The 231,778-nt window shown below is 39.4% G+C and overlaps 3 protein-coding genes and 1 non-coding gene across 12 annotated transcripts; 2 read left to right on the forward strand and 2 right to left on the reverse strand.

Annotated features, from left to right (window-relative positions):
- The first annotated feature begins 59,642 nt into the window (after window positions 1–59,642).
- ERAP1 (endoplasmic reticulum aminopeptidase 1) lies at window positions 59,643–107,410 on the forward strand. 3 transcript variants are annotated; one of them, XM_039239383.1, is made up of 19 exons: window positions 59,643–59,670; window positions 65,494–66,037; window positions 67,806–67,944; window positions 70,606–70,740; window positions 77,791–77,911; window positions 78,648–78,802; window positions 79,142–79,255; window positions 80,420–80,551; window positions 85,274–85,405; window positions 85,563–85,634; window positions 87,620–87,774; window positions 94,997–95,076; window positions 95,643–95,826; window positions 97,815–97,971; window positions 98,836–99,020; window positions 99,980–100,141; window positions 100,618–100,758; window positions 101,317–101,398; window positions 105,713–107,410. In XM_039239383.1, the coding sequence occupies exons 2-19, from the start codon at window positions 65,511–65,513 to the stop codon at window positions 105,866–105,868; spliced, it is 2,829 nt and encodes a 942-aa protein (XP_039095314.1). In that variant the 5' UTR covers window positions 59,643–59,670; window positions 65,494–65,510; the 3' UTR covers window positions 105,869–107,410. The 3 variants fall into 3 exon arrangements, with proteins under 3 accessions (XP_039095314.1, XP_039095315.1, XP_039095313.1); XM_039239384.1 differs by having other exon boundaries at window positions 65,498–66,037; XM_039239382.1 differs by lacking the exon at window positions 59,643–59,670 and adding an exon at window positions 60,533–60,554 and having other exon boundaries at window positions 65,498–66,037.
- Window positions 82,153–83,168, forward strand: LOC120236539 (heterogeneous nuclear ribonucleoprotein A1-like). The gene has a single exon (XM_039239393.1). It carries the CDS (start codon window positions 82,206–82,208, stop codon window positions 83,166–83,168), a length of 963 nt encoding a protein of 320 aa, XP_039095324.1. The 5' UTR covers window positions 82,153–82,205.
- A 1,254-nt stretch (window positions 107,411–108,664) lies between the features above and the next one.
- CAST (calpastatin) lies at window positions 108,665–214,047 on the reverse strand. Of its 7 annotated transcripts, none has more exons than XM_039239386.1 (32): window positions 213,901–214,047; window positions 201,192–201,254; window positions 181,112–181,183; window positions 155,910–155,969; window positions 151,608–151,673; window positions 150,988–151,029; window positions 149,663–149,719; window positions 149,319–149,432; window positions 148,216–148,299; window positions 145,933–146,001; window positions 144,437–144,535; window positions 142,730–142,810; window positions 142,111–142,149; window positions 141,540–141,632; window positions 141,318–141,407; window positions 139,458–139,559; window positions 135,509–135,592; window positions 134,587–134,634; window positions 133,456–133,554; window positions 131,830–131,925; window positions 128,016–128,117; window positions 127,448–127,531; window positions 126,154–126,204; window positions 125,908–125,979; window positions 122,319–122,417; window positions 120,692–120,796; window positions 119,354–119,446; window positions 117,647–117,691; window positions 117,123–117,215; window positions 115,909–115,980; window positions 110,175–110,240; window positions 108,665–109,241 (listed from the first exon to the last, which is right to left on the reverse strand). In XM_039239386.1, the coding sequence occupies exons 1-31, from the start codon at window positions 213,973–213,975 to the stop codon at window positions 110,190–110,192; spliced, it is 2,400 nt and encodes a 799-aa protein (XP_039095317.1). In that variant the 5' UTR covers window positions 213,976–214,047; the 3' UTR covers window positions 108,665–109,241; window positions 110,175–110,189. The 7 variants fall into 7 exon arrangements, with proteins under 7 accessions (XP_039095317.1, XP_039095316.1, XP_039095318.1 ...); XM_039239385.1 differs by having other exon boundaries at window positions 120,692–120,799; window positions 213,901–214,046; XM_039239387.1 differs by lacking the exon at window positions 213,901–214,047 and adding an exon at window positions 213,231–213,339 and having other exon boundaries at window positions 120,692–120,799.
- On the reverse strand, window positions 143,383–143,484 carry LOC120236554. The gene has a single exon (XR_005529702.1). It is a non-coding gene; the product is annotated as a U6 spliceosomal RNA (small nuclear RNA).
- Window positions 214,048–231,778: the final 17,731 nt, after the last annotated feature.

Genomic DNA, 231,778 nt, shown 5'->3' on the forward strand with positions numbered 1-231,778 from the left:
TGGCTGTCAGCACAGAGTCTGACGCGGGGCTTGAACCCACCAACCACGAGATCACAATCTGAGCCGAAGTCAGACGTTTAACCGACTGAGCCACCCAGGTGCCCCAATAAACAAATTAAAAGAAAAAATAAAAGTGGATATGTGAATGGAGAAAACCTGCTCATTGTCAGAATCAAGCCGATAGCCACACAATAAAGTAGAAATTGAGCTATCATTTGGTTATTACAAATAAAAATCCTTTAGAGGTCAAACAAAGGGACTTGCCTCAAAATTGCATGTATAGAATTCCCTCTATATTCCTATGCAAGGAACATAAGGCAGATATGCAAATTAATTACATGTTAAATGCTTTTAACACTTGGCTACATTATTCTAAGAGTATTTTGGACACCTGAAAATTAGCTGCACATTTGGTCTCTATTTTGTCTTAACGAGTCACAAAGAAACTCTATATTCTTTGGATACCAGATATTATTATTAATAGCATTGAACTTCATCTCTTTCAATAAATAACATCTTCTGAATGGCCTTATTCTATGGTCCTGGGTGGAAAAGATGCGGGTCATGTTAGGCATTTAACCTTGGCATAATCCCAACATATCTAAAGCTATAGAATGAAAATTTGAGTTTATAATACTCTTAGTGAGAATATTTAAAAAATTGTTTTGGTGCTCGTCCTCTTAGGCTACCTTTGAAAATGAAATTATATCAAATTGAATTCACTGCCTCTAAATAGAACTAAGATGATTTCTTCTTATCAGAAAGGTAAAAGTATAAAATATGAAATTAGGACAAACAATACTGTTAGTTTACATAATTCAACTCTGACTCCCAGCTGCTTCTACTTACTTCCTCCCAGCAACAACCCAATCTATGAATGATTTCCTTTCCTTTTCTTTTTTTATCATTAACAAGTTCTTCAGAAGCAATTGCCCAGTTATTTTAATTTTCTACTTTGTAATACTAATGTAGCCAAGCAGATATTGTTAAAGTAACCACAATAACAACAACAAAAAGAAGAATAAACGAATGGACAAATGATGACCCTTCTTATTCACAAAAGCCGAGATATGCAAACAACCTAAGCGTTCATCAATGGATGAACAAATAAAGGTGATGTGGTATATATTCCTGCAATGGGATGTCATTCAGCGATGAGAAAGAAGGAAATACTGTCTTCTGTAACAACATGGATGGAACTTGGGGACATTGTGCTAAGTGAAATAAGTCAGACAGAGAAATACAAATAAGTACTATATACCTCACATAGGTTTGGAATCTTAAAAAGATGAACTCAGAGAAATAAAGAGTAGCATGGTGGTTACCAGGAGTTGTGCAGTGGAGGAAATGGGTACAAACTTCTGGTTATAAGTTCTAGGGACCTAATGAACAGCATGGTGTTTATAGGTAATAATATTGTATCTTATACTTGAATGTTGGATAGATTATCAATCAGTAGATCTGTAAGGTTCTCACCTCAAAGAAAGAAATGGTAATTATGTAATGGGGTAGAGATGTTAGCTCGTGTTCTGGTGGAAATCATTTTGCAATACTTAAATGTATCAAATCAACACTCTGTACACTTTAAACTTATATAATGTTATATGTCCATTATATCTCAGTAAAGGTGGGGATTTTTTTTTTATTAACAAAAGACACTTCTCTCCTTTTTAGATAAGCATTAAATCACAGCTAATAAACCTCAGTGTTCCAAGAACCTCTGACACACAAAACCATCATTGGTTTATTAGCTTAAATTTCTGACTGTTTAAAAAATGGAACTGCTTATTTGATAGGTCATGGGCTTGGGAATTAGAGTGTTTAGATTCCAATACTAGTTCCAGCACACTTACCTGTATGACTTTTGGGCAGATTTTCTTATTTTTTGGGCATTAGTTTCCTCACCTTAAAAAAACCAGTGTAATAATCATACCACCCTCTCTTTAGGAGAATTAAATAATTCATGTGAAGAATTTGGCATAACACCGCAATTATATATAAAGCACATAAGGAAGGTAAAATATTAAATTATTATCATTGGAATCTCTGGCCTAAATTAGGATTAGTTTTTCCCTCTCCTGTGACAGACATATTCCAAGAAAGTTGTATTTTATCGGTTAAGACTGAAGAGAAAGGCATTGCCATTTACTCATAACGCCTTTAATGTTAGATCCGATAAGGCCTTGAAAGGCCAGTGAGTATAAGTCTTTGGTGTCCAGATAAAGAAACTGAGGGGAAGTGAATTTCCCAAAATTCCATGGGAAATTTGAAGCAAAATTGGGACTAAAATACAGCCCTTTGACCCTTGATCTAGGGAGCTTTCCTTTATATTATCCACCAACTTCAGTAGCATTGCAGTGAACAAAACATCCTGGGATCGAAGACACAGGAATTACAGCCAATGTTCGGGAAAGGCTAAATTTAGATCACCGAAAGAGAGTTGAGTAGGTACAACAGAACAATTCTTAAATCAATTCCCAACCTTAAGTTCACATATTTCCCAAGGCAGTAATGCCAGATTCACTCCCTTTCCCCAGAGCCTCACTTTAGATTGTAAGACCTCCTCAATACAGCAGTTTTAAGCCTTAAGTTCAGGTCATTATTCCCACGGAAAAATTCTGAGTTTTAAGAAAAATTAGAGAAATGTTCATGTGTTATCTTAAGCCACACTGTTAGAGATTTAAATGAAGGGGAATTTACTTTTGATTTCACTTTCTGTTTAGACTCAGAACTTTGCATACTTCCTGGGGCCCCCGGGTAGCTCAGTTGGCTAAATGCCCTACTTCAGCTCAGGTCATGAACTCGCAGTTCATGAGTTCAAGCCCCACATTGGATTTTGTGCTGACAGCTCAGAGCCTGAAGCCTGCTTTAGATCCTGTGTGTGTCTCTCTGCCCCTCCTCTACTCATTCATTCTCTCTCTCTCTCTCTCTGTCTCTCTCTCAAGTAAATAAACATTAAAAAATTTTAAAAAATAAGAACTTTGCATACTTCCTGATTACAGCACGGGCTAGTTCATTATTGGATATTTGAATGGGGCTTAGGACAAGAACTTTAGTCCAGAAAGCACCAGATTTCCTCCTGCTTCAAGCCCTCCTCCATTATCAGTGATTAAACCATATAATTATTTTGATTCTGCCCCCTCCACTTCATTACCAAGTCATTTCGATTCCTCATTTTTAATTTCTTTTTAGTCAACTTTTAAAATATTCCCATATTCATTAAAGCAGTCTAGTTCCTCATTACTTCTCACAATGGCCTTCAAACAGGTCTCCCTGATTCCTCAAGCCCTGGTCGGGCAGTTTACTCGTATGATGCCAGGAAGCAGGTTCATCCTGTACACGGCTGCTCGACCATGCCGCCCCCTGCTTAAAACCATTCTATGGTTTCCTCCTGTTTCCACACAGATGCAGGTCCCCATATGGAGACCATGGGGGTGCCAACCAACAGCCTGTGTGCCACATGGACTTCTTCATGTTCTGCCTGATTGTTTTGTTTAGATCCTAGGACGTTGAAGGGCGAGAGACTTACACAAGTGTTATTCTCAAGTGAAATATAACAAAGTTAGCTCTCATCTCACAGACCTATGTATACTGGTCTTCGTGCCTTTTTCTGCTGTGCATTTGAGTTTGCAGCCTGTGCTTTGGGTCAACATTCAACCACTGCCATGATTAGATCCTGGTTAACTCTCAAGTCTTTTTTTTCTCTTTCTATATTTTATCATTTCAAACTGGATAAACACGTTGATAAAGAAGAATGAGCAAAAATCAAGGAGGTGGCCTACACTTAAGGTTGAATGGGGTCTCTGGGGGTGGCATTTTGTGTAGTTAGATGGGCACCATGGGGCGGTGAGGTTGGCTGGAAACAGGTGAGTGGGGGAAAGGGGACATAGGACAAAAGGCACCACTGGCCAACTCTTGGATATCTAATTCTACAGGGAGGGAAGGGGAAAAGGATATATAGGAAGCCAGAGATAATTTGATGACACTCCTTGCCACAGGGTTGAGCTCCGTTGTGGGTGTTTTCTCAGAACTCTGCCCTGCCCATGAGAATAGAAGTGATGAGGGAGAATGAGGAAACAAGATTTTGAGATTAAGCTGCAAAATCCTAGAATCCAGGTGACTTTATAGCTTATTATTTAGAACTATTTCTCACCAGAAAGGGTTTCTAATTTCTTTTATGATAAGAGAATAAGCTTGGGGATGTCTGTGACCTAGGGAATTTATGTATCTCACTCTTTCACTTTGCCCTGGTCTTCTGAACTCCCTGTCACTCAGACTTTTCTTATTGATCCTCTCTATAACAGGAGAACTCCTACCTGAATCCATCCCCACCTGCTACCACCCAGGGTACCACTTCAGCCTGTTGATTTTTTCTTTCTTAGCATTTATCAATTCCTGATACTTCATGATGTGTTGATTTGTTTATCTATCTCTCCACTAGAACATAAGCTTCTTTGAAATATTTTTTTAATGTTTTATTTATTTTTAGGAGAGAGAGAGAGAGAGACAGCGTGAGCAGGGGAGGGTCAGAGAGAGAGGGAGTCACAGGCTGAAACAGGCTCCCGGCTCTGAGCTGGCAGTCAGCACAGAGCCCGACGCGGGGCTCGAACCCACGAACCGCGAGATCATGACCTAAGCGAAAGTCGGACGCTTAACCGACTAAGCCACCCAGGCGCCCCTAGAACATAAGCTTTTTGAAGGCAGGAAGTTTGTCTACTTTGCTCACTGATGAGTATCCAGAGCATAGAGCAGAGCCTGGCTTCTCAGTTCATATCTGCTGAATGAGCGGATGCATTTTCATTATTTTTAGTTTTTTTCCCCCCTTTTTCTTTTCAGATCATCCTATGCTCACTCCATGCTTCAGCAGGTAAGGGAACTTTGCATTTATAAAGGTGACCATCAATTCTTCCTCTTATTAAAGCTGCATTCTATGTGCAATACGTCTCTCTCAGTGTCCGCTGTGTAAACCTACTTATCACAAGGCAAATGCCACCTTGGAAGTGACACATGTTGCTTTCCAGTCCCTAATTAACCATAGGCACTTGTTTAGTTAGTGCTACTCACCCTTACCTTCTGCTAACAGGTTTGTGCTTCATATTCTTCCTTAAATGATCAATTCTTGAATGGTAGGTGCCAAACAACACACCTCCACCTCTTCTGGGCACAGAGTGTTATTACCTCATAGGCCTTCATCAAACAAGTGAGAATGAATGAGTTAAAAGTAATTTTCCCAAGAGTTGAAACATACGTGTCAAAATGTTCAAAGATTTGTGCTAATTTTTAATGGAAAATTTATCAAGTATTTTATAGATGTTTCCATCCCCTTTGCATGTTCTCAACAGATTTAAAGTTTAATGACTCAAGCCTTTTATTACAAACTAGACCTAGAATCAAGAGAATTGAACTTCTTAAACTAAGTCACTTTCTTATTTTTAAGGTAGAGACAATAATACTTTGTGTGATTATTACAGAAGGTTATTGTCAGTGTCGGAATCAGTTTGAGATAATATGTGAAAAACAGTTTATAAATGTTTTATAAACTTTAAAATTGCTTACATGCATGTTACCTTAATAGTAATAGTCAGCAATTATGCTATGTTGTAATAAAATGCTGCCCTCAAGGGGCGCCTGGGTGGTTCAGTCCATTAAGCATCCTAATTCGGTTCAGGTCATGATCTCATAGTTTGTGAGTTTGAGACCCTCACCAGGCTCTCTGCTGTCAGCACAGAACCTGCTTTAGATCCTCTGTACCCCTCTAGCTCTCTGCCTCTTCCCCCTCCCTGTGCGAGCATTTTCTCTCTCAAAAAGAAACATTAAAAAAATGCTGCGCTCAAGGCAAATGAGATGTAATAAATAACCCCGTGTTGCTGTTATCTTTTGCAATCCTTGTGAAAACTCTACAAAGCCTATTTGAGTTCCTCCATTATTATCAAATTTTTATTTACTTCTATGGTTACCTACAGCTATCTCCAACCTCCATCACCCTGGACCTGTGTTAAGATTGTTTCTTCTTGGGGCTCCTGGGTGGCTCAGTCGGTTAAGCGTCTGACTTCATTTCAGGTCATGACCTCATAGTTTGTGGGTTCGAGCCCTATGTTGGGCTCTATGCTGACAGCTAACTCAGAGCCTGGAGGCTGCCTTCGGATTCTGTATCTCTCTCTCTGACCCTCCCTTGCTCACACTGTCTCTCTCTCTCTCCCAAAAATAAGTAAAACATTAAAAATTTTTCAAAAAAAAAACCTTAAAAAAAAAAACGACTGTTCCTTCTAAAGTGCTGCAAGCTGAAAAGTGAACAAATAAAGCCCATTGGATGTTCTTTCAGGCACTCATATCCCTTAAAAATTATTTCCAAAGGCTGCCTGTGTTGCAGGTGGTGAGATCTCAGGATAAACAAACTGATAAATAGCCTCCTGACAGAGGACACGTTACTGAAACCCTTCTCCCATTTGGCTAGTGTGGCTGTTGAATTTCCTCTCTTTAACATAAGTATCTTTGTCTCTGCTTGATGCTATCACTCTGAATACCCAGCCAACGTACAGTTTTGAAAACCACTTCCTCCTTTCTGCCTTGCATCTCTTCTTGAAAGGATCTCTACCTATCTGCTGAAAGTTCTTCACGGAATTATTGCTATGCCTCTGTTTATTTTCTAATAGAGGGAGAGTCTATAATATGATTTTGACATTTTTAATTTAAAAAAAAAGTTTCTGATACTGCAGAGACCCAGGGCCTATGCACAATATGGAGGGGGTGGGGTGAGGTGAGGGTGGGGAGATGGAGTTCGGCCAGGAAACACATTCTGAAGCTTCTTTAAGCTCATTTGATTTCAGCAGAGAACGAGAACAGAGTAATGTCAGAATTTTAAATCCATAGCTGACAGGAAGATGGTTTTTCAAAAGCTGGTATATTTAGTATGCTGTCTGCAACATTTATCAAAAAACAAAGAAGAATGCAACACTAAAAATCTTACATGTTAAAGCAGAACAGAATATGAAGCAAATGTGACATTAGACAAACCTGACATTAGACAACTGAAATTGTACTACATTAAAAATTTTTATTTAATTGCCAATGAAGAATTCTGGTGCTTCTTTTGTTTTTGAACTAATATAACCTAAAAAACCAATGACACATTTTCAAACAGGGAAATGGTTGCAAAATAACCAGAGTGGTTCTGATCTTCTTAAATACTTTATTTTAAAGGAAATTTTAATGCTTCCAAATGATAAAACCAACTGATTGGAATAAAACAAATTGCTTCGCTTCCTACCATTTAAAGATTTAGCTTAAATGTCGATAAGAACTTCCATTCTAGCCAAGATAGAGTAGGGACTGGGATTTATCCTCTCAGTTAAAACACCCAAAAAAATGGACACAAGACAGTTTGCAAAGCAAAGAATATCAGGTAACTGGAGGTCGCAGTCAATCCCAGAAGAGAAGGAAACAAATGAGGTCAGCCCAGTGATTGTCCCAGTTTACTGCCCTGTGGGATTCCATGCAGCTGTGCTTGGAGGGAGGCCCCCCCCCCCCCCCCGGGCAAAGCCCAGCTGACGTTTTATGTTGAGGATATGCAGCTGAGAATCTGGGAAACTCGAGTTCATGGGAAAAGTACTGAGAGGACAGAGCTACACACACATGCACAGAGAAACAAAGAGAGAGAGAAGGTGCTTCAGAGATCTGCTGAACATTCCTCTTGAATATTCAGCAGATCACAAATCAACACATGCATGTGCAGAAAATACATAAGCCAGAGACTAAACCACTGGAAAGGATTAAAGGTAATGGTGCCCAGCTCCCATACACAGGCAGAAAACAGTGCCTGTATCCATCAGTCTGACTGGAAAACCTCAAGATCGACAAGCCGACAAATACAACACCAAGAGGAGCCTTGCCTCAGTAGGAAGGAGTAGTAGCCATACATAAAGCATGGCTTCAGCCCTGTCTCACAAATCTTAAAAGCAAGATACAAAAGGATCAAATTGTTTTCAAGTAAGTTAACTGTGTCCCAGCACAAAGCTCAAGAACATTAAAATGATAAAAATGGTCACTGCCCAACCAATCACGTAAAAAGGTGAGTGGTGGTTTTTTAAACATTTATTTATTTTTAAGAGACAGAGTGTGAGCAGGGGAGGGGCAGAGAGAGAGGGAGACGCACAGAATCTGAAGCAGACTCCAGGCTCTGAGCTGTGAGCACAGAGCCTGATGTGGGGCTTAAAGCCACGAACCACGAGATTATGGCCTAAACTGAAGTCAGCCGCTTAACCAACTGAGTCATGCAGGCACCGCTTGAGTAGTGATTTTTTTAAAAAGCTGAGGTGGTTTTGTTTGTTTGATTTGTTTTTTGTTTCTTTACTTATTGCAGCAAGAGGGAACACCCACCATGGAGAAACATGGGTATCTCAAAAGGAAAATGTTGGAAAGGACCTATTAAAGGAGGTGTCAGGTGATTGAGGAAGACTTAATGAAACCAGGCTCCGTTTGGTTTAGATGATCTCTAGGGTGATGGTAATTCTGTAACTGAGTATTTTAACAAAGAGGGAAGATTAGATCAAGGCTAAGGCTGTAATTTGTAAAGAAACAGAAGTCACTTCTATTGGGCAGAGTATGGAGGTATTTGTAATTTTTGTGGTGACAACAATGTTCATGTCTTGCCTGTGTTCAAACATGATGAAGTCAGCCTTTTTTGGTCTTCATCCATCATAGTCATGAAGTAGGTTTGTCCGATGATGTTCTGTGAAATTGTTTGTGCTCAACAGGTCAACACCAAGGCCTGGCCATGAGAACCAGGACGTCCGGGACTGCTTTTCTCTTTGTCATTATGCTCAGCAGATCTTGGACTCAGATTTTGAGTCCTTGGTCCTGTGAGGATGTCAAAAGCATTGCTCAGCCTCTCAGTTTCTTTTTTTCCAAACTGTAAATGCCTCTGGTGCAAAAGAATCCTTAAATGCTTCTTGCATTTCCATCCTCTGTAGAATCTTGTTTCGGTAACTCTTAGCCTTTGAGCCTTTAAAGAGGATGTTTTTGTATTTTGTCAGTGTTTACAGTTGTCCTCACTGTGAGCACTAGTCCAATTACATTGTGTACCATTATTGCGATTAGAGGGACCCTCTCTTCAGCCCTGGTTCCCCCCGCTCCCTGTCCCCCATAGACTTACTTAAGCCTCAGAAAGCGTCTTACTAGCGCTTTTGTCTGGACATATTCCTCATTTACCAGAACTCTTGCAATCCAACTAGATAACTAATCCCCTTACAGTAGCTGCACAAAGTTGATGGCCAGACGACTGAGTAGTTCTCACTCTGTTTATGGTTTGTTTTCTCTAACCGAACACTCACCACCCCCTTTTCCCTGAATAATCCAGAGAATCACCTAATCATGTTCTTTATGTATAAATGTAGCTGCTAACAAGCCCCATCCCCAGCTCCTTCCTCCTGCCCGACTGTTGTCCCTGTGACCCTCTGCTCTGGAACTCCTAGATCCACCTGTGACTCACTAATAAATCTATAAACTAAGTAAAAGTGGGTGGGCTCATGGTTATACTTGCAGAAGTATTTTTAGTAAGCAGCTTCCCAGTTTTTATCTTAGAAAAAATAGAGGCCTTTTCTTTCCACGGATGTCCAATGTTTGTACCTCCCTCTAGCCAATAATTGGTACAAATCAGTGTGCAGTAAGTGAAGATGGGTATATTTAAAAATAAACACTTACCAACTAAAGAAGTCTTGGATGATAGTTTTAAGGCTGAGTACTTTAACACTTAGCTCTCTGAATTTTATTGAAACTATCAAAATAGACTGGTCACTAGATCCTCAAAGCAAGGCAATTTAGAGTAATGATTTCTCTTGAGAGAAGAGAGCGAAAGCAGTGGTAGCCTCATCTAGTGGTGACATGTGTAACTGCAGAGAATCATTTGTCCAAGCGCTAACCCTTTATGCAGACATCATGTGGCAAATTACACAATGCAAAAAGCAATTCTACTAATGCACAAACCAGACTTAAGATCATCAGATTTACATGTAGGCTTGGATTTCTGATATGTTAAGTTGAGGACTAGGGGTTAAAATTAATAGGATTCCAATAAATCATATTTGGATACTTAGATAACTGCATTGGAGATATATAGCCTTCATTATATCAGTGGGAATATTAGAAATTCACTAGTTGGGCCCTCCTCTAAACTCGTAATGGTTGGGTGCTTTAAAGTTAATCACATTTTTTAAATAGAAAATTGTTGACAAGTTGCAGAACTTGAGTGCTTTTCCTCTGTTTATAAGAATATCCAGAGGGATGCCCGGGTAGCTCAGTCAGTTAAGTGTCTGACTTTGGCTCAGGACCTGATCTCACAGTTCGTGAGTTTGAGCCCTGCAATGGGCTCTGGGCTGACAGCTCAAAGCCTGGAGCCTGCTTCAGATTCTGTGGTTTCCTCTCTCTCTGTCCCTTCCCTGCTCATACTCTGTCTTTCTCTCTCTTTCTCAAAAGTAAATATTGAAAAAAAAATTTTTTTTAAGTGTTCAGAAGCCTTTCCCAGTATTTGGATAAGCATTTCACTCATATAGAAGGTATAAGGAGGATCAAGGATGTCACGTATCAGTTGAAGGGGAAAGAAGTCAGTGTTCTGTCAGGGACCAGATCCTCATCAAGCCAGTGGCATTATTCACAACTGTTAATTATTGACTAAAAAACCATAGAAACATCTATAAAGAGAGCACAGAAGGAAAACTAAAATAAAATATTAGCTTTAATGCAGGATTTGTTCTTTGTTTTTCCAGAGGGATATTTTTAAAAGTTTTTACCTCCAAAGTATTTTTTTGTCATTAAAAAAAAATAGCCATGGAAAAGATACTTCAATTTTCTCCTCTTTCTTCCTTTTTTTTCTTTATTGTGCAACCAGGTTTATTAAATGGACACTAGTCAATGAGGGTTGAGATAAGAAACAGCTCTGCGCACCCTCTGACTGCTCCCTGCCCTGGCTTCATTTTCCACCTCCTGTTTTTTTCTGTTTTTTTTTTTTTTTTTTTCTTTTCTTTTTCCTGGGATCAGTAGGGGAGGTAGGCACCTGGGAGGAATGGGTCAAAATCCTTCTGCTTCTCTGGTTCTGTCTATCTACCTCTCTCTTGGTCTTTGACACTATGTGACATGCTTATATGTTTCTCTCTTGCAGATTTGTTCTTAATGTTTTTAGCTCTCTGCTCAATTCCCAAGCTCAAATTACTAGCTTAGATTTGCATATATCTCTCAAGAAGTTTCCTACTGAATACATGAAATTATACAAATTTCTAAGAAGAAAACTTTATAGTTTTAACCTATATCTAAGTCACTTAAAAAAAACTCATATTATTCCCTTGTTTGATCTATCATATCTTTCCAATATTCTAAGGGAATTACCTTTGAACTTGCATCTTCGAGAAATCCTAATCTAAACTTTCGGGTATAGTAGAGTTGACTGAGAGGGAGAATTCCTTTTCAAAGCATTGGATGCCTCCAAGGGTTTATACAAGTCTCACTTATAATTAATTGACCTCTGACATTTTGCTTTACATTTCATTTTGTGAGAAAAAAATTATTTTGGGAAAAATAACCTTAAACTCTTTTACCACAGCTGAAATATGATTTCTGTTTATCATGTGATAGAATATTGCCATGCAATTTGTACCAACCTGATGGATACAATGAGAAGGAAAGTAAACCTGAGCCTTTCCCACTATCATTTCTTCTGTACTGAGAAAAATGTCATTTTCAATGGACATTCACTTTCCTTGAAGTGCTCAGAACATTTAGTGTTACTTTTAGTAAAGAAGGAAGCACCCATTTGCTAATCAAAAGGAAAACAGAAAGAAAAACACATGGGTTTGATATATTTAGCATAAGTTAAGTAACTTTCAGCTCAGCTGCTCTGTTAACCATAAGGTAATCCTATTGTTTTGGAAGGTGACAGTGTCATATAACCACTGTAATACAGGTGAGTGAGGAAGCATCATTAGTTTAAAAGATGTTTATTGTGTATATATTTTGGCAAAGTGTCATGTTAGGTGCTACCAGGGAGTGAAACAACTCTTGCCCATGTTTCAAGCAGCTTGTGTTCATGTAAATGCAAATACACATATGGATACGAATGTTTCTATCTTATAAAAATCACAATAATATATGCCCAGTAAAAGATCAAACACTAGAAAAATTAAATGAAAAGGAACAGAACCTCTTTTTACTCCTTCCAGACACACTTCCCAGAAGCAACCGTTTGTAAGCTTTTCTCTTTTAATTACTGATGGTAATTTCCCAGGTTACACATAATATTTGGGGCCACTATATCTTAAAATAGGATCTTTTGACTCCCTGGTTTGAAACACGAAGATTTAGCTCATTTCTACATTCCCCATTTCCTCCTCCTACTCCAAGTTTTATTACTTTTATTTTAGTTCCTCTGTTATCTTTATATTTTTATGTAATATACATAAACCTTGGTTTCTGATTCTATCAACTTTCAACATTGTCTCTTAATGCTCAAATGTGTAAGATAGCAATGACCAAAATCTCCTGGAATTTACTCTGTGCCAGGCACGGTTCTAAGTGCCTTACATGAATTATCTGACCTAAACCTTCTAGCAGCCCTATGAGGTAGCATTCCTAATTCACAAATAAGAAAACTAAGACATGGGGGTAGAGGATGCCTTGCTTAAGGTCACAAGGCCAGCAAGGTAGCAGAGAGACCAGGCAGTCTGAATCTAAACCCATGAAGACCCACTGCCTCCGACGTGAGAGTATTGCATCCCAAGTGTCCCTCATTCTCTGCTCCCCACTTCCACTGTTTATCAACCAGAGCTTCACTTTTACAGCGTTAGGACAGATAACATTGACAGTGTATCATATACTTATATTTAAATCTTTTGCTTTTTCCTTATTGGTCAGTTCCAAAGGGTTAAAAATCAATCTACACTTACATATTGTGACTATGAAAATATTTTCAGCAGAACTAGGAAGTATGCCAAAATTGCATTTTCTTCTCTATCTCTCCAAATATTTGAAGTCCCTCCTTCCTTCATTTCAAAAAAAGAAAAAGAAAAAGAAAAGAAAACAGTATCAAAAGCTTAGTAAGAGCTGGAATTTGGGGAGAGGAGGTGGAGATGAATACAATGAGAAATACAGTGTTACCCAACCCATGGCCTCTGCCCTTAGGGATTTATAGTATAGAATTTACAGTATACCTGTGGTCAAGGCAACCTTTGAGGAGGAGATAAAATATAAACTGGATCTTAAAGAATTATGACAATTTGGAAAGGGGGTAGAGGGTACATGAGGAAGTGATGTGAAACGTGCAAAGTAATAGAGAGGATTTTGGTTTTTGTTTTTTTAAGAAGTGAGATTTCTAAGTTGCCTGCTTAGAATCGGGTTTGCACTAGAGAGGCATGGCAGGTGTGATGGAAGCTTAATTGTATGTGGCTTGAAGACTGATACGGATTTCCACATAGAAATCAGTGGGTGTTAGAAGTGTGAACAGAAATACATGAAAAATTCAGAGTTGGAAGTCATAAAAAGTGAAGTCAGGGCTCCTGGGTGGCTCAGTTGGTTAAATGTCTAAGGTCTTGATCTCAGGGTCATGAGTTCAAGCCTATATTGGGCTCGGAGCTGGGTGTGGAAATGACTTTTTTAAAAAGCGGTAAAGTCATTACAGTGGATGTATCTGCTAAGAGAAAATACATTATCAGGAAGAGGACGGGACATTTGGAGGACAAGGAAAGGAGAAGAGAACTGGAGAGGTCAGGGATGGGGGAAGATCCCAAGAACATGACACAGAAGTCAAGAAAGGAGAGACCCATTGGATTGCTTGGGTGACTCAGATTACACCATTAAGAGGTGGTGTAGCTTCAGGAGAAGGTAAAGGCTGAAACCACACTACAAAGGGCTAAGAGAGTATATATGTGGTTAGTGGAGGGAAAACAGCTACTGGAGTATGTAGACCATCCTTTAAAAGGAAAATGAGAGACAGAGTAGTGGTTGGGGAGGGAAGGGGACAGAGATTAAAGAAGAGCTTTTATTACAATAGAAGACACTTGAACATGCTGTTGAACAAGGGAAAAGTGAGGAAATGACAGAGGAGTGAGATGGGGAAGGAGGCACAAAGAAACAGCATGGAAGTTTAGATTTGGGGAGGAGTCCACAAAATATTCCTTGTAGGTTTTTTTCCTAAGTACATTGGAAAACCACTGGAGGGAGAATACTGAGCTAGGACGTGACATCATCTAATTTACAGTTTGAGAACATGACTCTGCCATGGATTGGAGCAGGATAGGATTCAATGTTTATCTTTAATATACACAGACAACACTGGTGTTGGGAATGTGGTCAATGAACTTTTCAGTGCATTCCAGAGTGGAGAGCACGTTGGGAGAATCGTAATATGAATTCGGAAGTTCAAGGATACCATTCCACATTTCCTGAATTCCAGAGTACTATATGGAAGTAGCTTATGTAGGTGCTAAGGTAGAATGGTATCTAACAGAGTGAACTTTGGCATCAAACAGCTTTGGATACAAACTTTAGTCCTACCATTTATGAACTATATGATCTGAATTACTTCTCTGGGCCTCAAATTCCTTCTCTGGAAACTGTAGATAACAACTGTCCATGCTTCAAAACAAAACAAAACAAAACAAAACAAAACAAAAACCCACCAAAAAAAAAATCTGTCAACCTTATTATATTTTTATGAGTACTGGCGAAATAGGCTTAATATCTCAACAATTATCATGCAAGAACCCTCTTTGTTGTTTTTCCAAATTCTTTGATGGACTGAACTATTATTTACTTAATATTTTTTCATCATGCCTCACTTTTTACAACTAAAATCGATACATTTAAGAAAGAGACAAATTTAAAAAAAAGATAAGTGCAAAATGTAGAGAATTCTATGACTTCAAAGAGAAAGACCTTAGAAATGCAAGATCAAGACAGAGATAAGGGTGTGGGGCTGGTGCAGCAGGTCCCAGGAAGATGGGGACAGCACCAGAGGTGAGGCCAGCAGGGCCCTGAATATCTGGTGTCACAGAGCAATGAGCTGTGTGTAGGCAGGTGGCAGTTGGAGGGAAAAGAGTGGGTGCTGGGAATGGACAGTGGCTGTGGTATAGAGGCTCTGCAGCTGACAGAGCATGACTGGGTGAGGGGTGTGGAGGGTGAGAACTGCCTAGGGAAACCCTGGCAACTCAGGAGAGGAGCCTGAGGAAGGCATATAGTGAATAAGAAGGTAGAAGCAAAATTAAAACCAAATGGTGGACTTGGAGAACCGAGACTTGTGGTCATAATGCAGGTGGGGCTTGAAAAAAGAATGTAAAAAGTTTAAGTGAATCCCAGGGTTGCAAGGAGTATAAGTTAATGTGGCAATTGCACCACATTTAGTTCTATCCTGCTTGATTGGATACATCGGAGAGTAAGAGAGGCAGCTCTGAAATGTCCAAGGCAGCATGGGACGGGAGGCAGGCAGATGGGAAGGGTCAAAATGAAACTCTTTCCTGAGGATGGCCCTGGAGAGTGGCTCAGGGATGGTCTTGTGAGAATTCTTATTTAATATCTCATTTGCTTTATGTCCTTCTTAGAATTAGGTTGGACATGAAGCTGATCCTTGGTGGCTTCAGAGAAGGTAGCCCTGTTGCCATAAGGAAAAGACCAGCTTAAAATGAAACAAAGGAATTCCTTAGAATGCATTAGCTACTAAAAAGTCAACCATTCACCAGATTATGATGGAGTCTTTTGATGTCCCTTGTCCATATCCACTTGAATTTCAGGGGATTTCTGTTAACCATTCCAAATCCTGTGTCTGCCTGTCATACACTAAGATACTTGCTAATAGCTGCCTTCTGATTGTCTGTGTGCTTGGTTTAGCCTGATTCCCAGGGTACCTTGACCCTGGTCTCAATTACCTTAATTAGAAGGTAAGTTTATTTGTTTACTTACTTTAAGGGTTTACCTTTTATTGAGACACAGCATTTCTGGGACAATGTCTTGTTAACTATAGAAGTTCATAGTACTGATTACCTTTTGTAAAGATTGATATAGTTCCATATTTATGGGAATAATTCCTGGTTCAAGCCAAGAATTACACTATATGTAGGTCCACAAATCATGCAAGTTATTTTAGAACAAAAACAATCTTGGGAGACTTTACAAGGTTATTTTGGTCACAGGAAGTACTGAGCAAAATGACTGCTGGGTAAATGCCAAAGAATTTCCCAAAGGACATTGCTTCTCCACTACTATCTTAGTAGAGTGTTGAGCACATGGGCTTTGGAGTTAAACAGTTTGTGTTCAAATGCTGGGTCCTGCACTTACTTCAGTTCGTTGTTCAGGGTCTGTTGCCTCAGTTTCCTCATTTGTAAGATGGGGATAATTAAAGTACCTCCCTTGAAGGGTTGTAGTTAGGATCAAGTGTGATGGGGCCTAGCATATAATCAGTGTTCAATATGTATTAGTCATTATTATTAATGATAGTGACCAGTGTTAGTAGCAGGATAAGAGGGATCATTGCCAAACCTGATTAAGGCTTTTGGAAACATCTTCCAGGATCTTTGGAGCTGCTTATGGACCTTAAGGCTATAACCATGAATTTTTTAAATGAGGATCAGCAAGCATTAGTCAAAAGCCACTTAGATTTTTGCCTAATGTGCATTCAGATCCATTGGGGATATTACTCTTCAGAAATTCTTCCTAAGAGAGTTCTTTGTCTTGACTGAGCATTGGTTGCAGATTGTCTTGCTAAAGTGTTCATGTGTTTGTTATCTTGTGACATCAAGATGTTAGCAAAGGAGACTCACACTGATGCCACCTGCTTTTGGATGCTGCAGGAGGTAATAAGATCAGTAAGTCTCATGGTCCTGGGCACTTTCTCATACCTGCTTTGCTGTGAAATGATTAGATGCATTATTTGTGGAATTTGTTAAAGGATTTTTGACAGTTCAAATAATGTTTAGGAGGGCCGTAGAAACAAATTTGTAAACCTTAGGGAAGACAACACGTACAATTTAGCCACAGAGTTGCATCAGCTTCATGACTTTACAATGATTGCTCTATTCCATGAATAGGCATCTGTCTCTGCCTACACTATTTTTTTAAAAAAAGGCCTACATGAAGCCTGGTTACCTGTCCTGTTCAATTCTGAATCAAAGTCCTATATTAGCGCATTACATTGGCACAGCAACCCAGTTGTGAGAAGATGAGTATGACTTCTTTGGGGCAGTGAGACTGAAAATGTGAGATAATGATTACAAAGACGATTAAGGGGCCACCAAATGACACAGGCTACATACACTCTTCCACTTGCCCCTGTTATTCCATGTCTCCCCTTCAGTCTGCCTCCCTGGGTTCCATACATGGAAGCCTTCCATGAACTGACTCTTACTGGAGGAATCTCCCTTGATGCCCTGGACTAGAGTGGTTCACCATATAGTAATGTCATCAGGGTTGAGGCTGTGTCTATTTTGCTCAGTGCTGTAGTCTCAGTATCTAATGCAATGTGCTTGGCACTCAGTAGTTGTTCAAAAAGTTGGTTGAGTGGCTATAAATCTGTTTCTTCTCTTCTGTAGATCTACCCTATCACCACCACAACTACAAATTCAGTCCTAAGTTATAATTCTGTCATATGAAATGCTGTCATATTTGTAGATAGTATATAATTTGGAACAGTATTCTGTCTCAATATGATACTAAATCACACACATGGAATTCCATTCTATGTCAAGTTACTAAACTGCTCAGGTCAGGCAATATGTTGGTGATGCTTTTGCACCATTTGGACTATATTTCAAACTTCATGTGTGAAAACCCTCTCAAACCTCAAACACAGCCCTCTTAACCTCGCTGACTTTATGAGGCTGAGGTCATTAGGTCGTAGTCAAAGAAACCAGCAAAAAATTGAAAATGTCAAAAATACCACCGATAATACCACTTATATTTTATTAGGTTTGCTTTATAGTTGAGAAAGCACTTTTATATGTATTATACCATTGTTCCTCAGAGCAATTCTATGCATAAATCAGGGCATGCTCTTTCTCTCTTTCTCTGTCTCTGTCTCTCTCTGTCTCTCTCTCTGTCTCTCTGTCTCTCTCTCTCACACACACACACACACACAATGTTAAGAAATATAAAACCAATGAAAAAAAGTGAAATCCATGTTAGACCAGTGCGATGCCTGCTGCCCCTATCCACACACATGCACCATGGGCAGCAGACGTGTTTAGCCATCTTTTTTCCCTGCAGTGGTTAACATAGGACCTGGCTAAAATAAGGCATCAGACGTTTGCTGAATCGCGGATGCTTGCCTGAATGAGCCACCTAAGGGCCCCTCACCTTTTTCATTTGTAAGCATAGCAGCCAGTAATATGTTTTGAAGGAGCAATCTTCAGAGCCAGGCTTCTTGGAATTCTTTTATGATGGATACTGTTTGATTTCTGTGTTCACGAACCAAGGACAAAGGGAAGTTTAAGATGATGAGAGTACATTGCTGGCATTCCACATTGGTATTCTTTGCTTTCTCACTTTTATTATGCTGCTGATGTTCTTTCTGTGCTGGGCATGAAATATTAGCTATATTGACCATTTACTTATATATCATGATTAAGTTAGGAGATTCTCTGGGCTTTTTTAAGGCAGCATGTATTATATGTAAAATGCTGGCATGCAGGAAATTTTTCATGCAATATAATTCTAGATAACTTTGTCACGGAAGACAAATACTGTCACCCAAATTTAAGCTTCAGAGATATGAGAAACACTCAATGTTCTTTGACATAACCCTACAAGTCAAATGACTGTCATTGATCATCAAGTTATTAGTTTAAGTTTATTAGATACAATTAAGCAAAGAGGAGATTTACGGTCGCACAAGTGGCTCAATGTTTGCTATAAAAAATGATTAGATACAAACCATCTCCCAGTGTGGCTTAACAGCCAAAACACGTTAGAATCTAGACTTCAGCCTCTTTGCCCTTTCAACCTGCTGTTCCTTGCTCTTGCTCTCTCAGATGCCTACCCCATCCTTGCCATCAGACGCATTTTTAATACATCCTGAGTACCTGATCTTAACTCTATACTTTGGGCATGATTTTTGTTTTTTCCCTCTGGCATCACTTATTTTCTTCCATCTTCTCTATCCTGGTCCCTACAGACCTGCCATCTAGGCTGGGACATAAATTATGTATATTCAATCAAGACTAAAATAAACTGAATATAAGACATGTTTTCTCACTCATATGTGACTTTTAAATTTAAGGTTATTTTGATATGATGGCAAATGATACTATATTATTGCTGTGATTCCACCTCTAACTCAAAAGCAAGGGCATAGAGTATGCAGTCGTAATTATATAATCCCTAGAACCAGCCTACCTGGATTTGCAAGTCCCATCTAAATTTCTTGACTACGTAACTTTGGGAAAGGCACTTAATTTCTCTGTGCTGTTTTCTCATCTGTAAAATAGGAATGATGAGGATATAACTGCTTTCAGGGTTGCATTAGAAGTATTTCCTATTGGGATACCTGGGTGACTCAGTCAATTCGGCTCAGGTCATGATCTCATGGTTTGTAGGTTCAAGACCCACATCAGGTTCAATGCTGCCAGTGTGGAGCCTGCTGGGATTGTCTTTCTCTCTCCCTCTCTCTCTGTCCCTCTCCCACTCATGCCTGCTCTCTCAAAAATAAACTTAAGTAAATAAATAAATAAATAATAAAAAATAAACATTTTTAAAAAGTACTACCTATTTTTTTTATTGACATCTAGCTGACGCACAATGTTACATTAGTTCCAGGTATACAGCATAGTGATTCCTTAAGTCTGTATATTATGCTGTGCTCATCACAAGTGTAGCAACCATCTGTCACCATATGACAGTATTACAGGAAGTATTACCTATTTTTATTAAGTTTTGGTTGTTGCAGTTCATTCGCTAAAATGAATTTGTTGCAAATTTCGCTAAAATTTATCGAGAGTGTTTTATGTGCCAGGTACTGTGCTAGATATTGAGGATAAAATGTTCACAAGATGCAATTCCTTCTCTCAAAGTACTTACTTCCAGTCAGGGAAACAGGCAACCAGAAAGATAATGATACCTGATGTGATTGGCTTACCAGGAGTAAGACAGGATGCTTTGAGAGCACAGGATGCTTCAACCTTCTGGTATTTGCATGGGAGAAACTCAGGAGACCAGGATGATGGAGAGACTGTGGGCCCAGGGAAACTATATGGAAGTATTTTAACATTTTAATGAGTGGAACAACTATAATGTGCATACCTGTTAGCCATCAGCTCTGGTTTTTGACACACCTCAAAACTCTGTGACCTAGAAAACTACTGAGCTCTCCTATTTTTGAGCCCAGCTCTGCACTTTGTGCTGGTAAGAGATGTGCGGGGACACAAAGGCAGGTAGTTCACAGGTGATACGTTAGGTTTATACTTGAGAAGGAAAATTCATATCCCCCAATACACAGGCATGCATATGTGTGCATAGGTTGTACTAATAACCAGAAAACCGAAAATTACCTTATTCTGCATCCTTGTATTCCTTTTTACCTATAAGATCAAGAAGGGATGTCTTGGGGCCTCAAGTTCACTGGACTATAAAAACAGATCTAAGGGTGCCTCAAGCAGTTGAATAAGTGATAGGTAGAAATGATCCAAGGACAGCCAAATTTCAGTTGCAAAGCTCTTAGATTGGAGGGGAGCCAAGGTTCAAAAAATGTCATCTTTCCTTTTTTTGGGAACAAAGTGTGTGGTTGCTGTGAGTTATGTCCTTACCCTGAAATCAGAAGTTGCTATGCAATTCACTGGGGGAGCCCCACCAGGGCATTGATCTGGGCATACCCGTTTGGGTTGACTTTTCCTCCAAAGCCTTCTTGATACACAATTATTTCAAGAGTGAGAGATACAAGGTATGCTCTGAAGTATTTTGACAGAATTACTGTTTATATTCTTGCAGTTCAATTTCATTGGATATTTATTCAACTTCCCTCATCAGTGATTGAAAGTATTTTTCTACAGGCAAGAAGGTATAGTGGTGAGTACCATCCTTACATTCGTTGTCATAGCCGTGATGATGCAAACATACAGTGTGTTCTCCTACAGTGTGTGTTTTTTAATGCTAATCTACACATATGTGTTAAAAGATAAACTGAGGCATATTAAACATTTTAAGCATTTATTTGAGCCACACTCAATTTGAATCAGGCAGCATCAAACTGCAAGTAGTCAGGAGTGTTCCACTGACAATCTAGGGGAAACACTTTTAGAGAGAAGAGGTGAAAGCAAAGCAAGAAAAGTATTTGGCTATAGCTTATGCAGTCACATTATTCGGGAAAGTGTCGTTGGCTTGTGATTGGTTTGTCCTTAGGGTGTGATTGGTTTGTCATTAGTCATTAGGATTGTCATTGGTTTGTGATTGGTTGTCCTTAGGTTTCCATTTCTTAACCTTGAGGCATTTACAGATTTAGGTTTGGGACTGCCTACATAGGCTGCTAAGGTATTTGAATCACTTCAGTCTAATGGCCTCCTGGTTTAATTAATTTCACACACATGATTTATGAATTGGAGACTGAGATCAGTGTATTGGGGAAGTTGTGCAGAAGTTGTGTGAAGGCTACTCTTGGACTATATTTTAAATTTTAGTTAAACTGATTTCTGAGGATGTGCCTATCTTCAGGGACATCCATTTCAGAAGAGGAAGTAAGCATGACTCCACGGTAAAGGGACACAAAGGTTGAAATGACTGAGATTCTTTTGCAAATGCCCATGGAAATTTACCTGTTCTAGTATAATTTCTTATTAGGATTTTAATTAGTTTTGTTTAGGGCGTTAGTTTCAAAGTTGCATTTTTGAGTATTCTGCCATTAATACTATTTTTCCCCACAGACCCTGTTATTTTTAGTGTACAATTTTTGCAAAATGCAAACTTTTTTAGGAACAAATGCTTATATTTGTCACTTGAACAAAAAAAAAATCAAAATAAATACCAAGAATGCACAGTTTTTTTGTCGCTGTTTTTCAACATTGGTCTTTATTGACTTGAGTGCATAAAGCTGCTTCATCCAATTTTTTATAAGTCCAGTAAAATTATGGGCTATAGACCACTTTATCAACATCTGTTTACATCTTATGGTATTCATTGAATTAAAAGCATAGTACTAATTTGCATCAGTGACTACAATCTTTTATTGATATGTACTACCTTCTAGATGGCCACTGTGCTAAATGTGTTGCAGGATCATCTCATTTGTTCTCACAACAGATTTAGAAGGTTGATACTATTACTCCCATTTTATAGATGAGAAAAGAAAATTTAAAGAAAATTAAGTAATTAGCTCAGGTAACACAGCTGTATGTGTTATTCAAGATTGCTCAGGAACAAGAGCGCAGGATTATTGAACTCAAGATGGGGTAAAAATGGCAGTGACCACAGGTTTTCTCCCATGAAGTAATGTCCTTCAAAAACCCATCTTTTACCGTTTTGTTTATTGGTTTTGTTTTTTAAGAAGGAGAGTGTACAGGTGAGGAGAGGGGCACAGGGAGAGACAATCTTAAGTAGGCTCCACACTTAAGTGGAGCCTTGTGTGGGGCTCAATCCTACAACCCTGAGATCATGTCCTGAGCTGAAATCAAGAGTCAGACGCTTAACTGCTCAACTGACTGAGCCACCCAGTTGCCCCTATTGTTCTTTTCTAGGTGAATGCTTCCTCCCTTTGGACACAAATACAATTGTTACCACTATTAAGAGTCTGCACCACTTTGCTTACCTTTCTAAGGTACAGGAAAATTATCTTTTCTTAGTACTTTTAAGTGCTTTGAGGTTGATTGGACTTCAAACTTAAAATACTATCTCCTGTTACCTTAGGCACTCTGCTCACAAAACAAATGTTGAAACGCTGCATGGAGAAAATAATCTTTCCAAAGCCACAGTTCACTGTGAGTTCCAAATTTACATCTGTCACTGGCCTGTGTGGGAAAAGAAATTTGCTTTAACAAGTTTGCTCCCTAGTTTACAGTGTGAATGAATACAACACAGATTATTCAATCTTTGACGGAGGAAAATGAGTCCACTGGGCCAAATTGTGGTGATAACAGTTGCCCTTCATACCTAATAGGTGCCTTTATATCTTCCAGTTCTTGGCATTTTCCTATCTGTACACAATTCTGACTAGAGATAAGTGTACACAGCATTGGTAGTGACTTTTGGAATAATTTTTCCGAACTTGATAGGGTACATACTCTTTTTTAAAACATTTTAAAAATGTTTATTTATTTTTGAGAGAAAGAAACAGCATGAATGGGGGAGGGGTAGAGAGAGGGAGACACAGAAACTTGAAGCAGGCTCCAGGCTCTGAGCTGTCAGCACAGAGCCCAGTGTGGGGCTTGAACTCACAAACTGTGAGCGGAAGTCAGACACATAACCAACTGAGCCACCCAGACGCCCCATAGCATATATATTCTTATTATGTGTGAGGCTCAGGCAATTGTAGCCTTTCTGTGTTAGACTCACATCGTCAGATTTACCGGCAGACTTTCGATCTATTTCTGCTACATCTAGATTTTGTTCTCCCTTACCTTCTGTCCACAGGTTGTTTCAAACCAGAGAGAGAGCAAACACTATCTCCCCTGGAATCGCTGGCACCACTCCTGTCCTTAGAGAATACAGATTGACCCTTCCTTCCTCAGTATCTTCTAGACTTGATGACTAATTTGCTCTTCTTTGCTTTAGCAGAGCTTTCTAGCCTCAATCCTTTATCTGCTTAACTCTGTATTTGTTGAATGAATGAACAAGTGTACACACTATCAGCTCAGTCCAGTCTCCCAAGTCTGCACATAAAGTGAATCAAGGGATGGTTTTTAGCCACATAAGAGAAATGTTTTAATAAAATATTTCTAGACAATCAAATTTAAAGTAACCTACCATCTACTACATATTATTCTGTCTTATTGTGGGTAGAACATATTCATATTTCAAGGGAGATGAATCATAAGATAATTTAAAACAGTTTAGCCATGAAAATTCCTGCAGCATGTGCAGAACTAAGATTAAATTTAAGGCAATAATAATTCCCTGTCAGAAGAAAATGAATATGTTCATCAAGGTACTTACTTGAAAAGTAATTGAGTTACTGTTTCTATCCACATTAACATCTGAACATTGTAAAACTAAATTTAAAACTATGGGATTGTAATATGGTTTTTTAAAAAATTTATTTAAATTGTCAGACATGAATATGAAACTGTGCATCTAAAATAAGTTATTTTTTCGGGGCGCCTGGGTGGCTTAGTCGGTTAAGCATCCGACTTTCTCTTAGGTCATGATCTCGCGGTTCGTGGGTTCGAGCCCCGCGTCGGGCTCTGTGCTGACTGCCAGCTCAGAGCCTGGAGCCTGTTTCAGAGTCTGTGACTCCCTCTCTCGCTGACCCTCCCCTGCTCACGCTGTCTCTCTCACTCTCTCCTAGAAATAAATAAAACATTAATAAATAAATAAATAAATAAATAAAATAAGTTATTTTTTCAATAGTAGGAAAGCACTAAATTATATTTATGGGAACATAGTACCATTTTTTGGTTGCTAAATAGAGGTCCTATAACTTGTTATAAAATTTTAACTAGAATGTTCTAATAATGGGTTTTTTTTTCAATATTTATTTCAAAACAAACTTGAGAAGTTTCTTGAGCCACAAATCTAGATATGCAAAAATGCTATTTTTTTTTTCTGTAAGTGATTTGAATTGACTCAACTATCTTGAGTTCCAAATCCACCCAATTTAGAAATTCAGGAGTCAAGGGGCGCCGGGGTGGCTCAGTCGGTTAAGCGTCTGACTTCGGCTCAGGTCATGATCTCACAGTTCGTGGGTTCGAGCCCTGCATTGGGCTCTGTGCTGACAGCTAGCTCAGAGCCTGGAGCCTGCTTCAGATTCTGTGTCTCGCTCTCTCTCTGACCCTCCCCTGCTCACACTGTCTCTCTCTCTCAGAAATAAACATTAAAAAAAAAAAAAAGAAAGAAAGAAATTCAGGAGTCAAAGCATGGTTTTCTTAATGAATTCTGGAATTCTGTCTTTCTCATCAGGTTTTTTATTTTATACCTAGAGGTTGGGGATGGGGCCTTATGGCAGATTGGGGAGGTTAGAGATTGCACTCTTGTCTTCAGTCAGCATTCACCCTTACTGTCACTCCCTTCTCATAAAAAATAATGTTGTTCGTCTGCATTATTTGTGTCAGACATGATGCTTCTGAGTATATAGGGCCAGAAAAATGTACTGACACTCTCTTTCTTGCAGCAAATCAGGGAATCTAAGAGCCTCGATCCATTGCAATAGAAGGAGTGGGAATCTGGAAAAAAATTTAGCTTAAGATTCCCACAGAGAGAACTCACTGTTGGATACATGAATGAATGAATGAATAATGAATGAACAAATGAGCAAATAAGTGAACATTTTCGTTGAAGCCTTGGAGGCTGTTTGTCCCCCTTTTCAGATAACGGAACCACTCTAAGTTGATTACTTTTTCTTTTCTCGGCTATCAGAGGACTTGCTGCTGGGCCTCCTGTACCACGATTTTTATCTGTGCTGTCCTTGCGACTGGTCTCCTTTACTCTTTCTGGCTTTTTCTTCTTTGGTATTTCCTCTGGCTTTTGTCCTCTTTCCTGTGTCTCAGCTTTCCTGAGAAAAGGCTAATGCTTTGTTGCCATTTTAGCGAGAGCTATCACACACTTTTGGCCCCAGTTTAAGGTACACGGTTGTGTTCTTTGGCTCCTCTGTTCCTTCCATGCCGGAGAGGCCTGTCATTGTAACTGCTCCAGTCCCAGGGCTCGAGAGGAGGTTTGCCAGAAAACAGATATTGTACCTATTGTCCTGGATTGAAAACAGAAAGTGAGATCAGAATCTGGGTGTAGGTCCGCTGCGTCATGCCTGTAGATTGCATGGACACAAACCCATAGGACCTACTTTGAAAAAAGAAAGAAGGAAATCAAAGAAAAGCAGCATCAAAAAAATGTTTGACATTATTGATCAATCAAGCAGTCCTATTTAACTGTAGTGGTAGTGCATGCCAGATACTGCTCTGTGTCCTAAGTATGCAGAGGGCTCTAGCCTTTTGTTTGTCTGGGTGTTTTGTTTATAATCTAATTCACTTGTAGCTTCTGGTATCCCTGCTCATTCTCCATCAGTGAAAAGAGACACACGATGTAAGTCACGGTGCAGTCTCATGAGATTCACACACTTCTCAAACTCATGCTTCAACAGAGATAGATTTATTGCCTAGAAAATTACTTTCAGATAATCAAATCTCAAAGTCATGCCTTTGGTTAGAAGAAAAGTTTAATTACTATAAAGTGTTAATTAAATATAGATAATAATTTAATTATCACAGGCTTTTAATTACCCAAAAGCCTTTATCAGAAATAATTTTCATGAATGCTGTTTATATATTAAAATAGATATCTTTGAGGGAGTAGAAAGAAAGCAAAAATAAACTGAACATACCAAAATGTTTTCTGTAAACATTTTGTCAGCTCTATTTTCTGTAAGCTCTGTTATTAGGTCTATGATTCTAAAGCAGCATTTTATAAAATGGGCACCACAGGATACAACGTGTGGTGCTGAGATGGGGCAGGCGGACCATGGGGAGGTTTCTATGGACTAATAGGTTACGAAAGCAGTGCAAGAACTGAGCGGTTTAATTTTTTATTTTTATTTTGCATAAAGTTTGCATAAGAAACTTTAATAACAGACCCTTTAGTAGTATGCTGATGATGTAGTATAAAGCTCCAAAAGAAAGAAATGATGCAGCATTTCCCAATGTTATTTCAACAGAATGGTAGAAGATCTATGTCCTGGTGTTCCATGGAGCACACTTTGGGATATCTACACCCTATATGTAATAAAAGTAATTATCAGGTATATATAAATATGGTGTTTACATATAAAAGACATATCAAAGTTAAAAGTTGATAACAGAAGCACGATATAAAGAGCTGTACTGAAGCAAGTACGCATGGTACAATTTCACAGAACTCATTTGTACATGTATCAGTCCTTCTGTGTTATTAGGTTGCTAAATAAATACATAACATTGAAGAATACATTCCACAGAAAATTAGATGAGTTATTTTAAAAATCAGCAAGATGTAATGGAAATCAATTTTATTTAGTGGCTTATTATTGTTCAGCCAAGTGAAAGTTTATTTCAATAGATTGAAGGAACTTTTATTTCAATGTTATAATATATAGTAATCAAAAAATTAAGCTTAAAGCATTCATAAGAGCCTCCTCCCCAAATTCAAGTTCTTTATTACAATATGAACATGTCATCAGGAAAAGTTTTTCATAAGCAATATTTTAGCATCCATTTATTTCTCTCAACTCTTCTAACTTACAAATATTGGCTTTCAGGTTATCTTTGTCGAGCAGGTTTTAGAAAAGATTTGTCTCATGTTGACTTAACTTTTTAACCATTTTTTGAATGTTTTTATTTATTTTTGGGAGACAGAGGAAGACACAGCAAAGAGAGAGGGAGACATAGAATCTGAAGTAGGTTCCAGGCTCCGAGCTGTCAGCGCAGAGCCCAGTGTGGAACTAGAACTTAAGAACCTTGAGATCCTGACCTGAGCTGAAGTCAGATGCTTAACCAACCAAGCCACCCAGGTGCCCCTCGACTTAACTTTTAAATGGCATTTTCCTGGACACTCATCATGCCCTTTCAATGACCATCTGATTATGGCGTCCAAATAGGACCTTAAATTCATCATTTGTTCCATTTTTAAATTTATTTACATAAGCAGTAGCAGTCTCCAAATCAACTAATTCTTTTATCATTGCATTTCTACTTCTGAATTCTAAATTTTGATTCACTTTATGGTTGTCTGGATAGGGGAGAAGATGCAGGGGTTTGGGAAAGAGAACAACATATAAAATTGTCATCCATGACTTTACTTCTCAGTGTGTGATCCTGGACTAGCAGCAGCAGCAGCAACAGCATTTCTTGGGAGTTTTTAGAAATGCAGAAATTTATGCCCCATCCCAGACCTACTGAATCAGGATCTGCATATTAAAAGGATTCTTAGGAAATTCATATGTACATTAAAGTTTAAGAAGAACTGGTAGAGGACATCAGTTCTCAAACTGGGCAGTATATTGCAATCACCTTGGGAGTTAAAAAAAGATGCTGATATCTAGCTTCCTGTGGATTCTGATTCAGTTGGTATAGAGTCTGGCCTCAGTGTCAGGATTTTTTTTTTTTTATTTTAATTCCAGTATAATTAGCATATAGTGGGTTTTTTTTGGTTTCAGGTATACAATATAGTGATTCAATAATTCTATACATTACTCAGTGCTTATCAAGATAAGGGTACTCTTAATTCCCTTCATCTGTTTCACCTATATGCCCTTGCCCATCTCCCCTCTGGAGACCATCAGTTCATTCTCTATAATTAAAAGTCAGTTGAGCATCCAACTCTTGATCTTGGCTTGGATTTTAATCTAAGGGTCATGAGTTTGGGCACCATTTTGGGCTCCATACTAGGCATGAGCCTACTTCAAAAAAAAAAAAGAGGTCAGATATGAAAAACCCACAGTTAACATAATACTCAACATACTCAACATACTCAATGGTAAAAACTGAAAGCTTTACCTCTAAGATCAGGAACAAGACAAGGATTTGACTTCTATCTTTCCGAATTTGTCGAGACTTATTTTGTGGTCTAATATGTGATCTACTCTGGAGAATGTTCCATGTGCACATGAAAATAATGTGTATTCTACTATTTTAGATTGGAGTGTTCTGAATATATCTGTTAGATCTGTCTGGTCCAAAGTGTCATTCAAAGCCTCTATTTATTGTTGATTTTCTGTTTGGATGATCTATCCATCGATGTAAGTGAGGCGTTAAAGTCCTCTACAATTACTGTATTACTATCTGTTACTTCCTTTATGTTTGTTCCTAGCTGCTTTATGTATTTGTGTTCTCCCATGCTGGGTAGATAAATATTTATGATTGCTATATCTTCTTGTTGGATCATTCCCTTCATGATTATATAGTGTCCTTCTTTGAGTCCTGTTACAGTATGTTTTACAGTCTATTTTATCCAATATAAGTATTGCTACCCCAGCTTTCCTTTCACTTCCATTGGCATGAAAATGCTTTTCCATCCCCTCACTTTCTTCTCTGTGTGTCTTTAGGCCTGAAATGTGTCTTCTGTAGACAGCATACATATGAGTCTTGCTTTTTTTTTTCATTCTGTCACCCTATGTCTTTGATTAGAAAATTTAGTCTATTTATGTTCAAAGTAATTATTGATAGTTATGTATTTATTGCCATTTTGTTACTTGCTTTATGGTTGTTTTTGTATTTCTCCTCTGTTACTTTCTTCTCTAGTTCTCTTTTCTCAAAGTTTGCTGGTTTTCTTTAGTGATTACTTGGATTCTTTCTCTTGATTTTTTGCATATCTATACTGGCTTTGATTTGAAGTTACCATCAGGCTTATATATATCATTTTATTCATATAGCAGTCTATGTTAAGTTAATGATCACTTAAGTTTGAACCCATTGTAAAAGCACTAAATTTTTTTCTCTCTCCCCTCCATGTTTTAGGTATATGGTGTCATATTTTACATTTTTTAATTCAGTGAATACTTTAATTATTTCTTTAGGATATACTTAATTTTATTGTTCTTGTGCTTCCTATTTTTCTTACTCCTGCATATGGTCTTCTTTTCTACTCAAGGAGTCCTCTTTAACATTTCTTTTCTTCTTTTTAAATTTTGTTTTCAATATTTATTTATTATTGAGAGGACAGACAGCATGAGTGGGGGAGAGGCAGAGAGAAAGAGAGAGACAGACAGAGAGAGAGAGAGAGAGAGGGAGACACAGAATCTGAAGCTGTCAGCACAAAGCCTGTTGAAGGGCTTGAACCCACAAACTGTGAGATCATGACCTGAGCTCAAGTTGGAGGCTTAATAGACTGAGCCACCCAAGTGCCCCTCTTTTATTATTATTTTTTAAAATTTTTTATAAGGCTGGTTTAGTGGTGATGAACTCCTTTAACTTTTGTTTGGGAAAGTCCGTATCTCTTTCTATTCTGAATGCTAGTCTTACTGGATAGAGTCTTCTTGGCTGCAGGTTTTTTTCTTTCAGCACTTTGAATATATCATGCCACTCCCTCCTGGCCTGCAAAATCTCTGCAGAAAGATTAGCTAGTAGCCTTATGGAGTTTCCCTTTTATGTAACTGTTTTCTTTTCTCTTGCTGCTTTTAATATTCTCTCTTTATCACTACTTTTTGTCATTTTAGTTATTATGTGTCTTGGTCTGAACCTTCTTGGGTTGATTTTGTTGGATGCTCTCTGTGTCTCCTGGATCTGGATTTCTACTTCCTTCTCCTGATTTGGATAGTTTTCAGCTATTATTTCTTCAAATAATTTTTCCCCTTTTTCTCTCCTCCTTCTGGCATTCCTATAATGTGAATGTTATTACAGTTGGTGTCGCTGAGTTTCCTTAATCTATTTTCCTTTTTCCTTTTTCTTTTCTCTTTCTCCTGTTCAGCTCAATTGCTTTCCATTACTCTGTCTTCGAGGTTGCTCATCCATTCTTTTGTTTCCTCTAGTCTGCTATTTATTCGCTGTAATGAATTTTTAATTTCAGTTATTGAGTTCTTCATCTTTGATTGATTTGTTTTTCGGTTTTCTATCTCTTTACTAAGGGTCTCACTGAGGTCTACCACTCTTCTCAAGTCCAGTGAGTATCTTTAAGGTCATTACTTTAAATTCTCTATCAAACATATTACTCATATCTGTTTCATTTAGCTCTCTTGCTGTGATTTTGTCTTGTTCTTTCATTGGGATATATTCCTCTATCTTCTCATTTTGTCTAACTCTCTGTGTCTGTTTCTATGTGTTAAGAAAATCAGCTGTGTCTCCTGCTCTTGAAAGTAATGGTCTTATGAAGAAGAGGTCTTGTAGTGCCCTACAGTGCAATATCCCCTGTTTACCAGAACCTGGCACTTTTGGGATGTTTCCAATGTGTATTGTGTGTGCCCTACTGCTCTGACTGAGGTGTATTTACCTTTAGTCCAGTCATCTGCAATGGGTCTCTTTGCCTGTTGTAAGCAGTGTTTGGTCTCTGTATGGTTAGTGGCCTAACTTGGGACTGACTGAGGCTGCCAAGGACTTGAGTTTAGTCAAAACTTGAGTTTGGTGCCAAAACTGTAGTAGCACCAAACAGGACACTGTTTCTACGTTGTCCCCTGAGAAGCTTTTGTTGGTAGGTGTGTACTGCAGTCAGACCAGATATCAGCCTCCAGCTCACTGCTGGTGTCACTATCTGACTGGTGTTTGTTATCTTCACTTTGGAGTAGTGCTGGCCCTTGTTAGGGCTGTTTGCACACTCCCATGCTTGTGATACTTCTTTGTATGGATTCCTGCCACAGGCTTGTTAGAAGGGGAGGGTCCATAGGAGAACATGGTAGCAGGCTGAGTATATGGTGCATCAAGGTCCGCTCAGGTTTGCTGCGGGTCATTCCAACATGCAGAAAACTTTGAGAAACACTGGTCAAGGATAGTGGAAGGCAAATACATTAGGGCAGTGGTTCTCAACCTTTGGTGTGTATTACTACCAAATCAAGCAATACAAAGGATCAGGCTGCTAAAGTAGGACAGATCCTGAGCCTTTGTTTGTGCCTCTTTTCCTAACAAACACCAATATCTAAGATTGCACCAGGAAAGTAGAATGTAACTACTGGCAGCTTTAAAGACCTCTTTGAAGTTCTTGGAGATCTTCCTTGGGTTCTGCTTTTTATGACTGGATTCTTCCAGGGTTTAACTTGTGTCCTGATTGTTTGTGAGACTATTATTACCAAGAGCATTTAAAATCTGAGAACATCAAAGAAAAAAAATCTTTTCCTTTCTTTTCTGATAGAATACCTCCATTGAGAGACACCTCTCATTCATTCTAAATATTTGGAAAATTAGAATCATTGTCTTCCCTCCTAAATGAGAAAATCAGAAGATTTTGAACCACGTATTTACATAATTTCTTTCCCTCTGAACAATACATAAAAATTTCCATGTCTAAATACATTTAGATTCATGGACTATTACGGCTCCAGTGGGTCTTAGGCATGATCTAATTTAATTGTTATTTCCCGTTGAGGAAAGGGAAGACTGGAAGGAGCCAGTGAATACTCAAGGTCATGCAGAGAATGTCAGAATATGAGCAATAGTTCTGATAATTTGTATTTTTAAAATGTTTTAATGTTTTATTTTATATTTGAGAGAGAGAGAGAGTCAGAGTCAGAGACAGAACAAGCGGGGAGAGACAGAGAGACAGAGACAGAATCTGAAGCAGGTTCTAGACTTCAAGCTGTTAGCTCAGAGCCCAGTGTGGGGCTGGAACTCATGAGCAGTGAGATCATGACCTGAGCCAAAGACGGATGCTTAATTAACTGAGCCACCCAGGTGCCTCAGTTCTGGTAATTTTCTGCCACATCAGCCTGAAGTATGTAGGCTAAGTATTATAAGGATAAATTAGTCAAATAAAAGAACCGAGTTTATAGGTAATATATTTACTGATGTGAATATAATTAATAATTTGCAACATAATGAAGCCTGAATGGTGAGGAGTTTGAATAAATGACTATAATTAGTATTTTTTACACTGACATCCTTATTTTTCTATTCCCAGTTTAATTCTCTATTCTACATTAGCAGCATTAGAACTTCATTTTTCTCCCTACTAACATGGATTGTCATAGTCAATATATATGCCATTCTGTAGACAAGTTTATAAATTTTGAGGAATAGAATACCTTAACACCCCAGCGTATTTGGGAAGAGATTCAGACATAATTGTCTTTATCTCATTTGTTAAACCTGATTTCTCTGCCTCTATTCCCTCCTCCTCAAAGCTATAGTATCTTAGCTTCTTTCATGGGATTGAAGATAATACTTATAAATAAACAACCCTACTTTCCATAGTGTTTGTATCAACAGTCCTTTTTGAATTTTTGGTAAATTCTCTCTAAGGAGGCAGAGAGTTCCAGAATTTTGAAATTCTGGGCAGAATTTTGAAAATAAGCTGTGTTTTTAGCACTCTCCTATCTTCCACTCCACCTGTGACTCTCTCTTTAAAAAGAAAAATATTTTTTTAAATGTTTATTTATTTTTGAGAGACAGAGACACAGAGAGGTAGAGCATGAGCTGGGGAGGGTGACCCTCTCTTCCAGTGCCTCCCAACAAGCGCACAGAGCCTGCTGGCTCAGCCTTCCTTTCCTGGAATTCTTTTCCAGGCCTGGCCTGTTTCCTACTTCTCTCAAGAACTGGAGCATCTGATAAACTTACTGAAACTAAAATGTTAATATACTAAATAGTGTCCCCATTATTTTAAGGTCTTTTTACAGCATGTAGGAAAAGCTGTTTGTAAATAGTATAAGCCAAAAAATTAAAGTATTTACTGGAAGGAAGATGAATGAGAGGAATGTCTCTGAGAATTTAAGAGTTACAACACTTATCCCTAGAAAATTCAGGGAATCAGATAGGAAGTGTACTTGAATGTTATCTGAGGAGCAGACATTAAAATGAAAGCTCCATCGGTGGGTTGGAGCTGGGTCATCATGGCTGGGAACCACTTGTTATATTTTCAGGAGTTATACAAATCGAATGGTATTACATTAATAGCTTGAAATTGGCCACAATGTTTTAACACGAAGGAAATCATCAAAAGCTACAAAAAGCATTTCTAGGATACTGTTATTAAGCTCTAACTTATTCCAAGCTTCAAATTTTAAAGAGAGATTGTTGGAATAACAAGGTTGAAGTGTCCATTTCTCACGTATGGCCAGGAAGACAGGGTTATAATAAATAAACATAGCAAACCTGGTGTATCAATGATGTTGTCAGGGAAGGGGATTTTATGAATTGGGCAGTCACCCAAGAGCTTTCTGCACAGTTACTATCTCTTTATCAGATAATATATTTGCATCCTCACCAGGGTTAAGCAATTAGGAAATTAGGAAATGTGACATGTGTTCTTGATGGGAGCAAATTTATGTGCCTAGCCATGACTGTGATGAACACTGAAGCTACCCTTGTGGGTCACAACTGAGTGCACATTACAATCACTTCGGACCTTTAAAAACAGACCCATGCCTGGGCCACATCAGATATTCTGCTTTAACTGAATATCAGTTTGTATAAAAGCAACCCAACGAGGTGAGTACAGTTAACAATACTGGTTTTGTATGTTTGAAAATGGCTAAGAGAATAGATCTTAAAAAGTGTTCATCACAAGAAAAAAATTGTAATTATATGTGATGATGGATGTTAACTAATCTGATGGTGGTGATCATTTCACACTATACACATGCATCAAATCATTATGTTATATAGCTAATCTAATCATAGGTCAATTATAATCGCAGTTTTTAAAAAGGCACCCTATATAATTCCAGTATGCAACCAGGACTGAGAAAAACTGAGATTATGACTTAACATCATGAAGGGTTTTAGGTGAATTCTTAAGTGAAATCTTTACATATTTGTCCCTTGCTGCTAAGTCAGAACTATTATCTATAGACTTTTACACTACAATATATACAGATTTAAATTTTATTGTACACACTGTGAAGTGGACCGTGATTCATCAGGGAAAAGGAAGAAAGAGTGAAAATAAAGCAGTTGATGTGTCCAGGGTCAGGGACAGCCTTGCTCTCTGGAGAATGAGAAAGAATGTAATAGGGGCTACTAACTGAACCAAGATGGCTCTAATAATTTGGCAGTGATATGTCAGGCACCCTGCTGGTATTAATAAGTCAAAGTTAAAAGTTCCGAGACAGGTGATGCAGATTAGAGAATTTTCATTACTGAAAAGAGAGGAGTTCTTAAGAATGTTTATAAGTAGCATTTATTCATTTATTGATTCCATTCTTTCTTTCAGGTAGCAATTATCTGTTGAGAAAGTATTATATGCAAGGTACTGTGTTAAGTCCTGGTAACATAGTATGGTCTTAATGAATCTCCATTTTAGCAGAGGAGACAAGAAATAAACAAATCATTACAGGTCTAAGCATTTATAAGATTTAAGATTTACAAATGTAAATAGTGCTGTGAAAGACAGGCTCAGAGGCTAAAAACTAGGAAGATTTCAGACCTATTCTGGGAAGTCAGGTGAGGTGGGGGGAGCCTTCTAGAAGTATATTAGCATATTTGTGGGATTTGTTAAAGAAAGTTGAAGATAGAGATTGTTTCAGGAAGATGAAATATCATGTGGCAAAAGTTGTTTGGCTGGAAGGAGGCAAATGTATTTGAGAAACTGAAAGAAGCCCAGTGTATCTGTCGGGCAGAGAGTGATGGAGAATACAAGACTCATAAAGAAGGCTGAAAAATGACCATGCAGGGTCCTCTAGACCACATTGCATATATCCTAAAGGTAATAAACATAATGAAAGCATTTTAAGAATAATATTGTATAGTAAAGAATTTGGCCAGTCTTTGTCCCTTGTTTCTGAGAGATAACCTCTAAATCTTTGGAATTTCTTGGGGCACATGGGTGGCTCAGTCAGTTAAGTGTCCAACTCTTCGTTTCAGCTTAGGTCATGATTTCATGGGTTAATGAGTTCAAGCCCCATGTCGGGCTCCGTGCTGACAGTATAGAGCCTGCTTGGGATTCTCTTTCTCTCTCTCTCTCTCTCTGCCTCTCCCACTCACTCTGTTTTTATCAAAATAAATAAATAAACTTAAACAAAACTAACAGAAAAAAAAGAAAATCCTTTAAATCCTTGGAATTTCTTGAGTAATAGGACTGTTCATTGTTCATAGTGAACCCCTAGGCCACACCTGAGGTAAGGCTGATGGGATGACTCAGGAATGGGGCTGCTCACACAAGAAAAATCAACCATGTCATTAGAAACTTGAGGTTTATTTTTTTTATTTTTTAAATAGTTTTTATTTTATTTTTGAGACAGAGCATGAGCAGGGGAGGGCAGAGAGAGAGGGAGACACAGAATCTGAAACAGGCTCCAGGCTCTGTGCTGCCAGCACAGAACCTGACACGGGGCTCGAACCCACAAACCGCAAGATCATGACCTGAGCCAAAGTCAGATACTTAACTGACTACGCCACTCAAGCACCCCTAGACTTGAGGTTTAAAGCCACATGATATCAGCCTGACCTCTGAGGAGAAGAGTGAGGCTGGAGATTGACTTCTGTCACTTAGCCAGTTATTCAGTGATATCTCAGTAATAAAACTCCAGTAAAAACTCTGGATGTAGAGATGGTGAGCTTTCTGTCAACAATACACATCCATGTGCCATGATAGTGAAATGTCCTGAGGACACCGATGTTTCGTATTGGGACCCTCTCAAACCTCCCTCAAATGTTTCTTCATTTTGGCTGCTCCTGCTTTTCATCCTTTATAATAAAGCTATAATTTTAATTATAAGGCTTTTCTGAGTTCCATGAGCTTTTTTGGCAAATTATCAAACCTAAGAATGTCATGGGAACCCCTAAATATATAGCCAATTGGTATGAGTTTTTATGGCAAATTATCAAACCTAAGAATGTCATGGGAACCCCTAAATATATAGCCAATTGGTTAGAAGTGTGGGTGATGGGGAGTCCGCAAGCTTGTGAATGATGTCTGAAGTGAGGGCAGTTCTGTGGGAAGCTATCCCCTTAACCTATGAATTCTGTACAAATTCCAGATAGTTGATGAAGAATTGCAATGCAAATAGGCTTGTGTGTGAATACGTGCATGTATGTGTTTGCACATGTGCATGCATATGTATGTGTGCATGTGTGCATGCATGTGTACATGTGCATGTGTATGCATGTGCATGTGTACATGTGTATGTGCGTGTGTGTGTGTGTGTGTGTGTGTGTATTATAGCAAATGATTTGCTCTCATGCTACTCTTTTAGGCTCAAACTCAGATCTCTTACTTCCTCTTAGAAACCTTTCCAAGTCTTCAAGGCAAAGTTTGTAGCTTCTTTGGGTTCCCAAAGGCTTTCATTCTTTTCTCTGTTCTGCTGTCTATCCAATGTATTAAAATTATTTGTCCACGTGGCTGAATCACTCACTTGACTGATCACTCCTTGAGGACAAGGAGCTTGTCTGATTCTTCTTCATATCCTCAGGCCCACCCTAGACCCTGAATAAATGAACAAATGAATATTCAGGTGGAGGGCAAGAGAAGCAAAGCCCTGCTCACTGAACCTCAGCAGTTTTTGTGGCTTCTTATATGGCTTCAAGCTGTTGCCATGGATGGACTTTGGAAGGAAATAAATGGACCCCAGTAAGAAAGTAATACAGTAGGGCACATCCGTCCCACAAATTTAAGAATTCAAATCACAAGGCAGTAAGTATTAAATTTACTAACATATGTGAATAGATAAATCTATATATCTAAGCCACCATGTTTCTCAAAACTGGGAAGAAAGGAAGCCTAGATCAAAGTGTGTTTCTTAAGATGTAAATCTTTGGACTACTGGCATTAGAATATTCCCAAGGGCTGCCTAATCCATTTCAGGAATTGGTCCACCCCAGATCTCCCAACCTGAGCCTCTGGCTGGGCTGGGGCCTTAACTTCTGCAGTTGTGGCAACCCATTTAACAACCTAGACGTTAGTAAATTTGTGGATCCAAATATCGGTAGACATATGCAGACTACTACTGGCCTACCAGTGGTCTCTAACTGTTTTGCTGCCATGTCCTGAAAAAATAGTTTTTAAACACTATATATCTTCTTAACATTTAAAAGATTTAAATCTAGGGGTCCCTGGGTGTTTCAGTTGGTTAAATATCCGGCTCCTGCTCAGGTCATGATCTCATGGTTTGTGAGTTTGAGCCCCTCATCAGGCTCCCTGCTGTCCATGCTGAGCCTACTTCGGATCCTCTGCCCCCAACTCTCACTCCACACCTCCCCCACTCATGCTTGCTCTCTCTCAAAAATAAATAAACATTTAAAAAATGTGAAAAAGCATTATTCTTTGAAAAAATGTTCTTTAATTAAAAAATAAAATATTTATATCTACATCTAAATTTTAAACATCTAAAATACTTAGATACTATTAATACTTACAAAGATATAAATTTTGACATGTGGTAAATATTGACATTTAAAACTCTTATATTACATTTTAAAATATATTCAGTGTAGTATGAATGTCAAAAGATAGGATATCTATCATATTTATATTAGAAAGATAAACATGTTATTTTTAAACAGTTATAAATTTCTTCTTCCTCACCGCTTCACTTCCTCCCCAGAATTTTAACCTAATATAATATATTTTATGATTGTAATATTTATCCAATTGAGATTTCCTGAAACAGAAATGTGCATATAAATGGAAATATAAATGAAAATTTAATTTCCAGTGACCATAAGGCTTAAGTATTTTAAACATCGTCTGGCTTGCACTATCATTATAATCATAAGTAGTACACCATTGATCAAAACAATGTAAATATATTACAAATTTTGATGATTAAATTATTTAACATCATGCATCTATTAAGGAGATGAATGAGTCTTATTTTTCAGTCAATGTATCTGTGCTCAACTATTGCTATAATGAGTCAGGATTCAGCATCAATTTTATTTGTATTTTGAATTCTTTTTTATGTAAGTGCTGAGGAACTTTGTTCACATAAGTAATTAGTTGAGAATGTAATGAGCTTTGTTCCGGTAATGTCACTCAATTCTTTGAGCTCCTTGCCATTTAATAGATGCCAAAAAAAATCACACAACAATGTATCATTAAGAAGTATTTTTATTAAAAAAAAAAGGGGGGAGGGGGCGCCTGAGTGGCTTAGTCGGTTAAGCGTCCGACTTTCGCTTAGGTTATGATCTCGTGGTTAGTGGGTTCGAGCCCCGCGTCCGGCTCTGTGCTGACTGCCAGCTCAGAGCCTGGAGCCTATTTCAGAGTCTGTGTCTCCCTCTCTCTCTGACCCTCCCCTGCTCACGCTGTCTCTCTCTCTCCTAGAAATAAATAAAAATATTTTTTAAAAAAAAGTATTTTTAATTATCTAGCAGTTAGATTTTGCTTTAATTTTATGGAGAGCAAGGATTTGGAAATCTTTATTTTTTTTCTGCATTTATTTACTTTTGAGAGACAGAGTAAGACAGCTGTGGAGGGGCAGAGAGAGGAGACACAGAATCCGAAACAGACTCCAGGCTCTGAGCAAGCATTCAGCACAGAGCCTGACGTGGGGCTGGAACCCACAAACCGTGAGATCATGACCTGAGCCGAAGTTGGATGCTCAACTGACTGAGCCACTCAGGCGCCCCTGGAAATTATTCTGAACTAAAAAAGGATTTATTGCCCAATCCTTAGAGGCATTCACTTCTCAATATCAACAAAAATATTTCACCTTTCTCTTTATTTGCATCATGGAGGGTTTATTAACCTCTAGTAATTGCCTTATAGTAGTAAGATTATCCGTAGAGAGGGTGTTGGCCATTTTTTTTTTAGTGAAAGCAGAGGTGGAAAGGGGATCCTGTATCACCGCTAACCCATAGGAGCACTCTCAGATCATGTTTAGGGAGGATGCATATGTAGCTGAGGCTCTAGAAACTGATCACCCGGAAGCCACCGGTTTGCCTGTGTGTCCCTTAGGTGGTCTTCGTGTGCTCCCAGAGGCCTGAGTACTCCTCTTGGAGACCCTGACCTACCTAATGAGGTTTGTGGTAACTGACAATTAGGATGGGCCTTCCTTGTGAGCCTTGCTACTGCTGGTTTTTCAGGGATTTATTCATGTTTCTACAACTGAATTTAGCTCTCATAGTGCAATTTAAAACATGGTTATGTAGAAAAAACACACTAAACTTAGACTTTATAATCATACATAGAGATACTAAATAGCAAAATAATCAGCTAATCTTTACAGCATCTCCTATTCCTTTACATCATTTCATACAAATAGATTTTCTGTTTCTAGCAAGGATATTCTATTTTATTGTTATTAAATGATGTATGATGAGAAATCCTGACCACAGGATTGGTATTTGAGATGAATATTTGAGCTTCTATCTGGCTTTCATTTGTGTTTTTCAAGATCATGATTCATGCATCTAATGGGACAGTGTCCTGACCTCTGTATTCTTAGGGCAATTGACAGGTCCCCGAGGATCCCAGCATGTAGCAAGAATCACTCAGCAAGTCTCAAGCAGTTTCAAAGTGGCTTTTGTTATAAGCTACTTGGCACTCTAATTATCTTTGAACCTTTTTGGTCAGTCAACAGAAGGTATTTGCCTTTCTCAATAGGCAATGTCATAATTTTACTTCAAGCCACAGACAATGTCATAGTGATATCTTTTTCACTGATTTCAAAGCAGACTTCTCAACCACCAGTATATTCCTAGCAGCGCTGTAGTACTCCTTATGATCTGGAAGGGTTCAACATATAGCAATTACTAAAACAAATAGCCCTAGTGGCACCTGAGTGGTTTAGTCATTAAGCATCTGACTCTTGGTTTGGGCTCAGGCCATTATCTCATGGTTTGTGAGTTCAAGCCCCACGTCAGACTCTGCATTGACAATGAGGAACCTGCTTGGGATTCTCTCTCTCTGGGTGTCCCTCTTTCTCTGCCCCCCGCCCCTCCCTGCCCCCCGCTCATACACACACATACTTTCTCTCTCTCTCTCAAAATAGATAAATGAAAAATAATAACAAAATAATAAACAGCCCTACTTCTGGTGTTTCTAAACTGGTTTTTTGCATAACAGTTATATGGGGTGCTTCTTTAAAATGTACATGTGTAGCCTCTGAATCAGATCTTGATTTAGTAGGTCTGAAAAACTACCTATTACTAGGTAGTTATTATCTCATATTTCTTCAGGTTGTCACCATTTGTATCTCATAGCAAAAAAAAAAATCAGATAGAAGTGAATTTTGATAAAATGTTTTATACAGTATGGGTTAAGCACAACCCAACAATAACTTAGTAATAACTGTGAAATGAAAAAACTACTCCTTCACAACATCAAAAACTTCCAGTGATCACTTCTCCAAGTCTGTTTCTATGTTCTTCACTAAAGAGCGTCAGCAAGTTACAGCTACCACTGATGTGGATTAATTTTATTTTGATTATATTCCCAAATCTTTCTTTATTCTTCATGTAATTCATTTTACTGTTAATCAGGCCAAATGTGAAAGCTCTGGCTCAGTGGAAATGTCTATTCATCAAACCCATGACTCCACTTACCAGGCCACAATTTAGCAACTAATTTAAAGTTCTCAAATTGGATATGGTCTGATAACTGTGTTGAAATGAAGTAAGGAATCAACATTAATGATACGCTCACTATGTGTAGCACTTTTATGGTTGGCACACTCATATCCATTTCACAGATTATAAAATCCAGGCTAGAAAGCTGAATGATCTCTTAAAGATAAAAAATGGCAGAACTGGAATAGGAACCAAGCCTGTTAACTGCAAATCCATGACTTAAACATGTTGACAAACTAGACACGTATTCTAGCAAAAAGAAAATGAACTTATCTAAGAAGATTCTTGTGACAGTGAGATAATTAAACACATTTTTCCTTAATCAACTGTCACTTTAATTATAGGTGTAGTTGAATTACTGAGGAGCCCAAACTCCGAAGGTACTGACAATTTAGGGCAACTTTTTATTCATTCTGTGAAGCTATATCTATGATTTCAAGCTTTAGTTGCTCATATATAATTTTTACTTGGGGCTATCTCATTAACAACTTTACTTCACATGGCATACCTTTTGCTACAATCAGCAAGGAATTATTACCACTACATTAATGTTGGGAATGTCCTATTATATTTATAAATACAGAGACAAAGATATATGGACAGGAAACACAGAAGACACATAAAGGGTTGAAAATGGAAAAAAAAATCCTGTCAATAAAGTTGTATGATATTTTCTTATGCAAAGTGAGGTCGCGACCCATGTGACCAAATTCTTTTTATTTTGATGTCTTCTCAGTCCCTGAAGTAGTGAACTATATATAGTAGTACATCAATGAACCAACGTTTTGAATTGATTTTATAATGGAGAACACATTTTTAAAAATATTTATGTATTTTATAAGACGGGTGGTTTAGGGAAAGGAGAGCTCACAATCCTTGAGTGAAAATGAGAGAATTGTAGAAGGTTAGAAATGGAAGGGTCTTAGGTATTATCTAGAAGAGTAGTTTCAAATTTTATTTTTAAATCTGAGAAACTCTCTTTCCCAAATCCACCATTTTGACTCCAGTAAGCAAATCTACACTTCCCCAAAAAACCTATAAAGGAATATTGATGTAATCAAAACACACAGGAATGAAAACATTGGACTTTTGAAGCTTAGTACCCTATTTTTTGGAAAAGTATCATGAGAATATAAAGAGATAGTCAATCAGACAAAAACAATCATTAAAATGTCATCATTCATAGATTGAATAATACAATCAATGTTTTTAGTTTCTGTCAAAATATTTACTGGTCTAGAAGCTTATTAGCCAAAATGAATCATGAATTCAATTCAAGCAGTTATTTCAAGAGCATTTATGTGAAGAAATCTAAAACCTAAGATATTTGTAGCAACATTCTTCTCCTGTATGTAGAACGTGATGTAGATTCATATATAAAAATCATAAAATGACACAGCTGGAGAGAACCTGGAAATAATTTCCTCAGATTCTTTAATTTTTATATGGTGTCCAGTTCAGAGGAAGACTGAAGAGATATTTGTGAAACAATGTAAACACAGCATCTTTCTATATTTTTAAATTTTTCTCAGTCTTTTACAGTTGTCGTATGCACACTCAATACCTTTCAACTTTATCAAGACTTTCCAAAATAATCAGCTTGGCCTTCATGGTGCAACAACTTTTTTAACACCTATTTGTTTCATAACACTTCATTAACCTAAGTAACTACATTAAGGACACAATTGTCATAAACAGATTGGGAACACATACAAGTGACTCCTGGCCAGCATTTTCCTCAGGTGAGGGGATAGAGTTCTCTGGCACACCAGGAGCTAAGTTTGCTGTGCAGTCTATCAGTCAGCATGTTTTCCAGAGTGAATAGAGAGCTTGGGTTAATCTACTGGATTAATTACTGTGAAATTGGTATGTTAGGTGCGACTCTTGTTTAAGCAAATTTACCTTTTACTCCCTCCCCCCATTTCTGAATTCCTGGACTCTTCAGAGTGAGTTCTTCCCCATCTCTTATATAAAATCACAGACAGGCTCCATAGTTTCCTCTGGTTATTCACAGATAAGAAAAAGTTCTAATTACTTCTATCTCAAAATATTCTCATTGCAGTATCATATAGGACAGTTTACTGTCATAATAATTTTAAAAACCTTGAACCTCATTTGAAGTGACAGCCGTCCTCAACCTCACCTTGATCTCACTCCAGGAGACAAATCTGCAGTGGAAACAGAGGTATGTATAGCATAGCTTCTTCTCCTCTTCTTCTAGTCCAATTTGCCTACTCTTTCATTAACAGAAGTAGAAACTTCACACTTCCAACTGTACTAGCTAATGCCAATTTGCTGTCCAAAATGGTTTACGTACTCACTAAGAGGGAATAGCATTTCCACTGATGAGGGATATTTACTTTTCCATGCATATCATTTTGTGCTCTTGGCCTTTTGGGCTGAGTATATATTAATTATTCAAAAAATACATATAAAATTATTAAAAATAATAAATATGAATCATTATTAATTTGGAAGGCAGATGCCCTCAAGGAAACTAAGCTGCATGTTTTAATGTCTTAACCCTACTTCCTAGTGTTTTCTTTAATTCAATATTGAGCTGATTATTATGTCAGCCAGAAAATTTTTTTATAGATGACAATGTCTATATTCGCAGAATCTAAAATGATTAGTGTCACTAGATTAGAATGGATCAAAAGATCACAGTGATGAAAAGAATTCAATCAGGAAGTCTTAATGTATATCAGAGAAATGACTGGTTCATTTGTTGCTATGGGGAAAATTATGTTTTCAATTCCTTTCCCATTAAGGGCATTCTTGGATTTAGTAAAATCCAAAACAGGCCAGCATGCAGGGAGTACTATTAGTGCTGTAGCATGCAATGTTATAAATAAACTCAGGTGAATTTTGGAAATCCACTGTATTTTGTTTAGTATATGAAAAAAACACAAAGAATCTTTTATTAGAGCAATAATATCTATATACATGTGTAAGTTACTTGGGATTGGACAGTATGGGACTTCACAGTCGAAGTCATGAAAATGCAAAATTACACTGTCATGAAGAAGAAAACTATTAATTGTGATTGCTGGTGAGTGAATGATTTCTTAAGATCTAGATTATTTTGAAACTTATTGGCCTTCCCTCCCTGCCCTAGGTGTCTAGAATTGCTGAAATGTAAAATATTAAAAATAGGACAGATCCCCATTCATCTAGGATGACGTGAGGATGAGCTCTCTCCTCACACAAAAGGATGATTCTGAAAGTCTCACTCTCTCTTTACCATAAGGATTCTGTAATTATGATCCAAATGCCTTCCCCAAAATGATAGGTGCATCACTATATGGGTTGTGCCACAAAATTGCTCATTTGGAGGGTCTGTATGTAATCAACTGAAAAAATAAGCTACTAATGTCATCAATTCTCATTTATTTAATTTTTTCTCTTAATACATATTTACCTAAGTAATATTTATAATTGAGAATTTAATATTGGAAGACTGACACCTAACAAGTGCTCAACAAATTTTTGTATTATTATTACTAACCTATTTTTATAATGAATCTACAGCCTTTTATATTCTTAGTAATACATTTACATTCAATAATTAAATTTTTAAAATGTATTAATCTTCACTTTGTGGTCATAATTTACATGTAATAAAAGATTTATAAATTAGATAATCTCAGTAGATGCAGAAAAAGCATTTGACAAAATACAACATCATTTTATTATAGAAAACTTCAACAAATTGGGTATAGAAGGAATATACCTCAACATAATAAAGGTCGTATACAACAAACTTACATTATACTCAACAGTGAAAGGGTAAAAGCTTTTCCTTTAAGATCAGAAACAATACAAAGGCGTCCAGTCTCACCACTCTTATTCAACACACTATTGGATGTCCTAGCTAGAGCAATCAGGCAAGATAAAGAAATAAAAGGTTTACAAATCAGAAAGGAAGAAGTAAAACTGTCTCCATTTGCAGATGATACAAACTTATATATAGAAAATCCTAAAGTCTTAACCAAAATGCTATTGGAACTAAGCAACAAACTCAGTGAAGTTGCAGGAATAAAATCAACATACAGAAATCAGCTGTCTTTCTATATGCTAACAGGTAAATATCTGAAAAAGAAATTTAAAAAGCCAATTCCGTTTGTAATAGCATCAAAAAGAATAAAATACTTAGGGGTAAATTTAACCAAAGAAGTGAAAAATTTGTAAACTGAAAACTATAAAACTTTGGTGAAAGTACAAACAAACTGAAGCAGACACGAACAATTGGAAAAATATCTATGTCCATGGATCAGAAGACTTAATATTACTAAAATGCCCATACCACACAAAACCATCTGTAGATTCAACACAATCCTTATCAAAATTCCAAGAGCATTTTCCCAGAAATAGAAAAACAATCCTAAAATTTGTATGGAACCACAAAAGACCCCAAGAAGCCAAAGCAATCCTAAAAAAGGAGAACAAAAAGAAAAAGAAAAAAAAAATTACACTTCCTGATTTCAAGCTATATTACAAAGCTATAGTAATTAAAACAGTATGGTACTGGCCTAAAAATAGACACATCAATGGAACAGAATCAAGAGCCCAGAAATAAACCTCTGCATATTCACTCAAGTAATAATTGACAAGGGAGCCAAGAATACTCAATGGGGAAAGGAGAGTCTCTTTAATAAATTGTACTGAGAAAACTAGATGATCACATATAGAAAAGTGAATTTGGGCACCCATATTACATCACACACAAAAATTAAAGAAATAGATTAAATAAAGACTTAAGTATAAGACTAGAAACCATAAACCCTCCCAGAAGAAAACATAGGGAAAAGCTCCTTGACTGGGTCTTGTCAATCGTTTTTTGTGTACGACATCAAAAGCACAAGCAACAAAAGCAAAAACCAACAAGTAGGACTACATCAAAATAAAAAGCTTCTGCAGAACAAAAGATACTAATAAGATGAAAAGGCAATGTACAGAATGGGAGAAAATATTTGCAAAATATATATCTGATAAGTGATTAATATCCAAAATATATAAGGAACTCATTGAACTCAACAACAAAACAGCAACAAAAAAACCTGAATAAAAAATGAGGAAAGGAACATACAGTTAGCCAACAGTACATGAAAAGATGCTCACATCACTAATCATCAGGAAAATGCAAATCAAAACCACAAAATCACCTCATACCTGTTAGAATGGCTGACACCTGAAAGTTAAGAGACAACAAGTGTTGGTGAGGATGTGAGAAAAAAAAAAAGCCCTTGTGCACTGTTGGTAGGAATGTAAATTGGTGCAGCCACTATAGAATACAGTATAACGCTTCCTCAAAATATTAAAAATAGAACTACTGCACAATCCAGAAATCCCACTTCTTGGTATATAGCCAAAGGAAATGAAAACAGTGTATTGAAAAGATATCTGCACTCCATATTTATTTCAGCATTATTCAGCATTATTCACAACAGCCAAGATGTGGAAGCAGTCTAAGTGTCTATCAATGGATGAATGGATAAAAAAGTGTGGTATATACACATAATGGAATATTATTCAGCCATGAGAAAGAAGGAAAGGCCATTTGTGATCATATGGATGAACTTCAAGGGCATTATGCTAATTGAGGTAAGTCAAAGAGGAAGACAAATACTGTATGATATCACTTATATGTGGAATCTAATAAAAAAAAAGAAAAAGAAAAAAAGAACTTGTGGATGCAGAGAGTAGAATGGTGGTTACCAGGGAGGGCTGGAGATGTAGAAACTGAGGAGATGCTGGCCAAAGTATACAAACTTGTGTTTTCAAGATGAATAAGTTCTGGGGATCTAGTGCACAGCATGATGATTATAGCTCGCATTACTGTATCAGATACTTGAAAGTTGCTAGGAGACTACTAATCTTAAATGTTCTCAGCCCCAAAACATGAAATGATAATTATATGACATGATGGAGGTGTTAGGTAATGGTATGGTGGCAATATGCAATATATAAGTGTATCAAATCAACATGTTGTACATCTTAAACCTACACAAATTTATATGTTAATTATGTCTCTATAAAGAAGAAGACCTATCAATTCCAATGAAGAAGACCGATCAATTAAGGCTTAACTCTGTAATAGATAGAAAATAAGAATTGGGGTTAGATTCTACAAAGCACAGCAGAGATAGTGTCTATGTTTTTAACGGTTCTGTTCCTTTTGTGCTTCATTGAAAATGTTTACTTTTGTATAAATTCCAGGAGAATAGCAGGCTTAAAATTTAAAATAATTTACAAGATGATTGTGGTTCATTTCCAATAGGCCTAACCTATCACTGTAGCTTTCTTTTTTTTTTTTTTTAATGTTTTATTTACTTCTAGGAGAGAGAGAGAGACAGCGTGAGCAGGGGAGGGTCAGAGAGAGAGGGAGTCACAGACTGAAACAGGCTCCAGGCTCTGAGCTGGCAGTCAGCACAGAGCCCGACGCGGGGCTCGAACCCACGAACCGCGAGATCATGACCTAAGCGAAAGTCGGTCGCTTAACCGACTAAGCCACCCAGGTGCCCCTCACTGTAGCTTTTTAAAAAAAATTTTTTTTAAATGTTTATTATTTATTTTTGAGAGAGAGAGAGAGAGAGACCACAAGCAGGGGAGGGGTAGGGTAAGAGGAGAGAGAACATCCCAGGCAAACTCCACACTGTCAGTGCACAGCCCTCCGCAGGGCTTGAACTCACAAACCATGGGATCATGACCTGAGTTGAAATCAAGACTTAGAGGTTTAACTGACTGAGACACCCAGGCTTTAAATAGGTTAAATTGGGTAGTCTATGAATTAAAAAGTCTTGCTTGGAAAGTAATTATGAAACCTAACAAATTTGACTTTAAATTGGCCTAGTAGGAAAAATAATGGTCACTGTTTCAGGACTCACTACTCTTCTATTACTCTCATGGGATTTCAGCCCATACAGGGGTCTCTGTGTTCTTCAGATCAGCATTTGGAATCTTTCTTTCTTTTTTTTTTTTTTTTTCTTCAGGAGGTGTGAGTGGCATGCAGGGGGTAGAAGTCAGGGGAAAGGTGAGGTGGAGGGGAAAAGCAAAATGGAAACTACTATTACTACTTTAAGATTAAAAGCATCCAATTCCAGAAAAGGTTTTTGTATTTTTACTTCATCAACAGATGGAAACATTTCAGTGTTATTTTTAACTTCTTACTCAAGGGTCTTCTACCTCCAACTGACTTAAAAAGGGAGATAGAAGGGAGATGAAAGACCATGTGTCCCTTGTGGTCATGAATTAAAGGACTCACTAGAACTTCTCCAAGACTCTGAACTTTTATCCACCTCTACCCTCCTCTACCAGTGCTGGACTAACGCCAAGCCAGAACATAAGGAATATGTGTTTGGATAGTGTGAACTAGAGCTGGGTTACAAGGCAGTCTCAGATCCCAGAAATGTTAATATGATACTAAATGTTAACGTTGTGGCATTATTTGTTAATTCTATCCATCCCCCTCCATTCTCAATACTGCCTCATAAATTCCACGGGCATTTTAGTGTGGTAAAAAAAAAAAAAAAGCAGGGATTATTTTTATAGCCACACTACGCACCAGTAAATATACCTACTTAACATTTCTGTAGCCAGTTTCTTTCATCTTCAGGGAATAGTTTTCCTTACAGTTAGAGAATCTGACCCATCTCTAATGGCCAATTCATCTTAAAATAAAGGTAAGAAAATTAAGGGGACTGGTGAGGTGGAGGTCCTTCTGGAGAAGAAAAGCCACACCTCAAAGCAGGGTCAAAAATTCAGATTCTTTGAAAGGTCCAGTGGGTAATAGGAATACAGTATATGAATGTATCACAGTAAAATGGTTAGGACATGATATGCTGGCCAACTAGAGAATGCATAGCCCATTCACATGTTTAAAACAAACAAAAAAACTGGGCTACCCATTTGGGATCATTCTTTTAAAGAAGTTCTAGGGGCACTTGGGTGGCTCAGTCAGTTAAGTGACCAACTCTTGATTTCGGCTCGGGTCATCATGTCAGTTCGTGACTTCAAGCACTGCATTGGGCTCTGCACTGACAGTGCAAGAGCCTGCTTGAGATTCTCTCTTTTTCCCTCTCTCCCTGCTTCTCCCCTGCTTGTGCTCTCTTTCTCAAAATAAATAAATAAGCTTAAATTTTAAAAAGTCCTATGTAAAGAGGATTTTAAAAAATAGGATTTATTTGACTGAGGTGAAGATCCCGGAGTTTCACCTATTTATGTTTTTTCCTAAATAGATATTAAAAACAAATAAAGCTTAGAGAAAGGCCAGGCCTGTGAATAAATATAATAATTAACAACTTATTTGAAGCTTCCCAAAGTTCTCCCTGCAGAGCCTACAGCCTCACCGGCAAAGGTCACCAGTCTTGATGCGAAGGCCTGGAGGCAGGGGAGGAGGTCACTTTCCCACAGTAGTTTCCAGAGTACCCCCTGGGTGTTCCCCAGATACTTAGCTGACATGTAGCCAACAGCCTCCAGCAAAGTCATGAGAAAAGTGAAAAAGTGTCAGGTTTTTGTGTAGCCAATACATTTCAAAAGAAATTAAAATCTCTGGCCAGCCAGGAGCACTGACAGCTTTAGAGCACAAAAGGTAGGAAGCTGGGGAGTGAGGGAGAGCCAGGTGCCTGGTGGTGGGGAATGAGGGACACATCAAATATCTGAACCAATGTTATTGTCTATTCAAAGCCACTTACGGTGTTTGGTGCTCAGAACACAAAGATAAATAAGCTATGAATCCATCCGTCAGGTAGGACAGAAATGTAGCTAATTACCAGATTTTATCAACTCCATGACTCATGTTTTTCATATTGCAACATCTCCAAAATTGATGGCATCTTGCAATTTTTTTTGGCAGCTTTTTTCCCTCTTCTACAGTGGTACATAAAATAATTGTATTTGTAACAACAGAAAAAATTGAGTAAACAGATTGTGACATGTTACTACTGAATAGGAAGAAAAATTGTTAAAAAAATATCATATAGATTATAGTGAACTACTGAAAGCTTTGAATCAGGGGAGTAATATGTGAAATCTCCATATCCATTCCTCCTTTCCTCTTGCTTGATCCTTCTCCTCTTATTCAATAACCTTTTGGAGAACATTCTATGGGTCATGTTCTCTGTTACTTCCCAAGGATTCAATGGTGAAAAAGGGACATAGCCATTAATCAACTGGGTCTAAATGACATTTATAGAATACTTCATCTAATGGTAGCAGGATACATATTCTCCAGCTCACATGGAACATTTGCCAAGGCAGACCACATTCTGGACTATAAAACATGGTTTACCAAATTTAAAAGAATAAATATCATATAAAGTTTGCTTTTAGACTACAATGGAATTAAGCTAGAAATTGATAATAGAAAGATAGCCAGAAATCCCAAAGTATCTGAAGACCAAATAACACACTTCTAAATAACACATACGTTAATTTAATTTCAAAAGAAATTAAAAAGGGGGCACCTAGGTGGCTCAGTGGTTAAGGTTCCAACTCTTGATTTCAGCTCAGGTCATGATCTCCTGAGTTCCAGCTCCACGTCGGGCTCTGTGCTGGCAGTATGGAGCCTACTTGGGATTCTCTCTCTCTCCTTCTCTCTCTGCCCCTCCCCTGCTCACTCTTGCTCTTTCTCTAAAATAAATAAACTTATAAAAATATTAAAAATAAAAAAGAAATTAACTGAGTGAAAGTGAAACTATAACCTATAAAAATTTGCGGGATCCAGTGAAAGCAGTGCTTAGGAAAAAAAGAGACATAGATTCCGGCCTCATAGAACTTAAGAACTAGCTGAAGAGACTGACCAAAGACCAAGGAAACAAAAATTTAAAAAAAAAGGAGTAAGAGCACCTGGGAGGCTCAGTCAGTTAAGTGTTCCACTTCAGCTCAGGTCATGATCTCATGGTTCATGGGTTTGAACCCCATGCTGGGCTCTGTGCTTACAGCTTGGGTCCTGGATCCTGCTTCAGATCCTGTGTCTTCCTTTTACTCTGCCCCTCCACCACTCACACTGTGTGTGTCTCTCCCAAAAATAAATAAATATCAAAAACATTAAAAATAAGTAAATAATTGTAATTAGAGCTGTGTTAAATAATAAAGGATGTGTGACTATCTTTTGTTAAGGGGGTCAGAAAAGGTGGTGTTAAAGTTGAAATCTCATGGTTGCCAGGAGGAAAAAGTTTTCCAAGAGAATAGCATGTGTAAAGCAGAAAACTGCTCAGCATGTTTGTGGAGAGAAGGTCAGCACTGTAGAAACCTAGCAAAGAGAAGAGATATAAAACAAAATAGAAGATATTAGAGAAGCGGTATAATGATTTGGAAAGTTAGACGGGGATTTGATCACTGAGACTCTTAGACATTCCTATGTGTCAAGAGAAGCCATTAAGGTGTTTTGAGCCAGAAAATTAAGAATCAGTTTACATATGAAGACAAAAGTTGTAGGTGAATAGAAGAGACATCTGGGTCCTGGTTCAGCCTTGACCAAGAACTCCAGTAGGGGCAGGGACTTGGGCACCAAAAACAGGCTGCCAGGAGAATGTTTGAGGAATCTAACTTCTGAGGTAATTGCTATTGTCAAGTGGGTTCGGCTAAACATTCGAGCACAAGGCGTTGGGTGTGAATACAGCATATTAATCCTTAAATTCATTCTAGCAAGTTGACAAAACTGTGTCTGTAATTACATAGCCATGATGGGCAGTAGTACAGAGGATTCTGGCCCATTGATCTTTCCTATTTAGAACTTAAAATAGCTTTAAGCAGGAGCAAAATTTGGTGCCACACTCTGCTTTAAGCTCAACTTGACTGAACTCAACACCCCTCTGAATCTCCACTTCAACTGCCCAAGCAAGGGAAACCAGCCCAGATGTGTCCATTTTAGTAACTCCAGCCATGGTCCTATTTCTACAAAAAAAAAGAGACTTTATATGGCAACACTGACTATTTCTGAGCCAGATTTTGGACTCCAGGATTGGAGAACCCTTCCATAGATTCCCAAAGAGCTGGCTGTCATAGAAGGGTTACTCAGAGCCCATCGAATAGCTCTATTAATATACTGTAGGAGCACATGATAAGAAACTAACCTGAACCAGATACCAAAGCCATAGGAAGACTAATCATGTATTGCTCAGAGTTAGAAGCAAAACAAATCCAGGACAGCCAGTAACAGAAGTGCTAAGGACTTGTGGAAAATCCAAGACAGTCAATAATAGAAGTGCCAAAGACTTGTGAGAAAAACGGAAATTTCATTGCAGACGACACTCAGAGAGAACCCTGAGTGACTGAGCTATATTCACAGTGTTTGGTTGCTTTAGCTGGGTGCTGGGTCAAAGATGTGTCATATATCTCTTAAATATTTCAGAGTATTTGTTTTTCTTTAAAAAGTGGGAACTCACTCCTAGCAATGACAGGGCTAAGTAAGTAACTAATTACTTGATTGGGGTACAGGGTGATCTTGGGAAATCAGAGATGGATCAGACAGTGGAACTACTCTGGTTTCTCAGAGGGTTCGATGTGGTTGGCACCCACATGCCCTCTCAAAGAGATTAAGCTCAGAGTTGGGTGAATAAATTAGGAGAAGCAGGGGCTGGGGGGTTCTGGCAGCTAGAATAGCATGTAGTAAGATTGTGAAGCTGGAAGAAGAAGAGCACACTAGAAAAACTAGAAAGCTAGTGTAGCTGAAGTGCAGAGAGGAAGGTGGGAAATGAGGTTTTTGTGGTACAGGTGGAGACAAGGACAATATACCACAGGGGGGTCTCATCTAACAGGGGTGAAAAGAAACAGGGAAAGGCCCTAGCAACTTACAAAGCAGCCACTGTCTGGCTTTCCTCCTTAATGTGGGCTACCTCCTAGGTTGGCTGGGGTTGGGGGAGTGGTTAGTGTAGGGTGGGTTGTGACAGAAGGGCCCTGAGAATAGGTGACATTAACTGGAGATTCAAATTGGAAGGCAGATCTGTGTTTATAGTCTCACCTGGTGCCGGTAAGGTTCATTTGAGACTTACTACACTCAGAAAATGCTGGGCCCGGGCCTAATGGCCTGGGTGAGACAGAGTCAGTGCCAGGAAGGACTCTTTTTAAGAGAAATGTCTCTAGGAAGTGGGTCTGCTGGAGTGAGAAATTCACCTAGTATCTACGTTCACCTGCCTGGCCTGGAAGTCCAGGACCCTTGTTCTCCACAAGGAGATGCTGATTTCTTATAAGAGTTTCTGTCCAGGGCAAGATGTTTCAGAATAGAAACTTGAGTTCCATCCTGTTGGAGGAAGTTAGAAGGGGTGGGATTACTGATGGAAGATAGTAAAAGAAAATTAATTAAAGTATTAATTTGTGTGTTTTTTCTCCCCATGTTGTTTAGTCCTCTATCTCAAGTAGATAACTGAGATAATTTAATTTCCCTTTTGCAGGATCATTCGTACACCCTAAAGCAGAACTTTCTTGTAAGCAACATCTAACTTGATAAAATCTAAATATTTTGGTGACTCAGCAGGGGGCAAAGGAAAGGGAAAATAGCAAGAGGAATGTTTAAATTCCCAGCCTAGGTTAAGTTGAGGGTATGTACTTTCCAAAGACAGAAGGAACACATGTACCACCACTAACAATGTTCCTGCAGAGATCTCAATATCTCAGAGAAGCTGGGCACATGCTGCATTTAGGAAGGATGAACCCAGGGGCTGAAGAGATCTCTGAACTGCCTGGAGGGAGCAGATCCACTGGACCTGGAATAGAGGGAGCATCTCCATGGTGACCAGTAGGAACCCAAGACTGGGCTGCTTAAGACCCTGGGATATTTGGCAGTGCTTAAGATAGTGGGGCAATGGTTGTGCTGTGTGCGGAATAGGGGATGAAGTCAATAATAATTGAGACTGGATATCCCAACAATCTGCTGGGATGGAATCTTAGAATAGAATTTGCTAATTTAAACAAAATTTTGAAAATGTGTTGCTTTTTGCACACTTGAGTGAGAAGCTAAGATTCTAATCCATTTTGTCCACTTTGCCTGCTTCTTGGAATGCCTTATAAGGAGGCAAGCATGGAAATGACGAGAATTTGGAGGCTGTTGTAGTATCTAGGTGAGAAACAGTGTAGCCCTGGATTAGGGTGATGAAAGTGGACATGAGTAAAAGTGGAAAGGTAACAAGTGGTGTCAAATTTTTTTGGTACCTGTGATGGATAGACTCCTAAGGTGGCCCCGATCCCTGCCTCCTGGTAGCCATGTCCCTGTGTGATCCCTGACCTGAGAGTATGGGCAGGACTTGCCACTTGCTTCTAACTAAAAGGTGATGGGATGTAAATGGTTATGTGATTGTGTTATTTAAAATTGTAAAGCTCTCTTTGACTGAGTTGCTCCCTCCTCTGCTGGCTTGAGAAAGCAGACGGCAGGTACCCCACATGGTAAAGGACTGCAGGTAGTCTCTAAGAGGTGAGGGCAGACTGTAGTCAACAGTCCCAAGAAACTGATGTGCTCAGTCCTATAAACTAATGGAACTGAATTCTACCAACAATGAAGTGAAGTTGGAAGTGGATCTTTCCTTAGTCGAGCCTTAGATGACACCACAGTCCTGGATGTTGTCTTAATCACTGCCTTGTGAGACCCTCAGCAAAGAATTCAGACAGGATGTGCCTGTACTCCAGACCCACAGAAACCGTGAGGCAATAAATGTGTGTTTCCAGGGTCTAAATTTGTTACATAGCATAGTATAGCATAGTAGCATGTTCCTAAGAGCATCCATCTCTTTGCACCCACAGGCATAGTAAAGTCCTATATAGGAAATCATTACCTTCTATTCACGCACTGTCTCCACTTATTTTTCTGGCTGAATCTAGTTGTAGTCCCTCTGCTTGAGAGCCAGTTTTTGGATTTCTACTGGTCCTAGTTGAAATGATACCTTCTCTGCACTCTACTTAGGTTTCTGACCCCAAATTTGGCTGGACAATGTTTCTGATTCTGCTTCCCTCCCCCCTGCCTCCCTGGACCCATCCTCCTCTCCCCTTCCCCATCATAGTAGTTGCTCTCTTAATCCCTTCCTTGACAAACTCTGGCTTCCTGGTTTAGATCTCTGGGTCCCATGCTTGTCTAGGATAGTGGTTTAGACAGACGACAGTATAGGAACCAGACTGAAGGAGAGGAAGTTAGAAGTTAAAGTACTAGTTAAGAGGATATTTATAATAGCACAGGTGAGATGACTGGAGGCAACAGGAATGAAGAGGAAGAGAAAGATTTAAGACACCCTTTGGAATTAATATTGACAGGCCCTGGTAAGGTTGAGGGTAAAGGAACAAAGGTCCTAGATGATAATGTGTGAATGGCTCATAGGTTGGGTGATTAGATTGAAGGCAAGATCATAATCACACTTGGAAAGAGTCTACCCCTTACTGATCCCTTTTAAACTAAGATGTTCCATGAGTAAACCTACACTAGGAGAGATTTGAAAAGCAGGAGCACTTAATCTCTAGAATTCATCCTGGGTCTACCACTAACCTGGCCCTGTCACCTCCTAGCCATTTATCCCACAAGTTACTTACCTTACAGAGCCTCAGTTTTATCAATGGGAATGAAAATGGAATATGCCCTAGAGTGTTGTTAGAATTAATTGACATACTTGTATAGAGCGATTGGCAAGTGCTTACCACACAGGAAACGCTCAAAATATACCAGTTTTTATTACTGAGATGGGCTCTTTTTGGCCATTCATGCTTTTACCAGGTTCGGATTTCCTATGGCTTTGAGATCTCCTTTCTGAATGATATGTTTCATCTCCTAGTTTTCATAGAGCTCTTAGGTTTGACTTTTTCTTGCTTTGACTTGTAAATTGTAATGGAATTTAAAATTCATTGGAATTTGGTACACATCTAGGTATAGGACATGACTGCCAGTACCTGGTCAGAGATAAGGAATCCCTCTGCTCCTTTCTTCACCTCGTGTTTCAGCTGGGTTCATGGGACTAAAGGCCCAGGCGTGCTTTTCTTCTAGATCTCACAGAGAAGTCTGTACAGGACTCTTACAAGGCTTTTACATGACTCCCAATTTTAAATACATTTGAGTACATATTTTCTCCTGGGAAATGGAGTAAAATGAATTTTACAACTTTGTGACCCCTTCAAACTCCTTAATGAAGTTTTAGAAATGCAGCTTCACTTTTAAAAATGTTTATTTATTTATTTTGAGAGCAGGGGTGGGGCAAAGAGAGGGAGTGAGAGAATCCCAAGCAGGTGCCAGCACACAGCCCTACATGGAGCTCCAATCCCTTGAACAGTAAAATCATTACCTGAGCTGAAAGCAAGAGTCAGACCCTTAACTGAGTCACGCAGGTGCCTCTTTTTTGTTGTTTTTAGATTTTTATCACTTAAGAAATTGCCTGTGTTTGTGATGATGAATGGAGAATAACAGGACTGGATTGGGGTGTGGATTCTGCATGGTTGGGCAGGTCTACTCAAGGGTCAAGTGGCTCCTTCTCTGGCATCAGTTCATTGTAATTCAAATTCATGCCTCAGCGAAATTACCAACTATTCAGTTTTTGAAATTCAGGTCACTCCCAAATAGTCAACACCGTTAATATTAAATCCATAGGTAATGAAAGTCTATATGCTCAATTTTTTATGATGTCCTGGAAGGCAATGAAATCATTCACAAAATATTACAATATTGTGCTGAATGCACAGTGTTTAGAAAAAGGTGGATGTCAATACTCAGAATTCATCCCTTATTTATTTATTTATTATATTAAGTTTATTTGTTTTTGAGAGAGACAGAGGGAACTCACAAGGCAAGGGCAGAGAGAGAGGGAGAGAGCCAATCCCAAGCAGGCTTCTCACTGTCAGCATGGAGCCCAATGTGGGGCTCAAACTCACAAAACCGTAAGATTGTGACCTGAGCTGAAACCAAGGGTCGGACTCTTAACCGACTGAGCCACCCAGGCACCTCCATCTCTAATTTAAACCATTTGTGAGAGTGATTATTTAATATGCCATATCTTTTTTAATGCTTATTTATTTGTTTTTGAGAGAGAGAGAGCGAGAGAGAGAGAGAGAGAGAGAGAGAGAACCAGCAGGGGAGGGGCAGAGAGAGAAGGAGAGAGAGAAACCTAAGCAGGCTCCGTGCTGTCAGCGCAGAGTCCCACATGGGGCTCAAACTCACGAACTGTAAGATCATGGCCTGAGCTGAAATCAGATGCTTAACTAATTGAGCTACCCGGGTGTCCCTCATATGCCATATTTCTAAATGATCTGATCTGGTTCTGTAGTGTCTGAAAAGACAGATTCTGGGGCAGGTTTTTTGTCATTCAAATTTACAGTATAACTGAGCTTTGAGGAAGCTTAAAGGCAAGGCGAGCTCAGCCCCAGTCCAGTTTAATATTTGTGAATATTGCGATTGGCTTACTCAGTATATCTTCCAACCTTGTTTCAGAATTCCTCATTCCACTGCAGAGTCTGGAAAGCAAATACTTCTTTGCCCAGATCTTCCTGCTCCTAGGTTCTGGATGTGCATTCTGCCAAACAGAAGCACTAGTGGGAGAGTGGAATTTGAAACTGAGTTTTAAGTGGAAAGGGAGGCCGGGCTTGAGAGATTCATGTTGCTGGGCAGACTGTAACATCATGACATGGTTCTGAAGCCTGCAGCTGTGCTAACAACTACCCAAGTTCGCAGATGGCTTCTAAGTTGTGGCAAGAGAACTAGTTTCAACGGTGGCCACGTTCTTCACTGTGCTTTTGGAATGTGTTCTTGGAAGCTCCCCCTAGTGTGTGTTTTTTAAGCCTTCCCAATGATTAGATATCTCATGTAAAAGCCTGCAACAAACCCTTTTCAAATTAAATAGCTTGAATGGATTCTCTTCTCTGTGACTGAACCCTAACTGATACAACATAGAAATTAGTCTTGAAAGTGTCACTTGCCATTTTGGTTGTCTTATTTTTCCTTTCTGCCTTTTTAATTCTGTGCATAAAACACACGAAATGAGGTTGCCATGATCTGTTGCTTTCAATGAACAGGTGAAATTGGGAAGTGATCACAGCCCCTAATGAGACACAGTTTGCTAGATTCCTAGGGAACACCTGCTATTATTCAAAATGCCTGTGCGGGAGATCTTCCATTTGCCTCTCCTGATCACAAAGCATGCGTGAGTTTACTGGACAGTTCTCCTGTAAGGAAACTGGATCATTCACGGACATCTGGAGGCCTTGGAGACTATAGCTATCTGCTGACATTGCTACCACGACTGCAAACAAACAAACAAAAAATCACCTGATCCCAAAGTCCATTTCTGGTTGAGTTGTAATGAAAAAGCTTCCCTTATCACACCTTGTTTGGGGCTTGGGACAGAATGTTAATTTTATACCACAAAATACCCTTGACTGGAGAGAATATGCAGAACAAAATCTATTTTATTATTTTCAAAAGGAACACAAAAAAATTGAGAAACAAAGGTTGAGAAATTCTGTTCGAGTGACTTGGTACCCCAAATTCTCAAAGGGAAAGAGACTAAAATGAGAGGAAAAAGCCCGAGTACACTAAGAAAAAGATCCCAGAGGGTTGGTCCACTCACCAACTCGTACCATTTGGTAAGCATGAGAGCTTGCGTTTCCTGTCTTATTCCTTCATTTACCTTCGATTGTCTAAAAAGGGGTTTTTTTTGTTTTTTGTTTTTTTTTACATTTCATCCAGCCTTAATGTTCTAAGGGGGGCATAGAAAATGGTCATTTGGTTTGAAAAAGCAGAGGAAGCGTTTTAATATGGGGAGCAGCAAATTTAGAGGGGTCCAAGTGCCCCCTTGGTAGTGGGGGGGAAGTTCCAAGGGGTTCCTCCTCGGAGGCATCTCCTAACATAACCCCTCTCCATTAAAAGCCCAGAAGTTTCAGCATTCCACACAACAGAGTTATTCAGGGTTCATTTGTGTTTCGGAGGCGGGCCAAAAGCTCCCAGTCCGTTTGCAGAGATGAGATGATGGACACGGTTGAGTGCAACCCGGCGTCGAGCGCGTCCAGGCTTGGTCGAGGCGCGAGTCCCTCCCGGCTCACCTCCGGCAGTACCGGCCCTTTATTAACGCGCTCAACCCTGGGAGCGCCAAAGGCTAACCGCAGAGGGAGAACAAAACAAAACAACAGAAAGGAAAACAAACAACCTTCAGAGACACACTCAGGGAAAAAGATCTGCGTTCGTGAAGGGGTGCTCCTTCCCGCCTGATCGCTCGCCTGTGTCGCCAACTCCCCCGTTTCCTTAACGTGCAGCACTTCTAGGGATTCCCGGCGGGGTAAAGGCGGGGTCTGCGCACCGGATCCCGCTCCCCGGGCTCCCGCCTCAGCGGGAGGCTCTCCCGCGCCTGACGCGAGGGCGCAGGCCGAGGCGCACCTCACGTCCGCCTGCCTCGGCCCCGGCCCCGCTTTCACTTTCTGTTCCGGGGCAGGCGAGGCAGGCGAGGCAGGCGAGGCAGGCGAGGCAGGCGAGGCAGGCGAGGCAGGCGGCAGCCGCGCCGGGGTGAGTCGGCTGGGCTGCGGACCCCCGGGTGCAGCGCGCGGGTCCCCGGGATATCCCTCGGAGAGCGGGCTGCGGGCGCGCGCCGGGGAGGCCCGAGGGCCCAGGCCCGGGGCGGGACGCGGGGTCGGCGTTGTCGCGGGGCACGGACTCGAGTCCGCGGGGAGGGCGGCGAGCTCCTAGGCCTGGCCGGGCCCCGCTCGGGTCCCGCTCGGGTCCCGCTCGGTCGGGGGAAGGCAGGGAACGCAGGGCCGGCACTCCTACCCCGCGCGCTCTCTCGGCCGCGCCACTTCCTGGCAGGCGGGACCCTCCTCGGTGCTCCGCCTGCCGGCTGGGCTCCGGCCAGCCTCTGAATCCACCCGACTCCCAAGTAGGGACACGCGGGGGTGGACGGCGGGTTTGGCCGAGAAGGTCCCCTGGGGTTAGTTACCACCGGCGAGAGCGTGGCTTTGGGTTAACTGCTGGGTTGAGCGTGTTGAAGGATCAGAGTCCATAAACGTCAAGAACATTTCCTTGCCTGCTTGCCCTGTACTTGCTGCCAGTCATGGTCTTCCCTTCACGCTAGCTCTAGCCGAGTTGTATTCAGATAAAACTGTCCCGTTGGAGCAAACTAAAGTTGCCTGTCCAAGGGCCTTACTCGCCAGGTCGGCCTGCAAGTTAATTTCACGAAAAGAGAGGAAGAGACCCTTAGCGTTTTCTGGAAGGTTCTTTTTGCAGGCCAGATTTAGAAGGAAATGCTCAGTTTTGTGGTGAATGCCCAGAGTATTTGCTCTCAACTAAGGATGTGGTCAACAATCAAAAACAAGAACAAAAACGTTTAAAAAATGGCCAGTGTTGTTTCTTTTCCCAAATATTTGGAATTGTATGGATGCACAGCACATTTTCAGGTGGGCCTAAAGAGAAAAATTATAATTGGTTAAAAAAAAGTTCAAGTTAATTCAACATTTTTATTGTTTACCAGCAGTGATAAACTATTGTCAATGCTTGTTAATTATTCAGGACATTTTGGAAGAAAGCCCCATTACCTCTTGATGATAGATTTCACACTGAGTGGTGTTCAATAGAGGGAACGATGAACTAACCCGGGATCAGTTGCCCCCGACTTCTGTGTGGGTGGGAAAAGTTATGATCAGCAAAGGCAGCCTAAATAAGCTTTCTGAAGTAACTTGAACTCTTCCTGGCAGCGAAGTAAAGTTAAGTACTCTGTTACTGTTGCACTTTCATCGACAACATTGACTGTTGACAGATGCTTTATTTAGTAAGATCAGATGCCAAAGGAAGATACTTCTTAAAACTTTAAAGAAATGCAGTAAAGTACAGAAAAGTGCTTGAAAACCTTTATCTCTGTGCTCTAAACCTGTGTATTCATCTGCCTGCTTGTTATTTTCCCTTGGATGTCTCAGAGACATCACAAATTAAACATTAAAAAATGAACCCTTCATTCCCTCTCCTTTGAAAACTGTTCCACCTCTGGTCTTCTCCATCTCAGTAAATGGCATGTATGACTAACCAGATGTTCATTTTAGAAAGCTGGCGCCGTTCTGATGTGTTCTTTCTGGAGTCCCTCTCCCCACTTCCAGTCCACCCCAAATGTAGATGTTGAGTACATCCATCTCTCTGCCTCTACCTTTCCCTCCATCACCTCTTTTCTGGTGACACCACTAGACTACAAGCCACTAGCTTACTTTATTGAGACTACTTTCTGTCTTTTTTTTTTTTAAGTTTATTTATTTTGAGAGTGGGAGCACAAGCAGGGGAGGAACAAAGAGGGAGAATCACAGAACCCTGTGTGGGGCTTGAACTCACGAACCTTTGGATCATGACCTGCACTGAAATTAAAGAGTCAGAACCTTAACCGACTGAGCTACCCAGCCGCCCCTGTTGAGACTGCTGTCTAACTGATTTCTTTGCCTTCACTCCTGCTCCTTTCTTGTTCCATGCAGCTTTTTAAAATGTGAACTGAATCCTAAGACCTTCTAACTCAAAACCCAGTGGCTTCTTATTGTACTTAGGATAGGATCCCAAATCTCTACAGGCCACTTGGTAGTCTGGCCCCACGTGGCCCTTTTAGGTTCACTGACCTTTATAACCAGCACTCTCTACTGCGCCAGAGCCTACAAATATGCTTGCTGTTTCCTCTCTGTAAAACTCTCCTTCTCCCTCTTTTCTTAGCTAGTTTGAATTTGTGCTTTAAATTTCAGCTGAAATACCCCAGAGAGCCCCTAATATAAATCGGTCTGCCCTATTATTCTCTTTTCAGGTTGTGTGTTTTTTCTTCATAGCCCTAGTCATAGGGAAAAATTCCTCTCCTCCCAGTCCCGTAAGCTCTTTGAGGTCGAGAATGTGTGCTTATGTTGCCAGTGTCCAGCAAAATCCCTGGCACATAATAAACCCTCAATAAATAGTTGTCAAATGAATGATTGAAAATATTTTAAAACCGTCTAGGGGAGCTTGGGTAGTTCAGTGTCTGACTTCAGCTCAGGTCGTGATCTTGGGGTTGGTGAGTTCAAGCCCCATGTTGGATTCTGTGCTGACAGCTCATAGCTTGGAGCCTGTTTTGGATTCTGTGTCTGTCTGTCTGTCTGTCTCTCTCTCTCTCTCTCTCTCTCTCTGTCTCTCTCTGTGTCTCTGTCTCTCTGACCCTCCCCTGCTTGTGTGTGCCCTCTCTCTCAAAAAATAAGTATTAAAAATTTTTTTTAACTCATTCTTTACAGTAATGCTATGAGAGAGGTATTATTATTCCAAATTGCACACAAAGAAAACGAAACTGGGATTAAATAACCTGTCCAAGGTCACATAGTAAGTAAGTGGCAGAGCAGGAAGTCGAAGTCAGGTTTTTTTTATTCTTATTGTAAGTATAATGTATTTATGTTCTTACTATAAGTGTAATATATATTATCTGACTGTAAGCATTATATATTATCATCGATATAGCAATAGTTACAGATATGTGCCTCTGTATTCTGACATTTATGCTGTCTACATTACATGTTCCGTTGTGGTTTCCTGGCATTACATCCCCCTTTGGGACACAGCCGTGTTCTCTTTGACCCTTTCCCCTCAGGGACTCAGCCTTGCAAAGTCTTTGACATGAAGTCATTCTGCCAACTTCTTCTTCAGCCTATAGGCCTTGCTGTCAGCTCAGAACCAGTTGGAAATTTTAGATTTCCTCCTGGACTTTTGGAGAACATTGTGAACTTTTGGAGTCCTCCCGTGTCTGAACCTGACCGCTTCAATGCGCTCTCTACCATCTTGGGGCACAGGTTACATCCACAAAGCTACTGCCATCAGAAATTCAAAATATAACATCACACAAATTCCTTTCTTTCTCCTCTCCCAACTTCAACGGGGGTCCATCATTTTGCTACTGCACTGGAATTCTGCCTGAGGAAGTAGAAGTGGAAACTCTTTACTACTTTGGTGTTAAACTTTATTCTTCTTCAACTTGCTTCACTTCTCAATGGCTGGGAGCATCCTGTAGCTGGCTCCTACATGCACACACAAAAAACACAGGAAACACACAAACAAACACCTGTTCTCCCTGTTCTTAAGTGTGAACCTTTGATTCTCCTCTTGTGCCTCTGTGATTGTCTTTGCTGTGTTGGTATCCTTTGTCTGGGGAAGGGGGATAGAGGCACCTTTGACTATGTGTTTGACAGGGGAGCAGGATGGAAAATGAAGGCCTGGGGAGAGCTCATCGTTTATTACCTTGAAGTTATATCCCTCCATGTAGGACTCAAGGGGTGAGACCAGGGTTTGCCAAGGATTATCTAGGAAGTTCTCAATGTGGCTCTCCGGTAGAATCTCTAGAGGAAGGTTTTTAAAAATTCTGATGCCATGACCTCATCACCATAGATTTCAGTTTAATTATTCTACGTAGGGATTCAGGCATCCATCATTTTAAAAGCTTCCTTGGAGATGTGAATATGCAGCCGGAGCTGAGAATTGCTGCTACAGAGGTAGAATCCCATATACCACACTGTAGCATTGCTGCTTTTCTTATCTGTATGTTCAGGAGCCAGAGGAGTTTGGGAGGAATTAGAATCAATTACCTGGACTCACCTGGCAGGGATCCTTTCCTGGCAGACCCCCATCAGAGAGGTGTCTTTGTGTAAGAGAAATATGCTCAGTTCTCAGGCATGCTTGCTCTTAAAATTCACATTCCTCTTGTGTCCTGTGACCTTTAAAACAAACTGCAAAATAGAGTCTGCAGCATGACTCCCAGCACGCTCTGAGCGCAGTTTTGGAGTCACTCCCCTTCTTGCCCCGTGTAGAATCATTCCGCATGCATTTCTCCTGGGGCTCCTTCCGTTCACATTGATTGCCCAGCCTGCCCTCTGCTTTCTCCCTTGTGTTTAACTCCTGCCCTGGTTTCCTCTTCTTGTAGTGCCTTTAATGCCCTCCCTTCATTTCCAAACCCAACCCATCCCTCCAGACCATGCTCCAGTGCTGGTCTTGCAGGAAGGCATCCCAGAGTTCCTGTGCAGCCAAAGTCACTCTCTTCCGTCTCCTCCTGCACTGTCTTTCATTATTATTCTTAACATGCTCCACACTTTCTCTATTGCATTTCATTGTGTATGAACGCTTTATGCCTTTCCAGATTTTGAAGTCCTCGATTGTGGGATTTGTGTCTTGCGTATTATTATTTCCCACACGGTACTTATCACACAGCCTTGCATATAGCAGGGACTCAACATATATTTGCTGAATAATTGTAGGAGAGAATCCCAGAGATGGGTGTGTTTGTCACAGACTATTGGTGTGAACTCTAAGTCATTCCTGGCTCGATTAATATTAGATTAACTTTTGGTACGGTAATTTGACAAAGACACCGACCGCTGTTATTGAAGGTTACTGTTAAGGATGCTTGCCTCCCCATAGCATTGGCTACTGAGCATTTCTGTCTCCTTTCTATGCTTCCTCTCTGTTAGTAATTCTCTACTTTGTAAGCTTGGTGGGGAGCCAGACCTGTCCCCTCCTGCAGAAGCTGTGAAGTCCAGATTTTTTGGTTTTTCTGCCTCCCTGGTTGGTGGTGTGGATACCTGACCTTGGCTGAAAGAAGTACTGCCAAGTTGCAAGGACAACAGAGACCTCACGTTGGCAGGGGCTGCAGCCTTGGCCAGCACCTGATCTGTAGGCAGGAGGGAAGCTTCCTCCACGGTGGGTCCAGTGTGGGTGGGAGTGGTCACGTGGTCAGTTTCTTTGCTGTGTTCCGGTGTACATCTTTGCCTGTTTTATTTATTTTAATTTTTTTAACATTTATTCATTTTTGAGAGACAGAGCGTGAGTGGGGGGGAGGGTCAGAGAGAGGGAGACACAGAATCTGAAACAGGCTCCAGGCTCTGAGCTGTCAGCACAGAGCCTGATGCAGGGCTCCAACCCACTAACCGGGAGATCATGACCTGAGCTGAAGTTGGACCCTCAACTGACTGAGCCACCCAGGTGTCCCAATCTTTTTCTGTTTTATGAGGCTGATTTCCTAAATGTCATGACAACTCTGTGACCCATTTGATGAACTACCTAGTGAGCTTGTTCTTCAACTAAGAACACTGACTGATAGAGTTCATTTAAACTTGGAAAGCCAAATGATACTTTTTTAATAGGTCTTAAGATTGGTGCTAACCATAAACTTCTTTCTTCTATGAATCAGTAATATAGGGAAGGTAATTTTGCTTTCAGGGAAAGACCTAAACCTTTTGAAAGTTTGTATCTGTATCTGTTAATCCTGGGTGGATATGTTGTGAAATTATGCTGTCTTGGTAATATTTTAGTGACTCAATTTTTTTTTCCTGGGGTGTGGGGCCTTTTCTACATTTGTGCCACTAGGTAGTTTGAGCAAGAAGATGATACCTCTGTCCGTCAAATGGCCGCTTGGAACCATGCCGTTTCTACTGTCCTCACTGTTGATTCTCCTAGCTGTGTCAACTCCTTCCTGGTGTCAGAGCAGTGACACCACGTCTCCAAAAGCTAGTAATGGGTCACCATTCCCTTGGAATAAAATTCGACTTCCTGAGCACATCAGCCCTGTTCATTATGATCTCATGATCCATGCAAATCTCACCACTCTGACTTTCGAGGGAACCACGCAAATAGAAATCACAGCCAGCCAGCCTACCAGTACCATCATCCTGCATAGCCACCGCCTGCAAATATCTAAGTCCACCCTCAAGAAGAGAGTCGGAGAGAGACTGACTACAGAACCGTTGAGAGTCCTGGAATATCCACCTCATGAGCAAATTGCGCTTCTGGCTCACGAGCCTCTGGTTGTTGGGCTCCAGTACACAGTTGTCATTGACTATGCTGGTGCTCTTTCTGAACATTTAAATGGATTTTATAAAAGCACCTACAGAACCAAGGAAGGGGAAGTCAGGTACTTATTTTCTAGTTTTTTAAAAACTTCAAGTGCTGTCCCTGTACTAAATTTATGATTTCATATGGATTATCTCTTAAAACTCCCTTGATGGTTGAATGCTTTCCTTCATTTTGATTTTGCATCTCATTTATACAGCTACAAATGGCCAGTAGATTCTTTTTTGTGTTGTTTGGATCTCACCTTTCATTCTGCTTTTAACTCAGTTTTCTTTCCTTTGGCTCTGTCAAAGTGCCTGTTTATTTAGTTAGCTTTCTGGTATATAATAAACATTTTTAATTCTCTTGGTCTATGTATTAGTTTTCTAGAGCTGCTATAACAATGTATCATAAACTGAGTGCCTTAATACAACAAAATTTGTTCTCTCTCAATTCTGGAGGCCGAAAGTCCAAAATCCAGGTGTCACAGGGCTACACTCTCTCTGCGTCTCTGAGAAGAAGCCTTCCTCCCCTTGTCTCTAGTCTGGCTGGGCCTCCATTGCTGGCATTCCTTGGCTTGCAGCTACATGAGTCTGGACTCCGTCTCTGTTGTCACCTAGCCATTCCCCCAGCTTCCCTCGTCTTGTAAGGACACTGGTCTTATTGGTTTAGGGTCCAGCCTGATGGCCTCATCTTAATTCGATTATATCTGCAAAGACCCTATTTCCAAATAAAGTCACAGTCACAGATACTAGGGATTAAGAATTCCAACATTTTTGGGGGAGGATGTAATTCATCCCATACAGTTTATAAGAAAACTTTTTCTCAGTTAAAACTCTTTTTAGAGATCCTCCTCTGCCTTACTATTGTTCTGTTTTTAAGGAGGTATAATCTATTTGGGGAGATTTTATGCTGACTTTTAAAATCAAATTTTCTTTGCTGGTAGATTATAGTCCCTTGTTCTTCTGATTCCATATTATTCTTTTGAGGTTAAGAAAAGGTCAGATGAAACCAAAAAGAATGATTTGAAAAGTCAATTTTATCCCTATTATGGCCCCTAGTGATAACCACTAGTTTTATTTTGGGGATCATCCTTCTAGACTTCTCTTTTGGTATGGATATACATTATGTAACTGGAGCTCTGTTATATGTTCTGTTGTATAAGGAATTTTATTTTAATACGTTGAGATGTTTCATATGGATGATCCTCCCTCTACATCATTTTAATGACTTTATTAAAATGCATGTTTTTGCATTGATTTAACTAATCCCCCATGATGAAGATTAGGTTGTTTCCACCTTTTGAAAATCTTTCAGTATCTTTGAAAATCATTTCCTTGGAATACATGCCTAGAAATAAAATTGCTAAGTTAAAAGGTCTACAGTCTTTTGATATCCCTTGCCATAATCTTCATCCCTAACCAATACTGTATATGTGCAATCCTTTTAGAACCAAAAAGCCAACAGGTATGTGTCTCTTTAATTTACATTTCATTGGTTATTAAGGAAGTTGGGCAGTTTTAGATACGTTTATTGACTATTTGTAGGTCCTTCCTCTGTGAGTTGCATGTTTATGACCTGCCTGCTAGTCCACAGGGTTGCTGGGTATACTCTTATTCATTTTTAAGTGTTCATTATCTCGCAAGGCTATTAACCCTTTGTCAGATAACTTTCAGTCAATTTACCCAGTTGTTTACTTGTCTTTTTACTTAGTTTATGATAACTTTTGTTGAAAGATTTTAGAGTGAAATCCATAATCGTATGGTGTCTGTAGGAATTGAAAACGAAATATACATCTACTTTGGAGTCCCTGGTGCTTTATATTTTTATTTCACTTGCTATAATTTTAGAGTACTTGCATCAACACATTTTGAACCTACTACAGCCAGAATGGCCTTTCCCTGCTTTGATGAACCTGCATTCAAAGCAAATTTTTCAGTCAAGATCAGAAGGGAGCCAAGGCACCTCGCCCTCTCCAATATGCCACTGGTGAGTCTGAACTCCTATATATCTACTCACAGGAAACATCTGTTGACAGGCTGTGCCTTGAGTTACCCCAGCGACAGTTAACATTCAGGTCACCTGTGTTATTTGGTTTATTGCCTGAGTTTTCTTATTTCATTCCCAGCCTATGCTTTTGTTTCAAGCAACAATTTATTTGTGATCATAGAAGAAACTGTCCCTAAAATTTGCAAGATTTCAGTACAAGTAGCATTCCAGGTCATTGATATTGACAGGAGGGAAACTGTGTAAGGGATGAGGACAAGTTTAAATGAGAGTGCCCTTCACAAAGCACTTTTGCCTTCATTTTCTCTTATCATCTTTTGAAAGGATTTTAAAGGGAACACTTTGTCAAATAAGGCTATATTTCTAGTATATAGCTATTTTCTATAATTTCTGTACACAATAGACTAACAGTAACTATATAACTTGTAATTATATGCCTGAAATTGGGTTGACAGGAAAAAACGTAATCTTTTTGGAATATTATGGTATAAAAGGTAAGTAGTGATAGTAGCTCAGTTCCTTCTGAGGTAACCATTATCCTCCAATTCCAAAGCAAATATGGACAGCGTTCCATCTGATTTTCAGAAGTGGTGAGAAAGTGGCCATGAATAAAGAAAAGTCACATGAATAAAGCTACTCAGTAAGTGCTGCTGATTATAAGCTGATTCTGCCAGCTCAGAAAAAACTCATCTGCAGGGCTATCATTCTGCAGCTGGTGCCTCTCAACTCCTGAATCACACTCAGGCTTTGTTCAGAGAGTTTGCTGTGGATGGCACTCAGGTGGAACAAACTTGGCCTGAAGTGTTCAAGTATGTACCAGATCATTCCCATCCTACCAAGGAGGCAAAAGCTTAGCACGTGGGGACTCTGAGAGCCACAGCCAGCATGTAGGACAGCACCCTGCAACCCTAAAAACTGTAGAACACCCCCCCCAACTGAATACCTTAAAAATCCCTTCCTCAAACAAGATTCTGACAGCCCCCCTCAGAGAGCTGTGCTCTGTTCTGTGAAGAGCACTCTACTGCAAATTTCTGCAGCTAAGAACTGTCTGCTCCACCCACATTTGTATATGAAAACACAGGAAACAATTATGCTGTTTTTCTGATATAAATTTGAGATAGAGAGCATGCTTGTTCCAGTTACCATTCCATCCCCCAATATTATGACGTTGCTCCCTGGAATGGGAATGTGTTCTCTAATCACAGAATCACAGCTCTAGAAAATAAAGGACAGAGATAGAAGGGAATCAAGGCGGAGACTAATAACCAAAAAAGATTGGTGGAGAAACTTACAGGTTTTCAGGGGGTAGGCTGGCAGCTCTGAAGGCTTCACAAAGATGCTAGAGCTAAATCCATGGATATCTAGTGCTCATTTATTAAGGAAAGAAAAGTCTCTAATGTAATCTTGCCTCTTGGACAGGAAAGCCTTCCCAAATGGCAGAAATCTTACAGGATTAGCCTGAACTCAGGCTGTAGACCTGGAGTTCAGGGGAAGGACAATGGGGCCTCAAAGGATTGTTTTGGTGGCTGGAAAAGCAAATACACCATTGGAATAGTGAAGTATTTGGGCAGTGGGCAGGATTTAATCACATTTAAAGTTGAATTAATTAACTTTAATTAAAATTTCCTCTGCAATTTCCTAGTAAATTGCACAACTTCAGGAATGAAAACTGTGGCTAGGGTAGAAGGCATTTAAAAGGAAGAGGTAATCTGGAGTTTTTCCATAATAAATCTGGGTCGGCAATCAGAGTCAGGACTTGAGTGAGCATAGAGTGGCCATCACACACCATAACTGGTGTTTGGTAGGTATTAAAAAGAAGCACAGGTGCACAGAAATAGAGGTGGAAATAAGATTATGGGAAAAGTGCATTTGCTAACATGGAATTTCTCAGGCTTTTTCTCCTCTCATTCTCACTCTCCAAGCTCATACCCCAGTGCTGTGTTGCCTGAGGTATTAGCCTTTCCTTTCTGGGAGCAGACCTCTTAGATTATACCACCATCACCCCCACCCCACTGCAAGGCAGCTCTCAAATTGCACCTAAACCTGATTCCAGTGAAGCAAATCAGAGTGTGGAGTAAGCTTTGCCACGTCAGGCCCAGACATGAGTTACTTTCAGTTTTTTAGGAAAATAGAGGCTCTATTCAAGCTGTACATGGTTACATGTTTGCCCACTGTAGAAAACAAATTAGACATTGTGTTTCTAGATAATTCTCAAGCCTGTATTTATGGTCAGGTGGACTACCTCTTAGCAAAACCACCCATCTCAGTTTTGCTTTGTCTCATTCATTATTAATCCTCATGTACCAAATAAGAGTAGTTTGCAACTGTCTGGGGTATTTATAAGAAATTTAGTGATGATAGTTGCCAACTCTGTAAATATAATAAAAAAAAAACAATGAACCGTATACTTCCAAATCGTGGATTTTATAGTTTGTGAATTATGTCTCATTAAAAAAAACTGAGTAGAATGGTTTTAATATCTAAATTACAATCAGATATTAGAAAGAGAAATTTAAAATAATTATATAAATACTGTGCTGTGTACTTTCAATATTATGTCTGGTGGTGAGGAGATTTCTCTTTATAAACTGTTTTCAGTGCTTTGGATAATTGGATTATTTGCTGATTTTATTCTGATTTTAGGTTAAATCTGTGACTGTTGCCGAAGGACTCATAGAAGACCATTTTGATGTCACTGTGAAGATGAGCACCTACCTGGTGGCTTTCATTATTTCAGATTTTAAGTCTATTAGCAAGATAACCAAGAGTGGAATCAAGGTGAATCTGTGATTGTCACATAGGGTGGCCAGCTTGTCCTGATCTGAGACTGTCCTGTTTTTGAAACTAGAAGCCTCACATTTTGGGCACATCCCTGAGTCTTGGCCAAACCAGGACGGTTGGCATCCTATTGTTACAGATGCTCATATTTACAATGAAGTTCTAACACAAAAACGTGCAGAGAGGCTTGATCTGGCCTGGAGCATGGTCCTAGCTTCACTGTTAGCTGGCTTTCTGACCTTGGCCCTGCTCCCTTTGGGACTTAGTTTATATTTCTTTAAAAATTGCAGATCCTGCAGTGTTGTCTCAGGTGCTTCTGGCTGTCACTTTCTGCAGTTTAGAAGTAAATGTCACTGACTACCTAAGCAGAGGATTTCTGGCCTTGAGTAGGAAATAAAATAGGGCAGTCTACTTGGAGTATTAAATGGCTCTGGGCAGAGCATTTGTGCCAGCTAATACTGGAATACTAGAGAAAAGATCTTGTTTCAAGGGGTACTTGCCCCCTTTCTGGGTACCATTGCTTAAGGAACAACTTATTCAAATGTATGTTGGGCTCTGAATGCAAATGCTTTTTTTTTTTTTTTTTTTTTTTTGAGAGGAGGGCCTCTAATTTGAAGAGATCTCATTTGTTTGTGCTGGTTTTCACTGAAGCCTGCATAGGTAGGACTCCAGGGTTGGTGGAAGTATGAGATTCAGCGAGAGTGGCTTGCCTGGAGATGGTATGGAAGCTTTGTGCCTTTTCTCATTCCTTTCCCTGTGCGTCTCTTCCTGAGTTACGTCCTTTTATAGTAAGTAAGATATTCCTCTGAGTTGTGTGAGCTGCACTAGCAAATTAAACCTAAGGAGGGGAACTTTGCAACGTCCAGTCTGTAGCCTCTGGGTCAGAAGCGCAGGTGATGGCCTGGACTTGTGAATATCATCTGAAGTAGGGTTGGGGGCAGTTTTGTAAGACTGAACCTTTATGTTGTGGAATCTGATGCTATCTCTGGGTAGGGTCGGAATCGAATTGAACTGTGGGACACCCAGGTGGTGTTGGAGAACTGCTTGGAGGTGTGGGCGTAACACCACACACATACACACACACACACACACACACACACACACACACACACATTGGCGTTAGGTTCAATAACTCCTTTTATATATTAGTATTTTTCGACCTTTTGTTTGCTTAAATACATTAAGCATTTTATATTCTAATAACTGTCCTACCTCAAGTTGTTGTGTGTCTTGTTCTGTGGTTTGTTGTTTCTGCTGGTTCTTGTTTCTACTGTCTTGTTGCTGTGCGTATATTGAACTTACACTGCCTGAGTTGAAGGTGGGTTCTTCCAGAGAGAATTTGTTTGCTCCTGGCAGATGACTGGGAGTACTTATGAGCCCAGGAACCACTTAAAATCAATATTATTAGCTTCAGGTTTTTGAGCCACCTTGTTATTGTGAGTCCAGTTGCTAACCAGCATGAAGATGAACCTGCTGATTCACTCAGGACTTCTCTCAGCCTCCCCCATATCATACCAAGACTTGAAAAAGGCATTTTTCCCCCTTGCAGTCTCCTTGAGGAAGGGGGTGGCTATTTTTAGTTTACCCTTACAGAAAGGGTATGGTCCTATAGGGTTCAGCTTTATGCATGGTGCATCTTCTCTTTGGCTTCCCACCTTGGGCAGGCTCTGGACTTTGTCTCCTATCCCCTGAGGCCTTCAACGCTGTGAAAACCAAAGCTCAAGTCCATCTGTGTTAGGTTAGTGTCCTCAGCACAAAAGCTGGCTGCAGGGCTCTACTGTCTAGGAGGGTCCTACTGTTATTTGTTTTTGGCATCTAAGTTTTCTTTACTTTTCCATTATGCCATAAGAACATTTTTAAAAAGATATTTTTGTATATGTTATCCAGCATGTTGTAGTTTTCAGAAGGGGAATTGATCAGAAATAGTCGGCATTAATACAAGAAGTAGAACTTCCAATTTTCTTCCTAAGTGGCAACCGTAGTCCACAAAACGAAGCTGTTGATGTCCATCTTCCATAAAAATGTGGAGATGTCATAGACTCTGGGTCTGGAGTCCTTTCTTGTCCAACAAGAGGGCGGACACAGGATTAAAATTTGAGAGAGGCTAATATCTGGGAGGAGACAAAAACCCTGAGTAAGGGCCCTTGCTCTGTTTTTATTAGGATCAGAAGGCTTATAAGTGTGATGAACATGCACAAAGAGATAATGAAACCGTGAACGTTAACTTGTGTGTGGGAGAAAAGGGGGTTTTAAAGATATGCACTGTTAGGGGTTTGGGTCAATACAAAGCAAAATCCTGGTGCTGGGCAGATAGTTGTTTATGGCAGGCACGAGGCATGAGGCCCAAGTTATGCTCATATGCTGATTTACGTAAATTTCACCACGGCTAACGGTACAAGTGAAGAAGGGAAGGCCTAACTTCAAAAGATTAACAAGCCAAGGTCCTTTTAATTTCCCTTTATGTGCAGAAATTACAGAGCCAGATAAGCCTCTGTCTTTCCAAAAACATACTCTCCCTACTAGTTGGTCAAAGGATATGGCCTTATTTGAATATTTTGTTTCAAGATGTCCTCTTGGACCCCAGTCAGTAATAGTTCACTTGCCCCAGCAAAGATTATGCTCAGTCTCTCCATAACAGGCTGTCCAAGGAATATTATTCCAGCAGTGGTCTGAATTCTTGAAACTAGAGCTAGCTAGAATATTAGGAGTGTGAGATATTTGTTTTTTGAGATGTATCAAAGCTTGTGGCTGAGAAACAGGTAAAATTGTCTGGCCTTACAGATATTTGGGGCTGTACTTGTAAAAGCCAGTTGATTCTTAGTTTGAGACCAGCAGATAAGTTGCTAAGTTTGGTACCACACATAGGAGGTGCTGGAGTAAGTCACCACTGAGGTCTTTGTATATAAAGCCAATGCTCTTGTTCAGTTTGGAAGGGCAGGTTAAGCTTGGCTCCTCCCATGAACTCAGTGTCATTATTGCTAATAAGACTATCCTACACTTGGATAAGCTGTCAAATATAAGTGGGTTAAGGAGATGAGCCCAATATGAATGTTGAGCTTGGCCTGGACAAATGAGGACAAGAAGAAGAATCAGGGCTACCCGTATCGAATTCCTGTCAGTGATGAAGATCATAGCCATCAGATGTGAGTCAGGGGTATATGCAACACCATCATGTTGTAAGAGGATGCTGGCCTGGTTACACAGGCAATTGAGGCTTCCCCATGTTATATCAGGGACAAGGACTTGCGTTTGTAGAGTGGCTTTAGGATAAGGAGTCAATGAAGAGGCTTCTTCCATGTTGAAAAAGGGGGGCTGGTGGCTCATTCAAAGTCATTCTCTGGAAGTCCTGGCTCATTGGAAGATATCCTGGAGGTCTCCACCAAGCCGTGGTACAGCTTTACCAACCTAGAGGGAATCCACAGAGGTCTGGAATCTGAAAGAACACAAGCATATCCTTCTCAAGACCAGATGAGAGGTTTAGTGGGCCCCGTCCATGTGGCCCCGCCTTCAGAGGTTTTGTATAGCACCATGGGATGAGAGGGTTTATCAGATCTGATTTTGAAGACTGTCACCCAGCTGCTTTTAGTTAAGATTTAAAAAGTTAAGAGTGATCATAGCACGATCAAGAAGCAGAGGTTGTAATACAGACAGCCATGGGTATCCCCCTTTTTCATTTTTTTTTAAACATGATTTTGAGCATATTATGTGCTCATTTTTACAATTGCTTGGCCTTGTGGATTATAAAGAATGAGTAGTTCCCACCAAAGCTTAAGGAAAACAACTTAAAAAGGGTGTGCTGTCCTGAGGTTTTATGCTTTTTGTTAAAATTTTATTTATTTATTACCTTTAACAAAAATTATTCTCATGTTTTATCTTTGTTACATATCTCAATTTTTTATATACAGAGTTACTCTCTGTATTGCCATTAGCCCTAATTACATTTAGCAGAAATTTTACTCTTAGAAACCTTAGTCTCCAGTGAAAACTAAGTAGTAACCAATTGTGAACTATCTTACAAAAGAAATTTTTTAGGTGACAGACTTATGAATCCGTTAAGCATAAAGCATGTTTTTTTTAATAGATTTAAATATCCTTAGTATTTTTGTCATAGAAACAAGAAGCGCAAACCTATGTTTAGTAAGCAATGATTTAGCATTCTATTTGATTTGGAAGACGCCTAAATAAATGCCCAATGGATTTAATTTATCACTTAAGCAAAATGTTAAAGTTTCAGGTTACTAGAGACCCTGAAAGCTATTTTAACAATTACCCATGAAAACTATGAGACAAAGTTAACCATTACTTTAAGTCCTCTTTTGGCTAACAAATTGGAATAGAGATAACATGAGTTTATTTGACCTTCAGTGAACCTTAGTAGAATAAAGTTTTATTATTTAATTTTGATCACTTAACAGACGTGTCTGTCTTAATTACATTTTATCTGTGTCCTCTTAAAAGTTTACTGTTGTCAATTTTTTTCCCTTGGAACCAGTGAGGAAATCTGAAGTGGGTAGCCTAAGTCTAAGGGGGGTATTTTTTGCTCTTAGGCAAAGTGGGGAGGAGAAGCTGATGCTGCCTGAGGCAGTGAAGAGTCAGAAGAGCTGGCCACACCCAAGGTGGTGCAGAAACTGGAGGAGGGGGAAGGGAAGGTAGAAAAGGTGAATGCGGCCAAAAGGCCTGAAGGCAGATAAAGGTGCAGAGAGCAGAGAAAGAGTTCTTTCTCCTGGTCCTAAAGCCTGCCATCTCAGATAGATGAGCAGGTACAGGTTTTTGTTTTATTTTGTTTTCTACTAGTGGAATTAGGCAGTCTATATTGGGCCAAAGAAGACAGGTAAGTTCCCTGAAACAAAAGGAGTTTGAACAGCTGCTTGGGAATATTCCTGAAAGTCTCCATCCTGAGGTAGACTAACCAGAGACAGTTGGCTCTAATGATTGTAGTCACTGGCCCAAGAAATGAATGAGGGAGAAGCCCCCACATGTAGTTAGAGTAACTGGAGTATATTGGGAGAAACAGAGAGAGTTAGAGTCCCCTATATTAGGGATGGCCTGTGTAAAATACGTTGCACTATTTTAGTGCATTTTTATACTGACCACGATTGGAAGCTGAGCTCGTTGCTTCAGTTGTGAACATTGTCTTGTGCTGGACATATACTCAAAAGACACTGGAATAGCAGCATCAAAGTTTTGCATAGCATGAGTCACGCAAGTGTCATGAAACTCTTAGGCATAGACAGCATACTGGGCTGGGGTCAAAATGATTTTTATGAGAGCCCCAGGCCCAGGCACTCATTGAAACAAGTGCCACAAATAGTTTCTAAAATGCTGATTGTAAAAGGGCTGTGGAGCCATACAGCTGAACTGATTTCTGCAATTCCCTTACTATTGGAAAGAGCAGGCCCTCATGGATGCATTGCCCATTTTGTCTGACAACAGAAAACAGCTGGAATTCACCAGCTTTATGGGCTTCTTAATGCACTTTTGCAGTGGGGTGAGAACTTTATCCGAACCAGTCGGTAAGGTTTTTAGAGACTTGATATCGGCGCACCTTTTGGAGGGAGAGGGAGTATCTTTCAGCTGTAAAGGCACTGAAGGCACAAGGGCAGTGTTGCTGGGTAATCATTAATAATTTAAGGAGTGCTTTCTGATTGAGGATAGTGCCAGCCACCTTTCCCAATGATTGTAAAATATGAATGTAGTGTTTCTGCTCTGGAGATAGGGAGTCTCCCATAATAAATCTCTCAAAAGTTTCACAGCAGTGAATCCTAATATAGTTTCGCTTTTCTCTTACCTCGTCAGGAAGAGATTGTAATCCGGTGTGTTTTTCTCAGAGCTCCTTGGTCTGTAGGGTCTGTGGTGTCCTGCAGTCCTTGAGTTGCACTGCTTTCTGGCCATGTCGGCTTTGGTCCACATCGGCCTGTGGTCCTCTCAGCTCCTGTCACACCGGGGTCACCATCTGTCGTAGACTCTGGGTCTGGAGTTCTCTCTTGTCCAGAAAAAGAATGGATGCAGGATTAAAATGTGAGAGGTGATGTTTGGGAGGAGACAAGAAGCCCAAGTAAGGGTCCTTAGTCTGTTTTTATTAGGATCAGAAGGCTCACAAGCATGATGGACATGCACAAGAAGACAATGAAGCCGTGAATATTAACTCATGGGCGTGAGGGAAAGGGGATTTTGAAGATAGATGGTGTTAGGGGTTTTGGTCAATCCACAAACAAAGTCCAGGTGCTGGGCAGATGGTTGTTTATTGCAGGCACGAGGCGCCATGTCTATTTATCTTAGCTTGCCTAGGGGATAAGACAGTTTAGGGCGGTTGGGTGGCTCAGTCAGTGAAGCGACAGGCTTCGGCTCAGGTCATAAGCTGTGCTGGCAGCTAGCTCAGAGTCTGGGGCCTGTTTCGGGTTCTTTGTCTCCCTCCCTCTCTGACCCTGCCCTGCTCATGCTGTCTCTCTCTCAGAAATAAATAAAAACATTAAAAAAAAAAAAAAAGCCTGCTGCCCTGCATCTCTCTTTTGCTAATAAGCTTTGTTCCTGGCAACTTCACCTTGCTGTTGTCTGTAGCCCTGTTAACCTGTTTCCCTATTCTGGTCTTTCCTTCCTGAGAAAGCAGCTTTCTGCTGTTGTACTAAGTTGGGGCGCCCTCGCCTTGAATATCTAATCTTGGTTATCTAAGCTTTGGTGCTTTCATCCTGTGGTTTCCTGTTTCTTTATGCCTTGTTCCCATGGGTGCAAGCTCAGGGAATTCCTTTTTTTTTTTTTTCTTTTAATGTTTTATTTATTTCTGAGAGAGAGAGACAGCCTGAGAAGGGGAGGGTCAGAGAGAGAGGGAGACACAGAATCTGAAGCAGGCTCCAGGCTCTGAGCTGGCTGTCAGCACAGAGCCCGATGCGGGGCTCGAACCCACGAACCGTGAGATCATGACCTGAGCCGAAGTCAGACGCTCAACGACTGAGCCACCCAGGAGCCCCCAAGCTCAGGGAATTCCTAAGCTTATTCCCCATATGGAGAGAAGCCAGTATGGCATTGGAGTAATTAACTGTGCTTTCTCTTCAGGTTTCCGTATATGCTGTGCCAGACAAGATACATCAGGCAGATTATGCACTGGATGCTGCAGTGACTCTTCTAGACTTTTATGAGGATTATTTCAGCATTCCATATCCCTTACCAAAACAAGGTAGAGATGTTGCAGGATGATTGCAAATTGTGGCGTTTATTGACCTCAGCTATGGGTTATATCCTCATAATTGGCATTCCCATGGTTATCTCAGCAGCCCTTCAAGTCCTAGAACTCCGGCAGGAGAATGTTGCTCCTTTTCACCCCTAATCTACACAGTAAATTTCTAATAATAGCAGAAGCAGATACATCTTGATAAGATTTGTGAGGCACGTGTCATGGTGATAATTTTACCTTCTGACCTTAAAGATAAACTCAACTGTATTAGTGGGCAGACAGCAAAGGGCAGAAGCTGCATCTTTTTCATGATTAGTATATATTTGGTAGATATATAAAGAGTGCTCAGTAAGTTTTTCTTAATGAAAAAACGTATGCGGTGTAAGGAAAATCTGCATTTTCCTTCTTAAATGGGCTCTTAAAACTATTGTGTTTGAGATTTTAGGTGTATGGGAGTCTGGGGCATCCACAGTCAAGTGGATAATTGAGGAAATTATTATTAAGAGGATCCAATCCCTGACCTCCTTGTCAGAAAGTTAGGAAAGGAGTCCGGAGGCCCAAGGCCCAAATCTGACTTTGTCAAGCAACAAAAGAGCAATTCAGTGAATCACTCAGCCTCTTTTTCTAGGTTGCGATAAGTTCTTTTCTTTTGATCCCTATACCCATCGATCCTGAAAATTAATGTGTTTGGACAATTCTGGTTTAAGTACTGGTAATATATTTTTGTGTCCTTCCCAAGATCTTGCTGCCATTCCTGACTTTGAGGTTGGCGCTATGGAAAACTGGGGACTGATCACATACAGAGAATCTGCACTATTGTTTGATGCTGAGAAGTCTTCTGCATCAAATAAGCTTGGCATTAATTTGACTGTGTCTCATGAACTCGCCCACCAGGTACAAAAGATTAATCATACGTTTAATAATTGTGGTGAAACTATATCTATATTGCTTTTATGGAACTTAAGTGACCATATTGACATATGAAATGTATTGATTCCTTTTTACTTTGTCTTTCTTTCCATTGGGAAAGTGATTTCTTTCAAAGCATAAGATCCCATGTTTTAAAATGAGCATTGAAAGGTTTTTCTTATTTTGATAAAAAATCTGTAAATGTTACTTATATACTGACATTGCACATATGAAATCTTTCCTTCTGAATGCCTTATGTCCGTAACTGTGTAGATAATCCAGTCTCCATAGAAAAGTGTGAATAATCTAGTGTTTTCCTTTCAGTGGTTTGGGAACCTTGTCACTATGGAATGGTGGAATGATCTTTGGCTAAATGAGGGATTTGCGAAGTTTATGGAGTTTGTGTCTGTCACTGTGACCCACCCAGAACTGAAAGTCGTAAGAAGTATTTATTTATTTTTAATTGATCCTGTTGTTTTGTTCAGTGTTGCTGGAAAATACTTATTACTGATCTTTGATTAGAGAATTCATGGAAATATTAATAACTCCCAGATAGTTTAGATAGGTATTGGGTTTCCAAAATGCTAGTGAACTTGAAAGGTAACACAAATGCTTATTTCCAGACTGTATTGCTTATTTACAAATCTATGATTGTTAGGAAATATGTTAAATCTTATCCTCCTTTATTATCAAGAAGCTGGAAGTAATGACAGCCTGTCGGTTGCATATCATTTCCTCAACCATCAGGTTGCTCCCTGAAGGTTATGTACAGATTGCTGTTTGTTTCAATAGGATCCTACTTGTCAAATCAAATACAATTCTACTTGATTTAGGTAACTTGTTTATGTATGAGCCTACACTTAGGAGTCCCAAACTTAATGCTTTGGAACCTTTACATGTTTTTTTAAAAAATCAAGTGTTTGACTTGTGAAAATCACATGTAGTAAAGCTAAAAAAGAAACTTACTTTAAAAACAAACAAAACCCCTAGAACAATCCTTTATCTGACTATAATTTTGACCTAGGTGTATATTAACTTCTCATTTTTGTCTCCCTTACACAAAATTTATATTTATAATTATAATGACTATATTACTATTGCACTAAAGTGGATCATAAATATTTTCCCATTTCCACATAAGCCTTAATAATAAAAAGGATTATGTATGTATGTTATTCTGTTGAGTAATATGCCCTAAGAAATTAGATTATATTTGGAATTTGTTCTCCATTTTTTTGACCACATAGTTTAAATTTTTTTTTTTTTTATTTGCTTAAAGTAAGATGATTGGAGATGTTGGAATCACTACACATTTTAGTTTGTTGTTTTGGCAGAGATTGGCTACAGGAATGATGGTTCTGTTTTTAAGTTAGGAGAAAATTGTCTTCTAAGGTGATAGGTATTTAAGATGAAAAAAATCTAAAATGTTCACCTAAAATTTTTTTCTAGGATGCTTTTTAGAAAACAGCAATTCTGTCTTATTTTGTAAACTATAAATACAGAATAGGTTTGGGCCAAAAATTTAAAGTATAAACCTATTAGCCCAGATCAGCATTTGTCCTTTCATATTTTTTACCTAAAATCACATCTTTGTCTCAATAGGAAGATTATTTCTTTGGCGAGTGTTTTCATGTGATGGCAGTAGATGCATTAAATTCTTCACACCCTGTGTCGACACCTGTAGAGAATTCTGCTCAGATTCGGGAAATGTTTGATGAAGTTTCTTATGTAAAGGTAAGAATGGATTATAAGGGTACACTGGACATCAAACTTATAAAGACTTGGGTGGAGAATTACAGGTAGGGTTGTGGGGTGACTTTCCCTTCATAAGGAACAACCCAGATCGAATACCTTCTATGCTGCCCCATGCCGGCTGGAGTTAACTCTTTAAGGCTTAACTTGCAGTTAGGTTTGTAATCCTAAAGATTATATTATAGTCAGTTTTTCATTTACTCTGTCATAAAGTGAAAATCCATGACCTACAATAACTCTGTCTTTTATTTATCATTCAACAAATAGGTCTTGATTGAGCATAACCTTTGTACCAGGCAAAACTCCCTGTCCCATGTAGCTTGCCTTTCACTGCCTTCAGAAATGGTGTGCATTGTTGAATTACAAAACACTGTCCTATACAGTGTGTTTAATACCAAATTGGAAATGGTTGCTAACACCTAATGGGAAATTTGACATAAAAATCTTGATGTCTGGCTTCTCTGGACAAGGAAAAAGAAAAAAATATTCTAATGACACTGGTCACATGGAGCCTGAGTATTTCCCTTGGCAATGCAACCATGCACTAAAGTCATAGTTCCTTCTTCATGAGATCAAGGTTCTGATTTTCCAGTTCTTCCATTCCCAACCATTTCCATTGTCTTAAACGGAAAGAGAATGTAATTTATCATTGTACTAGGCTGTTTTATTTGTAGTAAACAGAACGGTATTTCTTCGATGCTTCCATCAGTAGTTCAAGGGAGAGAAAAACAGACACACAGGTGCATAACTCAGTGGAACAGATTAGAAAGCCCAGAAACAACCACACATATGGTCAATTTTTTGTCTGTGAAAAAAGAACCAAGAATATACAATGTGAAAAGGAGAGTCTGTTCAATTAATGGCTGCACTACGGTCGGTCATGAGACTGAGCCCTGTGTCTAGCTCCATGCTGGATGTAGTGTCTGCTTAAAATTCTATCTCTGCTCCCTCCCCTGCTCACGTAAACTCTCTCTATAAAAGAAAAAATAAAGAAAAAAATGCATATATAATGGAACTACACACGTAGGGCATCTCCATTGCTCTTTGTGCAGAATCGACATAAAAAATAGAACCACTGTATGACTCCTCAATTTGGAATATTTATCTAAAGAAAACAAAAACTCGAATTCAAAGATACGACACACCTTTGTACTCCTTGGAGCATTATTTACAATAGCCAAGATAGGGAAGCAACCTAAGTGTCCATTGATGAATGGATGGATTAAAGAAATGTGATATGTATATACAACAGAATATTCACCCACAGGAAAGAATGAAATTTTGCCCTTTGGACAATGTGGATGGACCTTGAGAGGATTAAGCTAAGTGAAATAAGTCAAAGACCAATACCATATGATTTCACTTATATGTGATATTCTCAAAAAACAAAAAACTTACTTCACCTTTCACAGAACAGATTGGTGGTTATCAGCGGATGAAGGGGATCAAAAGGGTACAGATTTTTAGTTAAGAAACCATTAAGTCACTGGATATAACTTACAGCATGTACTATAGTTAATAATACTGTATTGCACATTGGGAAGTTGCTAAAAGGACATCTTAAAAGTCCACATCACTTTCTGCCCGTGGACGCCGCCGAGTAAGCATCGATAAAGTCTCCCCTCCCACCGCCGTCATGTCTAAGTCAGAGTCTCCCAAAGAGCCTGAACAGCTGCGGAAGCTTTTCATCGGAGGTTTGAGCTTTGAAACAACCGATGAGAGTCTGAGGAGCCATTTTGAGCAATGGGGAACGCTTACGGACTGTGTGGTAATGAGAGATCCAAACACCAAGCGCTCCAGAGGCTTTGGGTTTGTCACCTATGCCACTGTGGAGGAGGTGGATGCGGCCATGAATGCAAGGCCACACAAGGTGGATGGAAGAGTTGTAGAACCAAAGAGGGCTGTCTCGAGAGAAGATTCTCAAAGACCTGGTGCCCACCTAACTGTGAAAAAGATTTTTGTTGGTGGCATTAAAGAAGACACTGAAGAACATCATCTAAGAGATTATTTTGAACAGTATGGGAAAATTGAAGTGATCGAAATCATGACTGACCGAGGCAGTGGCAAAAAGAGAGGCTTTGCTTTTGTAACATTTGATGACCATGACTCTGTAGACAAGATTGTTATTCAAAAATACCATACTGTGAACGGCCACAACTATGAAGTAAGGAAGGCTCTGTCTAAACAAGAGATGGCTAGTGCTTCCTCCAGCCAAAGAGGTCGAAGTGGTTCTGGAAACTTCGGTGGTGGTCGTGGAGGTGGTTTTGGTGGGAATGACAACTTTGGTCGTGGAGGAAACTTCAGTGGGCGTGGTGGCTTTGGTGGCAGTCGAGGTGGTGGTGGATATGGTGGCAGTGGGGATGGCTATAACGGATTTGGTAATGATGGAAGCAACTTTGGAGGTGGTGGAAGCTATAATGATTTTGGCAATTACAACAATCAGTCTTCAAATTTTGGACCCATGAAAGGAGGAAATTTTGGAGGCAGAAGCTCTGGCCCCTATGGTGGTGGAGGCCAATACTTTGCCAAACCACGAAACCAAGGTGGCTATGGCGGTTCCAGCAGCAGCAGTAGCTATGGCAGTGGCAGAAGGTTTTAATTACTGCCAGGAAACAAAGCTTAGCAGGAGAGGAGAGCCAGAGAAGTGACAGGGAAGCTACAGGTTACAACAGATTTGTGAACTCAGCCAAGCACAGTGGTGGCAGGGCCTAGCTGCTACAAAGAAGACATGTTTTAGACAATACTCATGTGTATGGGCAAAAAACTCGAGGACTGTATTTGTGACTAATTGTATAACAGGTTATTTTAGTTTCTGTTCTGTGGAAAGTGTAAAGCATTCCAACAAAGGGTTTTAATGTAGATTTTTTTTTTTTGCACCCATGCTGTTGATTGCTAAATGTAATAGTCTGATCATGACGCTGAATAAATGTGTCTTTTTAAAAAAAAAAAAAAAGTCCACATCAAAATTAAATTGTAATTGTGGTGACAGATGTTAACTAGACTTACTGTGGTAGTAAGTAGTCACAGTATATACAAATATTTAATCACTACACACCTGAAACTGTTACATGTAAATTATACCTCCATGAAAAAGTAAATATTTGTTTTTCTTTTAAGGTTTATTTATTTTGAGAGAGTGAGCGAGTGTGAGCGGGGAAGGGACAGAGAAAGAGGGAGAGAGAGAATCCCAAGCAGGCTCTGCACCGATAGCCCCGATGTGGGGCTTGAACTCAGCTGTAAGATCATGATCTCAGTGGAAACCGAGTCAGAACCTTGTTAACTGACTGATCCACCCAGGCGCCCCATCAATAAAAACTTTAAAAAGTATCCATTCTTGGGGCGCCTGGGTGGCTTAGTCGGTTAAGCGTCCGACTTTCGCTTAGGTCATGATCTCGCGGTTCGTGGGTTCGAGCCCCGCGTCGGGCTCTGTGCTGACTGCCGGCTCAGAGCCTGGAGCCTGTTTCAGTCTGTGACTCCCTCTCTCTCTGACCCTCCCCTGCTCACGCTGTCTCTCTCTCTCTCTCTTAGAAATAAATAAAACATTAGAAAAAAAAAAATTAAAAAAAAAAATATCCATTCTTTTGTCAGAGATATGCACTCCATGTTGATATTCAGGGATCCAGACTTTGCCTTACATTATCCCCACCATCCACTAGAGCCACAGAAAAGGGGACTGTGTCTTGAGAGGAGATAAGAAATTCTCTCAGAAAAGATTTTGTACTTCTTAAAGCGTGATTTCTTTTTAGGAAGAAAAGGAAGTAGGAAGGTCTTTCACGTCGATGGAATCATGACTGCTTAGAAAAAAGATGATTTGAGGGAAGATAGTATATACAGAAAGTGAGTAGAAGGGGTAGAGGGGAGAAGAAGGAAGTTCTTCAGAGTTAGAAAGTTATATTTAAAAAAAAAGTTGGAGGGGAAAAAACAACCTAAACAAAAAACTTTTTTTTTACCCTTGAAAGAATTCCCTCATTTATGTCACTTGTCCATTAGAGGCATTTGAGTTTGTGATCTACATTCCACAGGAATGGGGATGGGAGGGGAAAACCACTCTTAACCCAGGAACACAGGGAGTCTAGGAATTTTTCTCATTGTTACTCTTGCCGTGTGTGCTCCAGCTGCCTGCACTCCCCTCCTCCTTAACTGGTGCCTCTGCTTTTACCTCCTGTATCTTCTGTGCCCACTGCTGCACTGGAGTGGTGGTGGGGAAGGCAGGTGGTGGCTCAGGCTTCAGTGTTTATTCTTCACCATTGTTCACTGACCTGTGAATAATGCGAGTGGGCCACGAAGCTAGTTTGCCCTGGGGAAGTTTGGTTGCTGTTAATAAATAGTGGCCCCAGTGGACTAAGAACAAAAACAGCCCTGTTCAATCCCCTGCCTAGACAGGTTCAGGTTTAACCTACTTTCTTTAAAAAAAATTTTTTAGGGGCGCCTGGGTGGCTTAGTCGGTTAAGCGTCCGACTTTCGCTTAGGTCACGATCTCGCGGTTCGTGGGTTCGAGCCCCGCGTCGGGCTCTGTGCTGACTGCCAGCTCGGAGCCTGGAGCCTGTTTCAGTCTGTAACTCCCTCTCTCTGACCCTCCCCTGCTCACGCTGTCTCTCTCTTTCTCTCTCCTAGAAATAAATAAAACAAAAAAAAAAAAATTTTTAAAGTGTGGTGGTGGGTAAGATGATTAAACTATAACAATGACTGACATTGTCTTTACAGGGAGCTTGTATTCTGAATATGCTAAGGGATTATCTCAGTGCTGATGTGTTTAAAAGTGGCATTGTACAGTATCTCCAGAAGTATAGCTATAAAAACACAAAAAATGAGGACCTGTGGAATAGTATGGCAAGTGTGAGTATGGTTTTGTTTATTTCTATGTTTGGGATCCACAGGCTTATTATCATGTTTTGTTTTGTTTTGTTTTTTCTATACCCTATTAACCCATCTGAGCAGAATCATGAGTGTTTTCTACAGAACTGAAAATACTTTGTTTATTTTTGGTCTTTAGATTTGCCCTGCAGATGGCACCCAAAGAATGGATGGCTTTTGCTCCAGGAGTTCACATTCATCTTCATCCTCAGTAAGTTTCTACATCTGTACGTGCTACACCTAAGCACATATTTTTACTCCACATTCTTTGAAGGAAATCACTGTGCTAAACACTCTAAGGTTCCTCATTCTATCATTCTTCCTCTGCAAAAGATTGTATTTAAACTATACCAGACCAACAGTCTTTTAGAATTTTTCTTAAGAGGGATCTACACAAGGGAGTTGAATAGCATTCTTGGGTAACACATATCACTGGTACTAATTTGTTGAGCTTCATTCTCTATAAAGCATTGAGTGTATGGCATGTTTCTATGGTAAATTAGGGCTGGATCACAAGGGCTTTGTGGATTATTTCCATAGCTTTTCATTTGTGAAAAAACAAGGGCAGTAAAGCTTCTGGAGGACTTACTGTGTGTCAGATAAGCATAAGCACTGAGGTGTTTTACTTCTATTTTGCACAATAAGACCATGAGTGGGTTGCTTTTATGTCTATTTTAACAGATGGGAATATGAAATCCAAAAGCCTATGCTTAGTAAATGACAGAGTGGGGATCTGAATTTAGATCTAATTCATGTTTTTAACTGTTAAGCTATAAAGAATTCATAATATTTGAGTCACAAAACAATGTGAGCCTGTTTACTTGGACTTGTGGAATATTTTTCTAAGTGGCAGAGGTTGAGTTTAGAGATTCAACTAAATTTTATTCACCATATTTTAATGTTTTTAATTTTTGGTTTTTAGAGGTCACTTTATTGAGTAATTTCTTTAAAAAATTTTTTTTTTGTTTTATTTATTTTTGAGACAGAGACAGATTATGAGTGGGGGAGGGGCAGAGAGAGAGGGAGACACAGAATCTGAAACAGGCTGCAGGCTCTGAGCTGTCAGCACAGAACCCGATGCGGGACTCGAACCCACAAACCATGTGATCATGACCTGAGCCGAAGCTGGATGCTTAACCAACTGAACCACCCAGGTGCTCCTATTCAGTAATTTCTAGATTCGTTACGTAGCAAGTTTTGTCTTTTTACTAGCTCTTAAATATTTTTAGAAGTTTTATTTTTAAAAATTTTTTAGGGTTACCTTTCTTTTTTTAAAATATAATTTCTTGTCAAATTGGCTTCCATACAATGCCCAGTGCTCATCCCAACAAGTGGCCTCCTCAATGCCCATCACCCATTCCCCACCTCATCCGCCCTCAGTTTGTTCTCTGTATTTAAGAGTCTCTTATGGTTTGCCTCCCTCCCTCTCTGTTTGTAACTATTTATTTTCCCTTCCCTTCCCCCATGGTCTTCTTTTTAAGTTTCTCAAGATCCACATATGAGTGAAAACATATGGTATCTGTCTTTCTCTGACCGACTTATTTCACTTAGCATAATCCCCTCAGTTCCACCCACGTTGCTGCGAATGGCAGGATTTCATTCTTTCTCATTGCCAAGTAGTATTTCATTGTATTTATAAACCATAACTTCTTTATCCATTCATCCGTTGATGGACATTTAGGTTCTTTCCACAGGCTTTTTTAGTATCAAAGAATATATTCTCTTTTGAGCTTATGGCTGTTGAGTATGGACCATCCTGGTGCTACCACGTAGGAAGTACAGGCTATTGACTGATCATTTTTTCCCACCTTTCTTCGCTGAGAGCCAACAGTGTTATAAGAGGTGTTGAACGCCTGGCTTCTTTGTCTCCTTTCTCTGCCTTCATTCCCATGCCTGCTTTTTGCAGTGTGCCACGCCCCTGGTATGCCCAGTAGAACCAGATACAGTACCTGCTCTCAAGACATGACCGACACATGTAAAGGAAGAGCATGAAAAGCAGTCATTGTTATAATGGGAATGCTTTGGCAGGAGACGGTGTGGGGAAGGGAGGAAGGCAGGGTCTGGTGAGCAGAGGAAGGGATGAGGAAGAGTTTCACAGAGGTTGTCAACAGGAAGTAGCCCTGTGAATGCAAGCTTGGGCTCTCTATTAGAGTTGGGCGAGTGGTCACATGTCTGTTTTTCCTGTGTATAAATCAGCACTGGCGACAGGAAGGCCCTGATGTGAAAACCATGATGAACACATGGACGCTGCAAAAAGGCTTTCCGCTGATCACCATCACAGTGAGCGGGAGGAACGTACACATGAAGCAAGAGCACTACAGGAAAGGATCTGATGACACCTCAGAAACTGGGTAATGTTCATAGAGAAAAGCTCATTTTGTTGCCTAGGTAATACCTGCCTTGTAAGATGAAACCTTATTTTTCAGAGTGCTCTTAATAGATGCTAAAATATTTCCATGAAAGCTCTGTAAGGATACAGAGGTGATTACACACCACCGTCTTCCCAAAAGGATAACAGTGACTTTAAACCTTGGTTCATCTCACTAAAGCTGATAATATGTAATTATTTTAACATTCTCGTGTTTTGTAGTTTGATAAGATGGTAATTTCCAGTTACTGATTTGACGTGACCACTACTAAGTTACAAGAGTGCCTGGCATTTGGGTTTTAGCTGAGAGCATAAACATTTAGGTGACATGTGGGGATTATGAGACTCCGTTCTCTTTTGGAAGTCAAAGTTCAATCCTGGAACGTGTTTGTCAACTTTAACACTTCAGAGAGACATCACTCAAAGGAGATGGTGCAACTTGACTGACTCTAGATAGGCAGTATGTAAAAAAAAAAAAATTATTTTGAAATAATTTCACACTGAAAGAGAAGTTGCAAGAAGATCACAAATAATTCTCATGTATTCTTTATCTAGATTTGCGTATATGTTAAGTATTGGCCACATTTGCTTCATGATTCTCTTTCTCCCCTTCCGTTCCCTTTTCTGCTTTGTTTCTTTACAGTTAGAACCCAAAATACATATATAAAACCTAAGATAAAACTTTCCATGTACAATCCAAAATACCAAACAGTTAAAAATATATACTTTCTATAGCTATATCTTTTATATTGTCTCTATATAACATATGTATTATTGAAATATAATTAACAAACAGCATCCTGTTAGTTTTAGGTATAAATCATACTGATTCAATATATTTTCTGTGTTACAAAATGATAACAGTGATAAGTCCTGTTACCATCTGTCACTAAATAAAGGTATTACATTATTGACAATATTCTTTAGGCTCTAAGTTACATCCATGACTTATTTATTTTATAACTGGAAGTTTGTATTTCTTAATCTCCTTTATCTATTTCACCCCCTGTCCCCTTCCCTACCCAGTTGCCTACAGTTTGTTTCTTTTATATATGAGTCTGTTTCATTGGTTTTTCAGACTACTCATATAGGTGAAATCATGTGATATTTGTCTTTATGACTTATTTCACTGGACATAATATGTTCTAGGTCTCTATTATTGCAAATGGGAAGATCTCATTCTTTTTTATGGTTAATACTCCATTGTGTGTGTGTGTATGTATATCCTAATGTGTGTAACACACACATCTTCTTTATCCACTTATCAATAGACACCTAGGTTGCTTCCATATCTTGCTATGATTAAACACTACTGCAGTGAATAATACAGTTGCATGTATCTCTTCAGATGGATGTTTTCATTTTCTTTGAATAAATACCCAGAAGTGGAATTGCTGGATCCATATTGTAGTTCTATTTTTAATTTTCTGAGCAGTTTACATACTATTTATGATAGTGACTGCACCAATTTACGTTCTCACCAACAGGAAAATGGAGCCTTCCATTTTCTCAACATTGTTGCCTACTCTTGTTCTTTTTCTTTTCTTTTGCTTTCTTTTTCTTTTTCTTTTCATCATGGTAAGTGTACTCTTGATTCCCCATCACCTATTTCACCCATCCTCCTGCCCCCATCTTCCATCTGGTAACCATCAGTTTGTTCTCTATAACTAAGAGTCTATTTCGTGGTTTGTTTCTCTCTTTTTTGCTTTGCTCATTTTTTTTTCTTAAATTCCACATATGAGTGAAATCATATGATATTTGTGTTTCATGGATTGACCCCACTTAGCATTATACTCTCTAACTCCATGCATGAAATCATGGAAATGGCACAATTTCATTCTTTTTTTATGGCTGAGTAATCTTTATATATATATATTCTATATATATATAGAATGTATTAAACATATACATGTGTATGTATATATAATATAATATACACACATATACACATACACATATATACCACATCTTCTGTATCCATTCTCTTGATGGACACTTGGGCTGTTTCCCTAATTTGGCTACTGTAAAAATACTGCCATAAACCTCAAGGTGCATGTGTCCCTTCAAATTAATGTCTTCATATTCCTTGGGTAGGTACCCAGTACTGTGATTGCTGGATCGTAGGGTAGTTCTATTTTTAATTTTTTGAGGAACCTCCAGACTGTGTTCCACAGTGGCTGCACCAGTTTGCATTTTCACCAGTAGTGCACAAGGGTTCCTTTTTCTCCACATCCTTGCCAACACTTATTTAATGCCAGCCATTCTGATGGGTCTGAGGTGATATCTCATTGTATTTTTGAATTGCAGTTCCCTGATATGTGATGTTGAGCATCTTTTCATGTGTCTGTTAGCCATCTGTATGTCTTTTTTGGAGAAATTCTGTACACGTCTTCTCATTTTTTAATTGGATCATTTTTTGGGTATTGAGTTATTAAGTTCTTTATATATTTTGGATACTAACCCTCTATTGGATATGTCATTTGCAAATATTTTCCATTCTGTAGGTTGCCATTTAGTTTTGTTGGTTATTTCCTTCACCATGTAGAATCTTTTCATTTTGATGTAGTCCCAGTAGTTTATTTTTGGTTTTATTTCCCTTGCCTCAGGAGACATATCTAGAAAAATGCTGCTATGGCCAATTGCTTGTGCTCTCTTCTAGGATTTTTATGGTTTAAGGTCTCACATTTAAATCTTTTTTTTTTTAATGTTTTATTTATTTTTGAGAGAGAGAGAAAGTGTGAGCAGCGGAGGGTCAGAGAGAGAGGGAGACACAGAATCTGAAGCAGGCTCCAGGCTCTGAGCTGTCAGCACAGAGCCTGATGCGGGGCTCGAATCCACGAACCGTGAGATCATGACCTGAGCCGAAGCCGGATGCTTAACTGACTGAGCCACCCAGGCACCCCTCACATTTAGATCTTTAATCCATTTTGAGTTTACTAATGTGTATAGTGAAAGAAAGTAGTCTAAGTCATTCTTTTGCATGTAGCTGTCCAGTTTTCCCAACACCATTTGTTGAAGAGAACTTTTCCCCATTGTATACTTATTTCTCTTTTGTCAAAGATTAATTAACCATATAACCATGGGTTTATTTCTGTGTTTTCTATTCTCTTCTAGTGATCTGTGTGTTATGTCTTATGCCGGTACCATATTGCTTTAATTACTACCATTTTGTAATATAATTTGATACCTGGCATTGTGATACGTTCAGTTCTGTTTTTCTTTTTCAAGATTTCTTGGGCTTTTCAAGGTCTTTTGTTGTTTCATAAAAATTTTAGGATTGTTTGTTCTAGTTCTATGAAAAATGCAATTGGTATTTTGATAAGAATTGCATTAAATCTGTAGATTGCTTTGGGGACTGTAGACACTTTAACATTATTCTTCCACTCCATGAGCATGGAATGTCTTTCCATTTCTTTGCATTGTCTTGAATTTCTTTCATCAGTGTTTATAGTTTTCAGAATCCAGGTCTTTCACCTGTTTATGTTTATTCTTAGATATTTTATTGTTTCTGGTACAATTGTAAAATGGGATTGTTTTCTTAATTTCACTTTCTGCTCTTTCATTATTAACATATAGAGAAGCAACATATTTCTGTCCATTGATTTTGTATCTTGTGACTTCACTGGATTCATTTATCAATTCTGGTAGTTTTTAATGGGGCTTTCAAGGGTTTTCTAGTATGGTGTCATGTCATCTGAAAATAATGACAGTTTTATTTTCTCCTTACCAATTTGGATGCCTTTTATTTCTTTATGTTTAATTGCTGACTAAGACTTCCAGTACTATGTTGAATAAAAGTGGTTAAATAAAAGTGGTCTTGTTCCTGACCTTAGGGAAAAAGCTTTGAGTTTTTCACCATTGAGTATGATATTGGCTGGTTTTGCATGTAAGGCCTTTATTATATTGAGGTACGTTCCCTCTAGACTTACTTTGCAGAGGGATTTTATCATTAACTGATGTTGTACTTTGATGTTTTTTTCTACATCTCTTGAAATGATGATACGGTTTTTATCTTTTCTCTTATTAAAGTGACATATGTTGATTTTTTATGAGTGTGTGAATATTGAACCGCCTTTGCATCCTGGTAATCTGGCTTGATGGTGGTATAAGATTTTTTTTAAATGTATTGTTGGATCTGGTTTGCTATAATTTTGTTGAGGATCTTTGCATCAGTATTCATGAGAGATATTGGCCTTTATTTCTCTTTTTCTTATTTCTAATTATGCCCTTTTCTTTTCCTTTTAAAGGAGATTCCTTAACATTTCTTTTAACATTGGTTAATGGTCATGAACACCTTTATCTTTGGCTTGTGCTAGAAACTCTCTATTTCTCCTTCTATTCTGAATAACAATATTGCTGGGTAAGTTACTTTTCATTTTCATTTTTTCCCTTTCAGCACTTGGAATATATTCTGCCACTATCTTCTGGTCTGCAAAGTTTGTGCTGAAAAATCAGCTGGTAGTCTTATGGTTTCCCTTCTTTGTGACTTTTTGTTTTTCTTTTGCTGCCTTTCTTTAATATTTTCTTTTTAACTGTTGACATTATAATTGTAATATATCTTGGTGTGAATCTCTTTGGATTCATCTTGTTTGGGAGTTCCTGTGCTTTTTGGACCTGAATGTTTCTTTCTTTCCTTAGGATAGTGAAGTTTTCAACCATTATTTGTTTAAATATGTTTTCTGCCCCTTTCTTTCCCTCTTCTCCTTTTGGGACACTATAATGTGAATGTCACTTGATGTTGCACCACAGATCCCTTATATACTGTTCTCATTTTTATTTATTTATTTATTTATTTATTTATTTTTAATTTTTTTAAATGTTTTTATTTATTTCTAGGAGAGAGAGAGAGAGACAGCGTGAGCAGGGTGGGGTCAGAGAGAGAGGGAGTCACAGACTGAAACAGGCTCCAGGCTCTGAGCTGGCAGTCAGCACAGAGCCCGACACGGGGCCCGAACCCATGAACCGCGAGATCATGACCTAAGCGAAAGTCGGACGCTTAACCGACTAAGCCACCCAGGCGCCCCTACTGTTCTCATTTTTAATTATTATTATTTTTTTTTTTTGCTATTCTGATTGGATGATTTACACTATTCTGTTTTCCAGATTATACTATTCTGTTTTCCAGATTATTGATCTGTTCCGTATCATCTAATCTCTGCTGATTGTTTCTATTGTATTTTTCTTTTAAGTTATTCAGCTCTATGACTTCTGTCTGGTAATTCCTTACATTTTCTGAATCTTTATTGAGGTTCTCCTGGTATTTTTCCATTCTTCTCCTTAGTTCAGTGAAAATCTCTATGACCTTTACTTTGAACTCTTTATCAGGTAAATAATTTATCTCTATTTCAGTCGGGGTTTTTTTGTTTTTTTTTGGTTTTTTTTTTGAAAATTTTCTTTTGTTGGGATTATAATCCTTGTTTCACTTCATATGTATATTTCTCTGAGTTAGGTGGAAGAGCTACTTCTCCTGGTCTTTGAGGGACTGGCCTTATGTGGGCGCATCCCCTATGTGGATTGTGTGTGCCTAGTGGTTTTGACTGTCTAGTGGAAGCTGAAGTGGGATGGCAGGAAGTGCCTTAGGACAAACTACCCCAAGGCTATCCTGGTGGAATGGCTGGAGCTAGATTGGGAATGGGCCAGGGTTCTCAAACATTCTGTGCTGGGGCTGCCCTGGTGGGACAACTGGAGCTATAATGTGCATGGACTGGAGGTTCTGGAGCATTCCTTCCCTGGCACCCTGGAGAAACAGTTCGAGTTGGAGGGGATGCAGCCCTGGTGGGATGTCTAGACCTGAAGTGGGAACAGGTGCAGTCCGTAGGGGCCTAGGCTGTCCTTCACTAAGGCTGCCAATGGCAAGATGGCTGGGGCTAGAGTGGGTATAAGTGAGGAAGGTCCTGGGATATTGTTCTGGGGCCACCCTAGGAGGACAACTGGAACTGGTGTGAGCTAGGGATCTTACACGTGGTGGGGTGTCCCTAGCCAGCTGGTTATAGTGACTGAACCCTGTTCCTGTCCACAATATCATGGTTTAGGGAGAATATAAACAGTAGTGCTCACCAGAGTCTATGACTACAGAAAGAGTTCTAGAAGTTTCCTCACTTTGGTGGATGCTCTAAAATTAGTCAGTGGATTTCCTTCACTTATAATCTAGTGCTTTAGATTTCTATTTGTCATTTCCGAGGTCAGGCAAGTCTGCCTGTGGGGACTTTAGTAATATCCCTTCCTCACTGTGTTAGGTTGGGATTCCTCTTGTTACCTTGTCTCTGTCTCCTCTGTATGATCCCTCTATCATTTGTGTGCAGAAGCTATTCAGGCAGCCCTCTGTTCTTTTTCAGGAGGAATTGTTCTATATGTAGAAATAGATTTGGTGTATACACAGGAGGAGGTGAGTTTGGTGTCCTCGTCTGTTGCCCTCCTGGATCCAGAGTAGCTTCTGGTTTTTTTTGGCTGAAAGAAATTGTTCCCTGAAATAGTTCAGTTTGATATTTCCATAGAAACAAGAATGTTCACCTGTGTAAGCACAGTATAATTATCAAAATTATGAAATGGAATCGATATAATACTTTGATCTATAAACCTGATTTCACTTTTCCAGTTGTCTTAATACTATCTTTATAGCTAAAGAAAAAAATTCTGGTTCAGGATTCAATATAGGATCATATTATATTGTCATCCATGTTCATTTTTTTTCTTTGCTTCCTTCAGCAGTTCCTCAACTTTTTTTCTTTTCCGACCTTGGCATTTTTGAAGAGTACCTGCCACTTTTCTTAATACACTGTCTTCCAATTTTTATTTTCTCCTGTTTCTTCATGATGAGATTCAGGTTATACATCATTGGCAGGAATTTTACTGAATTGAGGTTGTATTCTTAATAAATTATTTAGGGGTCACATGATGGCAATTTGTGCCCTTACTGCCGGTCAGAGTTTTTAAGGTAGGACCTCTGAGCTCCAATCAGCCAACCGCTGCAAAGGATGCCAGAGTTCCCTTGAGCCCACATTGCTAGCTCTATGAAGAAGTCCAAGAAGAATCAATATTGCCTGAGTTGGCACCCCTTGCAAGACTGGAAAACAGGCTGGTGTTGTTTTGACGTCTTGGCCATAATAGTTTTAGTACCATCTTTTAAACCAGCCAGTGTCTGGCATATGGTAGATGAATTAATAACTGTTGAAGTGAATCAACATATAATCCATCCTTTCTTTAAGGTACCTGTGGCATGTACCATTGACTTTCATTACCAGCAAATCAGACTCAGTCCAAAGATTTTTGCTGAAGACAGAAACAGGTAACTTATTATAGAAATAACTAGGTTAAGCTAAGAAACTGGAAATGGGTAAGACTTGGGTACCAAGTTTGTTGTACTGTTTATCTTGGTTAAAACAGAAGGATCAGGTCAACCTTTATATTCAGCAAATTTTTGGCTTTCTATTTCTAGTGAAGATAGAAGTTTCAAAATATTCTCTGGTGTCAAAAATGCCAGTAATCCTGCCAGACCGAGATTAAAGCAGCTGAATTCTATAATGCTAAGTAGGAGGGATTACTAGTGAAAATTCCCCATTACTTTGTTAACATTGCTGGATTATTTTATATGTATGACCTGAAATGTGGCTGTATTCTTCTCCTAAATCTATAAATCTGAAAAAATTTGTGTTTAAAGCTAGTGTTGGCTTTTATCTATTAGAATGGACTTTTCTGGTTCCTAAAAGAAATGTGTTCAATATGAAACTCATTTCAGTATTAAAATTGTTCAATATTAAGCTTCCCTTTAGTTTCTTTGTCCAGTCTCTGATCAGAAAAGCTTTCATCAGTGAAAAGAGAAAATGGAACTTTGATTTATTTTATTTGCTCTAGATGTGCTCATCCTCCCTGAAGAGGTAGAATGGATCAAATTTAATGTTGGAATGAATGGCTATTACATTGTGCATTATGAGGATGACGGATGGGATTCTTTGAGTGGTCTTTTAAGAGGAGCACATTCAACAATCAGCAGCAGTGATCGGGCCAGTCTCATTAACAATGCATTTCAGCTTGTCAGGTAATACAAACTCCTCAGGGTCTTGGTTTATTTCTGAAAGCAGCTGTTAGTATTCAAATGGTTGATTTCTGAAGATGAAAATGATTACTTGCTAATAAGAAGTTGAAAGGTGTTTTCCCCTAAGTTCTTACAATCAAAGGTTGCTTTCAGTCTTATGGTTAGCCATGTGTCTGTGTCTGCAGAGTAAGGTAAAGAAAGTGACCTGTATTTCAATCTTTTTTTAAAAATGTTTTTATTTTATTTTTTAAAATTTTAATGTTTTTATTTATTTTTGAGAGAGAGAGAGAGAGAGAGAGCAAGTGGGGGAGGGGCAAAGAGAGAGAGAGAGACACAGAATCTGAAGCAGGCTCCAGGCTCTGAGCTGTCAGCACAGAGCCCATCACAGAGCTTGAACTCTTGAGTTGTGAGATCATGACCTGAGCTGAAATCGGACTCTCAACCAGCTGAGCCACCCAGTTGCCCCTAATGTTTTTATTTATTTTTGAGAGACAGTAAGAGAGACAGATGTGAGCAGGGGAAGGGAAAGGGCAGAGAGAGGGAGACACCGACTCAGAAGCAGGCTCCAGGCTCTGAGCTGTAAGTACAGAGTCCAACGCGGGCTCGAACTTAGAAACTGCGAGATCATGACCTGACCTGAAGTCGGACACTTAACTGACTGAGCCACCTAGGCGCCCCTAATCTTTTTCGTTAACAACTCAGATAAGACTGATGCAAAAGGGTGTAGAAAACCAGGAGACCAACATCTTGGAGAAGCCCCATGTCTTGTAGCTTTTCTGGCCCTGCTCTAATGCAGGTTTCTGCCCTGCTGAGTCTTTCATATTCTGGAAGCCTTCCTAGACCATGTGGCTCAGTACCAAGCTTTTGCATTATGTCTCTTGGATTAAAAAATTTCTATCCCCAACTCCTCAAACTGGATACCTGAGCTTCACAGGAGCTGTATGGAGTTGTTGAGGACAGTGTTTACTCTAATTTTTTGCCTTATGGCAATGGCTTTTAAGGAAATGGTTCCTGGGGTGCCTGGGTGGCTCAGTCCGTTAATTGTCCAACTCTTGTATTTTTGGCTCAGGCCCTGATCACATGGTTTATTTTGTGAGATTGAGTCCTGTGTTGGGCTCTGTGTTGACAGCAAGGAACTTCCTTGGGATGCCCTCTCTCCCTCTCTGTCTGCTGCTGCTGCTGCTCTTCCTCCTCCTCCTCCCCCCCTCCTCCTCCCCCCTCCTCCTCCCTCTCTCCCTCCCTCCCTCCCTCTCTCCCTCCCTCTCTCTCTCTCTCTCAAAATAAATATTTAAAAATAAACTTAAAAAAAAGAAATGGTTCCTATACCTGAAACTCAAATTTCTCCAACACTTCCTATGTACCTTTGCTCTAAATGTTGAGTTCTGCATTTCTCACCTCTCAAGGTGGCAAAAAGCAATGAGCCATCAAGGCAAAAGTGGTTTATCTAGCTGTTTCTGCCTCACTGAGACTGTTTCCCTCTATAATATTATTGCTTAATTCTTAGAGGGTTTTGTATTTACTTACCCTGCCCCTGAGATTTAACGCCTGGCCTCCATAATGAAGGGTTTACACCTATATTCACTTTCTTTTTGAAGTGATTATAAGAATGTATTCAATACAGACACTCAGACTTTTGACTGAGTGGCCATCTCTCCAACCAAGATTACTGATTTTGATGAAAATTGCCATCTTACTCTGGAAGTTGAATACTCAGTCCATTGTTTCACAGAGGGAGAGATGCTGACCTGTATCCTTTTTTTCTTAACCACAAGCAAACCCTGCCTCTACTATTATTCAAGAACCTTCCTCCACAGTGGTAAATAGGCCAGTGTTACGTGTGAAAGAAAAGATACTTATAGAAGCGTCACTATTGTTAAGAAGGCATTTATATCTGACCAATGTTTGGCTGGGAGGTGAAAATACCTTTTGAAACAAAAAATTGATTTCCTGCATTTTTTTAAAAACTGCTAACCATGGTGTCTCTTGACCAGCAACGGAAAACTGTCCATTGAAAAAGCCTTGGATTTAACCCTATACTTGAAGCATGAAACTGAAATTATGCCCGTGTTCCAAGGTTTGAATGAGCTGATACCTATGTATAAATTGATGGAGAAAAGAGATATGAAGGAAGTGGAAAATCAGTTCAAGGTAGAAGCCTTCAATAGAATAGTTACATAACTGGTTTGCTTTCGTGTGAGTGTGGAAAAGCGTCCTTACCCTTGTGAATATATGTATGTCCTCACATATATTAAGGAAAAGTAAATAAAAATTAATTCAGTGTTTAGACTGACTAGCAAAGATTGGGGTCTTACTAGACACAGCACTGTAAGAATCTGTATTTAGGGGCGCCTGGGTGGCTTAGTCGGTTAAGCGTCCGACTTTCGCTTAGGTCATGACCTCGCGGTTCGTGGGTTCGAGCCCCGCGTCGGGCTCTGTGCTGACTGCCAGCTCAGAGCCTGGAGCCTGTTTCAGTCTGTGACTCCCTCTCTCTCTGACCCTCCCCTGCTCACACTGTCTCTCTCTCTCTCCTAGAAATAAATAAAAATATTAAAAAAAAAAAAAAAAAGAATCTGTATTTAATTTTTATGGGTTTGTCATTCCCTTCTTTCTGCAAATCCTTTATTTCATTTTACTTCTGTATTTGGATGGTTGCTATTACGATACTCTGACTCAGGTACTTGAAGGAGAGGCACAAAATCATTATTTTTGGCAAAATGTCATGAAGTCTTTTTGTATAATTACTCTCAAAATGTAGTGCTATCAACTCTGTTTCAAAAATGGCGTGATTTTTAAATGGGTGAAGGCATATTTATAAATGATTGTTAGGTATATAGTAAAATCATTATTGTTTTTGACCCTTTTAGAATTCAGTATAGTCAGAATGACATGGTTTTAAAATAAGAGTTGGATTAAGCTTTAAAAATTAGTCCCCGTCACCCGAGGGTGTATTGGCTTGTATAAAACATGAGATGGCCTGGGACCGTTGTGGTGACACGTGTAACTTTCTTGCAGGCCTTTCTCATCAGGCTGCTGAGGGACCTCATTGATAATCAGACGTGGACAGATGAGGGCTCAGTCTCACAGCGAATGTTGCGAAGTCGGCTGCTCCTCTTTGCCTGCATGTACAAGTATCAACCCTGCATACAGAGAGCAGAAGCCTATTTCAGAGAGTGGAAGGAAGCCAATGGAAACTTTAGGTCTGTATTTACTGAACAACCAGTTTGTTCATATGAAGGGTATCTTTTCTATTTTTCATCATCGGTGCTAAATGTTGGGAGGAAGAAAACAAGTATACATAAGTCTACTCTGCTGTACTTTTTGGGAAAATAAATTTTTAAGATTCATCTATGTATCTCTCAACTTTGTTTTAAGAAATGCTAGGAGGGAATTTATATATTTATATATAAATATAAATAAATATATGTCAAATATTTGTAGATATATATGTCTACAAATATATATTATATATGTAAAAGTCAAATATTTGTAGAGTTCAAATAGAATAATTCCCATTTAATAGAGGCAACAGTCAGAACTAAAACAGCTGTCCTGGATAGGAACAGAGGCAGGGCCTGCCATAAAGGTAGCTTCTTCGGCCCTCCAAAGTCCCTGATGGCGTGTGTATAGTACTTGCTGACACTGTCTAAGCAAAGTAGGATCTTCTTGTATTTGGAATTTATTCTTGCTATACCTAAGGACTGTTATATTGGGGGCTTAATCTCTTCAGAAAAGATTAAGCCAACAAAAAATACACCTGCCTCCATTTAAAGAAATGCTTCCAAACAGTGGTCCTGTTGGATTCCTGACCTTTGTTCATGGATTACTTCTTGAGTCTCGTTTGTGTTTCTTTCTTTTGGTTTAAACAGTGACTACCTTTTGAGCTACCAGCATCACTGAAGTCCGTTAGATATGTTGGTATTTATCAAAGTGGCATTTCACGTTATGTTTTTGAGAGCGGTGCTTAAAACCGAATTTTACATACTTTCTTGTGCCTCTTTCATAAAATCTAACTGAAGGAAAGAGGTTATTTTTGTTGACATTTCCAGGCACGTTTCTCTGATTACCAGGCAAGTTTCAGTTTGTAATTGGTCACCATTATACATCCAGACACACTTCCTACATCTCAGACCCTCACCAGGCACGTCCTTTTCCACAGCCTGCCCAGTGACGTAACCTTGGCGGTGTTCTCTGTGGGCGTTCAGAACCCTGAAGGATGGGATTTTCTTTATAGCAAATATCAGTCATCTTTGTCCAGTACCGAGAAAGACAAAATTGAATTGGCCTTCACTATTAGCCAAAACAAGGAAAAGCTTCAGTGGTGAGTAATTCATTCATGTTTACGTGGCCAAGAGGAATTAAATGACAACAGCTCTTTCTGACATTATTTTTGTTCTCTTGGCCAGGAATTGCCTATTCTGCTGGGAACAGTTAATCAAGTGGGCACACATCTAATGAGTATGGTAGTTAATTAGGGAAAAGCAGATATTAGGAAAAATATTTAAAGGAATATATATTTGTATGTTTTTAAAAGAGCATGTTTAGAAATACATACTAGATATGCCTTTCTTATCTATTTTCTCTTATGAACAAATGTGATTACATGAGAATGGATGTTGTGAACACTCTATAAATGTGAGTTTTTATTATGTACATCTAGCAGGTTTATTAGCTCTCTAGTTACCTGTTTGGTCTTTATTATTGACAGATTTGCTTTTCTTTCACACGTTATTTTATTAAAGTGATTTACAACTTTTCCAAGGATTATTCATTGTTACCACTTCTTAAATTTTCTAGGCTACTTGATGAAGGTTTTAAGGGAGATAAAATAAAACTTCAAGAGTTTCCACATATCCTTAGTGGTGTTGGCAGGAACCCGGTGGGATATCCATTGGCTTGGCAGTTTCTGAGAGAAAATTGGGATAAACTTATACAAAAGTAAGTAGTGCCAAATTTGTGCTATGCCTAGAAAAGTCCATTAACCTGGCTGTGTCTTAGCTTTGTTTGTAAAACAACAGTGATGGTCTAAAGAGATGTGTTTTTTTTTTTTTATTGCAGATAGCAAGTAGAGATACTTCAAAAATATTCTTAGAAAATATGAAACTCAAACTTTAGTGCTAACTAATGAATCTGGGTAGTCAAGTTTTCCATTCCAGTCCCTCTATGCATCTGCTGACCAACCGGGAGGCTTCTTCTGCACAGTTAAACCCACATCTTGTGTTACCACTGCTGCTTGTGTGCACCTGCGCGTGTCTAGCTCTCTAGCACTTCTGAAGCCTCTAGCACTTTCTTTGGGGTACTGCATCTTCTCTTCAGCTTTTGGGGTATTTATATTTTACAGTGATATCTTAACTCATTGGAGGATAGGGATCGTGTCATAGATTTTTTCATGCCTAACCCGTTTTTAGTGAACTCCTGTAAAATTACGTGGCACTTAAAAACACATGTTAAATGAATAAATACTTTATGATGCATCTTGACAAATTCCATTTCCAGGTTTGAACTTGGCTCATCTTCTTTAACCATTATGGTGGTGGGAACAACAAATCAGTTCTCCACAAGAGCACGGCTTGAAGAGGTAAATGCAACTTTTAAATTTAAGTGACAATTAACTAATAAATATGGAGTAGACAGAATAAGGGTATGAGGAGTTAGGAATGGATTTTGTCACTTAGTAGATGTTCTTTTTGGATGTTGTCATGTTTTGGACACCAACCAAAATCAGTTATAAATAAAGTATTGAAAACGACGACTCTTCGTCAACATGTTAAGAAGTCTTAGCTCTGGCATAAAATTTTAGGGCTTAAAAATTACTGGAGGCCTTTAATCTTTGTTTATTAGGATGTTAAAAGTTGTCATTAGAGGTATCTATGTGATACCTCTAGGTGATCATTTGGCTGTTAGGAAAGAGGCGAGTCTGGAATCTAGGTTCTCCACTGTCTAGATTCATGATTTCTTGTTACTTATTTATATGCCATGTATTTGCAGAAAGAATTTTAGGCAACTTGTAAGGTCCGTATATAACAGAAATGTTAAATACGGAAAGGCTGCATAATTGACAGAAAGAGGTAACCGTATGAGGGGTTGATGCTGATAATTTGTTGCAACTGTAAATGCATCACCACTAACTAGCAGTTAAGAAGACACTGAGAAAAGCATATGAGTTATTCCCATTGTCTGGTAAGAGGGAACCTGGAATGTAAATGTTTTCCACAAAAGCAGACTTTTCTTATCGTCTTAAACTTTGATTAATTGGATGTCTAGATCATTGTCATGTGATGTTCCTTCTCTAATAATGTTTTCTAAAGGTATAGAACAAGTTTTACATGGCTTTAAAGGTATGTTGCCTTTAGATAAAAGCTGAGAGCCTAATACTAATCTTTTTAGGAATACTTCATTGTATAGTCTGGTTACACCATGACACATGTTTTGAAAATGTAAAAGAGACACTGGGACGCCTGGGTGGCTCAGTTGGCTAAGCGTCCGACTTTGGCTCAGGTCATGATCTCACAACTTGTGGGTTTGAGGCCCGCATAGGGCTCTGTGCTGACAGCTAGCTCAGAGCCTGGAGCCTGCTTCTGATTCTGTGTCTCCCTCTCTCTCTGACTGTCCCCTGCTCACACAGTGTCTCTCTCTCAAAAAAGTAAATAAAACATTAAAAAAAAATGCAAAAGAAATGTTGCATCCCTTATCTTCTCTAGTTTTCATTAGCTTCACGCAGCCTTGTAAAATTAACTTGCACCTAATTCAAGATTGAACTCTGGTGAGGTCTACAGCAGAGCTGTTCTCGGTGATGACTGAAGAGTAGTCGTGGGCTATGAGTAGTGAGACAGCTGTCCATAGACCAGACCTATCACAACAAAACATTTCATTCAGACACTTGCTTATTCGTGTCTTTTGTCATTAATTCTTTAAAGATATTACATTTTTATTATAAGGGAAACATGGTTTTAGGTTCTGGGGCTATGGCGATGAGCAGGGTAGACAAAGCCTTTGCCCTCATAGAGGGAATCATTTATGGACAAATCAACCTATATCAGGTGGTTACATGTTCTGACCATGAATAAGGCAGGGTAAGGAAAGAGTGACAGTATGGGTTGGAGCTCTGTTCTCTGGGAGACCTGTGAGCAGAGCCTGAAAGAAATGCAGTTGTCTTTTGTGTGCAAAGGAAACATCAGGTGCAGTAAGCCCTGAGGTAGGGCATGGATATGGCATCTCCGGTGTCATCAGAAGGGCAAGCGTCCTACTGGCAGGTAAAATGTAGAAGTCAGTTTGAGCCTTTCTCAGCCCTCACATCCAACTCATCCTGAGTCTTTTTGGCTCTGCTTTCAGCATATACACTATATCTGTACACTTGTCTGCTTTTACTCCACTCCAAGGTTTTCTCATCTCTTGCCTGGCCTATGGCTATAGCCTCCTGAATGGCTTCCCAGTTTGCCAATACCAAATCATTTTCCACATCAACCCATGATTGACTCCTACCTGTTCAGCTTGGAATAAATCCGAAGCCTTTCCTTGATGACTTTTTGCAAGAGACCATGATGACTGGGGCCTTGCCCACCTCTCCAGCTCATTGTTATGTGCTTTTCTGTGTCACATTCATACAACACTTGAGTCACTTGGGCACCTCCTCCTCCTGGGCTACCAGGGCTTGTCTCTGAGCCTCTGAATTTCTTCTTCTTCTTTTTTTAATATTTAATTTTGAGAGAAAGCAAGGGAGTGGGGAAGGAGCAGAGAGAGGGAGACAGAGAATCTGAAGCCCGACATGGGGCACGAACTCAGGAACTGTGAGATCATGACCTGAGGTGGAAGTCAGACACTTAACCGACTGAGCCACCCAGGTGTGTCAAGCCTCTAAACTTCTTATCTCTGCCTGGCTTGCTCTTTCCCTAACTTGTCAGTGGAAAGGCTCGTTTTATCCTTTAGAGGTCCCAGATCACATAACACCTTCCCAGAATACTCTGTCTAAAGTAGGCCACCCCCTTCCCAGTTACTGTCAAAGCCTCAGTGTATTTTGCCCACAGTGGTATATTTAAAGTAATCATAGTTTACTGCTTGTTGTTTCCCCAGCTACAGTGTAAGCTCCATGAGGACAGGCTGCTTGCCTGGCTCCCTGCCTCCTCCTCAGCGTCTAGCACAGTACTTCAGCCAGAGGGATGAATCAGGGGCAGCGTAAACAGTCATGAAAAACTGGATGAGGTTGAGTTCCTGATACAAGCTGGGTTTTAGGGTCTGCACTTTACTCACCTTATATAACTGTATCCTCACTGGTGCTCTGCAAGGCAAAGAGCATTCTCATTCTACAAATGAGGAAACTGAGTCCCACAGAAGTTAAGTCATTTACGAAGGCTCAAACAAGTTAGTAGGCTGAAACTGTTTTTTTCTATTACATCACACAACTTATTGCACAGAACATGTTCTCAAGGAGGCAGGTTTGAATCGAATGGTCAGTTGAGAGGATGCATTTCCCAAGGTAGGTGAAGACAGGAGAGAGAATTTGGGGTCAGAAAGAGCTTAAGGGCAAGGGTTAGCAGCTGGCTTTGTTTACAGGTCTTACAGTTCTTTTTGTTTGTTTCTTCTGAGTGGTCCCATCAGACCTGATGGGCTCCTTCAGGATTATTTAAAATAATTTGATGACAGCTAAATGACTTATATTAAATAATTACGTAGGAAAATTAGTGATGTGATAGGGCTGTTGTATAGTACCTGGAGTCATTCTTTTAACTGAGTATTCACCTTGAGTTCTGAGAGGATGAAACAGTAGGCTGAGCTCCAGCTGGAGCAGGACCATGAGGCACACTAAGTGTTGGCTGGGTTGCGACAGCAGGCGAACAGGCCTCCAGCTCACTGAAAAGCTGTGTTGAGATACCAAGTTTAAAACAGCCCTGAATCATTTAATATTGGGATTTGACCTTTCAAAAGCCTATTACTCTTATTCCCAAATTTATGATATTACATGAATTGTTAAAAAAAATGTTTGAGAGAGATCTCTCAATCGGAGCATGCGTGGGGAAGGGGGAGAGATGGGGGGTGGGGCAGAAGATCTGAAGTGGGCTCTGCACTGACAGCAGCCGGTCCCATATGGGGCTCAAACCCAGGAACCGTAAGGTCATGACCTGAGAGTTGGGACACTCAGCTAACTGAGCCACCCAAGAGCCCCTACAACATGGGTTTTTAAGAAATTAACTGTCTGGAATCCATGCTGAATAAATAATGCAGACTTTTTCTCATGTGAGCTTAAAGGATTTGATACCCAGCCCTGAAACAAGGTGTTTTTGAGACAGTGGTATCTTATCTCGTTAAAACCGTGGACAACTTTGTGTGGATTTTATCTTGGAGGAACAATACATGAATTGTGGACTAGGATAAAAGAAATTGGCAAGGTTTGGGGGATTTCCTCCATAACCTGCTTGTTTCTGTAATGACCTACAAGGCCAGGCCCAAGGAAAAAGACTGCACTTGTGTGGTTCAAATCGTTTTCCTTGGCAAAGAAGATACTCTGCATGTTATGCTTTTTAGATACGTTTTAAAAAAAACAAAACTAAGTATGCATTGATGTGTATATAACTATATATATTAAATAAACACACTCAAACCTTAATTATAAAATGGTATACAGTGAAGTCTTTTAGAATCTGGCAACTGCGAATAAATAAAGAGTGCAAAGGAAAATGCAGAATTTGACATCATGACGCATGAGCTCATTTTGTAGAGCTTAAGTTTCTGTGTATATAATTCTACCCAGACACGGGGCACTGCCTTCTTCTATGCAGAATTTTGGCAAATGCTGCTATTTTGGCTTGTTTGAAGTAGTCCGAAATTATACTTGTATAATATAATAAAACAAAATTTTTAAATCCGATTTTTAAAAAAATCGATTTTTCCTTACAAGGTAAAAGGATTCTTCAGCTCCTTGAAAGAGAACAGTTCTCAGCTCCATTGTGTCCAGCAAACAATTGAAACCATTGAGGAAAACATACGTTGGATGGATAAGAATTTTGATAAAATCAGAGTGTGGCTTCAAAGTGAGAAGCTTGCACTGCTCTAACACCTCCTTCCTCAGTGGTTCCTGTGGTAACGTTATGCTGAAGTTTCGTCAGGTGTGATTATTTTCAAACCAGAGATGGCTCTTTTGGCTTCTGCTCAAGATATTTTTCTTTTCCTTCTTACTCATTTGACTATTCCTATGAGAAGACCGGCTACTAAATTGTTCCATCGATGGGTTACTGCTATGATGTATTTTATTGACCGGTGTCGCCCTGCAATCTAAACCCAGGCGATGGGTTCCTTATTGTGGGGGCGTAGCTTATTTCTACCGTTTTATATCCTATACTTCAGCCTCTTGCTTTCCAAACCCCTGCTCCCCTTGTGCCATCCATAAGCTGTTTTGTCACTCTCCTCTATTGTCACTCTTCTCTAAGGACTGGTGCCTAGCAGGGACTCAATGGTGAACCCCTGGATCAGTGACTAAGCCAGCATGTTCCATCTTTGCCTTCTCTGTCGCAAGCCCAGGGGCTGACAGGAAGGCGCATGTCATCAGGCTTGTTTGCTGACTTGTGCCAGTCTCCCATGGGGCCGGGGGGAGAGGGGGGTAGGAGAGAGTAGGTGGGGGTGCTTTATTGCCCTAGTGCCCTTGCAGGTTGCCTCAGGTTGGCCTCCACCGAAGCCTGGCTCCTGAGAAGTGGCCCTCTTTTCTTCCCAGCCTTTTCCAGGTCTGCCTTCTAGTCACTGCTCCTCCCCTCACCTCTCCAGGATGAGGGAAGGGTGAACTGGGAGTCTGGCTTCTCATAGGCCTAGCAGTACTTGTGGGTTCCTTACATGTCTCCATTTTTTTTTGTTAAAAAAACAAAGCAAAACTTTTTATAGAGCCTTCCTCAAATAATCCTAATTTGAGTGTGTGGTCTGTTTCCTCAGGGACCCTGAGTGATACAGTGTCCCTCTGAAAAAAGCAGAGTACATTCAGGTCTAGTGGAGAAATCTTTCATTTGAAGTTGAACCTGGGAGCTGTTGATACTTAGGTAGGTGATGCTTCCTCTTTCTGCTCCATATTTGGCCTAGTTTAGAATTCCCCAACAACTTGTTACTGGCACTTACTGCCTCTAAGTCATGGCAGAGTCTCCAATAAATAATGTGAAACTGAAAATATTTAATTAGCTTAGTGTGGCACTGAGTTGTCTTTGAAGGCCTTTATGAGTTTAACATACTATAAAACTTAAGATAAAAAAATAAGATATGAAAAATGTCAGTATGTTCTAATACTGTGGAATAGAGTGACATAAATGTGTTTACGATTCTCTTTTTATATGTATTGCATAGTCTAATGGTTTGAGAAATAAAAACAAAACCCGGAATCACTGGTAATTTCCACTCCCAGGTATTAACCTTTTAAAAGACATACAAAGCCAAGATTTTAATGTAAAATATTTTTCTTTAATTATTTTGTATTTTGATTTAATGAAACATGGAAATAGTGGTTTTCATTTTTGGTCACCTGAGCAACCTGTGTTAATTTTCTAAAAACATTAACAATGTTGCTACAACAATGTGCGAATACCTTTTTGGGAATAAAAATGGTCTTATTTACTTCTAAGCAGATATTTGCAATTATTGCCTCCTAATTAGACAGGTGAAAGACGACTCAGATTCTGTAGCTTAGTCTAGTCATCATTAATTACCAGTAAGTGGCCAAGACTTAAATACATTTCTAACGAACAAAAGGCATATTCAGGGTACCTTTAATGTTTCCTTTTACAAGCATTTCTTAAATCTCTGGATTTAAAAATATTTCTGTATATGCATGGAAATTAGTAATACTGCAGCCATTTCCCCGCAAATATATCTGTCAATGTCAAAGATTTCACTTTCAAAAAAAGAAAATACTTTTATACTACCTAATTAGAAGACTTAGAAATACAGTTGAAATCCCACAGGAACAGTGTTCATTTTCTCGTCAGTGCTTTGAAAAGGTCTGTTTACTCCCCGCAACACTGGCTTGTATTTTCCAGATTTAGAGTAATAGAATAATGCCTGTACCTCTCATGGGATAGATACGCAGCACATAGAGTGAACTGTGATAACCTATAGGTATGTGCTTGATTTTTTATGAGAATTTCTAAAGAAAGAGTAGCAACATCATTTTATGCCCCATTGTAAGCAGTGTTTTCTCTCCCCCCACTTCCTGCATAGTGTTGGTGATAGTTCTCTTTTTTAGTGAACTCAGTTAAGTTCTAAAAAGAACGTAAGACACATGCTGAGGATGGCTGTACTCTCCAAAATGAGGAATTCCAAATCAGTTTTATGACCTATACTTTCCTGCATTCAGTACCAGGAAATAAAGGGGAAATTATTTATCAATCAAAATCCCCACAAGGATATCAGTGCTATCTATGTTCACCAATTCATTCCGAAAGATCTGAGAAGCCATTCAAAGTTACATGACATCAGAACCTCATTCTTGAATTGCTGTGGGTGAAATGCAGGTTTTTAAATTTCAGATAGGTTTTTTTTTTCAAGTCAAAGTTTTGTCTTTCTTTGGTAAACCTAACTTCCTTAAAGCCGGATGGCACACAGTGCACAGACTAACGTGGCAATGGTCTAAGCAAATAATTGCTGCTCTGCTTATACGTATCAAAAATCAAGGCATAGCTTAACACAGTAACCCAACTGAGTTTAAGGGATATGAATATTCTAAGGATTGGATTTTTCTTATCCTTGGAGCTTACTATGTGGTGACATGTGTCCACATTTTGCTCTTCTGGCTTGATTCCAGTCTCAGTATGTCTTATGCGGGCTCCATGGTGCAGAAGTCCTAGCCTCTGGCAAAAAAAAAAAAAAGTACTGTGTGCAGCGTGTCCTGGTCTGTCCAGGTTATCAATTTATTAGCAGCCCAAGAGGAGATATGTGCCCAATGTACAATATTTTGTTTGACTTATAAACATTAACCAAAGAAACATCAAATACAGCTCTAAAGCCCCAGAGGAAATGGGTAATGAGAAATCAAAACATTAAACACATTCAAGGCACTGTTTTCCAAATGCTAACAACAATTAAAGAATTAAGTGCAAACTGAAAATACTAATGAGATTTACAGGCACTGTGTTTAGAATGTGCAAACGTTTGCAAAGGTTTTTCCTTTTATATGTTTTAAGAAACTATCAAATATATCTCTTAGAAATATAGAGTTCCCGTCTCTCCCAACTGAAGGCAATTTTTAAAAATTCAAAGTTTATCAATACTCAGTACAGTTACACAGATAAACCAGACAAATTCATTTTCTTTCTGGGAAAAGAATAACCAATGTTTAGGATGTCAAGAGTCAACAAATAACACTGTCTAGAAGCCACCCAGAAAAATTTTCTGTTCAAAGCCTTTTGTCCTTCAAAAGTCACCATCCACCAGCTGAAGATTTTATAGACAGATACCTTGAAAAATTGAAAGAAAAAAAAAATCCAGTGAACGATACAGAATTTTGTTATAGGCATAATAAACATAACATTTACTAAAAACACTGTGTAACAGATAGCAACAAAGACTCTCCTATGAGTAAACATGAGAATGTTTTAGAAAATTCTAGAATTTAGAATATAGAAAACTTTAACTTGGGGGAAAATCTTTGAACAGTTCTAATGAGTATGCCTTACTTGTTAGAGGAAACAAAAGTAGACCATGATGAGAGAGACTAACCCAATCTTACCTACATTTTAATTTTCTTCAGGCTTTAGTCAGCCAGTGGTCATAAGCTTTAATGGCTTGGAGTAAGACCCAGTCTTATATATAGGAATTACATAAGAAATATAAGGTCTCTCAAGATACATCTCAGATTCCCTTATCCAAAGAAGTTCTTCAGTCATTATTACATAGAATGAAAATACTTGACTTTTGGAAAACGACAATGAAAAAAGTGGTCCATCGTTTCCTTTGCTTTTGTTCCAAAAAAAACCTCCTGTAATTTTCCTCTAGCCATAAGGGTACTTCTGTTTACCCCACTGGTTATTTTGGTAACACCAGTATCATAAGGACATTTCACTGTAAGATTTAACAGGCTAAGTGGGTAACCTGCAGTCACAAGCATCTGGTTTCAGAGAGTCGACTAGACTTAGGTGGTCATTTTTTTTAAAGCCTAGCCTGATGTTTTAAAGAGCTGTTAATTATAAGATTACTATTTTTAAACATTCCAGGAGCATATTATTCCATTTATGGCTTTTCAATGAATTAACCTGTTGACACTATAATGTGCATTTTATGCCAATAGTTTGAAGGGAACGTGAATAAGAGGTGGACTTAGTTTCCCTCACCTATGGGACAGGTCTGTAGAAGGTACAGTTGTCTTAATTTACAACAAACACCGAACTTACCAAATAGTGTGAACTTTAACTTGTATTTTTTTCATCAGTTTTTAGCTTGGAAGTCTCCTCCTTTGCCTAAAAGGGAAAGCAGAACCATCTGGGTTTAAGTATCAAAAAGCAGATCAATCAGAAGATTCTTATGAGGAGATGGGCTTTGCAAAATTAAAGGGTCAAAAGATGACAAAGTGGAGGAAAAATAAGTGGGCCTTTCTAAGGATTTTTCATTTAGCCCATACTATGAACTGTTCACCTTCAAGTTTGTAAACTGAAAATAATCTTAGGTGATTGATTTAAAATTTTTTACTCTTTTTTTAAAGACTAGGGTTAATTGAAGAGGAACATCGGTATTTTTGGATGGTATTCACTGATTTTACAGTAATTGATCCTCTCTGACTTGGGGTCACTGCTGAATATGGAGTTTTTAAGCTTCATTTTGATCATGTACTTTGTATAACTTAAATATCTGTTTGCTTATTTAACCTATTTGAGATGTGAGCAATTATCAATCTGGTTTCCTGTAGCTTTTATGGATTTCACTCTTTTTAAGGTTATAAATTGACATATAAACTGGATTTACACTTTCACATTATTCTAAATTTTACTATAATCTTTCCAGTGAGATTTGTATTTTCATACGTTTTCTTGTTACTAATTAGCACCTTTTATTTTCAGCTTCAAGAAGTTGCTTTAACATTTCTTCTAAGGCTGCTTTAGTGCTGATGAACTCCTCTGTCTGGAAAACTTGCTCTCCTTTTATTCTGAATGACAGCTTTGGTAGGTAGAGTATTCTTCGTTGGAAGTTTTTTTATATCAGCACTTTGAACAGGTCCCCTACTCCCTCTGGCCTGCAAAGTTTCTGCTGAAAATCTGCTAAGAGAGACCACTGGTTTTCTTTTCGCTGTGCTGAAGACTTTTTAACTTGTGATTTTTAAATTATAATGTTAGTTGGCTTAGGTGTTTTTGGATTCATCTGTTTTTTGGGATCCTACTGGCTTCCTAGATCAAAACTTCTGTTTCCTTTCCCAGGTTAGGGAAGGTTTCCGCCATTATTTCAGGTAAGTTTGCTGCCCCTTTCTGCATCTCTCCTCCACCTGGGACCCCTATAATGTTAACATTTGTCCATTTGATGTTGTCCTAGAAGTCCCTTAACCTTTTACTGTTGAGACTGGGTGAATTCCACTGCTATGTCTTTATGTTCACTAATTCTTTCTTAGCTTCACAGACTGTTCAATTTTTTAGTTCACATATTGTATTTTTTGGCTTGGTGACTTCTGTTTGGTACTTTGTCACTATTCTCATATCTTAAGTTTTCGCTGTGTTCATCCATTCTGCTCCCAAATTTTGTGACTACCTTTGTAACTACTATGCTGACTTCTTCATCAGGTAAATTACTTAGGTCCATTCTGTTAAGGTTGGTTTTCTGTTTTTCCTGAGGATTGATCTTGGTCTTTGATTTGGAACCTATTTATCTATGCTTCATTTTCCTTAACTATGTTGGTTCCTGTGCTTTAAACAGACACATCTCCTAGTCTTAAAGGAATGTCCTCAGGTAGGAGATAAACTGTTTGATTCAACCCTGCTCTAGCTCTTGGATGTCTCTCAAACCTCTGTGATAGGCTCCTTGTATTTGAGAGTGTGCCGAGATCTGTCAAGGTCCCAAAGGGGAGGATCTCTGTCAGCATCTAGATTGATGCTCATTAGAAGCCAATTCCTTACAAAGAACTCTTTAAACAATACACACATCTACAGGCTGGTAAAACACAAACTAAGTCCTGCTGGCTGCTAGAGCCCAGTGATCTGGAGGGGTCCCTCCAGACTCATGAGGTGCGACTATGGGCTCTAGCCCTTTAAGAATAGTTCTCAGACAACGGGGAAAAACTGAGAGCTTTCCCCCTGAGATCAGGAACACGACAGGGATGTCCACTCTCACCACTGTTGTTTAACATAGTGCTGGAAGTCCTAGCATCAGCCATCAGACAACAAAAGGAAATCAAAGGCATCAGAATTGGCAAAGAGGAAGTCAAACTTTCCCTCTTCGCAGATGACATGATACTCTACATCGAAAACCCGACAGACTCCACCAGAAGCCTACTAGAACTGATCCAAGAATTCAGCCAAGTTGCAGGGTACAAAATCAACGTACAGAAATCGGTTGCATTTTTATACACCAATGATGAAGCAACAGAAAGAGAAATCAAGAAACTGATCCCATTCACCATTGCACAAAAAACCATAAAATACCTCGGAATAAACCTAACCAAGGATACAAGAGATCTGTATGATGAAAACTATAGAAAACTTATGAAGGAAATTGAAGAAGACACAAAGAAATGGAAAAACATTCCATGCTCATGGATAGGAAGAATAAATATAGTCAAGATGTCATTACTACCTAAAGCAATCTACACATTCAATGCAATTCCAATCAAAATTGCACCAGCATCCTTCTCAAAACTAGAACAAACTCTCCAAAAATTTGTATGGAACCACAAAAGACCCCGAATAGCCAAAGTAATACTGAAAAATAAAACCAAAACGGGAGGGATCACCATCCCAGACTTCAGCCTCTACTACAAAGCTGTCGTCATCAAGACAGTATGGTATTGGCACAAAAACAGACACATAGACCAATGGAACAGAATTGAGAACTCAGAAGTGGACCCAAAAGTATACAGCCAACTGATCTTTGACAAAGCAGGAAAGAATATCCAATGGAAAAAAGACAGCCTTTTTAACAGATGGTGTTGGGAGAATTGGACAGCAACATGCAGAAGAATGAAACTAGATCATTTTCTCACACCATGCACAAAAATCAACTCAACATGGATAAAGGACCTGAATGTGAGACAGGAAACTATCAACACCCTAGAGGAGAAAGCAGGAAACAACCTCCTTGACCTCCACCGCAGCAACTTCTTACTTGACACATCCCCAAAAGCAAGGGAATCAAGAGCAAAAATCAACTGTTGGGACCTCATCAAGATTAAAAGCTTCTGCACAGCCAAGGAAACAACCCAGAAAACTAATAGGCAACCAACGGAATGGGAAAAGATAGTTGCAAATGACATATCAGATAAAGGGTTAATATCCAGAATCTATAAGGAACTCACCAAAGTACATGCCCGAAAAACAAACAACCCAGTGAAGAAATGGGCAGAAGACATGAACAGACACTTCTCCAAAGAGGACATCCAGATGGCCAACAGACACATGAAACGATGCTCAGCATCCCTCCTCATCAGGGAAATACAAATCCAAACCACACTGAGATACCACCTCACGCCAGTCAGAGTGGCTAAAATGAGCAAATCAGAGAACACAAGATGCTGGCGAGGATGTGGAGAAACGGGCACCCTCCTACACTGTTGGTGGGAATGTAAACTGGTACAGCCCCTCTGGAAAACAGTGTGGAGGTTCCTCAGGAAACTAACCATAGAACTCCCCTAGGACCCAGCAATAGCACTGCTAGGAATTTACCCAAGGAATACAGAAATGCTGAGGCATAGGAGCACATGTACCCCAGTGTTCATAGCAGCACTCTCCACAATAGCTAAAACATGGAAAGAGCCTAAGTGTCCATCAACGGACGAATGGATCAAGAAGATGTGGTTTATCTATACCATGGAATACTACATGGCAATGAGAAACAATGAAATCTGGCCATGTGTAGCAACATGGATGGACCTTGAGGGTGTTATGCTGAGCGAAATAAGTCAGGCAGAGAAGGACAAATAACATATGTTTGCACGTATAGGAGGATTAGGAGGAACTTGAAGGAGGAACAAGGGGGAGAAGAAGAGGGGAAATGATGGGGGAAAGGGAGAGAGGCAAACCATGAGAGACTCTTGAATGCTGACAAAAACTGAGGAGGGATGGATGTGGGGGGGAGGGGGGATGGGCATGGAGGAGGGCACTTTGGGGATGAGCACTGAGTGTTATGTGGAAACTAAACTATTTGTAAAAAAAAAAAAAAAAAAAAAAAAAGAATAGTTCTCAGATCACTAAAGCCTTGAGGATCTCATGGACACAAGCCCCATTGGTTTTCTAAGCTAGGTATTTTTGGGATTCTCTCTCAGATGCAGGTCTTAAAAGGTGGGGTGCCAAATATGGGGTTCAAACTCTTTGCTCCTCAGGAAGAAGCTGTGAGGTTTGAGTTCCCTTTTGATTATGGGCCACGGTGCCTATGGTAGGGTTTACAGTGCGATTGTGTTCCTGTCCCCTAACTGCTTCCATCTGGGCCGTTTTCATTTGCTAAGTAAGTAAAAGTCACCTAGCTAGCTCTGGGGTTCCCCCCGCTCAAAGGGCATTATTCCATATGCAGCTGTGGATTACGTGTGTCCATAGGAGAAGGCAAGCTCAGGATCTTTCTAGGTCACCATCTTGATTCTTTGAGTTCTGCAACAGCTAGAGTATGATTTTTAAAGCTGTATCTTCAGCTTCCAAGCACAGTATGAATAATTTTGATAGGAATCTCTCATTTGGCTCCATTAATACCTAGCTCTTAGAAGCTGGACCCTGTAACTTTTTTAGATTTTATTTTTAAGTAATTGTTACACCCAAAGTGGAGCTCTAGAAAGTAGTACTAATAGTCCTCCCTCCCAGGTGGCATCTAATGAAGATTCTGGGTCACCAACACCCCAAGGTCGTCTCTAATTTTGTATACTGCTTCTGTGTTCTAGAATTTATACAAACGACATTCCCTGGTGTTATCCTCCCCTCACCACCATTAATTTGCTATGGCTTTAAAGTGAATCCATATAAGTTGTTGACTTTTTTCCTTAATGGCATATAAAGTAATCTAAACTGGCGATTTAGATTTGGTGAAATACAATATATGAATCTGTCCATGTGTTATCCATAAGCAGAAATGTGCACTGGGCAATTTCATGTAGTGGTCTGAGACTTTGGAGAGAAGGTGTAAAAAAATATTCACCCTTCCCAATATTTGCTATAGATGTTTTAAAGAGGTGAAGGGATGGAAGGAATGGGACTGTAGGCAGAAGTGCTTTTAAGTTTGAGAATTGCTTTTAAAGTGGCAAAAGAACTGGAATGTGTTTACAATACAAAGGAAAAGAAGATGAAAAGGTTGAAGATCCTAGAAAGAGGTGATTGGTGACCTCTCAAAAAGAAGGGCCAAATCAGGGCAAGTGGGGGAAAGGGTATGTCTTTGGGTAGGTGGGAAGGGACATTACGGATTTTGTGCAAGGTGGCCTTCACTTTTCTAACGTTGAAGGCAAGGCTATTTGCAGACAATGAGGGGGTTTGAGAAGGGGCCTACACTGATTACAGGCTAGCACAGATGGCTGGGCTGGCACTGCGAACAGTAAAATTACGGTGGGGTCTTCCATACTCGTTGTGACAAAGGGGAGAAAAGGGTAAGGGTAGCTAGTGCTTAAACAATTATTCTAAATAGATTCTAATTAGAAACTAAATTGACTAGGGGCGCCTGGGTGGCTTAGTCGGTTAAGCGTCCGACTTTTGCTTAGGTCATGATCTCGTGGTTCGTGGGTTTGAGCCCCGCGTCGGGCTCTGTGCTGACTGCCAGCTCAGAGCCTGGAGCCTGTTTCAGAGTCTGTGACTCCCTCTCTCTCTGACCCTCCCCTGCTCACGCTGTCTCTCTCTCTCCTAGAAATGAATAAAACATTAAAAAAATATATATATTAAAAAAATTAAAAAAAAAAAAGAAACTAAATTGACTAAAAGGATAAATGCCACTCCATGTCATATATTTAGTGTTGTTTACCTTTGCAGAATCCTTTGCTTTACCCCCATTCTTGGGTGCTTTGGATGTGGGAGCAGTTGTCTTGACTTTGTCCTAAAACAAAGGAAACATAATAAGGTTACTGTTATCAGTCCCTCTAACAGTTAATTCTGGGCTGCAATCAAACCAAGTGTAATTAAAAAATGGAAAACTCTGAATATACAAAGAAGTATTTAAGTTGGGAAGTAAAAAGTCTTAAAAATGCAGTGGAAAATGTGGGTCACAGTGATGTTCTGCCAATTTCCATGAGGAATTTTGGTAATCAAAACAGATCTTGCTTCTATCAGGACTGATTTTTTATGTGCCAAGAGAGCACTGTTTTCAGTGCTATGGAAAACAAATTTAACAATGGAAATCATCACAGAAAGTCCCATTCACCAAAAGGTATTATTTATCCAGGAGTAAAAAATAGGATGCTGACGTGGTCTAGAAATTAAATCCCCCAACATGGAGAAGAGTGACAATAAGAGCAAAACAACAGCAAACGGATCTACAGTATCAATTTTTCTGAAAATAACAAGGAAGGGCATTCAATTCACTTTTCCTTCTATTTGACTTATATATGCCACACACCTGTTGTACTACAGTTTTTTCATTCATCTTTAATGACACGTTGTGAGTACTTGCTGTGTCCCAGGAATTTTGCTAATGCTGACCACAGCTGCTGTATAAAGTGCACAGCTCACTGGTATAAATAGAGACAAAGGTTCCCCCCAGGTGGCAGAGAGCATGGTGGAGAAACCCCTGACTTTGGCCTGGGAAGAGAGAAGCAGTAAGAGCCGGAGCTTGAACGGGGCCCAGAGGGAGGGAGTCAGCCAGATGGGCAGAAAGGAGAGGGAATCCCAGAGGGCAACAGCCACAAGAAGGTACAGTGCAGGGAGGCACTGCTCTCATTTTAAATGAAAACAGACAAAGCATTAGTGAACTCATCAGTGTGGAAATCAAACATGGTGGCTATGGAGATTATACAGCAACATGGAAAACATTTATGAAACAATGTTAAGCACTTGAATTACTACTATATAAAATAGATACATATGGAAAAAGATACATATGCCCATTAATTTTGGCAGGGTTGTATAATTATAGGTTAATTTCTTATCTCTTCAAGTTCTCTATGGCATCATTGAATTCATCCTGCAGCCTACAGCTCTATGTATTCACACCAACAAAGTCCATATGAAGTAGTATAGTACCTCTGCTGTGTTCTCTGAGGTTTCTGTTGGGGCAGGACAGCTGTCAAAATCACCTGAGAGGGCATCGATGGGGTCTTTGTCATCTGCAGGTTTCTGAGATATTAATAGAAATAGTCATCAGTGAAGGAGCCCAAGGCAAAAATACCATAAGGGACATTTTTCCACATCACTAAAAATATCAAAAGAAAAGGAAACCTTGCTGATATTCTTTTCCTAAGAAACTAATGTACTATAAAGGAAATATTAAAACATGAAAATCCTTACAGATTTACTTTCTTCTCTTTTATACATGTTGGCTTAGTATTCTGAGCCTCAAGTTTTTAATCTGAAACATGGAACGGTCTGAATATGCTCTTGTGAGGGCTAAACAAGAGAAATTACACATACCCACTCACACTGTATGTCTTCACATCATACCAAGAACAAGGTAGCCATTCAATAAATTTCAGATTTCTAAAATGTAAAATACAGTTCAGCTAGAATGAAAACCTTTGCTTATGGGAACATGCTGCTATGATATTTACCTTTGAGTCCTTGGGTTGCTGTGTAGGTGGCTTTACTGGTTTGCCCTTAAAAATAAGGCAGGTTATTGGTTAAACATAGATCTTAGTAAAGGTTTACTTAGATGTAGCCACTAATCATAAAATCTGTTGTTTAATGACATCAGGTACAATGGAGTATTGATTTGCAGTAACTGATAAACCTCAGAGTCTGGTTGTGGAAGTGAAAGAAACAATTATTAAGGAACTTTCTGCCATCATGTGTTAAAATGACTATTAAGAATATTTAAATCTGTTTTTCTGTCTTATTTATAAAAGCTTATTATACATTGGAACGATCTGCAGGGCTAGAATGGCATATAGAGATTCTTTTCCCCCCCCGCAGGATCTTCCAGGATTACAGCTACAGCTCATCAGGGACTTTACCCATCTACAAAGGCAAGGCTATTAAATAATACCTTTCCCACAGAATACAAGCAGGGTAAGGCAGTATTATCAAAGCAGGGAGGCTTCTAGCACAATGTAGACTTGGTATCCTCAAGAATACTGAATGCAAGCAAGGAGAATTGATTTCTGTAGTAAGAGACCCTGAAGATAACAGGGCGTCTTCGAACCCACCAAATGAATCAGTACAGAAAGGGAAGGATGTAACCTGGGCTTTCTTGTTTCTCTCTGAACAGGCCTGGAAATGTTATTTATCATACAACTGGCTTGCAATGAGCCAAAAGGGAAGGATATGGCCCAGCTGACCCAAGAAATTCTGCCTTCATGTTAAAAACAGAAGGCCAAAGCTGCCTTCTTTTCTTAATTTTTAAAAAAATACTATTTTGAGAGAAAGACACAGCGTAAGCAGGGGAGGGACAGAGAGAGAGGGAGACATAGAATTGGCAGCAGGCTCCAGGCTCTGATCTGTCAGCATAAAGCCTGAGCCCAACGTGGGGCTCAAACCCACGGACCAGAGATCATGACCTGAGTCACCCAGGCACCGCCAAAAACTTCTTGATAGAGCAGATCTAGATACAGAAATAGGACTGGCAGTGGGGAATACAGTGTTGCCTGTCTTTTCTCTGAACAGTGCTGGTAGCGGTGTAGAGGTCGACCCCAAGTCACGGAAGGGCCGTATTTATCTGCCCTGTTCATCAGTCCAGTACCAGCTCCTTTCTCCCCTTCAACAAGGAGCCTCTGCTTCAGTCAGGATTACAACTATCATTAAAAAAAATTTAATGTTTATTTTTGAGAGAGAGAGACAGAGTGTGAGCAGGAGAGGGGCAAGGGGAGTGGGAAGCACAATCTGAAGCAGACTCCAGGCTCTGAGCTGTCAGCACAGAGCCCGAGACATGGGGCTTGAACCCATGAAAGCGATCATGACCTGAGCTGAAGTCAGCTGCTCAACCAACTGAGTCACCCAGGTGCCCCTAACTATCATTTTTATAGCCTTTTCATGCAAAGAGAATCCATCAGTGTACATGCCCTGGTATCACTGTTCAGCACTGGTAAGTGAACATTATTCAATTCTATTTACACCACAGTGCCCAGCACAGTGAACACATATTGTACTGGCTCAGATAGATATTCAACAGAATTCTAGACAACCTGCTCATCAGAAACACATTAAAAGCACTCAGTCATGTTACATTTTGATGCTACTGTTAAAGTGTAGCTCCTATTCATTTCAAGGGAGATCTGAAATTTAAAAGCTGTTGTGATCTATATCCAAACAGAGACCTTTACCTTATCATCATTATCCAGGAGGTGTCTATATTCAGGGGGGATGGTATCGTCTCTTTCTCCCAGCTTGTCTCTGTGTTCAGCTTTAGCTTTTTCCTGTAAACATGGAATATATTTTCTCCTTCACTTAGACAACACGTGTACTGTTAAGTATTTACTTTTCTGAGACAAAACAGACTTTTTATTTCCTAAGTAACAACAAAACGATGACTGCAACAGATAAGTGGTTGATGGAAAATAAAGTTAACTCAGGTGCTTCTCCAGGTCAATCCACACGTGAGTTCCTACCTTGTATTTTAAAATAAATGATAAAATATTTGTTCTTAGAAACGACAGAAAGAGGTAAAGCTCAACGGTATAAACTATGTTTTATCTTTATGTGAATTTCACTTTTTAAATAAAAAGTTCAAGTCGCCGGACCTTGATATTTAGGTATAAAACACAACTTGGATGTGCATGAGCAAACCCTGAGAGGCCAGCACAAGTAGCAAACAAAAGTGCTACAAAAAGTCCCTGCTACTCAGGCAGTACCTTTTCCTTCCCCGCATCCTCACCTCACTGGGGCATGTCCCGGAATGATTCAGTGACATTCATTCCCCACCCCTCCAGGAGGAGGAGGGAATAGGCTTTATTTTTCTGTATCATTATCATTTTTCAAATATAGGTCAAGTTCACATCCATATTCTTGTAACATCAGTAGAATTAAGACCTAAGGATCTTTTGAAATGCCACTGGGGCATTCTTGGACATGGATGTGGCCAGTTACTTCCAGGTTCCAAGGTGAATGGGTCATTTGGTACTGTGTACTGTTAGACACAAATAAGCATTTACTCATGTTCTAGAAAGTGGGTGGGGCTAACAGTGTGTGCCTTGCAGACATGCCTTGCAGTGCTCCTGGCTCAACGCTTCATTTAGCGGTTTGCACGCAGAGTTATGGCTCAGGAGGCTGCTACAGAAACCTCTGACAAATAGGGGACCTCTGCCCCTCCATGTACTGAGTAAGTCACCCTCAAACGCATGTATTTGTGTGCCATACATTTGATATGAGATTAAACCAAGAAAAATAAATGTGGGAAGAGAATAACATTAAGGCAGAGCTGCACTTTTCCATAATTAAGTGTGGTCTCACTGAGAGGATATGTGCCTAAACCTGTGCGCTCACACAGTACTCACTGAGGAAATAAAGACGACAGGGTACAGAGAAGAAAAAAAATGAGACTTCAGTCATTCAGCCATTCACTAAAATGCCAAGTGGGTTTTTCTTTTTTTCCTTTTATGTGCAGGGTAGGATATTCTATGCTTTAAACCCTAAATTTCAATTAGTATACGGTTTTTTTTTACCTTGACCTTATCCTCTATTGGTTTGTTCTCATCTGGATCAGGCTGCCTTTGTCCGAGACTGTCAGAAAGTTGATCCAAGGCATCGTCCAGTTCTTTGTTGTCACTCTGCTAAAAAGTCAATCTGAATTAGTCACTGGCGAGCCAAATCAGGTCACCTTCTCCCTAATCTTTCCTTCTCCACACTTCTATGTGCCTTTCTACCCCACCCTACCCCCAGATACCTTTCTTTTCTAAAAAAATAAAATAGATTCCTCCAAAAAATAGGGGGTTCCTGGTCTGATGTGTTGGAAAACGTGCCTAACAATGCATACAGTGTGTGCAACACTGCTGGGCACAGTCTAAAACACATGAATTATGATAGCTTATTTTTGATTCCCACATGTATTCTTTTAAGTAAAGATATATACCTAATTTGAGTGATGTCTTCAAATAAATTATTAACTGAAACTAGACTTTGCGATGGGAAAAGTGATGGGAAAGGTGTCATTCTAAAACAAACTTGTGAAAGGCATACAGCCTTTGCATTGTGGATGTTGACCAAGAGACTCAGCCAGGGCAGAACCCCTCACCTCAGGAGTAGGAACTGAAGCGTAACTGGCAGCCTGGATTAATACTGATGCTTCTTTTCTGTGCACAGGCACATTCATCATTGTGGACACACACACAGCATTTTACTGGTTTTAAGCGGTTCTTTAGAGCTCAGGATTATAGCTCTTAATGGAGGAGCTGCCCACGGCTGAGTCTTGGCTTTGTCATTTGGGCCTCTGGATATTTTCAGATGATCCTGAGGCTGACCCAACAGGATGAAAATTCATTCAGAATCTAAGACTACAGCACTAAGTAAGCTTTGATGCTACATCAAAAGGAAAGTAAGCATAGCTGACTTCACTAAAGCTACTTCCTTTCCATCTAGCAAATGAGGCACTTGTTTTCTACCAAAGGAGATGGGGATCTGGTTTAGGGCGATCTCTTTGATGTGCTGTGGTCTCCTCGCCTCGATAATGTATAATTTGGTACTGCACAGAAAATTAATCAAGGAAGTCTGGAAAAGCTTTGGTCCCACAGTCTTGCCTCAGAACATGTAAATAATTAAAACAATATTGATGCTGAGGCTTTCATACTGCTAACATGAAAATGGCCACGTTTTACTGGCGTGAATGAATGGGAAGAAAACTGCTCTTCCATGACATGTTTGAATTTTTGGGAGAAGCAGCTCACACACTGAGCAATTCCAAAGAATAAACTTGAGGTTAAATAATGGGTAGTATTTATAACATATGTCAGGAAAAATATAAAGGAGGAGAAAATAATCAGGAAAGCTAAGGAATTTTTTAAATCTAGTAATTCAAATATATATACAATGCTCACTATTGGTCTTTCAATTCTCATAAAGTAACAATAATATTAAGTTCCAGGAAAGTGTGTGGAATATTTCATAAACTTTCTTTCATTTAATTATTTCAGGCATACTGTCGTCTCTCCAAATTGCCAGTCTTACCTCTTCTAAAACAAAAAGTGCTTTATCTTTTCAACAATTTTGTTTATTTTCATTTACTCTAAGGTGAGGGCCCTATTTTTGCTTTTTGTTGTTGCTGCTGTAAAACCGTGTTTCTAAGATGCTGCTTACCGCAGTATGAGGGGGTGGGCCAGGAGTGTGCGTGGCTGGAGCTGGGGTTTGGGAAACCACTTCAGAGATGACAGCAGAAAGTTTAGCTTCATCAAATTTCTTTTATAAAATAAAATAATAAAAGAAAAGAAAACATAAAAGAAAAGAAAAAATAAAATAAAAATTTGTATGCAATATATTATATAAAACTATGCCCGCAATAACATCACTTAAATACTGTTTTTAATACAGCTTTATTATTGTTTATTCTCTTCATCCAAATGGATGAAAAGTAACACATAATCTTTTGGGGAGGAGACAAGAATCTCAAGCAGGCTCCACATCCAGCACAGAACCTACGATGAGATCATGTCCTGAGCCAGAAATCAAGAGTAGGAAGCTTAACCCACCGAACCACCCAGGTGCTCCTCTAAGTAATACATAATCAAAGTCAATTTTTATTTTACTTCCTCCTCCATAGCTGCAGTTTACACAATCTCCTAATTCCTATTCCTATTTATTATTCCAAATGTTGAAAAATCTCATAGTGACTTAGTTTCATGGTTTGTTTAATGTTCCTAGGTGTATATTTAAGTTGTTTGCAATTTCTCAGCTTTCTTGTTAATTAGTCTGTAGAATTTCTACCAGTGGTTCTTTTTCTGGCGCTGGCTATATTCTGCAGACTGCCCCCTCCAGAGTGGCTAGAAAGTCATAAAGCTAAAAGCAATGAATTAAGCACACTTGTTTTCCATGGCCTTCCTTGACTCAAGTAGATATTTGTTACATATTTTTAAGTCTGATATGAGGTGGATAATGATGTACAAGCAATGCGTTATATTTGGTATATGGTGTGAGGTTTTATTAATTTTTCTTAATATTACATAGTATATTATTCCAGAATCTTTCTGAAATTATGATTCTCCTTTAAAGAATAGAGTAAATCTTTTATGTTCATTTCTCAGTTTTTCCCATTAATCTATAGCTTTTCTTTCTGAATCAGGATTGAATTGATCATTGTCATATAAATCAATCCCTGCATCAGTTGGGTTAATCTTTCCCAAAAATACTGAATGCTTTTCAGTATTTTTTCATGTTCCTATGTCTTTGCTTTTCAAACATATTTTAGAATAATTTTACTGAGTTACATAAAGTACCTTATTGCTAGTTTAATTAAAAAATAACTTACAAAATGATTAGAGAGAAGTGTCATGATTCTTTTCAGACACCAAGTAAAACTATCTTAGATATTTTAATTTCTTCATATTCTCATTTTTCTGTTCATTTCTTGTATTGCTCTCTTCCTTACATGTCTGACATCTCATTTTAATTGTATTTTCTAATCTATTACTGATAAACACAGCATACACAATGTTAATAACTACATATGTGCTCTCTACAACTAGGGATATCTACAAATACACAAATGTTCCTTTTTAATACTTGTCATTTCTTTTTCCTGTGTTGTTAATGATTTGTCATACAACATTAAGCAGAAAAGATAATAGAATTTTTTATACTGTGTTTTTAAAGGAAATGCTTCTAGCTTAAATCCAATATTTGATTCTTGAAATTAAATATTCTTTAATATATTAAGGGATTGTCTACTTAAAAATTTTTATTTAAAATGTGAATGTGACATTTGAAATACATCTTCTGTACATATATAATTGATTATTCTTATTTGATATATAACACTATATGAATTCTCCTGATAGTAAATATTTAATTTCTGACATTGGTAAATAATTACTACTTTAATAATTTTATATTATCTTTGTTAAAAATTATACATCTATAGACTTAAGTGACTTTAGTTAATAATGCTATATTAATCAAGTTTTAAGTTTAGGACCATCATTATTTGCAGAAGCAAGTATGTAAAGCCATGATTTTGAAGATACAGTTATGTTACACGAGACCAGCTGTTAAAAGAGTCAATTTTAAACTTCTCTTGGAAGCAAAGTTTGAAAACAGTTCTAATCTCTTTATTTGCTTAGATTCTATGAATTGTGTGTTTTACGTTTTGTTTTAAAAAAGTATTGTACATACTGGTTCTTGATAATTTAAAATTTAAATTTCATTGGTAAGATTTTTCTCTATTATTTCTGCCAATGTTTTATAAAATATTAGCCACTCATAAAAACCTACTGTTGGCTATAAATATTAATTTGGTTCTTACATTGACTTATTTTAATAAGATTTTTTTCTCTTTTACATTTGTTGGTATCTTGAAAATTTTTAGTAATTTCAAATCAAGCAACTATGAGCCAGTTTAGTCTCAGGCTACTATATTTTTTTAATTTTCTTTTTTTGGTGATTTGAAGGGGCACATGCACCCCAATGTTTATAGCAGGGCACCCTACTTATCAAAGATTTTGATTTGCAAATGTCATATCCTTTATTTTTTAAATAGTCTATTTTGAATTTACTCCTTGATCTCACTGACAGTAGTGGAATGTTTTGGAAAATTCTCTTTTTAAATAGAATTCTATTCTATTCTATTTGTTCTTATGTTTTGCATCATCATAATGACAGGATTCCACATTCCAAGGATACTGCTCACTTTATATTCTTCCCTAAATTAGGACTCAAGCACCTCTGAGTAATATAAGCTGTTTGTATGGAGGAGGAAGAGTCGAAGGTCATGGAATGGGGTGACTCAACTGCCTGGGAATGGTGCTTTAATAGGGGTATTATGAGGACCCTATTAATAACCCTGGTTAGTAACCCCTTTTTGACGGGTTCATTGCTTTCCAGAGTCCAAAAACTTTGAGCACCTCCAAGGAATCATTATTTCTTCTAGTTGCTACTCATTCTGTTTCTCAGCAAATATATTTTCCATTCCATTGTCCACATAAGAATCTTGTAAAGAGATAACCCAATCCCACGTAAAAGGTCTGGAGTGGGGCACCTGGGTGGCTCGGTCAGTTAAGCGTCTGACTTCAGCTCAGGTCGTGATCTCACAGTTTGTGGGTTTGAGCCCTGCATCGGGATCTGTGCTGACAGCTAGCTCAGAGCCTGGAGCCTGCTTCAGATTCTGTATCTCCCTCTATCTCTGACCCTCCCCTGCTCATGCTGTCTCTCTCTCAGAAATAAATAAAATAAAAACATTAAAAAAATTTTTTTAAAAAAAGGTCTGGAGTTACTTAAGTGTGGGCACTCCAAGAGACTTTACAATAAGCCCTAAAACTCCTGTAGTAGAGAAATCTGATTACCATTACCCAACACTTCCTAAAATTTCTAGTAACAGAATTATTTTTGAGGAACTATTTACTCTACCCAGAGCTAAGTTTTCCTAAGAGGTAATTATGGAAAATGATTATTGTAAAAAATATTAACAGATAAAGTTATTTGAGATGTAACTCTGTATAAACTCAATTTTAAATTCTCTTTTTGGTATACTTAATAGAGTACACACTGGTTCAATTAGTTACATTGTTGTAAATGTCCACTTTCAGGATGCAACACATTTCTAATGGCTACAATGAGTTGAAAGTCTTGAATGTTATGATTATTTCCTCAGCTCCAAAGTCAGATTCTAAGTCCCTAGTTTCCATTTCTTTCTGCCACCCTAAAAGTAAGGAAATAAAACCAGGAGTTTCAGACTCACAAGAGATGAAGAGTCTGGGGAGCCAGCAAAGTCCTTAGACAAGGCATCAAGAAGGAAGTCTTCACTCATGGGCTGGAAGAACCAGAAAATTTATCAACAAACACCACCTCAACTGTTTCCTCATTCTTCAAATGATGTCACGATTTATTGCCAATCGACTTATTAAAAAAGAAAGCTATGCCTTTCCAGAATTAACAATCAGGGCCAAATAAGAAAGATCTACTCAGAGAAAAGTGGTGTGCTTACTGGAAGTGATTCCTTGGGCTCTTTTGGCAGGAGGGGTTTTCCATCTTTATCCTATCCAGGAGAGAAAACCATGATATTAATCATTTCACGTGATTTATCCTGTGGGATTTATCCCAAATATGTACCCTTGTAAACACTGTAAGGGGTCTGCAGGTGATACCTGACGTTGCACATTATAAATGAGATTCATTGTTTCAGGAAAAACATTCTCTCACCAGAGAATATGCTCTAATTAGTTCATTTTAACCAATAGCTCAGGCATTCCCTAGGTGTGGGAGCTACAAAATGAACTGCGCATGGCTTGTGACCTCAGAAGCCTACATGCGGATAGCTGAGGTGGGCACGAGGTTCTGTGACAGGGCTCTAACAGGACACCAAGGGAGCAAAGGGATGCACCCCTCACCTGCCGGGGGGATGGGCTTTGCGAAAGTTGCCTGAAAAAAGCCGGCTAACTTTATAGGCAATATATTCAACCACTTTCCATTGATTCGGTGCCACACCCTGTAGTAAGAATTTAGGAATAGCACAGAAAGTAGGAAAGACCAAATTCTGCCCTGGGGAGCTCATCCTATGACTCAGGTGATGCCATGTTTCAGATGACTCTAAGTGCCACTTCTGAGAAACAGGACAAAAGCATTAAAGCATCTGAAGCTTTTTAGTAATGAAAAATTAATAAATGAATGGTAAATCCCATTTATCCACATACACAAAAATAACTAGGCACAGGGCTATATTTATATATAGTTGTATATAAACACATACAAGTGCATATATGTTTAGTTGTATATTCTCTTAAGTAGTGGCATCTCGTGAAGATGACTGACATTTGTTCTACTGTCCATGTGTGCCCCTGTTGAAGTGGTTGTACTTCAATGACCAATACATAATAGGGACGCCCCCCACCCCGCGCCGCTTGCTGTGTACAATCTATACTTTCAAAATAAATGAAACAGAACTATCCTTCTACTCAATGTTAAACAGACTTTCTTACTTTTCAATGAATATCTAAGAGTTGCAAATTTTTCTTCATAGGAAATAATTATTCTTCAGTTTGGTTTTTCTAGTTATATAAAGGCTCTCTAAGTTTTTCTTTTGCTTCTGGTATTGTAACAAACCAGGTATTACATGGGAAAAAATGAGGCATCTTAGGCATTAGATTTTTTTCACTCAAGGGAAAAACTTTCACTTAAAAACAAGTTCTTTGTATTCTGGGCCTGTTTCCATGTCCCTTCTTTATGTTTATAAAATTTGGTATTAATTAAAATAAAATAGAAAAACACCCCAAGCTGTTTACCTTGATGTCTTCTAATCTATAATCAGGAGGAATTGTTTCTTCTTTTTCACCTAGTTTTTCACGATCCTCTTCTTTGGCTTTCTCCTGAATAAAAATTATACCATTCTCATTACTAACACATCCCCACAAAGCAGATGCCTAAGTGCCTACATTTGAGGGAAGTAACTCCATTATTAGGTGAGAACATATGTATGGCCTATGTGTAGAGTTCCTACAGCAACCTCATCTTCACACCCTCCCCTACCTCAGCCGGCTCAGACACCACCACCATGCTCACTGGGCTCAAAGGCAACGGTGAGGTGGACAGCTGCCTCTTCTCTCAGGACTCCTTGGCAGTGGAAATGCATGTGGCCCAGGTGAGATTCAGAGGTTATGTGCATGCAATCCATGCAGTGAAACACTACTTTACTCAGGTTAGATTATTAGGCAGGATATGCTCCATAAACAGATAAAGCCAGCTGATCATGTGTTGTGGGAAATTAAAAAAAAAAAAAAGATGACTAACTTGCTTGGGGAGTGAGGAACATTAGTAACAGCTATTTTCAGTAAGTGACTGAGCTGCTATTACCTTGACTTTATCCTCTACAGGCTTTCCATCTTCTGGATCTGCTTCCTTTTTCCCCAGGCTACCAGCCAAGGCTTCTACAGCATCATCTGGCACCTTGCCTTTCTAAAAGCATATTCATGGATATACGAAGAAGGTAGTTAATCACTCCTTTTAAAAGAGACTACAACAAACAATTCAGAAGGGCATATCCTTATTTCAGGCTTGGATAAGCAGCACAGTCATCTTTTAATAATCTGAATTTCCAAGTGAATTGGAATCTATGTTTAGGGGTGCCTGGGTGCTCAGTTGGTTAAGCATCCAACTCTGGATGGCTCAGGTCATGATCTCACGGTTTATGAGTTCAAGCCCCTTGTCAGGCTTTGCACTGGCAGTGCGGAGCCTGCTTGGGATTCTCTCTCTCCCTTTCTGCTACCCCCACCCCCAATAAATAATATTAAAAAACCTTTAAAATCTCTGTTTTAAAAACCTAAAATAAGAAAATTAGACCAAATTTCTTAAATTAAGTGAGTGCAACATGTACTGACAAGGAGAAACTTAACATAAACTAAACCAGCATCTTGGTTTGGAAATAAAGTAGACAATAGTTGGGTATACGTCAGATAAGTGGAAAGCCAGCAAAGAAGTGACCTTTATGGTGATCATTCTAGAGATGGCCCAGGAAAGATTTTCAGAAAGACCTATGAAAGGACATTCCTCTTAACGTTCTGTGAAATAAGCCTGGCCCATCCCAGAGGTAGTGGCTGGGGCAGAGCCTCGACTGACACACAGAAGTTAGTGTTCTTTATGAGGCTTCCACTGGCCAAGGTGGATGCGTGCTGATTCAGGTGACTGACTAACCTGAGTGGCACAACGGGAACTGTCTACTTGGGGTCCCACTGTTCAAAAGGAGATGTGCTCCCTCATGCAGTCAGCCCTAGCCATGCTGGTTCTTAAAATGAAACTGGGTGAAGACAACATGAATGATATAAAGGGGAAATAAAGGAGAAATTTTGTTTTGGCTAAAAGATAGGACTCGATTTGACTTTTTCGAAATCACAGGTCAAGATCCACATATTGGTGGTTCATAAAAGCAATTCAACAGTTTATGGGCAGGACATTTAAAATTTTTTTTATTTTGAGAGAGAGAGACAGAGAGACAGCGTGAGCGGGGGAGAGGCAGAGAGAGAAGGAGACAACAGAATCCCAAGCAGGATCCACACCATCAGTGTACAGGAGCCCGAGGTGGGGCTTGAACCCACGAAACCATGAGATCATGACCTTAGCTGAAACCAAGAGTTGGATGCTTAACTGATTGAGCCACCCAGGTTCCCCAGGACTTAATTTTTTTTTTTAACAACAGAAAATAGGATGCATCATACATAACAAGGATAAGTACTACTAATTAAACTTTTTTTTCTATTATATAGATACTGGGTTGAAATATCAATGAATTTCCTATTGCTGCTCTTGGTCAAAGTGTGAAAGCTTCTGAATTAAAAAGTCTCAAAGTTTATTCTGATAAAATCCTATGACCTCACATAGAATACATATTTGAATATTAGAGTAAAAGTGTCTGTTTTATATGGCTTAAACATCAATGTAAGAAAAGTTTTTCTGCTAAGCTGCACTGCAAAAGATCAACGAGGAAATGGAACCTGAGTGGAAGGTGATTTATCACCATCTGGTGGTTGGACACTGCATAGATTTTATTCCCAGGAGCCACAAAAATCCCTGATTATCTAATTTGTTTGGGATTCTATCTGAAGTGCAAGAGGTACGGTGACCAAAGTCTTAACCAAGCAATCAGAATCGCTAGCTGATCTAAGACACGTCCTCACATGTAATTTACTTCGGTTTTTTTCCTGCTCTCTGCTGTGGAATCTTTGGAAACTACTACTTCCTGTTAAGCTTGTTCCCCTTGGTTTGGTTTAAGAATTAAACCACAGAGCAAAGCTAGGAGACACAGCAGTCGTTAAGAACGAAGGAATCAGGAAACAGGACTAGGGCCTGAAACTTCTATTTCTGTAGTATTTCATGTTGTCAAATTCACAACTAGTATTGAGATTTTCTTAACTCACTTTCTTCTTATACGAACAAGAACTGCACAGGGCACACATTCAGCTCCTTCCTATGCTCAGTTTTCTTTGGCTCACATCTCCAAGCGCTTCTTAGGCCCTCTGACCTTTGTCACACTCCATAGCTATTCTTTCTGGCTCTCATGGATATCCCAATTACAGAAATGCCAACCAATTTCAGTGACAGTAATCTCAGCAACCATGGTCAGCAGAGCTGATGGGACAGAGGCCCAGAAAAGTCCATCAGGAAATGGAAAAGCAGAGCGCTTTTCTGTGCACTAAATATCCAGTGCTCGACTCTATAGTCAGGGTAAAGTTGGAAAGGAATGAGCCCTGGAAGGCCCTGGCGGTCACCTGGAGCACAAGAGGCAGAGGATACATACATGTTTAGGTCACAGAGTTCTGCTCTGGAATGTTGGCTATTGTCTTTTTGATTCCAGTCACTGCCTCTGTTCTTTCTTCTTCACTGTCTTACCCCACATTCTCTCCCGCTCTCCAATTCTTTATTACTGTGGCCTGTGGCTTAATTCCCACAATGTAAAAGTTCAGGAGTGTACCCACAGACCTCAAAAAGAGGTCAAGTCCCGTGTAATGCAGAAGGGAGACCCTGGACTTTGAGGGGATTTTCACTAGGCACCAAGAATGTCCCTGGCAGGAAGCAGCCACATCAGGACACCCAAGACACATGTCCTACAACTTCTGCACCCTCTTTTCTTGAACAACTAAATGCACTAAACCCAAGTGCACCAAGTGCTTTGCACCTCTATGCTCCCCTGTCCTTGACTTACTGTTCTCCCCAGGAAAACAGTGCTATTCCACTTCCCAGTGTGATCTTGCTCTCCCTCTGTGAGTATTTCCTAATTCCTCCTAGGGGCAGGTACCTTTGTCCATGTTCCCCCTGCATTTTTTCCGTATGAGAATGATCACAATTGTACTGTAAAGCTTGAGACTCAGCCATACATCCACACTAGATGCTAACGTAACTGAGAGCAGGAGCCTTATCACTTATCTCAACAAGGCTCTGAAAAGTTAAATGGATTGCTCAAGGTCAACTCTAAGTTTCATTTCCCTCATCTATAAGAGAGAGATGATCAGAACAGGGTTCATAATGTCCTTGTGAACATTTAATATGAAGATCCTGCAAAGCATCTAGAACAACTTAGCTATTCACTAAGTCTATGGTAATACAGCACAGTTCCATCAACTGTTACTGAGTCAGATTCTACCTGCTAACAGAAATGAAACTCATAGAATTCAAAAAGAGAGATTCAACTATTTAATTACCATACTTCATACAAAAGTTAGAAAGTGAGATAAAGTCAAGGCAAGAAGAAAGGGGAAAGGAACTGAGTTAACCCCCTTTCAGATGGAAGTGGAGAGAAGTCGTGATGATACTGGTGCAGATTATTCTGCCAGGAGAGCCAACGAAAGGTACCATCAGGCTATCTGTGGAACTCCCAATACGCTTGAAGATGTGGGAAAGTGAAAAAGCATGATTATCCACCACAGCTGAGGAACCACAAAGAATTTCAGAAGGTGAAAGAAAAAAAAACAGCCTGCAGAAGTTTAATAAACACCTTAAATCTAGCCTGAATTTGTAGCACATCCTGGCTACAAAAGAACAGTAGATCCCATAGTTCTGTAAGATTTTCTTTTTATCTTATCAGAATAAAGTGTATGTTGGTAACATACAGCGGCAAGTGCATGGGAGAAAGAACTACCTTCCCAGGACACTGCTCAATGTGCAAGGCAGCACTCACCAAGGGAGCTGGCTTGGTCGGTGCGGACAGTATAGTACACATGGAAGTCCGAGGCACAGCCTCGCTCACAGGAGTCAAGGCAGAAGCCTGAGATGCCTGCGGAGAGAGGCAAGTACAACGAGGAGGTTTTAGAAATATCTGGTAAGACTCAACAAGGGACTACAATACACTCTGCTATATTATATGCTGTGAGCATGACTTTCTCAAATGCCTAAGGATTGCTAAATAGTGAATAAATAGAGGCAGGTAGAAACTCTTCTACCATTATTTCAACTTGGTTTTACCTCTTACCTTAGGTAGGTTACTTAACCTCTCTGAGACTCAGTTTTCACATCTGTAAAATGAGAACAATAATAGTACCTACATCTCAAGGGTCAGTGTGAGGCTTTCAATGAGATAAAACATGTCCAGTGCTTTGCATACTATCTAGGAACATGGTTGGCTCAATAGTATCAGCAACTATTATTATTAATATTGTTTTCAGAAAATATATAGCAATGATATGTCAATTATATAAAGTAATGTTTTATATAAGTGCATCATTTTTATATATTTAAGAGTATCTTATCAACTGTAAACAGGTATGTTTACAAATGTATGGTAGTCATACTATCCCAGAGGTTCTCAAAGTGTGGTCCCTGGACCAGCAGCATCAGCCTTACCAGGGAACTTGTTACACATGCAAATTCTTAGGCCTCCACCCCAAATACTACAGAAATTCTGGAGGTGAGGCCCAGTAATCTGTATTTTAACAAACCCTCAGGTGAGCCTGGTATTAAAATTTGAGAACCACTGTGCTATCTTATTTTATCACAAAGTAAAATTTCAAACAAACTGTTTTTAATCCAGACATTTATGAAAGGTTATCCTACAAGTAAGGTGCTCAGTAGACGGTCATTAATAGGCCACTGTCCCTTCTTTCAAGGAACCTACTATTTACTAAAAACTATGTATACACATCACCGGTGAAGACTAAGACAGATAAAAGCTTGCCTGTAATAAAGATCCTAACAGATATACAAAGAACAACAGAGCCCTGGGTGTACTGTATTCTGCGTAGGTAGGTCTGGAAGGGTGGTAAGGTTGGGGGAGGAAAAAGCAGGAAACAAAGGCCATACTTGAGCACAGCTTTAAAGGCATGACTAACATTTTTGATGATCTCGAATTAGGAGGGAAGGTTATCCTACACAGAATTCTACAGAACCACATGAGAAAAGCCAAGGACACATACATGTAAGCACTTATTGTTACGCTTTAGTAATGGGAGAACACATCTAGGGAGGGAAGGAAGCCGGGGCCAGAACACATTAACAGCAACTTTTATTTTGTGGGCAACGGGGAGCTCCTGAAGGTTGGAGCACAGGAATGATATGACCACCACATCTTTCTGGAAGGAATAATTACAGGACTTAAATTACAAGAACATCTGGGCCAGTTTGGGAAAAGAAAGCCCATCTAGAAAAAAATCAAGATGCAAACTGCATGTAAAAAAAAAAAAAAAGATGGAATAATGGGTCTCCATCAACTACTTCATGCTAAAATAGATTGGGCCTCACATTTTTAAGATTATAGAAAAATATCTTCAAAAGCCCCACAAAATAGAGACTTCTATTTTTAGAAACATACTTCTGTTGTTTTTTCGGTTGTCTTAGATTGTTTTCCTTCACTTTTAGGCTGGTCAAAATCTTCTGAAAGTTCATCAATAAGTTCTGATTCACTCAGGAGCTGGAATATAAGAAAAACATTATTATGAAGTGACTTTTTTGGTTACAAAAAAGTTTTACATAGAGTATTCTCTGTTAACACATATTAAGCCGTATTTTAGGATCTAAAACCAAAATTCATATTTGGGGTGTTTTTTATTTATCAATGTAAGATAAATGGCATGCAACAAATAAGGAATACTAAACACTGGAGTACCACAAAAACGTTCTTGATTCATTTAGTCCAACGTTTTCCTGATACTTCAGTTTCAGAAGAATTTTCTTTACATAAAACTGCCTTTTCTTTCCGATGAAGATCTGTCTAGTTTTTTTCGAATCTGACTGTTTTTCACAATTTCCTAATGACCTCCTAGAACACAGATCATATACTCCTTTCCTAAGACTCTGGGATTTTGGCAGCAGAGTTCTCCCATCCCTACCTCCTTCAGATAAAATGGTATCATTCATTTAGAGCACGTGGAGATTTTGACTAATACCAATCATCTACGACAGAACAGAATGTGATTCTAGAAGCTATGCTTCTGTGCTAAGTAAACGCTCTGAGTTTTAAGTCCTGGCCTTGCTGGTTTTTAGTTGTATGATCTTTACATCTTTACGCTATTTACATAACGTCTCTCTTAGTTTCTTCACACCTAAAATGGGAAAGATAACAGCACCCTCTTCATTCAGTGAGGACCTGACTGGTTGAGACCAAGCTAAGGCAGTGTAGAATCATTAAAGTATCTGATGTCATGATTATAATCAAACTGTGAAGTGCCAACAATCGGAGACCCTCTTGACATCAGCTCCTAATGTCCAATGATTTTCACCTAGAAACTCCCAATATTCTAGTAATAATTCATGAGGAAAAAAAATAAAGTATGTGAAAAGGAGTCAGAGATATGAGCCAAGTGTTGCTATCACAAGTCACCCTCTCTTTACTATGAGGTTGGCATTCAAAGTCCCCCGAGTGAAATCCTGTCAGTCAAAATGATCCTCAATTTATACTTTGCAGTTCTTTTGCTCTTTAATTATCAGAAGAATATTTTCTAACCTTGGATTTTTCTTCGGGCTCTGGCAAAAGTGGTTTTCCATCTTCATCCTGTAAACAAAATTGAAAACTCATTGAAAATGAAATAGAACATTTTCTTTTCATGGCCCAGTAAGTTTCTTCTAAGGAATTCCAGGATAGGAGAGAGACTTTTTTCTTCTTATATTTTAATGATTTGTTTTTGAGTGAATTTTTTATATTTGGGTGAATAAATTTTCAGTATTTTTAAAATCAAGTATCAGAATAAAGAGCTAAGCTCTAAAATAAATAAACTTTTAAAAAAAGTCTCTGTTCTCCAACCCAGGGTAAAGAGCTAGATCTCATTCCTACAATTCATTTTTTGTATTTTTGGAGATGAGGTTTCAGAATTTAGAATATTTGTAAAACAGAGAAACCTTCTAGATAAGCACATACAAGGACACTTTCTCTATATAAGCATGAGAAACGTTTTCCGTCATGTGTTTACGTGTAATTTTCCAAAGATAAATTAATGTAATTTACAGAATATAATTACAGAAGTCCACCTTCCTCACATTAAACCCAAACCCCTACCAGCAAAACCACCCTAACTAAGGACACGGATAAATAGCTGTACATTTATGTCTATACCCCCTTCAAAGATCTATGGTGCTTTTATCCATACAGCAGTTACAGAAAAATTTATTCCCAAATTGTTTCTTATGCTTCAAGGTTACATGCATTGTTAATAGCTGGAACACTTGGATTTGCGGGAATTTTAACCACCACATGGTTACTACTTCAGAGACCATCAACTAGCTTTAGAGAGCAGGAAAGAAAGGGTTTAGGGTTTTCAGTTAGTATATGAACTAGCATAATCATGTCCTTAAGCATCATGGGAACAGGCCCAACAGAAAATGAAGACAAGAGGGACATATTCTGTTAGGTGCCATGGCTAACAGCATACCGTGGCTGGCTTTAATCTATACTCCGATGGGACGGTTTCATCATCTTCACCACACTTTTTAAGTTTTTCTTCCTTGGCTTTTGCCTGATCAAAGGGGAGAAGGAAATAAAACACAAAACATGTGGGTAATGCAGGTAAAACAAGAGGGTATCACTTTATGTACTTCGTGAGTGATGTACAGAAAACCATCTCAGATTCAAGTGTGTCTCCATGCTTTGTAAACTACACAGCACAAAACCATGGTAAGCGGCTGGCTGTGAGGAAGACAGCATTAAATGAAGAGAAAAACAACAGGGCCAGGAATCCTGGAGAGATGCCCCTGACCTGTTCTCAGGTGCGCTATGACCTTGGGGAGCCACTTGGTCTTTCTTCAGCTGGAAAAGAGGGCTAACAATCATTTTTACCTAGTCCACTGACTTGTAAGGATCACTAAAGAAACGGAAATAAAATATCCTTTGAGACCATTAAGCACCATTAAGCATTAAGCACAGTGAAGATGTTAGTTGTAATTGTTTCAATAGCCGTCATGTCTTACTCAGTTATCTAGGGGGAAAAACCAAGCAGTTCCCAGGAATGTTATATACAGTCCAGATATGGGAGAAGCATCTCATCACAAATCTTGGCTGATCCATGGATAACTGGTTTTACCTCTCTTGAAAGGACTTTTTTTTTAATAATTTTTAAAAAAAAATTTCAGTAGTGTTAATATACAAGGTTACGTAAGTTTCAGGTATATGATACAGTGATTTAACAATGCTATACATTACTCAGTGTTCATCATGGTAAATGTACTCTTAATCCCCTTTATCTAATTCATCCATCCCCCTACCTCCCCTCCGCTCCCCTCTGGTAACCACCAGTTTCTTCTCTAGAATTAAAAGCCTGTTTCTTGGTTTGTGTCTACCTCTTTTGTTTGTTTGCTTGTTGTTGTTGTTTTTTTTTCCTATATTCCACATATGAGTGAAATCATAAGGTGTTTCTCTTTCTCTGACTGGACTTACATCACTTAGATTTTCCAGCTGCATGCATGTTGTTGCAACTGACAAAATTTCATTCTTTTTTTATGGCTGAACAATATTTCATTGTATGTATATACCACATCTTCTTTATCCATTCATCTACTGATGGACACTTGGGATGCTTCCATAAGTTGGCTACAGTAGATAATGCTGTACTAAAAAAGGACTCCCTTCACTAAGGACTTAATGGGATTACTGAACCATGAATAACCAACTGCATTAGAGATAAAAGTGTAGTTCTATAGTAGACCCCTGGCTTCTAGATGGGAAGTTCCATGATATTTAATAATTGATACCTGTACCAAGGCATGGATTTAGATCACAAAACAAGGAGCTCCTGTGCACAAAGAGGAATATCACACAGCAAATTCCAGCTTAACTTACTGCTCTATATTTCAACCTAAAATTGTAGTTCTCAATTGAAAGAGTGCTTGATTTCAAAAATATTAAGCACTTGTAATGAGCCAAGCACTCTTCTAGGCTTAGAATTACAGTTTTATTGTCCTATAAATTAACAACTCTCATTAAGGGATGAAAGTTTTTTTGTTTTTTTTTAATATTTCCAGTTATATTCTACTGCAACAACACATGGAGGAAATCCTATTATGTAGTGGTATTATTCCCCATTCAGAGATTTGTGAGGTTTCCAACCATCACACAGACTTCATGAAAAGTCAAAAAGTCACCTGTATAAGACTATCCTCTCCAGGCTGTGGACAATAAGGATCACATGCACAGTTAAATCTTTTCTATTCCTGTTTGATCTTTACATATATATTTTTTAGTTTATTTATTTTGAGAGAAAGAGAGTTTGAGCAGGAAAGGTACAGAGAGAGAATACCAAGCAGTGACAGTGTGGAGCCCGATGGAAGGCTTCATCCCACAAACTGTGAGATCGTGACCTGACCTAAATTCCAAAGTTGGTAACTTAACCAACTGAGCCACCCAGGTGCCCCTGATCTTTATATTCTTCAAATGCCTGCAATGTAGGCACTGAGAACTAGGTCTACTGAATTGAAATAGCACCAGACCAGGTAACCACAGACAGAAATGGGGAGGATAAATGAGGTACTATTGTAGAATACTTATATTATGATACATTATAAGAATGATAAGTAGGCATGGAAGTCTTCTCTAAAGCATTATGCAGTTCCCTGTAGAGAGCTCTCTAGTATAGAATATACTGAAGTGGGCTTTGGACTCCTATAGAATATTAAACTTTATGAGGCTTATCACAACATGAGACTATCCAGAAAGTAATAAACTCACTATGAGGCACTAAAATTCAGCTTAAGAATCCAGAAGATTGGAAGATCTTAGGAAATTTTTATACTTTGTGCATACTTAGAAAAACTACTTGGATGTTAAGTAAGCAGTAAGTAAATAAATAAATAAATTTTGGAAAATAGTATAAGCTAAAGAAATGAATAGAAAGAATGGGAAGAACAATCCTTTTAGTTTTAGTTAGAATTTTAGGGGTTTACTGCTATGTAGGTTTTCTAGAAAAAACATAATACATTTATACATGTATCCCAAAACTAGTTACCCCAACTACTCAAGAGCTTATTTTTATGCAACATTTTTTACAGCTACTTACCTGATTTTAGTCACCCTAAGTTTCTTTGCCCTGAAATTTATGTTTATACCTTTCCTCCCCCAAATTACGGTCTTATTAAATCACAGCATTCTCTGTAAAAAGCCTTGGAAAAAAGTACAATTGGCTCCCTACCCTGTAGCCACCCGGTGCTGGAAGCGTAACTCAACTTGGTCTGCTCCCTGCACCCCCCCCCCCCCCCCCCCCCCCCCCCCCCCCCCCCCCCCCCCCCCCCCACCCCCCCCCCCCCGGCCCCCAGTGTCCTTCCGGGCCCACCCTCTCCCTCAGACATCTGTCTATGTGGCTGCTTTAAATAATGTGTGTCTCGCACTGTCTTTATGAAAGTTTCCTTTCTTCTCAATACATTACTTGGTCCTGGAGGACAAGGACTGCTTCCCCAGCTCCCTTGTGTTCGTCTTCACGAAGCCTGTCATGCCACACCACGCCTGGTGAGCCCTCAAAGAAAGCTGAAGATAGAAACTGGCCCATTGTGGACCAGAGCAGTCCCAGACTCAGCGAGAGTTGCCGGGAGTCTGGGAGACTCACCTTCCTCAGTGATTCAGAACAGGAAGTGACAGAAGAGAAAGGGCATTATGACAGCGACACCTGCCTGCTCCCCTCCCTGAGCCAGTATGCTGGTGCTCCCGAGGGTGCCCAGGCTGTACCTCCATGCCCCCAACTATACTGCTTTGTCAACAATGCCCACAGGCCATCTTCCTCTTTTATACCAGAGAACTCAGCTGAAATAGTCTTTAGAAACTGTAATTTCATATTAAAACTCTCCTCCACCAAATAGAAGTTTGCTTTGGCTCAGAAGGCTTGTTAAGATGTTGAAGTGTGGTAGCCATGCAGGAAGTGCAGTTACAGAGTTAATCGTTGCTTGATATTATTCTAATTTGAGACAAGATTTTCAACAGTTTTCTTCGTGGTTATAATAAGGATCTCCTCTCCCCATCCACAGCATTCTCTCTCTCTCCTTATAAAGAGAAGCACCTGGAAACCTTCTGAAAATACAAATTTCCAATGTCCACAAGAGTAGACAACCTCTTTCTCGCCCAGCCACTGCCTCCAGGTTACCTTGTTTAGTCAGGTGTCATTTAAACATTGGCAGAAGAGATTAGCATTCACTATACATATTAAAATGCTAGATGTTTAAAAGACAAATTCTCAAAGATCCTTCTTGGTTGCTAACCACGCAAGAATGAAGATCTAAGTTAACTAGACTCTGAAAGTAAAGCAGAAAAGAAAAGTTGTTTAAGAATTCTAAACATGCATAATGCATTTAGCTTCACAACTCGCAGAATGACATGCTTTGTATATGAATCAAGGTCAGTACCTCATCAACTTCCTTAATGGAGCTGAGGTCAAGCTCAGGTTCTGGCTTCCGACTGCCCAGAGAAGCTGAAAGAGCCTCCAGTGCTTGATCGCTCATTGTGTCCTAAAGAGGGAAAAATTTTGTACATTAGAAAAGGAAACATCTCCTTGCGTGAATAATCTATCCACTTCTTTGTGAAATCCCAATTTTAAAATTCTAAAATGAGTTTCAGATTAGGGGAGGACTTTAGGAAGGCAATTTTACTGGAAACCTAGCAGGAGAGAGAGAGGAAAAAAAAAAGAAAAAAGAGAACTTACCAGTGAATGAAAATTGGGGCTTAGACACTTCCACAGTGTCTTACGTCGTTTCTACCCTGGGGGCACACTTCACCCCTTATTTCTCAAGCTATAATTATTACAAAATATTCATATCAAAATAAAAACTGCAAGAAGTAAATTTTCACTTTATTGTTGTTTTTTTAAATGTGTCTCTAGAAATAATTTCTGACAACACTGTCCCTTAGCAAACTAGCAAAGCCCAGGAAGCTAGGGAGCCTGAAGTGGCTCCTGCAGCTTCTAGTCTGAATGCACAACGGCTGATTGCTGTGGGGACTCCTGCTCTCAGGGTGTGGCTCTCACTGCTCTCCCAGTCAGCCTGATAAAAATAACTGTCCCCTCCAGGAAGGGAGAGGCAAAGCAGATCCGACACAAACTGCTCCCTGCATTATCTGGACTATCTGTAGATGGAGCACGGCTTCTCATCCAGCAGGTGAGCTGCAGGACCACTGTTCAGGACTAGGAACAATTAGGTGATTGTGGTTAACAGAAGCAAACTACAACCACATCCTACTAGTGATTCACAGGTCAAACTCCATTAGAAAATCATGGTGAGTAGGGGACTGGGTGGCTCAGTTGGTTAAGTGTCTGACTGTTGGTTTTGGCTCAGGTCATGATCTTGCAGCTTCATGGGATCAAGCCCTACATCAGGCTCTCTGCTGGCAGCACAGATTCTCTTGGAATTCTCTCTCTCTCTCTCTCTCTACCCCCCCCAACTCTTCCTCTCTGCTCCTCCCCCACTTGCACTGTCTAGATCTCTCTCAAAAATAAACTTAAATAGGAGGATTAGGAGGAACTTGACGGAGGAACAAGGGGGAGAAGAAGGGCGGAAATGGTGGGGGAAAGGGAGAGAGGCAAACCATGAGAGACTCTTGAATGCTGACAAAAACTGAGGACTGATGGATGTGGGGGGGAGGGGGGGATGGGCATGGAGGAGGGCACTTTGGGGATGAGCACTGAGTGTTATGTAGAAACTAATTTGACAATAAACTATTTGTAAAAAAAAATAAATAAATAAATAAACTTAAAAAAAAAATCACAGTGAAGGTTTATGTTCTAAGAATGCAACGGTTTTGTTGGTGTCTTATCTTTCTGTGTGTTCGAATGATGAGATTACAGAGCAGATTCTCTTGGGATTCTCTCTCTCTCCCCCTGTCTCTGGCCCTCCCCCACTTGTGCTGTCTAGGTCTCTCTCAAAAATAAGCTAAAAAAAAAAAATCACAGTGAAGGTTTATGTTCTAAGAATGCAACTGTTTTGGTGTCTTATCTTTCTGTGTGTTGTAATGATGAGATACTCGTTTCACACCAAAAAGGCTGTGCTCAAATAATGAATAGCATTTGCAGAAATACAGAAGGCCTGTCTGGAGATAATCAATAGAACCCTGACTGGATTTACTAGTCCACACAGACCCCGGAGGGAAAAAAGATGCCCCTCATCATGTGTTAACGTTCTATTAGGATTTCCCTGCATCAGTTAAATCAGGCTCAGGAAAGCAAGTGCTGTCAGGCAGACCATGGTTATTTTCAAAGAAGTAATTATTTATACCTCCTCCACCTTTCTTTTTTTCTCTTGGGGTGCAGCAGCACTTTTGACTACCCTGGCTGGCTGAGCTTTGAGAACTTCTTCTGTAGATTTCTGAAAGGCGAAATGTAAAAGATTAGACTTAAAGACAGAAGAAATGTAATGGTAATAACCAGAACTGAAAAGTTGTTTTAAAGTTTAATGTGGTTTCTAACAAGCTCCCCCTAATTATTTGGAAAACAGTACCTCTTCCTTAGTTTTCTTTTCACCAGCGGTAGGAGAACTGCAGGTGAAGTCAGATGACAAAGCATCTATGGCATCACTGGGCCCCATGGGTTTCTGAAGAAACAGGCACCACAATGGGTAACATGTGAGTGTCATTCAGGTTAAGTTTGTATCACAATACAAACTTGGCAGATGAAGAATGTGTGACATTCCTTTACTACCAAATCAAGTATGTTATCACATAACTTAGATAAAGTCTATGTTTGGAAGGGAACAAGTGCTAACAGTATTTTCCTGTTTCCCTCCTTTAAGTGGATTTCATATTAGGACATTCTCATTCTATTTTTAATAACATTTATTTTGCCCTAATACTTGATTGGTTCCATTCTTCTTCGCCTTAAAAAAAACTATACATGAAGCCATGAGCACTGAGACAATTCCCATACCCATCCCCTTTCTCTGAACAGATGGAAACTTGATCTGATTTAGAGATTAGTCACAGACTCGATATAGAGAATCGATGCCCCATCCCCCAACCAAAGATTTAAATAAAGGTTAATTTGGATCTTAGAAGACATTTATGTAAACTCACCGAAGAGTCTGGAGGAGGCCCTGTGATACCTTCTTTTTTCTGAAACAAATATTAATGTGAACATGTTGAAAGCCCAAAATTAACTTTTACAATTGGCAAAATGTACTGCTCAGTAACTGTCATGGGCTGAATTGTGCCTCCCCACAACTTTTCAAGAGGCTCTCGTACTCCAACTTGTGACTGGATTTGGAGATGGGGCCTTTCAAGAATTAATTAAGGTTAATTGAGGACATCAGGACGGGCTTGAACCCCAAAGACTGCTGTTCTTATAGAAGTGGGGAATGTGGACCCAAAGATGTATACACAGGGAAGACGGGCACGTACAAACCAAGGAGAGAAGCCTCAGATCCATGCTTCACAATCCTCAGAAGGAACCCACACTACCTACACCCAGATTGGTTTTCTAGCCTCTAGACTGTGAGACAAAGTATTTCTGTTGTTCAAGCCAGTCACTCTATGGTACTTCCTTATGGCAGCCCCAGCAAATGATTAAGAGTGAGAGTCATTGTAACAACAACTTCACATGCCCCATTATATTTTCTAAATTTAAAAAACGTGAATATATTCATGGGCTATGATTATGTTCCAAAAAGTAAAAGTAAATGATTATTTAACTTACTGCTAAAAGTTCCCTGTATTTTGGAGGAATTGTGACTTCTCTTTTACCTAATTCCTCTATGTAGGTGGAAGTCATTGGATCCTGGAATAAAAAATCACACAGAGGGATATTGTATAATTAATTAGCTGAGTATGTTACATGCTATTATGCAACCAAAGTACTGTTCCCATTAGTAATTTATCAAGCTACTGAAATGAAATGCAAATCATTAAAAAGCCAATACTTTACACAACTCTGATATTCTAAGTTTTTACAATACTTGCCCTTATTTAATTAGCTTAATCCATAACTAATCATAGAAAATATTCAAACTATATTAAATTTTATTCTTATACTAAAACATTTTATTTTAAAACATTTTTCATTGCCTCTAATACACACAAAAGTACAGCTAATAATAAATTTCTCTATAAGCTAACACCCAAGTCTTCCAGATCTAACTTCTAAGAAAAAAAGTTCGGATAGAGTCATGTCTCCTATTTAACCCTCTACTATCCCATTCCTTTCCCTGTTAGTCTGCGACAGACACAATCCTGAACTTTATTGTATCTACCTTAAAACCGAACACATTTTAAAACAATTATTCCAAATGTAGGTATCCACAATCAACGTACAGCATCACTTTTCATATTTTTTCTTCTTTTTTTAATTGAAAAAGTACAGAATGCTTTACAAATTTGCATGTCATCCTTGCAGGGGCCACACTAATCTTCTCTGTATCGTTCCAATTTTAGCATATCTGCAGCCAAACTGAACACTACTTTGCATATTTTCAAATGTTATATTAATGGCATCATATTCTAGGTATCATTCTGTACCATTCTTATTCAAAATTATGTTTTTGTAATGTATCCCTGCTGGTATATGAATAATTCATTTTGACCATAATAAAATGTTCCATTATTATTATCTTGTCTGCTGTTGATCAAAATTATGTCCAAATGTTTCACCTGTTCTTGTAACTCCTGGTGCCCATGGGTAAGGCTTCCTGCAGGGAATCTCTCTAGAGGTGGACTTGAGAGTTGAAGGACAAGTACATCTTCAATATCCACAGGCTCTATGTCAACTGTCAAACTTCTACACTTTCGCCAACCTGAGGCATGCATTCTCTCTATATTTTAGTGCCATTTCTCTAATTACCAAAAAGACTTTCATTTTTACTTAATTTATTAGCCAAACAAGTTTTCTCCTATTTTGCTATTGGGCTGTCTTTTAAAAATTCTTCATAAATTCTAGAAACAGATCCTTTGTCACGTCTGTTGCAAGTATTTTCTTCCAGTCTTTTGCATGTCTTTTTATTCATTTTTTTTTATTATCAAGGAACATATCATTTTCTTGTTTTTTGTGGGTAAGGAATAGGGATAAGCTGAGGGTGGTAAATTTCTAGAAATCAAAATAAGTTCAAGTCTAGCGGACTTAAATCTCGAGGACAGTAAGATCTTTGTGATACAATAGGATGTATCCCAGCACCAGTTATAACACAGCCAATCAATAAATGTTTGCTGAATCAATGTAATAGGATAGCTACCATAGGACAAACCATTTCCATTTATAACACCAGTTTTAGTTGCCATTATTGATAGCAACACCATCCTGTTTCTCTCCAAGCAACAGAACACGAGGTATTCTTTTGTGCCTCATGACCATGACCTTATTTTCTTTCCTATCCATTATGCATGAACCTTTACAGATACCAAAATCACATACTGAAACTTCAGGTCCAGTATATGTTGTGTTATCTTCTTCAGTTTCTTCAGGTCCTCCTAAAGTGTCTACTAAATCATCCAAAGCAGCATCCATGTCTGACTAGAAAAGAAAGAGAGCAGGTATTTAAATGCTATTTGTAATACAGATTTCCCTTCTGGTTTTTTAATTACAAAAAAAAAAATTATGTACAGAAAAACACCAAACTTCAAAAGTTCTTCAAATATTAAAATAGTTAAAATCTCTAAGAGACCTTATTATGTAAGGCCCCAGAGTACACATTCCAGGTTGGAAAGACAGAAAGCCATGTTCAGGTAAGAATCACAACTTCAGTAAGTGTAACGGCATTAACTACAGAACAAATGAATGGTTCATTAAAGCTGCCATTCCAATATACTGACAGTTAAAAAAAACCACACACACACTAGAGAATAATGATCATGTAATTGTATGCAATAGGAGAAATTCTTTGTATTCACTGCTTATCAATAGTTTTCCAGAGTTATATATTTACAAAGAACTCCAACAAAATCTCTATATAGCACCTCTCCCAAAAAGAATCTATTTCAAAGATGGATTGCCTGTGTTCTTTCATTCATTTGTGGCTTTTTGTTCATTTGCTCGCCCAAAGAGGTCTACAAAACATATTACTTAAAAGGGATATTAATTAAGCTTGTAAGACGTGACAATTTACTCTGTCAATATGGACTATAATCAGTATAATAAATGAAGGAGTGCCTCTATCCTATCTCTGAGGTTTAGAATGACTCATTGTAAAGAATATGCAGCATTTAAAAGGGAAAACAAGAATTCTGGGAAAGACCCTTTACTTACTTTACTCAGATTAAAAATGATTAACTTTTTTTTCTTTCAACAACCATATTCCCACTACAATTTTAGGAACTCATCTGCTCATGTAATACAATTTGGGACCTATTAGTTTTAGACTGATTCATTTGGGAATTTCAGAATGAAGAGGGGTCTTATATTCTTTAGTGATACCTCTGGTTAAAGAAGGTATATTGCAAGAGAGAAGCTGTAATGTAAGCTCCATGGAATGTAACTTGAGTTTTCAGAACAGAGGGTTAGAATATAAAATGCTACCGGGGCGCCTGGATGGCTCAGTTGGTTAAGCGTCTGACCCTGAGTTTTGGGTCTAATCATGGTCTTGTGGTTTTGTGAGTATGAACCATGCACTGGGCTCTGATCTGACAGTATGGAGCACGTTTGACATTCATTCTCTCTCCCCCTCTCTCTCTACACCCCCCGTCCCCATTCATGTTGTCTCTACTTCTCAAAATAAACAAACTTAAGAAAAGGATTTTCAATGTTATAAACATACCTGAAAAAAAAAATCATACTCTTAGCTTGTAACAATGATTCATTAAAAAGGTCTTTAAGCTAATCCTACCTCATATTTGCCCTTAAAAAATCAGATCTAAATAATAGACTATGAATAAATAAATTTCTCATGTAGAAATGCACTGCTATCTTCATACCTTTCCAGATGGTTTACCAGGTTTGGTTTCAACTGGTACAGCAGATGTTAATGATTTCTTTTCTTTTTTCTGGTGGGAGTTTAGAAAAGAGAAAACTCTTTTTCACATATTTTTCTTCATTAATTTAACAAATTCAAATTGAATTACTAAATAATTTAATAAAATTCAATGACATTACACATTTAAAATGAATTTACTATAATATTAACAGCATAGATCATATACTGAACATCTCCTCTGTGCCAGATAACACGTATATGTTGTGTCCTTTTTTCAGAACAGCATAAGTGACATTAATTTCACTTAGTGAGTGGAGAGCAAGACTCAGAGATGTTAAGTAAGTTTTCCTAGGTCACACAGTAAAGGGAAGACCAAGAATTGAATCCAGAACTGCCATCTCCTTCTTCTTTGCCCTTGGTTGCTTCTCCAAAGGCCCGCAGTCAGCCCACAGCATCCATGCATTTTTTTTCTCTAAGTGGCCACTTCTCACTGTTGTTCTTTCAACCTTGGCCTGCACACATGAAGACCTCTCACTCCCTGCCTTCGCATTTCACCACCCACTCCTTTATCTCTCTAAAATGTTTCAGTTGCTCTTTCAAAGACTTCCAATAAGTCTCCAGTCTGCAATCTCCATGCTTGACCCACACATAATCCCTTCTGAAGTTTGATCTCAGTAAGCACACCCCATGCCTGACGCATCTCTCACAGCAGCCATGACTGAGCACCATCCTAGCGTTCCTCTGGCATTTGTGCTATCCTTCTCTGCCACGTCTTCTGCGTTGCCCCCAGCCCTACACATTCCATATTTCTGCCTCGCACTCATGGCCCTAAGCAAAACCATTCTCTAGAGCCAGGGCCAAATACTTGCAGGGACTGAGAGGAAGTAGACAGGTGAACATGCCAGGTTTAAGACAATAGAAAACTATCCCATTTGGAGATCTCTGAACTATGGGTGGCAGAGCATGGGGGTGGAGAGCACACCAGCTCCCATGCACTGCCCGCATGAACCTTCAGGTAGGTCACCTCTTCTACAGCTCAGTAACATCATGCGTGACAGGGGGACAGTAACTGCCTCTCCCTCGGGGTTGTGAGAATTAGATAAACTCATCTATTAAAGTGTGAAAGCCAGTGTTTGGTACATACTAAGTACCATGTAGGTTGTGGGGGGGGCACTTTCAAGGTAATATACAAGGGGTCTGAGGTAAGAAAACACATTTATTTTTGAGTATTTTCATTTAAAAGCTTATGTAAATTTTCCCATCACTCCATAGAATATCTGCATTCCTTTGCATACAAACTAATGTGCCTCTTCCTTTTCAAAATCTGAGAAAAACTGGTGTTTCAAGATGTGCCATACTTTTATGCTATGACCTTCCTTACCATCTACCTGAAGGGAATACATTTCCTATTTCAAAAAGCAGGAAAACAGATTAATATATATACTACTTTTTTAAAAATTCATTTCTGTCTTCTTATTTTTGCTACAATTATATACTTGTGGCTTCCAGAGAAATAAGCAGCATTTCTAGGGAGACATGGCCTGTAAACTAATTACTAACTCTGCCTTGCTCTGTGTAGAAACAGTAGACTACTTCTCATTTTACATTTCCAGGCTAGTATTTGAAGTAGCTCTTCAAATGATCTAAGGAAATCTTGTCCATCATTAGTCAGAGGGGCACATACACTCTCTCCTCAGAGGGCTGGTGTGTCTCCTTTGAAAACTCCTGTCAACTCATGTAGATCTCATGACTATTTGTGATTTACTCAAATCAAGATAGGTGCTCTCCAGGCTAAAAAGCTAAGAGAAGTGCTTATTTAAATATGGCAATTGTATTTGCTTAATTTCAAAGCTATAAATATTGTTGAAAGCAGGGTCTGAGTCAACTCACATTTTAATTTTCTTGGTACAGATACCAGACCTTACACATAGCAGGCATTCAATAAATATTTATTAACACATAAATTCTCAAATCAGTTTTGTTATCTTTCTCACATCTTTTAGATACATCCTCTTCTTCACTAAATTTTAATATTAGTTTTAAATTCACTAAATTAAATTCACTAAATTTAATATTAATAAACTTAATATAAATAAAGAAGAGTACTCAGTTTTTACCAAATGCAGGTTATTTGAGCATGGTAGCACCAGACCCTAAATGCTTACTGAGAACCAGACAAAAGCCCAGGTTGGAATGGGTCTTCACCGAGCATGCATCTTTCATAAAATAGACCCGAGGGGCAGTGAGGCCCACATATGCTTCATGTCTGCTTAGGTGTGCTCACCTTGTTATCTGGTTTGGCAGATGCCACAGGTATGCCAGCAACAACACCTTCTCCACCAGTGGAAACTGCATCCTGGGATTTAGTCTAAAGGGGATAAAATGATTAACAGAACTCAGTATCTTTAAATGACTACTTTCAAAATCATGCATTTCAAGTATCGCTACTGATCCAGTTATAACCATCATGGACATAGTGCAGAGGAATGGTTACTAGCTTCTGCTGCACATGGTACAACACTCATGACCATACAAGACTGGACTCAAGAGCTACAGAGTTCATGCAGGTGCACAAATATTGAAGGGGCCAGGTAGGGACTGTGATAAATTGTTACCAAGTTGTAGCCAATTGTTGCCATATAATCTGATTTTTCAAGAGAAGCGAGAAACTTGAATTTTATATGAAATATGACTTCAACTGTTGGCAACTCATTAAAAAAATTTTAGTAATACTGTAGGCCAAACAAAATAGATTTGAAGAAAACACATAATGGCTGCATTTAACTGGCGTGCCAAAGATGTGGCTTCTATCAGGTCCACTGTCAAGCAGGCCTACTTAATGTCTTCCAAGAGCTCTCAATGGAAAAGTTCTTCTCACAAGTGTTTATTCTTCTAAGAGTTGACCTCCATTAGCTGTGTAAATATGGAATCTATTTCTGATTTTTTCTCTCTATAAATTCACCTCTTCTACAACAAAATTCTAAACACCTTTTTCAGACTTCCATGTAAAGAGCATATCATGCAGAGCATCTGTGCTCCTAACTCTGAGGAGAGGGGTCCAGGAGGCAACCTGTACCCCAAGCTTCCCATCCACGAGACACCAGAGTCTGCTGCCTTACAGTCATGATTGGGCACTGCTGGGCAGTGGAAGAAGGCTGAACTGAACTTCCCCTCCACACATCTGATGTATTTCTTGAGCTTTTCAGAGCCCCAAGTGTCCAAGGACTATTTGCAAAACCAGTAAAAATGATAGCACCGAATCTTTACAATACAAAGTATGTTCAGCATAGCTCCACAGATTCAACTACACATGTCCATACAGATGGAGGACATGCATCTTATTCCCTAGTTAATGGTAGTGTTTTCCTATCAATCTGTTAGATTTACCTTTGGTTTTGTTGATTTCTCTGATGTCGACTGTTCACTTGATCTAGAAACTGCTTTTTCATTATGAACATGCTTGCTTTCTGTATCTGATGCATGCTTGGGTAGGCTTTTTGGCTGAAACACACACACCACACTGTTAACAACATGACAAACACTGATGCTTTCCTCTATGAGTGTTGAGTGTTCATATGACATTAGTAAATTGCAAATCCTGTAACTGCCACATGGTGGTGCCATTTTAGAGAGAAAAACAAACACAAACGAGGGTTTCAGAATTTTATTCCTCACACACGAAAAAGGCTTCACCTACCTAATGATATCAAGTCTTAATGATTATCATTTACCTCTTTGTGTTCTTTTGGCTTTACTTCTTGGGGGTTTTTCTCTTGGACCACAGATGGCTGTCAATTTCAAAAGATAAAATCTCAGTTACATTGGAGTCCTTTCTTTTATTTCTTCAAAACAGGTTCAAGAACAAACTCCCAATTAGACCCTTCTGCCTCTCTTGGGAAAGGCTCACTTGGAATACACATGTGCTGCTTGTCAATAGATAGTCTACCAACAGCATGATAGGTTTGCATCTCTAACTTACTGGCTGTTTTTCACAATTCATACAGATTACTTAGTAAACTCAAGTCCAATCACAGTGATGCCGTATGATCACTGAGACCTGTAAGGCTGTTGATAGGGAATCCTACTCTAGAAATTCTTTTTTAAAAATTTCCCTTCAGAGAGAATGAACATTGTATTTCTGCAATTTAATGATTTACATAGTCTTTTCTGTGTTACAAGTAGAGAAGGGAGTATCACCAGAAACTCAATTCTCTTGAGATTGTAGAAATAACAAAATGGAATAGCAGATAATTTCCACCTCGTAGCTGAATTCTTCCTTTACAGTGGACTATGAGATTATTATTTTGAGGGAGCAACCCAAAGGAGCTACCTAAAATAAGTCTCAGATGATTCACCTTTGCCTGCAATTTAAAGGACATCTCTGTGCTTTCCTACAGGAAGTCTTGCAGTCTTATCTGAGTATCTGCTTAAGCATGCTTGAAAGAAGTAATGTGCACCATCGTACGTAGGAGAAACATTTGCCCTGCCTGCACACACCTTGGGATCCATCTCCACATGGATACAGACTGCGTTTCAGTCTAGACAGCCATGAGTCAGGAAGCCACTCCCAAGGGAAGTCAGAGTTGTCTCCTGAGAAACTGATAACTAGTTCCGCAAACTGAGATAAGACTGTTATGATAAACCTAGGGTCCTCTTAAAAAAGACTCTCATCTGTAAGTCATCTAGGTGCTGGGTCCAAATGACATTTATTCTTGTTCTATCTTTAAAGTAACTGGATATTCATTACCCTTTATCCTTTCTTTTTGGTTCCTGCTGCTTTTTTAACAATTACTTCACCTATAAAAATTTAGATCTGAGCAAAATGCCTTCTGAAATATATTGTTCTCATGTATAAAATAAATTCATTTAAACATATGGATTTAGTGTTATAATTATTCACTTGTGCTCTATAAAATGTTTAAAAAAGTAACTCAAAATTAATTAAATTAGCTGACAAAAAATCCTTTTACCATTCAGTAGCACCAAGGGAGTAATTGGTTACTCATTATTATTGCTAAGAATCCAAACAACTCACTAGTTTACTTAAATTACTTACCTTAGTTGATTGTGACTTCTTTTCAGGTTCTGTTTTTGCAGCCTACACTCAGAAGAATAAAGAAAGAGGGAAGGAATTACAGAGGAAAGGAAAAAAAAAAAAAGACATAGTTTGTAAAGTTTAACATAGATTTTCTTCAAATAAGAAAGCTTCCCAAAGGAGATGATTTTGATGTAAATATTAACTTTCCAAGTTTATTATACTCTGCTTGGGAGTTTAACTGTTGAGATAAACATGTAAGACACTAATACTCTACTCTTACCTTTAGACAGCAATTTACATCTTACTTTTGTTAGTTCTATCAAAGATATGTAGCAAATATATAAGCAAAACAAAATAAAAATCTTCATCCTTCAAAGCCAATGACATGATGGATCTTTGTGTGAAATACCACAAGTTTTTGCTGTGGTGTCAAACAACGGGACAGTGACACAGCCAAGAGCACAGAAAGCAGTGACATTTAGTTTTAGTGCCAGAATATGAGTGATCACCAAGGCTACCAGTAAGTATGTGATGGGTGAGTTACTGAAGATCTGGAAGTGTAATTATTACTGTGCGCTGAGCAGGTGAAATGACCATCAGCAAACAGAAATGTTCCCTAGGACAATGTATCACATCACCTGTTTTTTGGGTCTTTTTTTGCTGGGGGAATGCTGTCCTTCCATCTGTTTGCTGACTGGAATAGCCTAAGACAAGAGCACAGCCCCAAATGTGATTTTATTTTATCTGTCAAATAAGTATCATGTATCATTGGACTAAATGTTTATATCAAGACTCGTTCTACTCATATACTGCATCTATTCCATGAGTATGGACGTAATTTCGAGAAGTTGTAGGCACTAAAATTCCAAAGGCTCAAGCAAATATTGTGGTTTGGATTTATTTTTTTTACCATGATAAGAATCTTCAAAATTGCCATTAGTAAAACTAACTTCTGACCCCTTTCCTTCACGTTCTCTGTGTACAGACTGACTGGGCCATTTTCTTCCACCTATATTTCTCATATTTGGTTATGACCAAATCAATAGTTACAAGTACTGTCAAAAGTTTTCTGAAATTTTGTAACAATTCTGTAAAGAGTGCATAGATTTTTTTTTATGCACAATATAATCTAAAGTTCTAAGAATGTTTCAGAACATCTGGTGACTTAAGCCCTTTACTGGAGTATTTTACTTAGTTTTACCGAACCAAAGGTCATTTGTGTCAAAAAAAAAAATACAATCCATTAAAAATATGTGCATTCTTGGGGTGCCTGGGTGGCTTAGTCGGTTAAGCGTCCGACTTTCGCTTAGGTCATGATCTCGCGGTTATGGGTTCGAGCCCCGCGTCAGGCTCTGTGCTGACTGCCAGCTCAGAGCCTGGAGCCTCTTTCGGTCTGTGACTCCCTCTCTCTCTGACCCTCCCCTGCTCACGCTGTCTCTCTCTCTCCTAGAAATAAATAAAACATTATAAAAAAAAAAAATTAAATTTGAAAAAAAAAATATGTGCATTCTTGGTATAGGCAAGACATGAAAGCTGAAGTAAAACTGGATTAAGCATTTTTAAACTTTTCAAAATAAAAGATGAAAAATTAGGCCTAATATTTCCTGTCATTTCTTTCCTTTCTATCTATTTGGTGGTATTAACATAAATTCCTATTTTTTATTCTATTACCTGAAAAGGTCAACACCAAATATCCTCTTAATTTATCATGGCTTGTGCTTCAGCCATGAAAATACAAACACTCTTCCCATAATGGACACTTATTATATCAACATACTTATTGTTTTGAGAAGGAAACAAAGTTCATAACCACAGAAATCTTTTTAAGGGAATTTTACATTTTGGATCCTTCTAAATTGGATCTTTGTTAATTAGATTTTGTATCTGCTACTATGCTTTTTTTTAATTTATGCAAACACAATTTATTAAATGTGTTACAAAGAAAAATAAGCAGCTGGTATTGTAGTGGTTTAGATCTATGAAGAGCTTCTACTTTGTAATTTGGCAATCAAGACTTTGCATGGAAGAATTCTACAAAAGAATTAAGAGTTTATGGTCACACATGCAAGTAGCTTATAATGGAATATTTTTCTTAGAAGTCGCTAATACATTTCCTAAATTTATTTTTGGTGAAGGCAGTAGGTGCTTAACATAATAGTGATGACAATAATAACTAATGCTATTGATTACCTCTTAGTATCAGGGACTGCTCTAAACTTTACATGTGCCAACCCAGTCTTCATAATACTTCTATGAGCCAAGTATCATCATCATCATCATCATCATCATCATCATCATTGTTGTCGTCATCATCAACACCTCTACTTCACCGATGATAAATTTAGGTACAAAGAAGTTAAATAACTTCCCAATAATACACGTGGTAGAGCTGGAGTTGTGTGTTCTCAATCACCACACTGCACAACACTGTCTCTCCAGTATCAGCCAGCTCATACTAGGCCTATGCTGTGGGACAGGCACCAATACTCTTACATGTTTGTTTTCTTACATAGCCCTGTGAAACATGTACTATTATGCAAACTGTATAGACAAGGAAACCAAAGCAAAGAGGTGTTTCCAAACACTCTGGGTGGTATAAAAGGATATTCCAAACCAGGCCATCTGGCTCCATTGTTCATAGAGACTGGCTACATAGTCTCTCAGGGATCTTCTTCTTATTAGAAATAATCTGACCTTTCATCTTAACTACAGCAGTATGACCACTAATTCTAATGTGTCAGGGGCAAGAGAGATAGAGCTTAGATCTAGACATATCACTCCCTCTTCAGAGGTAGATGGACTTTTATTTGAAAAGTGTAGAACAAGACAAGGATTCAGTATAGGTATATCTTGAATTAAAATCTTTTTTTAAATGCTCAAAATATTTGAAGAAATATGATCTAGTTCGCATTCACAAAAATCTTCAAGAGAAGGCTAGTGTAAATGTTATGACCCAAACCAAACATCACAAGCACTTTTGACTGAAATCCACCAAAAGGAGTTGATGCCAAAAGTGGTCCTGAGTCAGCCATTGGTGATATTCATCATCAAGACACTTATTTGGTCTCTCCCTCTTTCTTCTCATTCTCCCATTCTCCCATTCTCTAGTTCTGTAAGACTGACAGGAATTCTTGTGATTAATGCTTAGCAGTGGCTGAAGGGCTTGTGGACACTTGAAATAACCACTGGTCCTCAAACTGAAAGTCAGGGGCAATGGATTAGTCCAGCAACGGGTCAAATGAGAACCAAAATAATAAAGAGGAAATGCTAGATTTGTGGCTCTCCTTTATTTACTTTTCAAGGACTCTGAGCTCAATGATAATTTATTATTGGCTGATGCTTCTCCTATAGTCTGAGATAACTTTTTTTTACTATTTTAAGATTAAGCCTGGTCTTTGTAAGTAGTGACAACTAACAGATGAACTAAGGATCAGGTAATGTATATTCTGAAAACAATTTAAAAATTCATGTAAATGCAAAATACCAAATGAAAACAGTTTTAGATTAATAATTTTTAAGTTAAAATAAACGCTAGATGACACAAGAGACTTGAACAGTATACTTCAAGGTATTTACAATGTCCTTCAAAAACAGCTGAACATGAGGGGCGCCTGGGTGGCTCAGTGGGTTGAGCATCCAACTTCACCTCAGGTCATAATCACAAGGTTCTTGAGTTTGAGCCTCACATTAGACTCTGCACTGACAGCTTGGAGCCTGCTTAGATTCTCTACCTACTTCTCTCTCTGCCCTTTTCTGCTTTCATTCTCTCTCTCAAAAATATCTGAATCAAACATTTAAATTTAAATATTTAAAATATTTAAAACAAACAAAAACAGCTAAACATGAGACTACAGGACCTCCTAATGGCACTAAACTACAGTACCAGTACTGAGTTATGGCATAGGATCCTACCAAGATAGCAAAGTAATATGGAAGACAGGAAGCAAAAGCATGTCAGTGATTTTAAACAAGAGCAACTTAATAATAATGGAGCTGGTTTAGCTCTTAAGGGCACTAGAGGATACTGGCTCATAAAAATTAGTTGAGAGCTTCTTAAAAATGCGCCCACTTTAATTCTCCACCCCAAATGTCCAAGAAACACAGCTTGAGACATGGTAACTAAGGGAGAGGGTTGAGGCAGCTTCAGCCAACACTTCAGAACTAGGCTACTCTATGTGGTAACTCCAATGAGCAACATTCTTTTATATTTTCTTCTGAAATTCCAAGAAGTAATTATTAGAATAAATCCCAAATAGAGCTCAAAGGTTTATCAGTAAGATGTTTCCCTGTAGGACTAAAAGTATCTAAAGTAATCACTATCATGTCACTTGTTTCATGTTCACTTAGTATAATCTTTCTCATTTGTCAATGAGATTTTTTTTTTAATGTTTATTTTTGAGGAGAGACAGATCATGACTGGGGGAAGGGCAGAGACAGGAGGAGTCAGAATTCAAAGCAGGCTCCAGCCTGAGCCCCACGTGGGCCACAAACTCACTAGCCATGAGATCATGACCTGAGCCCAAGTCGGATGCTTAGCTGACTGACCCACCCAGCCACCTCGTACATTGAGTTTTAAATGGCTAGAATAATTATAAAACCATTTTAATAAGAAGCATTCATATTCTTCACTAGATCCAGAGAAATGTACTTAGATCATTTTATAATTTAAAAACTCCATCAAGACTAGAACCAAAAAAATCTCTGGATGAGCACTCTTGTCTAGATATTCTAAAACAATGCAGAAGTGGATAGAGGACACTTGAGGTAAATAGTAAAAGGAAAGGTAAGTTTACAAATATCCCTATAAATTAGGAAGAAAATGTTTACTTCCATAACAAGCTTCGGACACATAACACATTTGTCAGTGTACATTTGTTTTGCTTTATAAAATAATCACTTAAAGGTATTCACCCAAGAACACCCTTGAAGATTCTTCATACCTTGGTTTCTGTGGGATTCATACTGGAAGACTTGCTAGTGGAAGCAGAAGCAGCTGACACCTAGAAAGTAAAGAAAGAGAAAGTCCGATGCTAGTTAACCTATAATACTTTGTCTTTCTTTCAGTTCCTCTTAACCATACTTGTTCTTAACTCTACCTTGGGTTTACCTCTTCTAGAGTACAACTCCCACAAAAGTCCAGTAGGTAGTCTTGCCCAGTGGGCAAAACCTTTATAACGAGTCAAATCAGTTCAAATTTGGGGTATACCACTTACTAAATAATCTTGGGCAATTTTCTGATTTTCGGTTTCCTCATTCTCAATTTTTCTACAGTAGATAACTATCTTGTAGGTTTATTTATTACTACCTGGTACATAAGTGCTCAGTAAATATCATAATTATTGTATTATTTTTAGAAAGAACAAAGACTTTAAAACTTGACAAAATTTTATCTAAATGCAGGCTCTGCCAATTACTAGCTCTGTGACTTTCAGTCTTAGTTTCCTGGGTATATAAGATGAGGCCAATGACAGCTCTTGCATAGTGTTTTAAGTATTTGAGATAATTAAATGTCTGGCATATATTGTAGGTGCTTATTAAATTACTAATGCATTAGTCCAAATATATTATAAAAGACAGAAGGAAAAGGATGTTGCCCTAGAAAAGACTCAGGAAGATCAGAAGTGTCCTTTCAGTGTCACATAAGGAAGAGAAGGTAGAAATGATACAAAAGTGATACTCTGTATTATCTGTCTCATCCAGGCTCCTCCCTGCAGGGCAAGACGTGACAATGATAATTAAAGTTTCAAGATACACCATTCCTAGGGATGGAAGCAGGTGATGGGATTAGTCCCTGCAATCGAATCCCCCAAGTAGTGAGGTATGCATGTGGATACTTACATGGTATTGACTACTATGACAGTACTTAACTTGCATTGCCCTGGTGAATATTAAATCAGTTACTGCCTTTGGGAATTCTGACCTAGGCTCATTTAAACCTCTATAACAAATGAGTCTGTAAAGTTTTAGAGCTTAGGGATTCCATCTGGCATGAGCAGCCTTCTTAAGTAACAGGCTGTCAGTAAACAGCTGCTGCCCTGCCAATAATACCAAGAGCCTGTCTCTGACGTCTGGCTCTGAGCCATTTCTGAGGCTAAGTCCCAGGGCAGGAGAAGCCCATCCTTGTTGGTTTCCTCGTGCCCCACCCCCCACTACCACTCAAGGTGACTGTATAAATCTACTATAACCCATGGACCATGAACAAAATCACCTTCCACACAGACCTCACTTACTGTAGAGCATGTTGGTGCTAATAGTAAACTACCACAATTTTTAGATAAAAGCCCAAAGTTGTGGTATACTGATTTTTCAAACAAACCATATGAACTTTACTCCTGAACATTATTAGGCACCAATTAGGCACCCCTCACCCTAAAATATGCCACACCTGGTCACGGTAGCAGACATGGGGCTGTCTCTCACATTCTCTTTGGGATAAAGAGCTAGAAAATGTACTAAAGTAGATTTTCCCATCAAATTAATGGACAAATACATGAATACTCATTTTTCCTTGAGATTTTTTAATTTGTGAGAATTAATGCACCCATTTGCCACACCCCATTCCTTCAATGATTTCCCTCAATCATATAAAATCAAAGAACAAACACTCTAAATGAAAGTGCTTTTAAGCTGCAAATCCTTAAGTAAACATTATTTCTAAACCTCTGTTCATTAAAATGTTCCTGAAATCACACAGCCTGGGAACTTCCCATCTGCCTTACTCCTTTATTAAGCAACAGCTGGATGTGACCCTCAAATCCTATAAAGAAGACTTTCTAAGTCCCCCCCACCCAAGAACAATGAAAGCTACAGGTATGGCTATAAACAAGCATGGAGTGGGGCACCTGGGTGGCTCAGTCAGTTAAGCATCCTACTTTGGCTCAGGTCATGATCTCTAGGTCCGTGTGTTCGAGCCCAGCATCGGGCTCTGTGCTGACAGCTCAGAGCCTGGAGCCTGTTTCAGATTCTGTGTCTCCTTCTCTCTCTGCCCCTTCCCAGCTCGTGCTCTGTCTCTTTCTGTCTCAAAAAGAAAATAAAATGTTAAAAAATTAAAAAAAAAAAAACAAGCATGGAGCAGGTTATTGCAGGAATTTAGGTGAATGCTTTGACCACACCTGTTCTCAGCACAGATCCCTCCATGAAAGTTCCATCCCATCACAGAGGCACTAAACATTCTGAAAGTGAAATAGGAAAGCTACTTCATGGTATCGGAAAATAAAGAAAATAATCCCACCCCACTGTGAATCCATTCAACTCTGGTGAATTGTGGTTTGCTCTATTTTCTTCCATGTGTTAAGACAATGAACTTTTAACATTTGCTTTCTCTGGTTAAGGGACTGAATACATTTTCATTTTAATTCTGTACCATTTAAATTTCTAATCATGTATGTGAATAATTGATTGTTATTGAAGACTTTATCCATAAGCCTTTAACTTGAAGAACTTTAAAGATAAACCTTAATATGTGGTTTTAAACAGGTAAAGAAAAAGATAGCTCACAGAGGGTAATAAGTGTCTTGTCAAATCTACCCCAGTTTACTGGCTCTGTGCGTATTTACCCAGAGTAAGTTTGTGCCAGGTACTCTATCAGGACAAAGGAACACGGTGGTGCGGTTGCTAGACATGTTCCTGCCACTGCGGAACTTTCAGCCTTATCAGACGGGACACTAATAGAATAATCACTGCAATAATTACTTGTGATAAGTGCTATAAAGGAAAATCAGAGGCCCCCATAAAAACATAGACTTGGCAACCAGAATTAGTTCAGGAGATGATCAGGACAGCTGATGCTAAGGAAGTGACATGGTCATTAAAGTATAAGAGGGTATCACCCAGGCAAAGGTGGGGGGGCTGGGCAGCTGGAGGGGCCTTTTGAGCTATGTGTGCCAGGGCTGGGACGTAGGCCACCTGAATTCTAAGCCAGTGACTTTCTGCTGCAGGACTACCACAGGACAGTCCTGTTAACATCAGGGGACAGCCAATGTTTTTTTTTAAACATTTATTTATTTTTGAGAGACAGAAACAGAGCACAAGTGGGGAAGGGACAGAGAGCAAGGGAAACACAGAATCTGAAGCAGGTTCCAGGTTCTGGGCTGTCAGCACAGAGCCTGAAACAGGGCTCAAACTCATGAATCATGAGATCATGACCTGACCCAAAGTCGGACATTTAATGGACAGAGACACCCAGGTGCCCCAAGGGACAGCCAATTTTAAAGCACAACCATCAGGGGTGCAGTCGGTTAACTGTTCAGCTCCTGGTTTCAGCTCAGGTCATGATCTCCACAGTTCATGGGTTTAGGTCCTGCACTGGACTCAGTGCAGAGCCTGCTTGGGATTTTCTCTCTCTCTCTCTGGTCCTCTCCCTCTAGCACACTCTCTTTCTCTTTCAAAATAAATAAATAAACAACAATAACAAAAAAAGCACAATCAGTGCTCATACATACCAAAACATCTCTGTGTGCTGTCAGTCAGAGTGAAGGATAGCTATTATCATACCCTCCATTCCAAATGGCCCACACAAATCTCTGCATATCCCAGAGTATTAGTCATCATTTATAAACTTAAAGCATAAATCAACATAACAAAGATCAGAGAACAAGTACCTTGTTATAATCATTCTCCACCTAGCCATTCAACAATTGCTATTTGAAAAGCAATGAACTGCGGGCTGAGTATACACAATGAGGAAGACACCATCTCAGCCTTCTAAGAGTCTGGAGTTCACAAAGAGAGACAGTAGGTTTATGTTACAACTGCAGTGCTCTAACAGAGGTAGGAAAAGAATCTTATGTGGTAAAACAAATGTTTGAGTTCTACGTCAGCTTCAGGCCCACCTCAAATAATCTTGCTGTATCATCAAGTTACATTAACACAAACCAGTACTGGTTAAGAGTGAATGTGACCTAGAAAAAAATATTGAATTCTTTACTTAATCAATGTGGCATGAATTTTCTGGCATTATTCAACAAAATCTCTTTAAATTTATTTACTTGATACAGCAATGGATTTGGAAGTTTACTGCAGGAAACGATTATAAATGGGGGGCGGGGGGGATAGGGAAGATGGTAGCTTTTAAGATCCTTGGAAAATAGAAACTTTTCTTTTTCACATATATTTTTGCAAAGGTCTCCCAGAGTCCAGATTTTTGGCTCTCTTACCTACTCTGGACAGATTAATCTCCCTACTTGGCACTCTCACCCATTAGTTTCCATCCGAAGTAGAACCAGCGGTGACTCCTGTTGCCCACTGCATCACACAGAAATCCTTTCTCTTGCCTTCAAAGACCCCCATGCTCAAATCCTTCCCCATTTCCCAATGTAGAATAGCAGCTTTAGGCAGCCAGTCTATCCTTTCCTCAAAGTACACCTCACTACCTGCTCCCTTGGTTTTATTCACACAAATCCTACTGGTTGGGATGCTTCTCTTCCCAAAATATCCAAACCCTACAGTATGCCCTTCCTTTTAGGTGCATCTCACTAGCTCTCAGCCCCAGCATTGTAACTTCCAGCATCACAACCACCACAAGCAGTCCTGACTGGCATCTTCCTTGTCTACTTCCAGCACTTTATACACTCAGGTAACCACATAATTCAACCTCAGGAATGGTCACCTCCACTAGATGGGGGTCCCTTTATAAGAGGGGTCTGTTAGGTACACTCATCTGCTGACCTCACTCTTACTCATTGCAGGTTTCTGGCCACGGCTTTTCCTTTATTCTGCAGGGTTTCTGGTAAGTATCAATCTCAACCAGTGTGTGGTGCTGGATGCAACTGCAGAAGGTTGTGAGTTCACCCACAGACCCTGCTGAATGGGTCATACTGGGCCAGCTAAGGGCTCCCTTAGGAGGGTTAGGTCCTAGAGGATTTGCTCATCCGTTCTGCTGCCATTAAATCTGGTTGATGAAAAATTACTTCCTCAGCTCCTTAGTTCTCTATTACAAAATATAGTTCCCTCCCCTGCCTAGGGCTGCCCGAAGCCTTTCAGTTCTTTGTAGGTGCTGCCAGGTAGCCTATGGGAGTCTTCCCCAGTTCCCCTCAGGACATTTGGCCTCACCTTACCCTCTTCCCAGCCCTGGCTGGCGTGGTACAGACAGCGGGCCAGGAGATGAGTCAACAGGTGCCCCTGAACCTGACCCATTTTCCTGTTCCCACCCCTCCCTGGCAAGAATCCCCCTTGCCACATCCGCCTAACTCTGCTGCAGAGAGTTACTAGAACACCTGCCAAATGTATGCATATGCCTCTTCTACCTGCTGACACACCCGCAGATCCATTTTGAATCCCTGACCATCCTCTCCTTCACGGCTGTTGTGCCAGAGTAACTCTGTGCTCTCTCATCCCCATGATCCATTCCTTCAGGAAGCCTCTTCCACTTGCTCCATTCTTCTGTGTTTTCATCCTCAGCCACAAGCCCTCTGCCTTCTCTCTTACATTGTTGCTTCCTCGGAAAGCTGATTTTGGGGCGCCTGGGTGGCTGAATGGGTTAAGCATCCGACTTCAGCTCAGGTAATGATCTCACGGTGCGTGGGTTCGAGCCTCACATCAGACTCTGTGCTGAGGTCTAGCTCAGAGCCTGGAGCCTGTTTCCGATTCTGTGTCTCCCTCTCTCTCTGACCCTCCCCTGCTTGGGCTGCCTCTCTCTGACTCTAAAAAAATAAATAAAAAACATTAAAAATAAAAAAGAAAGCTGATTTCTCCCTTGACTTAACCATTTATTATGTGAACAATTCTCTAAACCTTTTCAGCAACCCTTACTTTGACACCTGACTATCTTATTTTACCTTAAAATGAGGAAACTGGGAAAGGCGATGCAGGCTCAACTCCCTGTTCCGGCACTTGCTAATCCACATTAACCCCCTGTAGCCCCCATTCCCACAGCCATAGAAATGGTTGTAAGACCACCTGCCTGTGGACGTGCCAAATGATGTAATGTAGGGAACTCATCTGGCCCTGAATCACCTGGGCTCAGGCCCAGCGCTGGTTCCAGTCCTCGTCACTACTGTATCCTTGCCGTTTCTATTGCCACCCACACTCCCGGTCTAATCACATACTTCCCACACCTGGATTACATCACGGCCCTCCTAATAGTTTCCATGCCCTGCTCCCCCACCCTCCATCCTACCCTATTCTCCGGCTCCCCATTCTTTCTCTATGGCTCCCTAGTTTATTTGAAGAAAAAAAAAAGTGTACCATGTTATCACTGTGATGAAATCATAAGCTCTCAATGGTTTTCCATTGTGTCCTGGAAAGTCCAATGTCTTCTGCCTCAACTTTAGATTCGCCATTATTTGGCCTAACTTACTTATTCCACTATTTCTCTCACCATGAGTCCTACCACATCTCCCCTACAGCTAAAATGGTGTCTTTCCTGTCTCCCAGGCACCTCATCAGGCAGCATAATTTACTGGCTGAGAGTATAAGAGGGGGCTCTGGGCTCAAGAATATCTGGTGGAATTTCAGCTGACATTGATTTCGTGTGCAATCTCAAACAAGTTACTGTGCCGCAGTGTCCTCATCTGTGAAATGGGAACGGTAACAATATTCACTCCACTCGGGTTAATATCAGTTATAACATTGCTTTGGCAAGTGGTAAACACTGGGCAAATGCTAGTTAGTATTATCACCACCATCACCTTCATGCTCCTATCCTCCTCTGAGCCTCTCACTTTGCTATTCCCAATGCCTAGGAAGACTTTTCCCTGCACAGAGAAACACAAGAAAGAAAATAATGGATTGTTTTATAAGAGTTCTTTCCTCACAAAACCAGAAAGACAGACCTGAACTTGAACTCCACAAGGTCAGGAGCCATGCCTGTCTCAGTTGCTACACATCCCCAGAGCCTGGCAACAACAGTCGCCTAACAAGTATTTGTTAAATAAATTATGAATTTGTGCATGAATAGACACAAGAGTATTATCTGGTGGCTCAAAAGAAATATTACATAAGTTTTACTCAATCATCAGAAATGTTATTCAAAGCACAAGTCAGAAAACTGGTTAGAAAAACATAATTTAAACGTCTAGTCATTTCCATCACCATTGTCTTCAACTAGGAGTTGTACAACTTTAAAAAGCGCACACACACACACACACACACACACAGCCCTAAGCTGCTTCCTGTAAAACACCTGGAACAAACAAAAGGCAGCTGAAGAGGGGCTTTCTTTTTTTTTTTTTTTTTTAAAGGAATTACTGTCTTTTTTTTTTTTTCTTTTTTTAAAGTAATTTTTTTAATGTTTTATTTCTAGGAGAGAGAGAGAGAGAGACAGCGTGAGCAGGGGAGGGTCAGAGAGAGAGGGAGTCACAGACTGAAACAGGCTCCAGGCTCTGAGCTGGCAGTCAGCACAGAGCCCGACGCGGGGCTCGAACCCACGAACTGCGAGATCATGACCTAAGCGAAAGTCGGACGCTTAACCGACTAAGCCACCCAGGCGCCCCTGAAGAGGGGCTTTCTAAGGAAAGCACTGACATTCTACAGAAGTCCCATTTATGGACCCAGGTTTACATTTTTCTGTCTGTAATGACACATTATTCACTTCAGGAAATGAATATTCAGAGGTTTAAATTAGTCTATTGTTTGCCATGCTGTCACATCATGAATATATTCTTGCAATGTCTAATTATTTAGCATAATAATAGTGCTTTTAAGGAGGCCTTCAACACAGTCACCTAACAATAGTGTTTAATCATGACACAAAACATGATTCCAATGAAACATAAACAATGGATCATCTATGAATGAAGTAGAGCCTTCTCTTTGGGGGAGAACATGCAGATCTCCTTATGACACCAACTTACACCCAGCATTTATGTAATACGAGATAAGAACCACTGTGATAGGATTTTAAGCATAACATGATGTTACAAGAGATCAGAAGAGGGACACTATTTCTGAGATGCGTGTTTGGAAGATGGTTAGGAAAGCCTTCATAAAAGAGATTGAAACTATTATTTATAGTCTGATCAACCAGCCAGGTGGGGACCACAGAATCTTCCATCACCAGGAACTGTGACAGGCATTTTGTGTGTCTGATTTCAGTATATTTTCATAAAACCCTAGGAAGTAACCATTATTATCTGCATTTTATAAATGAGAAAACTAAGGCTCAGAAAAGTTAGGTGACTTATCTAAGATTATACAGTTAAGAAGTGCCAGGGCTTGGATTTGAGTGCAAACATGACAGTAATGATGATCAACTTTGCCATAATAAGTGGACTCTCCTTTCTTCAAAAATTAAAATAAACTGTATTTGAATTTAAAAAAAAATGGAGATGGGGGCTGAGCCAGCATAGTGACTCCAAGTGAGCAAAACAGCTTGAGCAAGACTCAGAAGTGGAAAGAGCTATTCAGTCCAGAGTGGAATAGGCTAAATAAGTAGAGTACTGAGAAATGAGGCAATCTGAACACTATCTGCAGAAAACAAGATGATTCCATCTCAACTGAGTACACTGCACATTCATGAAATATATTAAAATGGACACACATACTTAAGATAAAAATAGAAGCCTGAGCTCTCCTTGCTCTGGAAAGTGAAGAGCACATGTAGTTTTGGCCTGTGATGCAACACGTGGGCAGACCTCAAAATAAACATCCAAACACTGCCTGGGAACCAGGACAATAGCCACAGCTGATCTGTGAGCTAAATCCACGCCAGAGTTTATAGAAGTTTTGGCCACACCCTGAAAGCATCTGATTATAAGCACTGACACTGGACAACCACAAACACTCAAAAATAATACACAAAAGGTATGAAGTTGAGCTCCTGGTGCAAGGCAACTTTCACTGCGTTGCAAACTCCAATTTTCCAGTGTTTCTGTTTTTTTTGGAATGATAATTATTTTGTGGGCAAAGGAAAAGGGCATGCCACACAGCTTAGCTCAGTCATCAACGAGTAGAAAGGCAGCATTTTTTCTCCAGTTGTGTTCAGACTGACTGCTCTTGAGAAGTTCTGTGACACTGAGTCTTCTTTGGAACACAGTTTCCTCATCAGTAAAATGTCAGGCTTGAATATTCTAAAGATCAGCAACTCTAATAGTCTAGCTATAATGATGTGAAACTTATGAAATAATGTACCCAATGACAGATGTGCAAATGGGAAATACTGGTGGTTGGCCCCTGGAGTCCCATAGACTTGGGGTCTAATTCCAGCTGTGTAACTTCAGACAAGCTGCTCAACTTTTAGTTTGTTGAAATGGGTATAAAAACAGTGAGGATTAAATGACGGCACATTTATAAAGTACTTGGCTCAGTGCCTGGCACATACGAAGGAATTCAAATCAGTGATTTTAAAAAATTTTATGAATACCAGCAGGCTCAAAAGTTTCTCTTTCTTCACTCTCACAACGGTAGAGCAGTTCTGTGGTAACCACTGCTTGGAGAAGTTACACACATATGTCACTTGCCTTAAGGAAAAAAAAGTAATATTATTTTTACATTATTGTCTTTTCTTTGGATTCAAGTGTATAGCCTGTTTAGACCTAAGTTCCAATCAGTCAAGGAAGACGACTCTTGGTAGCAGGAGCACAGATTTGTACAAACCCTAAAGGATTATGGCTCATTAATGCATATATGGTTAGTGAGGATACGATTACTGTATAATAAAACAATTCTGAGCTTTGCTGAACAGCTGTCTCAGAGCCTTTCAGCCTGGCTTCCATTGGGCTTTCAAATTCATTCCTTAGACATGTACTTAATGAAGAGTGAGAGAACTTGAGAACTTTCCTGAGTCCCAAAATCAACTGTGAACCTCAATCTCTACAAGGATGACAGACTCTAACAGAAAATGAAAAGGAGCTTATGAAGAAATATGGAGACCAAACCACTCATGCGGGAACTGAAATACAAGCCTATCACATGACCATCCAGCTTCCCAGTGAAGCATGTTCTTAACTGGGGGAGAACATGCAGAATCCATGTAAGTAAGTTGGCTTAAATAGCAGGGGCATCTGGGTGGCTCAGTCAGTTAAGCGTCTACTTAAGCTCAGGTCATGATCTCACAGTTCGTGAGTTCGAGCCCTGCTTCAAGCCCTGTTTCCAGCTCCCTGCTTGTGAGGGAAGAGCCTGCTCTGATTCTCTGTCCACCTCTCTCTGCCCTTCCCCACTCAGGTGAGCTCACGCGCTCTCTGTCTCTCAAAAATAAAACATTTTTTTAAAAAGACTTAAAAAATAGGAATTATAACAAGGTTCCCTTGTCCAAGCTTATTTTCCAATAATCAAAATGAAAATGTGAAATGAAATCAAATGTCATTCTGGAAACTACATAAACAAAACAATTTCACAAATGTCTAGTGACAGCAACTTTAATCTTTTCAATTAAAGAGGTAGTGTTGTTGAGTGGTTAGGATAATGGCTCTGTAGCCAGGCACGAGTTTGAATTTTACCTCTGCTACCAGTTGTAAGAAATCAGCAGATTCCTTAATTGTGATTCCCCTCAGTTTCCTTGTCTGTAAAATGGGAAAAGTAACAATACTACCTTTCACTGCATTTCATCCCACTTCCTCCTACAGAAAAAAAAAAAATCAACGGACAGAAGACATGAATAAACGCTTTTCAAAAGAAGACATTCTAATGGCTAACAGACACATGAAAAAATGTTCAACATCACTCATCATCAGGGAAATACAAATCAAAACCACAATGAGATATCACCTCACACCTATCAGAATGGCTAAAATTAACAACTCAGGAAACAACAGATGTTGGTGAGGATGCAGAGAAAGGAGAACACTTTTACACTGTTCTTGGGAAAGCAAACTGGTGCAGCCACTCTGGAAAACAGTGTGAAGGTTCCTCAAAAAATTAAAAATAGAATTACCCTATGATCCAGCAATTGCACTACTAGGAATTTATCCAAAGTATACAAAAATGCGGATTCAAAGGGGCACATGCATCCCAGTGTTTACAAGCAGCACTTTTAACAACAGCCAAATTATGGAAACAGTCCAAATGTCCATCAAATGACAAAATGATAAAGAAGATGTGGTATTATATACAATGGGATATTATTCCTCAATGAAAAAGAATGAAATCTTACATTTGCAACAATGTAGATGGAACTAGAGGACATTATGCTAAGCAAAATAAGTCAGAGAAAGACAGATATCATATGATTTCACTCATATGTGGAATTTGAGAAACTCCACAGATGAACATAGGGGAAGGGATAGAAAAATAAGATAAAAAGAGACTTTTAAATATAGAAAACAAACTTTTAAATATAGAGAACGCACTGAAGGTTGCTGGAGGTGGGGTGGGGGAATGGGTGAAGTGGGTGGTGGGCATTAAGGAGGGCACTTTTGGGGGGGGCACCTGGATGGCTCAGTCGGTTAGGCGTGACTTCAGCTCAGGTCATGATCTCATGGCTTGTGAATTTGAGCCCTACATTGGGCTCTGCGCTGACAGAGCTTGGGGCCTGCTTCAGATTCTGTGTCTCCCTCTCCCTCCCTCTCTTCCTCCCTCTCCCGCTCTCTCTAGCTCTTGCTCTTTTCTCTCTCTCCCCCTCTGCCCCTCCCCCACTCACACTAGGTCTCTCTCTGTCTCTCAAAAATAAATAAACATTAAAATATTTTTTTACAAAAGGAGGGCACTTTTGGGGATGAGCCCTGGGTGTCATACGTAAGAGATGAATCACTGGGTTCTACTCCTGAAGCCAAGACTACACTGTGTGTTAACTAACTTGAATTAAAAAAAAAAAAAGTTCATAAAAAAAATCAATGGAATAGAAGATTTTAAAGTAAGCTTCATTTGAAACTGATGTAAAAATATGAACATTGCAGCTTATCTAAGTAAAAAGTTCTCAATTTCCTACATAAGGAACTTCTCAGTTATATACTATTTAATCCTATAATTTAAAAATTTCACCACATTCAAAGATGGCTAATTTATCTTTTCTCTACTGCCCATTAAAAAGTCTCAAGAAACTCTGTCAACAAAACTATTATTTGCTAATTCCAATCAGTGTACAATACTCTCTTTCATATAAACAGGAAACCTCATCCATCAGTGAATTTCAACCGTGTTAAGATATAGAGCATAACAATAGAGAACGCAATATTGATTTCTAGTGCTTCTTTGAATTTAGATACACATTTCTCTCTCAGTTATCTAAACTACCTATTTTTTAGCAATCTCTACAATCGATATGGGGCTTGAACTCATGACTCTGAAATCAAGAGTCACATGGTCTTCCAACTGGGCCATCCAGGTTCACAAAATATGCAACTCATAAAAGGATTAAATGAAACCCTAGGTAAATCACTTAGCAAAGCACTTTTTCAATCAATTAATAAATGGTTAGTTCCCTTCTCTTCCCCTTTATTTTTAAATATCTAGCTGGAAAGCTTCTCCAAACTATATCCATGCTGTTGGACCTAATCCCTCTCCCAGAGCATTCTAGAATTATTTTCAGATTATCAGCACTAGCTAGAATGTTCTTTCTTAAGCTTTTATTTATTTCCTATTGATTGTCTCTCCATTTTGAATGGTAAGCAAACTTTCAGTTCACTGGTCTATAGGAGAATGTGGAGAATGTAGTTATACATACACAGAGAAGATGTGGTTTACCACCAGTTCAACTGGAAATCAACTGGAGTATTATGCAAATATTTTAGTTGCAAACAGGTATATCACTCTTTATCACATTCAAGCTTCGGAAATATTTGAAGAGGTGTAAGAATACGATTCTCAGAAAGGCTAGAGAAGGAAACAATTTTAATTTCCAAGACTAGGAATCCTGTCTTAACACAAGAACATTATCTGAGAATAATTCAGCACCAATCACTGCAATAATTAAAAGATTTTTGAAAGCAAGGGAACACTCAAACTAAATGGCCAAAAGAAGTTAACCTTTCCTTTTTGATCTATGAATATTCAGCAAAGGAGTACATTAATTCTTAGACATGTAGACACTTTATGGCTAAAATCCCAAACAGTGATTAATTACTTGATTCTTTAAAACTCGAGATTAAACTAGCACATGAAAAATAATTAATTTAGTCTTATAATACTGCCATGGAAAAAAGGATCACTAATTTGAAACACTGAAAATTTATGCAAAATATACCCGAATTCATAATTATTTAAACATTCTAGACTAGAAACGTGCATAATGATTACTGGCAATCAATGTTATGTCAAACCATTGGGCAAATGTAACTGGCCAAGCTTTTACATCTTAGCTCAGTGGTCCTTGGCCCAGGTAAGGTCACTCAAAGACAGTATGGATACAGGGAGTCAACGAACACTCAGAAATTTATGGGAAAGAGAAGAAGAGTACATACTGTACACTGAAAAGCTGTGATTCAGGTGATTTTTAACCTCCTTATCACTGAAAATCACTGCTTTAGATAGCTTAAAACAAGACGGTTTGATAGTGGGTCAGTGAAATAACCACGGTTTTCTACCATCTATTATTCACTGGCACTTTTTTCCTGGTGACAGACTTAATCTCTTCATACTTTAATCAGGTCAAAAGAAAGGAAACAGACAACATAAGATACTAGGATAGTTTTACAGAATTATTTTGCAAAAGTATTTTCTAGCCAGTTTTTAAAGGAAGATTTTTGGTGCTGATATTGCCATCTAAGTTCATGAAGAGTCTGGATGCTCCCTACAAAGGCAGCCTTGCCATACCTCAAGAATATTTGTCCTCTCCAGTCTATGGCTCTAAAACCAGAGACACTTGACACTTGTGATTATACCTCTAACACCTTTCTTAATGCTGTAAGTCAAGACTATGCTATAGACATCACTAATCCCAATATTGCTGTCATTTTAAAGTATTTGGGGCCTATGGAGAAACTAATGAAACACACATCCAGTATACACCTCAGCTGTTAAGTATGTGCACACACACAAGCCCTCCCCAAATATATATTATATGGATGCAATTTTCAAATGACTAATTGAATTTTCAGAAAATTTTATTTGTCTAACTTTGCAGACTAGGGTCTAAAATTCAAAAGAAAGTTATGTGATAGGTGAGGTGAATAAGTCTTTCTGGTAGGTCAGTATGAAGACAGGGTAATGGGCTTTGTGACAAAGTAGAACATACATTCCCCATCTAAAGGCTTTCAAACATTTAAAATACTGTGTATGCCTAAAAAATTTAGTCTGAATTCTGAAAGAACCCCTTTCTATTCCAAATACATAGATATAATGGATATATTTTAACATAAATTAAATAAAGACAGAGTTAAATAAAGAGATGGTGACAAAAGGAGAAGAATCCTGGAAGATTAAAACTCTGGCTTCCTGTTTCAAATCGCTGCTATAAACCAACCCTTCTCATACATCTCTGTAAATAAAATATTATGAAAAGATGCATGTGTCAAAGCATGCAAGGTATATATTTTAGCAGAATATTTATATTCCAGGATTCTAATGATGGCTAGCTATAGTAATGGATTTATATAAAAAGATTTTATTTATCATCTTGATATAAACACAATTTTCTCTTTTCATAAGGAGGAAATACAAAAAGCACATATAACTGAAAAATGTGCAAATTATCCTACTTTATGCTACCCTCTCTGTCCACCCTCTTAGTATAGATGATAAAGGCAGACTACACGCAGTAGCCTGAGTCCCTGGTTTCTCTGTGGGAACAGTTCTCTGCCCCCTCCACTAACAACTCTGTTCAGAGCAACTCCAGAGGCTCCAAGGTTCTAAGCTAGGTCTTTATACTTGCATCACTGTGCAGAGGACCTCAACCCATTACAGAATCCAAAGTTTACAGGGTCCAAAGGGTATGCTTGCATACTAAACTAGCCTCCATCTCAGGGCGATTCTGAGTGAAATGGAATTGCTCTAGGCCCTTGCTTGTGCATCACAAACATTAAATCAATTCAGTTCATGGGGGAACCTCAGCATGATTCAGAAGTCCGAGCTCCTGTGGATAGATAGGATTTTTAGTAAATTCACTGAAATTACTGTACTGCTAACGCCAGAAGATGATGGATTCTAGAAAGGCTCTGTAGAGTCCAACTTACACTGTTCTTAGAACAGTGGTTACCAAACTTCCCAGGTATACAAATTTATCTATAGAGTTCATTAAGCCGTAGATTTCTCATTGATCCTGACTGGGTACATCTGAGACAGAGCCTGGAAATTTTCCATTTTTAACTACATATCCCAGGTTAATTTGATGCAAATGCTCTCCAGACTACACAGCATGAACCACTGTCTTAGAGAATGCCAAGGGGGTACAGCACATCCTAGACAAGAACTAGGAGATCCCTAGGGCTATGGATTAGCCTGGAATTACCCTATTGGCCTGCATTCTCTGTCTGAAGACCAATAACCTTCTCTTTAAAGTGCTTTAACAAATCTCCGCAGTTAGATTTCATCTAATTACTTAGATGACAGTTACATTTTTCATTCCTTAGGAATCCATCAGTAATATATCTTTAAGGTACTATTACTACTTAGTGGAATTACATACTTTTTCCCAAGTGTGAACTAATTGGTTGGTCTGGTGTAAATAAAAAACCCACAATCTATGCTCTTCTGTATACATATATATCTTTATGTCTCCTTCTACACTGTACCTCGCAACACTCATTTGGGAGACTGTATGAGTCTGGAATATGTGTTTTAGCACCAATGTGTGTGACCTTCTAAGAGAAACATATTTAATCCTATAGTTTTTTTGATATATGGAATTAATAATCTGCATACTAGGAAAGTACAATGGTTGTCACCAACAATGGCACTGCATGTTTACTACGTGAATAGCTTTTTATTTTTTTAACTTTTTAAATTTTTTTTAGAGATAGAATGCGAGTCGGGGAGGGACACATAGAGAGGGAGACACAGAATCTGAAAGCAGGACCCCGACTCTGAGCTGTCAGCACAGAACTGACGCCCGCTCAAACCACGGAAACATGAGATCACGACCAGAGTCTAAGTGGGATGCTTAATAAACTGAGCCACCCAGGCGCCCCCATGAGAATAGCGTTTAACTTAAAAATGTCAGCTATACAATGTTTCTCAACAGGGTACTACTGACATGTGGGCTGACAATTCCTTTGGGGAGGGGGAGCTGACAATTCTTAAGTGGACAAAACTGTCTTTCTCCCAGTGAACGCTAAAGCATCACCAAAACCACTCTCACACATTTTAAAATACCTTTTAATTGGGTGCTAACTCCTCTGGTTAAAAACAAATGAGCTACCCTATTTTTATGGAGAGCTCTAATTGCTCAGTCCCATTATTTCCAATTTCTAAGGGTACTTTACATTATCTCTTAAGACATGATGACTTCTGAGCTAGTCCATATACATGGACACTGGAGATTTGGGTGGTGGCTGTGCACAATCCTGTTAGCAAGGTGATGTTGTTGCATTAGTTGCACTAGTGCTCTCCTGCCTACACTAGGCAATAATCAATTATTAGAAAGTGACCATAATAGGTTTCAAACAAGAACAAATCAGTTTAAACTGTGTAAGAACAGAGTAGTAATAGTTATTGCTACATTTAGTGAAAACTACTATATTCTATACATGAGCTAAATACCACATAATGTGATAATAATGTAGCAATGAGGTCGATCCTCATTTATTATGCCCATTTTACAGATTAAGAAAGTAAGAGCTTGACCTCTTAACTACCAGACTGTATAGTTTCTTAGGACATATTTAACAACTCTCTATAAAATATTCTCCAAAAAAATTATCTTCAGGCATGAAAAGTTATCACACAGTTAAGTCTCAATTAGTTACACTGTCTCATTTAGGTACTTTTTTCTTCCTAGAATGCTAGCTCCTTAATATATTGTGAGCCACTTAAAGACAGGATCCATATATGTTGACTCCCACAGTATCTACCATGGTTACTTCTACATAGTAAGTGCTCAATAAACATTTATTGAATTGAAAGGACTGATTTTATCAAATGAAAAAATATCAACAGGAACCCTTCTTTGGCCAATTCAGAGAACAATCAAGGAACTAAATTAACCACTAATACTCTAATCAACTCTTCTTGTGCACTATTAATGTTTTTTAAGAGCCTGTGAACTGAACCACAGCTAACATTTATACTTAATGTGCTTCTTAAACACTGCTATGTAGTTTGCAACAACTTTATAATAGACACCAAGGGTCCTTGCTACACACACATGGATTCCCACTCCACCCTCATTGCTATTGGCCGCATACCCTTTTCTTCGTCAGTCAGCAGATGCAGCCTTTCTGACTTCAGCATGATTTTGCTAAATGTCACTACTTCATTTTAATTCTGTAATGCCTCCCAGAACCCAGATACCACCCCTTCCCCACCACATTCTCAGTAACAATCATCCTTTTAAATACTAAAAATTCAGTGTGCAAAAGCTGAAGTCAGTGTCCACAAACATCAGAAAGAGGCACTCGGTATTTATTTACTAGAAAATAGTTTCCCCCTTTGGACAGCAGATGCCACTCCTTATTGACCTTCCCTGCAATGCAGAGGCTTTTTTCTGCACAAAACATCTCACAGGAGAAACTTTCCAGAGCTGCTGATTGAGCCTTCTGGTTCCTCTGCTGTATAGGTGGGCTCCTAGAAAACTAGTCAGAGAAGGCCAGGTCTTGCCCCTTCCGCCAGTTTCCTAAACTCTCTGCCTCGCTTTCTCAAGCTGTAAAATAGGAATGAAGAATGAGCCTCTCCCCACTTCTAACTGAGAAACACTGGGACCCTAACAGTACAGATTGATAAATCTCTACGAAAACACTTTGCATTGTTCAAAGACAGATACAAACTATCCCTCACTGATGTTATCTGACCACAGTCTCAGGTTGTGTTCAAGGAAACAGAGAATTAAAACATGTTACAACACATGCCACACCACACCCAGAGTGTATCAGGTACATGGAAAGGTTATACAGAGTGAGCTCATTCTCTAAAACGGAGGTCAGCACAGTAGTGAGGGCAGGGAGGGCTGAGGGGGGAGGGGGATGTCTAACCGTAGAAATAAAAATGCCAAACCAAATCGACACAGCTGCTGCTTTTCTTCTTTGCATCTTTTTTCCGCGTCACACAAATCCCTGGTTTTGTAACCCAACCGCGCGTCCGGTCACCAGTCCCAGTCCCAGCTGAAGAGCCAGCAACAGTGTTACCGACAGGGAGGGAAGGCTCAACGAGTAACACAATTTAACTTAGAGCCCATGTGGAAAGAAATACATCTTTAGGGTCAAGAGACTAGTGAGAGCGTAGGTCCAAACCAGGGGAGCCAGCGGCAGGGTGCGAGTGTGGGTCGCGAAGCGCCAGGCGCTCGCCTGGGACGCAGACGCGGCCTTTGAAGACAGTGGCCGACATCGGTACTCACTCAGCGTCCGACTCCCCGGGCGCAGAGACTTCGGCGGGGTTTTCGGGATGTTTGCATTCCAGGCTGGGCTCGGCCCCTGGAGTATCTGCCGTGAGCCTCAGCCCACAGAGGCACGGGGTGGGGCGGAGCGAAGCGGGCCCGGGACGCAACGCACGCAGCACCCCGCCCCCCGCCCCCGGTGGCACCGCCCCGGAGCTCCGGGCGGGTCTTCGGAGGGAGGAGCTCGCCCCGCCCACCCGTCTCGAGCTGGCATCCCGGAAGCCGGCTAAGTTAACAACGACGAGGGTGATGCAGGGCACGCGCGGAGTGCAGAGAGCCTGCTGATGGCAGAGCTCTACCGCTCCCAAGCGTCACCCTGTGGCTCCCCCAAAATGAGCGAGCGAGCGAGCGAAGTGGGGAGCTCTCGCAAATGCACGCCCCAAAAATCTCTTTTGAAACTGAAAAGCAAATTAATGATGACCATCACCGGGGATTCGCAAATACATTTCAAATAGTATAATGGATATTTTAAAAAAGCAGCGTAGAAGAGTCAGAATTCTACTAAATTATTGTAGTGTTATAATTAAAATATCAAAATAATAATAAAATTATTTTAAGCCAATGAATAAAATAAGTCATGGGTCCATATTGCTATGAATGAATGAATGGAAAGGCAATGCTCTTTATTACAGAAAAATGGCAAGTAATACAGAATGAATGATGGTGTTAATAGAAGAGTTATGAAATTTTAAAAGAAATCTGGAAAGCCAACTTTTCCCAAAGTTACAAACCAGTCACAATAAAGACTCTGGACCCCGAGCTTGGGGTGTGACTGGAGGAAGACGTGGCTGTAGAAAAGAAATCTCAGGCCTAGATACTGACAGCTGAGCGATGACTCAGTGGTGCATCCAGCCAAGGCAGAGATGACTGCCAGCAGAGAGGTCATCTGCACAGCTTTATACCCACACCACGAAGACAGCAGGTGAGGCTCCTCTGACTTCCTCTGCAAGGTGTTCCTCATAGCCACCTTACAGATTTTCATTTTTCACTTACTTCTGTTAAGTAAAGCTGGTGAAGTAAGTGCCCTTCCAAGTCTAATCTATTTTTTAAGATTTTTAAATGTATTTTGAGAGAAAGGGAGGGAAGGAGCAGAGAGGGAGAGAGAGAATCCCAAGCAGGCTCTGCCCTGTCATCACAAACCTGACATGGGCCTCAAACTCACAAACCGTGAGATCATGACTGAGCGGAAATCAAGAGTTGGTCGCTTAAATGACTGAGCCACCCAAGGTGCCCCCAAGTCTAATATTTTATAATTCCCTCAGCAGAAGGCCCTGTCCTTAAAATTATTCCCAATGAAAATACAGATTAAAAATTTCCTCTTTTATCATTAGTAATTTCCTTCCTTTAAACTTCTTTTTAACTAAACCTCAGCTCATCTAGGTTTCACTAACATTCATTTCCTCCCATGACAGAAATAGCACAGGGTGACTTATTTGGGCCACACCCCAAAAGGGATGCATCCTGGGTAACATAGCCCCCAGCATTAGCACATCTCCCTCAGCCAAGGTGAGTGATCCTGTGCTCTTGAAGAGTACAGATGAGTAATTCATGTTATGAAATAAATTTTTCAGAGTCCTACACTACAGTACATATAGAAAGAGGCTCCTTTTCTTAGAAATGAAGAGGGACATTATTACCTGATGTCTTTGGCTGCCCCAATCCCTGAGATTCATCCTTTCTCCCAGTGTGGACCTCAGATCCTCTGCATCTGAAACATCTGGGGGTAAGCATTAGCTATATAAAATCCTGGGCCTTACCCTACTTTTTTGAATCAGAATTTTTGACTAGGTACCCGAGAAGCAATGTTTATGTAATCTAGGGTACAGGTAGTCTAAACTACCCACAATCAGAACAATTCAGCATCCTCACTACTCAAAGTGTGGTTGCAAGACCAGCAGCAGCAGCAGCAGCAACTAGGAGCTTGTTAGAAAAACCATCTCAGCCTCATTTCAGACTTCCTGAATCAGAAACTCATTTCAATAAAAACCCCACTGATTCAATATGAATATTACAGTATGACAATTACTGCTCTGAATCTTGTTTTCCCAATGGTTATTGGCACGTTGCCTATAACATTTGTAATTGGCTATATTATATTTACTTAATATTTTAAAAAATACATTTACTTTTTAACCTTTAATTTAGCCTGGGGTCCTTGGGATCATGAGTTTGAAGTGCTAGTTTATTTTTTGGCACATTAAAATACATACACAACTATTAAAGTAAGCATGCTTGCCTACTTAACACACAGAATCATCTCCCAAACTACATGTGGTCCAAGGGTACGGTGGGGGTAAGGCTGACACTGAATGCAGAACACACATAGCTTATCCAGCCTCTCACTGATCTTATGGATGAGAAAATTAGCAGCTGAGAAGAGAGCTATTTAATGCCAGCACAGCCATTTATGGCAAAACCAGAAGCAAAATCACAAAAGAATTTTCTGATGGGTGCTTATTCCTTCACAAATCTCTCCTGTAGCTGGGGGAAATGTTTGTATCCTCTTCTGTTTGTTTGTTTCCTCTTCTGTTTGTTTGTTTTAGAGAAAGAGGGAGAGACAGAGAGGAGGGAAGAGGAGGAGAGAGGGAGAGCGTCCCAAGCAGGGCTCCATGCTCAGAACCCTGGGATCATGATGTGAGCCAAAAACAAGAGTTGGGTGCTCAACTGACTGAGCTACCCAGGCACGCCTTTTGGGGTTGTTGTTTTTTTTCCCTCTAATATTGCTGAACAACATATTATGGTTCAGTTAGGCAGTTCTCCTGTTTTCCTTTCTGTAGTAGATATTTGTCAGTTGGCAGCTGGCCACACCTTTGAAAACTCTCACTACATATTGATAAATTTCCCACCTACTCCATATGCACCTTCCCAAATAGAATCCAGAGCACTCATCCTCAGGTCCCTCGTAGCAGAGTTGAGGCACATGACTTAGGTTGGTCAATCACACATAAAAGACACACATAATCACACATAAAAGAATGAGGCTGAAAGTGACCAGTGAGAGTGAGAGAGAGAGAGAGATCACTGCTGACCAAGGAATCTGTGTAAGACAAGGCCATTAGTCTTGAAGATTGGTGGTGGCAGAGTTTCTGGCATCTGGTCCTAAATGCAACAGGTGCTTAGCTGTGGTGGCAACAAAAGAAGCTGGGTGTTGTTCATGGCTGTGAAGCTTTAGAGTCCTTCTACTGGAGCCCTTGGGATCTCCACAAGCTACCCACCAATCCTTAAAAAATTCTTTTTTGGCTTAAAATAGAGTAGATTCCACTTGGAACTAATAACCTTAGCCTATATATCTTAATAGCTGTAGCCTACTACAAACACATCCCTTTTTTTTTTTTTTTTTTTTTTTACTTTTAATGTTTGTTATTTTTGAGAGACACAAAGTGTGAGCAGGGGAGAGGCAGAGAGAAAGACACAGAATCTGAAACAGGCTCCAGGTTCTGAGCTGTCAGCACAGAGCCCAACATGGGGCTCGAACCCACAAACCGCAAGATCATGACCTGAGCCGAAGTCAGACACTTAACCAACTGAGCCACCCAGGTGCCCCTACTGCAGACACATTCCGAATGCAAGTTTCCTCACCTGAAGGAGGAGGTAGTTACAATCCACCCTGCCTGAGAACTCTTCCAACAATACAATTGTATGACTGCTTACAGATCACAACTATTTTCATACTGGCTTTAATAAGAGCATAAATAATTTCTGCAACTTTATTAGCCCTCATTATTAATTTATCAAAAATAGAATTTTAAGTGCTAAGCATCTTATGATAATTATTTTCAGTTAGAAAGATCTGTGTCACTTAAGTGCTTTGGATCTTCCAAGCCCAGAACTGCATGGCAGTGATATTATTTATGCACATAATTACTCATTTTGTAAGAACACAAAACAGTTCTTACATAAAGAATCATAAAACAGTTCTGAATACATGGTAACCATTCTAAATCTCACAGCTTATGACAAGTTTCAGATTAAATATTTAACTTTTAAGATGGGCTATAAAGTTTTCTTTATAATGGTAAAATTATCACTTAACTTTCAAGTTCAGTATATCAAGAATCAAGAAAAACAAAGCTATTCTTACTGCCAATTATATTTACTATTTTGTCATGTCATGTGTCAGGGTAATATTATGTTGCCTGTGTCATTATAATTAATTGTATAGTAAAAGGTTTCAGTTAATCACAAATGCTATTACCCAGCTTTTCTTTTTTTTTAACTTTATTATTTTTTAAATGTTTTATTTATTTCTGAGAGAGAGAAAGAGACAGCGTGACCAGGGGAGGGTCAGAGAGAGAGGGAGACACAGAATCTGAAACAGGGTCCAGGCTCTAAGTTGTCAGCACAGAGCCCGACGGCAGGGCTCGAACTCACGAACCGTGAGATCATGACCTGAGTTGAAGTCAGACGCTTAACCAACTGAGCCACCCAGGCGCTCCTAATACCCAGCTTTTCTAAATGATACATGGGAATGACCTTTTATTAAATTTTTTTAACGTTTATTTATTTTTGAGAGAGACAGAACATGAGTGAGAGAGGGGCAGAGAGAGATGCAGGCACAGAGTCTGAAGCAGGCTCCACGCTCCAAGCTGTCAGCACAGAGCCAGATGCGGGGCTCGAACTCACAAACCGTGAGATCATGACCCGAGCTGAAGTCAGACACTCAACTGACTGAGCCACCCAGGTGCCCCAGGAAATGACCTGTTTTTAAAAAGTGATGCTGCTGCTGAGTTACAACCCTTTCAATTGGGCATCAAAGGAAGAAGTAAGCAAGTATAACATATACATTTATTTTTTGTTCCAATACTTTATAAATGTTAAGGATCTGAGAAAGAGAGGACTGAAGAATGAAACTCTGGAGAAACTAATACTCAGGAAACTGGTGAAGCAAAGCAACTCAGGAAAGCACAACAGGAGAGAGGACAACATAGGTAAGGAGATGACAATGTTTTAGAAGCTAAGGAAAGAAGGTCAAGTCTGACATTAAATAAATACTAAGTATGTGGCTAAAATGCCTCCATCTCCCAGCTACACTCCCTCCCTCAGCTTCCTGAGACACAGCAGGGTTTGGGGAGATGCCAAAATTCTTTACAGAATTTTTAATGACTGACTAGGTGTGAATTTCCACAATCTACTAAACACCTCCCCCCAAGCCTTTAGATAATCCCAAATTTTAGAAACCATCTCCACCTGATCCACTAAATCTCATAGGGGTGGGGTTTTCTACTGAGGTTTCTCATGTTTAGAGGCATAATTTAAGCATAAGTTAAATAAAGGTTCCAATTCTATAAAAGACAGGACATATATGGCATTTTAAAAATATTTTTTTATTTAATATATATATGTTTAAGTGTTTGTTTATTTTGATAGAGAGAGCGAGAGCGAGTGGGGAAGGGGCAGAGAGGGAGGGAGAAAGAATCCCAAACAGAGAGAGAGAGAGAGAGAATCTGCACACTCACAGTGTGGAGTCAAACAAGGTGCTGGTGAGATCATGACTTGAGCCAAAATCAAGAATCAGATGCTTAAATGACCAAGCTGCCCAGGCACCCCAGTACATCTTTTTTAGTTCTAGACATTCAAACAGAGTGTGAGGCCAACAGGAGTAGTCACAGCTGACATACATTTTCCCCAGCACCTACTAATCGCCAGGCTGAGGGATAAGTGTTTTAAATATTTTATTTCATTGAAGACTCTTGGCAGATCTGTCAAAAGATGTCCTATCCCCATTTTATACATGAAGAAACTGAGGCTCAGTGGGGATAGGTAAACTTGCTAAGAATAAGTGGCAAAGAGACAACTTGGGTTTGTTTTGCTGTGCAGAAGTCCTCCTGCCCAGTCTTAAAGGGAATATGCTTATTTAAAATAGTTATATAGGGGCACCTGGGTGGCTCAGTAGGTTGAGTGTCTGACTCTTGATTTAGGCTTACGTCATGATCCTACAGTGGAGCCCTGTGTCAGGCTCTATCGTAAGCATGGAGCCTACTTAGGATTCTCCCTCTCCCTCTCTTAATGCCCCTCCCTCTCAAAAATAAATACATAACCTTTTAAAAATAAATAAATAAGAGCATCTGGGTGGCTTAGTCGGGTAAGCATCTGACTTCAGCCTAGGTAATGACCTCAAAGTTTGTAGGTTCAAGTCCTGCACTGGGCTCTGTGCTGATAGTTCAGAGCCTGGAGCCTGCTTTAGATTCTGTGTCCCTCCCCCCACTCTTTCTCTCAAAAATAAACATTAAAAACAATTTTTTAAAATAAGGCTCTGAAGTGCTGTATTACCAAGGAGGCTCGATTAGAGCTTCTGGCATCCAGAAGTATCAAGGACCTTGTCTGAACAGGAAACTTGGGTTTGAACCCTAGTTCCATCCTACTAGCTTTTCAATCTGATCAAGGATGCTTAAAGTCTCTGAGCCCTGGCTTCCTCAGGTATAAAGGAATAATAATTATAACTCTGTGGAAAGAATAAGAAGATAATTACACAGAGCATTTAGCAGAGAGCCTAGTGTGGCTAATGCTCATGAAGAGAATCTAAATTATTTTCTGAAGAAATAAGAGCAGTATATTTCTACTTACAGTATGTGTAGAAGTCTGATATTATCTATAGGTATTATGATAATGATATTTATTGAACACTTATTATACACCAGGAAAAACTGTAGCATAAATGATTTTACTAGGTTTTAAATTATTCAGACCATTATTAAGAAATTAGATTCCCCTCTCTGCCCCCAGCACAGAAATGATACTTTGTTCAAAACTTACCATGATATATAGGTACTAAATGCCTGAGCATTTCACGCTCATGAAATGACTGACCTTGGTGGCCGGGGCTGTTCCACCAGCATGGGTTCTGGAAGGCTGACTGCTCCCAAGGCTTGTTGCTTTTTTCTTAAAAATAAAGAAACATATATTAGTTTCACTGGGGGAAACCATCCTAACAATATAGACGAGTTAAATTTTCATATCAATACAAACATCTTCTTAATCAAACTTTAGACTAATATACTAAGCACACAAAAAATAAACATGTTTTTAAATTTTTCATCTTTGTCTGAAGACTATATAAACACTGAAAAGGAAGGGGAAGCTGAATAAATCCCAATTGTTCAACAGTCAGTGATTTTGGAGAACTGCAAAAATCCTCATGTGAGCAGCTGCCATTTCCATCATGAAGCACTTCTGGAAACCACATCACTTGCTGTCAAGTGGGTGGCTTCCTCTCTCACAGTGCTACAGTCAGTGTGTGCTAGCACAACCTTTTTGGAGGGTGATTTAGCAATACGTAGCAAAGATGGAATTCTACTTCTACAAGTTTATCTGAGGGAAGTAAGAAGAGAAAGCAAAAGACTTTTTTCTTCAAAATACTCATCATAGTATTATTACATCTAAAAGCTGAAAACAATATAGCTAATAATAATATTTATTGCATACTTATCAAGTGCCAGGCAATTATTCTATTAAAATAACAAAATTATAGATAACAATAGAATAATAATGCTTCAGTAAGAGTATCTATTTAGAGCATTATTGTAAGTGCTCTACGTGTTTTAAGGATCATGTGTCATAACCTGCTTAATCTTCACTGGAACTGATATAATGCTGGTCCTATTGTTATCCTCATTTGGTGGGTGAGGAAACTGAGGAATGAGATGAGCACATGGTCACAGCTAGTCAGAAATAGGATGCCTGCTTCAGGCCGCTACAGGATGAAATATCATGCAGTTATTAAGGACATTTCATTAAATAAAAACATACTGTTCATATTTTATATAAAGGACAGCCTATAAAATAGTGTGTATAGTATGATCACTGAAGTTCATATAAGGTTATTTTCTGATGGTGCAGTCAAGAGCAATTTTTAAAAATATTCTTCTTTGTGTTTTTTTGTATTTTCTTACAAAACTATATTACCTTAACTGAAAAAGAACAAAATGGAGGGGAGAAAAAAGGAAAGGTAAAATACACAGCTTCTTTCTCAATAAGGCCTTGGTATATCTCTTAACGGATATCCATATTTCAAAGAGCCATGCTTTAAAGTTTTATAATGTCAAATGGATTATGTTCCAACATCTATAAAATGTGAATAATGTACTACAAGCATTGAATATAGTAGGGGCAGTAATGCTGCTATATAATATATTAAAATGTTGTATGTCTATACGGTAAAAAAATTTTTAAATACATAATTGAAGGGTGCCTGGGTGGCTCAGTCAGTTAAACATCCAACTCTTGATTTCAGTTCAGGTCATGATCTCATGGTGGATGAGTTCAAGCCCCATGTCGGGCTCTGCGCTGGCAGTGCAGAGCCTGCTTGGGATTCTCTCTCCTTCTCCCTCTGCCTCTCCCCAGCTCTAGCTTCCTCTCTCTCAAAATAAATAAATAAATTCATACATGTATAATTGAGAGCAATATGATTAATTCATTAACATTTAGCAAGATTCATATTTCTTAATTTTTTGAAAATGCCTACCAAGGACTCTTGAGCTGAAGCCTTCTGTTCCTCCAAGTTAAATATTGCCTTAGCAAGCAGAAAAGTCAAAACCTAGTTTGTTGTCCTCAAAGTATCATGCTTCTATGTCCACTGGCTGACCACATTCAGAGCACTTTAGGAAGGTCACTGAGGCATCAGGTGGGCTCGTGTTAATGAAGTGGGTATCTAAGGGGCCTCACAGGCATTTGTAGGAGTCCCAGGCTCCCAGGCATCGTCTGCTGACTAACAGTCTCTCCCAAGCACAGATGCAGTACCATCAGCCAAGGGAAGAAAAGAATCTTAGATAAATGTGATAGAAATAAAAGAGGCTGCTAAAAGGCTAGGTATTGTGGGTATGGTATGGGAGATTGTGAAAAGAGGGGATGGCCTCAATTTTATCCAGATTGCAAGTCTCTTCGAAATATAAAGTGTATTAATAAATAGCTTTTGATGGCCATAGTGTATACATGGATTCAGCGTAAGGGACCAGACCTAAGGAATAAAGACAAGGATACAGCAATGGGGTTATTGGTTTTAACCCCATTACTCATTTCAACCTCCTCACTTTCCAGTCAAGAGACTGACGCCCTGAAAGATCAGGCCACTGTCCCATGGGCCAGAGCTGCCCCACATTCCAGCTGTTAGCCTTTGGTCTTGGCTACAATCAAGGAAGCTTACGTTCTAATCCGGCCCTAGCAACAGCTCCTATCCACTAAGTCAAAGCCCCCATGCCAGGCCCTGCCTCATCTATAAATGAATACCACTATCAGGCATCAGCTAGGATTTGCCCAAGAGAATTAAAAAACCAGTTTTCGGCCAAGTTATAAACTATTCAGTTAAAACACAGAACTATTTAAACTTAATACACATGCTGATTTTTGTTTTACCTTCATACGAACTCAAAGTTTACTTTTTACTTTAACTTTAAATTCAATAACTTTTCACTCAAATGAGGATCTCTTAGCTTTCCTATGGGTAGGACTTGTCACTGCAAAGCTTGCCTTTACCCTCTGACCCTATATAACCTAGTCTACAAAGGATTAATTTAGTTTACTGAAGCAAGAGTAGAATTTGTAAAGATCATATTTTATTATTTAATATTTATTACACCCTTAGTATCAGTTTCTTAAAACACAACACAAAAGATTAGAAATGCATACATATATCAGAGCAGACTGCTCTTTCTCAGGTTAGTAACCAACATTTAATTACAGATGTTTTGGCCTGTATGCATCCCTTCACTCATTCACTCATTGGACAGGCATTTACTGAACCCTGGCTATGAGCCTGCTCCTATTCTAAGCAGTAGAGATGTAATAACCAATTAAACAGAAAAAACTCTCATAGTGCTTACATTCCAGTAGGAGCACTCAGACTCTAAATAAGTCAACAAAAACAAATTGATTTTAGAGAGTGATACTTGCTATAAAGACAATAAAATAGGGTAATGTAACAGCAAATGACTGGGTGAGAATTGCTCCAGATGGGATACACAAACATATGACATTTGACTGAGACCTGACTACAAATAACCCAATAATTAAAATATGGGATGTGGGAGAGGAGGCACTCTAGGTAGACAGAGTGGCATGTGCAAAGGCCCTAAGATAGGAATGGGCTTGGCAAGTTGGAGAAACTGAAAGAAGTTAGTGCAAAGGAAGCATGGCAGGCACAGGCGTATATGAGATGAAACAGGATGCTGGATCAAGATACTTAATCTGAAGTGATAGAGATATGGGATGGGCCTAAAGTCAAGTATGTTTGAGATTATCGGTTTCTTCCAGCTTTACCCTGCTTCCTGATCTTCTCTGGTAACCATCTAGCCCTCCTGAGTCCTCCCTTATCTCCAGCTGAAAACTTCCCAAAGGCCTCTGGCTTCATCTCACCTTGCACTTAGTTATGCAGGTGTCTTCTTTACTCTCACTGCCCATCCCCTTACTATCAGCCCTGGTCCTTAGAAATCACACTCTGGCCTGGACACCTCTCCCACCCCCTTAGGTCTGAGGCTGGATCTACCCTCAGACAGAACAGAATCCATCCACTCACAGAAAGCAGAAACTCTCAAAACAAGCTCATCTGGCTATGACTCTGCATTTGTCCTAACATACAGAAATGCTCTAGTCTCTAAAAAATTAAGACATTAAATGAGGATGCCAATATCATAATAATTGCGATTTTAAGTTAATTATTTTTTCATTTCCATAAACTCATAGACTAAAAGCCATCAGGCAGACTTCTTGGTAACCAGTCACACTCTCTGTAATATATATGAGCACTTCTTTGTTTAACTTAAGTTTTATAGAACGGAAACTGGCAGGAAGAGACATCCCTAACGTCAGGTCACAGGCCTGGCTGAGTCATTGGCCCCTTGCAGTAGAGCATGCCAGGGCCTCAGTCCTAACGATCAATGGGGACAGAAGTATGAAACTCCATGCCTTATTGGCCTCCACTGGATTCAAACTCCAGGACACCAAGTCTGGTGCATTTACAGAGGAAATGTGTGACATCTCTTGCCGTCATGAGCATACACAGGTGCTGTTTCCATGGACCATGAGTCCACAGTGACTTTAAGCAGTCTCTTCTACCTCCAAAGCCTGGCAGCCAGCCAAGACACCCACAGAAGAGGCACCACATGCTTGAGCAGAGAAGTTCAGTGAAGAATACACACATTAGAGCAATTCTATCTGCTACTGCAGAAAGGTATGAAAAGAATGAATTACACACCTTTTTTTTTTTTGGTATGTCTGTTGTAATTCCCAATAAAAAAGTTTATTGAATGAATCAGAGCTCAAGTCTTAAAAACTGTTTTCAAAGTGACAATGAAGTTCTAAGAGCCAAGCAACGAGTTGTTATGTCCCTATTTCCTAAAATCTCAGGAAAGGGCCCCTGAGTGAAGCTTCCTGTTACCTGGAGACTTTAGTGACCACAAACAAAGGTGCCAGGCGCCCTAGAATAAAGGCTCTATCCTCTGATATGTGTGGCAAGAATCTTGGCTCCACCAAATGGCCGCTGAGGCCATGGGCAAATTCATGAACATTTCTAAGCACTATTTTTCTCATTTGAAAAAGAAATAACCATACCCATATCTAAGGGAGATTGTGAAGATCAAAGAAAATGAGGAATAGTCTCAAGAGTCGCTTACTTCCCGGGGCAGGGGGGGGGCGGGGGGGGAATCCCTGCTCTAGAGAGACCCAAAGTTCTTGATCAAGTAGCAGAATAGGCTGATTGCCCCAAGAGCAACACTACTGGCCCTAGTTTTAACTCATGAGGAATTTCAGTGGCTGCTGGGAATTTTCTATAAGCTTTTATTACTTATATAATCAGAAAAAAACAGGGCTCCTGGGTGGCTCAGTCGGTTGAGCATCCGACTTTGGCTCAGGTCCTGATCTCATAGCCCAAGGTTTTGAGCCCCACATCGGGCTCTGGGCTGACCGCCCAGAGCCTGAAGCCTGCTTTGGATTCTGTTTCCTTCTCTCTCTCTGCCCCTCCCCTTCTCATGCTGTCTCTGTTTGTCTCTCAAAAATAAATAAAAACATTTAAAAAAAGAAACAGAAAAAAAATTTTTTGATCCTTTTCAGGTTTGCTTTTAAGCTTTGTTAGGTTGGACAAAAGCACCCTTCATGGTGGGACTAATTTTATTTTTTTCAAAAGAGAGATGACACCCTTGTGAGTGCTCTAACCAGTGACTCTGACTGGTGGGAACACCCTATTCCTCGGCCTGCTTGAGCTCTGAGGATTACATGGAAGTGTAAATGTGACGCATCCAGCCCCCAGGCAGCCATGAGTCCTCAATAAACGCTGGACTAGTTACAGGGCTAATGCTAAGAAGCCTCCCTACTGAGTGAGGCCTTCCAGGGCCCAGCAGAAGGCCCTGCTGTTGCAGCATCAGACTTCAAAGATGAGAGTTCTTCCGGATCTTGCTCTGATGGGTTCCCAGGGGCCAACGTTGTCTTGTGTGTTGGAGGGGCTGGGGAAGGGAAGGCGGGGGGCGGTGTGGAGAGCAGGATTCAGGGTAAAAAAATGTACAGGAATAGACATGCCTTCAGGGTGTTTCCTGAGATTTGCAAGGACCCTTTTGAGGCACTATAGGGTGTCACAGGTCAAGATACAGAGATGATTTCAACAGTTTACATTGTACATTTAACTGTTGGCAGACAGGGGCACCTGGGTGGCTTAGTCAGTTAAGCTGACTGTGGCTCAGGTCATGATCTCACAACTCCTGAGTTTGAGCCCCACGTCAGTCTCTGTGCTGACAGCTCAGAGCCCAGAAGCTGCTTTGAATTCAGTGTCCCCCTCTCTCTCTGCCCTTCTCCTGCTTGTGCTGTGTCTGTCTGTCTCTCTCTCTCTCAAAAATAAATTTAAAAAACATTAAAAAATGTCAGTGTTGGCACACTATCTGGAAAGCACTAAAACTCATTAGTATATGAGCAAAGAAGTCAGTCAGTCACCAGGCTTATGAATGAGAAAAATTTAACAACCCAACTTCAAAACTGTATTCAAACACCTTCTTAAAAACAAAACAAAACAAAACAAAAAAAGATACACACACCTTTTCAGCAAATGAAGGAACATTAGTTTATAAGCAGAGCCACATCCCCCTTTTAAGTACAAGTTTGTCTCCCTTTTATACTTACGGAATTTGTATATAAGGAAATTTAGATTCAAAAACATAAGGAAACTTAGATCCCAAACTGAGGAGTGTTCCTACTTTGAACAACTAAGAAACTGCCAGAGAATTATATAAAACTGTGGTCTTCAGACACTGGACACCAGGCAGCATGATGTTCCCTGTAAGGGAAACAAGAGAGGGGAGCCCTACGGCTATTCCAGCTTACTATCTGGAGAGTTTCCAGGCTGCCTGAACATGGAACGTGGAAGGGAAACCCAGGCAGAAGGCATCAATCACTCTGGGTTGAGGAGGTAGAGCTGGGAGTGCCAGAGATCATGGGGTCTTAAGGGGTTCACAGGGAGAGCACCAGAAACAGAACTGCAAGAGAGAGCCCCAGAGATCTGCATGCACATGCATGCCCTGTGGAAACCCCAAGTCTGGGTAAAGAACACACAGAAGGGGCAGAGGTATAATCCCTAACCAGGAATAGAGTATGTTCCCAGCAGTCAGAATCATTGGCAGAGTCTGCAGAAGGATAAATTAGTCCTCCTCTGAAGGCTGCTCTGGTCCAGCCAAACGAAGCTTAAAAGCAAACCTTAAGTTATTTCCAGGTAACAGAACTGTGTCCCAGAACACAGCTCAACAACAAACCAGCACCCAACAGGATGAAATTCACATCTATTTGACATCTAATAAGAAATTACAAGGCATGCATAGAAGCAGAAAAATGCAAGTTGATTTTCCATAGATAGGAAAATATAATGTTCAAAAAGCATAGTATCTTGATTGCGGTGCTGGCTACCCAAATCCATACACGTGAGAAAGTGGCATAGAACTTACATACACATGTTCCCATGTCAATTTCATACTTTTGATATTGTCCTGTAATGACCTATGATGTAACCAACAGGAAAACTGTACAAAGGGTACAGGGGACCTCTCCATACCAGCTTCACAACTTCCTGAGAATCTAATCATTTCAAAATAAAAAGCTTTTTAAAAGTAACTTAAGGAGAGACATAAAAGGTATTTTCTTAAAAACCAGCCAAATCAAACTTCTAAAGATATAAAATGCAATGTCTGAAATGAAGAATGTACCAGGATTAAGAACTGATGAGATATTGCAAAAGAAACGATCAGTGAACGTGGACACATAGCAATAGAAACTACCCAAAATGAAATAGCGAGTAAAGACTAGAGGCTAGGGAAGAGTGGATCAGTGAGCTGTGGGACAACTGCTTAAACTATATGTGTATAATTGCAGCCTCCAAAGAAGAGGGGAGAGATGGAGACAAACCAAAATATATGAAGAGATAATGGCCATATCATTTCCAAATGTGATGAACCCACCAATCCATGAAGGTTAACAAATCCAAGTAAGAATGAGGGATTGGGTATGAATAAAGGGGCAAGTTGGTTTTTAGATGCCCACCCCTCAGAGTCTTCCAGTGATGATGAAGTCTACTGTACGGCATGAGCTCTGTGTCCTGCCCCACTAACATGTCTTTCTCTTCCAGGGAGTTGGTCAGAGTTCCTACAGCCACAAATTCAGTGATGCTCTTCTCCATCCAAAGAGCAGGAAAATGAGCTAGTCTACCTTTCTACCAAAGTAATGGCAAGTTTTCCTGGGGAGTCCTTAAAAGCACAGGCTAGGGTATTCTCTAGTTCACAATGATTTATAAGTAACAGATCAGATATTACAGGTAACAAAATTTTTGAGCACACAGATACACAAGACTTTTGCATTAAACGAGTATTGAAATCTTCAAAGGTTTAACGTGGCTGCTGGCATGCTCCAATAATTTCTCAAGATATTTTTGAAACTTTTTGTTGAACTGTTTTCAGAAACCCCAATACATTATTTGATTATCCTTGGATGCAAAACAAATTTATCCTCTCAACGGAGATTTAAGTTTTTGAAACTACCAAAAACTAATCAGATTCATATGTGGTAATTATGGGAAAGCTACTGAACTGGATAATACTGATTTTAGTGAAAAAAATATTGAGGGAAAGATGAAATTCTTTTGTGTTCTGAACGTAAAAGTAGAATTAGTTTCAATATTATTTGAACAATGAAAAACATCTTAACTATATAAATTTTCAGGTTACCACTGGATTTGATTTTATTGATATGAAGTCACCATTCTCTTTCCTTTTTCATACCTCTTGTATAAAGATGCTTCTTTTTTAAAATTTTTAATGTTTATTTATTTTTAGGGGAGACAGAGAGAGAGAGAGAGAGAGAGAGAGAGAGAGATCACAAGCTAGGGAGGGGCAGAGAGAGAGGGAGACCCAGAATCTGAAGTAGGCTCCAGGCTCCGATCTATCGGCACAGAGCCTGATGAGGGGCTCACATTCATGATCCGTGAGATCATGACCGAAGCTAAAGTCAGGTACTTAAACAACTGAGCCACCCAGGTGCCCCCAGATTCTTAAAATCAGTAAAAGAGGGGTGGTGGGTGGGGGCATGGGTGACATAGATAAGGGAGATTAAGAGTACACTTATTGTGATGAGCAATGAATAATGTATAGAATTGTTGAATCGTATTTTATACCTGAAACTAATAAAACACTGTAAATTAATTATACTTCAATAAAAAAATCAGTATAAGAAAGCTATGATCAGAGATTAATTGATAGGTTTTCTTTTTTCTTAGCATTTTCCAATGAGTGCATTTTTAGATCACTGGTTTCTTAGACTTGATGAAATGCAGTGATTTTCAGGACTTATTAAAATATATGTCTTGACATATTTGTTAAAAAATCAGTTGCATTACTTAATAGTTACCCTATAAAATGACAAGAAGTATTGTGAAAACACATGCTTTATTGGAAAATAGTATCTAGAGAATGATTGTCTTTCAAAAGGGCAAGCAAATCCCCCAACACTACCAATTATAAAGCTTGACACTTATCTACAAATATTCCTTCATACCATGGTTGTAAATGGTCTACAAATAAGTACAAGTTGCCTTTATTACCCAAAGAAGTATAAATGTAGGCTACCACAAATGTAATGCAATATATAGGACATATCAGCCCTTGGGAAGCACTGATAAATAAGTTATAGTGAATTAATCTTACCATTAACTCATTGCATAGAAATTCACTTGTTGAGTGAAATGCCTCATGCACAATGGTCTTAATAACACACACTATGGTAGCTGCACCTTCACTGAGTGTGGTTATTTTTTAACTACTCCCTACCTACATATCATCTCCAAGCCAACTCAAGTCTTTCTATCCTGAGGTGGCTGTCTTACCAAGCAGCCCGAATGTAAGCCTTCTCCTGACTGGGTGCCTGCTGTGACTCAGGTTTCCTCCATGTTGCATTTCGGAACCCACACGAAAGGAATAGCTGTCTCTACTCTTTCTTACATTTCAGATTCAAGGAAATTAGAATGATTTAATCTTTCTTTTCTAATTTCTTTTTTTACTAAAGTATAGTTGACACACCATGTTACATTAGTTTCAGGTCTACAACATAGTGATTCAACAACTCAGTGTTATGCTGTGCTCACAAGTGCAACTACCATCTGTCACACATGTTATTATGATACCATTGGCTATATTCCCTATGCTGTGCCTTTTATTCCCGTGGAATGGCTTAATCTTACTTTATGAACTACTTGAATGAAAAGAGGGTACAACACAAGGAAGAAAGGAGGAAAGATTTACAAAAATTGACAATAGTAGTAAGAAAGTCTATGGTGTTAGCCTTATATAGAATTCTTAAAATAATTTTATGAATACTATCAAGATACTAGTCAAAAGCATAGACTGTAAACTGAGTCAATTCCAGACCTGTATAACCTTGGACAAGTTATTTAATCAGGCTTTCCTCATCAGGAGAATGAGATTATTATAAGAGAGGTGTGTGTGTGTGTGTGTGTGTGTGTGTGCGCACGCGCGCGTATATAACGCCTATATCTGTGTTAGCTGTTATTATTAAATGCTCTCTAGTTCTCAACTACCTTTATCAATCTACAGAAAAATAGTGCTACATAATTGTCTTCTCCTCTTGTCAAAATACTTTTCACTAAGGTGTTAATAATTAATATATTATCTCTCCTAGGAGTACCCAGAATTTAAAAGAGGAGCCAAGGGAAAGCAATGTTTAACTCAAAGGTTAAGTTAAGTTGCTAATGGTGGAATTACAGACATCAACAACAAGCTAACTGGGAAGACATTATTGGACGGTACCTCCTAAATATATCTCCTCAACAAGATTGCCCCTTCAGGGCTGGGGATGGTGTGTACCTCTAAATGTCTTTAAATTATACGTCACATTTTGGAGTATTTTTTGTATGCACATGTGTGTACTTTTAGAGGAAAAGATCAGTTTTCATCAGATTCCAAAGGGACTATAAATGAAAACTCATTGTGAATTCTTGCCCTCTAAGCTATCTTATTCTCTGTCTATATGTAAGAGACACACTTCTAGTCAAACATACACATTTGCTAGTCCCTGTGCATAGGGACACACACACACACACACACACACACACACACACACACACACCAGCAGCCGCTGCCTTGCTCTGAAAGGATCTCTTAGCGGTTTCAAAGAAAAAAGGCTCACATCTAAAATACTTCTCTCTTTAAGGTCTAAGCAGACATATGCACAGATTTGGTTCTGATCAATGTTAAAAACACTCTCTTTCATTATTACCTGATGATGTTCTTTATTCTTTTTCTTCTGATTAAAAAAATATATTTACAGTAAAAAGTAGAAAAAAGGAAACGTAAATTACTCAAACTCCTGCGAATCAAGACAGCTACTTTCAGTTATTTTTCTATTCTTGTGTAAATACAAAAATATGCACAATGTTATAAATACATTATATAAGTGAAGTTGCAATTCCTTCATCTTTATCAACCTAACATGAACACTTTTCTGTGTCACTAACTGTTCTTTGAAGCATGGTGTTAAAGATACTTCAGTTACTACATCTGTGGTGTAACTTCACCAATTCCTTACTGATGTCCATTTGTTTTTCTCCTATTTGTTGTTATTATTATAAATACAGTGATGAAGATCCTTGTGCCATCACGTACACCTCTGACTATGCACTTGAAACAAATTCTCAGACTGGGAATTTCGGGGTAAAAAAAGGATGAATTGTTTTTCTTATTCAAGACTCTCAGTTATTTGCTATTTTAAAATATCATTTATGTTTTTATTAAGGGAAGAGTTTAATCATACAGATTTCTAATTTCATAATTTGGAAGTTTTCAAATACTTGAATAAAATTTATATAAGAAGTCAGTATTAAGTCTCCTTAAAACACACACACACACACACACACAGACACACACACAGACACACACACACACACCTATCATATGGTAATTTAGAAAGAGAAAGTCAACAATGTATCATCACTGCTAAGGCTAGAAATAATTTACTCCATCATTTTTTGAACACTACCACAGCAAAGAATTTCCTCCTTTTAACCACTGGGTGTCCCCTGAACTATGTGTTTAGCATTTGGGTGGATACCACCACACCTAAACAGTATCTCCTCAAGCTCTTGTCCCTATAGCTGGTCCTAAGAGCCTTCATTATCTTCTAAATACATTATTTTAAAATCTGTTAGTCATTCAGCTTCCTATTCAGCTTTCATTATTCAGTGAAATAGATGTTTGGTTTCAGATTTTCCAGAGTCTACTAGTATTTTAAGAAAGCACAAAAAAAGTAAGTCACAAAATTATATTCAATGAAGCAATCTGAATGGAATGTGAATATGAAAGTACTTTAGCTTTCAATTCCAAAAATTGAAATTTCCAAAAATTTCCAAAAATTCTGCTCCTTGAGTTCCAATTACACCACTTAGGAATTGATTGAAGCTTGATTTACAAAAGAAGGAGCCCAACGATGCTAACCTTAATGTGAATAACCAACCAAGAAGCCTGGAGTCCTAATGATTAAGATAAACATATGTTTAGAATTCACTCCTGAGTTCTTTCCAAATGTCTTTCTTATTTGATATTACTCAATTAACAAGCCAATCCTTTTACCTATAAACAAGTGGCAAACAATCCAAAAAATGTGTAACATGTGATCTGGGGCCACATTTCTCATTTTGTATAACTGAACACTGATTTCAACTTGTTTTTGCTTCATGGATATTCATTACATAAGTCCATGTACACTGAAGAGTCATCAGTGCAGATCTCCACTTATTCAGCACCTTCCCAATCATAACAGAGACAACTCCAAAGAGAATGAACAATATCCCAATCTCCAGTCAAGGGTCTTTCCACAGTCCCCATAATTCTGCCATTACCAGCCTAGACCCTTATTCTAGTCTTCCGGTTAATGACACTGCAACAAACAGGTCTCCCTACCTTTTACTTGCTTATTTTTTGACCTGTTCACTGATTTCTCCTTCCTATCTCTTCCATACAGGCATTTATCAACATTTGCTTTTGGTTTCTCTCCTCTCTCTGTACACTCTTTTCTTCAATAATTTCAAACAAGAATTTTGGCAATGAGGGTTAGCAAGAAAGATAGAATGGGAGCTTGAGCAATCTCAAAGGATATATTTTGAAACAGTTTATGATGAAGAAGACTGAACTAATATGTAGTCTAAAGAGGAGTCATTAAACAAAGAGGAAAAGAAAGAAGGAATAGCTGCCTGGAAAAGTAGGGAAAAACGGGGTTAGTACTTACTCCCTCCAACCAAAGGCACCACATAATTCAATGACTCTGAAACTGCAGCACTCTTAATGTGCTTCAGAGTCCCACCATCCCCAGAACACGGCAGAGCAGAGTGGGTCCAAGGGGCCTGGTGGAAAGATGGTCTCAAAAGAAGAAAAAAGGAAGGAAGGAAGGAAGGAAGGAAGGAAGGAAGGAAGGAAGGAAGGAAGGAAGGAAGGAAGGAAGGAAAGAGAGAGAGAGAGAGAGAGAAAGAAAGAGAGAAAGAAAGAAAGAAAGGAAAGAAAGAAAGAAAGAAAGAAAGAAAGAAAGAAAGAAAGAAAGAAAGAAGGAAAGAAAGAGAGAAAAAAGAACAACAACAACAAAAACAAGAAACAAATGCTTGGCGTGCCAAGCACTATGCTATCCACTCTGTAAAAATTATCTTGGGGCACCTGAGTGGCTCAGTTAAGCACCTGACTCTTGATTTTGGCTCAGATTATGATCTCACAGGAGCGAGATCAAGCACTGTCTTGGGCTCCCCAGTGGGAATGGAGCCTGCTTGTGAATTTCTCTCTCTCAGCCGCTCCCCTGCTTACACTCCGTCTCTCTCTCTTAAAAAAAATAAAATAATTTTTTTAAAAGAATTATCTCAGTGTTACTCAAAATGTGCTCAGAAGACCACTAACATAAGAGTCACCTGAAGTAACTGGGAAAAACAAAACAAAAATTAGTACTAGAGAGTTTTTAATAATTTTTTATGATACTAATACACTGCTCTATACATTTGCCAAGCATTCTGTAATAATACTGATTGAAACATAAAAGACTTGATGATATGTCAACTTTCCTTTAGGTTTTTCTTTCACAATGAACTGGTTTTAAAAGGCTATCATAAGCTGTTATGCACATTGTTTTACAATAAAATGTTGCTAACTTTATGACAAGTATCATACATTTGCAGTCTTCAGATGAAACCAGTATTTTGCTATGGACATGATTTCAGGTTATTGTCCCTTTTCAATCAGTCATGCCATTATCTTTGAGAAGTTAATAAAATCTAAAGAGAAGGATGCAAACAAATATATAATTTAAAACAGTATATGTGAGGAATAATATTTAATCAATTGTCCATCAGGTTTCCAGGACTTATGATTTACTCTGAAGCCAGTAAATTTAACGTCCATTTAGTTCCTTTGATATTTTGTTAACATTTGATTCCAATTCCATATGCCATAAGGTACAACCTTTTCAGAGACAATTTTGATGAGATCTAAGGTCTTAGATGATTAGGGTCATAAATACAAAGCACAATAATGAAAAGCATACTATCACTGTATGATACAATGTTGATACATTTATGTGCTCACTTATAAAGGCAAAGTACTTATTGTTTTTCACTAGCCATTTCCTATCCAATGATATAACAATTTGTATATCATAGATACTTGATTTAAAAGCACATTGTTTTCAAATTCTTTATCAAAAATGTATCCTTAGCTTCTGATAAAACAGTTCATTGAGACGATACATAAGGTCTCTACTTTCTAGCTACTGGCATATGTTCTGGGTGCTATATGGAGTATGGTGGTGTTTTTTAAACAAAAGATCTACTAAGCTTAATGAACTACCAAACTTTCCTCCTTTTTTAATGGGAAAGGCTCTGCAATACATAATCAACAGAAGAATTTGCATCCTGTCCCATCCCATGGTTTGAAATCAGTAAGAGACTGACTTTTATTACCATGAAAGGTAACCAAAATAAGAGCAATAATTAAATAAGACATTCCCCCAAAAAAATTAATAAAGAGAAACAGATATAGACGCACATTCTACTAATTTTTTTTAATTGTAAGGACAACAACAACAAACTTGTATATGCACCAAGGCAGGAAAAATGGAGTTTGTAAAAAATATGTTAAAATCAGACTTCCCCAGACATCTCTACAGCCCAGAAAGCCAGAAAATTATGGAGCAACATGTATAGAATTTTGAGGGAACAGAATTGCTCACCAAGGATATTGCGCAAGTTTGTATTTATTTCTTGTGTGAGGCCAGCACAAAAGCATGCTCAGAAAACTACTATCTGTGCTCCCTCCCTGAAAAACTATGTTTAAAAATATTCCAGTCACTGAAGACATGAACTGAAATTTAAAACTAAAAACAAAAGCGAGGAAACTGCAGTCCTCAAGAATTTCTGGAGCTTATCTTAGAGAGTTTAACACACCAAATCAGCCACACAGTTGGATTCTGAGCCGGCTGCTGGAGTGTGGCTGTCCCGGTGACCCAGATGGGCCTGAGCTCGGGGCACTTCTTTGGCTTTGCCTCTTTCTTGGCACTGGGACATAAGCTTGTGCAACCGCAGTCAACTCCCCACAATTATCATGGACTTTACTGTCATGATCGTTAATCCCTTAACACAATATATGCTGTACTACACTTCCAGAATTCTCTAACATCAACTTAACCACTTGCTTGTGAGAATACTGTCCCAGGAGACTTTTTGAAGATGTGTTTCTCCCCCAAAAACACAGCACACAGTAAAGACCAGATTAAATGTGCCCTTTAAAATGCCAAGAAACCGGGGCGCCTGGGTGGTTTAGTCGGTTAAGCGTCCGACTTTCGCTTAGGTCATGATCTCACGGTTCGTGGGTTCGAGCCCCGCGTCGGGCTCTGTGCTGACTGCCAGCTCAGAGCCTGGAGCCTATTTCAGAGTCTGTATCTCCCNCGTCGGGCTCTGTGCTGACTGCCAGCTCAGAGCCTGGAGCCTATTTCAGAGTCTGTATCTCCCTCTCTCTCTGACTCTCCCCTGCTCACGCTGTCTCTCTCTCTCTCTCTCTCCTAGAAATAAATAAAAGTATTTTAAAAAAAAAAGCCAAGAAACCTGAATAATGATTTTCTTAAAATCTACACGATAATGACTCTTTTTCATTGGAAAAAATTGATCTCTCACAAAATACATTATTTATCCTTTTCTAGGCTCTATTAATGATGTTTCTTTGTTATCTCAGCTTACACATAACATATGCACAGAGAAAAAAGATATAGGGAAACACACTAAGATAGAAGTAGTGGCCATCTCTGTAGGTGCCAGAATGGTAGATGATGGCATTTTTTCTTTAAAGTCTTTGGTATTTTCCTGGGGCATCTGGGTGGCTTCATAATGTCTGCTCTTGATCTCGGCTCAAGGCATGACCTCAGAGTTTGTGAGTTTAAGCCCCAGATTGGGCTCCACGCTCAAAGCCTACAGAGCCTGCGTGGGATTCTCTCTCTCTCTCCCTCTCTCTCTCTCTCTCCCTCCAGAACTCCTGTGCTCTCTCTCTCAGAATAAATAAATAAACTTTAAAAAAAAAAAGTGTTCAGTATTTTCTCAATTTTCTTCGATGATTATATTTTAGCTGTATAATTATTAAAAAGTTGCTAAAATCAGTATATATATTAAGTATGAACATGCAATGTTATCACACAAAATTTCATACCAATAGTCATAACTAAGTGGTAGACTAGGTAGTGTTTTTCACAAGTACACACCGTTTTTGTGATTTAAAAAAAGGCTAATTTCATTAAGAGGAAAAGTATAAACAATGTTGGAGTCATTCAATACTTCATGCATTTTAGAAGGAAGAAAGGTAAATACCGAGGAAAAGAATCCCACCAGTGCTATTACTTATGGTAAAGAAAATCCACTGCGTATCTTTTCCTCTAAGGCATGATTTCTATCCTCTTCTGTTTATAGCTCCCTTTTTACCCATAAAAATATGTCTATTAAATCTGAACTCTTATAATTGGCTCAAAAAGATTCTGCCCATCTTATGCTTTAAATTCCATTCCTCAGGCCTTCACTGAAATATGTTGCTCAAATGATCATACTTCCCCAGTGTGACCAAATATGTTACTCAAATACTTTAAGTAGATTTGATTGCAGGTTTGGAAAGGCTTTTTTGTTCCAGTGTTTTTAAAGGGGGGGGACTGATGTTAAATGTTCCCAGTTTTTCTTTTCCCGCTCTGATCATTTTATCTTTGGTTTATTAATGCATGCAACTTTTAGTTCCCTAATTCTTCTACATCTGAGGAGGTCTTAGTCAGTTCATAATGACTGGTATAAAGAAATAAGTGAATATGTTCTAGACACTTACTCTAGTCCAGCCTCAAGCATTTGTGTTGCAAATGCAACATGACAAATGATATTTTGGTTGTAGGATTCCGTTAAAATTGCTGCCAACTTCTTAGAATCACTTAGTGGCTATATAGGGGTCAAATTCCAAACAAGTAAAAACTATTTATGAGTGCAGGAGAGAAAGAGCTCTAAAATTCACACAGAGCACTCATCCCCAGGTATTTTTACATATAACAAAATAATTGGGGTTCTTACCTACCCCTAATCATTTTGCTTCTGGTTATATCTTCCCAAAGTCCTCCTACATACCCTTTTTCTTGCACCTCCAAATAAAATGCAGAAGAGTAATAAAGGGAGAAAGAAAACAAATGCCGAGAAGTATCCCTAAGCAAAGAAAGCACACTTTCAAACTGACTTTATTTCAAAGGCCTAGGGTTGTCCGTGGAAGCCTAGCCTACATGTTTACAGATGCTTAGGGACATATTATTAACCCTTGGAAGTATATGCTAGTCTGAAAATGGATTGCCAAAACTGAAACTAAGCCTCTGAATCTCATTTCTTGTTCAAAAGAGCAGTGGCAAGAAAATATTTGGGAGAAAGGATTAGTCTGAGAACATCTTCCTCTGGTAATTTTGAGAAGAAAAGAGAATGGTAACCAATTATGGATGACAGGTAGGGTAGATAACAAATCCAAATCACACATGGTGTTATAACTGTGAATACAAAGGCTAAAATAATGTCTAATACAAGATAGTTTCCTTGAATTATCTCCAGGGCCACAATATCTCACCAATGACTTACCTGATGTAACATAAAGCATTAGAGGCTCCTTGCAGACAGATCATATTGGAAATATATATATCTTCACTACCAAGTCATCCCAACTCACAGGTATGCTTACCCTATCAAAAAGATATGGACTGAACTTGGTAGCATAATAAACAATCTTCAGTCTCAGACCATATGAATCTGTACAGTGATTTACGCCATAGGAGCAGGGAAAAGCCTCTGTCCCCTCTTCACTTCTGCTGGCCAGGACAGAGCAAAACAGACCAGTATGTCCAGGCTCAGCACAAGAACAAGAGCTGGAAACCTGAATTTCTCAGAAGAGTTTTGGAACAATGTCAGAATTCCTTGAATTACTAATAAAGAGAAGAAAAATCCCTTCTTCCTTTTCCTGAGGTAGAAGTTCAGCCTTTTCTTGTTGTTTTTTTTTCTAATGCTTTATTTATGTCTGAGAGAGAGAGAGAGAGAGAGACAGCATGAACAGGGGAGGGTCAGAGAGAGGGAGACAAGAATCTGAAACAGGCTCCAGACTCTGAGCTGGCTGTCAGCACAGAGCCCAACACAGGGCTCGAACCTATGAACTGTGAGATTATGACCTGAGCCGAAGTTGGACGCTTAATCAAGGTGCCCCAGCCTTTCAGTTTTGAACTTAAAAGTATAGTCTGCCTCTACTAACACAGAAATCCCGAATTGTCCCCTGGCTGCATTTGTAACAGGGCTCCTTACTAGTTTTCTCAAGCCCCTTATAAATTTGGGAAAAAGGTACTTTGTAGTCCAGATATTATATATTAAGCAATCCTAATACTATGCTAGCAGCTGTTGTCTAAACCAAAAATGCCCGTACAATCAAGATGTAATATTTAAGCTCTCAAGGAAAAACAGAATTAGTGAGAATACGCCTATAAGAACTAGCCTACTATTCACTTGACCACATTAGAAAATACTTCCTTTTTCAAGTAAATAGTTCACTCTTGATTAATATTAATAGAGAATAACATCCAAAATCATTATTTCCCAGTGTGGAGAATAAAGAAACACTACAGTTTTCAGATAAGGAAATTATTTAATGGATAACTTATCTAGGAATATACTTAAATGGTAGGGTAGATAAGGGAACTGAATGACACTCTATGGTAGTTTTCATGCTAGTAAAAGGGGAAAGTGTGGTTTTTCATATGGGAATTTATTTCTAATAATTTAATGAAGAAACAGGATAAAATCTAAATAAATGTTTACTCTTTTTAATTTTAAAGAAACAGTTACCTTCCATGGCAAACTTCATTACGAATTTGCTCATTAATAATCTAAATTATATTTTCAAGGTTATTAGTAATGAAAATGACAGTAGAAAGTAGAGCGAACCTCAGTGCAGAATCTATAGCAGTTTCTATCCATAATAATCTCCTCATATATTCAATGTATTGAAATATATTAAATATTTCAAAACTGCAGACAGAAAAGGAACAAAATTTCTGAAAACATGTTGATAATATAGACAAAAACATAACGATCACTGTATGCTAGTTTTCCATGTACCGTTCAGGACTTGGCTGTCTTACAAGCTGGAAACGACAATTTCTATCAAATGAAGATGAACATATCTATTGCAATCTAAAATGTAAAAAGTAGCAAAAGGGAAGCACATCTAGGACCCTTCGGAAGGACAGCACATTCACAGGACCCTTCTCCATGAAGAAAGTTGGCCAGTGTTGACAGTGTTGAATGGTGTGTCATTCAGTGGAAGGAGAAATCCAGAAGCTCAAAAAAAAAAAAAAACCCCACCATCTCAAAAGGGAATGATTTGGTTTACTAGTGTTTCCATACAAATGATCCAAATAAAAATAGTTTTCCTCTCCTCCTTTTGTTTATGAACGTGAATAATGGGTTAATCTAGGCTGTCACTTTTCTTCTTGCATAGTGTATTCTCATGAAAAAAGATTTCCTTTTCCATTACAGCATTTGGTTTCCCCCTCTAAATCTGCCATGTTCACCAACAAAACATTTAAGGTTCAACAATTCCTATAAGGAAAATACCTTCAATAACTGGGTTCTAGTTCTAAATAGAAACTATTTCTAAAGGTTCTTTTCCCAGGAACACCTTAATTTTTATTAATCTGTAATGATTTTCACTTATATTCTTGAGTCAAATCTTAAGTCAGACAAAATCTACCAAAATTCCAGTAGGAACTCTTTGCAACGTCATCATCTGTGTCAAGATAGAATTCACAATTAAAACAAGAGAAAAGGAAAGCCCAGTACTGCAGAAATTACCTCATTTGATCCCTTCTTTTCTCCTGACTTGGAAGGTGATCCACTGGTTTTTTCACTGGCATGCTATAAAAATATAAAAAGAAAAGGAAGAAAAGATGATTTTTAAAATAAGGAGGTGTTATAAGATAATAGAGACTTTAATCCTGAAGGGCTAAGTATGTATATTGTACAAACAAGGACCCCTTTAATCTTCCTTCTGAAAATGTTGATAATTCCACATTGACATGGGTGGCTTTCAAAAATTAAGAGAAGCTACAGACATTCATTTGGGATGTAGAAAGTCAGTCTGTAATTAACCAGACATAGATCAGATGGTGAGTCCAAGGCGGCATCTCGTCTCCTACAAAATGCCTCACTTGATTTTAAAGCCCAAATTGCCAGTGTGGGAGACATGTGATTCATCATGGAGATGTGATAGCTAAGGTCCATGTTGAGTCTGAAACCATACTTAAGCCTCAGTTCAGCACAGCCTCAAGGCACTTGCTTTTGTCTGGTAGAAGTTTCCATGCTTTCCTCAAGGTCCCCCTCTGCTTCCTGCTCATGAAGCAAATATATATTGTGATATGTTACCCTACAGTAAAAGTGCGGATAGTCCTTTGTCTCTAAAATTTAGGTATGGTATATAGATGTTTTTCTTTACACAGTTTTTAAAGGGCCCCTGGCTAGCTCAGTCCATAGAGCATGTGATTCTTGATCTCAGGGTCATGAGTTCATTGGGCACAGAGCTTACTTTAAAAAAAAAAAAAAAAAAAAAAAGGAATGCAAATCAATCAATCAATCAATCAAAATAAAAGTTTTTAAGAAGTCATTACCAGGGCACCTGGACGGCTCAGTCAGTTAAGCGTCCAACTTCGGTTAAGGTCATGATCTCACGGTTTGTGGGTTCGAGCCCCACATCAGGCTGTGTGCTGACAGCTAGCTCAGAGCCTGCAGCCTGTTTCAGATTCTGTATCTCCCTCTCTCTCTGACCCTCCCCTGTTCATGTTGTCTCTCTCAGAAATAAATAAAATGTAAAAAAGAGTCATTTCCTGGGGGTGTGTTGAAATTTTAGTCCTCCAGATTAATCAATACTATCAGTCACTTATTTCCATTTGAACACTCAAAATTCCTCAAATTATGTGGGCTCCTAATAGTTTGGGAGTGGTATATGTAACACATACTTTCTTAAATGTTTAGTTATGAGGACAACTTATAAAAATTATATACTATAAGAATTGGTATTTTGTGATTTCAAAAGAAATATTTCCCCTCGGCAGGAAGCTTTTTTTACAATATAGAGAAGTATATTGACATAAAAAACACAATCAAATGGCAACATTTTTAAGGAACTTTATGGATTATATTTTCCCAGTTTCTTTGTTTTGTTTTTAAACCCTACATTTTATTATAGTTTTTTTCTTTTTTTTAAGTTGATTTATTTATTTTCAGACAGACAGAGACAGCATCTTAGGGGCAGGGTCAGAGAAAGAAGGCAAGAAAGAATCCCAAGGAGGCTCTGCATTGTCAGCGCAGAGCACGACATCGGGCTTGAACCCACAAAACCAAGAGATCATGATGCTAGCCAAAACCGAGAGTCCAACACTTACTGGTCTGAGCAACCCAGGCACCCCTATTGTAAATTTTTTCTAACACAGAAAAAAGTTAAAAGAATTATACAATGTGTGCCAATATTCTTACTACTAGATCCAACAACTATTAACGTTGCTCTGATATAGATATAGATATAGATATATAGATAGATATAGACATAGATATAGATATAGATAGGAACATATGATATATGCCATATTTGCATATATTACAGAATCTATCTGTATTTGTATATGTACCTGCATTTGAGAAGAAATTGCAGATATCCTGAAACTTTACCCCTAAGCGTTTCACTAAGTATCTCCTTAAACTGAAGAATTTTCCTCAAGTAACTCCAATATTATTGTCACTCCAAGAGAATTAACAAGAATTACCTAACACTATTTAACTTCTAGTAAATACTAACCTTATGAATGAACCATTGCCCCGACCATTTCTCGGGGCTTATTCGATATTCATCAGTCTACTAACGATGTAAAATCAGTAAAATCGGTTTTTACTGAGAGATATTCAATGTGCCTGATTTCTTTATCATTATTATTATTATTTTATTTTAGAGAGGAAAGGAAGAGCAGGGCAGAGAGACAGAGGAAGAGAGAGAGAAAATCTCAAACAGTTTCCATGTTCAGTCTGGACCCAATACAGGGCCAGATCCCAAGACCCTGGGATCATAACCTAAGCCTGAACTCAAGAGTTGGGCGCTCAACACACTGAGTCACCCAGGTACCCCTAATTTTTTTTTTAACTTGAGCATAGTCAACACACAAAGTGCCTCATTATTTAACCCATGGCATAACTGAGCACTTCCTACATGACTGAGCTGGTAGAATGAACTGTTTGGGAATGATATATATCAGGTTCCATCCAGCATAGGAACCTGCCTGCAGCAAGTCTGTCTAAGAGGGAAAAGAGAAGGTTTTGTCCACTACTTCACACAGTGGGTGGAGCAGGAAGAGGTAAGAGAAGCACGGAGAAGGGAAGTACTGTACTGATAGGTCTGGAATGAGAACTGAACCACAAAACCATAAATCCAGGGAGGACATATCTATATGAGGGAAAGGAGAAGAACACTTTCGAAGCACCTACTTAACTCTGTGCTAGCCAGGTGCTAGCCATTTCCCCTAAGAGATCCCCTGCACTTCCCACAACAACTCCAAAGGTATACATTGTCACCTCATTTTATGGATAAAGAAACCGAGGATCCAAAAGGTGAGATCCTCCTCCATCACACCATATATCCAGACTATAGTCTATGGGCCAGAGACTGTGCCACTCTGGATCTAGTGAAAAGCTAGGTGAGATCTTTGGATCCACATCAAGAAAGTCTCAATCCAATGCTCTAAAATGAAAACAACAAACTGAAACAGAACATTCCTATTCTAAAAGTGGTTTTCTTTATCAAATGGGTCAAATAGGCCAGTCAGTATGTAAATTCAGTCCTATATTAGGAGGTGGAGGCCAAAGACAGGAAGAGTAGGATGCCAACCCTCCGGCAGTAGAAATTCACTGGGAGAACAAAGCTGCAGAAGACAGGACACTCAGGGAGTTAGGATGAAAGAGGCAGTATGTGCAGCAGGAGCTGAGAAGCAGAGAGAAAGCAGCTAAGGTACTTCACCGCCTTCTCCCTAAAACGGAGTAATTTTCCAAACTGTTTTCACCCCCATGGATCACGGCATATTTGGCAAGTAGAGCTGTCCTCTGTCCTTATTGGAGGGTATAGCATTTATAGGCTTAAAATCTTCAGCCATTGCAAAGCCATAAACCAGCCAGGAAATTAACAAGATCCAGGAGCTGGCAGCCTGTGGGCTCACTCTGAAGATTTGTCCTAATGAGCATTCGGGCACCTTCTTTATCCTGCCCACATGCACTCTGACAGACACAATCAAGGGCAAACATAATGGGGAAGAAAATAAGGGCAAACTTATACACACACATAAAAGAAGAAGGAAGACAGAAAACGGAGCTTCTGAAAATGCAATCCTAGCTGAGAGTGCCAAATGCTAGTGGGCTTCTGAAATGCTTTTCCTTCAATTAAAAAAAAAGGGACAAAGTTTTCTTTTAGGGTGACAAAAACACTCTAAACTTAAATTGAAGTGATGCCTGTACCACTCAGTGAATATACTAAAAAAGTATTGAGTTGTACGTTTTAATGGGTGATTTTATGGTTTGTGAATTATATCTGAATAAAACTGTTTTAAAAAACAGTAACAGTTATTTGAAAACAACTGAAAAGCTTGTCTTCTTCTACTTGGAGGCAAGGCCATACAGATCAATATTTGCATGTCGAGTGACAGCTGTAGACAAATCATGAGTCAATAAGGTTATCATGATGCCCTCTGGACTTCTCTCCTCCACAGAACTCAGCGCTCTCACTGCACTACCATTACATATGGTAAGAAAAGCTTGTTTTGTGGCCCTTCAGAGGATCAGAAAGCCTTCGTTTACCAGTAGGTCTCATCCTTCAGTGTGGGTCACAAGCACCTGGGACACTTGGAAACACTCATGCCAGAGCACAGGAAATAAATTCATCTAGAGTGGGGCCAGAGCATGGATGTATTTCTCTAAAATTCCCCAGCTGATCCGAATATGCAGCTAAGATTCAAGACCACTGGTTTTGAGAGATTTGTGGGAGCCATGACAGGAAGCAGTCAGTTCAGCTCTTCTGAATCACTCCACTGAGTTGGCACCCATGGGGAGCTTCCCCTGGTCAGGCAGGTTGGGGCGGCTCTGAGGCTCCTGGGTAAACTCTGATTGGTCAGCGAAGAAGCACACTGCCCTTCATGTTCACACCAGCCTTTCCTGAGCCTTGCCCTATTTATAGCACATTGTACCTTGTATGTGCATATTAGTCTCTATTTTCTTAGTAAAACAAACAAATTAGCCCTTTATCTGATACTCTCTTGCTTACTGATTCCTTCATAAATGTCTATTTTGCATTCCCAACCAGATGGTAAACTATATTCTTATTTCTGGTTCTGGGGTAGGGGTGTGACAAATAATTCTTGATTGAATGAATGTATTTCCACAAGTCTCTAAATATTGCCTGAGAAGTACTTTTGCTCTGTTCAGGAGAGTAAACTAGATAAAAGAGAAAGAAGACAAAAAAAAAAAAAAACCAAATAGCTTGAAAAATTAACAATGTATTAATTGTTATTTCTTGCAAAATCCCTTAAAATCCATTCTTGTATGTATTTTGCTTGCTAAAACAAGCAGAAGGACGAAGATGTAAAGCTGGTTTTGCTTTAAAACCCTCTCCCTGGAGCAACTCTAGACCTCTCTGCCCTCAGGTAAATTCCCTGCCCTGACCCTGCTCCCCGCCCCCACCCCCCTCTCCCTGCTTGCTGTACCCAGGATATTTGGGATGGATGGCCTCAGGCTTGGGAGGCAGGGGCAGGAGACTGGAGGTGGTGAGGAGGTGGTATTTCCCCCTCCTTTCTGCCTCTGGGAGCCTCTGTAGTAGTGTCTCTTTGCTGGATCAGCCAGCTGCAGTTCCAGTTTGCACAGGGCTATCCAGCTCCCCACCAGTCCATCCTGCCTAGAAATGATAGCAGCTTCCTGAAATTTCTTATCTCTGGATTGCTTCACCCTCCCCACTTGGCTTCCCAGCCTCTTCTGTTACCTGGGTAATTAATTCCCTGCATTCCATTCTCTGACAAACTCTGATGGGACAGAAAAAGCACGGATGTGAAAGGCTCTGTGATCTTGAGCAAATACTTTAACCTTTATGTTTTCTACTTATAAAATGAAGCTAATAGTACCTAGCCCACGGGCTGACATATTTCTCAAAAAAGTTGATGTTAATCAGGAGCCTGGCCCATTGCCTAGTTTAGGATACAGTAAAAGTTATTCCACTCCCTTGTTTTTCTCTGGCATCAACGTGATTGTGCTGAATTATGAAACAGTAAAATGAATAAGAGATGCAAGCAAAGGATTAAAGGTTTCATTTTCTAAGGCTGTGTTAGAGCAGAGAATTTAGTCTTTTATTTTTCATAAGTATAAAGTAACCAGGTTCATCTGATATATTTTTGTTTAGTATTTTGTCTCTTATGGTTGTATATTCTATTAAACTCATATTTATATTGCATCTATGGAAACAAAATACACAGGGAATAAAGAATTCATTTTCCAAACAATCTACACCAAGTTGGTCACAGGCATGATACTTAAATGTGCAATTCTCCATGGTTTAAAATACTTTGGTACTGCTGATGGGAATGCGAACTGGTGCAGCCACTCTGGAAAACAGTATGGAGGTTCCTCAAAAAATTAAAAATAGAACTACCCTACGACCCAGCAATTGCACTAGTAGGTATTTATCCAAGGGATACAGGTATGCTGTTTCAAAGGGACACATGCACCCCAAGGATTATAGCAGCGCTATCCACAATAGCCAAAGTATGGAAAGAGTCCAAATATCCACTGATGGATGAATGGATAAAGAAGATGTCACACACACACACACACACACACACACACACACACACTAGAGTATTATTCAACAATCAAAAAGGATGAAATCTTGCCATTTGCAACTACGTAGATAGAACTAGAGGGCATTATGCTAAGCAACATCATTCAGAGAAAGACAAATATCATATGACTTCACTTATATGAAGACTTTAAGATACAAAACAGATGAACATAAGGGAAGGGAAGCAAAAATAATATAAAAACAGGGAGGGGGACAAAAACATAAGAGACTCTTAAACATGGAGAACAAATAGAGAGTTACTTGAGGGATTGTGGGAGGGGGGATGGGCTACATGGGTAAGAGGCATTAAGGAATCTACTCCTGAAATCATTGTTGCACTATACGCTAACTAACTTGGATGTAAATTAAGAAAATAACTGAAATAGAAAATAAATAAATACATACACACATAAAATACTTTGGAAGGGAGAGGGGTGTGCGTGTGTGTATGTGTGTGTGTGTGTGCACTCACGTGTGTGTGTTCTGGTGTGCTGGGAGGGCTGGGAGCTGAATAAAGGATGAGTGGCACAATATTACAATTTTGATAATTATTGCAGATGAAGGGTAGGTAAAGAGTTCATTATATTATCCTCTCTTGTGTGATAAAAAGTTTTGAAGTTAGAATTCTCTTATCTAAAGTATATGTATCTCCCTAGAGTCACCCAATGGCAGTATCCTCCCCATTTCACCGGATTTTCATACTGAAAACTCCAAACTCACAGTTATAGAATAGAGTTTATTTATTTAAAAAGAATCAGTGCATAGCCACCATGTGCTAAGTGTTGTAGGGTGAATAATTACTTAAGAAATATAAGTAAATAAAATGTCTGGCTTCTAATACAAATATTCCTGCTCCTCTAAAAGCATGTGCTATTAGGATAACCTTCTTTGGGGTTATCATATAAAAGACACATATTAAGGACACATATAAAAGACACATATTAGGTATGGCTAGAATTCCAAAATCCCAATGTTTCATTTAAACTCCATGTATGCTTTTCCCAACATTTTAACCTTATCATGGATATGCCAAGACGACACTGTTATGGCCACAGCTCTGTTTGTCAGGTTTTCAGAGGTAGCATCAAATTCTGAATTTTCTCTAAGTCAAAGAAGATGTCATGAGAATTTCAATAGTTACTTTGCTGCTTTTGCAGTAGTCATTAGCATGCACTTGTAATTTTTATCTACAAGAAATGGAAGAGAACTGAGTACATACAATGCTATATATTCAAGTGTACATACATAAATTGAATGGGGATTTATTTATTTACTTACTTTTTAAAGTTTATTTATTATGAGAGAGAGAGAGCGAGCACAGCAGGAGAGGGGCAGAGAGAGAGAGAGAGGAAAAGAGAGAATTCCAAGCAGGTTTCACATTGACAGTGCAGAGCCTGACATGGGGCTTGAACTAACCAATTGTGAGATCATGGCATGAGCCCAAATCAAGAGTCAACACTGAGCCACCCAGGCACCTGGAATGGGAATTTATTTTTAATGGCGTGAGAGTTGTCTTTTTTTCAAGATAAAAAGAGTTGTGGTGATGATGGTTGCACAAGATAGACATGGGATGCCTGGCTGGCTCATTTGGAGGAAGATGCTACCCTACATCTCAGGGCTGTGAGTCTGAACGCCATGTTGGGTATGGAGATTAGTTAAATAAATAAAACCTTAAAAAACATGAATGTACTTAATTCCACTTAACTTCACCCTTGCAAATGGTTAAGATGGTAAATTTTATGTTGTGTATATTTTACCTCCAGAAAAATTGAAAACACTCACATAAAAAATAAACCTCAAGAAAAAGAATAGGGGGGGCAACCAGGTAGCTCAGTCAGTCAAGCGTCCGACTTCAGCTCATGTCTTGATCTCATGGTTCATGAGCTCAAGCCCCACATTTGGCTCTGAGCTGTCAGCACAGCTGAAGCCTGCTTCAGATTCTGTGTGTGTGTCTCTCTCTCCCCCATCCCGGCTCACACTCTGTCCCTATTTCCCTCAAAATAAACAAACATTAAAAAAATTTTTTTTAATAAAATAAAAAGAATAAAGATGGGCTTGGGGTGCCTGACTGGCTCAGTCAGATGTGTTCGACTCTTGATTTCAGCTCAGGTCATGATCTCATGGTTCGTGAGATCAAGCCCTGTATTGGGCTCTGCACTGATAGTACAGAGCCTGCTTGGGATTCTCTCTCTCCCTCTCTCTCTGCTCCTCTCCCACTCATGCACATATGCCTTATGTGCACTCTCTCTATATATAAAATAAATAATAATCTAAAAATACAAAAAACAAAAAGAATGAGGATGGGCTTCTCTGAGAAGTCTTATATTATACCAGACAAGCTACTCAGAACTAAATGCCTACCTATTCACCTTAGAATCTCAAATGGCCACCCACATTTCCACCTCCAGCAAGCAGTACCATTCTTTAAAAAGCACTTGGGAGAATATAATTAACTCTGGGAAGTGCCAAAACTGATTAAAGAACAATATCATCAGATGTTAGTCCTAATTTAAAAGTCTTATCTGCAATGGGAAGCAAACCAATTTAGAAACTGTCAACCAAAAGAGCAAAGTTGTGTCTAATCTCCATTCTCCCAAATACTCTAAAGCCTGTGGACTTTCTGGAGACTCTGTAATTTCCATTCCTTACTCCTAAAAGTTACTGCATTTAAATGGCGTGTCCTGCCATGGAAGGCTTGTGACACTCTTCCCAGTCTGGCCACAATGATGGGGCCTCCCAAATGACTGGGCTCCTTGATCATGCTGCCACTGGGCTCATGGGTCTAATTAGACTAAGAAACACCTTTAATTAGCATGTCCTAATCAAGTCAACTTATGACACAAGAATGTGATTACTGTCAACCAAATTTACTCTCCTTCCTGCTTTATCATTATGACGTTCATCAGATGTTCTTCATCTCTAACTTTTTTCATTGTTATTGTTTTTGAGTTTTTTATTATAACCACATAATTCTTCAGAAAATAAGATCAATGACTTTGATGGTATTTGGTGTTGAAATATACATTGTAATGTGTCATCGACTAGCTTAAAGGTGACACTCCCTTAAACAAACATCATAGATACATCTTTTAATTATTTTATCTTATTCTGCCTAAATTTTCAAAGTTAGATCATTCATGGGGTGTTTGGATGGCTCAGTCAGTTGAGCGTCTGACTCTATTTTTTAATGTTTTATTTTATTTTATTTTATTAATTAATTAATTTTTTTTTTGAGAGAGAAAGAGAGAGACAGACAGCATGAGCAGGGGAGGGTCAGAGAGAGAGGGAGACACAGAATCAGAAGCAGTCTCCAGGCTCTAAGCTAACTGTCAGCACAGAGCCCAACGCAGGGCTCGAACCCACGAACTGTGAGATCATGACCTGAGCCTAAGTCGGACGTTTAACCGACTGAGCCTCCCAGGTGCCTCTCTGGAGCATCTGACTCTTGATTTCAGTTCAGGTCATGATCCCAGGGTCATGGGATCAAGCCATGCATTCGGCTCTTTGCTGAGCATGGAGCCTGCTTAAGATATTCTCTCTCTCTCTCTCTCTCTCTCCCTCTCCCTCTCCCTCTCCCCCACTTTCACTCTCTCTCTAGAATAAAAATAATGTAGGTCATTCACAATCTTTTTCAGTAAAGGATTCTAGTAAGGATATTATTTATAGGATATTTGTAGATATTATAGGATTTACCAGAAGCATTTTATTTATATATGACACACATGACAAAATACATATATACTATTACATAAATTATATATTTATATATTATATAATTATTATATAATAGTATATGATAACATATTATTTTATATAGTATGTAATACTATATAATTACATTACATATTATATTATTGTATATTATAACTTTTATTGTATGTATGTGAAATATATATACATTATAAATTGCCTCTGTGGACCTTTAAAGGATTTATGGGTGAGCTTTTGTGTATTTGTGTGTGTGTATTTTGCTGAGGGAAAATGGTCTATAGCTTTCTTTAATTCTCAAAATGATCTCTCATCACTCCCTTGTAATCATCAAACAAAAATGGTTAGGGAGTCATGTGTACAGCTATATAGTACAATACTGTAGCCCTTAGCCACTCATGCCTATTTAGTACCTGAAATGTAGCAAGTATGAATTGAGATGTGCTGTAAGTAAAAAACGGACACTAGATTTCAAAGAATATTAAAAAAAGATCTAAAATATTTCAATGATTTGTACATTGATTATATGTTGAAATAATGTTTGAAATATAGTGGTTAAATAAAATATCTTAGGGTCACCTGCGTGGTTCAGTCAGTTAAGCATCCGACTTCAGCTCAGGTCATGATCTCATGGTTCGTGGTTTTGAGCCCCATGTCGGGCTCTGTGCTGACAGCTAGCTAAGAGCCTGGAGCCTGCTTCAGATTCTGTGTCTCTCTCTCTCTCTCTGACCATCCCCTGCTCACGTTGTCTCTCTCTCTTAGAAATAAATAAAACATTAAAAAAAAATAAAATAGGTTATTAGCATTAATTTCACCTGTTTTTATTTTCCTAATGTGGTTACTGGAAATTTTTAAATTACATATGTGGCTCACACATTTCTATTAAGTGGCACACTGGTTTGGGAAGAATCAATCGAAGCTGATCACAGACAGTTTGCTTATTCTAAGAGAAAAAATAAAATTATAGTAGTTCCAAATTTGGATTATAAGAGAAATTTTAGCAAAATATTAATGTCTAAACATAAAAGGGTTAAAAGCACTAACTTAAACTACATCAAATATTCCAGCACAATTTCTTTTAGAGAACCATTAATTTGGGAAGAAAAGTCTGATGTTAACTCTGAAATACTGCCATCCATATTTGCAGATAATACATGTGCATTATCTACACAAGTAGATAATAATAAATGTCCTAAGAGCCTTAGGACAATAATGACTCAAAATAAACTTTTGCTTTCAGCATATAAATGTTACACTTTAGAAGCCCAGAAAATGTAATGGGAAACATTTACAATGAAATATCTTAAGATAAACTATAATCCCCTACCCTTACAAGTAAATGGGTATGGTATTTTGATCCATGAATCTTATTAGTCCTCATCAACCCTTATTTGGTGCCTATTATAACTCTCATTTGATAGATGTGGAAACAGGTTCAGAAAGGTTGACTTGTTGATCTTTGATAAAAAAAGAACTACTGCCTTATTCTCCTATGTGCTCTTGGAGGCCAGTACCGGGCTTGGCACATAGATGCTCAATGAATGGCCATTTGGCTGATCAGTGACAATTTACGGATTCCAATATAAGGCTTCCCTCTAAAGAGTGTCTGATTACAAGAACTTGCTTTTCTTAATAATATCACATGCTGAGAGGTGTACTTAACTACGTTTTTGAAATTTTCAATAAATTAATGGGATATAACTATTTTGATTCTCACCTATCAACACAACTTTTGTGTGCTTTTTTGGGAATAAAGTATAGAACAGCCCTCGCGCTCTCTGTCTCATTCTCCACAAGGGCCTTGATCTCAGTTGCTCTTGCTCCTTGGGAGTTTGGGGTTTTCTCTTTGCCCTCATCCTGGCTGCCTCTCCTCCTCCGTGTTGGAAAATATATGTCCAAGAACATTTCTCTAAAAGTTTTGAGTTTTGCTTACAGGTTAGAAACACTAGACTTAAGCTCTTGAGAGCTGAGTTCATCCAGGAATCCGCATCCAGGGAAGGAATTCCTCCAGCAACAATTCCTGTCCCATTCAACTTGTGAGCCTAGTTGAGCCTCGCGCAGCTGCCCACATCAACTCGCACGCCCGGGCGCGCTCGTGCATACCAAAGCAGGGTGAGTCTCGGCCTCTCCCGGAGCCTAACCGAAGTCCTGAGAGGAGGTCTCACCTGGTCCCCACCCCTTCCCCAACAATACTTCGCCCGCAACCCCGGAAAGGCCAAGCAAACACATTCCCTTCCCGTTCCTGCCCAGGCACGATCGCTCCTATTTACCGTCTTGTACCACCAGCTTGCGAACGCCATGGCAATAATCGGTTTGCTCTGAGCCTTGCGGCGAAGGGCCCGCCGGAGACGCGGAGTGCGGTACCGAAGGGAGGGGGTTCTCACTTCCCTGCTAGGAGTGGACTGGCTCTGAGCGCCGCGAGCACTGCAGCTGTCTTTGGGGAGGGCACCTGGGCGGTGCCCGACGCAGGCCCCGCCCCCGCCGGCTGGCCCCGCCCCGCCCGATTTGGCTCGAGGCTGGTTAGCGAAGATGTGTTATTTCTCCAGGCAGCCACGCCCTGCAGCCTGGGCTTTAGACGGAAGAGAGGAGCCCACTGTCCAGTTAACCCACCCCACCCACTAAAGGGGTCTCGAGTGAACTTCCCCCCCCCTCATCCCTATCCGCGTTTACCCACCTCTCATCATCCAACTTTTCCCGGTGCGGGCACCCCCTGTTAAGCTCGCGCCACGCCCAGTGCACTTGGCCCCAGCCCGGGAATAAGCTGCCACCACCAGCCACCTGCCCCAAGGCGGTCACTGAGCCCCGCGCCCTTCCCCGGCCTGGGAGGGGGCGCACGGGAGGGAGGCCAGACAGACTACGCCCAGAAAAGGTGTCCCGCGGCTCTGGCGCCCTGGTCCTCCCGGCGCTCAACCCCGTGGTTCCCGCAGGAGCGCCACTCACCTCCTGGGTTTGGCGGGCCGCTGCAGAGCGCCGAGGCCGCGGGGAGGCCGCGGGTTTCTGGCCCGGCTGAGACATGGCAAGGCCGCTGCAAACGCTGCCTCTGCGAGGGCGCAGCGGGGACTAGAAGGGAAGGCCGGGCGGGGAGCTCTGGGAGGGAGGAAAGGAGCAGAGGGGCCGGCGGGCGCGCTCGTGAGGCAGCTTTTCCGACCCAGCCCTGAGCCAGCGCGGGGGCTCCCCCTCGCCAGGCTGGGTCCTCCCCTTCCTGCGCGCAGCTGGCTGCGGCCCCCTCTGTAGCGGTCCGAAGCTCCCGGGCTGAAACTTAACACCCTCGGCCCCGTATCCTCACCCAGGGATCCTCCCCGCTTCCCAAGACTGCACTGCTCCCTTGGGTCGCAGGAAGGAGGGGTTGGAGGTTTCAGGGTTCCTCCTTGGACTTGCCCAGACTTAGCTTACAGTTGTGCAACGGGAGAGCGGGACCCGGGCGTGGCCTGTCTACGCCTCGACCCTTAAAAATCTCCAGAATCAGACACTTTGGCTGCTCTGTGCCCTGGTTTAGTTTGGAGGAGAATTTAGCGACTTAAATCTGCCCCAAGCCTGGACCGCCTAGATAAGGAAGCGGATCACAAAAACCAAATTGGTCTGTGCGTGTGTTTGTGTAGATGTGTGTGTTTGTGTAGGTTGTGTGTGCGCTCCTGTGTATATTTTATGTCGTCTCACTTTGGTGGTTTTTTGAGGGGTGGGTGGGGGGCGCAATTTAAAAGTTTAGAAACGTTTTATAGGTAGGAAGCCCTAGGTTCCAGCCCACACCGAAGAATAGCCTCCAGTTTAAACCCTATAGCTTTTCTGGATCCTGGCTGGATTTTGTTTCTGAGGCTGAAGTGTTTTTTTTGGCTTTGGCTCATCTTAAACAGCACTTCCTGGTTTGAGCCTGGAAGTGAAATATAACAAGCCTGATTAGAAAAAGTTCATCTGCTGAGACCGTCGCTATTGGTTGCTGTGGATTTGTGATCAGACCTGACAGAAAAACCCTGTTTCCCTGTAGTTGACATTGACATTTTGTGTCTGGTGGTGACCTCTGTCTGCAGCATTGTGTTTTAGACAGTTGGAGAAAGAAAAGCCAGATTGTAGGAAAAGATTTCTCATGCTACATTGAGCTTGGCAGAATGAATTCTTGTTTCCCTCTCTTCTCTCATTTTTAGGGATTTTGACTTCTTTTACTGGCTACTTGATAGGGGGGAGGAGAGAGGGGTGATTTAAATGGATTTCCTCTTAAACAGTTTTTTTTACCTGTTACCTATGTATCTAGTAGTTCCAACAAATAGGCTACATACAGAGTGAGTATTTATACCTAAAAATGTTACGACTTTGACAAGGGGTCTAACATTGTCCATTCAAGGAAAATCAATTAGTAGCATGAATTACATTCATAATTGGGGAAAATATGTCATAAGCCAAAAAAAATGATTTTATGGTTGCAACTAAACACCTACAGTAATTTAAAAAAAAAAAATCAAAACTAATAGGGGCCAGGTGATAGGCAGTCCCACCTGTGGGCCCAGGAACCGAAACATTTCCTTACTTCTGAGCCTAGAGGGCTTAAATTCAGGTTTTAAAGTTTATTTATTTATTTTGAGAAAGAGAAAGAGAGAGAGAGACAGAGAGAGAGAGAGAATCCCAAGTAGGCTCCATGCTGCCAGCACACAGCCGGACGCCAGGCTCAATCTCATGAACTGTGAGATCATGATCTAAGTTAAAACCAAGAGTTGGGATCTTAACTGACTGAGACACCCAGGTGTCCCAAGGTTCAGGTTTTAGATCACTAACTACATTATTCTAACTCTGAAAGACAAATGGTTGGTTTATTAAAATTTGAGGTATTTTCTAAGAGTATTTAAAATTGAACTTGGGGCGCCTGGGTGGCTTAGTCGGTTAAGCGTCCGACTTTCGCTTAGGTCATGATCTCGCGGTTCGTGGGTTCGAGCCCCGCGTCGGGCTCTGTGCTGACTGCCAGCACAGAGCCTGGAGCCTGTTTCAGAGTCTGTGATTCCCTCTCTCTCTGACCCTCCCCTGCTCATGCTGTCTCTCTCTCTCTCTCTCCTAGAAATAAAATTTTTAAAAAAAATGTATAAAAAAAATAAAATTGAACTTATACTAGTTAGTTTTACACTTCTCAAAAGTTTCTCATTTAAAGTACTGTGAAAGAAATTGCAAGAAGTGATATAAAGATGAAAATACACATTCCCTGCCCTCCAGGGACTTAGAGTTTTGCTGAAGTCATATGGCATTTGTAATGCACGATCATTTGGGTGACACTGAGAGACATATAGGTATCAATAAATACAAATCTGTTATGGGAGTTTGGGGTTCTGTAGGTTTTGGTGATTATAGGAAGGGAAAGGAGGCTTGTGTGGACTTGCTGGGTGGTGGCTATGGACAGAAGAGAGATGGGGGCAGTTCAAGAAATATAAAAGAGCCTACCTGCCTGGCTGTAGCTGCTGGTCCAAATTTAGGAGTAACATCCATTTATCAACTTACTATTTACTGAACAGCTACCATGCTATGTAACATAATTGGTATCAAAATCTACAAGAGATAATGACATTAGCCTTTAGGCTTTGCTTGAGAGTTGGAACTCATATATACACAATTGTGAGCTAAGCTGCATTGATGACTACGAGTAAAAAAGAATTACAAATAAGTTGAAGAAAAGGATGAAGTTTTCACTGTCTCTTGTAGTCTGTGAGAAATTTGAACTTTGATACCACACCCAGCATTTGCGCATCTCAGGGAAGCTCATTTTAAATATATATGGCAACTTGTGCTATATTTTTATTTGAACATATTTTAAGTACCTCATTCCTTTACTCAGTGACAGGGTGACTGCAATGTGTCAGACTCTGTGGAGGTACCAAGGACATCACAGTCTAGGAGGAAAGACAAATACAAAGACAAAGATAAATCCACCACTACATGACCATGGGATAAGAGTAAGGGCTGCCACAGATATTCTAGCCACTATGGGACTTCTCATGCTGATGGAGGGGTGGCTGGCTGGGGAGGAGAGGAGCTCAGGGGCTGCTTGAGTGAGTTGAAACCTCTCCAAGTAGCCTCCACGTTTTATGTCCTTCATCCTTACTACTGCTTTAGCTGTTCAGGAGCCCATGACTTCTCATCAGGAAGCGTGTAAAATGAGAAAAAGAAAGACAAGATGGAGTTTAGAGAAGAAGCCAGTGGAACCTGAGAGGGAGCTACAGAAGGAAGCCGTAAAGAAGTGAGCACCAAAGGCCAAGGAAAGAGAAGCTTCTAAAAGGAAGGGCTGGTCCATAGTATGAAATTTCACGCAGGGGTGCCTGGGTGGCTCAGTTGGTTAAGCCTCTGACTCTTGATTTCAGCTCAGATCATGATTTCACAGTTTCTGAGTTCCAGCCCCTTGTCAGGCTCTGCCCTGACAGCAGGGCACCTGCTTGGGGTTCTCTTTCTCCTTCTCCTTCTCTGCCCTACTCATTCTCTCTCTCTCTCTCTCTCTCTCTCTCAAACATTTAAAATTGCACTCAAAAGTTGGGTCAGACCATGTATGAAGAGTGTCTATTAGATCTGACAACTGAGAGGTTTTTGGTAACCCAGCCAGTGGGTAAGATTGAGGAGGATGCAGAATAGTTTTCTGAGGTACTCACGGGTTGAATAGTCCCCTTCCTTCCGATGATATTTCTTTCTACAACACCACATATTTCTGGAATGGAAGTTACCTCCAGAAAGCCTGCATCTTCTGGCTGGTGTCCAGGTGCCTGCTAGTCCCACAGAAACTTCCCTGTGCTATCTGCCATCTTTAGACTCTGCCAGGTTTGCTCCACTTCATAGTGACATTTTCCTGAGTAAGCCAAAAAAAAAAAAAAAAAGAAAAAGAAAAAGAAAAAAAAGAAAAAAAGAAAAGAAAGGAAAAGAAAAAAAGAAAGAAAAAGAAGCATCCTTTCAAATACCTAAAGAAGTAGGAAAAATACGCCAAGGTTCAGAGCTTCCTTTCCTTTATAACGTGTGTATCTGAGTAGGAACTTCATTAATTCTGACTGTTGAATTATCCAGAAGGATGGCTACAGTGGTGAAGCTCTGTGATAAAGGAGATGAAGGTATGCTAGTCAGTAAAAGAATACATTTAGACTCTACAGGAGCTTGGCCATGTGCTATGGTCTGAATGTTTTTGTGTCCCCCCCCCCCCCCCACCGAATTCCCATAATAGAATCCTAATGCCCAATGTGGTGGCATTAGGAGGTGAGGCCTTTAGGAGATGATTAGTTCATGAGGACCGAGCTCTTGTGGAGATTAATGCCCTTATAAAAGATGCCCCAGGAGAGCTTCCTTGCCCCTTCTGCCATGTGAGGAAACAATGAGTTGTGCACAGCTGGGAAGGGAGCCCTCGCCCCAACGTCCTGGCACCCTGATCACAGACTTCCAGCCTTCAGAGCTGCGAGAGAAACATTTCTGTTATGTTGTGTAAGCTCTCCAGCCTGTAGTATTTTTTAAGTTTATTTATTTATTTTGAGAGAGAATGAGAGAGCACTGAAGTGACAGAGAGAGAGGGAGAGAGAGAGGGAGAGAGACAGAGAGAGAGAGAGAGAGAGAGAGAGAGAGAATCCCAAGCAGGCTCTGCACCAGTGATGTGGGGTTTGAACTTACGAACCATGAGATCATGACCTGAGCCGAAACTGGACGCTTAACCACTGAGCCACCCAGGCTCCCCTTTTGTTATAGCAGCCTTAATGGATGAAGACACCTTGCTTCTCAGATCACACTGGGCTTGTGTATGGGTGGCCGATGGGTAGCAGGAGGGAGGAAGAATGGAGATGGAAGGATGGAGGGACTGAGGATGAAGAAAACAAAGAGAATAAGCAGCAGATGAAGTCATTTTTAGTTTTCACTGTTACCAAACAAGAACTTGCGTCACACACATAATACCCATAGCTAGGCCCTCAGGTTTATTCATCCTTTATGTGCCTGCAGATAGTAAAGCACCTGCAAAATACCTTCAGGCCTTGTTCTTAAGCCTGTTTCTCATCAGCGTGGACCAAAGAGATCATACCCCCTTGTCAGGGCTTTATTAGGGAGTCCTCAAGGGATCAACACCCGTGGGAGGGAGGGAAGGGTGGGTCAACAGAGAAGTTGAGCTGGGGTGCAGACCCAGTAGAAGCTTCCCATAACCCTGCAGGGAGTGACCACCAGAGCAAGATGTGGTTGGGAGCTGGCAAGAGAGGGCTGAGCCCTTAGGAGCCTACATCACTGTTCTTGGGTATGGAAGGGGGTGAGGGAGCATGGCTTCTGGGGAGGGAGCAGCATCTCCACATACGCTGCTGTGCAACCCCTAAAGGAGGTGAGAGAGGAGGGTGGTCTCCTGGGGCACTCCTAGGAGCTGGAATAAGGGCTCTTGTATTCCTGAAGGGGATTCAGGTAGCTTATCACACCTATTACACTCCTCAGGACAATAGAACACCCTAAAACTTGGCAAATAGTATTGAGGAAGGAATTACTATCACCAAAGTATGCTGTCACGTTGCTATATAACTAAACATTAGGTCTGAACATATTACCCATTTAATTAAATTTCTCCCCCTTTTACAATGACTTTTGGCTTCCAGAGGGTCACTGAAGAACAGTTTATTTCACAGAGCAGCCATGCCATGAATACTGCCATCTAGATACATAGAAACGACAATTTTAAAATTTGACTGCAAAGAATGGTTTGAAATAAAGGGAAAATAAAATTTTTATTTTCTAGTTTTATCTAGTGGTTTTTTTTTTAATTTTTTTAATGTTTTATTTATTTCTAGGAGAGAGAGACAGCGTGAGCAGGGGAGGGTCAGAGAGAGAGGGAGTCACAGACTGAAACAGGCTCCAGGCTCTGAGCCGGCAGTCAGCACAGGGCCCGATGCGGGGCTCGAACCCACGAACCGCGAGACCATGACCCAAGCGAAAGTCGGACGCTTAAACGACTAAGCCACCCAGGCGCCCCTGTCTAGTGGTTTTAAAGCAAAAAGCACACACACACGCACAAAAAGATTGCTCTGGCAGCAGACAGGAAAATAAGTATAAGACAGCCCTATTTGGTAGGAAGCTATAAGCCTTCTGCTGTCTTCCGCCTTCCTTACTAATTCCCTTAGGTTTGTGGCCCTGCATCCTCGGGGGTATGGGTCCCTGAAAAGAACTCCGTTCTAAGTCAGTATACTCTTGGGGCCAATAACTAACTAGTGCTGTATGAATCATCTCTCTTCCTTGTTTACATTTCTTGCTGGTTCCTTATGGCCAACAGAATGAAGTCTGGATCCCGTAAAAGGACTCCCAGGGCGTGCAGGATCTGTTCTGGGCAGCCCCAACTGCAGCTCTGTTCCTTCCTAGGGCTGTGCTCCGGGCATACCCTCCTGCTTTCAGACCCTGGAGCATTCCTGGCTCTTCCCAGTTCTGCCTTTGCTCATTTTCCACACCCTAGAACACCCCTCCCTTCCCTTTTCCAAAGCACCAACTTTTGGCAGCAGTGCATTACATTGTAGCTGTCTATTGTCCATATCACATCCAAGATTCTGATGGCCCAATCCTAAATGCAGCTTATATTTAAAGAAACAGTGGTCCAGGGGTGAGTGCAGTAAAGATTTTCATCTTTACTGTAATCCTTTTACTGCAATTGAAAATGCCTGAGTGGGCACATAATCTGAACACTCAGCAAAACATCTTTAAAAGTCCTTTCCCTTTTTATTTTTTAAATTTTCATTTTTAATTTTTAAAAATGGTTTGTTTTTTGTTTTTGAGAGAGAGAATAAACAATGTGTGTTCATAAGTGTGAGCAAGCAGAAGCGGGGCAGAGAGAATCTTAAGCAGGCTCTACACCCAGTCAGAACCTGATGCATGGCTTGATCTCAAGACCAAAAGACCATGACCTGAGCTGAAATCAAGAGTCAGATGCTTAATCAACTGACCCACTCAGATACTTGCCCCCATCCTTTCTCTTTCTATCTTACTTCCATTATTTCCCCCATGCTCCAAAACTTCTTCTATAAACCCTCCAAAACCAACCAGAAGATGTTCTTTCCTTTTCTTGTTTCCTTCTGTGATGATATAATTCTTCCGAACGCCCAATGGAAGTGAAGTCATTGTGCATATTAATGTGTTCTTTGATCCCTGTCATACTGTTTATTTGTACTCACTACTAGACTTTACGATGAAAAGGGTCATTTCACATAGGCACATTGCCAGGTTATCTTGAAGTTTTCTCTCCCCTTTTTTTTCTCTCCTTAGGGAGGGGACCCTACCACACTAGACTTTGTGATGAAAAGGGTCATTTCAGTCTTATTCATAGAACTTGAGATTATGCCTGGCACATAATATGTCCTCCCTAATCATTTATGGAATGAGTAAGAACATATTATTGGTTGTTTTCCAGGCTAAACTTCTGTCTTCAAAAGATGAAAGACGTAGACTGGGGAATTTAGGAAGACATTTGAAGGTGAAATGGTCTCTGATCATATAAAATCAGAAGGTCAGGAGAACTGTCTAAACACTCAGTGGTACTAACTGTATTGAATGGCTCTCACAGTTGATAATGACAGAGTAAAGAAATAAAAAACATTTGGTACTTACTATATATTAGAAACATTTTAAAAAATTTAAATCCAAGTTAGTTAACATATAGTGTAATAATGATTTCAGGACTAGAATTTAGTGACCCATCATTTGCATATAACACCCAGTGCTCCTCTCAAGAAGTGTCCTCCTTAATGCCCATCACCCATTTACCGCACCCCCCCCCCCACCTCTCCTCCAGCAACCCTCAGTTTGTTCTCTGTATATAAGAGTCCTATGGTTTGGCTCCCTCTTTGTTTTCATCATATCTTTGCTTCCCTTTCTCTGTGTTCATCTCTTTTGTTTCCTCTACATAGAGGTGAAATCATATGATCTTTGTCTTTCTCTGACTGACTTATTTCACTTGGCATAATATACTCTAGTTCCATCCACATAGTTGCAAATGGCAAGATTTCATTTAAGTTTTTAAGGACTTCGCATAAATGTACGTATATTCTATTCATTGCACCCTTATAAAGTAGGAAACATGTTATATGAGAGGAAACTAAGGCCCAGAGAAGTTGAATAATTTGCCCTGGGTTACACAGCTGCTAAGTGACACTGTTAGCATTTGAACCAGGTAGTCTAGCTCTCTAGCCCATGCTCCTCATCACTTCTCTGTATTTATTCTTTGCTATATATACAAAATTAAATTTGTCATGGAATTTAAAATGGAGTGTTTGCATATGGATGGGATGTATAATGCCTTGGGGTGGAGGATTGAGATTATACTTTTAGCTATCTGTTCTTCAGAGTGTTCTTGGAAAATATAAAAATAATAGTAGCCAGTTACAAAAGACTATATATTATTCATTTGTGTGCAATGTCAGAATAGGCCAATCTACAGAGACAGAAATTAGATTAGTAGGTGTTTAGGGTTGGGAGACCATTGGTTTTGAGGATAGGAGGGTGATGATAAAGGGTTTGGGGTTTCTTTTTGAGGTGATGAAAATCTCCCAAAATTGACTGCTGATTTACATGTCTATTAAGATACTAAAAACAACTGAAATTTATACTTAAAACAGGTGAATTGTATAGTATATAAATTATATTTCAATTAAGCTGTTATTTAAAAAAAAAATCTTTCTTATAAACCTTGTCCTTAACATGAGGACTATCTGTGAATTTCAAAAGAACACTGTAAGATCTTCCTACAAAGATGGTCATTTACTCTTCTTACTCATTTACATCTGTGATTTCTCCAAGAGAGTTTAAAAAGATACTCGTAGCAGGAGTAATTTTGTTACTTGGCAGATTCACACTTCATGTTGGTCCGCCACTTCAGGCAGGAATGAACTGTAGGCAAATTATCTTTAGACCTTAAAAATAGTTATTACAAATAAAATTTCAAATATTTTAAGGGTGTTTATTCTCAGAATATTCTTGATAAGTGTTAATTTTATTTTTTTAACATTTATGTTTGGGAGAGACAGAACACAAGCTGGGTAGGGGCAGAGAGAGAGGGAGACACAGAATCTGAAACCGGTTCCAGGCTTCAAGTGTCAGCACAAAGCCTGATACAGGGCTCAACTCATGAACTGTTGAGATCATGACCTGAGCTGAAGTCAGGCACTTAACTGACTGAGCCACCCAGGCACCCCTGCAACTAATTTTCTAATAAAATTTTGTTTTGGAATAATTTGGGGGAAGGGACAGAGTGAGAATCCCAAGTAGACTCCATGCTCAGCACAGAGCTGGACACAGGGCTTGATCCCATGACTTTGGGATCATGACCTGAGCCAAAATCAAGAGTGGGACACTTACCCAATTGAGCCACCCAGGTGCCCCTGGAATTAATTTTATATATACAGGAAAGTTGAAAAGAATCTCTGTTCAAAGTAGAGCATTCCCAGGTTCTGTTTCCCCTAATGTCACCACCTTACTTTACCATGATGCATTTTTCAAAACTATGAAACCAACATTGGTACATTGCTATTAACTAAACTGCAGACTTCATGTGAATTTTACCAGTTATTTCATTAATGTCCTTGTTCCACTTGAGATTCCAGTCTAGGATATCACACTAGTGATGATGTCACAGTGATATGTCACAGTGATGTCTCCTTAGTCTCCTCTGTGGTCTATGACAGGTTTTCAGGTTGTCCTTGTTTTTCACAACCTTGGCAGTTTTGAGGAATACTGGTCAGATGTTTTGTAGTATGTTCCTCAATTTGAAAACAAATCTGATGTTTCTCTCATGATTAGGTTAAGACTGTGGGCTTGGGGGAAGAATAGTACACTGATAACTGGCCTCCTTATCACATTGTATGGAGGATTCATGATATCCACATGATTTATCAGTGGTGACATTAACCTCCATCACTGGGGTAAGGTCATGTTTGCCAGGTCTCCACTGAGAAGTTAAAATCTCTACCTTTTATTATTCTGTTCTTTGGAAGCAAGTCACTAAGCACGTCCCCACCCAAGTTATTCTTTTTTAAAAATTTTTGAATGTTTATTTATTTTTGAGAGACAGAGTGTGAGTGGGGAAGGGGCAGAGAGAGAGACACACACACAGAATCTGAAGCAGGCTCCAGGCTCTGAGCTGTCAGCACAGAGCCTGATGCAAGGCTTGAACCCATGAACCATAAGATCATGACTGGAGCTGAAGTCAGATGCTTAAACAACTGAGCCACCCAGGCACACACCCCCTGGCCAAATTATTCTTAAATGTAAAAATTACCCTATTTTATGTTTCAAATGTAATATCCACTTGTAAGATTTTCAAAGATTATTATAATTGACAGGGATTCTTTTTTTCTTTAATCTCTAATACTAAACTTAAAATTTTTCAGATTCTAGCACTTTGGAAAGGTGGATATTCTAAATTAAATGTATAAGATAGTGTGACTGCTGGTTTCCAAGAGGTGAAATGTGAGTTTGTATAATTCTTTCTACATAATTATCTTTTTAAAGAATTCAGTGAGTGAGAAAACACTGTAAAAACATCTCAAACTTTGTGTCAGAGGACAATATTTTTTTATAATCTTATATTAGAAAGTTCTTTCTAAAATATGACACAGGGGCACCTGTGTGGCTCAGTCAACTAAACATCAGAACCTTGATTTAGGCTCAGATCATGATCTCACCATTAGTGAGTTCGAGCCTCACATTGGGCTCTGCACTAGCAGTGCAGAGCCTGCTTGAGACTCTCTCTCTCTCTCTCTTTCTGTCTCTCTGTCTCAAAATAAATAAATATAAAATAAATAAGTAAATAAGACAGGAAATCTAAAAGCCTTAAAGGAAAAGATTAATAAAAGATTAAGAGATTAATAAAAATGTAAAGAAAAGACTATACTAAAATTTAAACATTCCTCATAGAAAATAAATGTATAAATAAAGACAAGCTAACCATGGCTATAAGCCGATAGTAGAATCAACAGTTCAATAGAAACATTGCAAAGGACACAATGAGAATTCAGAGATAAAGGAATGTAAATGGCTTATTCACATGTCGTAAGATGCTTCAATCTGATTCAAAATAAGACAAATACATATTAAAATTGCAATTAGATCCTATTTTTATCCTATTAGATTGGGAAAAGCACAAAAGATTAACAATACATTGCACTGGCAATGCCATAGAAAAATAGGTCCCATCCCACATTGTTGATTGGAATATAAACTGATCCAACAATTTGGGGTTGGCAATTGGGCAAACATCTGTCAAAAATGTAAATGTATATATCTTTTCAGTAGTGGTTCCATTTTTAGGAGTTTCTCTAACAAATATACTTGTATATACATACATAGACAGAAAAATACTGTTCATTACAGTATTGTTCATAATAGAAACTAGAAACCAGCTAAATGTTTACCAGTAGGAAAAAGCTAAATATAGTACAAAACAACCACATAACAGGATATTATGCAGCCATTTAAAAGAGAGATTTCTGTGAGTTGATAAGGACTCTCTTGCAAGATGTATTAGATGTGTTATTAACTGAAAGAGGTAGTGTGAAGAATGGCATATACAGTATTCTAGAATTATGTAAAATAATAAAAAAAGAGGTATATATTTTATGAACTTTCTATATAACTGCATATGTATTCCTTGTGTTGGTTATTTGTGGAATGATACATAATGAATTGTAAATAATAGTTGCCTTTGGGGAGGAAATTGGGAGATTAGGGATGTGATGGGGGAAGGAGAGTTATCTTTCACTTTCTTTTTAAATTATTCAACTTAATTTTTTAATGTTTTAATCTTTATTTTTGAGAGAGAGAGAGAGAGACAGAGGGTGACCTGGGGAGGGTCAGAGAGAGGGGGAGACAACAGAATCCTAAGCAGTCTCCAGGCTCAGAGTTGTCAGCAAAGCTCTAGACACAGGACTCTAACCCAAGGACCCACAAGATCATGACCTGAGGGGAACTTGAACACTTAACCTGAGCCACCCAGGTGCCCCTCAGCATATTTTTTTAAAAAACATATACAGTATATATTTTTTGGTCATTTGAAGTTCTAGATAACCAATAAATAAATATTATATATTAAGTGTATGTATAACATAGATTAAATCTTAACACTTAGAATTTCCAAAGTTTTAAACTTTGCTTTCTTGAAATAAATTGTGCTTCTAGAAATCACTTTCCAGAACTACCAGAAGGGAACAGAAAGCTTAACCGATTCCCAAATTCTCTGCTGTGAACTTGCAAAGGAAAAGTATATAATAAATATACTATCCCCTCTGCCACCATTTTCTGGAATTAATTCTGAGCCCTGGATTATTTTTGTTTCTGTGAGTTGATTGGCTTTTCCACTAGGGGCAATGGCCATGTTTGTGATCCGTTAGGTGGAGGAGACAGTTCGGTGGTTTGATCCTGCCTTAGTGACATATACAGAAGGAAAATAAATCAACAACTCTGTTAACAGCTCAGTTCTCCATACTGCAGGCTCAACATTACCCTTCTGGTTTTGTTATACTGTGTTTGTTAATTAGATCCAGTTCAGTTCTGAAGACATTGATTATTATTCAAATCGACATAACACTTCTGTGGTGAAAACAGCCTCCTTGCAAAGCAGCTTCTTAGCTTTGTAAAACTGTTTCGCTTTAGAAGGATTTTTACTTATATGAATTTGGGATTATTTCCCAAGAGGTATCACTTTGTGCTCCACTGGCCAAAAATCACTTTTTATGATTAGACCAGTTACCTTTTCTCAGTGTTATGGGTTGAATTGTGTCCCTCCAAAAAAGATATTAACCCCATACTTCAAAATGCAACCTTATTTGAATGTAGGGTTTTATAGAAATAATCAAGTTAAGGTGAGATTGTTACAGTGGGCCCTAATACAATATAATAGGTATCATGAAAAGGAGAACTTGGCACATTGATGTGCACACAGGGGGACTGCTATGTGCAGATATGCTGCCATAAACCCAGGAACTACCATCAGCAAGGAGAGCAGCCTCAAAAGATCCTCCCCCAGCATGTGCAGAAGGAGCCCGGCCCTGCTGACACTGCGCTTGGACAACTGGCTCCAGAAATGTGACAAAATAAGTTTCTGTTATTCTAAGCCAGCTTTAGCTCAAGTTATGGCTGCTCTGGCAAACTAATACATTCAAAGTGAGGACTATTAGAACACAACTATAAAAGACCCCAGTTCAAAATGGGCTGAGGCCTTCTCCAGGTTTTTCCTGTACTAGGAAACGCCCCTGTGACTGTGAATTCTGGTTGTGGCATTTAGCCTAAAAAGAGGAAACTACCTTTTCAATTCAGGTTGTGTTTCCACAACATTCCCAGGAAGAAAGGCGAAAAATATCACTTTTCTCTGGGAAGACTAACCTACCTTTTAGGCTGCATTTCCCACAAGGTTTTGAACCTTCTTATGCAAGTTGCTTCTTCTTCCTCTCTTTCATAACTCACTTTCAGAACTTGTCTGAAGACTCATTTCCTCATCAGTCCCCAGTCTAACTCGTTCAGAATACAGTCACTTGGCAACACTCACAAATGCTCTACATTGTCAAGTTTAGGCTCCTGACCTAACAAACCTATTTCTCACTGGGCATTGAAGCCTTAGTACTTAATTTAGAATATTTGTATATTATTTTTCTTTAAATGGTAAAATCTTTGAAGGAGGGTTCTTTCAATAAGTGCTAATAAAGTAGTGTTAAAATGTATGAGCCTAAGTGTCCATCAACAGATGAATGGATCAAGAAGATGTGGTTTATCTATACCATGGAATACTACATGGCAATGAGAAAGAATGAAATCTGGCCATGTGTAGCAACATGGATGGACCTTGAGGGTGTTATGCTGAGCGAAATAAGTCAGGCAGAGAAGGACAAATATCACATGTTTGCACGTATAGGAGGATTAAGAGGAACTTGACGGAGGAACAAGGGGGAGAAGAAGGGGGGAAATGGTGGGGGAAAGGGAGAGGGGCAAACCATGAGAGACTGTTGAATGCTGACAAAAACTGAGGACTGATGGATGTGGGGGGGAGGGGGGAGATGGGCACGGAGGAGGACACTTGTGGGGATGAGCACTGAGTGTTATGTGGAAACTAATTTGACAATAAACTATTTGTAAAAAAAAAAAATGTATGAGTGCTTATTCTGTACCTCTGCCTGTGAATCTGGGAAAGGAAACACACACACACACACACACACACACACACACACACACACTTGTTCAAAAAGAACACAGAGCCAGGAATTCATCACAGGCTGTACTGACTCTATAGTCCTGGCTCGGAATCATACTCAGTAAAGATGGCCTGTTAAGCCACATGTGGCTGATCCTGCAGTGACTTCTGTCTTGCTCACTGCTTTATCCCCAAGGGTCTAGAAGAGTGTCAGCACATGGCAGGTGCACTCTTCATACTTTTGTTGCAAGAATTGTTGATACCTCCATGCAAGTATAGTCATGCTATAGGAATAGAGGCAATCATAGAGAAGAAAGCTCCCTACTCCAATTAGTAGGTTGAACCATCTAAAATTGCCTATATTCAGAATTTTCAACCTACAAAGTTGGCAGTTTCATACAGTTTAATATTATACAATTGCTAAAAGGATTTAAAGTTGATAGAAGGTTCAGCTTTTTACCCCTTGATTTGTTTTTAAAAAGTTTGTTTGTTTCATGTCAGAAAGCCTCAGATGCCCGCTATAGCCCTTGGTTTCTGTCCAGGACAACGCATTATTGTGTTTCTTTCACTATGTATTCCTGGCCTGAGTGGTTGTCTAGTGTTGTAACACTTTGTTTCAACAGGCATGATTAAAATTTTTCTTCCATGAAAGGCCACTGATACTTGGGACTGGAGATGCAGTTTCTCCAAGGATCCATTTTTATCATGTTTCTAAAATATTTGAAGTCCAGGGACCAGATTTCTAAGTCCTTCTCCCTCAGTGATCTGCTTTGTGGCCTAGATCGAGCCACCTTTGCAATCATGGTTTCTGCCTTGGTAAGTCCGTCTGAAGCCAGTGTATATGTCTGTCTGAAGAGTCCTGAGAGCCATATTATTTGATTCTATCTCCCCTCTGTGGCATGTCCTAAATTGATCCTCTCATTTGCGGTTGGAAAGGTGTAGTTACCTTGCTGTGTGAGGTGGAAGAAAGGGCCTGAGTCACTAACTGCTATCTATGATTTTCACCCATCACCCTCTGTTCAGCCCATGTTCTACTTCCAAACCCTCAACCTACAAAGTGACATTGTACCTCACTCGATTGTCAGTAGACTCTGCAGGCTCGCAGGCTGCCACTTTCTCCAGTCTGTAAAAGTCGCTTCCCAGCGTTCACTTCCACTTTCTTTTTTCCACAAATGTGTTGGTCTCATATCTCTTCCATTGTCTCCTGTTCCATTCTCTTTAACCTTGTGAGTTTATAACTTGCCTATTTATTTTAAATTCATTTACTCTTAGTGGGGGCTTCAGGAGAGAGAAGAAATAAAGACCTATGTTCAATCTGTGCATGGATCAAGAGTCACTGTAACATATTTTTAAAAATAATAGCCCTGCAAGGTATGGATTAGTAGGCTTGTTTTACAGATAAAGATACTGAGTCTCAGAGAGAGTCAGTAAATTGCCTAAGAGCTCACAGCTAAGTACCAGAGCTGTGATTCATACCTATGTTTAATTGAGTGTAAAGCCCATGGCCTTTGGCAGTATAGAATCGTAACTGGACAGAGGCCAGATGATCACTGTGAAAGATGGTCCTAGGAAGACACACGGTTCAAGTCATTCAAGATCTAGACAACTCTGACGTCCCTTCCAACTCTGGTTGTACTGTTTCCTTTTGCTTTGATAATCAAAGCAAATGAGTGACAGAGATATTTTTAAGCAAAGATATCTTTGATATCAATTAAGCAAAATTGACTTAATATCATTTTAGCTATAGCATTAAATAGTGCTCAATTAAAACCCTGGGGGACAGATATAAAGAAGAAAACTGAACTGAGTAATCCATAGTACCTAATTATAAATCTATCTACAGATATAATTAGCCCATGGTCATATACAAGGAGGAAAATATATATTTAGATGACTCTATGGTGAAGCCTTTACTTACATGCCCTGTGTCATAGAGCCTGCTGGTAGACAGCATTCAGTCAAACCACTGAAGGAATGAATTATATATCATTTGTTTATACCTTAAGATTCACAGTTGACAGCATTATTTGGACATTGATCATCTTGTTTATATTAAAATGATGCAAAGGAAAATATAAGATATAATACTTGAAGTGTCCTGGAGAAAAAAAAGTTGGGGGCAAAAATGGTGGTCACAGGGACCCCAACAATGAAAAGCTGAATTTTGTATCTTTCAGGAATACACATACTTTTATACATAATATAAGCTCCTATATGACTTTACTCAGATGTTAATCAGAATAACTTCATCAATTAACAACTTATTGTTATATCAGAATTAAGGGACAAGAAAAATGAAGAGTAAGAAAAAACAAGAAAGTGTGATCTGAATCTTCAAGTATATCGCAACACATTTGGGGAAAAAAAGGTTAATCTCAGTAAATGAGAAGAGCACAATTCAAGTGGCTATAGGTTTGTTCTAACTTTTGGAAAGATTCAAATTATACAGGTCCTTAAAAGTCAGATCAAGGAACTTAGACTTTTCCTCTAATTAATTTTACTATACATTTTCTGCTTGTTGTAAAGATAATTAAGAAAACATAAACCAGGGGGTACCTGGGTGGCTCAGTCAGTTAAGTGTCTAACTCTTGGTTTTGGCTCGGGTCATGATCTCATGGTTCATGGCTTCGGGCTCTGCTCTGACAGCAAGAAGCCTGCTTGGGATTCTCTCTCTCTCTCTCTCTCTCTGCCCCTCCCCTACTCATGCTGTCTATATCTTTCTCAAAATATATAAACTTTAAAAAAAATTTTTTAAAAAGACAGCATAAACCAGGAAAATAAAACTGAGATAAAATTACCCCCAAATCCCAACATGGTTAATTTAGTGATATATAACTTTATTGATAGCTCTGTAACGTACAGACTATCCATATAATATAAAGATCTTGAGCATTTTTTAAAAAAATTTTTTACTCTTTGTTTATTTTTGAGAGAGAGAAAGAGAACATGAGCAAGGGAGGAGCAGAGAGAGAGGAAGACACAGAATCTGAAGCAGGCTCCAGGCTCTGAGCTGTCAGCACAAAACCCGACGTGGGGCTCGAACTCATACACCGTGAGATCATGAGCTAAGCCCAAGTCAGAAGCTTAACCAACTGTGCCCCTCTTGAGCATTTATCTATGTCAGTACATAGGTAGTGAAAATATTTCAAGGAGATCAGAAAAGGAAGAGGATCAGAAAGGGAAGTTCTCGCAGTATGTGAGGTTATGCTGGGCACTGAAGAGTGTGCAGGATTTAGATAGTCAGAGGATGACACTTTCCAGAGAGAACACCAATGTGGAAAACTTCAGGGAAGGGAATGGAACATGGCTCATGATGGCCCAGTGTGGAGACCTGCCCTGGGAGAGAGTTGGTGTCCTCTGTAGAAGGGTAGGTAAGGTTAGAAGGCCAGCAGGCAAAGGAAAGTTTTTTTTTTTTTTTTTTACAAATAGTTTATTGTCAAATTAGTTTCCACATAACACTCAGTGCTCATCCCCACAAGTGCCCTCCTCCATGCCCATCCCTCCTCCCTGCCACATCCATCAGTCCTCAGTTTTTGTCAGCATTCAAGAGTCTCTCATGGTTTGCCTCTCTCCCTTTCCCCCACCATTTCCGCCCTTCTTCTCCCCCTTGTTCCTCCGTCAAGTTCCTCCTAATCCTCCTATACGTGCAAACATATGATATTTGTCCTTCTCTGCCTGACTTATTTCGCT

The sequence above is a fragment of the Hyaena hyaena genome, unplaced genomic scaffold (genome assembly GCF_003009895.1).
Source record: "Hyaena hyaena isolate Hyena2069 unplaced genomic scaffold, ASM300989v1 scaffold_156, whole genome shotgun sequence".
Taxonomy (NCBI): Eukaryota; Metazoa; Chordata; class Mammalia; order Carnivora; family Hyaenidae; genus Hyaena; species Hyaena hyaena.

Coding starts and splice junctions, on each gene's coding strand:
- ERAP1 (XM_039239383.1), top strand. CDS start 65,511: ATGATACCTCTGTCCGTCAAATGGCCGCTTGGAACCATGCCGTTTCTA. Junction 66,038..67,805: donor ACCAAGGAAGGGGAAGTCAG/GTACTTATTTTC, acceptor CTATAATTTTAG/AGTACTTGCATCAACACATT. Junction 95,827..97,814: donor AATGCATTTCAGCTTGTCAG/GTAATACAAACT, acceptor TCTCTTGACCAG/CAACGGAAAACTGTCCATTG.
- LOC120236539 (XM_039239393.1), top strand. CDS start 82,206: ATGTCTAAGTCAGAGTCTCCCAAAGAGCCTGAACAGCTGCGGAAGCTT.
- CAST (XM_039239385.1), bottom strand. CDS start 213,975: ATGTCTCAGCCGGGCCAGAAACCCGCGGCCTCCCCGCGGCCTCGGCGC. Junction 201,255..213,900: donor CGGCCCGCCAAACCCAGGAG/GTGAGTGGCGCT, acceptor ATATTTTTATAG/CATGCCAGTGAAAAAACCAG. Junction 146,002..148,215: donor CTGCCAAACCAGATAACAAG/GTGAGCACACCT, acceptor AACTCCCACCAG/AAAAAAGAAAAGAAATCATT.